The sequence below is a fragment of the Bos grunniens genome, chromosome 15 (genome assembly GCF_055505025.1).
Source record: "Bos grunniens cultivar Pamir isolate PY7600 chromosome 15, Bosgru_T2T1.0, whole genome shotgun sequence".
Lineage (NCBI taxonomy): Eukaryota > Metazoa > Chordata > Mammalia > Artiodactyla > Bovidae > Bos > Bos grunniens.
This window is the reverse complement of record NC_141179.1, coordinates 84,553,145-84,835,693: the sequence shown is the minus strand read 5'-3', so window position 1 is coordinate 84,835,693 and position 282,549 is coordinate 84,553,145. Positions and strand designations below refer to the sequence as shown.

At 55.9% G+C, this 282,549-nt stretch overlaps 3 protein-coding genes and 1 long non-coding RNA gene across 16 annotated transcripts; 1 reads left to right on the top strand and 3 right to left on the bottom strand.

Annotated features, from left to right (window-relative positions):
* Positions 1–33,265: 33,265 nt before the first annotated feature.
* LOC147358916 (uncharacterized) lies at positions 33,266–49,273 on the bottom strand. 9 transcript variants are annotated; one of them, XR_015141721.1, is made up of 6 exons: positions 45,531–45,925; positions 45,175–45,279; positions 44,838–45,013; positions 43,995–44,157; positions 43,666–43,748; positions 33,266–33,452 (listed from the first exon to the last, which is right to left on the bottom strand). It is a non-coding gene; the product is annotated as an uncharacterized LOC147358916 (long non-coding RNA). The 9 variants fall into 9 exon arrangements; XR_015141720.1 differs by having other exon boundaries at positions 43,666–44,157; XR_015141726.1 differs by lacking the exon at positions 33,266–33,452 and adding an exon at positions 45,936–46,071 and having other exon boundaries at positions 42,213–44,157; positions 45,175–45,259; positions 45,531–45,585.
* Positions 49,274–179,195: 129,922 nt separating this feature from the next.
* Positions 179,196–202,046, top strand: B3GAT1 (beta-1,3-glucuronyltransferase 1). 3 transcript variants are annotated; one of them, XM_086338811.1, is made up of 8 exons: positions 179,196–179,572; positions 183,424–183,734; positions 192,396–192,488; positions 192,597–192,743; positions 197,036–197,544; positions 198,088–198,384; positions 199,219–199,318; positions 200,300–202,046. In XM_086338811.1, exons 3-7 carry the CDS (start codon positions 192,485–192,487, stop codon positions 199,303–199,305), a joined length of 1,044 nt encoding a protein of 347 aa, XP_086194937.1. In that variant the 5' UTR covers positions 179,196–179,572; positions 183,424–183,734; positions 192,396–192,484; the 3' UTR covers positions 199,306–199,318; positions 200,300–202,046. The 3 variants fall into 3 exon arrangements, with proteins under 3 accessions (XP_086194937.1, XP_086194936.1, XP_086194939.1); XM_086338810.1 differs by lacking the exon at positions 183,424–183,734; XM_086338813.1 differs by lacking the exons at positions 179,196–179,572; positions 183,424–183,734 and adding an exon at positions 186,396–186,693.
* Positions 202,047–203,578: 1,532 nt separating this feature from the next.
* Positions 203,579–245,932, bottom strand: LOC147358914 (beta-galactosidase-1-like protein 2). 3 transcript variants are annotated; one of them, XM_086338807.1, is made up of 20 exons: positions 245,424–245,581; positions 234,653–234,700; positions 234,094–234,291; positions 232,307–232,375; positions 231,834–231,929; positions 229,764–229,872; positions 221,123–221,215; positions 219,525–219,606; positions 215,899–215,969; positions 213,981–214,065; positions 211,651–211,788; positions 211,195–211,275; positions 210,611–210,717; positions 208,729–208,869; positions 208,500–208,571; positions 208,241–208,319; positions 205,081–205,168; positions 204,786–204,897; positions 204,432–204,548; positions 203,579–204,303 (listed from the first exon to the last, which is right to left on the bottom strand). In XM_086338807.1, the coding sequence occupies exons 1-20, from the start codon at positions 245,504–245,506 to the stop codon at positions 204,217–204,219; spliced, it is 1,956 nt and encodes a 651-aa protein (XP_086194933.1). In that variant the 5' UTR covers positions 245,507–245,581; the 3' UTR covers positions 203,579–204,216. The 3 variants fall into 3 exon arrangements, with proteins under 3 accessions (XP_086194933.1, XP_086194934.1, XP_086194935.1); XM_086338808.1 differs by lacking the exon at positions 234,653–234,700 and having other exon boundaries at positions 245,424–245,932; XM_086338809.1 differs by lacking the exons at positions 203,579–204,303; positions 204,432–204,548; positions 204,786–204,897; ... (5 more) ...; positions 211,195–211,275; positions 211,651–211,788 and having other exon boundaries at positions 213,693–214,065.
* An 8,289-nt stretch (positions 245,933–254,221) lies between these two features.
* Positions 254,222–282,199, bottom strand: GLB1L3 (galactosidase beta 1 like 3). Its single transcript, XM_086338806.1, has 21 exons — positions 282,081–282,199; positions 281,495–281,630; positions 281,143–281,432; positions 272,170–272,238; positions 271,623–271,718; positions 270,961–271,069; positions 270,166–270,258; positions 268,718–268,799; positions 267,406–267,470; positions 264,500–264,584; positions 262,939–263,076; positions 262,280–262,360; positions 261,644–261,750; positions 260,565–260,705; positions 260,200–260,271; positions 259,687–259,765; positions 259,209–259,296; positions 258,358–258,469; positions 256,058–256,174; positions 255,891–255,949; positions 254,222–254,825 (listed from the first exon to the last, which is right to left on the bottom strand). Exons 1-21 carry the CDS (start codon positions 282,101–282,103, stop codon positions 254,804–254,806), a joined length of 2,064 nt encoding a protein of 687 aa, XP_086194932.1. The 5' UTR covers positions 282,104–282,199; the 3' UTR covers positions 254,222–254,803.
* Between the last annotated feature and the right edge of the window lie 350 nt (positions 282,200–282,549).

Sequence of the window (282,549 nt, the reverse complement as noted above, 5' to 3'; positions counted from 1 at the left end):
ACCTGGCAACCAGGCCCTGAAAGACAGCGGTTTTGAGGCACAAGCCTGCTTTCTTCTCCGCACACTGCTGCTGCTGCTAAGTCGCTTCAGTCGTGTCCGACTCTGTGCGACCCCATGGACTGCAGCCCACCAGGCTCCTCCATCCATGGGATTTTCCAGGCAAGAGTATTGGAGTGGGGTGCCATTGCCTTCTCCTCTCCGCCCACTGGCTCCCATTAAAATCTCTTCCTCGCCTCAAACCCGCTTCTCTGGGAAGGAGCGCCCCGCCTCCCCGCGCATGCGCTGACGGCCGGGCGCGCTCGGGCATCAGGGAGCCTGGGCGGAAAAACTGCGCGTCAGCAGGCCTGCGGGAAACCGTCGACTGGACCGCGGAGCGGGCCCCGGGGGCACAGGGGCTATCGGCACGCTGCCGGGTCCTCCGGACCGACGGCCGCGGAGCTGCAGCGTTCGCCACAAGGGGCGGCGTGGAGCCGGCGCCCCCGCAGTAACAGGTGAGAGTTCCCAGCACAGCCCCCAGAGGGCGCTTCTCTCCTGAAGTCAGCCGGGAAGAGGTCACTTTGTTCAGATGTCAAGGCAGCAACACAGGGCTTCAAGGAATATGAAAAATCGAGGTCCAGTTATCAAATAAATGTCACAAGGAGGCACTGTACGGCACAGGACACAGGGTCAATGAAACTGCAGTAACTGTATGGTGACAGAAGGCTCCTGCACTTATCATGGTGGTCAGTTCTTAATACACAAAAATGCTGAATCACTCTGCTGTACACTCCAAACTAATATAATACTATATGCCAACTATGCTTTAGTTAAAAAAAAAAAAGTGTTTTTAAGAAAATTTAAGGAACATGACACCATCAGTGGAACACAGTAACTGTGTCTAATAACTGACCCCAGAGAAATGGAAATCTGCCATTTACCCAATAAATAATTCAAAATAGCTGTTTTAAGGAAGCTCAGTAAACTACAAAAAACAGAAGGACAATTCACCAAATTAGGAAAACAACACGTGAACAAATTAGACGTTCTACTGGGAGAAAAATCATTAAGAAAAAAAAGAATTATGTAGAAATTCTTAGGCTGAAGAATACAATGGATGAAATTATTTAAAATGCAATGGACAACATTAACAGCAGAATGAATCAAGAGGAAGAAGTTGTGAAGTAGCAGACAGAACCTTGAAATTATTCAAAGGAGAAGATAAAAGAATGAAGAGTGAAAGTCCTGTGAATTATTCTAACTCCCTTAGATTAAGAAAAACAATCTAAGAAGTACTAGAGTCTCAGAAGAAGACAAAGGTCAGAAAGCATATTTAAAAAAATAATGACTGAAAACGTCCCAAATCTGAGGAGAAATTTTGATATCCGAGCTTATGAAGCTAAAAGGTCACCCAAAAATGTCAATTAGTTCAGTTGCTCAGTCGTGTCCGACTATTTGTGACCCCATGGACTGCAGCACACCAAGCCTCCCTGTCCATCACCATCTCCTGGAGTTTACTCAAACTCATATCCATCGCATCGGTGATGCCATCCAACCATATCATCCTCTGTCGTCCCCTTCTCCTCCTGCCTTCAATCTTGCCCAGCATCAGGGTCTTTTCAAATGAGTCATTTCTTCGCATCAGGTGGCCGAAGTATTAGAGTTTCAACCTCTGCATCAGTCCTTCTAATGAATATTCAGGACTGATTTCCTTTAGGATTGACTGGTTGGAGCTCCTAGCTGTCCAAGACTGGAGCGTCTTCTCCAACACCACAGTTCTCCAGTACTCTTGCCTGGAGAATCCCATGGAGGGAGGAGCCTGGTAGGCTACAGTCCATGGGGTCCCAAAGAGTGGGACGCGACTAAGCGACTTCACTTTCATACAGCCCTTGGGGATCACAGAGTGATCACTTTCATCCTCCTTCCAGAGCCCCTGGATTCAAATGCTAATCTGTTCTGAAACACTACGACAAACCCAACCAGAAAGTTTTACTAGTTTTCTGGGCATCCCTTAGCCTAGTCTAGTTACCACCTGAGACAAACGGTCTCAGCAAAGCCACCCTCTCCGGCCCACTCCGCTCTCCCTCTTTGGACCCCCCACCCCCACTCTGGACGCTCAGGGATGCAGTGAGGCCGCCCTCACCCGGGGACGCACACTGGCCAGTGGGAACGCAAGCCCGCCCTGGGTGCACGGCCCAGTGGAAGGGGCGGGGACACTGTGGAGGGCGAGGGTCCCGGGAGAGGGCTGGGTGCGGGGAGAACCCCGAGGCGAGCAGTTGGGCCGAGACAGAGCGCCCCGCCACCAGCCGCAGGAGACCCCGGCGGCAGGCTGTACACCGGCTGGGTGTTTAACGGGAACGGCCGGTACCTGGGGCGGAGCTATAACCAGGGTCAGAGGGCCAGGCCAGACTCGTGCCAGGGGGCGGGCGATGCCTGGAGGAAACGTCCGCGTCAGCCCCTCCCTCACACCTGGGCCTGCAGGGCAGGGGCGGGAGTGCCCGAAAAAGCAGGTTTGAAGCGGAAAGAAGACGTATTCCCGCTTCCTCCTCAGCCCGAGTGAGGGAGCCTCGCAGCGCAACGGCTGGGGCTGGGCCGCTGGACGGAGCGCCGAGTCGCGGAGTCTGCGAGGGGGCGGGACCCGCTGGACGGAGGGCCGACCGGCGAAGCCTCCGGGGCGGGGCCTGGGTGGGGGCGGGGCCTTGAGGGGCGGGGCCTGCGCGTGGCTGAGCTGCCCACCCTCTCTTTCCCCTGGAACAATTCCAGCCTGGGCCCTGTCCACTTGGACGGTTTGTTGGGCAGAGCTGCCCCTATTATACTCAAGCTGTACGTTTTAACCAACATCAGGTACCCTCTTAAGAGTTGTGAGAGGCAGTTACAGTAAATCCTGAGTTTTCTTCATTAAATTCTGAGGGTTTTTTTAAACCGTTTAAATGTGTTTATTGGTGCTCGGGGTTTAATTTTTTTTTTTTTTTTTGGCTGTCCTGGGTCTTCGTTGCTGCGCTGGCTCCTCATTGCTGTGAAGCATAGGCGGGCTCTGATCTGTGGCCACATTACAAACACGGGTTCATGGCTCAGAGGTTCAGGTGCATGCCGCTCCTGCTGTGATGCTGGCTGACCGTGCCTGTCCAGCCCAGGGTGCCTCGCCTACCCTTCTGGGGGCTGCCCTCAGCCTGCACAGGCCAGTCGGTGTGTGGTTCTGAAAGGTTGTTGCTGAACGACGAAAGACACCAGGATTCTTGGCCTCCGGAGGAAAGGAATTCGATCCCGGGCCCATGACGAGGCTTGGTCACTCAGAGCTTTTGTGTGATAAAGTTTTATTAAAGTATAAAAGAGATAGACAGCTTCTGACATAGACATCAGAAGAGGGCAGAAAGAATGTCCCCTGTTAGCCTTTAGCAGCATGTTATATACCTATCAGCAAGCTGTTAATTAGAGAACGGAGATGTCCCTCACCCACAACATGCATTTTGAGATAACTTGGCACCAGGTGAGTCATCCCAGGCCATAAAACTATTGATATGAATCTTGAAGAAAGGCAGGGTTCCAAGCAAATAGTCTCATTAACATAGCTTAAGAGAACATTTGCATGAGTAAAACATATTGGTTTGTCAAGTTCTGAGTCTTAGGCGAGATTGATTTGAAGACCGAGTCTAGGGGAAATGCATAGTACATTAACATAGCTTAAGAAAACACCTCCATAAGAAAAACGCATTGGTTAGCTCAAGGTTTGAGAAAAGTTAAGTTCCAGTGTTAAGTTGCCAGGTGTCGTTATGGCAACACAGAATTTTAAGAGAAACCTCTTTTTAAATTTGTATAGAGAAGGGAAAAGTATAACACTAGTTGTTTCCTCCTGCTACTTAAGAGCGTGATTAAAAAAAATCTGACACCTGCAGCCTATTTCCTCCGTTTGGAGACCCCTGGCCTTCCTGCCTGTTACTCTCAGTTCCCTGGGTGACGGTGCAGCATTCCTGTGGAGCCCTTGGGACAAGGCTGAGCTGGGCGGTATGGAGAGTCCACCCAAGACGTCCAGGGAGAGGCCAGCTCTGCACCAACACCTTGATGGTGCCAGCAGATGGATGCACCCACACTGACCCGACCACTCACGCCTCCTGACCTGCTCCCCTCTCTGCTGGGCCCCCCACAATTGGTCACCCTCCCACTGCCTGCACCCTGGGCCAGCTCTCATTCTACAAGGAAAGCCCAACTGCATGACTCTGGGCACTGGGTATTGCATCTGTTTTTCAGTAGAATCTATTCCACAATAGAGGACCTGGACTCGCTGAGGGCCGGCTGTCAGAAGGGGTCCCACAGAGCTTTCTGTGTGGGGGGAAGCATCCAAGACACCACCTGGGGTCCCTGTCACCCTGAGGATAAGCCACGGCCTGGCCCTGCTGGGGCCCCTCCTCGCGCCTGGATTTGCTCACAGGGGCAGGGTCACAGTGTCAGGGAGGACCAGCCCTAAGTGACCAGGTGTGGCCAGTGTGAATTCTGCACCTTTGAGGAAGTCCTGCCAGGCCGACCCGTGAACACACACATGTACTCATATACATGGACACACTCACACACATGTGCACACAGGCATCTATACTCCTACATTGTGCACATACACACTTATACACATCAGCACAAGGCACACACAGGCACACCCTGACCTTTCAGGCCCTTTCACCTGAGTCAGCTCTTGCACGCTGACCCACTGAGTAAGCCTCACTGGCTGGCAGGGTCCTGCCCTGGTCCCCGACCTCCTGAGCGGGGCCTGACCTCATGGGCAGGCCGTTCACTGCGAGCCTGGGGTCTAGTCTGAGTCCCCACTGTGCAGACCCTGCCTGCAGCCCCGGGGATGGAGGAGGGCGGGATGTCACAGTGTCCGCCCTTCCTCAGGCCACCCAGTTTCAGGGCCGTTTTCTGAGGGAGCCACCAGGGCCACAGGGCAGAGGTGGGCTGGCGGGAAGGACCGATCCGTTTCTGTCCTCACTGTGCCGCTCCCTTCCCTTCCTAGGATGTCAGAGGATAGATTCTGTCATAAATTCTTAGGACAGATTTGGAGCTAGCAGAGCAGTTTTTCTAATGCATTATTTAACCAGAGTGCTCACTCCGAAAACACCCCACACTACAAAATACATCTTCTTTGTAAGGGCATCTGCTGTTTCTTGCAGGCAGTTAGCGGCCACTGAATTATCTATTTTTTATTTTGCTATGTGCCTAAGACTGTTTGTTCTAATTAAGGACCACTCATGCACTCAGCAAACGTGCCTTATTTGTAAAATGAGACTTTGAGCCCTGCTGGATGAGTAGCCCCCAGGAGGGACATGTCTCAGAGTGCCAAGGCCTCACAGGGCGAGTCCAGCCCGAGCTCCCCTCCTGCCTAGAGCAGCCCTGACCCTTGAGGATGGTGTGCACAGGGAGCAGCCCACTGTCCCACTGCTGCCACTCGGCCCCCAAGGGACTCAGGGCCGCTGTGCTGGGCCCCTGGATGCTGGGCAGGGAGGGAGGCTGGGGCCAGGGGACATCAGGGCGGGGAGAGGCGGGGATTCCTTCCTGAGGCCTCATCCTGAGATTCCTTCTCACCTGTGGACTATGCCCAGGGTTCCAGCCCAGATGGAAGGGGGTGGTGCTGACTTACAGTGGTGGACACTTTAAGAGAACAGCTAAGACAGGGAGAGAGAGGGGCTAAACCCTGTTCGAGTAAAATATCCAGAAGTCACACGTCTCCCACCCTTGGGACAGGGGGACATTGCACATGTGCACAAAGGCTCCTCAGTGGTCAAAAAGGAGGGGGCACCACACCGTAATATGTGATGCTAAGGGTGTCCCATAGGCCTCTGGGCTGAAATCCATCTTGGAAAAAAGTTGTGACTGCGTATCAGGGAGGGTCCTAGGGCAGGTCAGGTGTGGAAAAGAAACCAAATAATTGGCCAAAGGTAAAAAAAAAAAAAAGACCTGGAATAACTTTCCTGTAAAGAACTCCTCTGGGACACCCACATCCTTTCTCTGTGTGCGTCTCTGCCTTGTTTCTGTCTTAATAACCAACTGTTTGTGTGCTCTCCCACATGAGCTGTGTCTAAATAAACTTTGCATCTGTTTTTAAGTTTTTGCCTCCTTGAAACATTCTTGCTTTCAAACCGGGGCAAGAGACAGGGGAACTTTGCCTCTGGTCTCTTGCCCTTGCTGGTCAGTGGACAGGAATCCTGGTGTTCACCCCAGCCACCCAGGCCCAGCTCCTGGCAGGAAGCTGAGCTCTAGCATCAAGTCGCCACTCACTGGTGTCTCAGCGAGATCATGGGCAAACCCCAGGGCTTCACGAAAAAACAAACTCCCTTCTTCCCTGGGAGTGTGGTGATAAGTGCACCCCTCCTGTCTCCACTGCTGTGAGTCTTCATCTGCCCTGAGGCCCGCCCACGGGGCTGTAGAGAGGGGTCGAATGAGCTGAGCTTGGCCCTCCCTGCCCCCTGCAGTGCCACTCACAGCTCGGCTGGGACCGCTGGGCACAGGACCACTTGTCCCCAGCTCTGGACAGGCCGGACCACAGCTACCCAGCCAGGCCGGCCTCAGCCTGTCCAGCACGTCGACTGCAAGCTTCTGAGACCTGGATTTGATTCGGAAAGTGTATTAATCACTCAGTTGTGTCCAACTCTTTGCAACCCCATGGACTGCAGCCCGTTCCTCCTTCTCCAGGGGATCTTCTCGACCCAGGAATTGAACCCGGGTCTCCTGCACTGCAGGCAGTTTCTTTACTGTCTGAGCCACCAGGGCAGCCCCACATTCAGAGGACCTGCATAAACCACGCTCCAGATGCTCCCCCGACACTACGAGGGACCATAATAAACAGCTGCTGAGCCCTGCAGGAACTAGTGGGCTCATAGGGAACCACGCCAGGGCTGAGGCCGGAGAGTGCATGTGTCCACGTGGTGTGGCCCGCGGCTCGCAGGACCTAGTGCTGCTCTGGCAGGTCTGGGCTGAGGCCGGGCCTGGGGGTGGGCCCAGGCATAATGGGCGCCGTGGCATCCCCTGGGCCCTCTGCCCCTTGGTCAGGTGCTGTGCCTGCTGCTCTGGGGGCTCCCCTGTGGGCTGCGCTGACCCTCGGGAGGGAGGAGACTGTTGGTCATCAATGCCAGGGGTCTGCGTCCGGCCCCGGCACGGTTGTGCCCCAAGCAGCAGGGCCCGGGGCGGCTCTATCACAGCTTCATTCCAGGATCCCTTGGATCAGAGCGTCTGCAGCTGCGATCTGAAAACTGTTCACGGAATAATTACACATGTAAGTCATTTCTGTTTCCTTTTTTTTAAAGTCATTATCTTATTGCTTCTAATTAGCAGTGAGGAAATACAATTATTTATCTGCACAGTCTGGGTTTGACATCTGCATCTGGCTGTCTCTGCCAACCCTGGTGGCGGAGCGGGCCAGTGGCCGCCCTCCCGGCCCCCCTGACCCCAGCGGCCCATCCACGGCTCCCTGGTATCCCAGCCTTCCTGAGCTCTGCATCCCCTTCCTGAGCTCTGCAGCCCCTCCAGGACCCTCCCTGCTGTCCCCCTACTGCGATCTCTGGGGCAGGGACTCGATTCAGTTCAGCGATGGTGTGAGCACAGCGGAGGGCAGGGAAGGAGCCTGAGCAGGATGGCCCCGCGGCCTAACACCGGCCGCCTGGCCTCCTCTCCCTGGCTCCCCGGGTGCCTGCCCTCCCTCTCCTCACTCTCTGCCACCCTTTCCCTCTCGCATCCTTGTTTCTCCTGGCTCTCTCTCCTTTCACCCTCTTTCTTTTGTCCTTCTCTGTTCCTTCTCCTGAAAAGACAAAAGCATGCCATCAAGAGTCCATGTAAATTACAAGTTTGCATTTATGATCACCTCATCCCATTTGCTATAAATGAATGTAATGTGGGCAGAAAGCCATTTGATTGAATCAGTTATACAACTGCAGCAAAGGATGGATTTGGTACCTCCATTTATAGCCAATGTTAAATCTGTGGGTGGGACAGAGCATTCCGCGTCCAATCACAGGGGTGATTTCCATCTTTCTGTGCATTAACAGTGTTTCCAAATGAAGCCATTTTCCCTCCTCTCCTGCACACGCACCCTTCTGCTGGCACCTTGACTGCTGACCCCACAAGAAGGATGTAAGCAGTGCGCAAAGCTGCTTGGGACAGAATGAACCCAGAAGACGCTGCTTTCAGAAGAGGCTGTTTTTTCACGGCCAGTTGTCTGCCATGTGAACGAGAGTCTGACTGCTGGGCCTGTGATGCGCTGGTCTCAGGGGCGAGGCCGAGTGGAAGTGCTGAGCAAAAGGGGTGATAAGAAGGGACTCCGTCTGGAAGCTGTGGCCAGAGGGGAGCAGCCCCGGGCACCCGCCTGCAGGGGGCCAGTCTGCGGGCTGCCATGCCTACGCGTCCAGTGTTCTTTTTCTCTTGTTTTTGTTTATTGATGTTGGCATGTAACTTTGTGTACGTTTAAGGCAAGCCACATTGCTGTCTGACCGCTGTGGTCGTGTTAGCTAACACTGCTATCCCATCACACGGTTATTAAGTCCTGGCCTCCTAGCGCAAGTGACGCTTATAAGCCAGTGCTGTTGCCTAGCAGCGCCATGCCGTGCTGCAGGTCTCCAGGACTCCCTTCCCTGCTTGGTGCAGTGCATGCCTGTGAACAGCATCTCTGACTGCTTGAGCCCCCAGCCTGGTAACCATCATCCTTTCTGCTTTTATGAGCCCAGTGTTTTGAGATTCCACGTGGAATTCCAAGCACGGCACTGTTACTTCTGGCCTTTCCTGAGAACGAGCCCGGCCTGGGGCTGGGGCCCTCCCTGCTTCCTGCTGCCTGCTCCCTGCGGGCTGCCCCAGGTCTGAGCGCCTTTGCTACTAGGCCTCAGGCCCCGCCCTCCTTGACCCCTGGCCTGGCCCACCATCGACGTGCACACTCAGACGTCCTGCTTGGCCAGCCCGACGGAGCTCGGCAGCTGCATTGAGAACTGGTCACACCCTGTGTTCTGGTCCCACCTGAGCAGGCGGGCACAAGGGCTTTCTGTGTCCCACCTGGTTCCCTACTCGGCCCTGGTCTCAGGCCGGTTCTGACGCACCCCAGATAAGATCTAACAAACGAGTTATTTAACTGGAGCCCTCTGTCTACTGCCTCCTGGCCCTGCCTTGACGCTGAGGCCTCTTGCCCTCTCCTTCCATGTGGGCTTGAGAGGGAGCGAGCCCATGGACAGGCTGTGGCCTGGGTTTGGCTCCAGGGCATCTATGACCTTGGGCTGCCTCTGCCCCACACCTGGAAAGCCACTTAGGCTCAGACAGGCTGCTCGTCCCCCCGGAAATGAACACAGGACAGGGGATCACACAAGTGACAGCAGCAGTAGAGGGGCCTGCGTGCGAGAACACGGACACGAGGCATCTGAGACACGCCTGCACGTTACAGCCTTGTCTCAGACGCCGCGCGTTATCCAGAGGGAGAAGACAGCCCTGGCAGAATTAACTAGTGCCGGGAAAACAATTTCACACCAGCATAAACAGGACACAGACACACTGCAGAGTCCAGATATCAACCCAGACTTGACATTACAGAAAAGCAAATCAGTTATTTTCAGCATGACTGAAAATCCCGTTATTTAACCCAGTGAGGAAAGGCGAGTGTTTTGGGGCAGAGAGCTAGCTGTCTGAGGGCACAAATAGCTCCCGTCCATCTGGGCCCCTAAGAGATGCCAGGCACCTCCCCTCCGTCTCTGGGAGCAGACGACAGGGACACGGGGGCTCCCGAAGGACAGACGCAGCGCTGCAAGGGGAACGGGGTGCGATCCACGAACACCGAGAGGGCCAATTCAGAGAGAACCAAGAGGCCACGGTCCCGGGCCCCGGGAACGGGAGGTCTGGGCTCTGCCCTCACTCCGAGGGGCCGTTTCCCTGGAGAGGCAGGGAGACCACAGCCCCGGGGGTCCAGGGGTCTGCTCTGGTTCCGGCATGCCTGTTTGGTTTCTGTCTGATTCACTCCAAGGGGTTTCTTTTTTCTGGGTCTGACAGGTGAGTTTCGACAGCTCCCCACTCTGCTTGGTGGCCAGAGATGGGGGCCCAGCACAGGGGAAACCCCCATGCAGAGCCCTGCCCACCATGGGCCCCGCTTGTTCTGCGGGGCCTGCAGGCAGACTCTGGTCTGAGCTCTGCCCCGAGCTCTGCCCCAGGACCACGAGGCCAGGCAGAAAAAGACCACCAGGACAGGCCCCGCGTGTCCTTCCCTGTGTCTACAGCCCTGCTGCCTGCTGACTGGGGCCCAAAACAGCTGCCTTCTTCCTTCTGGCCAGTTTCACAGCTGCTTATGCCAGGAAAGTGAGTCCGCTGCTGGCCTGAAGCGGAGCCCTAAGTGTCCCTATGCCCATGAGGGCGGTCTGAGTGTGCACGGAGGACAGAGGTGGGTCTGAGTTACAGACGCAGGACAGGCGGGACGGCCTCTAACTCAGAATAGGAGGCTGAGTCGTGGTGCAAGGGCTCTGCTGTCATAGAGACAGGGCTGGGGAGGCCCCAGCCTGGCCCCCATGTGACGCAAGGCTCTCAGGGAGGACGTGGGTGGCACACCTGTGATGCCCACCCAGGGACCAGAGTAGAGGCAGGAGGGAGCTAGGTGCGCGGGCTGCTGGCCCACACCCCAAACATCACACTTTCCAATGGGCAGACCCAGGGCCCTTGACCAACCCTCTCTCTGAGCCCACAGCCCCTTGCAGGCTCGGACAAGTTTCTTCCATTTCTAGCATCTTTGAGAGGTGGAAGAAACTGAGGCTCCTGGGAAATGAGGGCTGCTCTGAAGTCAGGAACAAACCTGGGGGCATGGCTAGGGGTCTCCCAGGCCTCTGCCAGGGTCTCCTGCTGTTGATGGAGCTGCAGGCGGTGGGGGCGAGGAGGGCAGGGACCACCCGCAACTGGCCCAAGGTCTGCTGAGCGCTGGCTCTGCCTGCCCACTCCTCTGCACCGAGTCTGTGTGAGCCCTCAGCTGCCTGTCAGGCCTGGAACCCTGCCTCTTCTGTCTGGACTGTAAACTAAGGGGAGCAGGAGAGGCCATTTGTCATTTTAAGGAGATCCTCACATCAGATGTTATGGGCCTCTAATTTATTGGTGCTTCAGGATAAAATACTAAGGAAATCATTACCTTCTGCAGGCAGCTGGTTCTGTGAGGCCTTTTAAGGCACCCAACAGTGGGAGCCTCGGATAGACCACCCGTCCCCACCCCGAAGTCCTGGTGGACCTGGCCCGGCCCTCATCACACTCTGGGTGCTCTGACCGCTCAAGGTGCAGATGCTATGAGGCGGAAGTGGGCTGCGGGGACCCCAGGCCTCTCTCCACCACACGGGAGGAGGGGTCCTCCCCCGAGCTGGTGTGTCCCCCAAAGGGGCCTCCTGGAAAAGGCCTCACAGCCAGTCATGAATACGAAGGAACATCTTCTTTTTTATCTATCTGTCTTTGGCTGAGCCAGGTTTTAGTCGTGGCATGCGGGGATCCCTGCACTGGGAGAGTGGAGTCTCAGTCACTGAATGAATAGGAAGGCCCAGGAGGCCAGGCCCGCAAGCATGGCACCTGAGTGTGTGCGTCCGGGCCTGGCACCTCTCACGCCCCAGGAGACTCACCTTGGAGACTCGGAGTGGACTCAGCCCAGGAGACGCACTTTTATGTTGGTTTCCTGAGCCCTGGACAAACCCCTCTCCCCAACGCAGATCACACCGGCCCTGGGGTGCCTGACCCACGATCATGCATAAAGCTTACTCAGAGGTCTCGTCTCCGGGGGACAAGTGAGGCCGTGTGCACGCTGACCTGGGTGCGCCCGGATCACCTGCTCTGCCTCTCCTGCCCCAGGAAGGACCACCCCACGCCCGGGGCCCCATTCCGCTTGGCAGGAGTTGGCTTTCCTCACACCAGAGGTGCTGCGAGTGTGCTGAGTCCCTCTGCTCCACACCCCAAAGCCCTGGGCCTTCTGCGTCCCTGGCCCGCTTCCTGCCCTGTGACCAGCTCCTCCAGGGAGAGGCTCCTCCCTGCGAGGCCGCCTCCTGGACCGCACACTGACCCTCTGCCCACCGGGGCTGACCTCAGTGAATCGAGGCGCCTCCACCCGACTTCCGATCAGCGTCCCCGCAGTAATTCCTGTCCACTGACACCCCTGCTCTTTGCCTGTGAACATTCTGCAGCCTCTACTGCACCTTCAGAGCTGAGCTCAGTCCTGCAGTCGAGCTCAGGCCTTGCCTTGTAGGCAGGGCGCTTTCCCTTCCCCTCTTCCTGCTTCTCTGGCTCGTCTCATAATTAAATTGATGTAAGAGAGATGAACTGGAGAAAATGTTTAATTTGTATGTACGGGAGCCCAGAAAAATATGAGACTCAAAGAAGGGACCAAAGCAGGTAGCTGTTATTCTTTTTAGACAAAGAAAGAATGATTTGTGAAAAACTGACAAGGCCAAAGGGTTTGGGCCGTGGTAGTAAGCTAGTGCGGAAGAACCAAGGTTTGTCTGTGAGTCCCCAGCTGTCTTCTTCCAGGTACGGGGCCCTTCCCGTGGAGACTATTTCCTGCTTTCAGCGGATGAAGGCGGGTCAGAGCACCCTGATTGGAAATAATCAATGTGCACAAATGGCACGTTTTGGGGGCCGGTCCTGAGCCCAATCACCATTTTTAACAAGTGTTCACTTCAACATTTTTCTTTTATAAGACCAACAGAAAGATGAGAGAAACATACATCCATCAGGCTTATTTTCTCACATCCTTTCCTAGATTAAAAAAAAAAAAAAGTTTCCCAACCATTTGTCAAGGCACAAAATACACGCAGATATGCCTCTGGAACGGTGTGGTGCTGAGACTGCGAGAGAGCAAGTTCGTGTGAAGGTTCTGGTTTCCCACACATACAAAAGTCATGCTCACAGGATGCTGTGGTCGTTAGCTCTTGAGCATCGCTGCGTCTAAAGCTTACTGCACACTCCTTAATTAAAAATGCTTTATTGCTAGAAAGGGCTAACAATTACCTGACTCTTCAGTGAGTCGTGGTATAACATCAGATTCATCATAACAAATGTCGGTTATTCATCATAACAACATAACCGACCTTTCTAACAGAAGTGGTAACAGTGAGGAAGCCCGAAATGCGGACGTGCCGGGGCAGACGCTCCCCGGAGAAGCGTCTCGAGAGGCCTGCTCCAGCGGGGGCGCCACCAACGCAGCCCGAGACTGTGAGGCGCACAGCACCTGCGGAGCACCGCGACGCGGGCCTTCCTGTGACACGGGGCACGTGCCGCGTGCCGCCTGGGGACTCTGCAAAGCGACCTCGGCTGCCCATTCAGGGCGGGAGAGAACACGAGGGCTTCTTCCTCCCCAGGGGGTTTCCTCAGAGGCAGCCTGGAGGGAGGGCCGGAAGGGGGCGGGGCCCAGCCTGCTGCGACCCCCCAAAAGCAGGCACTCAGCCAGTGAGGCCCCGCATGCCCCCAGATTACACCGAGGTCACAGGACCGCACCCCACAACAACTGCTGTCCTGAGCGTCCTGATCTGAACCAGCTAGCTCCCTGACCCTGAATTAGGTAAAAATAGGCACCCTAATCAACCACCTAACATCTATTTCTGCTTTATTGACTATGCCAAAGCCTTTGACTGTGTGGATCACAATAAACTGTGGAAAATTCTGAAAGAGATGGGAATACCAGACCACCTGACCTGCCTCTTGAGAAACCTATATGCAGGTCAGGAAGCAACAGTTAGAACTGGACATGGAACAACAGATTGGTTCCAAATAGGAAAAGGAGTTGGTCAAGGCTGTATATTGTCACCCTGCTTATTTAACTTCTATGCAGAGTACATCATGAGAAACGCTGAGCTGGAAGAAAAGCACAAGCTGGAATCAAGATTGCTGGGAGAAATATCAATAACCTCAGATATGCAGATGATACCACCCTTATGGCAGAAAGTGAAGAGGAACTCAAAAGCCTCTTGATGAAAGTGAAAGAGGAGAGTGAAAAAGTTGGCTTAAAGCTCAACATTCAGAAAATGAAGATCATGGCATCTGGTCCCATCACATCATGGGAAATAGATGGGGAAACAGTGGAAACACTGTCAGACTTCATTTTGGGGGGCTTCAAGGTCACAGCAGATGGTGATTGCAGCCATGAAATTAAAAGATGCTTACTCCTCGGAAGGAGAGTTATGACCAACCTAGATAGCATATTCAAAAGCAGAGACATTACTTTGCCAACAAAGGTCCATCTAGTCAAGGCTATGGTTTTTCCTGTGGTCATGTATGGATGTGAGAGTTGGACTGTGAAGAAAGCTGAGCGCTGAAGAATTGATGCTTTTGAACTGTGGTGTTGGAGAAGACTCTTGAGAGTCCCTTGGACTGCAAGGAGATCCAACCAGTCCATTCTGAAGGAGATCAGCCCTGGGATTTCTTTGGAAGGAACGATGCTAAAGCTGAAACTCCAGTACTTTGGCCACCTCATGCGAAGAGTTGACTCATTGGAAAAGACTCTGATGCTGGGAGGGATTGGGGGCAGGAGGAGAAGGGGACGACAGAGGATGAGATGGCTGGATGGCATCACTGACTCGATGGACGTGAGTCTGAGTGAACTCCGGGAGTTGGTGATGGACAGGGAGGCCTGGCGTGCTGCAATTCATGGGGTCGCAAAGAGTCGGACACGACTGAGCAACTGAACTGAACTGGTGGCTCAGACGGTAAAGAAACTGCCTTCAATGCAGGAGACCCAGGTTCAATCCCTAGGTTGGGAAGATCCCCTGGAGAAGGAAATGGCAACCCACTCCAGTATTCTTTCCTGGAGAATACTGCATGGACAGAGGAGCCTGGTGGGCTACAGTCCATGGGGTCACAAACAGTTGGACACAACGGAACGACTAACATACACACACACAGATACAGAAACGAATGTCGTTTTCTTTAAACAGCCAAATGCCAGGGGCCCACCTGCCCCCTGCGCACGCACGTCAGGAGGTTGCAGAGCTGACGTCAAGACGGCAGAGGCTGTCCAGGTTTGCCGCCCAGCCCGCTTGGGAGATTTTAGTTTCTGAGCCTCCACCTGCTTACCTTTAATGGGAACCACAACTGCAGGTACTGCACACGATTGTGAATGTCAAATGAGATTACGTGCAAAAAAATAAACTCCTAGTGAGCATCGCCTGTGTTTCTTAATTACAACAAAAAGCTTTTGTTCACAGAGCCTGTCAAGAGCGAGAAAGACGTCCATGGCAGGGGCATCAAGGGTGGACTTCAGCAGCAAGAAACGGAGACCGGGCCCTCCTGAGGGTGAGGGTGAGGGCCCTCTGAGGGTGAGGGTGAGGGCCCTCCTGAGGGTGAGGGCCCTCCTGAGGGTGAGGGTGAGGGCCCTCCTGAGGGTGAGGGCCCTCCTGGGCGGGACCAGACCAGGTGCCACAGGACGGGGCAGGGAGACCGCCCTGGGGGCCCGGGGGTGCTGCTGGCAGAGAAGAGAGGGGGTAAACTTCCAGATGTCTGGGGAGGGAAGCTGGTTCCCTGGCACCAGAGGAAGGTCTCGAAGGAAAACAGAGAAGGGACGGAGGAGAGACAGGGATCCCCGCACACCACAGACCCGCTCCGGCCTGGCAGTGATGCTGCTGTGTCCTCGGGGGACCTCTGACGCCAGCTCTGAACGGAGCCAGACCCTCTGGACCCTGGCCTAAGCGCAGGCTGCTCTCAAAGAGCCTTTTTTTTTTTTTTTTTTTTTTTGCCTCAGAAAGAGCCACAGTGAGGGTATCGATCACAGCCAGCCCTGGGGGACGTTTTTGTGGTGGAGGGATGACCTGGAGGGGGATTGCCCCCTTCCCTGGGGGCAGCATCAGCTGAAAGGCGGGAAGTCACCGGCTGGTGGGCCTGGGGGGTCCCTGCCAGGACACACAGACGGCCTCCTGAAAATACAGGGGTCCAACAGGAGCAGAGGCCTTGGGGAGCCACCCTCTCCCCACCAAACAGGGCTCTCCCTAAGCAGGCAGGCTGGGAAGTGGCTGTGACAGCGGGCACCGGGCCCTTACTTTGAAAAAGATCTCTTGCAAATATCCCGCTTTTTTTTTTTTTAATTTTGGCTGCACCTGGGGGCGTGTGGGACCTTAGTCCCGAAACCAGGGCTTGAACCCACTACTCCTGCACTGGAGCCAGAATCTTAACCCCTGGAACGCCAGGGGAGTCCCATGGTCCTTACCTTTGGAACATGCAAGACCACAGTCAGAGCTACCCCAAGCTTCCCTCTGCCAGGGCCGGTAAAGCGCTGGTCGTGAGGACTGGCTGGACTCTGTGTCTCACACTGTCCAGTGGGAAATGCTTCCTTTGGTTGACCTCCCAACCACACACTGGAGCTCATGTTTCACCCCCTCCCTTCTCCTCTGAAAGGATTTTGAGCTGGGAAAATGCTGCTCTTTCCTGATTAGAGGTTTGCTTCCAAACAGTAAAAAAAAAGCCATAAAGGTAAAATCCATTCAGCAAATTAATTGGCATTGCCTAGAAAAATTAACAAGGAATATTGGAGATAGTACCTTCTCAACCTTGCAAAAAGGTTAGGACAAAGTAAGTGCCAGAGGAAATTGTCTTGTCATTGAGATGCCACGATGTATACATTTGCATTTTATTAATACAGATTGCTTCCTGAAATGACTATGGAACTTGAATATCAAGTGCAGGAACCGTGCAGTCAAAACAGCAGCTGCGTGAGGAAGGCGGCTGGGGCAAGGGGCCTGGGAGCTGCCTTTAATGGGGTAACTGTTCCCTTCTACCCAGTAATAATGAACTTCCTTATTCTGGGTCTGGGCCAGCTAAGCTGGTCTGTTCTGGATTAGGCTTGAAGTCAGGGACAAAGAGACCTGATTAAGCAGAACAAAGACCTCGCCTGCTCCCGGGCGGGTTCTGTCCTGTCTCCGCTGGCGTATGCTCGCTCCGTCCCCTTCTTTAAACACTTGTCACTGCTTGGTGTCAAAAGCCGCTGCGCTTGTCCCACCGTCCCGCGGGGGGCTCCCCATCCACGTGCCCACTTAGCAGCCTCAGTGCTCCCCCCCCCGACCCGACACTGGTCTCTGGCTCTGCTGGGCAGTGCCATCCAGGCTGCAGCCGCCGGTCGTGAAGTGAGGCCAGCGGACCCTTCTGTCCACGGCCTCTCCGGATTCCGGCCTCACCACCCTCAGCATGACCTCCTATATCTGATCGTGTGACTTTCCAGTTTCCTATATTCATGGTATAGGCACTTGATTTACTCTAGGACAGATAATTTCCTCCATAATCTGCCTTAAGTCAGTGGTCTATATTTACAGTTGCTTGGTTAAAACAAAGACTCCACTTTTGGTTCAAGGGCCCAGGAAATCTGCACCAAGCTTTCTTCACCACGACACTGGTGCAGTTGAGTGTTATTGAAGAATAAGTCACACAAAAGGACAGACTGGTTCCACTACAAATTCACGACCCCCCACCTCAACCCGAGTTGGCAATCTTGCTTGTTTCTTGAGTAAACACCCTCCTCTGTTTTGCTCCAATATTATGTCTGTATCCTCTACTTTTTTCAAACCTCCTTCCTGTTCTGAAGGAATTCTCACCACGAGAACTAAGGTCAGGAAGCAGGGATTCCTTCTATGCCCCACAGGAGGGCAGACATTCACTTTGCTGCATCGTCTGGGCTCGGGGTTTCAGTGGTGTCTTATTACTATTCATCTGTGAGAGTTTCAAATCTAGCCCTTCTCTCCTGAGTATAACAGCAGACCTCACTGACAACCCTAGGCCCGTTTATAATCCACGGGTCCAGCCCTGTCTGAGCCCAAGGTCGCAGCTCCAGGAACGGAGGGGGCGTTAACCGGCCCTCCCTGACCTGCTCAGCCGCCTCTGACTCCGCCGCGGAAGGAGGGGGCGATCGGCGTCCCGAGGGGGTGAAGGAGGAGGCCCGGGAGGGCGGCTGGTTCGCTGAACCCGCGGACCCCAGGGGTGGAGCCCCCGGCCCTCCGCCCCCAGCGTCCACTCAGCACAGAGGCGCTCCTACCCCGGACCCCGCGCGCTGTGACGGGCCGGGGGTCCAGGCGGCCCAAGGGGCCGCTGCGCCGTCTCACACGGAGGCCACGAGTGCCTCCGACAGCTGCTCTGGCGCCCACGAGCGCTGACGATGCTGCTGACCGTCAGGTGCCCTCAGCCAGGGCGCCAAGGCCCAGGCCACAGCCTGCCCGGCTGGAACGGACTGCTTCCCAGACAGCCGTCCCTGCCATGCCACAGCCCAGGTGCCCACGGGCGAAATGTGTGGTGGGCTGACAACACGCAGGGGCAAGCCACCATTTCAGGTCTCCTCACTGTGGAACAAGCTATTTTTGTAAAGCATGCTCAGTCATCTCCATGGAAACCACATCCTCAGCTGGGTCTCACCTCATGGATGCTGCAGTGGAGTTTGGTTTCAATATCCTTTCAAAAACGTGACTGGGGGTGTGCAGATATGTGTGTGTGTTGATTTTCACAGAAGCACATGCACACACATACAAGCATGCACACATGCACACACAGAGCATGTGTCCTGCTCTAGTCCTTTTTCCTCAGGGCTTTTACAAAGCAGATCGACTGTTGCTCCGGAAACCAGTCATGCTGCACTGTCTCCATCAGCACAGTTTCTGCGGCCTTGAGGGCGGGCTTGCATCCAAACAGGTTAACAAGAGACGGTGGGCGCAGGGGTGAGACAAAGACAGAGAAGGGCCAGCAGGTGCAGGTGGTCACCGTTGATCAGCAAACTGAAGCAAAAAGGACACATTTTGGGAACCCAGCCAGTTTCAACCTCCAAGGACACTGTGTCTCCTGAACCATATTCCCTCAGCTCAAAAGCTTCCTCCCATCACCCCTCAGCTCTGGACACGGTCCCCTGCTCACACACACATGCACACGCACACACACGTCTACTTGGCACGTTGTTCCCTTGCTCACATGACATATGCTCACACACACGTGCACACACATCCACTTAGCACACACTCCACTCAGATCTCACACATTCACTGACCCTGTGTACAAGCCCCTGAGAAGGGCTTGGATTGTAGAAAACCGGAAAGGGAAGGGACATGCCCTGGAGCACGGTAAAATGAACAGGAAAGATGCACATACAAACTCTGGGTCTACAAGTCCAGGTCACTTCACAGGAAGGCCGTAGACAAGATGGTAATCTTTCAGTGTTTCAGTTTCCTCATCGGAAGCTGGCAGTGGTAAAGACACACAATGGTTTCAGGGAATGACTAGGAATGGCCGCACACCTGTGAGGCACAGGTGAGCACACCTTCTGCAGGGGCTTCAGAAGAGGCTAGTCATGGCGGCCGAGCCAGGCCGTAGATCCCAGCGGCGTCTGTAACAGAGCTGAGGGCCTGTGACAGGCACAGGGACAGGGCACAGTGCTGCCTGCCTGGAGGAAGCGTCAACACGGTTGCCAGGAGCGAGAGAGAGTGCTCACGGGAGAGAGGGAGAGCGCGGGGAAGGCAGGTGGGAGCCGCTGATGGGGAGAGAGAGGCGGGTGCTTCTACAAGCGAGCTAGGAGACACTGAGATGCACAGGCAGGACATGGCCCACGGCGGGCACAAGCCCACCGGCTGCAGGCTGGGGTCAGCGGGCAGGAGTGTCGTCTGCTAAAGTGTTACTCTCATTTGAAAGCGACCTTGCTCGTTACTTGCGGGGTCTGCTCACCTTCAGTTGGCTACAGAGTCACCATCCTACTGTTTTATAACCACACACACACGTAACAGCATCATCCATCCCTAGAAAGCACATGAGGCTTTAAAGTCTGATTTAGTATCAAATTTTGAGAAACATGATGATTTCCCTGATGGCTCAGACGGTAAAGCGTCTGTCTACTATGTGACAGACCTGGGTTTGATCCCTGGGTCGGGAAGATCCCCTGGAGAAGGAAATGGCAATTCACTCCAGTACTATTGCCTGGAAAATCCCATGGACAGAGGAGCCTGGTAGGCTACAGTCCATGGAGTCGCAAAAAGTCGGACATAACTGAGTGACTTCACTTCACTTTGAGAAACATCAGTCTGGTGCCAGGATGCAAGATGCCACGGAGGCTATAAGAAGACACGTGTGTCGGAAGGGCGGGTCTCACGCCAGCACCTCCGCCTGCCAGCCTTATCCCTGGGGGCAGAGCCTGGACTGCGGCATCGCAGCCTCAACCCTGGGAGGCCCAGGTGGGGGGCTCAGACCCCGGACTCACGGGCCCTGCACTTGTCTAACAATCAGCTTTGACCCCTCGCCCCAGGCCTAGTCCTGAGGGCATGTGGGGTGCACTCTGTAAGGAGGGGCTTGCCAGGTGTGGGTCAAACCAAACGATACCCCTTTCTCGTCCAGTACTCCATGTGCTGCAGGAAACCCAAAGGTGTGTACCGCGTGTGTGCAGCCTTCGAGAAGCTCATGGTCTAGGTGAGCAAGCAGGACGTAACACATGACAGAAATGGCTTGGAGGTTTCAGCGACAGCGGCGGCAGCGTCTTCAATCAGCGTGACCAAGTACAAAGGGAGCCCGGACACCGGCATCTCTGCTAACTCATTGGCTACGTAATCTCAGATGGGCTGCTTGATCTCCTTGAAAATGATTTTTTAACTTACAACCTGAGAATTAAAATGATTATCACTTTTTTCCTACCTGTAGTTGTGAGAATCTTGTGCCTCCCTGGTGGCTCAGATGGTAAGGTGTCTGCCTGCAGTGCAGGAGACCTGGGTTCAATCCCTGGGTCGGAAGATCCCCTGGAGAAAGAAATGGCAACCCACTCCAGAACTCTTGCCTGGATAATCCCATGGACGGAGGAGCCTGGTAGGCTACAGAACATGGGGTCGCAAAGAATTGGACACAACTGAGCGATAACTAGATAGAATAAAACTGTAGAGTGTAAGGGGTCTTCACAGCGTCCAGCCATCTCTCCAATTTCCAGGTGACGGAGATCGAGATGTGAGTTTATATGAGCTATTTTCCAAGGTTACTGTGTGCTCATTCAGTCGTGTCCGACTCTTTGCAACCCCATGGACTGTAGCCTGCCAGGCTCCTCTGTCCATGGGATTCCCCAGGCAAGAATACTGGAGTGGGTTGCCATTTCCTTTTCCACCAGGGTTATCGAGCTGGCCACAATAATTGACATTATAAACTTATCGTTTACTACACGCAGTTCTCCTTGAAATCCTGTGTCTAGGCCCTCCCTACTCCAGGCTCTGTGGACGGAGCTTGGACAGGGAGGATCTCAGATCTTATGCCCCTAAGAAGTCACATGGAGAAGACAGACTTTGAATACAGAGGTACAAGTGCAGTGGGGTTGCAGACAGGACCCCACGATGCCAGGAGAGACCATGCCAAAGTCAGGGAGGCTCCTGAGGTGGGACCAAGGCAGCACGGACGTGATTTTGGAGAAGCCGAGGCTAGAACGTGCCGTTTGAAGTGAAGGTCAATGTTCATTCTGTAAAAGCACCTTTCAGACTTTGGACTTAACCTCCACCCATAAACAACCACAAAACCACACATAATATATATGAACAATGAATTTCATGCACTAGACGACAGGTGAAGGATGACTGATTCCTGAGATGTGGGAAGACGTGGCTTTCCATCTGGCGATAATTTCAGGACCTCAGCACCAGCAGACGGGGATGACAGAGCCTGGGAGCCGTGCTGCTGGGGAGACAGAGATAGCACTCGGGGCAGGGAGAACTGCTGGGGCCAGGAGACCAGCACTCGGGCCAGGAGAGGACAGGGAGACCAGCAGTTCAGTCACTCAGTCGTGTCTGACTCTTTGCGACCCCATGAATCGCAGCACGCCAGGCCTCCCTGTCCATCACCAACTCCCGGAGTCCACCCAAACCCATGTCCATTGAGTGGTCATAACTCTCCTTCCAAGGAGTAAGCGTCTTTTAATTTCATGGCTGCAATCACCATCTGCAGTGATGTTGGAGCCCAGAAAAATAAAGTCAGCCACTGTTTCCACTGTTTCCCCATCTATTTGGCATGAAGTGATGGGACCGGATGCCATGATCTTAGTTTTATGAATGTTGAGCTTTAAGCCAACTTTTTTCACTCTCCTCTTTCACTTTCATTAAGAGGCTCTTTAGTTCTTCTTTGCTTTCTGCCATAAGGATGGTGTCATCGGCATATCTGAGGTTACTGATATTTCTCCCAGCAATCTTGATTCCAGCTTGTGCTTCCTCCAGCCCAGCATTTCTCATGATGTACTAGGCATATAAGTTAAATAAGCATGGTGACAATATACAGCCTTTTCCTATCTGGAACCAGTCTGTTGTCCAGTTCTAACTGTTGCTTCCTAACCTGTGTACAGGTTTCTCAAGAGTTAGGTCAGGTGGTCTGGTATTCCCGTCTCTTTCAGAATTTTCCACAATTTATTGTGATCCACACAGTCAAAGGCTTTGGCATAGTCAATAAAGCAGAAGTAGATGTTTTTCTGGAACTCTCTTGCTTTTTCCATGATCCAGCAGATGTTGGCAATTTATCTCTGGTTCCTCTGCCTTTTCTAAAACCAACTTGAACATCTGGAAGTTGAGGGTTCATGTACTGTTGAAGCCTGGCTTGGAGAATTTTGAGCATTACTTTACTAGTGTGTGAGATGAGTGCAATTGTGCGGTAGTTGGAGCATTCTTTGGCATTGCCTTTCTTAGGGACTGGAATGAAAACTGACCTTTCCAGTCCTGTGGCCACTGCTGAGTTTTCCAAATTTGCTGGCATATTGAGTGCAGCACTTTCACAGCATCATCTTTTAGAATTTGAAATAGCTCAACTGGAATTCCATCACCTCCACTAACTTTGTTTATAGTGATGCTTCCTAAGGCCCACTTGACTTCACATTCCAGGATGTCCGGCTCTAGATGAGTGGGAGTGATCACACCTTCGTGATTATCTGGGTCGTGAAGATCTTTTTTGTACAGTTCTTCTGTGTATTCTTGCCACCTCTTTTTAGTATCTTCTGCTTCTGTTAGGTCCCTACCATTTCTGTCCTTTATTGAGCCAATCTTTGCCTGAAATGTTCCCTTGGTATCTCTAATTTTCTTGAAGAGATCTCTAGTCTTTCCCATTCTGTTGTTTTCCTCTATTTCTTTGCATTGATCGCTGAGGAAGGCTTTCTTATCTCTTCTTGCTATTCTTTGGAACTCTGCATTCAAATGGGTATATCTTTCCTTTCCTCCTTTGCTTTTCACTTCCCTTCTTTTCACAGCTATTTGTAAGGCCTCCTCAGACAGCCATTTTGCTTTTTGGCATTTCTTTTCTATGGGGATGGTCTTGATCCCTGTCTCCTGTACAATGTAATGAACCTCCGTCCATAGTTCATCAGGCACTCTGTCTATCAGATATAGTCCCTTAAATCTATTTCTCACTTCCACTGTATAGTCATAAGGGATTTGATTTAGGTCATACGTGAAAGGTCTAGTGATTTTCTCCACTTTCTTCAATTTCAGTCTGAATTTGTCAATAAGGAGTTCATGGTCTGAGCCACAGTCAAGCTCCTGGTCTTGTTTTTGCTGACTGTATAGAGCTTCTCCATCTTTGGCTGCAAAGGATATAATCAATCTGGTTTCAGTGTTGACCATCTGGTGATGTCCATGTGTAGAGTCTTCTCCTGTGTTGTTGGAAAAGGGTGTTTGCTATGAGCAGTGCATTCTCTTGGCAGAACTCTATTAGTCTTTGCCCTGCTTCATTCTGTATTCCAAGGCCAAATTTGCCTGTTACTCCAGGTGTCTCTTGACTTCCTACTTTTGCATTCCAGTCTCCTATAATGAAAAGGACATCTTTTTTGGGTGTTAGTTCTAGCAGGTCTTGTAGGTCTTCATAGAACCGTTCAGCTTCAGCTTTTTCAGCATTACTGGTCGGGGCATAGACTTGGATTACTGTGATATTGAATGGTTTGCCTTGGAAATGAACAGAGATCATTCTGTCATTTTTGAGATTGCATCCAAGTACTGCATTTCAGACTCTTTTGTTGACTATGATGGCTACTCCATTTCTTCTAAGGGATTCCTGCCCACAGTAGTAGATAGAATGGTCATCTGAGTTAAATTCACCTGTTCCAGTCCATCTTAGTTCGCTGATTCCTAGAATGTCGATGTTCAGTCTTTCTATCTACTGTTTGACCACTTCCAATTTGCCTTGATTCATGGGAATATTACTCTCAAGAAAACTGAAATGGCCGTGATAATATTGGAAAATGTATAAACAAAGAAAGGTCAAAGAAAAATATTTATAGAGGCGTGAAAAATCAAGAAGACATACCACTTCTAAATATATATGCACCCACTAACAGAGATTCAAAATATATGCAGCAAAACCTGACAAACTGAAAGGAGACATTCTCAATTATACTTGGGGATTGAAATATTCTTTCCCAGTAACTGATAGAATAAGTAAACACAAAGTCAGTCAGGATGTAGAAGGCTTAGACAACTCTATCAACTAAAATGACCTAACTGACATTTACAGACACTCTATCTGACAAATTCGAATACTCATGATTTCCAGGTGTCCATATAACCTTCAGCAAGAGAGACTGGAATTAGGTTATAAAATAAGTAATAAATTAACAGAATCAAAGTGTTACAGTATTAGTTCTCTGATAAAATGGGGCTAGATTAAAAATCAATAAACAACAATTCAGAGAACACACAGACAGAACGGAAGTGTGGTTGAGATCTCAGCAAATTGGTGGTGAATGTGTCACCCAACAGAGCTCACTGCTGGGTGTCCAGCCCGCAGGCCAGAAGGCCACATTTCACCCCTCCTGGCTCATACTCCATCTCTATTTCTCTACAGGAATGCCACCCACAAGCGTGCGAAAATCACCACCACATGATTCCATACACAGCAGCGCCCTAAGCACCTTCAGGTGCTTGGGGTTCAGGGGAGACGTGACCTTGGGGATGAACAGACCTCCTGGAGGAGACCCGGCAGGACTCCAGCTCCTCGGATGTGAGGAATCTGCTTGGAGTCTCCAGCGCAGGACCCTGCAGGACGGCACCAGTGTGGAGCCAAGTAGGACCCAGTTGACAGGTAAACGCGGACCCCTATTCTACCCGGAAAGACCTAAGTGTCTATGACTCAGACGTGTCAGCTAGGACTAAGATTTGAGTGTCATTTCCATAGATCTAAAGATTGTTTCAATTTGATTTTTATACTTAAAACTTCAGTAGATAATATTGAAGAATATAAAATACACAAGAATAACACCATAAATACCATGAACTCATCACACAACTTAAGAAATAAAACCCTGTCAGCATAGTTAAGTCCTGACCACCAACCCCTATGTGACTCATCTCCCAAAGGAGTAACCGTCACCCTGGGTCATGGTACAAGACTGTTCACCACATGTGTATTCTTTGCATTCTTAAAGTGAACATGAATGCCATTACACTGTTACCCAAAGAGTGTGTGGGATCTGGCTGCTCACTCGCAAAAGCCAATAAACAGGTCAAGTTGGTGGAATGGAAAGTTTGCTTTATTTCAGATGCTGGCAACTGGGAGAGGGGGAGGGCAGACATATGTCCAAAGACTGAGTGCCCCACTGACAATCGAGGTGAGAGCTTTTATACAGAGTTGGGGGGCTACAGGCAGAAACAGCACAGTCATCTCTGACACTCTTCCTCAAATTGGTCATCGGTAGTTTCAAAAGTCTAACCTAATTAAGACAGTGGTGGTGGTTTAGTCACTAAGCCAATGTCCTACTCTTGCAACCCTATGGACTGTAGCCCACCAGGCTCCTCTGTCCATGGGATTCTCTGGGCAAGGTTATTGGAGTGGGTTGCCATTTCCTTCTCCAGGGAACCTTTCTGACCCAGGGATTGAACTGGGATCTCCTGCGTTGTAGGCAGATTCTTTACCAATTGAGCCACCAAGAAAGCCCGATCTAATGAGACCTCACTGAGCAATTATCAGAATGGCCCACATCGAGGACACTGACATCACCAAAAGCTGATGAAATGTGGAGAAACAGGAACTCGCATTCTCTTCTGGTGGGAATGAAGAATGCTGCAGAAGTTTGTTGGCTTCTTACAAAGCTAAACATACACTAACTATATGATCCAATAATCACAATCATGGTATTTACTCAAGTTAAAAACTTGTGCACACAAAAAACCTGAACACAAATGCAGCTTGATGTTATACCAGCTTTATTCACAATTGCCCCAAACTCGGAAAAAACCATGATGTCTTTTAAAAGGTGAATGGGCCATCCAAACAATGGGATAGTTCAGTTCAGTTCAGTTCAGTCGCTCAGGGATGTCTGACTCTTCGTGACCCCATGAATAGCAGCACGCCAGGCCTCCCTGTCCATCACCAACTCCCAGAGTTTACTCAAACTTATGTCCATGGAGTCAGTGATGCCATCCAGCCATCTCATCCTCTGTCGTCCCCTTCTCCTCCTGCCCCCAATCCCTCCCAGCATCAGAGTCTTTTCCAATGAGTCAACTCTTCGCATGAGGCGGCCAAAGTATTGGAGTTTCAGCCTCAACATCAGTCCTTCCAAAGAACACCCAGGACTATTCTCCTTTACGATGGACTACTTGGATCTCCTTGCAGTCCAAGGGACTCTCAAGAGTCTTCTCCAACACCACAGTTCAAAAGCATCAATTCTTCAGCGCTCAGCTTTCTTCACAGTTCAACTCTCACATCCATACATGACCACAGGAAAAACCATAGCCTTGCCTAGACGGACCTTTGTTGGCAAAGTGATGTCTCTGCTTTTGAATATGCTATCTAGGTTGGTCATAACTTTCCTTCCAAGGAGTAAGCGTCTTTTAATTTCATGGCTGCAATCACCATCTGCAGTGACTTTGGAGCCCCCCAAAATAAAGTCTGACAGTTTCCACTGTTTCCCCATCTGTTTCCCATGAAGTGGTGGGACCGGATGCCATGATCTTCGTTTTCTGAATGTTGAGCTTTAAGCCAGCTTTTTCACTCTCCTCTTTCACTTTCATCAAGAGGCTTTTGAGTTCCTCTTCACTTTCTGCCATAAGAGTGGTATCATCTGCATATCTGAGGTTATTGATATTTCTCCCAGCAATCTTGATTCCAGTTTGTGCTTCTTCCAGCCCAGTGTTTCTCATGATGTACTCTGCATAGAAGTTAAATAAGCAGGGTGACAATATACAGCCTTGACGTACTCCTTTTCCTATTTGGGATAGTACGCGACACTAAAAAGAAACGAGCTGTCAAGAGAGGAGCCAATCTGAAAAGACTGCCTACTGTATGATTCCTACTCTGACTTTCTGGAAAAGGTGAAGCTATGGAGACAGCAAGAAGACCAGTGGTTGCCAGGGTGTGGGTGGAGGGGATCATGGAGGATTTTCAGGGGGGTGGAAACACTCTGTGTCACCACAGTGGTGAATGCATGTCATGTCCATTCATAGAAGCCCACAGAACAGACACCAGAGAGACCCCCGGCTCGTCATGGCCTTGGGGTGCCTACAGCGTGCCAGCGAACGGGCCCTGGACAGACCGCCTGGCAGCCTGAGGGGGCTGCGTGTGTGTGGGGAGGGGCTATAAGTGAACCTCTGTACTTTCCTCTCACTTTTGCTGTTAATCTAAAAGCTAGAATAGAATATCAATTACGTGTTTCTAAAATATCATAACGTCAGCCTGGGCCCACGGGGAGCTCCGAGGCCGCACCTCAGCAGCCGCCCCCGAACCCGGCCTGTGCAGCCCCGGAGCCCCGCGGGCGCCCGGCGACGTCCCGTCGTCTGCTCTCCAGCAACCCACGGGGCCCCGCACAGGCCTGGCGTCCACCTTCGGGGACTGTTAACACCCCCTCCCCGCTTCCAGAGCAGGCGGGCGGCTCGGGGCCTTGGGCGGCTCCGGCCCTCGTCTCCCACGGGCAGTCGCAGCTCGCAGCACCCGGCTCTGCTAGAGGACGCGCGATTTTAAAACTGACAGGTATTAACTGAGCACGATGTGCCACGACCCTGTCGGTCGCTTAAGGTGAGTTGTTTCGTGAAGTCACATGTTCCTCTGGGGAATCGATTATTTCTGAGGCAGGAAGGAACCCCGGAAGACGAGCATGCACATCCTGTCTTTCCTCACAGGATGTTCTGGAAAAAACCAACATACATAAATCTAGCTCCAGCAAAACCAATCCAGCATGGAAAAAACATCAAAGGAGGCTTTGTCTAATTATGGTGGGTGGAAGCATCTGGGGAGTCATGTAGGAGGCATCCAGAGGGAGAGACTGTGAGCAGTGGTCGTGATATTTTAATTTTGATAGAGATTAGGGTCATATGAGAGACCATGTTTGTCAAACATCAGATGTTCATCTAAGTTCTTTAATACTTAAATACATTTAAAGTCTTTAATACTTCATTGAGTATATAAAACTATTATCTCAAAAAAACCCAATAAATATTAGTGATGTGTTAGTCACTCAGTCGTGTCCAACTCTTCCAACCCCCTGGACTGCAGCACACCAGGCCTCCCTGCCCTTCACTGTTTCCTGGAGTAACCATCTCATCCTCTGTCATCCACTTCTCCTCCTGCCTTCAATCTTTCCCAGCATCAGGGTCTTTTCAAATGAGTGGGCTCTTTACATCAGGTGGCCAAAATATTGGAGTTTCAGCATCAGCATCAGTCCTTCCAATGAGCACTCAGGACTATTCTCCTTTAGGATGGACTGGTTGGATCTCCTTGCAGTCCAAGGGACTCTCAAGTCTTCTCCAGCACCACAGTTCAAAAGCATCAATTCTTTGGTGCTCAGCCTTCTTTATGGACCAACTCTCACATCCATACATGACTACTGGAAAAACCATAGCTTTGACTAGACAGACCTTTGTCGACAAAAATGATGTCTCTGCTTTTTAATACACTGCCTAGGTTGGTCATAACTTTTCTTCAAAGGAGCAAGTGTCTTTTAATTTCATGGCTGCAATCACCGTCTGTAGTTGTTTTGAAGCCAAGAAAATAAAGTCTCTCACTGCTTAACATGGCCCACAACATCTACTGCTCACCCAACAAATACCAGCAGCAGCATTCACTTTAGGTTTATAGAAAATATTTGGGCAAGAATCTGTTTCTATATACCACCTGTCTCCCTTCACATGTTTGCATCTGTGTGGGATATTACTTACAGGGGATGAAGCAGCACTGGTACAGTGTTACTGATGTGAGGGCTCCACTCCACTTCCTGCTCATCCCATCCCCTTGCCCTGAGTCCCTGCAAATAACTGACTGATCCTTTTACCATCTCTGTGATTTGGCCTTTCCCAGAATGTCATACAGTTGAAATCTTGCAGTAGCCATCAGACGGGCTTCTTTTGCGTTGTAACAGGCTTTTACGCTCCCCCTTGTCTTCTCAAGGCTGGATCGCCCATGTGTCTTTGTCTCTATTCCTGATCATATTCCATCGCACAGGTGCACCAGTTGTATCCATTCAAACACTGAAGACACCTAAGTAAAGCTGCTGTAAGCACTGGCGGGCAGGATTCTGGCTGGACATAAGCTTTCACCTTATTTGGGTAAATACCTGGGAGCCAGGAAGACTGTCTTCTGAACCATCCGTGTCCCCAGCAGTAGCACGAAGGCTCTGCTGCCCCCAGCCTCGCCGGCACTGCTGGCGTCAGTGTTTGGGTCCTGGGCCTGCTAACGAGGGAGCAGCGACTTCACGCTGCTGCGTCCATCTGAAATCCCCTGATAACATACGACGAGCACCACTTTTTCATACATGGACTCACCGTCTGTATAGCTGGTTTGGTGAGGTGTCTGTTCCCACCATTTGCCTATTTTTAAATTGGGTTGTTTGCTCATTGTTGAGTTCTTTGTGTGTTTTGGAAACAAGCCTTTTATCAGGTGTGTGTACTGAAGTGATTTTCTCACAGTCTGCGCTTCATCTTGTCATTCCCGTAACAGCGTCTTTGCAGAGCACAGCTGTGTTCTGTATTTTAATAAAGCCAGTCTTTCCTTTCACGGGCTGTGCTCTCGGTGTTGTATCTGAAGCACTGTCACCAAACTCAAGGCCACCCACATTTCCTCCAGGTGCCTCTACAAGCTGTTGTTCACATTTTGCATTTAGACTTGTGCTCCACTGAGGTAGTTTTTTTTTAATAAAAGGTTTAAAGTCTGGATTCTTTTTCAGTACTGTGAATGGCCAGTGGTTCAGGCACCATTTGTTGAAAAGACCACCCCTCTTCGCTGAATCACCTCAGCCCTCTCGTCAGAGACCGTGGGGTGCAGCTGCCTGTGTCCCTTTCTGGGTGACTATCGGTCAGCTGACCTCTGCTTTCTCTGACTCTAAGCTGTGGCTCCGTAGCGACTCTCACAGTCGGGCAGGGTCAGATTTTGACTCTTTTCAGAGTTGTGCTGGCTGCCCTGGGTCTGTGCCTCTCCACATGCACCGTGGGATCAGTTGGCAACAGCCGCAAAACGACCTGCTGGGATTCTGACTGATGTGAGTATACTGAATCCCTGGCAACTGGGAAGGTGACCTGATTCAGAAACAGGGCCTTTGCCAGTGTAACCAAGTCAAAGTGATGTGGACAGGGTGGGCTGTGATCCCACGCGAGGCTGACCTTACTAGAGCAGAAATCTGGCATAGGACAGGCGTGTGAGAGGGAGGTCATGCAGAGATACCCGGGGCTGGGGGCAGGCCCTGAGGATGGGAGTAGAGGGGAGTTAGTCATGTCGCCCCAGGCTAAGGATGCTGTGAATCCCAGGAGACACAAGGACCAGAACTCGCAGACTGGACTTGGAAGGAGGGTGGCCCACCAACACTCTGAGTGCAGACTTTCAGCCTCCAGGACTATGAGAGGACCCACTTCTGTTGTTTTAAGACATCCAGCGTGTGCTGCTTAGTTACAGCAGACCTGGGAAGCCAACATCCCTGGAGAAGGGAACAGCTACCCACTCCAGTATTCTTGCCTGGAGAATCCCATGGACAGAGGAGCCTGGCGGGTTATAGTTCAGAGTTGCAAAGAGTCAGACATGACTGAGCAACTGAGCACAGGAAGCTAACGTAATCGGGATGGCATTGAAGGATGCTGTACATCAGGTTAGGAAGAATGACACCTGAACAACATTAAACTTTCCTACCAATGAATATTGGCTCTCTCTCATTTAGATAACCCTTGATTTCTCTCATGAGTATTTTGTAGTTCTCCTTATATGCATCTTACATTTTACACACACACACACACACACACACCCCGTATTTATACTTAAGCATTTAATTTTGGGGTTAATGTAAATGGTGCCGTTTTTTACTTTCCAGTTCTTCACTGCTAGTAAAGGAAAGCAACTGGCTTGTGTATGTTAACAGTGTATTCTGCAACCATGCTACAATTATCTATCAGTTCCAGGAGTCTTTTATCAAGTCTTTGAGATTTTTTTATGTAGACAGTCATGCCATCTGTGAACAAAGACAGTTTTATTTTTTCCTTCCAGTCCTCATACATTTTCTTCCCTTATCTCTTTCTCCGTTAATCTTACATTGGGTAGGCTTCCAGTATAATGCTGACTACGAGCTGGGGGACAGGACATCTATGCCTTGTTCCTAATGAACAATTTTTAATTTTAATAAATCGTTTTATATGCTTTCTTTCCCTCTCCCCAGTCACCATATCAATTACAATTCTTTTTTTTTAATGGTTAATGGTGGATTTGGTGTTGTATCTAAGAAATCTTCACCTAAATGAAGCTTATAATGTTCCTTTTCATTATCTCCTAGAACTTTTAGCTTTAGATTTTGCATTTAGGGCCAAGATTATTTGTTTTGAGTAAATTCTTTTAAGAGATCTGGGTTGAACTTCTTTACACGGATGTTCATATAGATATTAATATCCAATTATCCAGTACTAGTCTTTGAAAGACTCTTCTCTCTCCAGTGGTTTTCCTTTGTACTTTTGTCAAAATTTATTTGTCCATATGTATGTGGGTCTATTCTGTCTCTCTGTTCTGCTCCACTGATATTTGTATGTGTTGGTTACGATACAAAACGGCCTTGCTGCAGCTTTATGGGAAGTCTTGAAAGGCAGGTCATGTTCACATGTGAATTCTCAACTCTGTTCTACTTCAAAGTTGCTGTGACTGTTGCTGGTTCCTTTCATCTTCATAAAACTTTCAGAATCAATACAGCAGTTTCAACAAAGGGCCTGCAGGGATTTTTGTTTGGGACTGCATCCACCCTAGATCAGTTTTAGGAAAATTAACATCATAACAATTCAAGATCTATACACAGTAAATGCCTCATCTGTTTGTGTGTGTGTGCTGAGTCGCTTCAGTCTTGTCCAACTCTTTGCAACCCCGTGGACTGTAGTCCAGCATGCTCCTCTGTCCACAGGATTCTCCAGGCAAGAATACTGGAGTGGGTTCCATGCCCTCCTCCAGGGGATCTTCCTGACCCAGGGATCAAGCCCATGCCTCCTGTGTCTCATGCATGGACAGGCAGGCTCTTTACCACTGTGCCACCTGGGAAGCCCCTCATCTGCTTAGTTTTCTTTAATTCCTCTCCAAAGTGTTCTGTGGCTTTTAGTGTACTGGTCTTAAAGATCTTTTGACAGATTTGTCCCTGTTTCATATTTTTTATTTTATATGGTATCTTAAAATTTTAATTTTTTACTGCTTATTTTTAGTATTCAAAAATATAACTGCTTTTAGTATACTGACACTATATTCTATAACTTTTCTAAACTTATTTATTCTAATAGATTTGGGGGATACAGATTTTATTGGAGCATCTACATTGACTATTATGTTTGTTTCCAAATAAAAATAATTTGACTTCTTTTCTAATCTGGACAATCCTGAATAAGAGTGGAGACATTAGGTATCCTTGCCTTATTCTTGCTCTTAGAGGGAAATTATTCAGTCTTTCTCCTTTAAATGTGTTGTTAACTGTAGGTTTGTTGTAAATGCTTTTATCTGTCTGCGAAGTTCCCTTCAATTTGCTGATAATTTTTATTAGGACAGAAGTAGGATTTTGTCGCATGCTCTTCCCGAAACAGCTGAATGATAATGTGATTATTCGTTTTTACTGTGTTAATACAGTTAATGTGAATTACAGGAACTGATTTCCCAGGGTTAAGCCAAACTTGCATTTCCAGGTAAACCCTACTTATCGCTTGGCTTGGATAACTACTTACAAGTATGTATTCTATTACAATTGTGACTGCTTTGGGATTGATAGCACAGTTTTCATCCATCACTACTCGCCCTCAAGTGGCATGATTCCATCTCACTTGTAGTGTAAGAACCTTACAATAGGCAACAGCCAGCCTTGTTTGGCTAAGTGAGCAGAGCCCTAGAAGACATAAAGATATACTGCCGCTAGGAGGTGGCTGTAAAGTATAGAAAGAAAACAAAAATACAGCGATTTTTCAGTGAAAGCACCATGTTTTCTCCACGCATCAGCAAGTTTCTGGCTTTAGCTTTCTGTGTAGCATCTTGAAAAGACACTTGGTTTTCAGGATGAAAGCAAGAGTAGGAAGATGTACTTGTTTCTCAGATACAAGGCCGGTTGCTTCTAATTTCACTCTGCTGACTGGTTGGACCCCCTGCATCTGTGTTAAACCACAAAGACAGAAATTAACACTGTACTCTGAGTTGACTGGGGCATCATCACTTCAGACTGTTGGAAACTGAAGTTGTGTTGGCGACACAGCCCCCTGGGTGTCCTGGAGCTGTGAATAGGACTGTGCGATGGTGTCTGGGCAGTGGGGGGGCTGTAACAGGGCCGATGGCTCCGTTGCAGAGCATGGAATGCAGGGAACAGTAGGGGATGTACTTGGTGCCTCCTGGCGCTCAGGTGTTCCCAGAAAGAGCTCAGCGTTCCTGACAGGCTAGGTCTGAGCTCCTTCCACGCTCTGTAACCTAAGCTCTAATCCGTCTCTTCCCAGGGAGGCACTCGGTCACTACGGAGTGTCCACCTGAGGACAGGTTCAGCACCACGCTGTCCCAGGTGACGTCTGAGGGTTACACCAACTACTGGTCTCACAGTAAGCACACTTCTGAAGATGGAAAATTACACTGGCTCATCCAAACAAAGTAATCTTCTGTGGACGAGTGACATGAAAGTGGTTTTTGTTCGTCTGAACTGCGTTCTAGGTTCCCATCTCCATGGGCTCAGAGACCTCACGGGTCTAACATACCAGCGTTGACCAGCCCCTGTGCCCAACTCAGGGCAGACCTGCGATAAATGCTGATGGTCACCTCGGTCTGTACGGCTGTGCGCCGGCTGTTTACTCTTCATCCGGTTGTCAACTTCTGACTCTTAACTGGTACAGACCGTTCACACATCATGTGATTGTGGACACACTGGATTAGATCCACCACCTTGCTGTTTTCTATTTGTTCTGGTTTCCTCTGCTGCTTTCCCTCAGGTCATCTGAGCATTTGTTAACCTTTTTACTCTCTGAATTGACTTGTATTTATACCTATGTGTGTATGTGTACATATACCTCTATACGTATGAACACATGCATGTATCATACATATAGGCATGTGGTGTATTATGCTTATATACATATGTATACATATATGTTTTTAACTAATTGCCTTAGGGTAATTATATGAGGTGATGGAAGTGTGGGGGAATAATTGTGAAACATATAAGTGTATCAAATCAGTACATTCTACACCTTAAACTTACACCTTGTTGTGTGCTGATTTTACATTCATCAACCTGGAAAATAGGAATCAGGGGACAGGCAACAGCACTGTCAGCCCCTGGGCACTGGGGAAAGCTCACTGCAGCTCGCAGGAAGGGGCAAGAGCAGCAGCCACCCCGGGGTGCAGCAGAGACGTGTCCACACTACACCAGGCAGACAGGACCACCTCAGAGCTAAGAGGCTGCCCTCCCATGACCGAGGGGCCAGGGCCTCTCCGTGGCCAAGGCATGGCTTGACCAGAACAAAAGAACCCCTGTTCACCCCCAGACCCCGTCAGCACAGGATCCATGGCACATAGGCTACAAGAGACAGACTGGCAGAGGGTAAAGGGTGAGAACACAGCAGGCACCAGGAAACGCATCCAAACCAGCCCTCACCCTAAACACACCCTGAACACCCAGACTGCTAGGGGAATGTGAATTGCCGCTGAGCCCTGAGCATTACCATAGCAACAACACCTCCAAATCCAGCCTAGCACATAATTAGATTTGCTCAGACCCTTGCCTAGCAGACAGAGAGGTGAGCCAACTTTCAGGTCCATACACTATTTACTTCTGTATCTACCATGCTACCCAAGAGGTCCAGATTTCATCAGGATTCCACAAGGAAGATGAAACATCCAGCAAAATACACTTCAAGGAGTCAAAGTAATCATGAGAACCAGACTCGGCTATGAAACAGATGCTAGTACTATCAGAGAGGGAGCTAGGGTAATTGTGATTAGTATGTTAGAAACTTAGCTTCTCCCAACGCATGAAAGTGAAAAGTGAAAGTGAAATCGCTGTTGTATCTGACTCTTCGAGACCCCATGGACTGCAGCCTACCAGGCTCCTCCATGCATGGGATTTTCCAGGCAAGAGTACTGGAGTGGGGTGCCATTGCCGTCTCCGATAATGAAAAAATGGGTAATGTGCATGATCAGAAGGTTAATTTCAGCAAAGAGAAACTGAAAGAAACAAGGAAAGGGGCTAGAAGAGAAAAATAAATGACAGAAGAGGAAATCCTGTAACAGGATAATCAGAGAAAGGAACGAAGGAAAGGGAAAGGGAGGATCCAGGGCTGCAAAGACAGACCAGCAGGAATGTCTCAAACTGAAAGCAGAAGACAAAGCCTAGTGTGCGTGTGCTGGAGGAGGGGCGGGAGCTCCAGACGTGCTTGCTGTGCAGGGAGGCGTCTGCATAATCGGAATCCCACATGGAACGAGTGGGACAGAGCAGGAGGAATATTTAATGTAACAGCAATGGAGGGCTCTCCCAAGTGAATGACAGACACCAAGTCACACACTCAAGAATCTCAGAGAACACCAAGAGAGATGAACACAAAAGAAACAAATGAACAAATACATTCCGAGGCACGGCACAGCAAACTCCTGAAAACAAGAGACGAGGAAATCCTCACTAAAGCCTGCTGGGGGCAGGAGAACAACTGGAGGAGCAACTATGGAGTTACCATGACTCAGAAACAACACAGAACAGAAGATGGTGCAGAGACATCTTTAAAGGAGAAAAGGGGGGAAATTCTGTCGATCCATAAACCCAATTAAAATATTATTCAAACTTGAAGAATCAATAGAGACTTTTGCTGACAAAAATAAAAAAGGGGCAGTGAAAATTTATTTCCATTAGACTTAGAATCCAAGAAAAGTAAAAGGCAATTTCTCAGGTATAAATAATATGGTATCAGACAAAAATTAGATCTACAGAAAGAAATAAAGAACACAGGGAACGGAATAGTTGAAGGTAGGTGAAATTTTTTTGCCCTGTTTCAGTCGTTGTAACAACAATGGACTGTTTAAAGCAAAATTATTAGCAGTGTTTGTGGTTTTACAGATTATGTAAAATGATACGTATGAGAACAAGGAGAAAAGGATTAGTGAGGATTTAGGGATAAACCTAGTCAGCGGTCCTTGTGCTAATGTGAATGGCATCATATTACTTGAATAAAGGGCTCCAATTAATTAAAGGTATATACTATACACCTAAGCCAATGAGTTAAAAAATATATATGTAAACATATGTATATATGCATAATAATTGCACCATATGCCTACATGTATATGCATGCGTTCAAATGTATAGATGTGTATATATATAAATACACATATATATAAATACAAATCAATTCAGAAACTAAAATGGTAAACGAATACTCAAATAACCTGAAGGAAAGCAGGAGAGGAAAAAACAGAACAAATAGAAAACAGTAAGATGATGGATTTAATCCAGCGTATTAATGATCACATTACACGTGAATGGTCTGTACACGTGTGCCAGCTAAGAGTCAGAGGTTTACAGACTGGACAAAAAGTAAACAAGAAGGCCCAGCACACTGCTGTGTCAGAAACCAACTTCAAAGACGAAGACACAGATAGGTTAGAATGGAACAGTCTGCAAAAAGACGAGTCCTGCAATTGTACTCGAAAGGCAGCTGGAGTAGCTCCGGGGACACGACCGTGAGGTCCGCGGGAGAGCGCCACCAGCAGGGCGCAGAGGGCACGCACGCGGTGGGAGGTCTGCTCCCCAGGGAGACAGGACACCAGTGTGCACACAGCCAGCACCCGAGCTTCCAAACACGCGAAGCAAAAGCTGCGGGAGACCGAGGCAACACAGGGCTGTCCACAGTCACAGACCTTATTCCTTTCCCAGTAACTGACGGAACAGGAAAACTGAGTATCGGTGAGGGTGTTCCTGGATCTTCTGAACACGACCATCAACGAGCACAGCTAAACTGATTTTCATAGACTCCTCCACCCAGCAAATGGAGAACACATGCCTCACACACATGTGGGGCTTCCATCAAGACAGATCAGTTTTTTAGCATAAAACAAACCATGACAAATCTAAAAGATCAGAGTCAAAAGACATATGTTCTGAGACCATAAGAGAATTAAACTAGAAATCAATAACAGAATGATACCTAGAAAATCCACCCAAAATGCATGTTGGAGAAGGGAGAAATTTTCCTTACCAAAAATTTACAACCAATGAGTGTAAAAAAAAAAAAAATGAGGGAATTAAAACCATTATCAGAACATCACAAGAATAATAGATACAGGCAAGTTCAGCCAATGAATGTTAGAACCGGTTGGTAAAATACAATCTAGAAACAGATGTTTGCGTAATGTGGACGTTCTTCTATCCAAAAGGTGCTGGTTTACAACAGAAAAGGTAGTGTGTTGGGGGCCAGAGTGAGGTACTCCGCCCGTGACAAAGGTCATGAGGAAGGAGGCTCAACATACGCAAAGGCGGGATCAAGCCTCAGGAGTCCCCCTGGAAGTCCTTGAGCGTCTACCCCCATAACCAGAGCCTGCCTACTTTACTACTTTGTGCTCTCACCTACATCTCTGACTTTACAGGGGGCTGTCCCCCACCACCTCTTTCGGAGAAGCAGTTAACTTAGAGCTCCAGTTAATAAAAACTCCTGGGCGTGATAAGAGTGTTTTAACCTACAAACTCCTCTGAAGGTTCTCTAGCCTGCCTGACAGGCTTGTCCGGCCACATGTGATTGCTCACAGCCTCCCAACCGTGAGAGGCACGAGATGCTTTAAACCTTCTAAAAACAGGTTCCTTAGAAAAGTTAGAAAACTATTAGTATAAGTATAATGGGCTGATTAGAAATTGTATTGGTGAAGGGTTTTTCATTTGTTGAGCCAATGTTTGTTGCTAAGTCTCCACATCCCCTGCCCTTACACACGTTAACGAATATATAGAAGAAATAAATATTAACCTTTGATATTAATCACGTTAGACCTTAGGCTAAGTAAATTCTTTCCTTAACTAAAACCCACTACACCGTCACCCTATAGGAATGTAACTTTATTTGGGTGGTGTCTGTTTTAAGAATAATCACCCCTGGAGAAATAAGTGTCCTGGTTGACTGACCGTTGTCACAAGGAGAGGGTCGTAAATTGTCAGCAGGCCCCCCCTGGCCAGAAGATGATGTAACACCCCTAAGACCTCTGTATACATTTGTGTGAAGCACCTGACTTTGATAAAAGTCAGGACTGCTGTCCCCACGTGACTTTTGTATAACATCTCAGTGTATAAAAACAGACTCTGGAAAATAAAGAATTGGGATCAGTTTCTCGAAATACTGGTCTCCCCATGTCTCTCTCTCTTTCACTCTGGCTGAGTCTCCATCTGGAGCGCGGAACCCACCATGCTTACTAATTATGCCTGGGCTTCTAAGATCCGACCGGGGAGGCCTCAGTGTCTCCTCTCCTTCGGGAGAACGGAAGGACGCCTGCGGCCTACGTAAGTGGTACAAACTTCTTGTCTTGAAGTTTTATTGGTCTCCCGCGTAAACCAAGCTACTCAGCCTCTTTTCTCCACTGAATTTTCCTACTGAGCTATCCTTATTCTATTACTCTTTATATTTTAATTAATATCTAATTGAAGCTATTGTATCCTGACCCTCGCCGACGCCGTCCCCGCTTCGAATACCCTGGATCAGCCGGGGCAGGATCCGGCAGTAGTGCCTCCACCTTCTCAGCTTGGCTTCGTGCCACGTAAGGAGACACAGCAGTGCTGTCATACGTTATCTCTGTGCAATCTTCCCCAAAATTCATCACCTGAGCTTAACCTCAAGAAAAAGAAAACAAACCCAAAATGAGGGCTATTCTTCACTCCCTGATCAGCACTGGTCAAGAGTCAGGGTCACCAGAAACAAGCCCACAGGGAGGAACTGTCAGTTATGGGGAAAAAGAGAGAAATGGCCACTCAAGACAAGGCGAGGCTCTGGGCCGGACCCTGGGACTGTGGGCAAGCGAAGTCCACTTAGATTCTGTTCACATGTTAATTCTCAAGTGTGAGATGGTAACAGACTCGGAGCTGTGTGAGGAGCATGTGTTATCTCCGCAAGGGCTCTGTAGTCTACAATACTCTCAAAACAAAAAGTTTAAAGAAAGAAGACAGAAAAAAAGAAAAGGTAAAAAGCCCAAAAGTGACACATGGGGAACACATAGCAATATAATATGGGCGCACGTGTGCACAGCTGCTCAGTCCTGTCTGACTCCTTGTGACTCTGTGGACTATAGCCCGCCAGGTTTCTCTGTCCAGGGGATTTCCCAGGCAAGAATAGGAGAGTGGGTCTCTATTTCCTTCTCCATAAGGTGGGTACATGAGCCTAAACAGAGTGATGTTTTTATTTAGTATTAGTGATGACCTGCCAATTAAGAGACAGTGATGGTCACACTGAACAAAAAGCAAGACCAACTTACAAGCTGTTTACAAAAAATGCACATTAAATAAAAAGACACAGATGAAAAAACAAGAGTGGGAGAGTGTTTGCTATGCCAATATTAATCCTAAAAAATACAGTGAAAGTATTAATATTCAGTACAAAGAATATTACCAGGGAAATAGAGAGACATGTTGTAAAGATGAAATAGATGGTAAATTCATCAAGAGGACACAATGATTTTAAATATGCATGCACCTAATACATAAGGGAAGCGAAAGGCAAAGGAGAAAAGGAAAGATATACCCATTTGAATGCAGACTTCCAAAGAACAGCAAAGAGAGATAAGAAAGCCTTCCTCAGTGATCAGTGCAAAGAAATAGAGGAAAATAGAATGGGAAAGACTATAGAGATCTCTTCAAGAAAATTAGAGATACCAAGGGAATATTTCATGTAAAGATGGGCACAATAAAGGACAGAAATAGTATGGACCTAACAGAAGCAGAAGATATTAAGAGGTGGCAAGAATACACAGAAGAATTATACAAAAAAGATTTTCACAGCCCAGATAATCACAATATTGTGATCACTTACCTAGAGCCAGACATCCTGGAATGCGAAGTCCAGTGGGCCTTAGGAAGCATCACTACGAACAAAGCTAGTGGAGGTGATGGAATTCCAGTTGAGCTCTTTCAAATCCTAAAAGATGATGCTGTGAAAGTGCTGCACTCAATATGCCAGCAAATTTGGAAAACTCAGCAGTGGCCACAGGACTGGAAAAGGTCAGTTTTCATTCCAATCCCTAAGAAAGGCAATGCCAAAGAATGCTCCAACTACCACACAATTGCACTCATGTCCCACACTAGTAAAGTAATGCTCAAAATTCTCCAAGCCAGGCTTCAACAGTACATGAACCCTCAACTTCCAGATGTTCAAGTTGGTTTTAGAAAAGGCAAAGGAACCAGAGATCAAGTTTCCAACATCCGTTGGATCATTGAAAAAGCAAGAGTTTCAGAAAAACATCTACTTCTGCTTTATTTACTATGCCAAAGCCTTTGACTGTGTGGATCACAATAAATTGTGGAAAATTCTGAAAGAGATGGGAATACCAGACCACCTGACCTGCCTCCTGAGAAACCTGTATGCAGGTCAGGAAGCAACAGTTAGAACTGGACGTGGAACAGACTGGTTCCAAATAGGAAAGGAGTACATCAAGGCTGTATATTGTCACCCTGCTTATTTAACTTATATGCAGAGTACATCATGAGAAACACTGGCCTGGAAGAAGCACAGGCTGGAATCAAGATTGCCGGGAGAAATATCAATAACCTCAGATATGCAGATGACACCATCCTTATGGCAGAAAGCGAAGAAGAACTAAAGAGCCTCTTGATGAAAGTAAAAGAGGAGAGTGAAAAAGTTGGCTTAAAGCTCAACATTCAGAAAACTAAGATCATGGCATCCAGTCCCATCACTTCATGGGAAATAGATGGGGAAACAGTGGAAACAGTGAGAGACTTTATTTTCTTGGGCTCCAAAATCACTGCAGATGGTGACTGCAGCCATGAAATTAAAAGATGCTTGCTCCTTTGAAGAAAAGATATGACCAAAATAAACCACATATTAAAAAGAAGAGACATTACTTTGCCAACAAAAGTCCGTCTAGTCAAGGCTATGGTTTTTCCTGTGGTCATGTATGGATGTGAGAGTTGGACTGTGAAGAAAGCTGAGCGCCGAAGAATTGATGCTTTTGAACTGTGGTGTTGGAGAAGACTCTTGCGAGTCCCTTGGACTGCAAGGAGATCCAACCAGTCCATCCTAAAGGAAATCAGTCCTGAATATTCATTGGGAGGACTAATGCTGAAGCTGAAACTCCAATAGTTTGGCCACCTGATGAAAAGAACTTACTCACTGGAAAAGACCCTGATGCTGGGAAAGATTGAAGGCGGGAGGAGAAGGGGACGACAGAGGATGAGATGGTTGGATGGCATCACCGACTCACCGGACATGAGTTTTGAGTAAACTCCAGGAGTTGGTGATGGACAGGGAGGCCTGGCGTGCTGCAGTCCATGGGGTTGCAAAGAGTGGGACACGACTGAGTGACGGAACTGAACTGATCCACCCAATAATATATTTTCAAAATAAAAGAAACAAAAACAGTTAAAATAGAAAGGTTATATAGACAGCTACAAAATTATCGTTAGAATTTTCAATATTCATCTGTAAGGAACAGAACAAGGAGACACAAAATCAATAAGTAGAAAGATGACTTGAATAGCACTATCAAACAATTAATTTGATCTAACTCAAATTAATAAAATGCTGCACGTAGTGGCAGAATTGCATTCAGTTCAAATGCACGGGGAATATTCAATTTGATAACCCTTTTGTCAAGTTCTAAATCTAAAGAGAAAATAAATCAGTCTGAGAATATTTGTTGACCACAATATAATTTAGAAATGAGTTATGAAAATATATGTAAAAATATACAAATATATGAAAATCAAACAATATAATTCTAAGTAACCCATGTGTCACAGAAAGAAAAGCACAAGGGTAACTAGAAAATACATTGAAAATGAGAACACAGCATACGGAAATCTGTGCTATCTAGTTAAAATAATGCTACCTGGAAGTTTCTGTCTTTACATGCTTATAATTGAAAAAAAAAGACCTAGAATTGCATAAATTAAGCCTTTACAGTGGAAAAAGAAGATCGAAATACCCAGAGGACATAAACTGCAGGGAAGAAAGGGAAGAGTGGAAACCCTCAGACTGCGCAGACATTAACACCGAAACGACTCGTCGTGAACAATTTCATGCCGAAAAGTTTGGTGATTTCAGTGAACTAGATTAATTTTGGGAAGGACAAAAAGAATGAATCAATATAAAATATAAAATTTGCATAGTCCTACTGCTACTGCTAAGTCACTTCAGTCGTGTCCGACTCTGTGTGACCCCAGAGACAGCAGCCCACCAGGCTCCCCCGTCCCTGGGATTCTCCAGACAAGAACACTGGAGTGGGTTGCCATCTCCTTCTCCAATGCATGAAAGTGAAAAGTGAAAGTGAAGTCGCTCAGTCGTATTGGACTCTTAGCGACCCCATGGACTGCAGCCTACCAGGCTCCTCCATCCATGGGATTTTCCAGGCAAGAGTACTACACCTATTAAAAGTATTAAATCTACAAAAAAAAATTTCCCACAAATAAAATGTCAAACCCAGACAGCTTCACTGAAGAATTTTTTCCACATAAGTGTGAAATAATACAAATAGTACTCAAATTCTTTGTTAAAATAGACCAGGGAGAACATTTATCCAATTTATCTCTAAAGCCAACATTACAATATCAAGACCACAAAATAGTTAAAAAAAAAACAAAAAAACTATAGAAAGATATCCTCCATTAAATGGAAGCAAGTACTTAATAAAATATCAGCCAATGCAGTGCAGTAAATACACAAAGGAACAGGAAGCGCATGCCAAGCGGGGACTTGTCTGGGCGATGCAAGTGGGGAGGCCTGAACCCAGAGTGGGGTCTCCTTCTCAAAGGGTGCCCCCCACAAAACGTCCCTGACACGCAGGCAGTCCCTGCGGACGAAAGCCATCACCACACAAGGGCAGAGTCGCAGGTCACCGTGCAGACCAGGGAGCCAGAGACGGGAGGGCTAGCCTGGCGGGGCCACAGTCTCCAACTGCCAACTGGAGACTGGGGTTCCCTCCACCCCTGGCCCCTGGGGCCCAGACCAGCTCTTGCCTGGGTCCTGGAGAGAGGGGCATGGGCACCTCACCCCCACCCCAGGGCCTCCTTCCTGGACAGGAAGCCTCACAGGCCTGAAGCTGCCCGCTGCCCTGGGGGCAGGGAGGGGGCGAAGCTTCCAGTGACTGGAGCTTCATCCTCCCCTCACCCAGACCCCGAGCCTCCCTCACCTGTCGGTGGTCCCAGGCTTCCTTACTTTCCAGACAGTAATTCCAAATCATCCAGACAGAGTGACCTCTCCCATGCTGGGTCCCTGGTGGAAGGCAATTTGCATCAAAGACAAATGAGAGTAGCCTCAGGGCCAAGCAGCAGCAGCTGCCAGTCACCCCGCCCGCACAGTTAGCCTCATTAGTAAAAGTCAAATGTGTCAAAAGTGTTAAAATTACAACATTAGGTCCAATTATCATGTCACAGCAGTTCGGGAGGTTGTCCAGGGGGTATTCATTAGCTCAGAGAATTTCAGGGGCTCCCTCCCTGCACATTGCTTCGGAGGCATTACTTTCTCTTCCTCCTGAAGATTAAACACTTCCTTCCAGGCTCTGTCTGTAGGCCGTCTCCTCCCTCGACTCCGCTGGGCCTGGCCAAGCTGGGCTGAGTTCGGGTGAGGGCGTGAGGCAGGCAGGCACCAGCTCAGCAGCCGTGTCCCCACGGTGTCCTGGATCCTGGGGCGGGGGTGGAGGGGTGGTCAGTACGCCAGCACACCCAGGCTCGCAGCCCCGCTGCCATCCCCGAGGGGCCCGGGCCTCTCTGTGCAGGCGGCAGGCGCCAGCGCAGCCTCAGGCTGTCTCCACCTGGACAGAGCGGTCACCCTAGGTGTGTGCTGGTGAATGAATGGAATCCCCCGACGAGCCCTGTGCCGCAGGGTGACAGCTCATGGCCCCAGCGATGCAGGCAGGGGCTTCAGTCTCCAGGGTGGGCACAAGCCCTCGCCCCTTCAGAAGGAGGCTCTGCCTGGAGCCCACTGCCCGCCCCGTGAACACCCACGAAACTGAGGCGAGGGGTGCTCACGGGGGCACAGAGCAGGGGTGCAGGTGCTATTAGCCCCCCTTTTCCGAGGAGAAAACCAGTGAAGAGACAGGACGGTGCTGGTTGTTACAGAAGCTGGAACCAAGGGTCTTCTGTGCCTCACCCAAGACCAGCGCTCAGGGGCCAGCCACATGGCTTTTGCGTGTTTGTGGGGGTTGGCTGGGCCTGGGTCGCCCCTGACATGGAGCCAAAGGGCCCCTTGAAGATTCAGGGATAGGGGAGCAAGAGCCACATGGCCCAGGGCCCTCTGCCCCGCGCCCCGCTGGTCTCCCCAGTCCTGCACACTGCATCCAACCCAGCAAAGTCCACTTCACACCACACCGCGAGCCAGGTGAGTGCCCGTGGAAGGCGGTGCTCCTGACGAAAAGGCACCATGGGTCAGGCTGGGCAGGGATCCGAGAGCAACAGGAACTGCATGTGAAGGTTTCTTGTGGATTTGCTTGGGATGCAGATTTGAGAACGGTGAACCCTGCTGCCTTCCTAAATCTCCACCTGTGGGGACAAGGAAGGTCCAGGCTGTCACCCGGTCACCAGGGACAGCAGGCCTCAGGGGAGCCCCAGACCCGCTGTTTACAGTGCCTGCAGCCTCAGGGGCAGCCAGCCCGCCCCTAGCACCTCTGCCCACGTCAGGCCAGCCTGGGCCACTGCCCCACCTCCTGGCCCTGAGGGTCCGGACAAGTGCTGTGTGTGGAGGGGGTTTCTCGGTCTTCACCTCACGGCCAGGCTTGACTCCTGGAGCTTACAGAGACGCAGCCAACCTGAAATGCAGTAACACAGGGGAGGGCCGGGGCACGGCCTCCTCCTCCAGGCTCCCACGCTAGCTCCTCATCACTCTCTCAGGCCTGCAATCACTGCCCAGGCCTGTCACCAGCCGCTCTTGGGCACACACTCAGCCTCACCTGCTTCCAGGGAGCCCATCCCTGATTCTGAGCTCCCTGAGCCTCTGGGGTCCAGGCAACCCTCGACGGGCCTCCCCTCTCACTGTGAACCTGAATGACGTGCTGCTCACCTGCTCTGCCTGTGAGTTCAGTTCAGTAGCCCCGGCCCCGCACCCCACGGTCTGTCTGCGACAGAAGACAAGTGAACAAGCCACAAAGGTCACAGTTCACGGGAGGAAGTCGGGAGCTTGTTTTTCTTCCTTACAAATCACCTTGTCTTTACATAATGGCTTTTTTCCATTTGGGAGATTACTAAGCTAAAACTTAGTACATGAGAGATCCTTTCTTCAGAAAAACAAAACCAAAACATATTCACAAACATAACATTTTCCATGGAATAGAAGAGCTTCCTTAAGTAACCCATCCCCATGGGGGAGAAGAAACCACCTCCTTAGGAACCCTGCTCCCCACCCTTCTCCCATCACCACCAGGTCAGTCACACCCCACCCCACCCCACCACCATCACCAGGTCAGACCTGCCCTGCCCCCTATCACCACCAGGTCAGCCCCGCCCCCATCACCACCAGGTCAGCCCTGCCCCGCCCCCATCATCACCACCAGGTCAGCCCCGCCCCACCCCCATCATCATCACCAGGTCAGCCCTGCCCTCCCATCACCACCAGGTGAGCCCTGCCCCCATCACCATCAGGTCAGCCCCGCCCCACCCCCATCATCATCACCAGGTCAGCCCCGCCACACCCCCATCATCATCACCAGGTCAGCCCCGCCCTGCCCTCCCATCACCACCAGGTGAGCCCTGCCCCCATTACCACCAGGTCAGCCCCGCCCCATCACCATCACCAGGTCAGACTTACCCCGCCCCTCCATCATCACCAGGTCAGCCCCGCTCCCCCATCAACTCCAGGTCAGGTCCTCTCCCCCATCATCACCACCAGGTCAGGGCCGCTGTCTCCTCTGTGCTGACCCTCCAGCCTCATCACTGAAGCGTCCAGTGAGAACTACCAAGGGGACAAGTCCCCCTCGCACGGCTGAAACTCAGCTGTCAGAGGCGCTGGCGTACCTGGAGCAGCCCGGGAGGTTGGCCAGCTCTGCCCGGGGCCCTGCTCAGACGTCCCGGCTCTGCCCAGGCCGAGCCTCCAGGCCCTCCCTGCCCTGCCACCACCAGCCCAAACCCGGGAGGCAGGGCCTTTGGCACAGCCTTGGGGAGGGGGCTTCTGTGGACCACCTCCTCCAAGTGCCGAGTCTCTCGCCCACCCCTGAGGTCCCCACAACCTTCTGGGAGAGCGATGGCTGCTGAGAAAACGTGAAGGACGGCAGACCCTTCCCTCCAGGATTCACCTGAGCATGTTTCTCAGCAGTGGGCTCTCAAGGCCTCCCTCGTTTCTAAGGCAGGTCACCCGCCCCTTCACTGTGTGCCCGCCTGCTGCAGTGATTCCCGAGACCCTGCCTCATTTCCACACAGGAAAATGAGGGAGGTGGGCGGGAGACCAAGGGAAACGAAAAGGAAGTGAGCAGCCGGGGGAAGACTCTGAGCCGGGGCCTCCGGGACGCAGGTGCACATACCTCCCGGGAACCGGAAGGGCTGTGCTCCCCGCAGCGGCCTCAGGCTGCTCTCCCAAGCTCTGCAGCCTGGCCCAGCATGGCCAGCAGCTGCCTGTGCGGTGGGAGCACCCCAGGCTCTAAGGAGCCAGGCTGCAGCCCTGTGCTGCCCGCCCCTGGTGCATCCTCCCGGCCAGCCGTGGCCACCTGCACCGAAGGGGCAGACGCAGGCGTTTGTGGACAAAGCGCCTGAGGCAGACACGGAGGCAGCAGGTTGGGGGCGAGGGGCGCTGCTGACGGGGAGGCGCCCGCCCAGGCCCACCTGGAGAACCTGTGCAGCCCAGGGTCTCCGTCAGCGTGGAGGCAGGCTGCACCCAGGCCCCTCCGGCCAGTCTGAGCCCACAGCCTCCCAGCTGGCCACCCGCACCAGGCCCCTCTCCAGCATCCCACCAAGGGACTAATGTTTACCTTCCCTTTCCACTCAGAGCACGCGCTCACTCTTCCCACCTGGCAGCTAAGTTAGGGTTTCTGGGTCTGGGGTGTTTCCACGTTTCCAGGAAGCAGGGTCACAGCCCACTTGGTTCTGCCAAGTGACCCCGAGCCATCCTCAGCTACGATGGTCCCGGGGCAGAGCCATCACCTGCAACCAGGGGCAGCCCATCTTCAGGGACACGCGCTGCCTAGATGAGGGGAAGTGAAGCTGGCTCAGGGCTTGCAGACTCAGAGCTTTCTCCCTTGCTCTCCTCATCCAAAACAAACTCATCTCGGAGTCAAAAAGCCTCTGCTCTGCCACTCCCTGTGTCTCTGAGATTTAGCCATCACGTCGGAATCTGTTTCCTCCTCTAAACGGGGGCTATGAGGTCCCCGTCAGGCTCGGCTCAGACGACACAGGTGGAAGCAGTCTCTGTGCCCCGCAGTGCTAGTGTGGTAACAGCCGCACCAAGACGATCCCCAAACAAGGCCCTGGGCCTGTGTCGCTCCTGGGGCTGGCGGCACAGGTGGGGAAGAGCCAGGAAGAAGGCCCCACGAGGCCACAGTCTGGAAGCACCGGCGAGGTGGGAGTCAAGGGGATAAAAGTCAAAGATAATGTTAGCTCTAGTGACACGTGCTGCAGATTACACACACAGGTTCAGACAGCCCCTGGGCTGGGGTGGCCTGAGTTCCAGCAGGTCTGTGGTGTTGTGGTGTCCGAGCCGAGACCCTGCGGTCGGTCAGCTGGTGGACAGGAGCATGGCGGGGACAGGGTGGGGGAGCAGGGACCACAGAGGGAGAACAAGGCCAGACTCAGGGCCTCAAGGACCCTGCGACAATTGAGTCTGACACTGAATGCAACCCCACGAATCTTTCTATGTTCTATGGGAGAGCGAAGGAGTCTAAGAATGTATTAAAAATTCCCATGAATTTAGGCAAAGGTGGTTCCTTAAGCATGGTGACAAATAGCCCCCAGAACCAGCTCTAGTCAGTCAGTCAGCACAGGCTGGGCGCTCAGGGACACCTTCTCTGGGACAAGCTCTCTCTCTGGAGTTTCAGAGCAGGAGCGCAGCTGCAGGCCGCAGGTAAACACACGGCCTGCTGTGTCCTCGCAGAGTCTCGCCCAGCCTCTCGGCTGGTGAGACGGGCCCCAAGGGCAGGAAGTTTTCAAAGTTCGATTTTAGATTGTTTTCCTCCTGGAGAAACTTCTGGCTCCTTGATAAAGTTTCACCATAATCTATAGTCTTGTGCTTTGCTGGGAGATAACAAAAAAAAGCAAAACACTGACTCTAACAATGGCCATTATGGGAAAGGTGTGAAAGGTCAAAATCACTATGCACAAGTTTACAAGTATTTCAAAAAAAATAGGAATCAAAACACCAAGCATTTAACAGCCAGCTGCCTAATGGGTGTGCGGGGGTCTCAGTGCTCCAAGTCCAGGACAGCCCACATCAGATGCTGTGCCCTGTCCAACCTGCTCTCACCAGTTCTCCTCTAAAATACCGAATTTCTTTACATTATTTGTTTTATAGTTCAATCGTCAGTCCATCAAATGGGGAAGACAGAGACATAAAATTTGAAGTTCATTTTAAGTCCAGTGAAAGGCGCTTCTCACTTCTGAACGATGGGTGCATCTATGCTACTTGAAGCCATTATGTTTGGGATAATCTGTTAGAGCAGACGTAGAAACGAATACAGCTACATAAGGCAGTTTTAGAAAGCTTTCTTTGAAGAGCAGACTAAACAAAGATTTGAATTTGTAACTAAATAAAGATAAAGTGTTTTCTTCAGAAAATATTCAAAATGCATCCTGGAATAGATCTCACAAGGGAGGTGAAGAAGCCTTATCCCCCCCCCTTTTTTTTTAAATAAATGTGCTCAAATCTGATTTAGAAGATTCAATTATCAAATAAATTCAAATATGAATTTTCAAATTTAGAAAATAGCCAATATATAACTAGACATTCCCAGGTAGCCTTAAACAGTAAACAAGCTAGAAAAACAACTGGGCAGCCTGGAGCCTCTGTGCTGGCCTCTGGAGGGGAGAGCGGCCTCACTGCCAGTCACGCTCCAGAGGAGCTTCCTGGGGGCAGCCACCCCTCAGCACCCACCAGGTCCCCCAGATCCAAAGGCCACTCACAACCTGGCTAAAGCCCTGCTTTAACTGTACCATCCAAGTGCCTCCTGGACACCTCAGAAGACAGATTATTTTATAAATTCTTAAAAGCACATGTGGAAATATCAGAGTGATCATTATGACATTATTCAGTCAGTTAAGAGTGCTTGGGGGAAAAATAACATGAAATAAATCTTCATTGCAAGGGCATCTTTCATTCCCAGCATGTGATTATCTGTCACTGAATCATCAGTTTTATTTTTGTGTGTGGCTAAGACTCATTTTTTCTAATAAAAGCAAAGTGTGGCGTGAAGCGAACGAGCCTGTTTCTGTAGAAACGGGGCCTTCTGCCCTGCTCTGTGTAACCCCCACCACAGCCCACCAGGACTGCCAAGGCCTCTCAGGGTGAGTCCAGCCTGAGTCCCCCCCCCACCCCCCCGGCCACCTGGAGCAGCTCTGACCCTCGGAGTGTGGTGTGCAGAGGGGCCCTGGCAGCCCACTGTCCCGCTGCTGCTGCTGAGGCCCCGGGGTCAGGGGGAAGGACCACCTGATGCGTGAGTCTGGCCAGGGTGGACAGTCAGGGCTGGCTGGTTTACATGGTCCCGGTGGGCGGAGCCTGAAGGGAAGTGGGTGCAGGGCCGTGGGCACCCCAGAAGGATTGAGGCCAGCACAGGCATGCTGCACACAGACAGTTCTCTGCTCTCAGCCCCGCGGGGCAACCTCAGCCTTCGCCCTGCTGCAGCCACACTCGGGGTGGCCTTGGGAGAGGCTGGCGGGGGAGACCCTCCCAGTGAGCAGAGCTCCAAAGGGCACGGGGGTCACCCAGGGTGCGGGAAAGAGAAGGGACCTCAGCACAGGAGTGGAGGACGTTATGGACTGCTGGGAAGGGCTGGGCCCACTGGGTGGTGACCCTGGAGATGGCGGAACTGAGGACAAGCAGGTCTTGGGCCGAGGTGTGTGGTGGGCAAACGGGGCAGCTGTGATGGGAGACCTCCTGACTGGGAGGCGCTGGACGGCCAGGCAAACGCGTGGCCAGGCCCACGGATGTGCTTCTGCTGGAACAGAGGCTGCGGCAGGGCTGGGGCAGCTCAGGGCTGAGAGCAGGCCCCCGGGTCCCCGCTGCTGCACTGGTGCTCTGCCCAGCACCCACCCTGCTGGCACCCGGGCCCAGTTACGAGTGAGACCCGGTGATTGAGCACAGGAAGCCCACCCGCCAGAGCCCACCAGACGCCTGCCAGCACTGGGACCTGGCAGAACAGCCTGGGCTATCTGCCTGGCCCTCCTGCCCGCCCGGCCTCAGCCGCAGCGTTTCCCAAACCCCTGGGGAGTGTGTGGCTCACAGCCGAGGGTCACACACTCACTGGTCACACCAAGACGTTTACTTTCCAATAAAGCTGGTGACCACAGGGCTCCCTGATGTGTGCACCCCTGCCACCCAGAAACCACCAGGCAAACAGCTGAAATGGACTGTTGGCGGCCCACTGCGGTGCCCACCTAGAGTGGATCTTCCTGAGGGGGGCGCCCCAGGAGGCGGAGCAGACTTGGCATCACAGCCTGTCGCAAGCCCTGCACCCCAGCAGGCAGAGCGCAGGCGCCCAGGAGCCGAGCAGTGGGCAGAGCGGCTCCCAGAACTGCAGGACTGGGGGCCCGGCAGCTGGGCCTCTCAGAGGCCAGGCTTCTCCAGGGACAGAGTGGGAATCCCACTGGCCTGTTTCCAAGACTACCACCAGGCGCTTGGGGCCTCGTTTTCAGGGGCCCGTGTCCCCCGTCAGGCGCGGGCTGGGCTGCGGCTGCCTGCCCACAAGGCGTTGCCTGGGGACCCACTGGGATGCTTCCAGAAGGCACTGCTCTGCCCAGTTTTGGTGGAAATGGGGAAGGGCAAGAACTGAGTGCCAGAGCAGCAGGGGCAGCAGGGGACAGGAGCCCATGCCGGGCCGGGCACCTAGGCCCTCCCACCGCCCTCCAGCTTCAGGGTCCCCCCAGTCAGAGGACCGCTGGGCTCGGCCGAGCTCCTCCCAGAATTCACAGGACGGGACGGGTCTCTGACAGCAGGAGTGACTCGGGTTTTGGCAGGAGGGCGTGGAGAGGGCAGACAAGGGGCAGAGCTGGGGTCTTTGGGGTAGAGGGAGGAGGGGAGGCTGGGAGGGACAGGCGCTCCCCCTCCATGGCCTCCTCCTCACCTTCCCCAAGTCCTCAACATGTGGGAAGACGCCGCCTCAACGTCCACAGCGAGAGATGGAGACACGTGAGCCAACTCAGAGCTGTGGGCCCACAGAGCTGCAGCTCAGGTGGCAGAGACAGTGAGGACCCAGCACGTGGACTCGAGCCCCAAGTCCACCGGCCACCAGGTGGACATCCGGCCAGTGACTCAGCCTCTCTGGGAACTGCACTCCTTAACAACAAAATTTGAGTGATGAAACCAGCCGCCGACAATTCCTTTGCGATGAAGATCAGAAGGGAAATGTGTGAACATGTTTGAATGTGAAAATGTTAGTCGATCAGTCCTGTCCAACTGTTTGCGACCCCATGGACTGCAGCCTGCCAGGCTCCTCTGTCCATGAGATTCTCCAGGCAAGAACACTGGTGTGAGTAGCTGTTCCAGTCTCCAGGGGATCCTCCCAACCCAGGCATCAAACGGAGGTCTCCTGCACTGCAGGCAGATTCTTTACCATCTGAGCCAATACCATTCTAGAATATTCTCCTGCCCTTCCCAGCCCCAGGCACTCCAAATTTTAAAAGCCTTGGGAGTTTCCTATTGAAACCACCTTGAATCTGAGAGCTAAAAAAAAGAAAAAGACATTCCAGTGACTTACGGAGTGGGTGGGAGAGAGACTGAGAATACCTGAGGAGGTTTCAGCGCGTGGGAGGCGATTCCAAGTGCCCAGCAGGGAACAGGATCTTCAAGTCTCATGGTAGTATGTGTCTGCTATTTTTAAAATTCTACCTGGTATATAACTAGAGAAAAGTTTAAATTGAAACAAGGAAAAGACAGGTTAAGGAGAAAACAAAAATCACTTTATGTAAGAGCAGAGTGAGGCCCTGGAGAAGATCACTGAGCTTGGGAAGTTCCTGCTGCAGAACATCTGTAAAAAGAGAAAAAGGCAGTTTTCTTGGAGCAGGAGGAGGGCTGCACGAACAGGTACTGTCCACGCCTACATTGGGGACGCCAGGAGCAAAGCGGAAACAGGCTAGAGCAGCACAATGATTTCGCTGTTTACAGTTGGTTCTAACTCGTTTAGATGAGTTCGCAGCTTTGCCTCGACACAACTACTTGAGATAACTTACAGGTTAAAGGCAATTTCTAACTTGGACTTGGGTTGGCGGGAAAGACTGGGTCATGATGCTGACCAAACAGTTCCAAGATTAGGTCCTCTTCTCGGAGTGCAGAAGGGCCTGTCTGCTCTCTGCGGGCCTCGTCCCCTAAAGGCTTGGTCCCGCAGAGCAGCAGGGAGCCCCTCACCCTGTGAACACTCCCTCCCTGATCGTCTCTGTCTTAGGATCCGAGTGGCATGATGCTAAACCCTTCTGTAGTTTCTATGGAAACCATGGGCTCTGTGGATTCTCCAGGGGCCCTGGGGCCAAGGAGGCTCTGCAGAACTGATTTTTCATGCCTCAGAACTCACCCTGGGTGCAGAGAGGTCTCTGACAGTTTCCTGGGTGGCTTCCTGGGTGACAGTACCTTTTGCTCCATCCATCAGGACACGCACAACATCTTGGCCCCTCTGCTGCACCAGCGGCGGGAGAGCGAGGGTAGGACACGCCTCCGGCAGCTGCACGGGCTTACGTGACTTCCTGAAGGCATCGCACAGTCCTCAGGGTGACAGCCACCACGACAGCCAGGACGGCAGACAGGAGGATGGAAGGTCTGGTCCACAGACCCAAAGACGAGAACTAAGGAGTCTCCTGGAGAGCCTGTGCTGGGTCCCCAGAGCGCCGGGGCTCACCACTACACGGACAGCTCAGGTGCTCAGATCAGTCCAGCTCAGTCACTCAGTCATGTCCAACTCTTTCCAACCCCATGGACTGCAGCACGCCAGGCCTCCCTGTCCATCACCAAATTCCAGAGTTTGCTCAAACTCATGTCCATTGAGTCAGTGATGCCATCCAACCATCCCATCCTCTGTCATCCCTTTCTCCTCCTGCCCTCAATCTTTCCCAGCATCAGGGTATTTTCTAATGAATCCACTCTTCACATCAGGTGGCCCAAGTGTTGGAGTTTGAGCTTCAGCATCAGTCCTTCCAGTGAATATTCAGGACTGTTCTCCTTTAGGGTGGACTGGTTGGATCTCCTTGCAGCCCAAGGGACTCTCAAGAGTCTTCTCCAACACCACAGTTCAAAAGCATCAGTTCTTTGGTGCTCAGCTTTGTTTATGGTCCAGCTTTCTGATCAGGGGACTGAAAGTGTCAGGCGGGGAAGACTCCAGGGCTACTGCGTCAGCAGGGACTGGAGAGAAGGCCACCCAAGGTGACTTTGGTTTCCAAGTCCTTGAGAGTCATGACATTTTAGATGAAAGGGCACATGTGGAAGCAAGTGATTTTTTTTTTTTTTTGCACGCCTGTGTTCTGCGCTCACATGAGTAAAACTGAGCTGATAGGAGGGAACTTCTGGACCATGGAAAGCCTCCAGGCTCCCCAGCCCACACTGACTCCAAGAAGAGCTAGAAATATAGTCACACACCCTGTGTTTTTAGGTCAGTTCACTGAGGCGACTCTAGACCTGGCTGCCACTCGAAGGACACAATCTTAATTTCAGTACAATTTCCAATGATCCCGTGGCTTTCACACTTGGTGCAGCAAAATCACCTATGGATTTTTGTAAACAGGCCTGTGAATTACACCTCCTACCTTCTGATCAGAATTTTCCAGGGTGAGGCCTGGGTACAAACACATAAATCTCCTCCGATGACCCTGAAGCCCGGAGATGCGGAGTCCCTGATCTCATCTGAATCGTCCTCGGCAACGCCACGCGGAGCCCCAGGCTGTCCCTGGTGGACTCAGATCCCTGACATGACGTCTGTGAGGTTGTCAGGCGGACCTGCACCCTCAGCGGAGGGTGGAGGGTGGTGCTGGGGTCTCTCTAGCACGGTGGGGGCTGGGCAGGACCCGGACGGAGCAGGGGTCTGCGAGGAGGCAGCTCAGGCCTAGAAGGGGGTCTGAGGAGCCCAAGATGTACAGGGAGGAGGCGGGGTGGTGGTCTCCTGGGCTGTAACCTCTACTCTGGAAGCCTTGTCTTATTTCCTCTTTCAAGGCGGTACTAGATAGAACTGACCCGGCAGGTGCAGTCAGGGCCCGTCTGAACGCGCGGGGAGTCCAGGCTGCTCCCGCAGCTCTGGGGAAGACTCCCTCTTCAGTCTGGACAAGCAGTGACCCCTGAAGGGGGGCGGGGGGGGGGGGTCTGGGTCCTCTCCTGTCTCTCCCCCTCAGGTGGGATCCACAGGCACAAAGTGAGTCCCGGCCCCGACTGCATCTGGGTGCGCCCGGCGCAAGGCCTGTGGCGGGCTCCCCCGACCCCGGGCGGATGCCTCGCGCGTCAGAGTTACAGAAACTCGGCCGGCCCAGTGGTGCCACAGCCCACAGTCCTCCCCCCGCGTCCCGGGCGGCCCACCACACCACAGCCACCGCGTCCCGGGGCTGGGGGAGCCTGAGGCAGGCGAAGCTGGCTGGCGACCCTGCAGAGAACCAGCCCCGCTGCTCTCCTGGAGGCGCAGCCCGGCAGAGCAGGGGGCTGCCAGCCACCCTCCCCTCCTGGATGAAAGCCGCGCCGGCCGGAGGGCTGCGGACCTTCCGTGCAGACCGACTCCCCCGGCCCCATGCTCCTGGCCCCCGCGGCCTTTGGTCCCCGGACCGATGAGGACTTTTGCTGCAAGAAACGCTTCGCAAGGAAGGGCAATTTCCATCCCCTACCCTCAAAGGTCTGAGAAGGTCTGGGCAGAGCCAAGCTGGTAAACAACCGCTTTGTAACAGTTCTGAAGGGGGTGAAAGGGTGAGAGAGAAGTCTGAGGTGCTGCCTGAAAATACCACATCTGCCGCAGAGACTTTCCCTGGAGCTGCCCTCTGCCCCGGGATTAATTTCTTTCTGTCTCCTTTGGCTCACGGGGGCTTCCCTGGTGGCTCAGACGGTAAAGAATATGCCTGCAATGCAGGAGACGCGGGCTGGATCCCTGGTTTCGGGAAGATCCCCTGGACACACTGCTCACGATTTTTCTTCGTCTGAGCGCTAAGAACAGCGACTTCGCCCTGTAGCCACCCCCTGAGAACGCCCACGTGACCCTGAGACTGAGGGTGGGGGCGCCTTCTAGTCTCAACGATCCGCAGGGTCACTCCCTCCCCGACAGGACGACACCGCGGCGCGGTCACTGCGAATCCCCAGCCCGGCCTCCGGAGCTCCCCCAAGACCACCCGCACGAGAGGGCGGCCCCCACTAGGGGGCGTCTGTGCGGCCGAGGAGGGCGGCTCTGCGGCGCTTCCGCCTCAGGCATGAGGCGCGCGGAGGACCGTGCGCTCCACCTCCCAGCACCGCCCTTCCGGGCTTCCGGGGTTTTCAGCCAGAACGTGCGCCTGCGGTCGCTGAGGGGAGGCCGGCTCCTGACGGGCGGGCCTTTGATCAGAAGGACCACAAGGGCTCTCGGGGCTCCAACTTCCTCAGCTTTCAAGCCCCATTAAGTTTTAATTGAATTGTCGCGGCCCCTTGCTGGAACTGTGTTTTATGAACACATTACCAGAAGTTGAAGGCTTGTAAAACAGAGGCTTCTGAAATAAAAATAAAAGGCTACTCAGATCCAGTGCTATTGCCAAGTGGGAGCCGGGGGCCCCGGCGTGGCTGCGTACACCCAGCCCCTTTTTCGCTCCGGAGGCTGAGCTGGGGAAGGTCCTGCCCCGGGGGGCCCAAGGAACTGCTTCTCAAATCAGCCCAGCGCACTGGCCTTCCCAAAGATGGTCAGCATTTCTCAGTGGTCAGTGATGGCTTCCCTGGTGGCTCAGCTGGTAAAGAATCCGCCTGCAATGTGGGAGACCTGTGTTCGATCCCTGGGTTGGGAAGATCCCCTGGAAAAGGGAACGGCCTCCCACTCCAGTGTTCTGACCTGGAGAATTCCACGCACTGTACAGTCCACGGGTCCCAAAGTGTCGGAATCGACTGAGCGACTTTCACTTCCCTTTGACCCTTGGACCCCTGCCTGCTCCCCACGCCTCATTCCTTCAAAAGGGAAACAGTCAGGGGCATGCCGCCTGTGCCAGAACCTCCTACCTGAGCTCCTTGTGAAGACAGTTTACAGACTGTTTCACAGGGTGTCACGAAGAGCCAATTAGATACAAAGAGACAAAGATGCCGAGCGGAGAACGGGTCAAGAAATCTCAGCTCTAGAAAGGGTGAAGGCAGGAAGCAGGCAGAACCAGCGCCCGGGACCACGACTCTGGACAGACGGGCCTGCAGTCCTCCAGGTCCCAGGTCCCAACCCCCACGAGGTGGTCTCAGGGAAGCAGTGGGAGGGTCACCCGTCCAGGGGTGAGCATCTGTGCTCAGTCTTCGCTGGAACTTGTCTGATGCCCAGAGCTCAGAGCAGGTCAGGGGTGGCCAGGAAACCACATGAATCCACAGGGCAGGGCCGGGAGCTTCAGGGGAAGGCTCTTCCCAGCTGCTGTGTGAGGACCTGCTGCTGCTGCTAAGTCGCTTCAGTCGTGTCCGACTCTGTGCGACCCCAGAGACGGCAGCCCACCAGGCTCCCCCGTCCCTGGGATTCTCCAGGCAAAAACACTGGAGTGGGTTGCCATTTCCTCTTCCAATGCATGAAAGTGAAAAGTGAAAGTGAAGTCACTCAGTCGTGTCCGACTCCTAGCGACCCCATGGACTGCAGCCTACCAGGCTCCTCGGTCCATGGGATTTTCCAGGCAAAAGTGCTGGAGTGGGTTGCCATTGCCCAGGGAGCAAGAAACAGAGGGCTCCTCCAGCTCAAGGAGCCCCACCTGTGTCTCCAAGCAGGGGGGACACACTATTAGCTGCCCCAGCTTTGATGCACGTGGTGGGGGGCGGCCAGCTGCGGGTGGGGACCCCGAGACATCGGTGGGAGAGGCCCTTAGACTATGGAGGGAGGGAGGGGCCTTAGACTATGGAGGGAGGGGCCTTAGACTATGGAGGGAGGGGCCTTAGACTATGGAGGGAAGGGCTCTTAGACTATGGAGGGAGGGGCCTTAGACTATGGAGGGAGGGGCCTTAGACTATGGAGGGAGGGGCCTTAGACTATGGAGGGAAGGGCTCTTAGACTATGGAGGGAAGGGCTCTTAGACTATGGAGGGAGGGGCCTTAGACTATGGAGGGAGGGGCCTTAGACTATGGAGGGAGGGGCCTTAGACTATGGAGGGAAGGGCTCTTAGACTATGGAGGGAGGGGCCTTAGACTATGGAGGGAGGGGCCTTAGACTATGGAGGGAGGGGCCTTAGACTATGGAGGGAAGGGCTCTTAGACTATGGAGGGAGGGGCCTTAGACTATGGAGGGAGGGGCCTTAGACTACGGAGGGAGGGGGTCCTTAGACTATGGAGGGAGGGGACCCCTTAGACTACGGAAGGAGGGGACCCCCTTAGACTGTAGAAGGAGGGGGGCCTTGGACACGGGTGGGAGACGCTGGGGAAGGCGCAGAGCGGGGACACTGTGACCCTCGCACTGGGTGAGAGGAGCAGGGTCCGTCTAGACAAGGACCACGCGTGGCTTGGGGTCCTGAGCGCTTCCAGACAAAAGCAGACACATCCCGGCCCCCAAGAAGAGAAGAGGAATACCTGACTTCGAGCTTTCCCTGTGGTTACCGGCAATGAGGGTCTCCTCAAGGGACCCCGGCTCTGAAAAGCTCTGCACCAGGAGGCACGTTGGAGGCCACTGCAGGCTTAACCCTGCGCGGAGCTCTCCCAAGGCCGGGCCCCAGTCCTGAGCATCTTTCCCGAAGATCCCGAGGCTGCAGGGAGGCAAGGGCGGAGCAAGCCCCGGGGAGGTACCAGGGAAGACCGTCTGCTGATTTCAGGGTAGATTTCCTCCCTGATTAGCTTTTATCTCACAGCCATTAGGGTAATGTTGCTATTCTTTCCCCATCACCACCCGCGGGCCTCATCTGCATGTTGTGTGATCACCTCCACTCCTACAGGAGGAGGGTGCTGGCGAAGGAGCAGATGAACCTCCCAGTCCCTCTCATGGGCGGGGTCTCCGCAGATCCCAGGAGTGCCCCCAGCCCACCTCAGACAGATGGACTGTGGTGGTCAGCTTCAGACAGAACAACCACTGTTACCTCAGGCAGGCAGAGTGGCAGAGAGGGCCCCCTGAAAGAGCTCAGGTTTGGGGTCAGGTGTCAGAAAAAGAAATGAGTTCAAATCCCATTCTGAGGGGTGAAGCTAATCCAGTTTCTCAGGCTGGGGATGGGGTTGATAGCTTCTGTCCCCTTGGCTTTGCAGAGTTGTTGTAAGGATCAACAGAGGGAACGCAGAACAGAGGGAGCTGCAAATTCTAAACAAACACCGGCCATCAGGTGGCAGAATGGTGTGGTGGTCGTGAGCGTGAATGCTGTGGGCTAGGTGTCTGGTTTGAACCCGAGGCCCACCGCTGGCAGCTGTGTGACCTTGGGTGAGCTGCTTAAGCTCTTGTGCCTCTCATACTAACTTGTAAACTGCAGGTAGATGGTACCGGTGTAAAAGGTTTTATACAGGTAAGGGCATGATATGCGCAGAGCCTGACCTGTATTAGGTGGTTCGGGGGTGCCTGCCCTCATTCCAGGCCTGCTCTGGAAGAGAAGGGCACCTGTCCCGCTGCCCCACCCTCGGGGAGTTCACAGCTCCCAGAGTCCCATGGACGCAGGGTCCCGCCATTTTCCTTCCTGGAGTTCTGGTGGCCCTAAGATGCTGACACCGAACATACAGCATCTACTCTCAGAAAACCCCAGCAGAGCCAAGGCCCTGTGAAATGCATCTGGAGACGCGAGGATTCTTGAGGGCTTGCATTCAAGATACTCTGCCTGGGTTTCCTACAAGTTCAAAGATACTGTCCCCAATCTCTGGGCATGCCATGGGTAACGACGCAGCTCATAAGGGTAGAACAGAGGGGTGAGTTTTTCCAGGCCCACGGAACACTTGCCACTATGGAGTCAGTTCAGTCTAGCTTCTCAAGGGTCAACTCAGGTTGGCCACACAGGGTGTGCCACTGTGGACAAATACGTATGGATATTAGGAAACGTGGGTGGAAATAGTTATGACAATTATCAAAATCTAGGTCAGAGTTTCATCTCAGTTCCAGACCCCAGGCAAAATGGGCCCTGAACACTTACAGTGAGAGGAAAAATGGAAGCCAAACCTCAGCTATAAATATGCATATTAACACTAAATTCCAGAGACAGTCCTGTGAGGCAGGGACACCTGCAGCTGTCGCTAGGAGTATCAGTACATTTCTATAATCTTTGCAAGAAACAAATAAGCACATTCATTAAGAACCATGAAAATATTTATATCTTGGCCCACAATGATCATACTGTTTCCTTCAAAAATTATTAGTGATGCTCTTCATGCAACATTTAAATGGAATTACATAGAAACAGCCTAGAGGAAAACAGTTACATAAATTACAGTGAGGCCACAAAGCATCTAAAATGATGATTTGTGCAAATGTTTCATGACACAGAAACAGTCACCATATAAAGTCAAGTCACGGAGCACAGGAGCAGGGTGCTCACACTGCCAAGGGCGCGTCATTCCCAAAGGTAAGACTCTGTCGGTGCTCCAGGACAGAAGCCCTCTGTGGGGAGGACTCCCTTACCGTCATTCGGGAATTACCACATTTCCTGCAGCGAGTGTGCCTCCCCCAGAGGGAGACTCCCCAGGCACCACTCCTGGGAGGGCTGACTAACTCTGTCCTGTTTGGAGCCCCCGTGCTCCTCACGGGTCGGCTTTGCGGAGGGCAGCCAGGCTTACGCACCACCGCATTCTTCACCCAGAGGAACAGAAGTGACCGTTGTGGAGAGTCCGCCAGGCCTGTGGGTGGAGACAGCTCTCTGACACCCCACCCCACCCCACCAGCCCATTCCTGCGGCCTACTCTTCCTCTCGTGGTCCACATCACAGGAGTGGACCCTTCCTGCTCTCCCTCGCTGTGTCTTCTTGACCAGGCCTGTACATCCCCAGGGAAACAGAGCAAAGTGTGTCTGGTTCAGATTCCCCGGATGACTTCTGACAACGAGTATTTTCTCTGAATTGCACGCCCTCTCTCACCCATCAGTTTGCTCCTTCCTTATAACTCCGTTGATATAAACACACTTTATATAAACCTTGGTTATCATAGAAGAGACACACATATATTGAGGAGTTACTTAATTACTATTTAATCAGGTGTTTCATGAGATTTTGTGATCAACATGAGCAAACTCACTGAAACCACCACCACCTTGAGATCTGTGGCCACATCCAGCCATAGCTCAGAAACTGTGAACAACAGCAAAAAATATACATGCGGCCTGAGGAGTCCAAAAGGAGAGAGGAGATGTGGGAGGAAGAAGAGCAGGAAGAAAAGTGAAGAAGATACTTTCCAAATCTGCTGAAAATTCATCTCACAGATCCAAGAAGGTCAATGAATTTCAAACACACACACAGACACAGAAATCTACATCTGGGGAGCAGGCTAACCAGGGATGAGGAAAAAGTCTTAAAAGCAGTCAGAGAGGGGAAATACGGTATATTACATTCAAAGAATAAACACAGGAAATACACACAACTTTATTTTCACAAACAATGCAAGCCAGGAGACAGTGGGATGATGTTTTCAAATTACTGGAAGAAAAAAACTGTCAAATCAGAATTTCATACTCTTGAAAACCATCTTTCAACAATGAAATTAAAGACATTTTCAGACATACAAAAGCTGGAAGAATTCACTACCAGGAGAACTTCACTATAATAAATAATGAAGTTTTGCCAGAAAGAATATGAGACCAACACGAGGAACTGAAGACTGATGTGGTTGAAATAAAACATCCCTTTCTTCTCACTTTAAAAGCCAAGAGAGTTAAAGTAGAAGTATATAAGAATATATGGTTCTCATGCTGTTACTGCAATTATGTAATACCCACTGAAGGTGGAATGTGATGTGCTAAAAACGTATACTACAGAACCTAAGTTTTGTAACAAAAAATGGTAAGTTACAAAGCAAAACAGTACAGCTGACTGGGGGGTACGTGTGTAGGAGAGGGGAGTGGGGTGGGGCACAGGATGTGCAGGACAGTGAAACTGCTCAGTGTGACCCTGTGATGGAGGACACACCTTATTACATACCTGTCAACACCCACATAATGTGCACCCCAATGTGCCGGTCAACACCCACAGAATGTGCACCACAACGCGCCTGTCAACACCCACAGAACGTGCACCCCAACGCGCCTGTCAACACCCACAGAACGTGCACCCCAAAGCGCCTGTCAACACCCACAGAATGTGCACCCCAATGCGCCTGTCAACACCCACAGAATGTACACCACAACGCGCCTGTCAACACCCACAGAATGTACACCCCAACGCGCCTGTCAGCACCCACAGAATGTGCACCCCAATGCGCCTGTCAGCACCCACAGAATGTACACCACAACGCGCCTGTCAACACCCACAGAATGTACACCACAACATGCCTGTCAACCCCCACAGAATGTGCACCACAACGCGCCTGTCAACACCCACAGAATGTGCACCCCAATGCGCCTGTCAGCACCCACAGAATGTACACCACAACGTGCCTGTCAACACCCACAGAATGTGCACCCCAATGCGCCTGTCAACACCCACAGAATGTGCACCACAACGTGCCTGTCAACAAGCAAACTGTGGTCTGGTAAGTAATGATGGATCAGTGCTGGTTCATCACTGGTAACACGTATCGTGCTAATGCACAGTTTTAACAACAGGTAAGTAATGATGGATCAGTGCTGGTTCATCACTGGTAACACGTATCGTGCTAATGCACAGTTTTAATAACAGGTAAACTACTTGGGGTGACAAGGGGCGTGAACAGGAATTCTTTACACTTTCCACCTGATTTTTTCACAAACCTAAAACTGCTTTATAAAGTAAAGTCTATTAATTAAAAATAGCCTGCATGTGCTCTGATATCAGGGCATGTGTTCAATACAGAACCATCCCCTTCTTACCAACCAGCCCAGGGAGTGACCCACTGCTAATCAGAAGCTTCGGTAGGGCCAGTGATCCTCAGGTTTTTCTGTGGCCTGATGCATATGTTGGCCTCCTTACAGTGTTGATTTGCTCCCGTGGCTCAGATGGTAAAGAATCCGTCTACAATGCAGGAGACCTGGGTTTGATTCATGGGTCAGGAAGATCACCTGGAGTAAGGGAATGGCTACCCACTCCAATATTCCTGCCTGGAGAATTTCATGGACAGAAGAGCCAGCGGGCTACAGCCCATGGGGTTGCAAAGATCTGGACATGACTGACGGACTAACACTTTTGCTTTTTCACTTTACAGCTTTACTTTAAAATACTTGACTTCACTTTACTTTAAAATACTTACACTTCACTTTAAAATAATACTAATTCACTACTTGATTAGTCGGTGGGTGAGGAGAGAGTAGGTATTCCAGGTGGAAATGCTCACAGATGCTCTGTTCCACTTGGTCTTGGAGTCCCACAGATGGGCACCCATATGGAGCCTGGCTTCACTCAGCTCTAATTGGGAAATTTAGGGCCTGAGGTGACTCTGCCACAGCAATGATGTGCTCATCAGGTGATGTCGTTGGTAACAAATGTCTATCTTTTATTTCTAATTCTGCTGCATTAATCATATTGTAATTGTTTATGTTTTGTTTTGCTTTTATTTCCCTAAGATGCTGGTGATCATTTTCAAGATAGATGGGTCCTGAACACTGAATATACTAATTAAGTCTCACGAGTAATTCACACACAGCCCCAGGTCGGGTTTCTCCAAGGGTCTGACATCACATGAACAGGTACGAACCTACAGCAGGACATCCAAGCCTCTCTACCACTTTTTCTAGAACTGTTTTAACAGCATTAGACAAGATGCTGGTTTGTAGGGACTGCCAGGACCTTTGTGGAGCAAGGGTAATGCATTTTACAGACAGTTACAGTAACTTTAACTTGTCATGAAAACAATTTTACATCACATTAAATACACTTAGAGAAAGGATCCCAGAGCACAAGAAATCTGAAAAGTGAGTCAAGGGTGAGTCAGCGGCCAGCACAGGAGGAACACAGTCAGGGGGCCCCTACCTCTGTCTCCAGCTTGAGGAGGTTCTCTGCCTCTGAGTGTGGTCGCAGTTCGGAGCTGGAGGAAAACAGAAGATGAGGAATCAGTGGAGAACATAGAGAACCTCATGTCAGCCAAATCGGGGACCAGGGGGTGCTCTCCTTAATTACATGGTGGTGACAAGGCTGAAAGTAATGGAAGTTAGGAAATAACAGTTTCCAAGGACTGGAAACAACCGTTCGTGTGCTGGTCTTGTTTCAGCCCCCTCTACAGCAGGTTGACATGGTCACCTCTTCCTGTTCAGGGTAACGCTGTCCTCCTCTTTACCCATCCTCTGCTGCTCCTTGCCCCCTCCAAGCCCTGGAAACTTCATCCCACTGGCTGCTGTCCAGTGCTGAAAGCTCTTCTAGCCCAGAGCAAGCCCCTGAGTATGATTTTACTGAAAACCACAGGCAGCGAGACTCGGCATTTACCTTCATCAGTTCAGTTCAGTCACTTAGTCCAGCTCTCACCTCCATATATGACTACTGGAAAAACCATAGCTTTGACTAGATGGACCTTTGTCAGCAAAGCAACATCTCTGCTTTTTAACATGCTGTCTATGTTGGTCATAGCTTTCTTCCAAGGAGCAAGCATCTTTTAATTTCATAGCTGCAGTCACCATCTGCAGTGATTTTGGAGCCCAGAAAAATAAAGTCTGCCACTGTTTCCACTGTTTCCCCATCTATTTGCCATGAAGTGATGGGACCAGATGCCATGATCTTAGTTTTCTGAATGTTGAGCTTTAAGCCAACTTTTTCACTCTCCTCTTTCACTTTCATCAAGAGCTCTTTAGTTCTTCACTTTCTGCCATAAAGGTGGTATCATCTGCATATCTGAGGTTATTGATATTTCTCCCAGCAATCTTGATTCAGCTTGTGCTTCATCCAGCCCTGCATTTCGCATGATGTACTCTGCATATAAGTTAAATAAGCAGGGTGACAATATACAGCCTTGACCACTCCTTTCCAAATATGGAACCCATCTGTTGTTCCATGTCTGGTTCTAACTGTTGGTTCTTGACCTGCATACAGATTTCTCAGGATGCATGTAAGGTGGTCTGCTATCCCCATCTATTTAAGAATTTTCCAGTTTGTTGTGATCTGCACAGTCAAAGGCTTTAGGATAGCCAATGATGCAGATGTTTTTCTGGAATTCTCTTGCTTTTTCTATGATCCAATGGATGTTGGCAGTCTGATCTCTGGTTCCTCTGCCTTTTCTAAATCCAGCTTGAATATCTGGAAGTTCTTGGTTAACGTACTGTTGAAGCCTGGCTTGGAGAATTTTGAGCATTACTTTGCTAGCGTGTAAGATGGCTGTGTCTATTCCAAACAATAAACTGAACATATATCCATTATCAAGAAAAACTTAAAATTTATAGTCGTGAGTATCATTTACAATTTCCAACTGAGTGGAGTTGCGTCAGAAAGAAAAATCCTTTGGGAAAAGAACCAGGGTTTGGACAGTGATGAAGAGTCATTGCCAGCAGAAAAGCTCGGGGCTGGGTGTCTTCTGCCTGAGTGATAACTCTATTTCCTTCAAGTCCTTTGGGCAAATAGGGTAGCTCATTCGCCCAATTTTATCCACAACATCTCATTCACCATGTGTCACAGAGCTAGGAATTCACTTATTAAACAAGGCTTCATTTTATGGCTTCAAATTATTCTTATTTAAAGGCAAATGTCCTTGAGAAAGGGCTTCCCTAGTGGCTCAGCTGGTAAAGAATCCATGCGCAATGTAGAAGTGGGTCAAGAAGATCCCCTGGAGAAGAGCATGCAACCCACTCTGGTCTTCTTTCCTGGAGAATCCCATGGACAGAGGAGCCAGATGGGCTACAATCCTTAGGGTCACAAAGCATCGGACAGGACTGAGATAACTGAGCACGCACACGCACATCCTTTAGAAAGCATCATTTTAAGGACTATCTGGTAGGGTAAGAGAGTTAGAGAAGGCAAGGTGCAGAAAAAAAATGAGACCGGCACTTTACAGGAACAGATCACCTCTAATGAGGCCAGAAAGGGCAGCAGTCAGATTAGTGAGCTGCTGCACTAACCCAAGAAAAGAGTTAAGTATATATAGGCATATATGCGGAAAGCTACTGTCTTAAGGGAGCCTATTCATCCCCAAGGTTGTTCGGTATGTAGTTATCTCTTAAACTGCTGGGGCAAGGAATTTTAGAGATAGGCCAGAGGCTGGACCAGCTGGGAGCTAGGTGTAATCAACCTTAATGTCCATTTTTTTTCAGAGAGTTTTTTGTTTTGCATAGAATGGTGGGGAGGGCCTGGAGGGAAGTTTTAACTCCAGGCTATTTTGAGTCAGGTACCTTTCCTTCACTATCCAGGGGCTTCCCTGTGGCTCAGTGGTAAAGAATCCGCCAGCCAATACAGGAGCCACAGGTTCTATCCCTGACTTGGAAAGATCCCACATGCTGAGGAACAACTAAGCCCGTGGGTCACAACTACCGAGCCTGAGCTCCAGAGCCAAGACACAAGAGAAGCCACTGCAATGAGAAGCCTGTGCAGCAATGAAGACCCAGCACAGCCAAAATACATAAAATAAATAAGTAAATAAAAATTATTGGAAAGGACTATCCAGTTAAAACTTGGACACATAGGGAATGATGGGCTGTAGGGCACAGGGGTGACAGGCAACTGAGAACAAGTCATTCAGGAATAGATCTCAGTGGAGTAGAACAGCAGGGGTTCTGAAGTAAATAATAAGAGAGAAGAGTGGAGAGCAGGGTGGCCTTGCCCCAAAGGACAACTGCCACATTCCACTCTTTGTTATAGACACAGAGTCATTCCTCCTCCATTCACCACCCACCCCCGTGATCAGGTCACTATGTCTTCTGGGGGAATAGTCTCAGGAAAGAAAGTGACACGACTTAGGTCTCAGGAAAGGAGGAATCTGATAGGTGGTTCAGATGGCGGGGAGGAGTGCGACAGAGGAGTTACCACCACAGAGAATGACGTCGGTGGTGCAGGAAATAACCGCCCTGTGCTGGCCTCTCTTAGGTCTAATGAGAAAGGAGCAAAAGATTCAAACAGACGCTTCACACAAACGACACAGGGACAGACAAGATGAATCGAAGGGGAACATTATCCGTCATCAGGAAAGTGTGACCGACAACTACAGTGAGATGGCACTTCAAGGACTCACTAGGACAGTGAACCCCGAGACGACCCCACCAAGGCTTGGCTTGCATTTGGAGAAATCACTGGATTTCTTGTATGTTGCTGGTGGAAGGTAAGGCAGTGCAAACATCTGGAAAGACAGTCTGGCAGAGTCTTATAAGTAACACACACTTGCCATGCGACCCAGTCATTCCACGCTGGGTACTCATCCGAAGGAAGTGAAGCATATGTCAACCCGAACACTGGCACACAGATGGTTCTGGAAGCTGTACTCATTTCCTGCGGCTGCTGTAACAGGGCCCACAAACTTGACGGCTTAAAACAGTACAAGTTTATCCTCTGGTCATTCTGAGTAAGACACGCACGTTCAGTTCCTCTGGACTGAAACTGAGGTTGTGAGTACAACAGCTACGCTGAGCCGGGAGGGGTCCGCGAGCCGCTCCTCCACAGGCTTGGCAGGTGGGGTGGGGGGAATCCGCTTTCTGGCCTCTCCAGCCCCCAGGGCCCTCCTGGCCCCCTCAGTCGTCAGGCTGATTCAGTCTCTGCTCTGCCTTCACAGCTCCTTCTCCTCCACGTCTCGGACTCTGCCTGCCTTCCTTACAAGGACCACTGCACTCACCACGGCTCAAGTGCCCATCAGCAAGAAACAGATAAACAAGATGCATATCCATACAATCGAATACTTTTCAACAATAAAAGGAATTACTACCTGATACAGACCAAACGTGGATGCATCTCACTAACATTACTCTGAGTGACAAAAACCAAACACCAAAGAATTCATAAGTATGATTTCATTTATATGAAATTAGAATAGGCAGAACTAATCTGTAGTGAGAGAAGTCAGATAATTGATTATTTATCGTGAAGGGTATCAGGAGTTTTCCACAAAGTTACACAGAGACATTTCTGGGGAAATTAATTTTTACCTTGATAGGGTTGCATATATTTGTCAGAATAATTGCACTGTACATTAAAAAGTATAGATTGTGTTGTCAGTAAATTATACCTCAATTACATTGATTAAAAAATAAAAATAATTGGCTTGTTCACATCCCCCCACTCCTTTTATGCCTTTCACGCACGGACTGATCGGAGGAGAAAGGCTCTAAGCGGGGGACTCAGAGCCAGCGGCGTCCCTGCTCCGTGGGGGCTGCAGGCTGTGGCTCTGGCTCCTGTGTGCAGCAGGGGGCAGCCCATTGTCTGGTTCTGACCACGGGCTGCTCCCCCCGCAGGAGCACGAGCAGGCCTGGGGTCTGGAGGCACTGAGCCACTGCGGTGGTCTCCAGCCCCCCACCTCGGGCAGTGAGGCTCCCTCCACAGGCACTGGGAGTGCGAGCAGGGGCAGCACAGGAGGCTGTGGCAGTGTGAGAGGCATGGGGACACGGGGCACCCTGTACTACTGAAGCTTCTGGGAGTTCAGCAGTAGAGATGTTTCAGATAATCCTCTGTGGGAACACCACTAACAGAATATGCAACCATAGAGAGAATGATAAAGGAATGCAATGAACAACCCTACTCACAGATATTGAAAACTTGGAATGTATCCACTCCTCACAAAGTACAAACTTACCTGATATAAATCATTGAAAAAGACATATAATTGCTTAAGAAATTAAATTCACAATTTAAAACTCCCTTCAAACAGAAATCTTCAGGCTCAAATGATTTCATTGATGAATTCTACCAAACGTCTAAAAAAGAATTAATACCACTTCTACACATTCTCTTCCAGAAAATAGAAAAGAGAGAACCTTGAAATTCATTTTACAAAGCCTATGTTACCCAGATACCAAAATCAGACAAAAGACAGTTCAAAGATACTTGAACAAGATGGAAGAATAAAAACCTCTTAATTATACCAAACACACGTCAAAACTAAACACAGATTCAGTTCATGAAAAACTTCTCAGAAAGTCAAGAGTAGAAAAGAACTTCCTGAACTTAATACAATTGTCTACAAGATGCCAATAGCTCACATTACACCTGATGCAAGAGACTGGGCGTGACGTGGTGAGGGTGCCCGCTTCCACCTCTGTTGCCAGTGCCAGCCGGCAAAGTCGATCAGGTCCCGAGAACGTGCACGGCGGGGCTAAGAAAGAAACTAAAGCAAGAGACTACAACAAAGATGGGGTCGAGAGGTTCAGACACGTCCCCACGAAGGGACACAATCTGACACCAACTTTATTCAGCATCTCATATTTATACAGAAGAGCATGAGAAAGACAAGACAGTTGACTTTTTTTCTTGGTTGGCCTATACATCTTACAAACAGTCACAAGAAATCTTGAGAGCATGGGAACGGCTCCCTGTTATTATTTCTTACACCAGATAACATTTCTCTGTGCGTGAGAAGTTTGCACAGAACTCCAGGTGCCTGCAGTAAATAAGCGCCTAATCTCTGGGGTGGCGGGACAGAGAGCTATGTTTGCAAGCAAACACTCAAGGACTGAGGCAGCTCCCAGAGCTGTGTCCTTCGGACAAAGGACCCCGTTCTCACGGGCAGCTCCCCGCACTCTGTGGTGCCACATTTCAGCCGAGGAAAGGACACAAACGTTACACAGATCAGAAAGGAAGAAACAGCACCCCATGTAAAGCATAATACCATTTACAATTTCAAAGAACTGAAAGGTTGTTGTTGAATCACGCGAATACACCAGGATTCTTGGCCCCCGGAGGAGAAGAATTCAATCCGGAGCCAGAGACGAGGCTTGATCGCTCAGAGCTTTTGTGTAATAAAGTTTTATTAAAGTATAAAGGAGATAGAGAAAGCTTCTGACATAGGCATCAGAAGGGGGCAGAAAGAGTACCCCCCTGCTAGTCTTTAGCTGGATGTTATATAGTCACTAGCAGTCTGTTAATGAAAGAAAGGAATATCTTAAAATTCAGAATGGCACCAGGCCCCTCACCCATAAGATGCATTTTGGGATAAATGGTTTATCCTGGGCCATAAAATGATTAACTTGAATCTTGAAGAAGGGCAGACCACCATACAAATAGTTTCATTTACATAGATTAGGGGAACAATATCCATACTGGTTTGTCAAGTAGGTTCTGGGCCAAGAGGCGGAACCGACTTGGAGACAGAGTTTGGGGTAAAGGCATAGTACATTAGCATAGCTTAAGACAAACATTTCCATAAGAAAAAGGCATTGGTTATCTCTAGACTCGAGAATAGCTAACTTCAGGCGAAACCGGGTGTCATTATGGCAACACAATATTTTAAGAGAAACCTCCCTTTAAATTTGTATAGAGAAGGAAAAAATATTGCTAGTTTGTTTCCTCCTGCCGCTTAAGAGATAAAAATGTCTGACACTTGCAGGCTATTTCCTCTATTTGGAGACCCCTGGCCTTCCTGCCTGTTACCCTCTCAGAACCTGCAATAGTTATGTGCAAATCTAATAAAATGTACGCATGAATTGTATGCTGAAAATAACAAAATGCTGACAAAAGAAATTTCAAAAGATTTAAACAAATAAAGACACAGCATATTCCTGAGTTGGAAGACACGACATAGTAAAGATGTCAATTCGCCTCCAAATTGATGTATAAGTTTAACACCATCTGTACTAAAATCTCAGCAATTATTTCGTGGATTAAAAATGAAAAGATACTACATAGAAGAGCTAAAACATTTTGGAAATATAAAAACAAAGTGGGAAGAAAGAAATAGGTGCAGGAGATTAAGAGCTACAAACTTCTAGTTGCCAAATAAATGAGCCACAGCTAGGAGACATACAGTATGGGGAATATCAATAACTTTGTATGGTGACATGTCCTAACCAGACTTATCATGGTGATCATTTTAACATTATGGAAATACTGAATCACTATGTTTGTAACAGGAACTAACCTAGCGTTGTAGGTTAAGGATGCTTCAAAAACAAACAAATGCACAGCAAAGGAGATCACATGTGGCTAACAGAGGTTGGGTGGGGGCATGGGGGATTGCATGAAGGCAGTCAGAGGGTGCAAACATCCAGTTATAAGACAAGTAAGTACTAGGGATGTGTGAGTATATAATTAACACCTCTGTGTGTTACATAAGAACATGATCAAGAGAGCAAATCCTAAGAGTTCTCATCACAACAAATGTTTTCCATTTCTTTAACTTTGTATCCACATGAAGTGATGGATTTTCTCTAATCTTTTTGTGATAATCATTTCATGCTGTATGTGAAGTCAAAGCACTCTGCTGTGCACCTTAAACATGTTCAGTGCTAGACGCCAGTTACATTCGGCAAAACTGGGAGAAAAAATAATGAGCACCTCCAATATTTGTGGGGAAAAAAACAAAGTGGGAGGAGTCCTAAAGTAACCAAGACACCGTCACCTTGGCAGAGAGACAGACACATGGTCAGCGAGAAAGACACCCCAGAAATAGAACCACACAAATACGCCCAATTTATTGTCAATACAGTTGCAAAATCAATTCAATGAGGAAAGGTAGTCATTTAAACAATGATGCTCAAGCAATTGAATTTCGCTGGGCAAAACATGACCCTCAATCTACACTGTACACTTTATATACAAAGGTGTGTATAAACCATACAGTTTTTATACACACGGCAATGAAAATGGATCATAGGCTTGCTTGTAAAATGGAAAACTATAAACACGTTAGAAGAAATCACAGAAAAATTTCAGGACCCACAGTTTGGTAAAGAATTACTGGATATGGCACCAAAATCACCATCTGTGAAAGAAATAAAATCCACAGATCGGGCTTTTTCAGAGTTAAAACCTTTGCTCTGCAGAGACCGTATCAAGAAAAATAAAGTTTAAGCTACAGAATGGGAGAAAGCATTTGTAAACCACAAGTATAATAAAGGACTAAGATCTAGAATATATAGAGAACTCTCAAAACTCAACAGCAAAAACAGAAATAATTCAGTTAGACAGTGGACAAAAGATGCAAGGAGATATTTCACTGAAGAAGCTATAAGATGGAACACACACATATAGAAATTCACTGCAAGGAACCATCAGAGAAATACAAACTGAGACCACAGTGAGGCGTCACCACACGCCTATCACAACAGTTATCATCAGAGTCACCACACCAACTGCAGGTGAGGGTGTGGAGAAACCAAACCTCGCATACACTTCTGATGGGAATGCAACATGGTACAGTTACTCCGGAACACGGTCTGAAAATTTCTTTAAGACAAACACTCTGGGGCCTCCCTGATGGTCCAGTGGTTAAGAGTCCACCTTCCAGTGTAGGGGGCACACTGGTCAGGGAGGTAAGGTCCTTCATACCATGGGGTGTGGCCAAAAAGTTTTTTTTTAGTTAAAAATAAATAAATAATCAACCTTGCCAAGTTAAAAAAAAATAATAATACTTAAAAAATAGCATTTGCTGCCTCTGGGCATTTGCTCCAGAGAATTGAAAACAAACATCCACACAAAAAACTGCATAGCTGTTTATATCAGATTTATCTATAAGATAAATAGATTATTTTTACAGATTATGTTTATATCAGATTTATCTGTAAGAGCCAAAAAACGGAGGCGAGCAGACGGCCCGGCAGTGAGTGAACGGACTGACCAACTGTGGTTCGTCCACACCCTGGGAACCGTTTGAGATGGTGCATGGTTGTCAGTTCACTCCTCCGAGGGAATAAAAGCCTGTCTCTAAACGTTACGGACTGTATGATGCCATCTAGATAAAAACATTCTTGAAATGACAAAACACAGACGTAGGAACAAACCAATGGCTGACAAGGTGGCTCAGAGGGTAAAGAATCTGCCTGCAATGTGAGAGACCCAGGTTGAATCCCTAGGTCAGGAAGATCCCCTGGAGGAGGGCATGGCAACCCACTCCAGGATTCTAGCCTGGAGAGTCCCACAGACAGAGGAGCCTAGCGGGCTACAGTTCATGGGGCTGCCAAGAGTCGGATATGAGTGAATAACTAACACTTTCACTTACTTTTTCACTTAGGGTGACACAAGAGGGACCCTTGTGATGGTGCAACAGTCTGTCCTGGGACAGCAGTGGTGGTCACACGAATCCACACGTGGTACGCTGACAGCCCACACGTGCCTTCCAGCACATATTGTACACTGTTGCATAAGGTATGGCCTTTGGGGAGACTGGCTGCCGGATACATGGAATCTCTCTGTAATATGTTCACCATTTCCTGTAAACTTATAATTATTTCAGTTTTTTTAAAAATTAAGAAAACCATCTAAGAATTACAGTCTTCCATGTGTCGACTGGAGATTACCATTGACTCAAAGCTTGAGCCTCTGGGGTTTCATAACCTCAGTCCCTGAGTAAGGCCTCAGAGGAGGGCACATCCAGCAAGGAACAGGTAAAAGGGCCCAGGCACCAAGGCCCACAAACCCCTCCAGCGAGGAACCAGACACAAGGAGCAGGCACGTCGCGCTCCGGCCGCGGACCTTCAGGGAGAAGAAATCTGGTACAACCACCAAGCCCGGGAGAAGCTGGACTGCAGCAGAGCAGCCTGGACCTGGGAGCTGTCCAAGGTGCTCGCGCCAGGCTGGGTGGTGGAGGGACGCTTTCCAACCCAGCACCACACAGAAACCGAGGCCGTTCAAACTGCACGTACAGATGAGCAGCAGGGTCTGAGAGTCTTTGCACCAGAAAGAAATGCCTTTCCTTGGTCTACAGAAGCCAAGAGCGTGGGGAGACGTGGTTCCCAGATCTGGGTGTCACCGTGTATCGATAAGACTGTTGATACACTCACTAAGCTGTCATCACACGCACTCAGAGACTGTTAATTTCTGAGTCTCACAGATGCTGTAACTGGATTTACTGCCTCAGTGGACCCCCGGGGGCATGCAAGCCACTTGTCCTGTTCTTGCTTCACCTGCATGTCCGCTTTCTGTTTCCTTTTTCTCTCGCTCGTTCCCCTTTCTCTGTCCCCTTCTTCCCTCCTGCCACACCCCCTTCTTTCCCCACTCCCTGCCTCCCGCTTGCCCCCATTCCTGAGCTCTCGTTCCCTCGAGGGATGGCCTTCAGCCTCGTCAGGTAGTGAAGGCACCATGCTGTTCATGCATCTCATGTGACAACCGTGCGTCTGAGGCCACGGGAACCAGGAGACCTTGATGTTCTTCAAGGATATGAGAAGGTTAGGGGGAAAAATATGATAGGAGGTTGCCTCTGCCAAGACCTTCTGAGATTCTCCTACCTGGCAGGTTCATTACTTTAAGAAATGGTAACGGATGGGCGCCTGAAGTGGCAGAGAGTGACTTAATCAAGTCCCTGACCTGCCGGGAGCCAAGAGAGGAGGCCCTGGGGCTGGGCCCCTGGGACCCCCATCTGCACTGCAACACGCACCCTCTTCCAGGAAATCAAAGTGTGGCTCAGGGTGAACGTCAGTTTTTTCCACTTTCCTTTCTGTGGCTGTGCCATTTTGACTGTCTGAGTCCACAGACCCTGCTCAGCACAGGGATCCACCGTGAACAGAGGGCAGGCTTCCTTCACCGCTGCAGCTGCTCAGGTGGGAGCCCACAGCCCAGGCTCTGGACACAGAGCCTCTGATCACTTGGAAATCAGAACAACCCATCCTCAGGAGAAGTGCGACCGTAGTTTCCCTCGGGCTGTCAGTGCCAGCTGCCTACTTGCTGAACCAAAGAGTCACACCCAGCACAAAAACTACACTCTCTCCCCACTCACCGTTCTGCAGCCCAAACATCCACAAACACACGGGCAATTTCTGATAGTTCTTTTAGACCCTGAAATCAGACTTGGATTGATCTTATGATTAAAATTTTAATGCATGAATGTCCTGGATGGACAAAGGTGACCAGAGGCCTCACAGGGCCTGTGTGCATAGCCGAAGTCTTGTACACATAAGAATGTGCCAAGAAATGAGCTGATGCTGACCATTACGACATTGAGAGCCATACAGGAGGAGCACCAGGGCTGGTGTGTTTCAGGTTTCTATGAGCTGGCGAGGGCGCAGGGGTCTAGAGATCCGGAGTGTAAGGGGAGGCCCTGGCTCCACTAGAGGACCCGCATCTCCCAAACACTGGCCCCAGCTCCCCGAGTGAGACTATAGTTTGCAGGAGGTGATACGAAGGCCCTGGCCTCGGGAGAGGAGGTGGCAGACTGACAAGGCTTGGGCAGCTGGGCGTGGGCTCTTCAGGAGCTGACCTGCCACATGCCCTTTGTCAGAGGTTGGGGGGGCAGCCTGGCCCAGGTCTCCGCAGGACACCCAGGGAAGGTCAGCAAAGGAGAGGCACATGCGAGGGGCGGCCGAGGCAGGACAGTCTCCAGGGGAGGGTCTGGGGCTCGATGTGGAAGGGGCTGGAGGCTCCGGCAGGCCTTGAGAGGAAAGGGCACACGGCAGAGAAAGATGTTCTTAAAGGCGAGCCTGTATTTTCTGTGGAGAATCCCAGGGGCGGGGGATCAGGGAGGGGCCACAGTGACCCCGGTATGGGTGACAGGGTTCTGACCGCGGCTGTGCAGGCAAAGACGTGGGAAGGTGAGAGGTGGGTCTGGAGGCAGGTGACAGGAATTACCTAGATGGGAAGTGAGGGGTGAGAACAGGAATTGTCAAAATGATTCATTTATGGCTCAGCAACTTCTGGCTGGAGACCTTACATGACTGCCTGGTATTATTTTCTGAGACAATAAAAGTAGAAGTAAGAACAGGGTGATGAGGGAAGAAGGTTCACATTTATATAATTTCAGGTCTGCATATCAGAAGCATCTGGGCAGGCCTGGCAGAGGGCTGGTCTGGAAGCCACGGTTGGGGGCACCCCCGGGGTACCCACCCCCCATAACGTCCCCATGTCCAGCAGATGCCCCTAGATTTATCAGACGGGCCCTGGTTCCGGGTCTTGTAGGAGCCTGCTAAAGCCTGTCCCAACCTCTCAGAAGAGTCAAGAGTCAGGAAACAGGGGAGGAAACCATTGCTCAGGGAGGCTAATGCGTGACACCTGGCTGCTCAATCACCTCATTAACAAACAACCAGCTCGCACTTCAGAGGCCTCGCCTGTTAATCACATTTGCATCGCTGCTCTGTTTCCGAGGACGCCACCAGGATAACTCGGAGCGATCCATATTTATGATTTGAAAATTGCTGACGGAATAATTACACATTAAGTAACTTCTGTTTCCCTGTATATTATTGTTTCTAATTAGCAATGGGGAAAATAAAGTCATTATTTATGGATACAGTTCGCCTCGGCATTTACACCGGGCCTGCCGACCTCACGTCCGCCCCGCCGCTGCCCCACCCGTCCTGGCGGCCCCTGGAGCTCGTCAGCCCGGGGATGGGGGCAGCAAGTCCCCTTCAGCCTCCCCCGGCTCCCACTCTGGCCTCCTCCCCCTCCTCCCAGCCTACTTCCTCAAACACTCCCTGAAGTCTCCTCCCCACCGACCCCTACCCGGCCCCCGTCCTCATAGCAATCCTGCACAGTCTCTGCCATAAAGGGAAACAAAACCCCTTCATTCTGAAATCCTGAACATTCTGACACCTTGCTACATGAATTCTTTCTTTTCATAATATGTTACTTAACGTTAGAATCCTTTTTGTGTTTGATATTTTTATTACAGACAAACATGGCTGGGACCTTTTTCTTAACAGACCTCATTGCTTTCCCAGCCCTTTTAGATCCTGCATAATAAACAGCGGGTAAAGAATCGGCCTGCAATGCAGGAGAGACAGAGAAGATGCAGGTTTGATCCCTGGGTCAGGAAGATCCCCTGAGAAGGGAATGGCAACCCACTCCAGTATTCTTGCCTGGAGAATCCCACGGACAGAGGAGCCTGGAGGGCTATAGTCCAAAGAGTCACAGAGTAGGACATGACTGAGTGGCTAAGCACATGCACACAGTAAATAGTGGGCATCCAATAATGTACAGAGTGTACTTGGATTTATTAAACTGCAACTGAACAAGCAGAGGGGAGCCGGCCCCCAGGTAACTGAAGGGATCCTGAGCTAAAAACAGTGTCCCATCCCTTCCAGGTCCCTGCCTGCCCAGTCGACAGCCTGTCCCTCCAAGCTGACCCAGCTCTCAGCAGATGAGGCATGTGGCTGAAAATTATATTAAAAAAATTAGAAACCGCTGCCTCTCTCACAACAGCCAGTCTATCCAGTTAGTGTGTAACGCATTTTACCTCTCTGATCCTCAGTTTCACTTAAATAAGAACTCTGGCCTAAATTAACCTGGGAGTTGCACCTGATTAAACTATGAAATTTTTAATAAAACACAAAAGCCTGGCCGCATGGCCAGAGTGGGGCCCTGAGGGCCTGCAGGGGGCCCTGGGCAGTGGGGGAGGTTAGGCTGCGTGGGCACCGGGGGAAGTAGGCTGCGTGGGCAGAGATAAGGCTCTGACGCCCACTTGGGTTGACAAATGCTGTTATTCTAGAAGTTTCTCAAGCTTGGAAAATAAAATCACCAGGGTCCAAGCTGGACCTGTTTGTGTTACATCCCCTTCACAAACAAGTGGAATATTCCCGAGGCCTTAAGTAACGTGCTGTGGCCACGACTAAGTGTGCTGACCTCTCTGAACTTCAGAATTTCCATCAACTACCAGATACTAGATATTTATAGTAACTATATTTCAAGGTCACTGCAAAGATGAAATGAGGTCATGTGTTCCACACACCCAGATTCAGGGCTATGAAAGCATTTTCCCACTGGGAGAAGCCAGGAACCCTGGAAGAAAGGTCTGAGTCTAGGCCTGGGTCAGGAGCTGTACAGGATAAGTCTGAGATCAACTGTTGCACCAGAAAGAAGAAAGAGAAACAACAACGCAGGTTTCAAAATAAAATGTTTGAAAACAAAGACATGTCACTTGCTGAAGCAACTGCCACTGGTCTAAGATGGAATGATTTTGGGCATTAAGCAAATAATGTTTGGAACAGCCTGAAATACCTCCAGTTGTCAACTATATACAAATCCATGAATTCTTAATGAAGTTTTAAAAATGACTAGAAATCAATTTTTAAACATCAGTAGGAAAAAACGGTTGTTATGAAATCAACACATTTAAAATTTGAAATGAAATACACATTTAAATTTGAAATGAAATACACATTTGAAATTTGAAATGAAATGAAAAATTTGAAATAAAATTTTGAATTGAAAAACACATGATTTAAAAATGAAATAAAAAGAACAAAACTTTATTTTGCCTTATCTATACAAGCTTATATTTCAGGACAGAGTTAGTGAGGAAACTTTTTGGAAGAATACCAGCTTAGAAACACCAAAAGAAGGTAAAATTTGAAAATTAACACCTGAAACTTGAAATAAAAGGATGGCTTCAGTCAGTGGTCACTGATGGACGTGAAAACCACCAGTAGAAACAGCTGAGGGTGACGACGAAAAGTTAGAATTTTACGTAACCTCCTGCTCGTTCTGCCTCTATAACTCAGCTTGCTCCCTGCAATTCTAGACCACGTAGGTCACGTGGTCTCAGAAAGTGGGGACCGACAATACTAGGAACTGGAGCTTATCTCACTCACCCTGGTCTGCTCTTTGCAACTGCCCAGTCCCTGCAAACCTGCTGAATCGTGCCTGTCCATGTAAAGGTCAGGCAACGCCCCACCCCAATCTGGACTGCTGTTCCCATGTGAAACCCCTTAGTTTAAATCAGCCTATTAACAGCTGGCGTCGTCCACTATCAGTTCAGTTCAGTTCAGTCGCTCAGTCGTGTCCGACTCTTTGCCTGTCTATAAAAACTCTGTAACCCCTTTGGGGCTCAGAGCTTTAGAGTGTTAGCTCCTCTGGGCCTGCTGGCATAAGAAACCTGAGTTCTCCAACTCTGAGTTGTGGTGCTTGGGTTCTCGAGTACTGTTTTCTGCAACAATGGGAATTTTATAATGGTGGGATCAGATCAGAAGAATGATGCCTCCTTGCATTAATGGATCAATCTTTGCACCACTGGCAGCAGAGCAAGCATGAGGCAGGCTGATCCACACCACCATGAGGGTATTCCAGCCCTTAAACACAGAACCGAGTCAGAGGATTTCACCCTAATGATCTGTTTAGAGTAAGAGGGGCCAAGAGACAAGCTAGAAGCCTAAGAAAGAAAGCAAAGCCAGAATCTGTGACCTTCTACATAGAAAACAACTAAGCTTTTTCAAGAAAACAGTGGCACTGAGGAAAAACAGAGGGACCAGGGACTCTCGGAGAGAGACTGAAGGAATATCAAACAGTACAACTTGAGGCCTGGGCTGCTGACTGCTCCACCAGCCTCAGAAAGACGTTTCTGAGACAGTGAGAGACATCAGAAAAGGACCAGGTATTAGATGCTGCAAATAAAATTATTCTTAAATTTTAGGTGCTATAATGAAATGGAATGGAATTTATGGGGAAACAACCTGACATAGTGATAAACAATGATCTATTTTCAGAATCAATGATACGATATTGAGAATCTGCTTTCAAATACCCTGGAAAAAGAACTGTGGTGATGCCAGCTACATGGGCTGGAAAGACACACGGTAACGGCTGGAGCCAGGGGACAGGGACACAGGGAAGCGTGGTCCTGCTCGCTCTGTTTTTGTTCCTTTTGAAGAGCTCAGTGATGCAAACTTTAAAACAGGGAAATTTCCTGCAGCGAATGCATTTAGCAAGAGTGTAGTATATGGTACACCTTACTATAGGAAGGTGTAGTTCCGGCCGAGGCAGAAAGAGGAGAGACGGCCTCAACAGAAGTAGGTTACCTTTATTCAGGCAAGGAGGGGTGGCAGTTGGCCTAACGACTAGGCTGAGTGCGGAGAGGGATCAGGGAGGCTCCATATTTGTAGGGAGGTTTGTGTAAGTGATAAGGGAAATGTTAATCCGGCGGGATGTTTTGGGTATACTTTAGTCGAGATGGCATTTGTAATTGGGCAGGGGGTGATAAGTCTTCTGGGCAGGTGTAGGGGGTGGAAGGTTTCTAGACAGGTGGTGATAAGTCCCAGATAGATGGGACTGGCCTGGAGCATCAGGGCGGGACCTAAAGTTCTGTTTTGTTTTCTCCAAAGTTAGGTGATTCAGCAAGGGCTTTTGAAACTGTTGTTTTCTTTTCTAGGCCCAAAAGACTCCTTCAAAGAGAGTTCCAGAAGAATATCTATTGCTACTTTATTGACTATGCCAAAGCCTTTGACTGTGTGGATCACAATAAACTGTGGAAAATTCTTCAAAAGATGGGAATACCAGACCACCTGACCTGCCTCTTGAGAAATCTGTATGCAGCTCAGGAGGCAACAGGTAGAACTGGACATGGAACAACAGACTGGTTCCAAATAGGAAAAAGAGTACGTCAAGGCTGTATATTGTCACCCTGTTTATTTAACTTATATGCAGAGTACATCATGAGAAACGCTGGGATGGAAGAAGCACAAGCTGGAATCAAGATTGCCGGGAGAAATATCAATAACCTCAGATATGCAGATGACACCACCCTTATGGCAGAAAGTGAAGAGGAACTAAAAAGCCCCTTGATGAAAGTGAAAGAAGAGAGTGAAAAAGTTGGCTTAAAGCTCAACATTCAGAAAACGAAGATCATGGCATCTGGTCCCATCACTTCATGGGAAATAGATGGGGAAACCGTGGAAACAGTGGCTGACTTTGATTTTTTGGTGATTTTTTTTGGAGTGATCTCCAAAATCACTGCAGATGGTGATTGCAGCCATGAAGTTAAAAGATGCTTTCTCCTTGGAAGGAAGGTTATGACCAACCTAGATAGCATATTAGGAAGCAGAGATATTACTTTGTCAACAAAGGTCCATCTAGTCAAGGCTATAGTTTTTCCAGTGGTCATGTATGGGCTGTGAAGAAAGTTGAATGCTGAAGAATTGATGCTTTTGAAGTATGGCTGGAGAAGACTCTTGTGAGTCCCTTGGACTGCAAGGAGATCCAACCAGTCCATCCTAAAGGAGACCAGTCCTGGGTGTTCATTGGAAGGACTGATGCTGAGGCTGAAACTCCAATACTTTGGCCACCTCATGTGAAGAGCTGACCCATTGGGAAAGACCCTGATGCTAGGAGGGATTGGGGCAGGAGGAGAAGGGGACGACAGAGGATGAGATGGTTGAATGGCATCACCGACTCTATGGACATGGGTTTGTGTGTACTCTGGGAGTTGGTGATGGACAGGGAGGCCTGGCGTGCTGCGGTTCATGGGGTCGCAAAGAGTCGGACACGACTGAGCGACTGAACGGAGCAAGTGCCCTACTTTTGTTATCAGGCAGCTGAGAACTGGGGGCTTCTGCTCTTGCAATGTGCTGTGTTTCACAGAACCAGACTGCGGGCCTTGCTCCAGAAGGATCTCATCAGTGCTCCCCAGAACCACACCACAGCATCACACAATGTCCACTCCAGGCTGGGGGGAATGGCTCGGTGGAGACAACCCTGCCCCTACGTCTCTGCCCAGACAACAGGGTCTGTGAGTGGAGGCAGGAGCAGCCTTGACAGGGTCTCCCTGGGGCATAGCGCTCCAGAGTGGGCTGCATCGCTCCACCTGGAGGGGGGTCTGTCTGCCCTGGGATGGAAGCCACCTCTCCCAGGCCCATCCTAGAGATGTGCAGGCACCTGGGCTGCACCCTCTGCTGCTGGCTTCTGTGTCACTCTCCCCTCATCAAACCCTCAAGCCCCTGTGAGTGTGTGTGTGTGAGTGTGTTTGTGGCGGGCGATGTTAGCAGACACTCATAGTCTTTATTAGGGAAAATGCTATACATATACACAAGTGGAGAGAATACTGCAATAAACTCCAATGTCCAACCAACCCAGCTCCAATAACTATCAGCTCATAGCTTATCTTGTTTCAAATATATACTCACACATTCCTAAATTATCGTAAAGCAAATCACATCATCTTATTTTGAAGTATTTCATTATGCAGCTCTAAAAGATATGAATATTTCCTCTCAACTATTATTTAAAATTAAAACATTCTCTGTAAGTTGGTATAGCTGCTATGGAAAACAGTATGGAGGTTCCTCAGAAAACCATGGAGTTACCATATGGCCCAGCAAACCCGCTCTTGGACATACACCCAAGCAAAGCCATAATTCAAGACACGTGCAGCCCAGTGTTCACAGCAGCTCTATTTACAGCAGCCAGACATGGAAACAGCTTGAACGTCCACTGAGAGCTGAATCAGAAAGACTGGTGCACACAGTCCGCAGGGCACTACCCAGTCACAAAGAGTGAAACACCGCCGTTTGCAGCAACAGGGGTGGATCCAGGGGCTATTCAGTGAAGCAAGTGGGGTCAGTCAGAAAGAGAAAGGCAAATACCACATGCTATTGTCAGGGGAGTTTGTAACCTCCTTGGTTCTATCTCGTTGCAACAAAAATGTGAAGCGATGGACGGACCAGTGTTACATCTCTGTGTTACAGCTCAGTTTTATTTAGAAAGTAAAGGAAAATACATCCTCGAGGCGTGAGGGCATGCTAACCCAAAAGACACGAAGAGAAGAGAGGCCACCAGCCCAATTTTGGCCCCTCTTTTTATATGTTTTTTCCTCCCCTGGGCCTGCCCCATGTAAACTGGGCTAGCCAGGAGTGGTGTTTGTTCTACCTGAGGTCCTCACTCCGGTTCTCGGACCTTCCTTTGTTCTATTTTTCGGGCTTTTCCCTTCCTTGTCTTTTAGCCACCACCATTCTGGACTCCTTCCTACTCTAACTGCCAAACAATATCACTTACACGTGGGATCTAAAATACAGCACAAACGAACCTAGCTATGAGACAGAAACAGGCTCACAGACACAGAGAGCAGAGCGGCCGCCAGTGATGGGGAGGAGAGGGAGAGGGACGGACTGGGAGTCTGAGGTTGGTAGACACCAACTATTACGTATAGAATGGATAAAGACTAAGGTCCTATTGTATAGCACAGGGAATTATATCCAGTTTCCTGGGATAAAGCATAATGGAAAAAATATAAAAAAGAATGAACATATGCGTATATAATTGAGTCACTTTGCTCTACAGCAGAGATTGGCATAACGTTGTAAATCAGCTATACTTCAAAAAACTAAAACATCTCCATGAATATAATTATCTTTCTGAGCCATCTGTAGTTACATCCAAAGGATGATCCATCCCTAAATGCTGGAGCACTGTCTCCTAAAGCAAAGCCATCCTCCTGCATGACCAAATTTCACTGGTCCCATCAGCACGTCTGACACTGATATTTGCATATTATTTACATTCAGTTTTTCCCAATTGTTCCCAAAATGTCAACTAAGACCTACTTTATGAACAGAATCACAATACTACTACCACACCTATAATTACTAGCAGCAATTCCTGAAAATCAAATATTTAGTCACTCTTAGATTTCCATCACCTTTCTCTTTCCAAATTCTTTCCTTTCCTCTCTCTTTGTAGAAGAAACCTGGAAACCTGTTCTATAGAATTTCCCCGAATATAGATTTTGTTGGGTGCATCTTTGTACTCTGTTTTGAAAACACATTTCAAAGCAGCTAGACACAAGAGACTAGATATACAGTTAAATACAGATATATAGCCAGACACAAGAGACTCTTCACAGAAACCAGATATGACTTTTCAGAAATCCCACTTCACAGGTGGTACTACATATTGGGGTGGTTAAAAGTTCACTCAGATGTTTCTGTAACATCTCATGGGAAACCCAGATGAACTTTTTGGCCAGCCCAATACTTATGTCAGGTGGCTTGTGATGTCCAAGTGTCATTTGAGACTGTGCCAGGTGTTAGCTAGAGCCATTAATTTATTGAGTTGGAAAATAATAATATTCTGCAATATCATTTCTTCCTAATCATCATATACTATGCATAACTATCATATACTATGTATAAGCATCATATACTGTATATAACTCTCATATACTTCAGTTTATGTAGGAAAGGCGGAATAAATGCTTGACTTTCATCAGTGTTCAAAAGAATGGTTTTATTCACAAGCATCCTCCATGACCAACCAATTAGTTTCTGTAATGCTTTTTAACATTTCATTATGAAATCATAGATTTTAATATATTTGATATGTTTTATTTACTACAGTTATTAACCCTATTGAAGCTTAAATTGTCCCATTTTTCAGTCTGTGGGAGTCTCTTTTCCTCCTAAGTCTTTCTGATGTGATTGTATTATTCTGTGACAGCTTTCTTGTTTTCTAGGAGAACAAAGTGTTCCAGGCTCAAATGGTACATTTTCAGCCACAGCCCTATAATCAGCCATTTTCCCAAGGAGTCTTGGCTGTTTCTAGTGATAAATAATATTTAATGACAATAATTTGAGTGCTACAGATTTTCAATGCTACTGAATTGTCCATTGTCTCTAAGACTTTCAGTAGCTATAGACAATAAGTATTTATGTTACAGGGTTTGTTTTTTTTTTTAACCTAATCTCATCCATCTTACATCCGTTTCTTCCTTATGCTAAAAATCCCGGTTCTCAATGACATCGCTTTAATTCATCATTTTCTGTTCATCACTATCAGCCACAAAACAGTCAGCCAGCAGTCTAAATTAGAATGGCCAGCATTAAGAAGAAACAGAACTACTGTCTATGGGTGAGAACTGGTTTCAGCCCTTTTCTTCCCAGGACACAGCCTGTTAAGGAGATGCAATAGAAACACCGGTTCTTCAGGCCACCTGGGGCTGGGCGCAGTCACCTAAGCGCTGTTCTGCTGTGCACACGCCCCCGTCCCCTCTCAGGGGCGCACCGGAGGCTCACCCAGGGTGCTGCCTGGAGGAGGGGTCTGTTCCCCCCACCCCACCCCTGCGTTTTCCAGTTACAATGAGCAGTGACCACCTCTTTCTTCAGCAGCAGCGAGGCTGAGCTAATGGGACACGGACTTGCCAGCAGGCTGCAAACCTTCAGAAGTCCGGTTTCAGACAGGTAGGTGACCAGCCCGGTGGTCAGAACACCTGGCGTTCAGTGTCCCCACGGTGAATGTCAGGCGCGCCATATGTTTCTCAGTTAAAATGACTGAAAGTTTCTGTTCAGAAAAGTGCGTGAGACACGGGAAATCACTCAGGTTCCTGTCTTTGGTGACTAGACCGACGGGTTCCGACCCTGTTCCTCACACAGTGAGCTCACCGGGCCCTGGTCAGGCGTTTGCTGTCTGGGGCCTGAGCTGGGGGTCCCCAGAGGGGCCTGGTAGGCTGCACATGCCCCCCTGAAGGGCAGGAAGGGGAGCTGGAGTGGGGGGACCAGCGTGGGGCCCCTGGTGTGAGGAGGAGAAGGGGCACCCACAGGCCCCCCGAGGCGCAGGAAGGGGACCAGCGTGGGGCCCCCGGGGTGGGGGTGGGGGGCGCAGGGGAGGAGCGCCGGGAAAGGCGCGGGAAGCTCTCCTGCCCGAGACGGAGGCCGGCCTCCAGGGACGTCGGCAAGGCCCCTGACCGCGTGGACGCAGTCTGCAGACAGTGCAGACCACCTTCCTGTCTGCATCCTCAGGACGCAGCGGCCGCCACGTGGTGGCGCCTGTGACCCCAGCACGAGCTCCTGCCTCAGGAGTGCAGCGCCAGAACTGGACTGGACGCGCGGCCCGGCGCGGCTCCAGACTCGGGAAGGGTCACCCCATGACGACCGCGCGCTCTGGGGCAGCCGCAGCCCTCTGCGTCTCGCGAGACCAGACGCCGCTCCGCGAGGCTGCCCGCGAGAGCATCTCGCCGCCCGCCTTCGCACCCAGGGATCGAACCCGTGGCTCCGGCGCTACCCGGTGAGTTCTTTATCGCAGAGCTGCCATAGACAAATCCCAGATGACGTTTAAGAAAGATGTGCCCACTGTTTCAGAATTTTTTCCTGCTTCTGTTTCGTTTCTCCTGAGAGCCCCGGTGATGTGTGAAGTGAAGTGAAAGTCGCTCAGTCGAGTCCGATTCTTTGTGACCCCATGGACTACATAGTCCACAGGATTCTCTAGGCCAGAATTCTGGAGTGGAGAGCCTTTCCCTTCTCCAAGGGATCTTCCCAACCCAGGGATCGAACCCAGGTCTCCCGCATTGCAGGCGGATTCTTTACCAGCCGAGCCACCAGCGTGATGTGTGTGTTGTGCATTTCATGGTGGCCCAAGGGTCGCTCAGACTCTCTCCTTTTGTTTCTTTTTTCATCTTTTTTTCTTGGCTTTCCTGGTGGCTCAGCTGGTAAAGAATCCGCCCGCAATGCGGGAGACCTGGGTTCGATCCCTGGGTTGGGAAGACACCCTGGAGAACGGCTACCCACTCCAGTATTCTGGCCTGAAGAATTTCAGGGACTGTATAGGCCATGGAGTCCCGAAGAGTCGGACAGGACTGAGCGACTAACACTTTCTTTTTTGCTTGTTTCTCCTTCTGAGACTGGATGCTTTTAACAGCCTTGTCTTCCTGTTCACCGATTTGTTGTTTGCCTTCTGGCTTCTCAGATTGGCATTTAACCCCTCTACACAAAACCACAAAGACGTTGGAAGTAATGGATGGCAGAAGACATCACAGCCACAAGAGCTGGGACGGCTGTATTACGACCAAAGAAAATACATTTAAAATCAACAATGGTTTTATAAGAGAACAGTTTTGCAAACCTGTTTCCAATTTTCCTTATACTTTATTTTTAAGAAATCATTTTTCTTGAAATAAGTTCTATTCTTTCTTCCCCAGTATTATTGAGATATAATTGACACACAGCCCTGTATAAGTTTAAGGCAGGCAGCGTAATGATTTGACTTACATACCTCATGAAATCATGACCACGGTAAGTTTAGTGAACATCCATCAACTCACATAGATAAAAATTAATGGAGTAGAAAAAATATTTTTCCTTGTGAAGAGAACTCTTAGGATTTACCCTCTTAACAACTTTCATATATAACTATAGCAATGTCAGTTGTATTTATCAGGTTGTAGTTACATCCATAGTACTTATTATTTAAACTGAAAGTTTGTACCTTTTGATTATCTTGATCCCATCCCCCTGCCTCTATCACCCACATTAGTAACCACACTGCTAGTGACCTCTTGTTCTACGAGTTTGTTTTTGATGTATAATTGACCCACAGCATTAGGCCGGTTCCTGTTACACAGCAGAGTGATTTGATATTTCTATAAATTTCAAGGTGATCACCATGCTGAGTCTAATTACCATCTGTCACCATACAAAGATATTAACTAAGTACTGACTGTATCCCCACACTGTACATGTCGTGCCTGTGACTCATTTATCTTACCATTGGGAGTTTGTCCCTCTTAGCCTCTCTCACCTATTTCTCTCCTCCCGCTGTTCTGTTCCCCTCTCGGCAACTGCCTGTTTATTCTCTGTGTGTAATGACTCTGTTTCCATTTTACTGTGTTTGTTCTCTCTCTCTCTCCCTTTTTTTTTTTTTTTTGTCTTTCTCTAAATTTTTTAGCCTGGTATCATCTAGGTCTATCCAAGTTGTCACAGATAAGAAGAGTTCATCCTTTTTAATGACTGGGTAATATTCCGTTGTATATTTGTACCACATCTTCTTTATCCTTTCATCTGTTGATGATAATTTGGGTTGCTTCCATGTCTTGGCTATGGTAAATAATACTGCAATGAACATAGAGGCGCATATACTTTCAAAAAAATAAGAAGGAAAACGTTGATCAAGCCCTGTCTCCAGAGCCTCTTTCAGTCCTGGAGCAATCCAAGCAGACGGCAAGGGTACTGGAGGTGGATGACCGCCTCCAAAACTCATGGTCCAGAGACATGGACCACTCCCATCTAATCTGAAGAGGCTGCCTTCCCACCAGGCTGGACCAAACTCCTACTTCAGTTCAGTTCAGATGCTCAGTCGTGTCCAACTCTTTGTGACCCCATGAACCGCAGCATGCCAGGCCTCCCTGTCCATCACCAACTCCCGGAGTCCACCCAAACCCATGTCCATTGAGTCGGTGATGCCATCCAACCATCTCATCCTCTGTCGTCCCCCTCTCCTCCTGCCCTCAATCTTTCCCAGAATCAGGGTCTTTTCAAATGAGTCAGCTCTTCACATCAGGTGGCCAAAGTATTGGAGTTTCAGCCTCAACATCAGTCCTTCCAAAGAACACCCAGGACTGATCTCCTTTAGGATGGACTGGTTGGATCTCCTTGCAGTCCAAGGGACTCTCAAGAGTCTTCTCCAATACCACAGTTCAAAAGCATCAATTCTTTGGCACTCAGCTTTCTTCACAGTCCAACTCTCACATCCATACATAACCACTGGAAAAACCATAGCCATGACTAGACGGACCTTTGTTGGCAAAGTAATGTCTCTGCTTTTCAATATGCTATCTAGGTTGGTCATAACCTTCCTTCCAAGGAGTAAGCATCTTTTAACTTCATGGCTGCAGTCACCGTCTGCAGTGATTTTGGAGCCCAGAAAGATAAAGTCAGCCACTGTTTCCACTGTTTCCCCATCTATTTCCCATGAAGTGATGGGACCAGATGCCATGATCTTCGTTTTCTGAATGTTGAGCTTTAAGCCAACTTTTTCACTCTCTTCTTTCACTTTCATCAAGAGCTCTTTAGTTCTTCACTTTCTGCCATAAGGGTGGTGTCATCTGCATATCTGAGGTTATCGATATTTCTCCCGGCAATCTTGATTCCAGCTTGTGTTTCTTCCATCCCAGCGTTTCTCATGATGTACTCTGCATATAAGTCAAATAAGTAGGGTGACAATATACAGCCTTGACGTACTCCTTTTCCTATTTGGAACCAGTCTGTTGTTCCATGTCCAGTTCTACCTGTTGCTTCCTGAGCTGCATACAGATTTCTCAAGAGGCAGGTCAGGTGGTCTGGTATTCTCATCTCTTTAAGAATTTTCCACAGTTTATTGTGATCCACACCCCCAACCTACTAGAGGAGGAGGAAAAGGGCAGGACTGAGATGCTCCCCCTTTTTCAAGTCCTGTCCTAGTCACTCAGTTTTGGAGTTGGTCCCCCCCATAAATATAACAAAAGGATAAGGGCAGCAAAAGCACAGACCCCGGTGTGGAATCTACAGTCCGACCTCTTCCATCCTTGCCTGCCGCTTCCACACCTGTGTCTCCAGCAGGGACTCATCCCTCCAGCCTCCTGCCAGCATTTCCTAAGACCACAGGATGCTACCTGCCTCCAGGGGCACTTTCAGTGGGAAGAACTGGAAGGTGGTACCTGAGCCTGCTGCTCACAGGAGCACGAGGACCACAGTGCTCCTCCCGTGGCCGAGCCCTGCACGCGGACCTGCCAGGCTGGGAGCCGGCACCGCCTCCCCGGAGCCCTCAGCGCTACCCCAGACAGGGTGCAAGAGGGCACTCGGGCGGCTCTCTTCACAGCCTGGACGTAATAGACATGACCAGGGTGTGGCTCTCCACAGTGGAGACAGAGGTCAGCAGTGAGAAGCAGACTGAATTTCTAGAAACGGTTCCCGCTGGGGAATGCTCCCCTCACTTCACTCCATGAGCCTCACAGTGGAATTCAAATCCCAGCGTAGTTTTAAAGGGTCAGATCTTTAAAAAGTCTCACCCCCTTCCCCTCTAAGATGAGTTCTGAGCTGGGAAAAAATTCTAATCCCTTGAAAACGGGAAATTTACTTCCAAGCCATTGATGAAAAAGTGCCCAAAGTTTTATTCTATTCAAAGGATTGATTAGAGTTGCTTAGGAGAAATTAAAATGAATGTTCAAGAGATGTTTTTAGACTTGCAAGAATATTGAGGCAGTATAAACATCAGTGGGAGAATTAGTGAGAGCGCGCTCAGTGCATTTGTGTTTTTTTGAATGGAAAATGCCGTCTGGAATCACCATAAGACTTGAAATCAGCAAAATAAGTATGTTGTCAACATACTTATGCCCGTGTGGAAAGGCGGGCAAGGCTGGGGGAAGGAACCCTATGGCTCTCCGCCCGCCTCCATCCGGCAGTGCTGGGCGCCAGGCAGGTGTGAGCTGCTCTGCTGAGCAGGGCCAGGGAAGTAACTGAAAATAAGCTTGTGGGTCAGGACCCTCCCCTCCCTCCTGTGCACCTGCCTTCCTCCTCCCCAGACTCACCATCCCCGTCACCCAGCCCCTCCTGCTGACGCATAAAGGTGTGGGCACCTGCTTCCCCTGCCCCCCAACTCGGGGCTCCACCTGCTGTGGGACCCAGGAGCCTTACCCCTATCTCGAGGGACCTTTGTCTTTAACGTCGCCACGGCCCCCACTGCCACAGTCACGGCCTCGCGTTCTGTCACCAGAACCACTTGGATCCTAAAATAAAGCCACATAACTTCAGTGGTTTATCAAAACAAACATTAGCCGTGCTCTTGCTGGAAGAATGAAGGCTTACTTTGGCACCAGTGAACTTCAGGGGGACCGTATATGTATCTTCTGTTTCACTTCCAGGCAGTAAGTTTTCCTCTAGAAAACTACTCACTTTGTCACAAACAGGACGATGACTGGGGAGAAGCTATGGTGGTGGAGCCAGATGCTCAGTCCCCACAGCAGCCTCGCCTTCTCAAAGGCGTGTCCCCTCAGGCCGAGGCTTCTCTGGGGCACGTGAGCTTTCCCTGAACCCTGGGGAGTGAATTTGAAGAAACTAAGAAGCAAATATATGGTTGCATCATATTTATCCAAAAAAATTTTAATGTGTTTTTAATTCTAAGTGAAAATCACTCAGTCCTGTCCAACTCTTTGTGACCCCATGGACTATACGATCCATGGAATTCTCCAGGTCAGAATAGTGGAGTGGGTAGCTGGTCTGTTCTCCAGGGGATCTTCCCAACACCGAGATCAAACCCAGTCTCCTACCTTGCAGGTGGAATCTTTACCAGCTGAGCCATGAGGGAAGCCCAAGAATACAGGAGTGGGTATCCTATCCTTTCTCCAGTGGATCTTCCTGGCCCAGGAATCGAACCGGGGTCTCCTGCATTGCAGGCAGATTCTTTACCAACTGAGGTATCAGGGAAGCCCCAGTTCTAATTCTAAGGATCTTGGCAAAGTCTCGAAGAATTCAGAGAGATCCAGGTGGGGAGAGGTCTCTAGGGAAGGGGTGATCAGTTTTCTCCTGGAAGCACTGGCCTGGCTGAAAGCCATGGGTCTAGCCCTTGACCCACTGAGCTCGGGCCAGAGCTGCTCACAGGCCCCACGAGGAGGATTGAGCCCCGTCTTGTACCCAGAATGCTCTGTGACCTCGGTCCTGATGAAGCACGCAGCCTGAGGAGGGGAAGCCTCGGGTCAGACCCTGGACAGTGGAGTCGAGGCCTGTGGACAGCAGACCCCGGTCGCCCCATCTGCCCCTCAGGTCATCAGCAAGGACCCAGTGTCCAGAGATGGCCGGCCTGGGTCGTGTGGGGCTGGGCAGCCCCGATGCCAGACTCAGCCCAGTCCCCACCCCCCACCCCCGCTTCACATTTCCCACAAAATGGGGTCCTGGCCCATCACAGAGGATGCTGTGTGTGGGGTCCTGGTTACCCCACACACAGAGGGCAGGGTTATTTAAAATTTAAATAAATTTTAAAATTTATTTAAAATACGCTAACCGTGCTCCCCTACGGTTAGCGGTGTGGTCATCGATGCACTTGTCCTCGGGGAGGTGGACTGAAAAACAGAGGCAGGTGTCCATGAAGGTGGACAGTGCAGGCTGGAGGGCAGCTGTTAAGCGGGGATACTTGGCAAGAATACCTGTCCATCAAGCCTGCTTAGAGTAGACCACCAGGAAGATAGGGCTTTGCTTCCTGGAGGGTCGGAGGAGCAGAAAGTCCTCCGTCTTCACCCCATGTAGGCGTGGGTGTTGGGGGAGGGGCCGTCTCAGATTGGGGGTAACCTTGCCCTCTTGGCAGATGGGGCTGCCGTGGAGCCCAGCGCCAGGGTGTCCCCTCCCTGCAGCCCCCAAACCTCTCCCTGCTCCCTCTTGGCCCCCACCCGCCACACTGCAAGTCACCCCACTGCCCCCAGGGAGAGGGGATCCCTAAGGAGGGATTATTACACCTCAACTGGCCACTCTTGGGTCACTTATGTTATATCCCTGTGTCTTTGGGTTCTGGGTGTTTTCATGTAAGAATTTTCACTGAAGCCGTTTCACTGCACAACTAATTGGCTGTAAGACAATTTTGCTGTAAAAAAATAATGGAAATAAACGAGGTATATTAAAAAGGACATAATGAAACATGAAAAATTAACAATAAAATACTTACAAGATTTTATTGTAAAAAATGAAACTACCAAATCATATCTGAACACATTTAAAATACGTGTGCTCTAAATCTACATCTCCACTGCCGCCCTGCAAATGAGAACAGCCCTGTGGACCCAGTGGCGGGGAGGGTGGGACGAACTGAGAGAGTAGCGTACAAATGCATGCATCACCACGTGTAAAACAGATTGCAGGTGGGCATTTGCTGTGTGATGCAGGGAGCTCAACCCTACGCTCTGTGACAACCTAGAGAGGTGGGATGGGGTGGGAGGTGGGAGGGAGGTTCATGAGGGAGGGGACATGTGTATACCTATGGCTGGTTCATGCTGCTGTCCAGCAGAAACCAGCACAATATTGTAAAGCAAATATCCTCCAATAAAAAGGAAAAAAAAAGTGCTACACCCATATGATGGAATATTATTTGGCAATAAAAAGAAAAAGATGTGTGTGGATTCATGGTTACGGTTTTATTTGGGTATATCTTACAGAAAGTGGTGATACTTCCCTTCTCAAAGTCTGTTATTGAGGATTTAGGATCTAATGGTGGAGGTAAGTTCTTTACAATATGAAAAAAATCCACTGAAGTCTCTAGATTTCCCTGGAAGTGAGATGAGGGATGCTGCTACTTCTTGCGAATGTGTAGAATATATGCTACGGATGATGTGTATTTGGGCTGCATTGAAATGTTCCTTTGTACGCCCAGTCCTCATAATTTACCAAATCAGTTGAGCCAGGTTTGTGCCAAATGCGGACATTCTGTCTGCGTCACATTCTCCACCATCAAACAGGAAAAACTTTTCACCATTTTCAAGAAACGTCAAGAATCATGTCACCATTCATTCTGGGGAGCAGGAAGCACTTGGCTCTTCTCTTGCCTCCCACTTCTAACACCGTGTGATGAATTTGGTAAAACGGTGTGAGAACGCGCCTTGTACCTAAGATTAGCTGAAGAATCAATCATTCTTGCTCTTGAAGACTGCGGTGAATCCCTCGCCGCTGCGTTCACATCTGCGTGGCTTGGGAAGCTTTTGCTTGTGTCCGATGGGAGGGGTGGCCGTGTCCGGGTGATTTGCTGACTGACCTGGGCTCGCTCTCCAGTACGATGGGTGTAGGATGCAGCCTGGCTGTGCAGCGCTGAAACCACACTGTTTGCCTTTCAGGACAAAACTCCTTCTGGCTGAGTAGCTGTGGGGAGAGGACTGCAGGCGGCCTCTCTGGCAGGGCCTCTGGTCCTGCGCTGCGTGCTGCCTCCCAGGGGTCGGGCACCCTCACAGGCTCAGGGCAGTGCCCACAGGGAGCGTGGCCAGCGCCAGAGGCACGGACCGCCGCCCATGCCCAGCTGCTGGGCTTCCCCGGCGACTCCTGTGGTGGCGGAGCGATTTCTCTGCAGCCTACATTCTGCCCCCTCAGGAAACTGACGGTGGATCCATCAGGGTCTTGGCTGGCTTGGCAAAGGGAGAGGAAAGAAAGAGGGGCCCAAAGCCAACTGCCCGGGGCCCCTCTGGGGGCCTGGGGGCCTGGGGTGCCCTCTGACCTGAGCCTGGCCTCCAGCTTCACAGTCAGCAGGTGCCCTGCGGCTGCAGGGAGCTCACTCTGCCCGTTTCCCGTTGCACACATTGCTTTTAAGATTCCTGAGCTGAGGGCGGTCTTCTCTGCCAGGGTGTTGTGTTCACAGGTCAGCCTTGGGGTCACATCGTTCCACGTTGGACACAGTGGTCCTCGAGTGACCCTGTGCTCACGGGGACAAATGTAACTGGTGTGAGGAATAAGTGAAACACGTATAAGAAAAGACTTGGAAAATCCACTAATTTTTTTTCCTTCCGAATATAAGAAACACTGAAAAGAAGAGGTCTTTGTGCGAGGCAGTTCTCCCCCTTGTCATTTCTCTGGCTTGTCTGAGTGTGGGAGTGGAATGGATCTGTACAAAGCAGAGGACGAATTGGCTTCTTTAACCAGAACCAGAGGCAGCGCACCTGGCCGGGCGCCCGAAGCATCACCAGGCTCCGGTGAAAGGCCTGCCCCTCCGGATTTCCAGCAAGTTCATCGCCGTGACGTGGAGACGCACCGGCCACTGGCCCTGCTTGCTGTCCACCCAGCTCGGTGCTGGGTCGGCAGGACCGCCTTGTGTACTGGAGAGTAGCTCAGGACGGCTCTGTAAGTCCCTGTGCGCCTACTGTCTAGCATGGCGGGGGCGGCAGGCGCACACGGCCAGAGGGACCAGGGGTGGGCGCGGGGCCAGCGAGGCCACCGGGGCAGGGCCAGGAGGACAGAGAGTGACGGGGATGCCAGGGCCAGTCCGAGCGGGAGAGGAGGAGACGTGCTGGGCTGAGGGCCGCAGGAGGGGCCGCCCAGTGTGTGTGGGAGGCAGCGGGGGGCGGGAGGGCTCGAGGTGGTGGCCCCAGGCTGTGCCCCCCTTTCCCGAGCAGCCCGTCCTGCCAGCCCCACTCCTCGGGCACGTGCCCCTCTCTGCCCTGCGCTGGCGCAGCAGCCCAGCCTCCCGCTCTGCTCCGCAGCGGCCCTTCCCTCCCCCAGCACCCAGAGGTTGTAGAATCAGCCTCTCATCTCAGGGCCGTCCTGAACCGCAGCGAAGAGAACCGCACACATGCAGACTGGGTGCCTTGGCTTCACACGCCGGCCAGCCGTCCAGACGAACGAGGCGCATCGCGTTCTCTTCCCAACTGGACACAGAGGAGGGGAGGGAAGTGTTTGTGGCAGAGAGAAGTGCTCCGAGGCTCCCTGACCTGCAAAGCTCCCGAAGAGCGAAGAGTGCAAGCTGTCTGCTAGGTGCTGCCAGGAGGTTGGGTCTGCATTTCGAGTGAGTCATCTGAAATTCAGGACTTCCCTGTAAATGTTTTATAATTCATTTCATTAAATAGCTTTTTCCTTGCATTAAAGGCATTTACATCACATGCAGTGGGAGCAGCAGACAGCATGTAGGATACAGGGACGTGCTCTGTGGGGTTCGAGTGACCTTTCAAGCGACAGTGCAGCAAGGACAGGAGGTGGCGGGAAGGCCGGCCCTGACCCCATGGCCCGAGGCGAGGGGTGCAGACCCCTGGGGAGAGTGCGCGCTCCCCAGAGCAGGCAGGCTGGGCTCCAGGCGGGGTGTGTCGTGTGAAGTACCCGGGGTTTGCCTGCGGCCCGCAGCTGGGACAGAGGAGCACGTCGATGGAGCACTGACCAAGAAAAGAGGGCCAACAGCTGGAGGCCACAGCCCAGGACCCTGCCCTGCTCCTTGAGCCTGCAGTCACCCCACAGCGCACACCCACGAGCCCTGAGGGCACCTGGGGTCACTGCAGGCAAACCTGCCCAAGGGGACAGGCCGGACTGCAGGGGCCTGGGGGCTGGTCATCCAGCTCCCGGGTGGCGTCCTTCCCACCCTCCCAAACCCTGTCAGCACAGAGAACGGGTGAGTCAGGGGTGCCAGGGACCTAAGGGAGCCCCTGTGCAGGGGAGCAGAAGAAGACACCCACAGACGCCACGCCGGGGCGTCACGGGGCCTGGAACCTGCAGAGCTGGGAGAAACGACGTTATCCCTCATCTGCGGATAAGGAAACAGGCTCACAGAGTCTGGGTGCAGATGAAGGCAAGTCTGCAACTGGACACAAGACAGGACCCTACTCACCCCTCCTGTGACCCAGGGGCGGACAGCACCTGCAACATCACAGGCTTCTCGGTCATTGTCTGTGAGGGAGCGAGTGAAGTGAGCCGAGGGCTTAGAGAGCGCTGAGGATGGGGACACTGCCCCTGAGAGCTCTTTGCAGGACTGGCAGTGGCAAGGCGCGGAGCGGCGCGGAGCCAGCGGGGAGCTCAGCTAGAGGCAGCGCCACACTCACTGTGGGGCAGCCCCTGCCAGCCCTGAGCTTGCTGAGGTCCGTCTCGTTTGTTTTCTCAGCTGCGTGACAGACTACGTTTAGCAGCCCTGTTCTGTGCAGCAAGCTTTAGACAGAAATAAACAGGATGGACACGGAGAGGACACAGTATTTAACTGTGGATCACAGAGCCTGTTATGGGTCGCTGATAGACTGGACCACAAAATAAGGATTGGAACTCAGTGCAGAGACGATGGGCTGGACCTCAGAGCTGATATTCCCAAGGCTGAGCACAGAGTCACAGCACAGGGAATGGCCCCTGGGTCTCAGGACTCACGCTCCCTCCTGGGGCTGCAGAGATGCTGATGTTTGAGCTCTGTTGTCAAGAAACAAGCAGGCTTTCTCAGCCAGAGGCAGCAGGGTAAAGCTCTCGGGAGGAGACAGTGGGCAGGGTGACCCAGAAGGCCCAGGACATGCGTCTGGGGATGGGGAGCTGGCCGTGCCCCTGTTTGTGACGTAAATGTGCCTTGAACGTGCCCAGGTGCCAGGCGACGGCTCCATGAGGAGCTGCCACTGACAGAGGAGGCGTCTCGTTTGCAGAGAGTGGGGTGTGCGTGTGCCGATGGCTGTGGAAGGAAGGGGCAGAGTAACAGGGCGATTTGAGGAGGTAACAGCAGGGACGGCACTGATGTCTCGCAGAGCTGGGTGTCCAGGAGGGCGTGTCTGGGTTCCCCAGACGGTTCCTGTTCCAGCCCCCAAAGCCCTGAGTCCTGGGACGGCCCGGATGGGTGGGCAGCTAGCAGAGAAGGCTTCTCGGAGGAGGTGGCCGCCACCCCTAAATGTCATGGGGGCCATGGACCAGCTCCCCAAGACTCGGGGCAGTTTGAAGAGGCCGCGCTGTGAGCAGGAAGGCTGCAGGAGTGCCCTCCACGCCGCCCCATGAAGTCTCGCCCCCGTCCATGCCCCAGCCCCACCCTGGGCATCAGGACAGCAGCGGGCAGCTGGGGGCCTCTGGGATGTGGTGGGGCTGGGGCTGTGCCTGGCCCCCTCCCTGGAGCAGCAGCCCCTCCACCTGCCCCTCTGGAGGGCCCCCTCACGCCTCCCTACTCCCCTCCAGCCCCAGCTCCTGATGCCCTGGGCACTGCCCTCTGTTTTCCCCACGGGCGACAGGGTCCCGTGGACGGCACTCCTGGCAGGCCAATGCTCTCCCCACTTATGGGCCACACAGCTGCCCCACCTCCCCCAGCGCTGTCCATACTGGGTTGCCGGGCTCCGTAAGGATAGGCCTGAAGCCTGACAGGACCTGGGACCCGTTCTCATCACCACCGAAACCCAGAAGCCTTCATGTCCCTCCTGGTCCCATAGGTCCCAGGTCCCGAAGCCCCTGAGCCGCCCAGAGGTGCCCTCCCTCGGGACCGAATGGAAGAACAGGCTGCCTGCCGGGAGCCCAAGCACTGCCTAAGCTTGGGGCTCCAGAGAGGCTTCTAGAAAACAGTTCCAGCCCGGGAAGCTCTCAAGATAGACTCAAGCTGCCAGAATTCAGCCACTGGAGCGGACTGTCCATCCCAGCAAGAGCTGTGGAGAGGGCCAGGGGTGGGGTCAGGGGTCGGGGCCAGGGGGCCCCCAGGTCGATGTGTCAGTTCTGAGCATTCCCAGCCCGTATGGGCTCTCTGCTGCCCCAGGACTGAGCAGGCTGTGTGCCCTTGTTAACTGGAGATGGTGGCTAAGCCGCTGCCCGCTTCCTGCGTCCTGGACTTCAGAGAGGCTCCAGCACCTTCAGAGAAGCCCCAGCACCTTCAGAGAGGCCTCAGGACCTTTAGAGAGGCCCCAGCACCTTCAGAGAAGCCTCAGCACCTTCAGAGAGGCCCCAGCACCTTCAGAGAGGCCTCAGGACCTTTAGACAGGCCCCAGCACCTTCAGAGAGGCCTCAGGACCTTTAGAGAGGCCCCAGCACCTTCAGAGAGGCCCCAGCACCTTCAGAGAAGCCTCAGGACATTTAGAGAGGCCCCAGGACCTTTAGAGAGGTCCCAGGACCTTCAGAGAGGCCCCAGCACCTTCAGAGAGGCCTCAGGACCTTTAGAGAGGCCCCAGCACCTTCAGAGAAGCCTCAGGACCTTTAGAGAGGACCCAGCACCTTCAGAGAGGCCCCAGGACATTTACAGAGGCCCCAGGACCTTCAGAGAGGCCCCAGCACCTTCAGAGAGGCTCCAGGACCTTCAGAGAGGCTCCACGCCTTTAGAGAGGCCCCAGCACCTTCAGAGAGGCCCCAGGACCTTTAGAGAGGCCCTAGTACCTTCAGAGAGGCTCCAGTACCTTCAGAGAGGCCCGAGTGCCTTTAGAGAAGCCCCAGGACCTTCAGAGAGGCCCCAGCACTTTCAGAGAGGCCCCAGCACCTTCAGAGAGGCCCCAGCACTTTCAGAGAGGCCCCAGGACCTTCAGAGAGGCCCCAGCGCCTTCAGAGAGGCCCCAGCGCCTTTAGAGAGGCCCCAGCACTTTCAGAGAGGCCCCAGCACCTTCAGAGAGGCCCCAGCACTTTCAGAGAGGCCCCAGGACCTTCAGAGAGGCCCCAGCGCCTTCAGAGAGGCCCCAGCGCCTTTAGAGAGGCCCCAGCACTTTCAGAGAGGCCCCAGCACCTTCAGAGAGGCCCCAGCACTTTCAGAGAGGCCCCAGGACCTTCAGAGAGGCCCCAGCGCCTTCAGAGAGGCCCCAGCGCCTTTAGAGAGGCTCCACACCTGTGATGCTCGCTAGAGACTCGGATGTGGACAGCGTGTCACGATTCCCGACAGGCGCTGCCCAGGGTAGGGTTTGAGGGTCCCACACGGGGGCAAGTGGGGGACAGGCCCTGGGTCCCCATGTCTGGCCTTCACACGGCACAGAAGCACACGTGACAGGAGCTGAGCTGGGAGATGGGTCAGAACACGCGTGGTGTGGGCCGTGTTCCTTGTCCTTCTCTACGTGAAGCCAGCAGCTCTGCCAGGCACGACAGGTTTCCATGGAAACCACTTGGTCAGCTGGGCCGTCTCAGTGCTGCTGCCATGGAAGCATGTTGTCCTCTGGGTGATGGGCCACATTACGAGTGGGGGAGACCGTGGGCTTCCAGCTCACGTCCGCTCCCGCGGCCCACCCCCTCCTGGAGGCTGTCTCTGAGCTACTTACCGCTGCATCACCAGGCCTGGTGTTGGGCACTTTACAGAGAGGAGGAAAGATGCTGTAAGCTGTCAAGTGCCTGGTGCGAACAGGCCAGCAAGAAGGAGCCGGTGGTCATTGTGGAATCAGAGGCTGGGGGTCGGGGGAGAGCTGCCAGGGAGGGGCCCGTAACCACCACCTACTGCCCACCACCCGCCAACCAGGGCACGGAGGAGGCCCGGGCCCCCAGAGCCCCATGCAGAGCTGCCTTTGGCGTGGTCCCCCCGTCTCCTGGCCCTGCTCCCCATCCACGCCCCCCAACACCACACACACTGCACACACCACACACATTGCACACAGCACACACATGTACACACACATTGCACACAGCACACACATGTACACACACCACACTTACCCGACCCACATCACACAGACACACATCACATCCAACATGCACACCACGTAGACACCCCCACGTCTGCACACACATCGCAGACACAGAGCCCACAGTTTCAGACAGGACAGGACACGCTGACCATCCCTGTGAACCAGCGTCACAGGAAGCGCCCTGGGGGTGGTGATGAGTGGAACACAGTCCTTACCGGCCACACAGGGCACATACCCAAGCGGCCTCACGTAGCTTTCATGTAATTCCGAGAAGAGCTTATTTGTTAATCGAGTTTCCAAAGAACCGCAACCAGCAACCAAACAGCTGTCTCCCGAGCACCGGCAGGCGTCCCCCCAACCCCGCCTTCTTTTAAGCCTGGGGGGCTGTGGGCCCCTTGTGCCTTCCCAGTCGGACCGTTTAAGGGCACAGGGGAGCAGGGTCCAGCCAGCGAAGTGTTGGTGTCAGCCAGGAAATGTCAAAAATATGAGAGGAAAAACTGGAGAGTGAAAAATGGAATGTGAGGGCTGAGATGATGGAAGGCTGGGAACTGCCTCCAGGGAGAGGAGCAGGTCTCCTTCATCGACGTCAGTCTCAGATGTGTACTAGCGTGTGTGCACTAATGCGTGTGCACTAACGTGCAGGTGTGCACAGTGGGTGGGTGTGCACAGTGTGTGGTGTGCACCCGTGTGTGGGTACGCTCCAGTGGGTGGGTGTGCAGTGGGTGGGTGTGCACAGTGGGTGGGTGTGCACAGTGTGTGGGTGTGCTCCAGGATGGATGTGCAGTGGGTGGGTGTGCACAGTGGGCAGGTGTGCACCCATTTGGCGGGTGTGCACAGTGTGTGGGTGTGCACAATGGGAGGGTGTGCAGTGTGTGGGTGTGCACAGTGTGTGGGTGTGCACAGTGGGAGGGTGTGCAGTGTGTGGGTGTGCACAGTGTGTGGGTGTGCACAGTGGGAGGGTGTGCAGTAGGTGGGTGTGCACAGTGGGTGGGTATGCACAGTGTGTGGGTGTGCTCCAGGGTGGGTGTGCAGTGGGTAGGTGTTCACCTGTTTGTGGGTGTGCACACTGGGCGGGTGTGCACCATTGGCGGGTGTGCACAGTGTGTGGGTGTGCAGTGGGCGGGTGTTCACCTGTTTGTGGGTGTGCACACTGGGCGGGTGTGCACAGTGTGTGGGGTGCACCCATGTGCAGACGTTCACCCATGGGCTCTGCGAGCATGTGCCCTCAGCCTGCCCCCAGGCCCTGGCATCCCCCTCCCAAGCCCCTGCCCCCGACTGGTCCCTCCCTGCCCCCCGGGCCTTCACCCCCGTCACTGACCTCAGCCCCAGCTCTGCAGGTCCCCTGTGACCCTGTCCCGTTGGGAGGGGTTGGCCCACAGTGTGAGCGTCTCCTAGACCCTGGATGTCACACGCCAGCTGGGGGGACCCCTGTAAGTGTGGATGCAGGAGCCCCTGGGCCTGGGCAAGGGGGTCCTCCACCCCATGGATCCTTGGGTGAGAGAGGAAGAAATGGGAGATAAGCTAAGAGTGACGAAAGCCCTTCCATTTAGGAAGAGACATCAGCGTTCTCAGGCTCTTCAGATGCCCGTCACCCTGCCCAACCTGCCTCTGGGTTCCACCAGGCCCTGAGAACAGCGCCCTCAGCCCTGCCCTGACCCTGGGCCCTAGACCCAGACTCGCGCCAGGAGCCCCCCAGGTGGGGAGCGAGCAGCCTCGTGAAGCATCGTCCCCACACCCTTCCCTCCAAACCCTCAGCCACGTGATAGGGAAAGGCCTGGCCGTGGGCACGGGGGCCCGGAGCTTGGCAGGTCTCACTCTGGATTGGGCACAGGAGAGGAGGAATGGAGAGGCCGCAGGGGCAGGACAGGCGTGGAGAGCGTGGAGGGCGCCTGCTCCTGACTCAGTTAGACCCCAAGGGACAGCAGGGGGAGAAGGGCCCGGACTCTCAGCTGTGAGGATGCCTCCTGTCCTGAGGATGGTGAGGAGGGCCGGGGACAGGCCCCGCTGGGGGTGAGATTACAGGGGCCGGGGCCCCGCACCCCTTCTGTAGACACCTCACTCCTGGACAGACTCAGAGCCTGGTCCACATGACACCCTGGCCAGAGGAGCCCTGTGTTCGCAGTCAGGCTCTGGCAGGCACAGCAGGATGAGGGCCATCAGGGAGAGAGGACAGGCCCCCATGACGGGGAGGATGGGCCCCCAGTGACGGGGAGGACGGGCCCCCAGTGACGGGAGGACGAGCCCCAATGACGGAGAGGATGGGCCCCCAGTGACAGGGGAGGACGGGCCCCAGCGATGGGGAGGACAGGCCCCAGTGATGGGGGAGGATGGGCCCCAGTGATGGGGAGGACGGGCCCCAGTGACGGGGGAGGATGGGCCCCCAGTGATGGGGAGGACGGGCCCCAGTGATGGGGGAGGATGGGCCCCCAGTGATGGGGAGGACGGGCCCCAGTGATGGGGAGGATGGGCCCCAGTGACAGTGAGGAGGACGGGCCCCCGTGACAGGGGAGGACGGGCCCCAGTGACGGGGGAGGATGGGCCCCAGTGACGGGGAGGACTGGCCCCAGTGACGGGGGAGGATGGGCCCCAGTGATGGGGAAGACGGGCCCCAGTGATGGGGGAGGATGGGCCCCAGTGACGGGGAAGACGGGCCCCAGTGATGGGGGAGGATGGGCCCCAGTGACGGGGAGGACCGGCCCCAGTGACGGGGGAGGATGGGCCCCAGTGACGGGGAGGACGGGCCCCAGTGACGGGGGAGGATGGGCCCCCAGTGATGGGGAGGACTGGCCCCAGTGACGGGGGAGGATGGGCCCCAGTGACGGGGGAGGATGGGCCCCAGTGATGGGGGAGGATGGGCCCCAGTGACGGGGAGGACGGGCCCCAGTGACGGGGGAGGATGGGCCCCCAGTGATGGGGAGGACTGGCCCCAGTGACGGGGGAGGATGGGCCCCAGTGACGGGGGAGGATGGGCCCCAGTGATGGGGGAGGATGGGCCCCAGTGACGGGGAGGATGGGCCCCAGTGACGGGGGAGGATGGGCCCCCAGTGATGGGGAGGACGGGCCCCAGTGACGGGGGAGGATGGGCCCCCAGTGATGGGGAGGACTGGCCCCAGTGACGGGGGAGGATGGGCCCCAGTGACGGGGGAGGATGGGCCCCAGTGATGGGGGAGGATGGGCCCCAGTGACGGGGAGGACGGGCCCCAGTGACGGGGGAGGATGGGCCCCCAGTGATGGGGAGGACGGGCCCCAGTGACGGGGGAGGATGGGCCCCCAGTGATGGGGAGGACTGGCCCCAGTGACGGGGGAGGATGGGCCCCAGTGATGGGGAAGACGGGCCCCAGTGATGGGGGAGGATGGGCCCCAGTGATGGGGAAGACGGGCCCCAGTGATGGGGGAGGATGGGCCCCAGTGACGGGGAGGACCGGCCCCAGTGATGGGGGAGGATGGGCCCCAGTGACGGGGAGGACGGGCCCCAGTGACGGGGGAGGATGGGCCCCCAGTGATGGGGAGGACGGGCCCCAGTGACGGGGGAGGATGGGCCCCCAGTGATGGGGAGGACGGGCCCCAGTGACAGGGAGGACGGGCCCCTAGTGACAGCAGGGAGGACAGGCCCCAGTGACGGGAGGACGGACCCCCAGTGACAGTGGGGAGGATGGGCCCCAGTGAGGGGGAGGACGGGCCCCAGTGACGGGGAGGATGGGCCCCAGTGACTGCACGGCCTGCACAGGAAGGACCTGGGGGCAGAACCCAGGGCAGCGATGCTGGTGAGGGTCGGCGGGACTGGGAGCGGGCCCCACATGCCCTCAGGGGTCCAGCTTTCTTGTTCTCCTAGGGCAGACCTGCCCCATCCTCCCCGGACGCCACAGCAGAGTCCTCTCTCACCCTCCACAGCTCACAGCTCCATCAGAACCATCACGCCCTCAGGAAGACCGACTTGGTGAAGCGATCTTTCCAAGGTGGCAGGGGGACATGGAGCCACCCCTCCCTTCCAGGCATGGAGCAGCCGCTGAAGCGCCTCCAGGGTGGGGCACACACAGGGTCCTCTCCTCTCACCCCAGCTTGGTTCCAGGAGTGGGCATCTCCTCGGGGACGCTGGTGACGTCTGGAGGCAGTTTCGATCATCAGAGCCTGGGGGTCTGGGGCTCCTGCTCCCAGGGCTCCTGGAGGCAGTGTGGGTGCTGCTGAGTGCTCAGAGTGGCCCACGCTCAGCACCAGAGGCCTCAGGGTGAGAAGCCCCCGGCACAGTGAAGCACGCCCTCCCAGCCGGCGTGTCTCCACCAGGGCAGCCCCTTCAGGCTTTCTGCTCCCCAGGGGCTGGTCCATCCCTCCAGGAACCTTCCTGGGTCGGCGGCAGGCATGCGGGGACAAGGCTCACCCACAGATGCACATCTGTGCTCACTCGCCTGCCACCCAGCCCAGAGGCAGCACCCACGACCATTCACTATCAACCAGTAGCCTTGGGGGTCCCCTGGTGGGCCACTCCACGCTTTCTACAACAGACAGGATGGTGGGGCACTTCCCATCATGGGTACAGCCCCCCAACTGCCCAGGGACCCTCCTTGTCTGGCCAGCAACCTCCTCACTCTTCCTTTCTGAGAAGACAAGACATCAATCACTCCCCAGAGCCTCCCTCGGAAAATGAGCGAAGGACGCCGGGCTGGGCTGAGTGACAGAGGACGGCGCGGTGCTGACGTGCGACAAAGCCTCGCCAGCACCGTGCGGCAGGTCGGTGCAGCCAGCAAACTGCCCGCAAGGGCAGACCGTCTCGGCGGGATCAACCACCCCCTGGAAACAATTTCACACTAGAATAAGCACCAGAGTGAAGTAATAAATGCGTCGCATTGTCCAGTTCTCAACCTGGGCCTTGATATAGATTAAAAACAAGTCAGTTATTCTCATCAATGACAGAAGCTCACCGTGCTTAGCAAAATAAGATGGAGAGGTCTGGGTGGAGAGCGGCCGTCCTGGGATGACCCGTGTCTCCCGGGGAGGCCCCAGTCCCCTGGCCCGAGAGCGGAGGAAGCAGGGGGGCAGCGTTTCAGCTGCAAGGGCCTCATTGTAAAATACAGACGCAAAGCACAAGAATGCAGGTGACTTTCAGGAAGCACCCCGCCTCCCCAGGGATTCAGTCCTGCCCTGCGTCCTGAGAGGGCGCTCGCCTCCTACCGCAGAGGAAGACGCACCTGCCCCCAGGTCAGGGCCGGGCCGCTGTCGGTGTCTGCAGGACATGAAACCTCCCGGGAGGCCTTGGGAAGATGTCGCCTGAATCCGAGACGCGTTCTCGTGCCTGTCAACCCGTGACGCAGACGGAACTCCTTCACTTCTGCTTGTGGGGCCGATGCACTCCGGGTCTCTGGATCACTCAGGGCCGGGAGGTTTTGTGACAGAGGGAATTGCTTTGCTCAGACAAGGCCATGGTGCTCGCGGAGGGGAACGGTCACCTTGATGATGGCTGAACGCCCTGCGCCCAGTGGCCACGGCCTCAGCAGTCTGCTCCCCCAGCCCACCTGTGTGATGCTGGGGGAGCGTGACTGCCCTCCCGAGCTGCTGCTCTGTGCCAGGCCTTGCCCACGCCCCTGCTTCCAGAGATACCCCAGCCCCGCGAGCCCCAGGCCCTGCCCCTGCAGACGGCCAGCCGCCCCCCGGCCTGTCAGCTGCCCATTGGTCCCTTTAGAGGGTCCTCACATTCAAGCCTTGGACCTCTCATTCATGGCCCTCGACAATGAAAGACCAGGAGATCAGCTCTGGCTGGTCCTGGTGGGCCCCGGGCACGGCCCCCCTGGCCCATCGGGGTTCTGGGGAGCGGCCCTCCCCCTCCCAATCTGCTGGCACCCTGACCACCTGTCTGTCCGTGGGCACTCCTGGAGACCCCCCCGCCCCCTATGAACAGCCTCTCACCTGCAGCCTGCACAGATGGGGAGCCCCATCTCCTGGGCACAGCCCCTGCCCTAGCCCTCCCCATGGGGCTGGTGGTCCTGCCGCCTGGCCAGGCTGGCCCTCTGAGGCCGCCGCAGGGCCGGCCACAGCCCTGTGGTCCCAGGGCCCAGGGATAGGCGCTGACGGGGCCTCGGCCATGGCCTCTTGCTTTGGGGCGCGGCCGGACGGGGCAGGGTGGGGACCCTGCTGGGGCCCCGTGCCCCCTGGTGGCCCTATCGCTCCGCAGCCGTTGGTCAGAAATGTGCCTGTGTGTCCACGAGGTCACAAGTGCCGTCAGGGGTGCCCCTTCTGGGGACGAAGGAGGCCATAGGCACCCACCTTACTGAGCCCCAAAGACCTGCTCTGACCCTCCTGTCCCAGAGGGACTGTCCCCGACCTGGGCCTGGCTGCTCCCACACGGCCCATCCCGGTCGCTCCCTAGCAGGGGCTGCCGGCTGGCGCACCCCTCCTGCAGGGCTGGGGGCGACTGGGGCCCCAACATCTTCAGGCACCATCAGCCTGCGATCTCCACTACGACAAGGGACCCCGATTCTTCAAAGCTATAGACATTTTTTTTTGTAGTTGTTATTCTTCTTTTCCCCATTTTGGGAGCCAGGAATCTAAAGATTAGAACATTGAAAAATAACTCCAGATAAGGGAGAATTTAGAAACTCACCACAAGGAGATGCTCAGGCTCAGGAAAGGCCTGAGGGAGCCTCGCACTTTCAGTTCTGGGTGATTCTGGGCGAAGACGCAGCCTCCAACCTTCAAAGAAGAAAGGAAGGAAGACCAAGGGGGGAGCTGACCTCCAGACTGACCACAGTGTAAGAGCCAAGGGTCCACTTTTCAGCAGCAACAGCAGATCATCAGGGAAGCGAAGAAACACGAAAGTCAGTCCCATGCAAGGGAACACAAGAAACAGAGAGAAAGCGCCCCGAGGAGGCCCTCACTGCTGGAGCTGCCTGCGTGCTCTGTGTCCGTGGGCCTGGCCACTGTGCTGTGTCTTTCGGTTCTAGGGGCAAGTGAGTTGAGACGGTTATTTACCTTTCTCTGTCTGACCTACTTCACTTATCCCTCAACTTATCCACGTTGTCACAAGTGGTCAGATCACATTCATTTTTTATGAGTGAATACTATTCTGTGTATATGTACTTGCCACACTCCTGAGTCCATTCAACCATCAATGGAAACTTGGGCCAGTTCCATAACACGATTACTGTAAATAACGCTTCAGTGAACATGAAGTGCCTGTCTTTTCAAATTACTGTTTTTGTTTTCTTCAGATATATTTACCCAGGAGTGGAATAGCAGGATCTCATGGTAGTTCTACTTTGAATTTTTAAAGGAACCTCCATCCTGTTTTCCATAGTGACTGCACCAAGTTACGTTCCCATCGATAGTATCCGAGGGCTCCCGCCTCGCAAGTCCTGCCCAACTTTGATTGTTTATATTCTTTTGGATGGCAGCTACTCTGACAGGTATGGGGTGACATCTCATTGTGGTTTTGATGTGCAGTTCCCTGGTTATTAGTGATGCTGATCATCTTTTCATTGAGTTAGACAAGGCTGTGGTCCTAGTGTGATTAGAGTGACTAGTTTTCTGTGAGTATGGTTTCAGTGTGTCTGCCCTATGATGCCCTCTTGCAACACCTACCGTCTTACTTGGGTTTCTCTTACCTTGGACATGGGGTATCTCTTCACGGCTGCTCCTGCTCTTTACTTTGGACAAGGGGTGTCTCCTCACCGTCGCCCCTCTCGACCTTGAACGTGGAATAGCTCCTCTAGGCCCTCCTGCGCCCTCGCAGCCACCACTCCTTGGACGTGGGGTTGCTCCTCCCGGCCACCGCCCCTGCCCTCGGGCGTGGGGTAGGTCCTCCTGGCCGCCAACCCTGGTTGACTCATTGGAAAAGACTGATGCTGGGAGGGATTGGGGGCAGAAGGAGAAGGGGACGACAGAGGATGAGGTGGCTGGATGGAATCACTGACTTGATGGACGTGAGTCTGAGTGAACGCTAGGAGTTGGTGATGGACAGGGAGGCCTGGGGTGCTGCGATTCATGGGGTCGCAAAGAGTCGGACACGACTGAGTGACTGAACTGAACTGAAATGATCATCTTTTCATGTGTGTTAGCTGTCTGTAAGTTTTCTTCAGAAAAATGTCTGTTTGGCTCTTCTGCCATTATTTAAAATTTTTCACTGTTGTTTTGATGTTGACCTATATGAATTCTTTAAATGTTTTGGATATTAATCCCTTATTGTATATATCATTTGCAAATATCTTCTACATTTTGATAGGCTCCCTTTTCAATTTATTGATGGTTTCCTTTTCTGTGCAGAAGCTTTTCGTTTAGCACCCGATGTCCTAGACAGTTAGAGTGGGGGCGAAGGTGAGAGACCGAATGAGGATGAAGGACAAGCCCAGGGTGCTCGAGCACGGATGCTGGCAGGATGACAGCCGAGACCAGAGAGCGATCTGGACTCTCTTCCTTGTGGTTCTCGAGGATGACACATTCTGGGGGAAACTGCACAGTGGTACCTGCCTCCTCTCAGAGGTTACTGTTTGAGGGTCTTGGGTGGGTGACAAGGCCTCCAAGGCCTCCAAGGGGGCAACAGAATGTGAGGACAAGGGGTGTCTTCCGTGAAGGAAGGGAGAGACCAGATGTCAGTGGACAAGAGCCAGGCACAGGGCATCTGCATGTCCAGTGGGGGAGCCTTAGAGGGTCAGCAGAGCCTCTGTGCGAATGCATGTGCACGCATGTGTGCATGTCTGCACACGTGCACGTGTGTGCACACGCATGTCTGCGTGTGTGCCCATGCCCGCACATTCATGCACATGCGTGTATATGTGCATGCCTGCATGTCTGCGTCTGTGTGCATGTTTGCATGCATGCATGTGCGAACATGTGTACACGTATGTGGGTTAGAGGGAGGCAGATGTCTCACTCAAGAGGGGCACAGCAGCCCCTCCCTCTCCCCGGTCCTCAACCCCTGCCTTTCCTACACAGTCTCACTTGTGTTTTGTGTTAATTGCACTTAATATGCAAGTTTCATGATAACTTCAGGAAATAAGCTCAATTAAATGTAGATATATTCAGCTTACTGTTGCATTTTACAAATATAATTTTTCCATTGATGTTTAATTGCCTTAAAATTCTTTCAAGGTTAAAAGGGAACTATCTCTTGAACATTAGTTATTAAATTATGTAATGCCAATTAACTTGCTGAATTGATTTGAGCTTTATGACACTTTTTATTGATTGTTTGAAAGCAAGCTTCTAATTATCAAAGGATTGGATATTTTCAACTCAAAAGTCCTCTGAGACTAACAGAAAGCTGGCCTGTCATTTTGAAGGTCTTGGTTCCTTATGGCCAGTGACCTGAACCCCAGTGTGGGCTCAACCAAAGGAAGCATTTTCCTGGGTGGAGGGTTCCGGGAAGCCTTGAATCTGCAGCTGGTTTTCCACGGTGTTACCCAGCTGCTCTCCAGATCAACAGCGGCACCCAGAAGTAGCCATGCGATCTTCATAGGCAAAGAGCTGCTATTTCCTCCATTTGTCCTGCTTGGAGATAAAGCACCCCGCCCCCAGGGTCTACCCCTGGGTAAACACCAGGGGTCTGCGGTGGGTCCCTATAACCAGGGATGTGTCCTTGCTGTTGAATGTCCAGTGCACTCAAGAGCAGGGATTCTACAAAAAGGCATGAAATAAACTTAATTATGTGTTGAAAGTGAAAGTCATTCAGTTGTATCTGACTCTTTGTGACCCCATGGACTATACAACCCCTGGAAATCTCCAGGCCAGAATACTAGAGTTGTAGCCTTACCTTTCTCCAGGGGATCTTCCCAACCCAGGAATCGAACTGGGGTCTCCTGCATTGCAGGTGGATTCTTTACAAACTGAGCTAAGAGGGAAGCCCCAATTATGTATTAGTCATAATCTTAATTAAAAGCCACCAAGTCTTAAGCAAAAGCTAGCAAATAGCATGTTTTGAAATTGTGAAAATTTTATTTTTAATTTATGTTAAATTAAAATTTATATTTAAATTATGGAAGTTTATACTTTTATAGCAGCATCATTAAAATCATAGGGAAAATTCAATGAAATGTGTGTAAAGTCATGCTCTAAAAACTACAAGCACTGTTGAGTAATTAAGCACCGAATCGAGCTATGAAGTTAAAACAATATCAGTCAGCTTCTCGTAGTGATCGTGTTTTCCACGTTGAACAGATTCATGAGATAATTATTCTGTAAAGCCTTTGGCTTCCAGAACGTGGTTTAAAATCACAGCCTAATTAATTCAGCCTTTGGCTCCTCCTCCAGCCCTCTTTTATTGACTTTTCTCTCACTTCCCAAATATACAGATTGTATTTCTGGTTTTATTAAAACTGCCCTGCTGCAGAATACTTAATGGGATTCAAAAATGGGTCTCATTTATTATTGCATAATTAACACATCCAAAAGTTTCCTTTGCCACAAAACCCTGAGTGCTTTATTACTGTATTTTGCAAAACAGAGAAGGGAAAATGATTGCTGGAGACTCTCCAAGAAAAATGTGCTAGACTCCTACTGCTCATTTATGTGAGCTGATGTGGGATTTTGGCCCTTAGTACAGATGGTCCCTGACTTACAATTTTTCTACTTTACAATGGTGCAAAACCGATACAGCTTTAGTAGAGTCTGTACTTGGAATTTTGAATTTTGGCCTTTTCCTGGGTTGGTGATATGAGGCTGAATCCTCCCCTGAAGTGCTGGGCAGTGGCTGCAGCTCCCAGTTGGTCCCGAGATCATGAGGGTGAACAACCAACACACTTAAACCATCCTTAAACTCTAAGGGATTATTACTTTCATCATCATCACTGTAACCACCAGCACCACCGCCATCACGACCACGATGTCCGCCATCACCTCCACCTCCACCACCGCCACGTCACCGTCGTCCTCAGGGGATAAGGCGGCCCTCTGCGCCCCTCTGTCCCGCTGCCTCCATGCTCTCTTCACAGTCGTCAACTCAAATGTCAAAGCTGCCTCTTGTCCTGATACCTTTAACTTCTTTTCCGTGCTTATTTCTTCTATCCGTCAGCCAGGCTATCGCAATCTCAACTCATATAAACAGCAGACTAATTGCATTGTTTTTAACATTTTGAGAAAAACCCTCAAATGCTGCACCTTTGTTGCCCTGACAGTCTCTCATCATTTTTAATTTTTATTAAGTTTATCTACTTATCAAAAAACATTAAAAATGAATAGACATGTGACACTTTGGAAGATATTACATAGATTTAGAAATAGGTGCAGATGTAGATATGCAGATATAAAAAGGGAGAGTCATTCTGTACAATTCAACAATGAATACATGAAAAACCCATTGAAAAATGCAAATAGGCATTTCATGAAAAGACATTTGAATACCAACAAGCATATGAAATCATGCTCAACATCATTATTTATCAGGGTGATGCAATTAAAAACCACAGTGAGATACCATCTTCAACCCACTAGAATCACCAAAATGAAAAACTTCTGATGATTCTCATACCAAACACTGTCAAAGGCATGAATTAACTCAGGCATAGCTGAGCGAGTAAAAAATGAAACACTCACTTTGGCAAACACTTTGATAGTTTTCTTAAAATAATGTCAAATACACATCCGACCAAACAATTCCACTGATAGTTCTTTAGCAAAGGAAGTTAGGAATATGTGTTCACAAAATCAGTGGTACAAGAATTTGTACAATTGTTTTTTTACAGCAGCTGGAAACTGAAAACAACCCAAATATCCATCAACTGAAGAATGAATACCAAATTATGGAATATTCCAGATGCAGTGCTGCTTAGAAATCAAATGCAACCCATCCATAAATGGAACAAACATTATTCTGAGTGGAGTAGGCCAGATGCAAAGCACGTGTTCTGTATGATCTCACTGACATGAATTTGAAGGACAATCGAATAAGTGAGTTAGTGAAAGTCGCTCAGTCCATGGAATTCTTTAGGCCAGAATACTGGAGTGGGTAGCCATTCCCTTCTCCGGGGGACCTTCCCAACCCAGGAATTGAACTCAGGTCTCTCGTATTGCCGGCAGATTCTTTACCAGCTGAGCCACAATGGAAGCCCAAGAATACCGGAGTGGGTAGCCATTCCCTTCTCCAGCAGATCTTCCCGACCCAGAATCGAACCAGGGTCTCCTGCATGCAGGTGGATTCTTTACCAACTGAGTTATCGGGGAAGTTCCACCGAGTATGGGCTTTGGCTTTGGTATAAAACTCAGCAGATTGGTTTCTTGGTGTAAGCAGGAAGTGTTATCTTAAACAGCCCAAGCAAGCTTTCTGGGGTGATGGAAAAGTCCATGTCATGCTTTTGCAGTAGTTTTATGGGCATGTGAAATCTCCCAAATTTATCTAACTAGCAGTTAAGATAAGTTACGAGCTTAATAAATAAACAGCATGTGTTCATGGGGAACATGATCTAACACTGGCCCTAAGTCTTTTCTGAGCAAGATGAACTGACAAGCTGGATGACCACCAGCCACACGGGTTTATTTCACGGTTCAGCCTGAGATATTGTCTGCTGACAGCCGCGGGCATGGTCTAAATCACCCCTTCCCCCCGGCCAGTCACAATCGGCAGTCATCTCACAAAATAATGAGTCTGCCAGGACAGAGAATCCCAGAAGATCTCGAAGGAATCCACTTCTTGAATTTCATTTCTAACTTTTCCTTCCCCTTGAAGTGTTTCAAACCCCAGTAGCCCTCCTCACAAGACAGTGACGCGAAGTCACAGCAGGAGAAAAACATCAGCAGAAGCACCGTGACCAGCTGCCATCGGCCGAGGAGGGACGCTCGAGGGTGAGGACAGAGGGAGAGGGGGACCAAGGGGTGCCCGGGGCAGGCGGGGCACAGAGGGCAGCTGGAGAGCGGGTGGAGGAAACACACAGGAGCCAAGGAGAGCCTCAGACCAGGATGGAAATCGGTAGTTTTGAACTAGGTTTCTGTCCCAGGCAGCATCATGAGTTTGTAATAAAAGAGACGCCCAGGTATCCCCAGTAGAAACACGTTGGACAGAGAAGGCCCAGACTGCTTTATGTTTTGTTTTTGGCCGAGAGGCATATGGCATCTTAGCTCCCAGACCAGGGATCAAGCCCACACTCCTGCACTGAAAGGGAAGTCTTAATCTCTGGGCCACCAGGGAAGTCCCTCAATTGATTTCATTTTGTTTATTGGGATAGAGCTGCCTCAGAGCCTTGTTTTACAATAAGCAACTCCTTCCAGGATGAACACCTTTCTCTGAGACCTGTAATCAAAACTTTTCTTTGAGGTGTGCTCTTTGTATTTAATGATCCCGAAATCTGTGACAAATTCTTCCTCTCAGAACTTTGTGGTGACATCAGGGATCCTCTGTCTCCTGCTGCTTCTGTAGATTTTCATTTCTTGTACATATATGTATGAGGAACGGGGAAACTCCTTTTGCCCATTTTAGTGTTCATTTGATTTGTGGGTAATATGTTTTCTAGAGGACTAATTTATCCAAAACATTCTCATTACTGACTCTTCAAACCCTGAACGGTGTGCAACAGGGCAGCAGGGCTGCCGCGTGAGCCTCCCGACCCCGTTCTGGGGCCAAGAGACAGAAGGTGAACAGGGGCTGCACGTCTGTGGGCCGACTGGGGATCTTCAGCCGCGTCCTCACCCTGCCCTGGGCCAGCGCTCCGGGACGGCCCAGGAACCTGGTTCTAGGTCTGAAACAGCCTTCTTGGTCTTCAACAGTTTTCACGGGTCAGGCTCTGTGAGCCCCACTCCAGAAAACCTCAGAAGAGGAAGAGAAGGACAAGCTGTGTAAGGGGGTGGAGGGAGGCTGGGGAGAGCCGGTTCCAGGGGCGTCCCTCCTCAGTCCCGCTGACTGCGGCCTCGGGCTCTGCAGCGTCTGTCCTAAGGAAACGCCTTCCCTGTCGCAGCCAGCGACACGGGTGGGGGCGTGGATGGGGCACAGGGCTCAGCCGCTGTCCCTGGTCCCCTGCCTGCTGGAGCGGAACCCGGATTCTTGGGTCTGGGTGACAATATTTGGGATTGGTTCCTGGGGCTGAGAAAACTCACGCTGGAAAGAGGACTGGCCAGTGTCAGGGCCGAGTGGGCAGTGACCTGTACAGGGCCGTCTTTCCAAAGAACCTAAGTGACTCTCTAGTGAATAGGAGGTGTAGGCTGCTCCGGAAAAAGGATGCATGTGAAAAACAGCTTTGTATGACGCAAATCTCTCCCAGGATCGTTGTCATAATTTGAGAGCTGAAGAAACCTGGTGACATGTGCAACTTTTATTCTAAGATAACTTTCATTCTGTCCACTTGACAATGGCTTTTATGAGGCTCAAATGAGGTCACACACAGTTTGAGAGTAACGTTAATCTGGAAACACTTTGCAAATACTGGCCATGGTCTGTGTGACATTATTAGTATTAATCCAATCAAAAACTTTTTCTTGGAACCTCCTGAACTATTTTCTAGTGCATCACAAAACTACATGGATAAATTAGATTTAATTGTTTCCATTTTATTCCAAGGCACAGAGGGAAAATACTTGGAAATTTGTGACAAAACTGGGGCTGGAATCCAGGTCAGTTGTCTCCTGAGATGGTGTGTTTCCTATTATGCTGCATTACTTCTATTCAGAGAAATTTGACCGGGAAACCACAGCTCCCTGGCTCCGTGTGCAGACAAGGGACATGGTCCCCTGGGGCAGGAGGGCTGCCCGTGGGAGCCGGGTTGGCAGCCTTTGGTGCGGGTCTGTGGGAGACGGCACAGCGTCTCCGTCTCTCCAGCACACACGGGCTTTCAGCTAACCCCAAAGCCACCACCAGCACGAGAGCATTTAACCCTGAAAGCGCCAGGCCCTCTGACAGGTGGTGACTAAGACATGAAGCGTGCTGGGGGCGTGAGCTCCGTGACACCACGGCTGGGCCTGGTCTGAAGAATCTCCACTCGGCACACGCCTGCTTATTCATCCGATGCTCCCGGTGACGAGTTCCAGAGAGAACTCATTCCTTCGTCTCCTTTTCAAGAGTCACTTCTCGGGACCAGGCCCTGTGATTTCTTGTCAACCCACAATGCGGAGACTGTAAATGATGCTGACGGCCTCGCCCCTTTCAGAGGTTGTTTATTTTTCTTCCTCATAAGTGCCCAGATGGCCCTGGCTCTTTGCCACAAAAAGCATCGGGAGTGAAGTTAAGAGCAGGGTTTGTTGGCAAAGATTTTCCTCAGCAACATGCTCACAAAGAGCCTGGAGATGGGATCAGGTGGACAGATTCTCCGCATTGGTTGAGGGGGGCTGGACGCTGGGGCCAGTGAGAAAGACACGGAGCAGAGAGGCCGGGACTCGCGTGGCAGGAGGCGGACAGATAAACTGACCGGAGAAGGAGAGGAATCGGGGCTTTATGTCAGTTGCCCTCTTCTCCCGTGTCGAAGTGTAAGTCCATTATTTTAGGACCTGTTGTTGCCGTGTGATAAGACCGTTTCCTCCATCCTCCTCACAGCAGCCTTTCCTCCTTGTCTGACAGCAAGTTTCTCAGAGATCTGAGAGTGGGTTTCCTGTCCTGTTTTCCCACCACTTCCTCCTCTGACTTGGCTATTCCCTCCCCTCGACCTCTCTCTAAATCTGATCTCTGTCTCAGGCAGGAAATCCTCCCAAACTCAAGAAAAGCCCCCTCCTCTGCAGAAGATGGGCGGACCACGTCTGCTGACCAAACTCCAGGCTTGCGACGGCTTCTGCTGCACCCAGTGTGTTTCATCTGCTGTAAAAGTGTTTTCATGGTCGCAGTTGAGGTTACTGTAAATGTTTAACAATACGCATTTCTTGGTTTTGCAGAGGCCTGGACGGTCTCTATGCAGATCAGTGCCTCGTCTAATGTCTGTAAGCACGGTTTCTGGAAGAGCAATGGCTGGAGTCATGGATAAACTCAAAGGGGGATGAGGAGACAGGACCAAAAGGAAGCAGAGCCTCTGCAGTGAGAGGACGGACGTTCCTGGAGACACGTGCTCCACCGCCGCCTGCAACCTCGTGGGGAGATGAGGAAGCAGATTTCATCCAAACCACTGGGCGTGCTCCCCTGTCTGGCTCGGCCTCAGTTCAGGTCAGTCGCTCAGTCGTGTCTGCCTGTTTGCAACCCCATGGACTGCAGCACACCAGTCTTCCCTGTCCAGCACCAACCCCCAGAGCTTGCTCAAACTCATGTCCATCGAGTCGGTGATGCCATCCAACCATCTCATCCTCTGTCGTCCCCCTCTCCTCCTTCCCCCAATCTTTCCCAACATCAGGGTCTTTTCCAGTGAGTCATCTCTTCGAATCAGGTGGTCAAAGTATTGGAGCTTCAGCTTCAGCATCAGTCCTTCCAGTGAATATTCAGGGTTGATTTTCTTTAGAATGGACTGGTTGGATCTCCTTGCAGTCCAAGAGACTCTCAAGAGTCTTCTCCAACACCACAGTTCTAAAGCATCCGTTCTTTGGTGCTCAGCTTTCTCTATGGCCCAACTCTCTCATCCATACGTGACTACTGGAAAAGCCATAGCTTTGACTAGATGGATCTTTGTCGGCATAGGAGAGCATTTTTTTTGACTCAGGTTCATCAGGGGAACCATGTTTTAGGTAGAAGGCATGGTGCACACGGGGGCCCCCAAAAGATATAGACCATGATGTTGTAAGGAAAGGGAGTGAGGAAGGACACTGCCCAGCAACCGTGCTGAACACTGCATTTATTTCTTGTAACCCTGGCAGCAATTCTGTGAAGTCAGATGTTACAGGCTGGGGTCCTCTGGACGCTCCCACTGAGATGGCGTTTACCCCGCAGGATACTGATAAAGGATGATTATTATCCTGATTTGTGACAAAGGCACACAGGCAATTCAAGGGAGAAAAGATAGTGTCCTCAGCACCTGGTCCCAGACAAACTAGACACACGTGGGCAAAAGAATGTACCTACTGTGCGCTTAGAAAGGGAAACGCACTGTTTCTGTTTAACGTTTTACGCCACAGCACGTATTCTAATTGAAAAGTGAAGATCTTAGGTCCTACAAAAAGTTAACTCAGAACACGTCATAGAACTCAACATAAAATGCAAAACTGTAAAACTTCCAGAAGAAAATAGAGTGAAAACCTACCTGACTTCAGATTTGGTAATGAAAGATCAGATACAGCACCAAAAACATAATCCATGAGAGAAGGAACAGGCAGGCTGGATTACTGACATTAAAGAGTGGACCGGTGAGGCCCTGTGGGGGGAGGGGACCCCGTGAGGCCCTGTGGGGGCAGAGCATGGTGGGGGGGAGGCGCAGGTGACCCCACAAAGGTTAACAGCACGTGGCAGAGCACCTCTCCCACTCACCAGAAAGAAAACAAAGTTCTGGGCTCTGAAAGCTTACTTTTCACCTTCTGAACTGTGAAAACCAGAATTTAGTTCCCCTTTCAGACAGAAGTGAGAACCGTGTGCACCCCTTCTCAGATTAGGATGCTCCTAGGGCGTCTGCTGAGCCCCCGTGGGACCGCTGACACCCAGGAGCCTCCGTCCCCACCCACTTCCCAGGCGTTTCCAGGGAAGCCTGCAGCTGTGGGCTCACAGCCTCCCGGAACCTGGCGTCCTCGGCCTTCTCATCTGCCCTGTTAACCCTTGACACCCTCTCCACCTTCACCGGCCTACATGAAAATGGCTTTCTGCCCCACAGTTTTAAACCAAAAATGAGACATTTTCCTCTGCCCATCTTCCACTCCGCATCTCATCCTTGGAAAAACTGTGACTTGAACCCAAGAGAGGGTTTGCTTTTCAGAAGAGAGGCGGTCCTTTGTCCATGAACGTGAACAACGGAGGCTGACTGCAAATTCAAGTTCAGCCCAAGCCTGCTCTGAATGGGGCCTGCGCTTCTTGCAGATGCAGGTGAACGAGACCAGGGGTTCCCGGAGCTGAGCTCAGCGCCCTGTGCAGTGCCCCCGCGCCCAGCAGCGGGTTCCCCTCGGGCGCAGCTCTGAAGGGAACCAGGTCCCAGACATTGGGGGCCGCGGCCTGGCAGGGCGGGCAGGGCGGGCAGGGCGTGCGTCAATGAGCCGAGCACTGCACACTACTGTGCCGGAGCCCCGAGGCTGCTTTAACAGCACAGACCTTTCCTCTTTCACACGCATGTTGTTTGAAGCGGGTCTGAACCGGGGACGCAAGTGTGCGTCTCCTGTATCATTTCAGATACAATCACACAGGCGGGTCTCGAGACGATAAGACACCTCACAGACCCTTGGGGTGACTCCTGTCCCTTTAATTCACGAATGTCACCTCCAATATCTCCTTCAATTCATCTTCCACGCTCTCCTGGAATTGCTTCAGTGAACTGCGTGACCGTCAGTCACCTAAGCCTCTCTGGAAAGAAGCGTGGACTCCTCACGGGTGCCCACGGCCTGTTTCTGCCCAACAACCAGCTTCGCCCCAGTGCCTCCTCCAGCCGCCCTCCTGCAGGTCAGGGCTGGCCCTCGGATGCAGGGCATGGGAAACAGACGTCCCCTGGGCCCCGGTCTCCCCCTTCACCCAAGGGGTGACCTACAGCTCCTCCCCCAGCACCAAGAGGAGCAAGACTAGCCAGAGCCCCCTGCTCCCCAGGCCTCGCCTGTCCGTCACGACCCCAGGAAAGTCACTCACGAGCTCCATCCCAAGCCTCAGCCCCTAGGGGCCGACAAGGCGGCAGGAGGGGGCCTGTGGGGGAGCCCTCTGTCCCCACACAGTGACGGGGCAGGGTCCTCTCGGGCACAGCCCTGCATCAGCCTGCACTTTCCTCCCTAGCTGAGCCCACTGCCAGGCAGCGTGTGGGCCTTTCTCACCCGGAGGAGCCGGGGTGTCCAGGAGCTGCCCCATCACCTGCGCCTCTGGCTCCCCTGTTCCGTGGCTCTCACACCCACGGGCAGTAGGAGGCTGGCCGGCCTGCCCCAGCTCAGGGGAAAGTCCTTCTCACTTCCCGTGGGTGTTCTCCTAAGGAGGAAACTCACACCCTGCCCCCGGATCTGTTGGTGTCATTCAGTCACTCAGTTGTCTCGACTCTTTGTGACCCCATGGACTGCAGCACGCCAGGCCTCCCTGTCCATCACCAACTCCCGGAGTTTACTCAAGCTCATGTCCATTGAGTCGGTGATGCCATCCAACCATCTCATCCTCTGTTGTCCCCTTCTCCTCCTGCCTTCAATCTTTCCCAGCATCAGGGTCTTTTCTGATGAGTCAGCTCTTCGCATCAGGTGGCCAAAATATTGGAGCTTCAGCTTCAGCATCAGTCCTTCCAGTGAATATTCAGGGTTGATTTCCCCGGGACGTGTTCAGCCCTTATTTAAGGGGTAGTTTTATTATCTAACTCAAATATTATCTTGCTGAAATTAAAACTTTGCTATTTCCCCCTAAGCCTCATCCTCCAGCAGATCTGTAAACAGAGGCTGCTGCCAGTTGCTGCCAGAGTCTGGGACACGCCTGGGGGCGGATTGCATCCGTGGTGGGAGCAACGCAGGTCTGGGGTCCTGGGAGCACTGGCACCAAACACCAAGGCCTCCAAGTCTGGGAGCCTCAGCGCAGCCAGGAGCCACCTGGCCATGCCGCTGGGAAGCGCAGGGACCCAGCGTTCCTTCTCCCTGTCCCGGGTGGACCCCGATGCTCGGGGCCCCTCGCCCCACGAGATGCTGTTCACAGCAGGGAAGGCCAGGAGGGACTGGAGGCGCCCACGTAGCATCCGATGGATCTGAGCCCAGGAGCCCCGCCCCCGGGCCCAGCAGGCTGCCGCAGGGCCTCCACCACGCCTGCCGCTCACCATCACCATCCGCGAGCCCCAGGCTCCTCTCAAATGCTCCCACTGGTCACACCAGCCAGATCCTGCAACTCGTTGCGCCTCTCGTGGGGAGAGCGTGCGCCCTGGCCTGGGAGATCCACAGTCGGGAGGAGCAGCTGCAGAGTCCCTGGCACGTGTCTGCCGTCTGCCGGCTGTGTGCTTCCTGCAGGGCCTCAGATGACGCGTAAACGTGGGCCAAGACCACGCTTGGTGTGTGTGGGAATCTTCTTTTTTTCTTTCTTTTTGAAATCAAGCTGAGTTACAACGTTGTGCTAGTTTCAGGCTTACAGCAAATGATTCAGACACACGCATGTTGAGTCTACGCTCCTTCTCATCCTCTTCCGTTACAGGGGATTGTAAGATGCCGAATACAGTTCCCTGTGTTGTACAGTAGGTCCTTGCTACGCACCTACTTTATGTAGTGTTCAGGTCAGTTCAGTCGCTCAGTCGTGTCCGACTCTTTGCGACCCCATGAATCGCAGCACGCCAGGCCTCCTTGTCCATCACCAACTCCCGGAGTTCACTCAGACTCACGTCCATGGAGTCGGTGATGCCATCCAGCCATCCCATCCTCTGTCGTCCCCTTCTCCTCCTGCCCCCAATCCCTCCCAGCATCAGAGTCTTTTCCAATGAGTCAACTCTTCCCATGAGGTGGCCAAAGTACTGGAGTTTCAGATTTGGCATCATTCCTACCAATGAACACCCAAGACTGATCTCCTTCAGAATGGACTGGTTGGATCTCCTTGCAGTCCAAGGGACTCTCAAGAGTCTTCTCCAACACCACAGTTCAAAAGCATCAATTCTTCGGCACTCAGCCTTCTTCACAGTCCAACTCTCACATCCATACGTGACCATTTGAAGTGTGTGCATGTCAATTCCAAACTCCTAATTCATCCCCCTCCTTTCCCTTTTGGTAACCATAAGTTCAGTTTTTAGGTCTATGGGTCTATTTCTGTTTTGTAAATAAGTTCATTGTATCATTGTGATTCCACAGATAAGCAACATCATATGATAATTCTCTCTCTCTGCCTTGCTTTACTCGGTACGATAATCTCTACATCCATCTGTGTTGCTGCAAATGGCATTATTTCATTCTTTTTCGTGGCTGAGTAATATTTCATTATATATGTGCCACTCCTTCTTCATCTGTTCAGCTGTTGATGGACACCTGGCTGCTTCCATGCCGAGACCATATTTTCCTATTTATCACTGCATACACGTGAATCAGGGGCCATCACCACTCGTGTCCCGAAGCCCACCCGTCTTCCTCACTGTCTCTCAGCCGCACCCCCTCCTCGTTACTGCAGCAAGTCCCCTCACATGCACATGGTAAAGCCTGTCTCTGCCCTGGGGTGGAGGGGGGCATGGTCCTGATGCAGGGTGCCCAGCATGGGCCCAGCAAGGAGAACGGGCAGCTTTTGCTCGAAAAGACCTGAACTGCCCACGGCTTTCGGACCAGGGTGTTGGAAGCCAGGTTGAGGGGGACGGTTGTGAACTTCTGATGGGTTGGTGGTGAGGTAACAGGGTGATGTCTTGAGGATCTTCAGTGTCGGTCAGCAAGTTCCAGCCGCTCGAGGTCTGCAGTGGGCAGCGCACGTTTTCTCCCTGCTGCAGGGGGTGTCAGTGTCTGCGGCTCACAGTATTACCCGCAGTCCTTGAGGACAAAGTAAATGTCCTTGACTGTATTTAATGGCTTAACTATTATTATTTTGTCTTGCTTGATTGTCTTCCTTTGTTTTGGATTTTTCTCACCTCTGTGTTTCGATTTGCTCTCTGGAACGTGGACAAAGCCTCAGAGGCTAAAGCTTGTGTACAAACAAGAAGGGTGGTCGGGCACACAATCGGGTGGGGTCCCATCCCTGAGATCAGGCCTCAGGGAGGAGTCCCCGCCTCTCCCCTCCCTGGTCTCCCACAGCCCAGCCTCCCTCCCCCCAGTGTCCAGGGGCCCCGCACCATGCCCCTGCATCCCTTGGGAGCCTACGCGGGACAGTGGGCTGCCCAGGCCCCTCTGCACACCGTCCTCTGAGGGTCAGAGCTGCTCCAGGCAAGAGGGTGTCTCGGGCTGGACTCGCCCTGCGAGGCCTCGGACCCCCACCTCTCTGCCCACCCCCTGAGATGAGTCCCTCCTGGGGGCTGCTCGTCCAGCATGTATAGCAGGGCTGAAAACCCAGTTTCCACAGAACGAGGCTAGTTTGCTTTGCTTCATGCCTGGCCCTTAATTAGAATAAATAGCCTGAGACACACAATAAAATAAAAAATTGATGATTCAGTGACAGCTAATCGTTTGCAAGAAACAACAGATGCCCTTACAATGAAGATGTATTTCATAGTTTTTTTAAAGCACATTTAACTAACTGAATAATGCATTATAATGATCATGCTGATGTTTCTAAATACGTTTTTAAGAATGTATAATACAATTTTTCCTTTGAGGATGCCAAGGAGTTTTACTTAATTGGTGATGAAGTTAAAGCAGGAGTGGGTGCTGGCTTTTTACACTTGCCCATCACCAAGCTCCAGACAGAGGAAGGAGGACGCCCTGAGGCGGGAGGGTGGGGACATGCTGTCAGGGAGGGCAGACACAGCAGGGACGCACCGCAGGCTCCCTGACCCTGGAGGGCAGAGCAGGAGGCTGTTGGCACAGGCCTCGGAGGAGACGTCCTGACCCCAAGCAGGGCCCACACAGCTGGAGACTGGGCGAGACCCTGCAAGGCTGGGCCCAGGGCCAGGCGTCTCCAAGCAGGCATGCCCGGCAGCAGGGCAAGGCTGGAGGGCAGGAGAGGGCCTCTCAGCTGGCCTGCTTCAGACCCAGGGCAGGAGCGGACTTCCCAGTTGTCCAGAGCTGCCAGACACCAGCAAACGTGGGCTAACCACCTTGCAGCCCGAAAGAGGGAGAGGGACCAGGTCTACCGAGGTCGTCCGCTGGGTACACGGGGGCCTGAATCTTTCAAACAGGCATCGGGTGTGGACCCCCCCACCTCGAGCAGCAGCCAGGCCCCGTGGCCAGCCCACCCGGGAGGCTCTGCCCCCAGGTGTGAGCATCACAGCGAGTCACTTGACCCAGAAGCACCACGAATCCTGCTGATTCTGTGATGACCTCATTGTAACTAATTAAAGACAGGAGTTCTGTTCTGATCTCCTGTCTGTTCATTTTATAAATGAAAACCTGATCCTATGACTCTCCAAAGTCTCCCACATCTTCAAATATAAACCTAATATTTCCCGTTGCTCCAGTCTGCCCACCCCACCCCGGCCTGGGCCACCCACCTGTCACTGCTCCACCTGAGGCCGCCTCTGCTAGGACAGCCCCCCACCCCCGCCATGGGCCCGTCTCCTGAACCTGGGGTCTCAGCACCCTCCCCAGCCCCCAGCCGTGGGCCCATCTCTTGAACCTGGGGTATCAGCCCCCCACCACCGTGGGCCTGTCTCCTGAATCTGGGGTATCAGCCCCCCGCTGTGGGCCCATATCCTGAACCTGGGGTATCAGAACCCTCCCCCACCACCATGGGCCTGTCTCCTGAACCTGGGGTACCATCTGAGTCCGCATCCATCCTTAGCGACTGCAGACAGCTGGTGAGATGTTCTGGCATCAAAGCCCGCATATTCTTGAACAGAGGGATTAAGTGGCTCAGATTTCATGTTTCTTGGCCAATATATCAAACTGGCACGGCCAAGAGCTCGTGGGTTTCTGTGAGACTGCGTCTTGACGGTGAAGGATGAATTTCTAGCCGAACATCCTGAGGCTCTGACTCACAGAGAGGCAGGGGGCGGAGGTGGGGGCGGGGGCTGGGCTGCTTCCCAGCTCCGTGGCCTCTGCCTGCGAGGCTCTAGTGGCCTTGGCCGTGCAGTCCCTGGAGGCGCTGCTGAACCAGGAGGAACCAGGCCGGGGAGGAGGAAAGAGCAAGGGCTCCAACTGGGGGGCCGACACCCCTAACCCTGGTCCCGAGGCTCAGAGGGGCGAGGCTGGAGGTCACGAGTGTCCAGCACTCGCAGCGACTCCTGTGGGTCGGGGTAGTGAGCTGTGGAGTCGGCGCCCTCTGACTCCTGGCTCTGGAAAAGGGTCCCTCCCCTGAGGACAAGGCAAGACATTTGCTGGTGCTGATACTGACCCTGATGCTGGGAAAGATTGAAGGCGGAAGGAGAAGGGAACGACAGAGGATGAGATGGTCGGATGGCATCACCGACTCGACATGAGACATGAGTTTGAGTAAGCTCCAGGAGTTGGTGATGGACAGGGGGGCCTGGTGTGCTGTAGTCCATGGGGTCGCAGAGAGTCAGACACGACTGAGAGACTGAGCAACAACAGATACTGAGTGCATGTGAGGGCTCTGGAGACGCTTAAAGGGAAACTGGTTCATAAACTGCTGCTCAGCACCACCCAGGACACACAGCCTAATGAACAGGGGCCTTGGGAAAGGGGGACCTGCCTCCCTGGACAGGGAGCACAGCTGCAGGGGGATGAGCTGAGGGCGGGAGTGGCCTCCCTGGGCTTAGACACCGTGAGGGGACCAGCCACACGCAGGTGGAGGGCCCGGGGCTGAGGGCCAACGGTCAGATGCAGGCGCACACAGGCCTCAGGCCTGGAGGTCTGCATCCAGAGCCAGAGCTGCAGGGCGTGGCCTTCCAGCTGAGCCTGCAGGCCTGGGCGGCGCGGGGAGGTTTCAGTGGAGGAACGGGGACCCCTAGAAGACAGAACTGTCTGTCTCTCGAGGGCTGGGACCAAGAAGTGAGCCACCTCACAGGCAGGAACCTGGAGGAGTGCCCTGCAGGGCCGGACAGGTCACCCTCAGGGACCCCACGGCCGCGCCGCAGGCTGAGTCCCCTCTTACTTCCTGATGCAGGCTCTTCTCTGGCCCGGCCGATGTGGACTCTGCTCTGGAGGCCCCAGGCCGTTCTCCAGAGACGCCCTTGCGGAGGAGGAGCCCCGCGGAGGCCCTGAGGCTCAGGAATTCCTGGGTCGGCCATGCTGAGCCTGTCCTCTCAGGGCCTTCCGGGAGCCGCCCTCCCCTCCCATAGTGCGTTCAGCTCCGAAGCCGCCCCGCGCACCCCGCAGCCTCAGCCCCTGCCCAGAGGAGATGCCGCGGCTCCTAGTTCCCCCAACAGCAGGATCCTCACGGGCCCTTCGGGGCGCGGGGCCTGTTCGCCCTTGTCACCCCGTCGGGTCTCATATCTGGCTTCTGAGTGCGAGCTGTGGAAGCAGGCCCAGAGCAGGTGCCCCGGGGTCTGTGCAGTCACGGAAGGCGGGATGGCGGCCCTCCTGACCCGGGGCCCCAACTCTGTGCAGTCACGGAAGGCGGGATGGCGGCCCTCCTGACCCGGGGCCCCAACTCTGCTGCAGGAGAGGCGCCTGAGGGCTCGACGCGCTTCCACACCCAACGGTCTCCCCTCCCCATTCTGCAGCCTGGCGTGGGGACAGGGTGGCCCTGAGAGTCAGGCCATGGGTGTGCTGTGCCCTGGCCACAAGCCCACTTCAGTCCCATTCGGGGCCCTGCCTGACTCCTTGGTGGAGACCCCAGGCTCCCGGCTAAACCTATCGGGCAAAGACTTGGCTGACAAAAGGCGTTGCAGGGGTTGGTGACCATTGACTCTGTGACTGCTTCTGTCTCCTGAGAGCAGAATATAGAATTAACCAGCCTTTAGGCATCGTAGTTACGGGGCCTTGGGAGATCACCTGTGGCAGGAACCCAGCTCTGGAGCCCACATCCTGTCTAATGCTGCCCGAGCGGGATGCCAGCCCTGGAGTGAATTCCGCCTCCAGCCCTCGGCCGTGGGCAAGTCACCCAGGCCGTGGTGGCCGGCCTGCTGCCCAGTCGCTGGGAGCTTCTGCTGACACAGTGGCATCTCCAAAACAGACGTGAGCAGATGTCCCACAGAGGGCAGGGAGTGCACAAATCTTACAGAGAAGGAAGCCTTGTGAGTCCACAAGACGCAGGTCAGTCCCATTTCGCGCTCATTCACTAAGATCTTTTATGATTCAAACAATTAGATCTGGCCCCAGCTGACGTCTGCGGATGCCTCTTTGTTGAAGCCAATCAAGGCTTCAAAGCAGCTACAAAAGGAGGGGAGCTCGCTGTCCCTGAGGGATCAATTAACACCTCGAGTTTTTATCTCAGAGCTTTCTTGACGCAGCCGTCAGCTCCAATGGGACTGGTGGTGTAACACTAAGAGTTGCTTGGCCAGATTGCTAGTCTGTACTGAGCAGCAGTCAGAGGACAAGAAAGAATCGGGGTTAGTGAACACCTGCAGCTGTGCACGGAAAAAAACCCCAAAGCATCCTTAATAATCCTCTTCTAGCTCATGTATGCAGCCATAAACCTTACCTGTGATACGACACGTGATTAAAGAATGTTCACAGAGACACAGATGGGTTTTCGCATAAGCTTTTACACTAACAGAAAGCATCAAAGAGCTCAGCTCTGTTTGTTGCAGGCACCGCTCCCTCCGAAGGAACGCTCCCTGGCCGCCGGGGCCGTGAGTCCCTGGTGGCCATTGTCTGGGCGTGGAGCGGGAAACACCCTGCGTCTGGCTTTTCTGCGCAGTATTTGCTTGGCCAAGCATCCGTGTTGCAGGGCGGAGCAGCAGCTTCTCTTCTTCGCTGCGCGCTATTCCATTGTGTGGAAGCATTACAAATCATTCTGCTGCTGATGGATTTCAGGATTTCATCTGGCATGGAGAGCGACCCCCAACAGGAGCCCCGGCTCCATAGAGGCAAGGCCAGCCCAGGAGAGGAGAGGGAGGGGTGGCACCGGCCTGTCCCCTCCCGGCAGCCAGAGCACAAGGGCCGACAGGCGGGCACGGCTCCCAGGCCTGGGTCTGGAGGGTGTGTGGACTCAGCTGGCAAGTGCAGGCATGCAGCGGGGCAAGGGCCGGGGCTGGCGGCTCCCTGAGCTCTGCTGGACATCTGACGGCAAACTGCAGCCCTGCTCCCGGGAGCCCCGAGCCTGCTGCCGTCAGCCGAAAGCAAAGGCCACCCCACCACATCCGGGTGCACCAGGCCCTCCGCTGCTGGGGCCGCCTCTGCCGTGGCTTCAGGGAGTCTCTGCGCTGAGCTGGCAGACCCTGAGGCTGCAGCACAGCAGGCAGACAGTCACAGCATCGAAAGAGCACAGCCTTGACTCTGAGACCTTTCGGGGGCACTGGGAGGTTAAGCATGGTTTCCAGAGCTGCACAGCAAAGTCACCTTTAGGGAGCTTTGGGTCATAATAGATAGATGACCATAAAGAAGGCTGAGTTCCGAAGAACTGATGTGTTTGAACTGTGGTGTTGGAGAAGACTCTTGAGAGTCCCTTGGACTGCAAGGAGATCTAACCAGTCCATCCTAAAGGAGATGAACCCTGAATATCCATTGGAAAGACTGATGCTGAAGCTGAAGGTCCAATCCTTTGGTCACCTGATGTGAAAAACGGACTCATTGGAAAAGACCCTGACGCTGGGAAAGACTGAAGGCGGGAGGAGAAGGGGACGGCAGAGGATGAGATGGCTGGATGGCATCACCGACTCAATGGAGATGAGTTTGAGTGAACTCCGGGAGTTGGTGATGGACAGGGAGGCCTGGCATGCTGTTGTCCACGTGGTCGCAAAGAGTCAGACACGACTGAGCGACTGAGCAACAACAACAGACAGACAGATACGCCAGTTTTCAGACAGGAGAGGTTATTAAATTGTGGAACAGGTCCTGGGAAATCTGAATTCTTCCCAAAAAAGTGAACCTGAGGCTGACCGTTGAGGCCGAGGCTGTCTGAGGCTCAGGTGATGGACTCGAGTGGTGGGCGGCTCAAGCGGTCCCAGACACGGGTCTGGGGCAGGGTCTCCTCTGACTCCCCGGGGTCCTTCCCTTCCCACCTGGGCCCTGGGGCGACACCCCATCCAGTCCCGCTCAGTCCTCCTTGCTCCCATTCCTGGATCCTGAAACGCTAAGTGAAGCCGAGTTCTGGCTGGTGGGTTAGCGGACTACAGGGGATGATCCTGGCGCAGTTACTGAGGACGTTCGCATCTTAGCGGCCTTTCCAGAGAAGCTCCCGCCCGCTCTTATGGGGTCAGTGGTAGCCTGTCTGCCTGGACTCCCCACCCTGGACCTGAACTTTGCAGAAGCAGGCGCTTAGCCCAACGCTTCCCAAGGTTGTAACTGGGCCACGGATGAGGCAGGACCTGGACCCCTGGACCGGCAACCCAGAGACCACATCCAGCCTCAGGAGCACAGAGGACAGTAGGAAAGTGGGGATTGGAATCGTGCCTGTGCATTTTTACTTTTAATTTCAGACCCAGCTGTCTAATTGTTGTTTAGTCGCTCGGTCGTGTCCAACTCTGTGACCCCATGGACTGCAGCCCACCAGGCTCCTCTGTCCATGGGATTCTCCAGGCAAGGATACTGGAGTGGGTTGCCATTTCCTTCTCCAGGGGATCTTCCCGACACAGGGTTTGAACCTGCCTCTCCTGCACTGCAGGCAGATGGGTTCTTTATGGCTGAGCCACCCAGGAAGCCCCAGGTATCTAACTGAATGTCTCTTGTTCGGCAATGCTGGCTGAATGACAACGGGGGTCAGGACATCTCCAGGAGAAGAGATGCCGGTGTAAGAGATAAATTTTGGCTGCCAGTCTCCCATGCATGTCTGCCTCCCGTGCAGGCCCATCTCACACACCATTTCCCTTCCCCGACCGTGTCATGTAGCGCTCAGGTCGGGGTGTCCCTGCGCTTGCATGCAGGGCCCTGGGCACCTGGCAGCAGCCACCCTCATTTTTCCCGCTCAGAGGTGAGAGGAGGTCATAAATCCGTACTTCAGCCGTAGTAGAAACACACGCGGGCAGAGCAAAGGCTCCTGTGGGAACTAGGAAAGCCCATCACAAATCGTCTCTCTGGAAGGATGGCTGGACCTCATCGGGGCCGGGAGTGACAGAGGAGGCGTGTCTTTCAAGGGACACGACACGCCTCAGCCAGGGGAGATGAGACTCTGGGTCTGTGACACGTTGGTCCCCAGGCCGTGCCCCACCGGCCCCCAACAAGGGCGCATGTGCCAGTTCCAGGCGGGTCACGCACACCAGTGTGGTGGGGGACACTCGCTGAGCATGTTGGGACCACGGGCTGCAGTCGGGAGAATGGGCTCGTCTTTGGTTAAAGGAGAGGGGCTGTACGTTTAGACCATCACTTTCTCATGATTCAGGCTCTGAACACAGTGTGTGTCAGGACAGGGTGTGTGAACCAGGAGGCCTCGGTCCATCCACCTCAGATGGCGACCCCTCCGCTTGCTGGACGCTGGGACAGGCTAGAGGCGACCCGGGGCTGTCTCCAGCCCTTCCTGTCCTGTGTGTTCAGGGTGGAGGGCTTCTGTGAGACCTCACCATTTTCTGCTCATGAGATGACGGACCCACGGGAACAGCCTGCGGTCTGGCACAGGCGATGTCCCCGGTGTGGGAGGGGAGGGCTCTCTGTCCCCTCACCTCAAACCTGGCAGGAGCCTCCTGGCCTCACGGGACTCCCCGGGTAGGGGGATGGTGGAGCTGGCTGTGAGAACAAACAGGGTCCACGTGGCCGGGCCGGGTGCCCACAGTGGAGACAGGTCCAAACCCCGGCGAGCGCCCCTTACATCTGCTGAAGTGCCCGTTTCCCAAATCTCCTCTCACCCTCCCATTAGGCAGCTGCAGCCAGTGAGGATCACAGGCTCATCAGACGTGGACGCAGAGCTGACCACACGCGCAGAGCAGAGGCTCCAGCCTCGTCATCCAGATGCGTTCATGGCCCAGGTTCCTGCAGGAGAACCACTGACCGGGGGACAGGGAGACCCAAACCCGCCCTCCGTAAGCTGGAGGTGCAAAGTTCTAGAGCCTGCAGATTCTGACACAGATGGAGCGTGACCTCTTTGGCCACCCTTCCCAGTCTCGGAGTTCAGGCAGCGTGTTCCCCTCCCTCCACCCAGAACAAGCTCTGAGCACTGCGCTCCCGTGACACTGACCAGCAGGGCCAGCACGGCTGAGGCTGCACCTCACCCTGTGTGGGGCCGGCCAGCACTGGACCTTGGCTGAGCATCTGCTCTGCCCTCCGTCTCTGCACCCAGGAGACAGCCTGGACTCTCCGAGGAAGCCCTGATCTGGAGGCGTTTCCTGTCCGCCTGCAAGGGCACGAGACCCTGTCAGGCCTCCTGAGAGTCCCATTCGGTCCAAGGCATGGGCCCCTGACAAGGCGTGTGTGTGCGAGGTCACTCGAAATGACCCCTGGGCCTCCCACCAACCTGCCCGCTGCCCCTGCCCATCCCGACCACTGTCCCAGTATCAGGGGCTCTGTGGCAGGCCCTGGGGCCCAGCCCATCAAGAGTAGGGAACTCCAGGCTGCGAGGGAGACGGGCCCCCGGCCATACCAGATGTCATGCTCCCTGCGGAGACGCTGCTCACAGAGCTGAGCTGTGGCCAAGAAGTGTGGGTCAGGCTCCGGAGATGAGAGCAAAGCAGGACCACCGGCGAGAAGGGCGGAGGGAAGTGAGGGCAAGACACAGACTAAACAGCCACCCTACGGCAGGCCGGGGTGAGTCGGCACGCGCAGCCAAGAAAGAGAGTTTGATCCGAGGGCGCGCTGGTCCTTACCATCTCTGGAGGTGCCCTGTTTACAGTGAGGAGGGGTGACGACCGGCTCCTTTTCCCCAGTCTGCTCTCCCTGCTCTGCCCAGCAGCCCAGCTTCCTGGGGTCTCCTCCTTGTCCCAGCGGACCTGTCCCGGCAGGGTCCCAGAGGAGGGGGGCGCCAGGGCGCTTTGAGGGGCTGTGAGCCCCAGACCTGCACAGGGTCCCGCCCTGACAGCCTCTGCTTAGGTGTAGCCATCCCAACGCGTGACAGCTTCACTCCCTGCGTCGGCCACGTGCCCACCGGCACAGGGGAGGCAGATGCAGCTCTGGAAGGCGGGTGCAGATACCCTCTCCAAGTTCGAACCTGACGCGCAGCACCCAGGCTCCTGGCTGGCTCTGTGTGCCCCCTGAAGCCCTCTGCCACAAGCCCGCTTGCCCAGACAGCTTCCATTGTCAGAAAGGGCAGCTTTGCCTGGTTAATCACATCGGTGCACTCAAATATTTCCATAGACTGAGTTGGGGTAACCGGCTGTCCTCAGACACCCCCCACCCCCACCCCCGTCCCAGCAGGGCTGGCGTCCTGCCCCTCCTGTCCTCGGGGTCCGGGGCAGGGGGAGCGTCTGGCTGAGCCCCAGGCACACCCTCCCTGCGAGCAGAGTCCCCGGGCCTCAGCGGGTGGACAAGCCCTTAGCGCAGGGCAGCTCCTGGATGGCAGGGGCCTGGCTGGGCGGGGGGCCAGCTCACCCCTCAGAGCCTCCCTCTGCCTCCCTGGCAGCGGAGACTGCGGAACGCCGGCCACAGGAGACGACCCAGGCCTTTGAGCACCAGCCAGAGGGGACCTGCAGAACAATTCTTTCAGAAACACCCCCATTTGGAGCCTCGGCTGAAAATGGGTTCCTAAAACTGCAGGAGAAATTGGACTCTCTGTTTTGGTGAGGAATAACTGGGCTGCTGAATCGCGGGGGAAAGGCCTCATTTCAGCATCCGGGCTCAGGCGGCAGCCCCCGTCACTGCCCTGCAGGAGACTCCCCGGGGGAGGGGGGAACCTCCGCATGCCGCCCCCATTCCCTCGTAAGGGAGGGCCCCCCACCTGCCGCCTGGAAAGCCCCACCTCTGAACGCTGGGTGCTGAATCGCATCAGCTCTGGAGCAGACCCCAATTTAGGACAAGGAGACCGTTGCTCCGTCCTCCTCCGGGGCTGAGTCTGCCGTGCCCTTGGCCTGAGCATCGGATGTGGGTGCTATAACGGCCCAGGGCTTGGTGCTCCCCGGGGACTGCACTCCACAGGTGCTGTTTGTGTCCAACTCTCTGCGACCCCATGGACTGCAGCATGCCAGGCCTTCCTGTCCTTCACCAACTCCCAAGGTTTGCTCAGACTCGTATCTGTTGAGTGATGCCCTCTACTTCAGAGAGACCATCCTAAACTGTCATGTTGGGTCCTCACACAGCCTCCAGAGGTGTTTAATTCTGCTTTCTCCATTTTCTCCGGAGAAACTGAGGTCACTAAGCTCTTACACCTTTTCCCAAACTATGCCTCAGCAAACGCAGAGCCACAGACCTGCCCCGAGCCCTGAACTCAAAACACCAGGCCGGCTCTTCCAGCCAGAAACCACCTCCTCTCCAGGCGTGGACGGAATGTGAACTCCAGGAGTCAGCACCTCCTCCCAACCCGCAGCTGCCATGGAAGGTTCTGGAAAGACCCTACGGCATGCAGCTGATGGATGTCTACCTCCTTCATGCACGCCCAGGCCCTGAGGTCTACCCAAAGGGCCATCCACCCCAGCATGCTTATGCCCCGCCCACAGAGGTGGTGGGTCCCAGGAGAGACGTCTTCTGCAGAAAGTGAGATCAGTGGGGTAACTAGGAAAAGGAACAGGTCATAAGTCACAAATACTGCATTCTTTAAGGCACAGATTCCAGGGAGAAAAGAATGCAGCCAGGTGAGCTGAGGACTGCATGCTGGTTTTCCCAGTGGGCAAATTTGCTGATTCTGGGCTCAGGTCAATGGCAGGAAAGAAGAGCCAGCAAAGCTGTCTGCCTTTGCTCCAGCACCAGGGGGAGGCTGGCTGTTTGAGACGCTCAGACACCGGGATGTCTGGGGGTCGGGGCGGAGACCGGCTGTGGAGGCGCTTGGAGCCCGAAGTGTGTAGGAGTCAGGACAGCACCTCCTTGCCGTTCTCAGGGAGCCAAGCCCTGCCCAGGGAAGAGGCCTCCTCCTTGGCACGTTGGCTGGCGAGGCTCCTCGTGGCCTGGGGCTGGAGTTGGGGCTCTGACCGCACTGGACGCCCACAGCCGCTGCTGAGTCATGAGCCCTGCTGTCCCTTCCTTGTGCTTCGGCCTGGGATGTGCCTTTAAAGCGCTGTCCTTCCCTCGCAATGGCGGTAACTGGAGGTTTCATCCAGGCGGCCGCCCCTGCTCTCGTGTGTGGACGGGCGCAGAGTGGGTGGGTGTGGCTGAGCTGCGCTTGCCCCTGCAGGCGGGTCCCCGTCGGCTCCGGCTTGCTTGCCCCGTGCTCGCGGGCATGCAAGCCTGGCTCCATCCTCTGTGCAACTGTTGTTACATCTTTTCCCTCCACGTCTCAAATCCCCAGGTGACTATCATCACTTTGAGTCATCACTTTGAGTGAGTCATCTGTCTGCTAAGAAAATGGACTGAAGAAAGCAGACGGCTTCTGTCTTGACCCACGTGTAAGTTTCACAGCTCGTCACTTCCTCCTGTGGAGCCCGGCGTTCATCTGGTGCAATTTCCCTGAAGCCCAGAGAACATGCTATAGTTTTCCTTCCAGGGCAGTCTGCTGGCAACTCATGCTCACAACTTTTGTGTATCAGAAAGTGCCTTTATTTTTGCAGCCACGTTTGAGGGGTGTTTCACTGGATATAGATTCTGCGTTGACATCACCCTGTTCTTCCTTTCATTCCTTACGACGTTGCTCCATTACCTCTGACCTTCACAACCCCTGACCTCTGCTGCCTCTGACCTCCACCTTCTAGATGTGATGTTACTGTCGTGACATCATGGTCCCTTGTATGCGGTCCATTTGCTCAAACTGCTTTGGGAATTTGATCTCCATTTTTTATTTCCAGGGGTTTGCCTAAGTGTGGCTTTCTTTGTTTGTGTCCTTCTAAGGGACTGCTAAACTTCAGCCTATTGGTCAAGTTTGGGGCTTACTTGGCCATTGTTTCCTCAAAGAACTGTTGCGACCACACTCCTACATCTGCTCCTTCTAGGGTCCAGTTACTCATTACGACGTGCAACATTGTCTGACTGGTTAGTGACAGCTTGCTCTTTCCTTCCCTCTCCTTTCCCCCTTCTTCTCTGTGCTTCAGGTTGCATCATTTTCACTGAACTGTCTCCTAATTCATTACTTCTTTCTTTCTTCCACTTCCAGTCTGCTGTTCAGCCCATTCGGTTAATTTTTTCATTTAAGTAACTCTGTTTTTAGTGCTGAACTTCTTTTTGATTCCTGCTTGTAATGTCTGCAGCTTTGCCAGCAATCCCTACCTGTCCATCCATTAACATTAATTTTGTAAAGTGCTGTAACAAATTGGCAGTAACCGCTTTGAATGTTTTGGCTGCTAAACCCAGCACCCAGGCCATCCCAAAAGGTTTTATTCGCTGATTTTACTTCTTTCCAGTGGATCAGGTTTTCCCGTTCCTTTGTTTCTCTAATAGTATTTTATTGTACACAAGGTGCTGTGCTCACTCACTATGGGGTTCCTGGGTTCTGTTACGTTCCTCCGAGGACTGTGGGTATTTGTTCTAACAGTTAGTGTGATAGCAGCTGAGACACCTTGACCACAGTCCAGGTTCCATGTGCTGTGATGGGACCCCGTGGAAACCCCAGCCCTTTTCACAGGCAGAACCAGACTCCAAACTCAGAGTTAGAATCAAAGTGTCTCATTAACTTCATGCTTTGTTACCTTGAGGAGGACTCACCTTTCCCAAGGGGTGTCTCCCCCAAAGCCACGGCCTCCACGTGCCCTCCAAGTGCCCGGGGCACAACTCATTCCTGCTCTGGCTCAGCTGCAACGCCCCACCCAGGGCCCCTCGACCTCTGCACGCCCTTCACCCATGAACCCACGACTGTTCGGTTCACTGGTCTCACCACCCGTGCACCCCAGGCTTTGGGAGGAGCCCCAAGAAAGCCCCCACATGGACATGGGCCACCTCCCGCGGGGGTCTCTGTGCTCCAGCCCTGTAAGCAGAGTCTTACCAGAGCTCAGACCCAGCCCCAAACCAGCCCGTTTCACTGATAGAGGGAAGCCCTCCACTCCTGCCCCACCAGGAGAGGACACCCCAACGTGAGGGGTAAAACATCAGCTGGAGTCGTTAGATCTCCTTACACACAACGTGTGACGCAGAAGAAAGCAGACCTCACTAGGCAGGCAACGAAGTAAAAAAAAATAAAAAGCCTGCTGCTGCTGCTGCTGAGTCGCTTCAGTCGTGTCTGACTCTGTGCAGCCTTAGAGACGGCAGCCCACCAGGCTCCCCCATCCCTGGGATTCTCCAGGCAAGAACACTGGAGTGGGTTGCCATTTCCTTCTCCAGTGAAAAAGCCTGCTAATAGGATGAAAAGCAGACCAACAACTCAGATACGGGACTTAGCAGCAAAAAGTTTTATAGTTCAGTTCAGTCGCTCAGTCGTGTCCGACTCTTTGCGACCCCAGGGGCTGCAGCACTCCAGGCCTCCCTGTCCAACACCAACGCCCGGAGTTCACCAAACTCATGTCCATAGAATCAGTGATGCCATCCCACCACCTCATCCTCTGTCGTCCCCTTCTCATTCAGCCTTCAATCTTTCCCAGCATCAGGGTCTTTTCCAGTGAGTCAGTTCTTCGCATCAGGTGGCCAAAGTATTGGAGTTTCAGCTTCAGCATCAGTCCTTCCATTAAACATTCAGGACTGATTTCCTTTAGGATGGACTGTTTGGATCTCCTTGCAGTCCAAAGGACTCTCAAGAGTCTTCTCCAACATCACAGTTCAAAAGCATCAATTCTTCGGCACTCAGCTTTCTTTATAGTCCAACTCTCACATCCATACATGACCACTGGAAAAACTACAGTTTGACTAGATGGACCTTTGCTGGCAAAGTAATGTCTCTGCTTTTGAATATGCTGTCTAGGTTGGTCATAGCTTTTCTTCCAAGGAGCAAGCGTCTTTTAATTTCATGGCTGCAGTCACCACCTGCAGTGATTTTGGAGCCCCCCAAAATAAAGTCTCTCACTGTTTCCACTGTTTCCCCATCTATTTGCCATGAAGTGATGGGACCAGATGCCATGATCTTTGTTTTCTGAATGTTGAGCTTTAAGCCAACTTTTTCACTCTCCTCTTTCACTTTCATCAAGAAGTTCTTTAATTCTTCTTTGCTTTCTGCCATAAGGGTGGTGTCATCTGAATATCTGAGGTTATTGATATTTCTCCCTGCAACCTTGATTCCAGCTTGTGCTTCATCCAGCCCAGCATTTAGCATGATATACTCTACATGTAAGTTAAATAAGCACGGTGACAATATACAGCCTTGAGGTACTCCTTTCCTGATTTGGAACAGATCTGTTGTTCCATGTCCAGTTCTAACTGTTGCTTCTTGATCTGCATATAGGATTCTCAAGAGGCAGGTCAGGTGGTCTGATATTCCCATCTCTTTAAGAATTTTCCACAGTTTGTTGTGATCCACACAGTCAAAGGCTTTGGTGTAGTCAATAAAGCAGAAGTAGATGTTTTTCTGGAACTCTCTTGCTTTTTCAATGATTCAACAGACGTTGGCAATTTGATTAATAAAGTTGGCAATTTGATTAATAATAAGTCTGATTAATAATGCCATAAACAGTAGAGAAGATCGACAGTGTAAATGAAAAGATGGGCATTTTGACATGTATAATTGGAGCCTATGAATAAGTGAAAATGTACTGTTTGAGTATTAATCAAATGTTAAGTATTAATATTTAATTGATAGACGTGAAGTCCTACAGGATGGAGCCAAACACAAGGTTAGTGAGCAGACAGAGGAGTCAAAAGCTTGGGAATCACACCCAGGGGAGTGGGATCAGAGCCCCAGGGCGGCTCTCCGGCTCTGAGGTGCAGGCCCCGCACTGCCGCGGCCTCCTGGGGCAGCTCGGGCGCCGGAATGGGGGCTCGTGGACTGCGGGCTCAGTGCCCGCAGCGGGTGGAACCTTCCCGCACCAGGGAGCAAGCCTGGTCCCCTGCTTGGCGGCAGATTCTTAACCCCTGGAGCATCAGGGAGGTCCTTCAAGGCTCATTTTTTTAAATTGTCTTTGTTTTTACAGGGATCACACTTTTTTTCTTCTAATGCTTTAAACATCACGTTCCATTATATTTGCCATAGGGAGCAGAGGCACCAGCCAGCGTGGGGCTCGGTGGGCTCCTCAGAATCACGGCCAGGGTGTGAGGGTGATGCCCATTCCCAATTTAGGGGAATGTGTGGAGAGGAGGAGAGGAGTGGGGTGGGGAGGGGTCTGGCCCCAGCCAGAGGAGGGAGCAGCGAAGACCCCACACAGCAGCAGTGTGAATAAACAAGTAAATCTTGTAACAAGCCCCTGGAAAAGAAGCACATCCGGAGAAGGAGCCTCCAGACGCCCTCCTGAGCACCTGCCTGTGATGCCTCTCCGGGGGATGTGTCCTCCTGCTTGATTCTGCCGCCTGCCCGGCTCCAAGTTGAGAACAGAAGCAGAAATAAAGTCCATCAGAAACTCTTAGCTCCAGGGAGCCCTGAGAAGGCTCCGACGACCTGTCATATTCTACCCCGCCCCGCCGCACTCCGCCCCCCAAACCGGGCCTCCCCAGCAGGGTCAGCTGCCCCAGGCACTGCAGGCTGCACGCAGCAGAGGCTCCTGGCTGTGAGCATCCCCCTGGGCCCCCGGGGAAGGGAGCAGCTGCCTGGTCCTCATTGGTTGAGAACTCTAGACGCTCTTTGCAACATCTCAAGAGAGAAACGACTCCATTCAGGCCAGTGGAAGGCTGTCTGGGGCTTCCCTCCCCTGGGGAGGGCCAGGACAAGGCTGGGCTGGGGGAGGGACAGGCGGCCCAAGGCTGCTTCAATAAGGCTGGAGTCCAGGAGCCCCCGGTCTCCCCTGTCGCAGCAGGAACGGCTCAACCTGGGCGTGGGGAGAGTGGGTGTGGGGAGAGTGTCTGCACTTAGACGACCTGCAGACGCCTAACCCCTCTCCCCAGGCCGGGACCAGACCCCTCCCCACCCCACTCCTTCTATCCTCCCTTCTACACATTCCCCTGAATTGGAAACAGGCATCAGCCTGCACACCCCTGGGCCCTGATTCTGAGGAGCCCGCCCGAGCCCCACGCTGGCTGCTGCCTCTGCTCCCCACGGCCATCAACCTGACAGGTCACGCGGACCTCCCCTCCCCCAGTCACCTTCCCCTCCCCCACTGACCTCCCCCTCCCCCAGTCACCTTCCCCCTCCCCCAGTCACCTTCCCCCTCCTCCACTGACCTTCCCCCCAACTGACCTTCCCCCTCCCCCACTGACCTCCTCCTCCCCCACTGACCTTTCCCCTCCCCCCACTGACCTTCCCCCTCCCCCACATCCTGGGCTGGCCACCCCACCAGGTTGGGGCCCCGGCAAAGCCAGCCCAGGAAGAGGGCTGTCCCCTAGCAAGGCGGCCGGGGCTTTGCCCTGGGGTCAATGCCAACACCTCCTCCCCAGGTCCCCATCCCCATGGGGAGCAGCACCCCGAGGCTTCCCTGAGACCTGCTGGAGCTGTATCTCAGGCCATGTCTAAGGGATCCGGGGTCCCTGCGGGACACGGGTACCAGGCAGGTGCCAGCCTTCCTGACCCCGGACATGGATTCCAGGGCGGAGCCGGCCCAGCCCCCGCTCCAGGCCTCATGGCAGGCAGCTTGGAGTGTCTTTAAGAGAGAGGAGGGTGGAGGGTGGGCACACAGTGAGGCGCCTAGCCCTGAACTGCACAAACTAATGAATAAACCGCCCTTGACAGCCTCCCCCACCGCAGACAGGATAATTGTGCCTAATTTCTTAATTTCAACGCCGTTGTTGCATTTGGCTTCTGCTAATAAGATGTAAGTATGTGTTGCGGGTTTGCGGATTTGTTTAATTGCAGGGTAGCTAAACTTCGATTGGCCAGAAGGTTAGACTTGTACTTGCTTTACTTATGTTTGCACGAGGCCCCCAACGGCAAAGAAGGTGCCGCTGGGAAGGGCAGGCGTGACAGCAGCCTCCCCCTGTGCCCTCTGCTCGGAAGCAGCGGAAGCAAGGTCTAGGGCGCCAGGTGGGGGCTTCCAGGCTGGGAGGGGGACCGACGGGAGGGCTGCCTGGACCGCGTCCCTCTCTGGCCACCGTGCCCTCGGGAGCCGCAGGGGCGTCCAGACCAGAGCCCTCGAGAAGCGCTGACGCAGCCAAGATCCCAGCCTCCAGCTCCTCCGGAGGGCGGGCCCCCTGCCGCCGGGCCGCCCTGCATTCTGCGCTTCTGACTAGACCCTGTCCTGCAGTCTCAGGGCAGGTCTCTGCACCACCGTCTGTCCAGGAGCAGCCTCTGGACCTTTAGAGGAGGACACGAGGTGCCAGCCTCCTGCCCGCGGGGACGAACAGTCACTGCCTCCAGCCCTGCCTTCCATGGTTTCTCTGAGACCGCCCGCTGCCCTCCTTGGGTCCCGTCAGGGCTGCAGGCCCCTGGCTGAGGAGGACGCTGTTTAGTCAGGGTCAGAGCGGCAGAAGCGTCCTGTTACTCTGGGTCTCAAGGATGATGACTCTGAGAAATGGACGGTGTGCCTCTCAGGATGCCCGCCTGACCCTCTGCCCAGGTCCTCCCCCAGAAGACCCTGGAAGGAGCTGGCAGGCATCAGGGCCACTGGCGACAGGGTCAAGCCGGCCTGACCCCAGCACAGAGGGTCCCCCCGCCCCGTCGGGCCCGTGGAAGCAGCAGCTTCTCCGGCAGCCCCTCTTGCCTCCAGCAAATGTTAATTATACATGAAGCTGCTTCCAGCAGAAGGGTTATAATTAATTTATGTCGGGACCATGATAGATTCCAACACAGACGACTCCACTGCACCCAGCTGATCTCTGCAGCTGCAGGATCCCGAAATTCATCTTTCGGGCTGCCTCCGCCTGCCCGCCCTCCCGGAGCCAGGAAGACATGGCTCCCTCTCCCCAGCTAGGCCGCCCCGGACTGTGCACCCCGCACGGGAGCTCCCGCCCCGGTGACCCTCTGTGGGCCTCAGCTCCCTCGCCTGTAAAGATGGAGCCGTGGGTGTTCACAGCATCTGTGAGCACTGAGTCAGGCAGACTTCGGCAGAACAGTCAGCACAGCGTCAGAACATGCCGGGGATTTAACGAACGAGGCGCAACAGCAGCTCAGCCCCGATGCTCCTTTCCGTGTGTGGGGGCCCTGCCGGGGCCTTCCACTGGCTGGACGCCCTGTGGGTCAGGCCCCCGAAATCGCGGCAGAGCTGTCCTGGCGGTGGGCCCTTCTTCACCCCATGGGTGGGCGTGGAGGACACATCCAGATGCTGCTGCACGGAGCCCCCTCGGGGAGCAGGGGGAGGCGGCTCCCTCCCGAGTCGGGCTTGCAGTCCCCCAAGGCCTCGGGGATATGAGGAGGAAGGACCTCAAGATGAGGGAGACACGCCCAGGCCCCTCCCTGAGGCCCCACCCCTTCCCTCCGCCCCTCCCCTGCCCCCGCCCGTCCCGCTCCCCTCCCCATCTGCACTTCCCCTCCCCGTCCTGCTCCCCTCCCCCTCCCCTCCCCTCCCCTCCCCTCCCCCATCTGCACTTCCCTTCCCCCTGCTCCCCCTCCACTGTCTCCAGCTGAGTGATTCAAGGGCTCCTGAGGCTCTGAGATGGATGCTGCCCTGTTCTGGATGCGCAGGTAATGGACGTGTGAGGCCGCCTAGGGGAGCTGCCCTTATCTCACCTGCAGAGGCGCGCTCTTCATCATCTTGAAGAATGGGAGCTGTGACCACTCTTCAGAGCCTTCAGTGGGCTGATGGATGGATCTCCGCTCTCGGCAGAGAGACTTGGAAGCAAGGGCTTCTCTGCTGGGCTCTGCCGACTCCCTGCGAGGAAGCGCGGGCCCTGGAGGCTGGAAGGAGGCTTCTGCCCAAGAGGACAGGACCGTGGACGAGGCGGGGCGGGCGGCAGTCACAGACCTCCAGGGCGGGACGGATGTGCGAGTCTATCGCTGCAAGCCTTCCTCCCGGGGAAGCACGCAAGAGGAGCCGGGCCTGCGGCAGAGACTGGCCGGCGGGCAGCAGCGCCCTGCAGGCCGGCACCCCAGGGTGGGACCCTGGGCACAGAGCTGGTCCTAGACAGCACCCCCGCCAGGCCCCGGCGTCTCCCCCGCCTGACCATGCACGTGCCTGCGGCCCAGGAGGAAGCCAGGACCCAGAGGCCTGCTGTGCTGAGGGCAGGCTGATGCTCTGCTGGGGGCTGCGGGACTCAGGCAGGTGTGGCCGGGGTCTGCTTGCAGGGGGCGGGGCCTGAGGCGGCCGCGTGGACGGGGATCCAGGCTTGGCTGGTGACCTGGGGGCGGGAGGGCCCTGGGCAGCGTCTGAGAGCGCCCCTCGCCCGTGTCAAGTGAAGGAGGAGAGGGAGGCCCACTGGGCTGTCCCCCAGGGCCCGGGGGAGGGCTCACTGTCCTGACTCCCTGGGGACCCCAGCCCCGACCCCCGCCTCTGAAGCACCGGCTTGGATCCCGCCCAGCACAGAGACGCCTCTTGCTGATGGCCACCCAACTCCTGTGGCTTCGCCCCGTTTCCTAAGAGGAGGGCAGGGCCTCCCCAGGGAGGCAGGCCCCCTTGCCCACACGCGGGCTCCACGTCCTCCCCCCGGAGCTGGTCACGCCTCTTCCAGCCTCCCAGCCCGCAGACAAGCCCAGTGCGGTCATCCTACGTCAGCCACGGAGAAATCGAGTCCTTTGGTTTTCTCCTGACTAGGGATGGAAGAGCACAGGTCACAGGAGCCCCGGGGCAGGGGGCCTGGCCTGCTCCCCGGAGGCCAGCACCCCTGAGCTGGGATCCCAGGGCCCCGCCTCCAGCCTGGGGGCGGGGGGAGCAGGACCGCTGCTGTAGAGACCTTCCCGGCCGGCGGTAGCCTTAAAGGATTTCACGGGAGAGAGAATTCGCAAACAGGCGCAGGGACAGATCAGGATGCGAAGCCTGACCTTTACCCGGGTGGCTGGGGAGGATGAGAGGCCAGAAAAGATGCAGGGGCCCGCGGGGAGGGGGATTGAGGGGGAGGGGGAGGGCCGAGGGGAGGGGGTCGAACTGGGAGGGGCGGGTTGAGGGGGAGGGGTGGAGAGGGGAGGGGCGGGGGAAGGGCGGGGGGAGGGGATTGGATGGGGAGGGGAGTGGTTGAGCGGGGAGGGGCGGGGGAAGGGGGAGGGGTGGGGAGGGGAGGGGCGGGGGAAGGGGAGAGGATGGAGGCGGAGGGGGGGAGGGGGGGAGAGGGATGGAGAGGAGAGGAAGGGGATGGAGTTGGAGGGGCATGGGCAGCCGTCCTGAGAGCTGCTGTCTGCCCTGCCCTGAATGGAGGAGGACTCTCAGGTCCGGTGGCCCATGGACGCATCCTAAGTCTCAGATGGGAAAAGGATGCAGATGGAGTTGGAACGCAGCTTCTTTGACTCCAGAATCCTCAACCCTTCTCCCGCTCTCTGGTCCTGCTGAATCTGCCGAGTGATCCAGCTCCCAGTTGTGCTGGGAGCCGGGCAGACAGCAACCATCTCCCTTGCGGCTCACCTGGCCCTGGGTTCCCCAGGGTCTGTCCCCTCCAGCCCTCCAGGACAGAGCCTCTTACTCAGGACTAGAGATCTCTGGAACTCCAGTTTCCAGGGACAGAGCTTCAGCTGCAGAGTGGCCCTAAATTCTGGAAGCACAGGTCACAGACAGTTTTCTGGCATTTCATTAAACGTATGATCTAGGTGAGGACTCAAATCGATGATATGCTAAGTGAAGGAGGAGGCGTTGTGGGGGAAGTACAGAAGTTCTTCAGGGACCACGAATATTCAGAGGCCAACAAGTTGCATAAACTGAAATACACAGACACATTCCTTGAAACATACAATCTACCAGGTCTGAGCCATGAAGAAGCAAAAATATCTGAACAGCCCAATAATGAGTAAGGAAATTGAGTAAATAATCCAAAACTTCCCAACAAAGAAAAGTCCAGGACCTGATGCATTTACTAGAGAATTCTAGAAAATGTTTAGAAAATTGGTACAAATTCTTCTCAAACTCATCCAAAAAAATGAAGAGGCAGGAACGAACATTTCCAAACTCATTTCATGAGGCCAGTATTACCCTCACACCAAAACCAGACAAGAATACTACACAAAAATAAAATTCCAGGCCAAAAATTTCTGATGAACACGGATGCAAAAATTCTCAACAAATATTAGCAAGTGAAATTCACCAGCACTTTAAAGGGATCATGTACCATTGATCAATCCTAAAGAAAATCATGGGGTCGCAAAGAGTCCGACACAACTGAGTGACTGAACGGAACTGATTGCCCAAGTGTTCTGGCTACAACTTACAGCAACGTGTTGAATAAAAGCAGTGAGAGGGCAAGCTTGTCTTATTCCTGATCTTCAGTTCAGTTCAGTTCAGTGCAGTTGCTCAGTCATGTCTGACTCCTTGCAACCCCATGGACTGCAGCAAGCCAGGCTTCCCTCTCCATCACCAACTGCCAGAGTTCACTCAAACTCATGTCCATTGAGTTGGTGATGCCATCCAACCATCTCATCCTCTGTCGTCCCCTTCTCCCGCCTTCAATCTTTCCAAGCATCAGGTTTTTTCCAATGAAAAGTTCCAGTTTTTTGCATCATGGCCAAAGTGTTGGAGTTTCAGCTTCAGCATTAGTCCTTCCAATGAATATTCAGGACTGATTTCCTTTAGGATGGACTGGTTGGATCTCCTTGCAGTCCAAGGGACTCTCAAGAGTCTTCTCCAACACCACAGTTCAAAAGCATCAATTCTTCAGCGCTCAGCTTTCTTCACAGTCCAACTCTCACATCCATACATGACCACTGGAAAAACCATAGCGTTGACTAGATGGGCCTTGGCTGGCAAAGTAATGTCTCTGCTTTTCAATATGGTGTCTAGGTTGGTCATAACTTTCCTTCCAAGGAGCAAGCGTCTTTTAATTTCATGGCTGCAATCACCATCTGCAGTGACTTTGGAGCCCGGAAAAATAAAGTCAGCCACTGTTTCCACTGTTTCCCCATCTATTTGCCACGAGGTGACTGACTGGATGTCATGATCTCAGTTTTCTGAATGTTGAGCTTTAAGCCAACTTTTTCACTCTCCTCTTTCACTTTCATCAAGAGGCTCTTCAGTTCTTCTTCACTTTCTGCCATAAGGGTGATGTCATCCGCATATCTGAGGTTATTGATGTTTCTCCCGGCAATCTTGATTCCAGCTTGTGCTTCCTCCAGCCTGGGGTTACACACATACACATATACTCATATAGTCCAGGATGCACACATACATATACACGTAAGTGATATATGGATAGATTGTGCAGAATAGCTACCTTAACAGGACAAAAAGTACAAAAGTCATAAAAATCAGTGAAAACATACATTTTTTAAATGAGCATGAAAGTGCAATTGTGCAAGAGTGCAAAACATAGATTTTCACACTTCTGTGAAAATGAAACATGCCAGGGCTTATTACTGGCTGGGACAGCGGGCTGGGTGAGCAGGGCGGTGGGCTGCACCAGCGCCTCCTGCCCGTCTCGTTAACCCCACCGCCTGAGAGGACCTAATCCCACTGCCCATTTCTCAGCAGAGCAAGGGGCCCAGAGAGGCTGTGCCGCTTGCTTTAAGCCACACAGTCTGTGAGAAGGGAGGGCTGAGCCGATGGCCGTGACTGCCCGGGCCCCTCGCCACCCCCCTGGAAATGCGCATGGGTGTGTGAGGGGAGCTCTGCAAACCCTTGCTGCACAGCCTCTGGCCTGTGTCTCCGGCTGCCCTCTCACCTCAGTCCTCCTAATTAACCTGGAGTCTTGGCAGGAGCCACAGTCCCTGTCCTGCTCCCGCTGTCGGGAGACGAGGTCCTCGGGGGAAGGCGCAGTTCCCGAGGCCACACGCGGCAGGGCTTCTGTTTCTGAGCTCACCCACCCCCTGCAGTCTTCGTGGCAGGCCTGGGGGCGGGGGCCCCCTCCACCTCTGTACTGGTAGCGCTGCTGGGACCGTCCCGGGGTAGCACCAGACGGCCGGCAGCCAGCACCCCCTCGACAGGATGGGCCGTTCTCGGCCAGCAGCCCCGGGGGGCCGGCATGAGAGGCGCCGTGGGCCTAGAGCAGGACAGTTGTCCGCGGGCTCTGGGGTCCAAGCAGGGGCCTGGCCTTGAGGCCCGCAGACGTGAGACTGAGGGGTGCCTTGCCTCCCCCAGAGGCAGGCTCCCCCACACGGGGCCAGGGGCTGCACTCCGCCCCTCGGGTGAGACTGGGTCTCACTGGACTCCTGGGGCCAGGCTGAGCTGGGCGACTGGAGGAAGCAGGCCACCCATGTGGTGGTGCCACCGAGGGACCCCAGGGGCCCCTTCGTCCCCCTTGCTGCCCCCCCACCGCGGGCCACTTTGCTCCAGGCTCATAACCCACTTTATCATGAGCTTACAAAGGTCATAATGAGGCAAGCCCAGCACGCAAGGCGGTTTCCAGCTTGGGGGACCCCCTGCTCTCTGACGGGTACAGACGACCCCCGCCTGCCCCCACACCCAACGCAGCAGAACTCTGAACTCTCAGTCACAAGTGTGGGAGCTCCGTCAGGGCTGCTGAGCATGAAACAATAAATCCAGGCTCCAAATCTCAAGGGTGTTCAGGTCTAAATTTTGTCCTTGAGCCTTAGAAAGCAGACAGATCTCAACAACAATTTAGTGCACCCAGGGGCATTGGAAAAATACTCCCACGTGGGCCCTGGGAGCAGGCAGGACAGGGGCCAGGAAGCAGCTCAGTGTCTTGCCTTCATGACCACACTTTGACCTGGGTCCTACTGTCTCCATTTCACAGATGAGAAAACAGGTGTAAGAAAAGGAATAAGCAACTCACTTAAGGGTCCACAGGCCATGACAGTGATGCTGGCCTGAACCCATCAGGCCGATTCCCACGAGCTCCTTCCTGCCAGGCCTTTGGTGGAGGGAGCCCTGTAGGTCATGGAGGGCTGTGGTGGCTCCTGCTCTGCCCCTCCGAGCTGTGTGTCCTTGGGCCAGTGGATGAACGTCTCTGTGCCTCAGGCTCCTGGATAAAGAGATTGTGAGAGTAGTGCGCACCCTGCGGGGGTTCACGACAGCCCTGCAGAGGGCATGCGTGAGGCCTGGATCTCGCTGCCCCAGCCACTGCCCTGCACTGAGCACGTGTGAGGCCTGGATCTCGCTGACCCGGACGCGTCTGCCCTGCAGAGGGCATGTGTGAGGTCTGGATTGCACTGCCCCGGCCACATCTGCTGGGCAGTGGGCATGTGTGAGGCCTGGATCTCGCTGCCCCAGCCGCGTCTGCCCTGCAGAGGGCATGTGTGAGGCCTGGATCTCGCTGCCCTGGCCGCGTCTGCCCTGCACTGGGCATGTGTGAGGCCTGGATCTCGCTGACCCGGCCGCGTCTGCCCTGTGGCCCCCTGGCTGCACGCACAGTGCCACCCATGTGAGGACCTTTGTGCTCTCCCGAAACGGGGCCTCTGCCCCGGATGGAGGCAGGATGGGGAAGGGTGGCATGCCCTTAGAAGGACAGACCCCGGAGGGGACCCTGCTCCCTGGGCTCACCCGACCCTGACTTTGGCTTCAAGATTCATCAGAGACAACTGAGGAAAGGGCCAGAGTAAGTCCTGCGCCCAACCAGAGCTTCTGAAGGTGGGACTGTCCGGAGAGAGGCCCCGAGCCCGCCCCGCTTTAGCTGAGGGCCCTGCGCTGCCCCCTGGGGACCCAGGCCTGGTCTGAACGGGCCCCATCACGGTCCTCCACTCATGCCCAACATCGGAGGGCCCGCAAAACACCAGCTGCATGCTTATGATTTCAGCCCTTCCCCAAGGGGGGCTCCCCAAGTCCCCCTCCTTGGAGAAGAGGCAGACCCCAGCTCCGGGCTCCCATGGGCCCCCATCAAGGCCCAGGCGCCCCCTGGGTTCCAGGGCTGACCCTGGCTCTGGGGCCCCCATCGGGGCCCAGGCGCCCCCTGGGTCCCAGGGCTGAAGCAGGTGCTGAGTCAGGGACGGGACCCACTGCTGAGTGTCGGCCTGCGCTCAAGTGTCTGCGATAATTACCCTCAGAGCGCCAGGCTATTTCTGTCTCCAGCAGGAGGATGGATGCGGGCAGAGTCCAGAAATAGCAGAAGCAGTTAGTGGCGAGCTTCTCAGGGCATGGTCTCTCCGTGAGGACCGGGGCCTGGCCAGGCCAACCTCAGCCCCGTCTCTGGGTCGGGGAGGCAGGGCGTCATCCCCCAGGCCCTCGCCTGGCTTTGCAGGGCCACCAGCTTCGGGGGGCCTCCTCCCCGAGTCCTCTGGGACCCAGCAGCCCCCGCTGGGCTGAGGGGCTCTCGCAGGGCAGGGGTCTTGGGGGCTGGAGGGCACGTAGCGCCCTCACCGGCAGCCCCGCGACTCCACCAGGACAGCCAGGTCCAAGGCCTGGAGAGCAGGTCCGCAGACGGGGTCAAGCCTGGCAGTTCACCCCTGAGCTCCACGAGCTGGGCTGAGTCACAGCCCGTCCAAGAGTCCGTTTTCTCTGCTATGCGATCAGTGGCCTGAATGTCAGCATGAGCGGGGACAGGCTGGGCGGCCCTGTGGGAAAGGCCCAGACTGGCACGGAGGCCCGCAGGCTCGGAGCGGGTCCCCTGGCTGTGGCATCTGCAGGGGCCTCGGACAGCAGGGGAGCCACCCTGGAGACACGTCCACTCATGAGGCTGTGCTCACAAGGGCCAGCCAGGTCTCCACCTGCAGAGACCTCCTCTGGCCCCTGCTCTCATCCTGAACCTGGGGCCTGTTTGCTGTTCCTGTAGGTTCGGGGTTAGCAGGCCTGAGGCAGAAGTCTGCCACCAGCCCGCAGGCAGCGGTTTGGGCCAGGCAGAGGCAGGGAAGGAGACCACCAGAGCCTTGCCCCCTCTGCCCCCTCCCTGCCTCGAAGGGCTGCTACAGAGAGCTGGGATCAGTGCTGTGCAGCGTGAGCCCACAGGAGCCCGAGGGTACCAAGCGATGGCGGCGGGGGAGAACCAGGGGTGCTTCCTGGAGGCAGCGTGAGCCCACAGGAGCCCGAGGGGACCAAGTGATGCGGGGAAACCAGGGGGCTTCCTGGAGGCAGCGTGAGCCCACAGGAGCCAGAAGGGACCCAGCAATGTGGCGGGGTGGGATGTGAACCAGGGGGCTTCCTGGGGCAGGTGCTGCCAGCCAGCCTGCCCAGGGCCCCGGCTCCCACCAGGCTGGCTCCAATGCCCCGTGCTCCAAACCCAATCCCTATCTTGCTTCTGAGCCTGGAGGGTAAGCGTGTGCCAGCCTGCTCTGCCCCTGGGTCCCCCCTCAGGCCCAGCGTTACCACCCTTCTTTCCACCCAGGGCAGAATTGAGGGGCAGCAGTCAGGGTGCGGGCAGCTCTGCCAGGCACAGCTGTGGGCTCAGGCCGACCTGGTCTGTGCAAGCTCTGGTCTCCATACAGAGGCAGGTCCGTGGCTGTCACGGCCCCAGTCCGTCTGATCTGGGGCCCCCGGGGCGCCTGGTGCCTCTTCCTAGACCGTGCTGTGCTTTCCTCTCTGGTTTGGGGGAGGGGTGGGGTGAGGCAGGGTGGAGATTAAAGGGGGTGCCGGGGGCTGGCTGGCGGCTCGGAGCTGCAGAGGTCTGTGTGGGGACCACAGGGTTCCAGCGTGGGCTCCTCCCCACCCAGGCCCAGGGTGGGGGCGGCGCTTGGGCTCCCTCTGAAGGGAGAGCCCGCCCCCTTGTCTGACTCTGAGCCCCTGGTCCCCACGCCTCTGGGCACCAGGCTCCCGGGACGGAAAGGGAGTGGGCAGCCAGGCTGGGCCTGCCTCCTTCGGCCGCGAGGCTGGTTTGGGGCCAGAAGCCAGGGGAGGCGCCGTATGCTGGGCTAGCTTCTCCTTCCCACGAGCAGCTGCACAGGCTGGCTTCTCAGAGGCCCAAGCTCTACCCCTCAGTCATAGGGCAGGCAACTGAGACCTGGACGCGGAGCCTCGGGGCCGACACCTGCCCATCCCTCCTCAAGGACCAGACCGGGCAGGGGCTGCTGAGACCACCCACGGGTGCCGGCAGCTCCAGGTAGACGGGCCCCCAGAGCAGCAAGCCCGGGCAGGGGGCAGGTGCCCGAGACAGTCCCCCCCTCCCCGGCCCTCAGTGGGGAGCAGGCTTTCCTCGGATCTCCCAGGAGACATTGGAGCCAGCTGTTGGAGATTCAGGGAGACAGATTCTGAGGCTTTGTGTTGAGTCAGTCGCTCAGCCATGTCCGACTGCGACTCCATGGACTGCAGCCGCCAGGCTCCTCTGCCCATAGGATTCTCTAGGCAAAGATACTGGGGTGGGCAGCCATTCCCATCTTCCCCACCCAGAGACCAAACCCAGGTCTCCTGCGTTACAGGCAGACTGTTTACCGTCTGAGCTGGCAGGAAGCGGCTCTCACGGAGGCCTTGAGAGGAGGCCTGTTCCCAGAGTCTGCTTCCAAAGGAAGGCGCGAGGCTCCTGCCGCTCGGGAGTGCCCAGGCCCGAGGACCACAAACAGAAGATGCAGGCTGTGCTCACCCCTCCTCACACCCCACACACGCACACGAGTGTGTTACAGCCTGACGTGCACGCCTCACCCCTCCTCACACCCCACACACACACACGAGTGTGTTACAGCCTGACGTGCATGCCTCACCCCTCCTCACAACCCCGCCCACACACGTATGTGTTACAGCCCTGACGTGCACGCCTCACCCTTCCTCACACCTCCACACACGCACACGAGTGTGTTACAGCCCTGACGTGCACGCCTCACCCCTCCTCAAACGCCACACACACACACACGAGTGTGTTACAGCCTGACGTGCACACCTCACCCTTCCTCACACCCTCACACATGCACACGAGTGTGTTACAGTCCTGACGTGCATGTCACACCCCTCCTCACACCCTCACACACGCACACAAGTGTGTTACAGTGCTGACGTGCACACCTCTTTCCTACGAGGAGGGGAGTGGTCTCGACCCTTGAAATTCGACCACATCCACACCACAAGCTTGGATTTAGGACCACAGGTATTTCCGAAGACAGAGAAGCTGAAGGAAGAAGCCTTCACTTGTGGGAGATGGAAAGTGCCCGACACAGGACTAGACGCCCGCAGAGTGGAGCAAGGCTGCATGTTCTCAGCGGATCCCACGGCGGGGTCCAGCAGACACTTGAGAGTGGGCGGGGGCCCTGACTGCGGGGGGCCCAGAGGAGGAGACCCGCAAGACCACAGAGGCGGGGGCTGGGCTTCCAGGCCTGCGGGTCCAGACTCACAGCCAGGCCCCGGAGGCGGGGAGGCCGAGGCCCGCTGGGGTCCCTCTCTGGTCCTTCACGTGCTCATTCACTGGTTCATTTACAGGTGGGCGCTCGGGCCCAGGCACAGGTCGGGGGATCTGCACAAACCCACCTGGCCGCCTGTGCAGCAGGGCCCCAGGCCGGGTTTTCCCTGGGACACAGCCCTGCCTCCTGACTGCCCGCCCCAAGCTGGTGGGGGCTGGCCCTGCCCTGGGTGCTGAAGCTCCCTCCCCGAGATGAGGACATGGAGACCATGAGCAGAGCCCCGGGCCGCTCCGACAGCAGAGGAGCCCCAGGTTTCTCCCCCACAGCAGGGCTTCCCCGGGGCGCCCAGGACCCCTGCCGAGACCCCTTTGTTGGCCCTGCCGCAGCCTCTGGGGTCTCCCTACAGGGAGGAGGTGCCCTGGGCAGTGGCGGGGCGTGGACAGCAGGTGTCCAACTCCCCCCTTCATTTAATGCTCTGAATAAAACATTATTCACAGATTAACTGAGCAGTTTCAAGCGAACAACCATTTTCCTGTGCTTTACTTTTTCATGGGTACTTTCCTGAAGAGCAAGTGCATTAATAATTGAGGGGAAGGAGCCCTTGCAAATCTCGCCATGTTTCCGTAAGGTCCTATGCACTCCCGCCCTTTTTGTCTAAAGCAATTTCAGTTTTCCCCAAAGTTACTTCCTTTGAGATGAGTCCTGGTGGGGCTGGCTGGGGGGACGGGGACCTCCTTGTCCAGGAAAAAGCCTGGGAGCTGGTCTTGGGGTTCAAGAGCAGCTGGAAGGGTGTGGGTCAGCACCAGGGGTGGGGAGGGGGCCGGGGAAGTCACAGCCAGTCCCAGACCCCGGGGCCGGCAGAGCCGTGGGATGGGGCGGGGCCCGGGGACTAGCAGAGGATGGAGCCCCATCGGAGGGGTGCGGAGGGCAGGGGCGCTGTTCCCTGAAGGCCCCTCCCTGGCTCCAGGGTGGGCTGCAGAGGGTCTGTGGGGAGCCCAGCACCAGCCGTGTTCTTGACCCTATGAGCTGGGGCAGCAGCCCTAGCGCTGCAGCCAGGGGGAGTCCAGCCTCAGCCAGCAGGGCCCTGGGGTGCGGAGCTCCTCGGGGCCCCGGGCCTGGAGACTCACTCCCGGATGGAGTCCGGGGCTCTGAGCACAGGCCAAGCAGTGATGTGGGCCCATCCCCCGGAATCTGCCCTGCAGGCCGGGCCCTGCGGGGGATCTGAAGTCAGGGCCCCCCAGGCCGCCTTCCCCAGGGCCCTCAGCAGCAGAGGTGGGGGCCCCACACGGCTGGGAGTGTGGCCTGTGGCCTCATGCCGGCCCTGGACACTGGCCCGAGGAGCTGTGAATGCAGCTCAGGTGATCAAGCCACCCCCAACCAAAGGCAGAGGGCGGTCACGGCCACCTTCTGGGGGGCCCTGCTGGGCAGGCCTCTCAGCCTCTGTCTTGGCCTTTTCCTCCTTGGCTGAGCCCATATGTCCAGCAGATGGAGCTCCTGGAGGCCGGTCCTGGGCCCGGGGTGAGGCTCTGCCCACACTGAGAGGGTGGCCAGCCGCGAATGGTGCTCACGGACACGGGCTCCGAGCCGGAGCGGGCACCCCCACCACCTCGTCCTGTCCACCCCTCCGGGCACCCCTGCACTGCCCCGGCCACGGGTCGGAGCCTGATGCCCCCTCAGCCTCTGCCCGCCCAGGCCATCTGCTGGGTGGCCTCACACACTCTTCCTTTCTCTTCCTAAAGTATCCACAAATAGCCAGGGATGACTTTCATGGGTTAAATGACTGGAATCCCGATTTCCTTGTGGTGCAGTTGAGCCATTCCCCACGTTTCCTGTGCAAAGTAGCACGAGCCACAGAAACCCAGGCCAGGGCTGCAGCTGCTGAACTTGGAGGCGCTTCCAGCGTCACCACGCCTGTGCCTGAGTGACCCCCAGAGCCTATGGCCGGCCCCGGAAGGGAAGTGAGTCAATCCTGCTGTGGGGATGTGTGTGGGCAGGAAGGAGGCCAGCTGGACGGCTCCTGACCTTTCAGGGGGCTCTCGACATCAGGCGGCTGGTGGCCCGTCTCCCCCAGCTCTCCGCGTGTCCTGATGGGCCAGCTCATTACTGTTGACAGGACTACAACGTGCATGGTCAGCAGAGACTGGGGAGCCCACAAACAGCCGTGTGAACCTGAAGAGGACACAGGGTCTTCAGGGAAGGCGTGGCTCGTGGGCTTCTCTAGGTCTGAGTGAGAGGCGTGTTTACCCCGAGCCCCAGTATAGGCTCTGGAACGAGGCCTCTCTCTCAGATGTCTGGGAGCTCCCAGAATTTGGAGCCAGAAGATCCAGATTCTACCCCAGGCTCTGATGCCCACCAGCTCTGTGACCTCACAAAACCCACTTGACCCTGGGACTCAGTTTCTTCATCTGTGAAAAGGGAACAACACCCTTCACAGGATTGTCTCAAGGATTGAATGAAATGGTCTGTGTCATTAGCGAAATGATGGCTGGGGGAATCTTCTGTTTCACGAGTGACAGGCTCACGGTTGTGCCGACCAGCCCTCGTCCTGGGCGTCCTGAGTCTCAGGCCGGAGCTCTGAGCACGCAGAAGGGCGGAGGTGGGGCTGTCGCCAGCATCGCCCCAGCCCGGGTCAGACGCTGTCCACCTGCCGTTCCCATGCCTTCTGCCCTGTCTTTGCCAGAATCCCTCCCCTTGGCTCTAGTTCCTAATCCTGGGAGCTGCCAGAGCCCCTGTACCCCATGTCCCCAGTACAGGGGTGGGCATGGTTACAGGGCAGGCATGGGGCAGGTGGACCCTCCTCACGAAGTGGCACAAGCCAGCCATGTCCTGGCTGCTGCTGGGCCCCAATGGGGTCAGAGCGTCAGTGTGACCAAGTGGGAGCCAGGCAGCCGGAGGCAGAGGAGGCGGGACCCAGTCACCTGCTCACACCAGGCACCAGCCACACTCACCAGCAGGAGGCGGGGTGGGGGCTGGCTGAGTCTCCAAGTAAAGCGCATGGCCCTCCAGAGACACGGGGTGGCCAGCCTGCAGCTGGAGACGGCCCTGCTGTCTGCATCCTAGGGGGGAGGCCGTCAGTGCGGGACTGATTCCTCAGAGCCCGACTGTCTGCTGATAGCGTGGTGAAGCGAGAGATAAATCGTCACCCTTTGCAATCAAAGATGCTGTCGCCCTGCGGTCACCCTCTGCTGGAGGAAGAGGACCGGGGTAGAGTCACCTGCCGTGTGAGCAGGGTCCAGTCCAGCTGGCTGAATCCAGGGACCCAGCTGCATGTCCACCAGCGCTTTACTAGGTGGGGTCGGGGTCAGTGTGGAAGGGGTCTGTGCTCTCAGGCTGTGTGGCCTCGGGCAAGTTGCTGAACCACTCTGAGCATCAAGCTCTTCACCAGCAAAATGAACATAAGAGTAACACCTACCTCATAAGACTGTGAGAAGGCAATGGCACCCCACTCCAGTACTCTTGCCTGGAAAATCCCATGGATGGAGAAGTCTGGTGGGCTGCAGTCCATGGGATTGCTAAGAGTCGGACATGACTGAGCGACTTCCCTTTCACTTTTCACTTTCATGCATTGGAGAAGGAAATGGCAACCCACTCCAGTGTTCTTGCCTGGAGAATCCCAGGGACCGGGGAGCCTGGTGGGCTGCCGTCTCTGGGGTTGCACAGAGTCGGACACGACTGAAGCGACTTAGCAGCAGCAGCAGCAGCATAAGACTGTTGGCTCAAGAAATAATGTTCATGTCTGAATGCAAGTGCCACAACTGAGCACCGGGCCCCACCAGCCGCGATGACCAAGGCCCTAGCAAGCTCTTCAAGAGATCACACTCACCTTATAAAAACATTTTAGTAAGCAAAATGTTTGAGGATCTTTTTTGGATTTATGTTATTTACTCCAAAACTGAATCCAGGCACTTAACTAAATACAATTACCAGAAATCCACATTAATGCCAGATTTATAATTTAAAGAATTATTTAAAAGAACATAAACATTTAAGAACATTTAGATATAAACCATACCAACTTTCAATTTCTGCCCTTTGGGGTGTTCTTCAGTCAGTCGCGTTCCACTCTCTGCGACCACATGGACTGCAGCACACCAGGCCATCCTGTCCATCACCAACTCCCGGAGCTTGCTCAAACTCATGTCCATTGAGTCAGTGATGCCATCCGACCATCTTGTCCTCTGCGTCCCTCTTCTCCTCCTTCCCTTTGGGGTGAGCTAAGCAATTTCCTACTTGCAGGAGCTGGCCCTCCTTCCCAGCCCATCTGGGGTCTCACATCTCCCCTGGTGTGCTGGCTGCAGGCAGGGCTCTGACCAGCAGCGCCTTCGCTTCCTCAGAATGCGTCTCATTTGCTCTGGTCAGATGCTGTGATGGTTCCCAGTCCCCTCCTCTGGTCAGATAGTGGTGGTTCCGGTCCATTTCTCTGGTTAGTCAGATGCTGAGGTGCCTGCCACTCCCTTCTTTCATTACTCCGGACTTGCTTGCTCCTGGGTTCCCCTCTCGGGTGAGGGCAGTCTTCTCTCAGCCCCGTCCTGTCAGCCCCTGGAATCTGAAACGGGGCCAGACTCTGTCGTTGAAAACACTCGCTCTGATGCTCTGCCATCAGCTCCCTTCAGCTCTCAGGGAGTCCACGTGGGCGCCTCCACTCAGGACTCTCTGTGCTCCAGACACGCAGGCGGAGGGAAGAAGGCTCAGACCGTGACAGGAGCGGGTGCAGAGCCCGGTCCACAGCGGGCAGCGGTGGCCCGGTGGGTGGGGTGGGATGGGACCCCTGCTGCTGGGCCTGCCCAGATGTGGCTCTGGCTGCTCCCCAGGCAGGCGCGGGCCCCAGAGACGTGGGCAGGCAGGCCCGCCGGACCTCAGGGATGCGGGAGCCCCTCCCAGGAGCACGGCGCCCCCCACCCGCACCCCTGGGCCAGTGCCTGAGCCCGCCTGGATGGGACGGGAGACAGCGGGACACCCCCACGGCTGTGCCCCTACGTCCACTCCTGGTCTGGGCAGATGCGTCCAGAGCCCAGCTTCTTGTACCTGTAGGTCAGAGTTTATGAACCTGCTTAATTTAGCTTTTAATTCCATACAGGTTCAAATGACTAGCAATTGATTTTCATAATGGATGTTTCCTTCTCATTCAGAGAGAAGGAAACAGCTCAGGTCCTTGGGGCAGGTGGAGGGAAGGAAGGGGCACCTTATCAGCCAGAGAGCACACGAGTCACCACATCAGGGATTTGGGAGTCACGTGGCCAGGCCACCAGTCCTGCAGCCTGTACTATTTTCGGTCCACTTTAGATCAACCTTCCTTCTCCCTTGGGGACCATCAGGGACCCCTCCCCAGTAAAATGCACCCATGGGAGTCAATTCTTGACACTTGGGAAGGTCTCACGGAGGACAACTTAAATCCGCCTCGCTCTGAAAGGTTATTCTTCTCGCACTTCATCCCTATGGAGCAGGCCCCAGCTGTTATTTGATGCTGAAGACTAGAAAGTGTGGGCTTAACTCCTATGTGAAGCCCCAGCAGTAAATTTCAAAAGGAAACAATTCCAGTAGCCATCAGTGCTGTGAGGGGCCTTTGTCTTAACTGAAGAATATCTTTCTCAGAGCCCATCTGCCACCCCACCGCCTCCCTCAGTTTCTAGGTGGGAGGGGAATAAGGAGAGCTTTGTGCAGAAAGGAAACTTGGGCATGGAGACAACCTCGCGTGTTCTGCTACGGGAGATATTAACAAAACTGCACTCAGCGCAAAGCCCTCCTCTTAGACCAGCTTAAGGCTGCAAGAAGGAGCCTCCCAGGTATGAGTGGAAGCAGGCGTGTTTACAGGGGGTGACACATGACAAAAGTCAAATCTAAACTAGGGAGCGGAATCAGTAGTTAAGCTTTAAGTGAAGATGCTGCTGCCTGGGAGCTTAGGTGACAAAGACTTCTTGGAACGGGGGCTCCGAGGAGGTGCCCACAGAGGGGAGGACGGAGGGGCCTGACTGCCCAGAGGAGGACGGAATGGACAGTGCAGGCAGGGGTCCCAGGAGCCGCGGACCCCAGCATGGCAAGAGCACCCTTGTCAGCCTTCATCTTGGGGCCTCGGAGTTTCCACCAGGGAGAAGTGACCCAACAAATGGGAGGTGGTCCTGGGAGGGGAAGGGCAGGTGCAATCCTTTGCCCACAGCTCCGGGGGCTCAGGCTTCCGGACCTTGGACCCCTGATTAGGGTCAGGGTACCGCCTCCTGAGAAGTGGGCAGGACCCTCTGGGGAGGGCCTCATCCCTTCCCCTTCCCCCTCCCCTCCCCCTCCCCCTTCCTCGTCCCCCTCCCCCTCCTCTCCCTCCCCTCTCCCCTCTTCCCCTTCCCCTCCCCCCACTCCCTTCCCCTCCCCTCATTCCCTTCCCTTTCCCCTCCCCTCCTCCCTTCTCCCCTCCCCTCCCCTCCCCTCCTCCTCCTGCCTCCTCCTTGCCCTCCACCCTTCTCTTTCCCCTACTCCTTCCTCTCCTCCCCTCCCTCCCCACTTCTCCTGCCTCCCCCTCCCCTCTACCCTTCCCTCTCCCCATCCCCTCTCTCCCCTTCCCCCAGTCCCTTCCCCCTCCCCTACTCCTCCTGCCTCCTCCCTCCCCTTCCCTCCCCTCCCCTCCCCCTCTCCTCCCCACCCCCCCTCCCCTCCCCCATCCCCTCCTCCTCCTGCCTCCTCCCTCCCCTCCCCCTCTCCTCCCACCCCCTCCCCTCCCCCATCCCCTCTCCTTCCTACCTCCTCCCTCCCACTCCCCCTCCCCTCCCCCTCCCTTCCTCCTCCTGCCTCCCCTTCCACTCCCCCTCCCCCACTCCCCTCCCACTCCTCCCAACTCCACCCTCCTCATCCCCTCTCCCTCCTGCCTCCCTCTCCCCTTCCCCATCCCCTCCCCCTGCACTCAGCTCTCTCCTCCAGACCGGATTCCAGGCCCAGGCTGGGAGCAGAGCCAGCGAGCACGTGGGTGGCATGGGCTGTCTTCCGGCATCTGCCTCCTCCCCGCCCTCCCCCCAGCCCTACTCCTCTTCGGTGTTCTTTCTCTCTCTCCTCTCGTGGTCCTTCCTCAGTGCTCCCTCCCCCACCTCACAAAGCTTGCAGACCCCCTTCTGTGGCGCCACCCCTCTGGCTGAAACTCCACGGAGGTGGCACCAAACTGTCCTCATGTGACCCAAGCCACTTCAGTCTGCACCCCTCTGGGGGAGCGCTCACAGCCCCTCTCCCTCTCCAACCTCTGAACCCTCCTGCACTAGGAGCAGCAGAGGTCACAGTGCCAGCCCCAACCTCCCTCCCGGCTGTGACCTCCTCCTCGGGATGTCAGAGTTCCACGGGCCCCCTCCCCACCTCCAGCACAACCCCTGCCCATGTGGACCGGGTTCCCTGGAATGACGCCTTGCCTGGTTTTCAGGAGCTTCCTCTGCTGGACAGTTCCTGCCCCTCCTGCCCATTTGTCACCAGGCACGTCCCTTAAGAACTTCCCCAGTGGCTCAGCAGGGCCTGCAATGCTGGAGCCACACGAGGTGCAGGCTCGATCCCTAGGTCAGAAGATCCCCTGGAGGAGGGCATGTCTCCTCACTCCAGTGTTCTGACCTGGAGATCCCATGGACAGAGAAGCCTGGCGGGCTACAGCCCACGGGGTTGCACAGAGTCAAACACAACTGAGCACGCACACACACACACAGTCCCTTAGATGTGCAGGGTCCTTGCACTTCTCCCTCAGAGGGCAGGTCCACAGTAGCCTCAAAGGCACGTCTCCTGGGTCTCTGGGATCCCAGAGGCCAATTTACCTGACTTCCCCCGCAGCCTCTCAGCTCCATCACTTACCACCTCTGGCCTCCCCACCAGGGAAGAACAAAGACCAAAAACGATGAATCCTGGAGATCTCTCCTCCCTGAAGGCTTCCAGGACTCAGGATGTCAGGAGTGGGGAAACCCTGAGAAACCAGCCAGAGCACAACCCACAGTTCACAGCAGGGAAGCTGAGGCCCAGACTGGCCTGAGAACCCGGAGACCACCCAGCAGTGGGTCAGAGCTGAGGACATGGCCCCCCGAGACCACTCAGAGGTGGGTCAGAGCCAAGGACGTGGCCTCCGAGACCACCATGCTGTGGGTCAGTGCCGAGGACGTGGCCCCTGAGACCACTCAGAGGTGGGTCAGAGCCCAGTGGATGCGGCCCCCGAGACCACTCAGAGGTGGGTCAGAGCTGAGGACGTGGCCCCCGAGACCACCCAGAGGTGGGTCAGAGTCCGGTGGACGTGGCCCCTAAGACCACCATGCTGTGGGTCAGAACCAAGCACGTGGCCCCTGAGACCACTCAGAGGTGGGTCAGAGCTTAAGAGGCGGTGGGACGTGGCTCCAGGACCCTCTCTGCACTCCCCTGTCCCTGGCTGCCCGCCCCCTCCTCACCTCCCAGCCAGGCCACCTGAGAAGCACAGTGTCTTCAGCCTCAGCAAGCAGAGCTGGGTTCTGCTGCGGGCACACTCAGGCTGGCTGTGACTCCAGCCACGGGCAGCTGTCCTGCTGGACGGCCCGCCCCAGCTCCACCCGATCCCGGCACTGCCTGCTTGCCTGGGACGCTGTTGTGTAAAAGTTCTGGGCCCCGCCCCTCCTCCAGTGAACCAACGCAGAGACTGGCCGTCACCCCTGACCCTGAGGCTGAGGCTCTTAACGCAGAAAGCACCTCAGCTCTGTGTACTCAGACCTGCCCTGGACAGTGGGGACCGCTCTCCAGCCTCACCCCCAGCCCCTTCCACCAGGGAGGCCAGCCCCTCCGGAGGGAGGCCCACGTGTGGCCTGGGGGCCGGCCTGCTGCTGCGGCCCGCTCTTTCTCTGGGCGCCTTTCTCCGTCAGCGCCATGCTGACCGCTCAGGGCCCTGGGGCTGCCACAGGAGGAACCTCCCAGAGGGTGGGGGGGACATGCACCTTGACCTCTCTCCACCGCCCCACCTCCACGTGTCTCCGGGCCAAAGGGTAGCGAGGAGGGTGGTCCCGTCACCCTCTTCTCCAACCCTGCAGACTTCACGCCAAGTCTAGAGCCACAGTCAGGGACCCGGCTGGCTGGGGACAGACACACGCCCGGCCGCATGCAGTGCAGGGCGCAGAGGGCAGATCCATGGTCAGCGGCTGGGCCAGGCCCGCAGGGCCCTGGGCGCTGACCAGAGAGGGTGAGCGGCCCTGGTCCAAGGTGTCCCTCCTGGGAGGCTCGGAGTCGGCTCGTGACCCAGAGGCCCCTCTGAGAACACAGCCTCTGTCTCTGGGCAGTGGGGTGGTCATGAAGGCCTCTGTGCAGAGACAGCCTGGTTCAGAGCTAGTTTTAGCCAAGTTACTTCAGCAGCGGAGGTCTGAGACACCAGGATGCTCCAGGAGAGGCTGCCAGGGGATGCTAGAGTCCTGGCTTGCAGCCCATGTCCCAGCCTCGGGCCCTGAAGCCAGGGTACTGTGGGGAGCCCTGGGCCAGACGTGGGGAAGGCCAGTGCCCACCGCCCGGGATTTCCCGGGGAGCAGAGCCCGCGGGGGGCTCCCCCATGGCCCACATGACTCCTGGGTCCTCCTGTCCCATGTCCAGGACCACAGCCTTCCATGCCCTCGGTGGGGAGACCCAGCTGACCCCAGCCCGCAACTCTGGTTCCCTGCTGCCCATCTGGCGTCCAGAGCTCAGCCCCTGCTGCCTGCCCTGTAAGACCCCTGGGACTTCTTGGGCACTTCATTCCAGCTTCCGTGAGGAGACTTCCCGGTCCCTGCAGGACGGGCATGGCCCCTCCTGACTTCCTGGCTCACCAGGCCGCTTCAGTGTCAGTGCGGGGAGGACAGCATCTGGGTGAGGGAAGGATATGGGGAGGAGGAGATGGAGAGGGTGAAAGGGAAGAGGCCAGGCTGTCCTCTGTGACCTGTAACCTTGTCCTGTGACCTTTGACCTTGTGACTTGTCACCAGCCGGCCTGCAGGCGTTGCTCTTTCAGATCTGACCTTGAAAGCTCCCCTTAGACACAAGTCAGTTTCCCAGAGGAGAAAACAGTAATGGCAACATCCTGTGTCTCCGAGACCCTCCCACCAGACTTCGCTTAGTTCTCGAGCAGCCCCTCGAGGCGGGAGAACTTGCTGTCTCCTTCGCAGGAGAGCGCCTGCCTCCAGTGACGGAGGAGGGGGGCGATGCCTGTGCCGCAGGGCCATGGGGGGCGGTAGCTGGCCTCAGAAGGGGCGTCTGCACAGTCCTCAGACCCTCACGGGCTTCACCCGGCTGTGGCTAGGGCCTGGCAAGAGCCAGCGGCTGACTGTAGCGAGCCCTGCGGTCAGACGTGGGCTTGAGGCACAGACCCCCACCTGGGGACAGGCCGCAGCTGGGGGCCTAGGCGGGGTGGCGGGCACAAAGCCGGGATGGGTGGGGATGAAGACAAGGCCCCTCTCCCAGCGCTGTCTCCACGGTCCTGCAGCAGAGCCGGCCGGTGCCTGCTGACGGGGGCGGTGGTGGGGGTGGGTGTGCTGCCTCCAACACAGAAGCTAGATGGGCATTTCCCAGAGCTGAGACCCCAGGAGCAGGGCCACCCCCAACACTGAGACTGCCAATGGGGCTGTGCAGCAGCCCTGGCAGAAGAGACACCACAACCCAGCCTTCATCAGCCCTGTGGTGACGAGTCCTGGCAATGGTGCAGTCTGGGCCTCGCTGAGGTACGATAAGGGGTTATCACCAAGCTTACCACTAATTTACAAGCTTTCCTCAAGCGGTAAAGCATCTGTCTACAATGCAGGAGACCCAGGTTCAATCCCTGGGTCAGGAAGATCCCCTGGAGAAGGAAACGGCAACCCACTCCAGTACTCTTGCCTGGAAAATCCCATGGACGGAGGAGCCTGGTAGGCTACAGTCCATGGGGTGGTGAAGAGTCGGACACGACTGATTGACTCCACACACACACACACACACACACACACACACACAATGCTAATTTATGAGCTAAGGCAATAGGTCAAGCTTCAGGGGCCAGTAAGTAAGACACACAAATATTCCGACTTAAAAGTTCTGTCCAGACGTGAAGGACGTTGCTGAAGTGATTTTCTCACCGAAAATCAAAGCAAAGACTCCAGATGCTGGTCGGGGTGGAGGAAACCAAGTCTGCAGAGTTCGGCCTCCACCTGCCTGAGGCCTGGAAGCCCAGCTCCTGGCCCCAGTGCCCAGACGCAGCGTTGGAGCCCTGCACCCAGCGGGACCACCTCTCCAGGGCCGGGTCCACGAGGTCAGGACCCTCCTAGGCTGCAGCCAGAGACGCAGGGCCCGGCCCGGGAGGCTCCTGGAGGCCGGGGAGCGACTTCCTCCATCCCTGCCCAGCGGCGTGGCCATGCCGGCGGAGCAGCCATCGGCTCCTCCTCCCCTCTCCTGGATGGCGACGGGATTGTTTTCCCTGTGGTTTCGTCTCCTTGTCTAAGCGGTGGAGTCTGAGGCGGCTGGAGAGACGAGCAGGCTTTCTGTCCGTGGTTCTCCAGGCCCTCGGGAAGGGCCGGGCGGTGCTGGTCACAGCCCTGAGGGCTGGGCGGCGGTGACTGGGCGGGACCTGTAGGGTGACGCGGCAGACACGGCGCTGGCATCATGGGCATCCACGTGCTCAGCATCAGGGCCCTGCCCAGCTCGGGTGACGGCCTGCAGAGGACTCCACGGCCAGCCCTGGGCAGCGGTCACGGCCCCGGAGGCCAGCAAGTTTCGTGTGACGCTTGTATGGAGACGCGGGTCCTCTTCCCCTCGGCCCTGGGGTGGAGGGCAGTGTAAGCCCGTGTGCCCTCCCCAGCGTGAATCGCAGAGTGAGTGTGAGCAAGTGTGAGTGAGGCCCGCCCCATGCAGGCCCGGGCTCTCCATCCCGGGGGGCATGGCTGCAAGTCATCTGAGCTGTGGGTTACGCCAGGGACTCCCAACTGCTGCAGGCACATCGCTTGTTCTCTCAGCATTCTCAGCATCTGTAAGGTGGGGACAAAAAGGATGTACAAGCAGGAGTTTTTCTGAGACTTTAACCAGGACCAGCTGTTTAAAAGGTGCAGCCCGATGCTTGTCAGACGCCAGTTGCTGAGGTAATAGAAACGGGCCCTGCGTCTCCGAGACGCCCTGCATCGTTATCATCCTGTGGCGTTGGTGACCGGCCAGAGCCACATCCCAGCACAGCTGCTGGGCCCGCCACAGCATCTCACTGTCTCTTTTGTTCTTAGCTCTTGGTGTCGGCCAGAGGGACTCAAGGCCACAGCAGAGGACGGGTCAAGAGCCAGGCAGGTTTGCTGCTGCAGTAAGGGAGCTAGGGGCAGGCGAGCCCCTCCTGCTGAGGGTACAGAGCGGGTGAGGGGCCCCGAGGCTGCAGCCCCAGCCCAGCTCCAGTCCGGGCAGCTCAGGCGCAGCCCCAGGGTGAGCCAAACTCTCTTCTGATAAAGTTTCATTCGGGCAACAGGCTGGATTTGACTGGGGGGCAGGGGGTGGGGGGTGCGGTTTGCTGGCCGCCGGCCTTGGGGGTGAGGAACCGTGGGGAGAGATGCACGACAGACTTCAGGTTCTTGCATCTTAAAATCCTCATCTTGAAAAGACATTCTTTTCAGAACAAATGTCCTACCAGCCTCCACTCACCGCAGGCCTTCACTTCCTGCCCCAGGCTGCTCACTCTGCATAGCACTGGAGGCCCATATCACGGTCAAACGGGGGTTCCTGGGAGACGGAGCTTAGGGCTGCAGGCCACCTAATATGGGGGGTGGGTGGGAGGGGGCAGGGGAAGGGGGCACCCCCGGGGTCACAGGGCAGGACAGGTGGGCTGGGGGTCAGTCCTGAGCCCTCTAGGAGCTGGCGTCTCCAGCAGGCTTTTAACCTTGGCAATGAAAAACGGGACTGGATGAGCCCCGAAAACTGGCTCAACTCATCAGGTTTATTCCTAATAGAAAACTCACGCTGGTGAGCGAGCCGGCTGCAGAGAGGGCCCCTGGTTCCAGATGTGAGAGAAAAGGCAGAGCTGTGTCCTGACGTTGACGGGTGTTTTCTCCTTCACTACTTCACAGCAGACGTGAGTTTTAATCATCTTCTCTTTTGTGAGGAAGATGTAGCTCTCCAGCCCCATGAATCTCATTCTTCTCTGGAGGAGGAAGTTGTTGTTCAGTGGCTCAGTCGTGTCCGACTCTGTGACCCCATGGACCACAGCACGCCAGGCCTCCCTGTCCATCACCAACCCCCAGAGCTTGCTCAAACTCACGTCCATTGAGTCGGTGATGCCATCCAACCATCTCATCCTCTGTTGTCCCCTTCTTCTCCTGCTCTCAATCTTTCCCAGCATCAGGGTCTTTTCCAATGAGTCAGCTCTTCGCATCAGGTGGCCAAAGTATTGGAATTTCAGCTTCAGCATCAGTCCTTCCAATGAATATTCAGAACTGATCTCCTTTAGGGTGGACTGCTTGGATCTCCTTGCAGTCCAAGGGACTCTCAAGAGCCTTCTCCAACACCACAGTTCAGAAGCGTCAATTCCTCGGCGCTCAGCCAGGGAACAGCACCCTTGTAAGACTTTGTCGTCAGTAAGAACTGCATTGCAGAAGCGAGCAGGGCATGCTCACCAGGCGCACACGCGCGCACACACACAAACACACACACACACACACACACACACGATGGCTACAGGCTCGGCTCCTTTAAGAGGTCGAGCCAGCACTCCTTGGAGAGCTCCTTGTGGTCGGCAGTTTGGAGAGGGCAACCTTGTGAGACGCAGCAGGTGAGCAGAGAATAAACATCATATCTGATGACACAGTCTGAGCAAACTTGTGCAAGGCCACTTTTCAGAAGATGTATTTGTCCAGTAGCAGATTTAAGATCGATAGGAATGTTGCGGTGTTTATTGAAGGAGTAAAGCATTAATGATTTTGTGTTGGTTGAGGCGTAGGTTCTTTTTCTAACCTACTGACATTAAGAACACCCTCGTAAGGGGAGGAGCTGACCTCCTCGTCAGAGGCCTCCCATCTCCAGAGAAGGAAAAGCAGAGAAGCGATCTCCAAATTCTGCTCATGCATTTCCACGGGGTTTGTTTTGGTCGGGAAAGCGGGCCCTCCTGGGGGGCAGGGACGATGATGGGACCCTGCGGGAAACAGCAGTACGGGCTGGGCACTCCCGCCCCCGGGGTACACTCGCCCAGGACGGTGCCGCAGCCCCCCCGGGCCTTCCACTGGGTGTCACCACCCCGGCTCCTTGGCACACAGACCCAGACACCCAAGGCTCCAGCCTCCAGACCCGCGTGCGGCCTGGCCTAGCCAGATGCCCAGAGGACCGTGCAGGCAGGCTTCCTGACCTAAGGGAGTCAACCCGCACTGGGGCGGAGGATCAGGCGTGTGAGATCTTCCAAAGCAGAAGCTGGGGTGGGTCAGTTCTGTGTGACCGCAGACCCGCCTCGGAGTCCCAGGCCTCCGGTCCTGATAGATTCCTCTGAAAGTGTTCCGTCAGCTGAGCTTGTGACGGTGCAGATGGGACCCTGCAGAAAACCTGAACGCCCTGGCCCTGAACTGGGAGAGGAGGGGTCCAATGGGAAGTTCTGAGAACATTTAACCAACGTACCAAATTGACAGCTTTCTTATTGCAAATGTGACAGAGCAATATGATCAAAAATCACTGCACCCAAACCTGGCGCTCTGAGACAACCTGGAGGGGCGGGATGGGGTTCAGGCTGGAGGGGACGCATGTCTCCTGTGGCTGACTCACATCGATGCATGTCAAAACCATCATGACATTGTAAAGTAATTATCCTCCAATTACAATATAAATTAATTTCTTTTTAAATTGCCAAAATAAACCTCTCTCTCAAAGCTACTCAGTTGCGTGCAATTCTTTGCAACCCAAGGCAAGAATATGGGAGTGGGCTGCCATTCCCTTCTGCAGGGGATCTTACCAACCCAGGGGTGGAACCTGGGTCTCCAGCATTGCAGGCAGATTCTTTACCATTTGAGCCACCAGCCTAAGCAGCTCTTTGAACAAATAAAAATTACTGCATAAGAATGCATATTGGCAGACTTTTTTTTAAATACACAGTACATAAAATAAAAATACGATACAATCTTTAGTGTTAAAGTCAGTGAAATATGCGTTAGGTGGGTGAACAGGATCTGTGGTTCCTTTAGGGAATTCCCACAGGACACAGTCTCACGAAGGTGTGTTCCCTCCTCTGATTGAGTTTGGGTTGGTTCACCAATGTTTTCTTTGTGATGATTAATCTTTGTGTCAACTGTGGTGTCCATCGGTCAGTCAGATGCTAATACAGACGCTGGGGGCTGTTGGGTAGATGTGATCAACGTTTACCTTCAGTGGACCACAAAGAAGCAAGAGGTTATCATCCATGATGTGGGAGGGGCTGACCCAGCGAGCCGAGGCCTTCACAGAGGGAGGGTTGTGCTCTTCCCTGGGCTCCAGCCTGCCCTGCAGACTTGGGACTCCCAGGCCCTGTAGTCCCGTGAGCTGGTCCCTTAGAAATCTCTCCCTCTTGGTTCTGCTTCCCTGGAGAGCGCAGATGAATGCAATCTTCTAACACGTGGTGGACAGACCTGAGCGGCGTGGCCCCATGAAACAGGGGGCACGTTAGAGGTCAGTGTGGAGGGACTGTTTCTGCACCCGTGGGCTGACTGCACTCAGTGGCTTATGCTGCAAACTCCACACCTCCCCCTGGGCCCCTTGGTTAGGCAGCCCCACAGCAGACCTGTGTCTCCCTGAGTCACCCGGTTTCCATGTGTCTGGCCCGGGCTTCAGGCAGCAGGTACCCCCCCCCGGCTCACGGCCAGGGCTCAGCCACTCCCGGTCTGTGGTGTGTATGACCCGGGAGGCCGAGCCCCTGTCCCGGGCGGCAGGCGGGGCATCCTCAGGCGGCCGGCCACCCCGGGGCACTCAGCATCACCAGCGCCTCCCACCTGGCTGTGGGAGGGCGGGGGGAACGCGCGTGTGAGCAGGACGACCCATCACTGTCAACCAGGCCTCGCTGACAGTTCCTTAGAATCCACACAGTGGGTACCGGACGCGGTGTGTCGAGTGACAACCGCCGGAGATCCGCGGGGCAGCGCCCGTGGGCCTGGACACCTGCCTGCTCACTCGCAGCGCATCCTTCCACCCAGCACTTCAGACGCCTTCCTCATGTCGAGGGCCTGGCCCGGAGGCTGAGGGAGGGGAAAGTGCCCGCTGGAGGCTGAAAGCCTGCCTCTCCCAGGGCTGCCCTGATGGGGACGGAGGTGGGAAGGACTTGACCTTCTGACCCCAGTGGGGGCGGCTGCCGTGATGGGGGCGGGGAGTGGGAGACACCCTTGGAGGACACGGGTCCATGGGTCCCCCTGCTTGTCCCCGGGGCCCTGCAGCCGGCCAGGGAGGCGGCTGGGCTCCGTCTGGACGCCCAGCGCAGATGAGGGCTGAGGCTGCAACCCCGCCGCCCTCCACCCCAGCCGTGCTCAGCACCATGGCTGAGCCCTAGGCAATCTGGGGCTGAGCTGCAGCCCAGGGTCTCTTAGACCTGCTGCCTTCCACTCCACGTCCCTGTGTCCCATCCGCAGCTCACGGCTGGGCGTGGACGCAGCCCCACCTTCTCAGATGCCTCTCCATGTCTATTCGGGGGCCCCACTGGACACAGGCAAGTAGAGTCCAGGAGCGTCTGAGGACCCCACCACCCGGGGCCCAAGGAGCCTGGTCCCTCCCGTCCGCATAGGGCCCAGCATCCGGGAGCTCAGTCCTCCTCTGCTCCAAACAGCGGGGGGTGGGCAGCCCGGCATCTCAGGCTCCTGGCCAGCTGGGTCTCCATGGTTCCGTGCCCACCCCAGCCCCTCCCCAGTCCTCTAGACCAGCGACCTGCGAGGCCTGCCCGTGGGAGGCTCCACTGCCCACCCGCTCTGCGAGGCAGGAGACCACGCACCCCAGAGACTCATGCGGAACCGCCTCGCCTCAGCCTCACGAATCAATCAGGCGGTCTCAGAAGGAGGCCAGGATCGTAACGAACGTCCCCAAAGACAATAAACGGAGGCTCCTCAGCCACCATCACATGCATCTTGATCCGCCTGCAGCCCAGACAGGCTGGGCCCCGCCAGGCCCCAGGTCATGAGCCTGGGAGAGAAGGGTTTCCAGCTCTCTCTGGAGCGGGGAGACGGCCTTCGGGCCTGAGAGTGGCCCCTTGCTCTGCAGGGATTGCAGCGTGGCTGCACCGCATGCCTTACCTGAGCTGAAGGGAGGGGAGCGGAGGCCTTCTGTTCGCTCAGGGTCTCTGGGGCCAGTTGAAGAGGCAGCGTGGCAGAGGCCGAAGTCCTGGGTGAGTCACGGACTTGGTCCAGCCAGGCCAAGGGGGCTGCTGGTGAGCTTTGCTGCGAGAGCAGAGCAGCACCCTGACCCGTGCCTGCAGGGTCACTGAAGGCGGAAGTGCTCGTCTGCACAGGGCCCCCAGGGACATGGGGTGCTCTCGTGAGTCAGTGACACCACGGGCCACCAGATGCACCCCAGCCTGGACAGTCATGTCCTGGAAACGGCTACCCTGTTCTTCACGGCTCAGCCTGCAGGTTGCAGGCATGTGGGGACCCGGGGCCTCCCCCTCCACCACCTGTCCAGAGCCGGGTCAGCCCACCTGAAGTGCCCGGCCATCTGCATGGATCTCGTCCCCTGGAGCCAGTGGAGGAGAGCCACAGTGGGCGGGCTGGGTCCACCAGAGGAAAGGTGTTCAGCACCTACGCCCAGACCACGTCCTGCAGCGCCCCTGCCCACAGCCCCACCCCTGCACCCCTCCTCACGCTCCACTCACGGCACCAAGACGCTTCTCAGGTCCTGAGTCACTCCTTCAAATCAACAATGCTGACTTATACCCACTTTACAGATGGAGAAACTGAGGCCCAGAGTGGGTAAGTGTCTTGGTCGAGGTCACACAGCGAGCAAGGGTCAGAGCTGGGCTCTAAACTCAGGGAGGCCGACTCCAGAACCCACCAGATTGTTTTTATTTCCCAGGGCCCACATTCCTCTGGAAGGGCTGGCTTTTCCATTATCACCACGTGTGATAAAGCCCAGAAGCAACAGGGCTTTAACAGAAAACAAGCCCTGGTAGCCCAGTCCAGCAAGTCAGATCTGGTCGCGGCTGGGTCTCCGATCAGCCCATCGCTGAGGGGTGCATCTGCGTCCTCACCAGTTGGTTAACACCTGCTGCTGAAGCCTGTGCACCCCTCCCACCCCAGCACCTCCCTGGGACTCCCAGGCCCCCCACCCAGCAGCTGACAAGAGACTAACACCCCACGGCCTCCATTTCTAACCTGGCATGTGAGGCCTTTTGCGGAGGGTGGTGTCCAAGGGGAATAACTGCTTGTCCCTCCTGAGTGAATGGGCCGGGCTGTGTGTGGACCCAGAAGTGGCCTGAGGCGGGCCCGGCCCACGGCCTGTGGTTCAGCCCTGGGAGAGGACATCACCCACAGAGCTGGCCCCACCTCGAGTCCCCGCAATCCCCGGGCAGGTGCTCCCGTGGACGCTGTAAACGTGGGACCTTCAGGACCGGTGACAATTTTGATGGGCTGCACTAAAAATTCTGTAAAGATTCTTAAGATTTAACAAGACTGACTGCCTAACTGCTTCTTTTTATGTGTCTATAAAAGCGATATCACCAAAGCAGAGCCTTGGACAATCAATCTGCCTGTGGTCAGCGGGGAACCCAGGGTGGGACCACTGCCCAGCAGAGGTGTAGCCAGAGGGCTGGGGCCAGAGCTGGCCTGTGGGAAGGACATGAGGCTGGGTGGGCAGAGGGCGGCCTGGGGTTGCAGGTGACTCTGGGGGGGTGACCAGGGGAACAGAGCCCACGGGACCACAGGAGGGTTGGGAGGTGATGAGCTCCGCGTTGGGCACCAAGCGCTGAGCGTGCAGGCAGCCTGGTGCCTCGGGGGAGAGGAGCGCGACCCTTATCCTTGGTGGGCGGGGCCCGCGTGGCTTCCCGGGGACCCTCAGAGCCTGAAACTGCAGGGGACGAGTCCCCTGCGGGAATGTGGGGAGCAGAGATGTCACCAGGCAGCCCCCCAAGACAGACAGAGAAGGGGAGACACAGGGAGTCTGCGAGCTTTGAGCTCCACCCTCCCTGAGCCCCTGAGGACGCACCACCCCCAGAGCGCTGTGGGTCCACCGCGGACTCTGCAGAGGCCACCGCTGGATGGCTAAGGCAGAGCGACCCTCGGGAGGCGGATCCAGTGCTCCTCCCTGAGTCCCTGCGCCGGGGCGGGAAGACCTGCCTGGGGACAGGCATGGGGCTGGCCCCATCCTGGGTGGGCAACTCCTTCCCGGCCTGCAGGCCCTGGGTTCTGACCTTGAGGCTGGGCGGGGATCTGCCTGTGAAGGGCTCTCCACCTGTTTCTTTCCCACCCTTTCCTTAGACCCATCAGGTGTCCTCACCCCTCCACTCACCACTGGGGGAGCAGGAGGGGTCCCCACAGCAAGCCACGAAGCTGCGGATGCTGGTGGCAGGAGAGGGCCGCACACGGGGGGCCCCGCTGCCCTGGGTCAGTGGCATGAAGGTCTCCCCGAGGGCCCGCTGCCCCAGATTGTGAGGCTCGGGCGGGTTTGTGAGGACTTGGCAGGAAGGCTGTGGGTTTCAGGATCACCCAGGAAATCGTAACTTTCTCAGGTCAAGCAGAGAGGCAGGAACACACCCAGCCCTCCCATCTTCCCATCCACCCATCCACCACGACCCCCAAGTAGACAGCCCTCCAGGGGCTGACCCTGGAGTCAGACGGTTCACAGAGGCGCATCAGCTCACCAGTGTGTGCAAACGGCTATACAAGCCTCAGAGAAAGTTCAGACAGAGACTTGATTCACCTGAGGGGCCGCTGGAACCCAGAGGGCTGGCTCAGGCCAAGACTTTGGACTCCTGGGACTAGAGGGTCTGGACCTCCCAGCCCACGTGCTAGGGGAAGTCCACCCCCAGCCAACTCCCGACCCTCTGCCCCAGGCTCACAGCACAGGCACGGGCCTCACCACCAAAGGTGAGGGCAGGCTTTGGTTTTCCATGCTTGCTGGGATCACAGAGGTGGCTCAGAACGGCCAAGTAGAAAGGTCCCCACGCTGCCATGCTTCCCTGGAACCTGGCCCAGGGCCTCCCAATGGGGCAGCAGGGCCCGGAGGTCACTGAATGGCTCCCAGCAGGACGGCCTAATCGGAGAGGGACTGCGGGGGCTCCACCACACTGAAGGGACCCTCAGGGAAGCAGACACTGGGAGCTCACGTGGGCTTTCCAGAAAGCAGGCAGCCTTGCGTGGCCTAGAACCCAGTAGAGGGGCAGGAATGAAGCAAGGGGCTGGCCCAAGGGGCCTGGAGATTTTGCACGGCCTCGGAACTGAGGGAGAGGCCGTGGAGCTAGGTCCCCACGAGACAGCCTGCCCAGCCAGGTCCCTCCTGGGTCGGGGGCACAGCACCTCCCGAAACCTGGCTCGGAGGCAGCCCAGCCTGAGAAGGAGCAGGCCCAGCTCCACCGGGAGTCCCGGACTCCCCACCGACACAGGCGGGCGTGGTCAGACCACGTCCCTCCAGGGGGCAGTTTGGGAGAAGAAGCCGTGTGCGCCGCGGAGCCCGCCCCTCTCTGCCCCGCGCAGTTTGCTTCCTGGATGGGTTAGGGCCTGCCCTCTGTCCTACTGCTGGGCACGCTACCGCCTGAGCCCTGCCCCAGGCCTTGAGCAGCTGTCCCCCAGCAAGGCTCTCTGCTAGAACAGGGGGACCTAGGCCATCACCCACGTGCTTTCCCGAGAGCCAGGGCTGGCGGGCTCAGCGGCTGCAGGCCCGGGACCACCCTTAGTCAGGGCTGGCGGGCTCAGCGTGGCCAGGGGCAGGGACCACCCTCACCTTTGCCCATGACCAGGCCCACAGCCGAGGGCCCAGGACGCAGCCTAGGGGCCGTCTCCAGGTGGAATCTCCCCCCAAACAGCGTTTCCTTGGCTGTGACGCCTCAGCGACTTTAAAAATAAGTTGTCTCTGTGTCTCGCTTCTCTCCGAGAATGGTGCGATCAAATGAACAGCTTTATTCGGGAGAAAAGACACGTGACGGGACCGTTAGGATGACCTGTCTAGGCACACAGCCCTGCATCTGGGGCTCGTTTTGATTTCCTTCTGTCCCTGAGACGTGGAAGGCCTGTGAGCATGATGGGATGAGCCCCCGGCTCTGAGAGCGTCACACAAGCTGCCGGGGGGACCAGGCCCAGGGCCCAGACCGTCTTCACAGCGAGTCAGGTGGGAAAGAGGGTTCCCCACTCCCGAGAACGGTTCCGGCACCAGGGGTTCCTGGACACTCGTCTCCATGGCTGAACACACACCTGGGCAAGCGGGAAGACGGAAACACACCCAGGCTGGGCTCCCCCCCGAGGGCCCCGGGGCGTGAGACCTGGCGGAAGCTGAGGTCCTGCAGGGAGCTCGTGAAAACACCTGGCCATGGAGGCGGCTGGACGCCAGCCAGGGCACCGACTCCAGACACGGCCAGGCCCGATCCACCCTGTGCACAGGGGCAGCTCCGGAGGGTCCTCCTGGCCAGACAAGATGTGGACCAAGCCCCGCCTCTCCCCAACGACTCTGTGCCTGTCGAACAGAGTGCTAGTCCTGGTGCCGCCAACACAGACATCGCCGCTGAGTGCTTCCTGCTCCACAGACATCGCCGCTGAGTGCTTCCTGCTCCACAGACATCGCCGCTGAGTGCTTCCTGCTCCACAGACATCGCCGCTGAGTGTTTCCTGCTCCACAGACATCGCCGCTGAGTGTTTCCTGCTCCACAGACATCGCCGCTGAATGCTTCCTGCTCCTTCAGCGCCTGTTTTGGTCACAGTGCTTCCTACTAACGGGGGTCAAGGCATTGCATGCAGCTAACCTATAACCTCGGATGCACTGAACAGTCCCTCAGACATTCCCGGACTAACTTGGCATTCATCACACCATGCTGAGTGGGGTGCCCGCGGAAATGCGGAGCTAAGTCAGATACACTTGCTGACCTTGCTGGGGGTTTACTCCGGTGAATGAGCGTGGACTGTGATTCACAAAAACCCAGAGGGGAAGCCCAGGGCAGGGGGGCTGGTGAGCTGGGCCTGGGAGAGCCGCTGGGGGCCTGGGGAGAGTGCAGCAGCAACAGATAATCGGAAAGAAAGGGCAGAATGTGGCGGAGGTCAAACGCGTGTTTGGACAGCAGATGCCACACAGGATGGAGAAAAACACCTGTTTGAGTTGGGGTGGTTGGGAAAGACCACTCGGCCTCACAGAGAAGAGAGGCTTCTCATAGGACCCTTGAAACGAGCTGGCTTCCCGGTGCGGTTGGAGAAAGGGGAGGGAACTCCTGCCAGAGGACAAGCCGGTGATGGTGGAGATGGTGGTTTTGGTGGAGATGGTGGTTTTGGTGGTGATGGTGGAGATGGTTATGGTGGAGATGGTGGTGATGATGGAGATGGTGGTTTTGGTGGAGATGGTGGTTTTGGTGGAGATGGTGGAGATGATGGAGATGGTGGTGATGGTGGAGAAGACGGTGATGGTGGAGATGGTAATGATGAGGACAATGCAGATGGAGCGGCAGTCACCCTGGAAGACGCTGCTGTCCAGTGAAAGATCGATCTTTGCCTTGCTCATCCTGCCTACGAGCTAAGAGAGATTAAAATGCTTTAGTACAAAGTAAACAGTATACATATTTTATGAAATACATTTCTCTGCCTGTTTAATTGTGGGATCTTCAATAGAGGCAGAAAGATTCACTGCTCACCACTGGCATGAATGAATAGGGTTTCAGCCTTCTGCCTCAGGAGGCCCCCTGACCTCTGGCTCCTGGGTCCTGCTGCAGGGAGACCAGTGCTTCCACGATGTGGTCTTGGCAGCTTTCTTTCCTCTGTGCTCCTCTGTGGGCTCAGGCGTAAAAGTAAAATGTCCACTTTTTATTGCTGAAGGCTTCTGAAGCCTGGTTATCACAGGTGAGACTGCTGAGTTCACAAGATGATTGCAGTTCACCAGGAAATAAGAACTGTCCTTAGGAATGGTCATCCCAGCATCTCTAGTGATCCTCCCAGAAGCCCTCTCATTGCTAGGATGCGTCCATCCTTCCCCTGAACTCTTAATCCACAGTGTAGGCATCCCAGTCCCTTCCAAAAAGTGCTAGGAGCTCTTAAGGTGGCTTCACGCTGGGACCTGCTGGGCTTCGCACACAGCAGTCGTGGTGTTCTGCCAGGTGGTGTGTGGGTGACCACAGGTGGCCAGGCAGACTGTCAACACTGATAGGCAAAAGCCACTTCACAAGGTAGGTTTCCAGCAGCCTGATGGCCTCTGGGGACCTCTCTCCTGGATCCTGGAGCTGAGCCATGGGCCAGGTGGGCACTGACATGCAGAGGGGGCTGGAATCCGACAAGAACCACTTCCCACCCCCCGGCACCATGCCACCCGCTTCACAGCAGTGCCCTCGTCCCATTTCGAGTCTCTTTAACGGCTCCTCTCCCTGGTGGACCGTAAGCTCATGGAGGGCAAGTCAGCAAACTGCCTGGAGACCAGTGGACGCCCCGTAAATGGCAGCCGGACGAGTGAACAAATGAGGGTGATTTTTTTCAAAAGGAAGCAGGAAAAGGAGAGGACACATGAGCCACCGATCTTTGGAGCTCAAACAAGGACTCAAGATGCCGCCCAGTTGGCAGAAGTGGCCACTCCCCTCCCTCCGTTCACGGCAAATGCCTGCAGAGGCCCGAGGCACGGGCCCTGCTCAGCCCATTCAGCTCAGACTCTTCACACCGCTGCTCATCTGGCTGGCAAGCCGCCCTGAGCCCCCTCCACCTCGGCAGGAATGTGGGCCCAGCCCTCCCCTGGGGCTTCCCTGGTGCCTCAGCTGGTAAAGAATGCGCCTGCAATGCAGGAGACCCCAGTTTGATTCCTGGGTCTGGGAGATCCCCTGGAGAAAGGATAGGCTACCCACTCCAGTATTCTTGGGCTTCCCTGGTGGCTCAGCTGGTGAAGAATCCACCTGCAATGCAGGAAACATGGGTTCAATCCCTGGGTTGGGAAGAGCCCCTGGAGAAGGGAATAGCTACCCACTCCAGTATTCTGGCCTGGAGAGTTCTGTGGACTGTATGGTCCACGGGGTAGCAAAGAGCCGGACACGACTGCGCGACTTTCACGGTCAGACCTCCCCTAACGACCTACTCAAAGCCTCGTCTGCCTGTCACTTTAAGGAAGGTCCTGTCCTTTTAAGCAAACAGCTCTGGGGCCTAGAAAGGGCCGTCTGTGGATGAGAGTCCAGCCTGGTGATGTGCAGCCCTCCTGCCAAGCCCAAGGGGCTTCTGGAGTCCAGACACTGCTGGCGTCCTGATGCCCAGCACAGATGCCACTGTGGGCGGCCCTGGCCTCGGTGCTGAGGCCACATACACACACGTGAGGCTACACTGAGGGGGTGCGGGGGCTTGCTCTGCTGAAGCAGGGACTGGAGACCGGGAAGTCCAGAATGACCCTCTGTTTGCAAACAGTGGGACTGGAGAACTAGGACTGTCAGATCTGTGCTTGGACCCCGAGGACCCCCCCCAGAGTGCCCCCCCGAAGTGTTCGGACCCCAAGGACCCCCCCAGAGTGCCCCGTGAAATGCTCGGTCCCCAAGGACCCCCTCAGAGTGCCCCCCGAGGACCCCCTCAGAGTGTCCCCCGAGGACCCCCCCGGAATGCCCCCCGAGGACCCCCCAGAGTGCCCCCCGAAGTGCTCGGACCCCAAGGACCCCCCCAGAGTGCCCCCCGAGGACCCCCCCAGAATGCCCCCCGAGGATCCCCCAGAGTGCCCCCCGAGGATCCCCCAGAGTGCCCCCCGAAGACCCCCTCAGAGTGCCCCCCGAAGTGCTCGGACCCCGAGGACCCCCCCCAGAGTGCCCCCCGAAATGCTCGGTCCCCAAGGACCCCCTCAGAGTGCCCCCCAAGGGCCCCCTCAGAGTGCCCCCCGAGGACCCCCTCATAGTGGCCCCCGACTCCTGTCCTCTGCCCATCACCGCTGTTCCAGGACAGGCCACCCGACCCCCTACAGAGACCCCACGTGCATGCAGGCAGAGGCTACGCTGGGTGGAGGCCTGGGTGCAGCCATCCTCAGAGGACCTGGGGAGCAGCCCCCGTCTGGGCAGGGCTCGGGGCGGCAGTCACAGGCTCTCACTGATGGGCCACTGCCGGGCTGTGTTCAGGCTTCTGCCGGCCTCGTCCTGTCACTTCTCCCCAACGTCGAGGAAAAGGTTGGTCCTCAACGTTCACAGCCCTTCCCTGCCGCTTCCTTCTTGCTTCCCAGAAATCCTGACACTTGGTTGCCTCATCGGGCCCAGACCCTTCAGCTTCTCAAGACCAACGAGGCTTTGGGGAGCTAGTGTGAGCTCCCTTTCCTAGTCCCCGAAAGTAGAGAAGGCCACCTGCAGGGTGACAAACAGCACCAGACCACGAATGCTGGGCATTCCCTGTGCGCCGCGTCCCCATCCCTTCTCTAGGCTCCGGGGAAAGAAAGAGAGGAGGGGAGGGGGAAAGGAATTCACAGGCCCAAGGAATCCCAAGGGAGGAGAGAGCCTGCTTCTGACAGACTGAGCACAAAGACCTCGCAAGCCTTTTAACACAAACGCTCTCTTTGAGAATGTGCCTGGTCAGAAAAACCTCCGAGTCTGAAAGGTACCTGTAGCTGTTTAGTCCCCTGGTTCTCCTCTTCCCCCAAGCCCCCATCACACCCGCGTTGTGAGCGAGACAGAGAGGCGGAGGCCTTGCCCACGCTCAGCGAGCTCCACAGCCACCGTCCCTCGGGATTTCTGCATGTCTGCCCTTTCCTTCCAAAGAGAAGAGCAGGCGTGGGGAGAGCCACCGGCGGGAAGCCGGAGCCGGGCCTTCAGCGTCCTTGCAGCGCGAGCGGAGCCGGCGGGTGACGGGCTGAAATCCAGGCTCCCCCAGGGCCCGCAGCCTCCTCACCTGCGCTGTGCGTCCCCACACAGAGGGTGGGCGTCGGCCCGGGGGTGCTGCCCCGGGCGTCTGGACGCCCCCTCCCCAGGGCCTGGGCAGCGGACTCAGGAGCACCCGGCACGTCTCCTGGCAGACAGGAGCATAGACGGGAGCGCGGGCAGGTCAGGCACACTCGCCTCAAGGCCCACCTCCTGCCACACTGACCCCCACTTGCTCAGTCTTCTTTCTCAGACACACGGAGCGCCCCCAGCCCAGCTCCGTCAGCTTCCGTCCCATCACCGCTGCGGGCCTGGGGGCCGTGACCCCGTGAGGGTCTGGGGGGCCGTGACCCCGCTGCAGGCCTGGGGGTCCATGACCCCATGAGGGTCTGGGGGGGGCCGTGACCCCTCACCTGACCTGCTCACCACTGCGGGTCTGGGGGCCCGTGATCCCACACGGGCCCCCTCTGGCCCCAGGATGCAAGGAGCCCCCTGGATCCCCCTAAGCTCTTCGCCCACTGATTCTGCCGAGTCCTGCAATAAGCCTGCAGCATCAAACGCCAGCTTTGTCACTTCCTGCACACGCAGCCTTGATGGAATCCCCTGAACACCACGCCCCAGACTCCTGACCTAAAGAGGTATTTCTAGTAGAGCCTCAGCATACCCAGTGCCTCATAAATGACACCTCACATCATGGAAAGAGTTCCTGCTGGTAAGGCTGCAGGTCAGTGCCCGGTGTACGCAGACGGCCGGGTCCAAGTCAGCTTTCCCGCCGGATCCCCATCACCCTGCGTCCGGCACCCAGGGCAGCAGCAGATGAGCACAGGGCCATGGGTGCGGCGGGATGTGAGCACCCGCAGGCAGGCAGAGCAGAGCCTCCCGTCAGCCCAGAAGACCCGCAGGGGGCGGGGAGGCTACCACTTCCCCAGACTGGAGCCGGATGGGCTGCAGCGGCCTTGGGCTCGCCAGCGACTGACCGCGGCCGGTTGAGGGGGGCTCCAGAGGGCCTGCGGGCGGGTCCGAGGGCAACTTGCTGTCTCTCCCCGTGCCAGCCCAACGAGCTGGCCCTCCAAGTCCAGGGTCCTCCCCACCTCCCTCAGCTGCGGGAAAACACGGCAAGACTGAAATTCCATTACTGAAGCCCGGGGCAGCCCCTTCTGTGGACTCAGGGGTTCGCTGCAGCTCAGGAAGAATGCTGGCCCCTGGATGGGGCGGGGAGCAGGTGGCTGAGGGCCTGGAGACTGGAGGGCATTCCCACTCATCAAGGGGGATGAGGACGGCCCAGAGCTCGGACCCGAACTCGGCGGAGGGGAGGCATCGGAAGGCCGCCTCCTCGAGCTCTCTGCGCAGGAGCTCAGCCAGCCCTGGCCACCGTGGGCAGCCAGCCAGCCCACGGCCCGCGTGCCCATCAGACACCGTGCGCCACGGCCGGGTGGGGGTGCACTCTGGCTGGGGGACGGCTGTGCCTTGGAGAGGCCTGCACACCCACAGCGTCTGACCTTCAGTCACGTCGGCCAACCCCCTGCTGTAGATCCCAGGGGCCGGTGGACGGCTCCCTAGAAACGGGGGTCTCAGCAATGAGACAGCCAGGGATGTCCCCCAGGCCGGCAGTGGCTCAGCTGCCTCCTGGCATCGCGGCGTGCGGCGGGGTGGGGTGGTGAGCTGAGGGAAGGGCCGTGTTCAGAAATCAGGGGCTCCGGCACAGAGGGAGGCCGGGCAGAAGGAACCATCAGCTGATAAGAGCACAGTAGCTGTTGTTCATACTAAATTGGGGCCCAGGTGACTGGGAGAAAACCCACAGACCATCCCAGAGGTCTGCCGGGTCTGCACTGCAGACGGAGGCTTTACGGGACCCTCGGGGGCGGCTGCAGGAGCTGGGCAGGGCTCCCGTCGGGCCAAACTGCACAACGGACACTTACTGGCTTGTCCCTGAGGACAGACAGGCCTTGCATACCAAACATGTGCGGTGGCTTTGGGGGCCTCTGGGCAGCGGGGCTCGCTCCCGAGCCCCAGGGGCTGCTGCAGGTGTTTGGAGCGAGGCTCTAAATTCAGAGCGGGAGGGAGACATTCTCACAGACCCGTCAGGCCGACAGAGAGACACGTGCGACCACCCGGTGGGGCTGGTGTGTGCACACGTGTCCACAGGGTGCGGGTAGCTGCCCCGGAGCAGGGAGGGCATGGGTGTGTGCGTGCGCGTGAACCTGCTTTTGTGTGCATGCTTTGTGTCCACAGAGCTGTGTGTGTCCACTCACTCGGGGTGTCGCCCAAACTTCCCGCGGAAACGGGCAGGTGTCTGTCCTCAGGGAGCCTTGGCATGCTGATTTTAATCCCATGTTATGGTGTTCAGCTGCTTCTAAAAATTAAAATGTAGAAGTTCCATAAGCAGAGCCCTGGGCTATACTGCAAGGCGGGCCCTGGGAAAAGGGTCTCTTGTCACCTTGCTCTTCCAAGAACGGTGAGCCCGGCCCGTCTGGCCACTCTCCCGCCGGACAAGGGAGAGCCCGGCGGGCCGCAGCGGCGAGGACCGTCGCGACACAGCCGGTTGGTCCAGCCCCTCCGCTGACTGCTCCTGGGAGACGGCCGGCCAGGAGGGGTCTCAGGCAAGGCCTTCAGAGTTGGCCTGAAGGCCTGGCTTCTGTACAAACTCCCCCGAGCTCAGCGCTTGGGGGCCGTGACGGACAGCCGCAGTCCTCACACAGAGGGTGACTCCTCTCTGCTGGCATGATGAGGGCTTGGCTTGCGCTTGTACTCCTCGACTCCCCAGGAAGGAGTGAAGGCCCAGTCCCTCCTCAGGGCTGCTCTGCTCCCTGCCCCCACCACGGGAGCACACAGGGGAAGATGTATTCTGGGAGCAGGGTTGCTCCAGCCGGGGAGGAGGAAGCAGAGCAGGCCCCTGCCATTCTCGTCTCATCACAAGACCAAGAAGACCCTGCATGCAGCAGGCGGTGCTCGGGCTAGGTTTGCCATGGCCTCCGTGACGACAGAGCGGGCTGTGAAACACGCGGATGGGAGAGGGGGTGGGGGAGGGCAGCTGGCCCTGGAGGCAGTCACTCGCCCTGTTTTCAAATGTCCCTGAAGCAGCTTGCACGGGGACCCCCTCCTCACCTCAAGACCTCAACCAAAGCAGCCGATCGCGAAGCCCCTGCTCCCGCCTGCCCCCACCGCCTCACACCCTCAGCACAAGGAGCAAGGCCGGGCTCCGTAGTGCCCAGGCCAGAGAGGGGCCAGGAGAGGGCCCCATGGTCCCAGTTCAATGCAGAAACACCCAACAGAGGGCCGGGAGGGGGCCACCAAGGGAGGGAAGGAGGCCCCTGACTGCCTCAGTCCCCTGGGGCCGGGAGGCCCCCCACTACTGAAGCTGGCCCCTGTGCTGTGGGAGAGACACAGGGTGGCCCTAACTGCACGTGTCCAGGACGGCCACCTGGGCTGCAAACCCTTAAAACATGTACAAGGAAGGCCTCTCCGTCTGTGGGAACTTGACCAAAGGGCATTTGGAAGGCTCTCCACGGAGGGCTACAGCCCACACCCTCAGGCACACACGTGCACACGCAGGGCTGACACCCCTAGACCGTTCGCAACACACAGGCAAGGAACAAGCAGCCACTTCCTGGCCCAAAGAGCCCTTGAAACTCTGGGAGCCTGCGCCTCTCTGCTCCTGTGACCCCTCTGCCCCCCACACCGCCTGGCCCGCGTCTTTCTCCGGGGAAGTCCAGGCTCCTCTGACAAGGAAGGTGGGGTCTGGCCTCCGACCAGGCAGCAGCGCCCCGACGGGGGCCCCCTGGGCCAGACCCCGAGGAACCCCATCTCCACGCACCAGGCACCCCTGCGGCCGGGCAGGCGCCCCTTGTCCCCACCGGCCATCTCCCTCTCCGCCCTCGCGCTCAGCCTCCCAGGCCCAGAGAACCGCCCCCGACTGCCCGCCCGGAAACAATCACCCTTTGAGAAAGGCAGCCAAACTGGGCGCCAGGAACGGCCGGGATGGAGGCGGGGCTGGGGGCGGGGGGCTCTAACTCCCGGAGCGAGGCCTGGCGGTGTCGCCCCCTCCCGCAGCCCCGCTTCAGAGCACAGAGCCGGGCCGCTGGCGCCTGGGAGGGCGCGGGGCGATACCCACCCGGGGGTCCGCGCCTCCTCGCGCCCCCGGCCCCGCCCGCGGGGATGTATAGACGGTCCGCGGCGCGGGTCCCGCCGGCAGCTCGCGCGCGGGGCTGGACGCGCGGGGCGGGGCGCGGGGCGGGGCTAGCGGTGGGCACCAGCGCCGCGGGCGGGCCGGGGGCGGGCCGGGGGCGGGGCTGGCGGCGCTGTCACAGCCGCGGCGGCCCGGGCGCGTCCGCCGCCGCCGAGGGGACTGCGCGCCGGCCCGGTCTGCTGGCTCCGGCCGCGCGCCCCGGCCCCGCGCCTCCGCCCTGCGCCCGGACGGCTCTGTTCGCTCTGCCGCGCCCCCGTCCTCCCCGCCCGGCTCCCCGCCCCGCGCCCCCAGTGCGCTCGCGGGCTCGGCCGCCGCCTCGCCGAGCGCAGAAGGGCCGGGCCGGGGCGGCGCTGACCCCGCGGCGATGAAGGGGCCTCGGGGGACCCGCAGCCCGAGAGCCCCCGGGGCCGGAGGCGCGCATGGCCGGGGCCAGCAGCCCGGGGGCGCGGGGACCGGCGCCTAGGGGCCGCCGCCGAGATGGAGCGCGCCGGGGACGATCCGGACTCGCCGCCGCAGGTCAGTGGCCCCGCCGCCGCCGCGTACAGAGCCCCTTTATGCGTCCGCATCGGCGCCCGCGGCATGTGCTACGGGCGCCTGTGCGCGCGCCCCTGTGTGCGTGTGTGCCTGTGTGTGTGTGTGTGCCTGTGTGTGTGTGTGTGCGCGCGCGCGCGCGTGGATGGTGGTGCGCGCAGCGGGGCGGCTGAGAGTCGGCCAGCATCGGGCCGGGGCCAGGAAGCGCCGCAGTCGAGGGGCTGCTGCGAGACAAGACCTGGGTGGTGCTGGCCCTCCTCGCATCGAGAAGGGGAAGCTGGTTCTCAGCCCCTGCCAGCCGCAGGCCAGGCTCTTAGCTCCCCGGGGCCCTTCCTCCCACCTCAGCAGGTGGTTCCTGGGACCTGGAGTTGGGGGTCAGCACCAATGCTCCGGGTCCCCCAGGGTCGTCCCCAAGCCCAGAGGCTCCAGCCACTGGCAAGTTAAATGTCTACAACTCTCCCGCGAGGCAGGGGGCTGAGCAGTGGTGAGGGGCCCCAGCGTCAGGACAGGTGTGCAGGGGGCAGAAGGAGTCAGGACCGAGTTCATTGCCTGCCCTCCACACCCGGACTCAGGCCTGGGGCCCCAGTCCCTCCCAACCAGAGCCCACAGCTTAGGGGAGCAAACTGAGGTGTGAGGCAGCAGAGGATGAAAGGGAGGCCAGGAAGGAGGTGACGACGGCCTGGGGCTGGAGCTGAGGTTGAGAGAACCCGCCCCTGCGCACGCAGAGGCAAAAACAAGACCCTCTCCAGCCCTCTGCCTGTCCTGCCCTGGCCAGGCCTAGTCCCAGCCCGGCGCCGCTTGCATGGATTCTTGTAGAAGCTGGGCAGCAGGGCTCTGGGGCTCTCTCTGCCTGGATGCTGAGGCCGGCCTTGCAGACGGCTGGTCGCTCCAGGCTGGTGGGGGCAGCTCTGCGTGGGTGGGTGGGGTACCCACCGGGGGCTTGACATGCACTGCTGCACAGGACTGGGTGGGGATGTCCCCGGAGCAGCCGGTGACATCTTGTGTGTAGCTGTGTCAGGGTGGGGCTCACGGCTCCCCCAGTTACGGGGCTGTGGGCGTGTGACTTTACCGGATGGAGGCTCCCGCTTCCCCAGATCCACCTTCTGTCCCCCAGGGCTCCCTGCCTCCAGCACAGAGACAGAGGCATCCCCTCCAAAGCTGCTGAGCTGGGGGCTGTCAGTGGCCTCACTGGACCGAACATCGAGTCCCCTTCCTTTGTTTAGAACAAAGACCCTTCCCCCATGAGACCCTCAAAGAGACTGCACTGCACCCAGTCCATGCCCAGCACCCCCAAAGCTTCTGGAGCTGCATTCATCCCCCTCCCCATCTTGGGGAGATGCAGAAGGCTTGCCCGGGTGTGGAGCAGGGAGGCTTGATGGATCCATGCCCCCTTCAGTGCCAGGCGGCTGCTGTGCCCGTTTTGTGCCTGCCCATGGGTGAGCCCCTCCTTGTTGGGGTGTGCTGGCGGCTCACCGGCACGGGACTGAATGCACGCACAGAGGTTCCGGATGAGCAGCAGTGACGGGCCCACCTGAAGGGGGGCTGGTGGAGACTGGGGGCTCCAGAGGAAGAAGTGGAGGGCCAGCCCTGCCCCTGGCCGCCGTCTCTGGATGCACCTGGGTTTTCCCCCATGGTTTTGAGGGGCGAGGGGAGAGGGAACACGGGTGGCTGGCCTTCTCTGGCTGTGAGCACAGGGTGATGAGGAGGGCGGAAGCTGCACAAGTGTGGCGGGTCCAGCAGTGAGCTGACCGCAAACCAGGCTCTAGGGTCAGGGAAGCGTGTTGGTCCAGCTTGGTCAGAGGAGGGGCTGAGCGGGCCGGGAACTGCCCGAGTGCCCCCCTCTGCTGAGCGCTGGACAGGAGGAGAGGCCGGGCTAGGGAAGAGAATCTGAGAGTCCGAGGCAGGTGGAGCAGCTGCGGGAGAAGGCAGACAAAGACGCAGAAGCGTGGGCGCCGGGGTCCAGCAGAGTGGGGGCCACCTCGGGCCTCCTTCTGAGATGCCCGCCTGTGTCGGCAGCCAGCGGCCAGGGCAGGGGGCCGGCCCCCCAAGGAACGTGGGGGAGCGTGGGCTTCAGGGGAGCCCCGGGCAGAAGGGACTCTCTTGCGTGTGCCCACCCCCACGCCTTCTGGGGAGAAGAAGAAGGGAAGCTTGCTCGCAGCCCAGGCCTGCAGGCCAGAAGTCCTCTGCGGGGCCTGCTGAGCGTATGGGGTGAGCACGCGGAGGTGGTGCCATGCAGGGCACAGGCTGGCCAGGCCGAGGCTGCCTCGGTCTCTGTGATCGGCTGGGAGGACTTTGGGGAAAGCGGAGGCCTCTAGGCCCTGATTCCTGAACGTCTGTAGACCCAGGAGCCTCTCTAGCCAGGCTGTCTGTAGGTGAAGCACTTGAGAGGCATCAACATCGTGTCTGCATCTGTTCCGTCCCTGTGAGCCCCTGGCATCCGGAAGCCTCTGAATGGAGTAGGCGTTCTCCCACCCTGGGGCCGCCTCACCGGCCTTGCTGCCGGCTCTCCGTTCAGACCTCCGCCTCCAGGCCTGGGGCCTGGTCCTGCCCCTGCCGTTCCACTGAGGGAGACACACTCAGTGTCCCCCTGCTGAATGGCAGCAACACGGTTTCCGTGCGGAATCAGTGGTTGGTGCGATCATTGCATTTCTTGGCCAGTGTCCCCCCAAAATACGTGCAACCGACAGGAACCCCAGGCCGGTGGCCCCTTGGTGTGGGTGCTGCCAGCTGGCCAGGTGGGCGGGGGCCGCTCCAACCCTGCTCCACACTCGCTCACTGAGCATCTACTGTGTCCCGGGCCCCGGGCCAGTCCCAGGGAGGTAAGGCGTCAAGCGGGCCCCAGTCAGATCAGGTTTTCTGTTTAGCTTAGCTTTGGAAGGAAGGACTGTGTGGGTTGCCTTTTTTTTTTTTTTTTTGCAGCTACAGCAAATTTACTTTCCTAATGAGGTTTAGCTGCAGCCAATATTAAAATGAATCTGTGCTCCCCGAGCGCAGCAGCTGACGGCAGGGCAGTGGCCTCCCCGCCAAGCGCCTGGCAGGGCTTAGGGCTTTGCCGCCCAGAAGCTCAATGGAGGGGAGTCTCAGGGTGGACCTCTAAGAGCTGGCTGGACTGGGGATGTCTTCCCTGAGATCAGAGCCCTGAGCAGGGGGTCTCCCGCCCCGCAGCTGGGAGATGGGGGGCCCTGGTCGTTGTTCATGAAGGAGGGGGAGGGGGCAGGGCCATGGGGGTCAGAGGGCAGGTGTCAGGAGGGACCCAGCCTGAGGTCCTCATGGACCCTGCGCGCTGCTGAGCGAGTGCCGTCGCCTCCTCCTCCCCCTGCCCCGTCTCGCTTCCTTCCCTGTCTCGCTTCCTTCCCTGGGGAGTGGTGAGCACTGGTCTGTCACTTGCCCGGTGCTCGGAGCCTCAGAGCCTGGCGGGACGTGGCGCAGCTGCCCCCTCCCCTGGTGGGCATCCCCCAGTCACGCCAGCGCTTTCTGCAAGCTCAGGCGCGCACGGGGCTGTGGCTGCCCCGCAGGATGGCACAGACGCGTCCGGGACGAGCCCAGCGTCCCTGAGTGCCCCTGGCAAGAGCTGCCCCGGGCTTGGCACTGCGCCTGCGAGCGCGGAGAGCGGGGCCTGCGGACGCGCGTGCTGTGTGCCCACGCTGTGTGCCCTGGGGCCGCCCCTGACCCCCTGTGCCCCCGCGTGTCTTGTCTCTGAGTGGGACGATAACAGGATGCTTGTGAGGTGGGAATGAGAATCACAATGAATCGTGTTACTCACTTGGAACAGGAGCAGTAAGTGCTTTGCTCAGCAGGTATTTTTGCCTCTTTTTTTTTTAATTTGGCTGCTCCAGGCCTTAGTTGCGGCATGCCGGATCTTTGGTTACGTCGTGCAGACTCTTCGCTCCTGCGTGTGGGATCCAGTTCCCTGATCAGGGTGGAACCAGGGCCCCTGCATTGGGAGCGTGCAGTCTTTGCCACTGGATCGCCAGGGAACTCCCAGCAATTTTTAAATCATTCATTCCATGGTAGTTAACGTTCCATCTACCTACATTTGGATGACACGAAGTCTGCCTGGCACACGGAGGGGCCCAGCTGTGGCCTTGCTTCTGTCGCCCACCGCCCTGAGCCTGTCTCCTCCCTGTGGTGGGGCCGTGGCCACACGGTAAGCCCGGCACCATCTCGGGTCGTGTTCGCCTTTGCGAGTGAGCACAGCTCCCCCTCCTGCCCCCAAAGGGCCCTGCTTAGCCCCGTGCGTTCAAGATAAAGGAGCACACGAGGTTCCGGCCTCCAGGGCGTCTGGGCAGGCAGGGGCAGCCAGGGTCGGGAGGGCTCTACCTGGCTCCCAGCCCTGGTCCTGAGGGAGAGGAGCCCCTGGCCAGGCAGGCCCAGCAACCAGCTGCTGTTGGCTTCCAGGCCCAGCTGTGTCGGCCGCTCGCTGCAGACTCAGTCCCAGGGGCCTCGTCTCCTTATCTAAAATGACAGATGCGTGAGGCATGTGCCCGTGTCTGGCCCCAACCACACTGCTGCCCTCGGTCAGCCCCCGTGATCAACACCCCAGGAGCAGGGTGGGGCGCCCACCTGCCGAGAGGACAGGGGGCAGAGCGAGCAGGTCTGGGAGCCAGCAGTGGCCGGGGAGACCATCTGCCCAGAGTTAGGGTTCTGCATCTGTAGATGCAGCCTTCTTTCTGCAGATCAGGAAGCTGTCCGCAGAGGTTCTGCTTCTGTTTTGGGTCATGCAGCACCTTGCTGCCTGGCCCCGCACTGTGGCCTGAGTCTAACTCTGCCCTCCCTGTCTCAGGCCCCCAGGCAGGGGGCGAGAGGCCCTCCCCCACCAGCCAGCCAGGCCTCCGCTGTCCTCCCGTGACAGCTGGCGGGAGGACACACCTACACTGTCCTGCCAGGGCCCCAGGGAAGGTCAGCTGGCTCAGGCCACAGGCAGCGCATTGGAAATACACAGGAAACTTTAATTAGATCAGTGAATCAGCAGCCTGCATGGTGTGTGCACATAGTCTGACCACACTCTGACCACACGGTGTGTGCACACCCTCTGCCCCCAGCCTCTGTGCTGAGCAGTTGTTCTGTTTCCTTTCATCCTCTGAGCCTCTGAGGTGAAGGGAAGTGTTGCTCGCCTAACTCACCCTGTGCTGACATAGACTTTCTCTCGTCCCCGTGAACCTCCTGCTGGGAGCCAGCATCCACGCCTCCACCCCTCCCCACACCCCTGGCTGGAAACACCAGCTCTGTGTGCATGTGTGCGTGCACGTGTGTGTGTGCTTGCCAGCCTCTCACCATGCCCTGCGCACGCCTAGAGCCTTGCCTGGAACCCCTGGGGCACGTCCCCTGGACGTGCCCGCTGTGTGTCTTGCCATGGAGACCCCTGCCGGCCAGCAGGAAGGTCTGGCGCTGGGCCCACACAGGTGCCGCCCGGCGCAGTCCCCAGTGTGTCGCTGCTGACCCACCCACGCACGGTTGTTGGGTGGCAGGTCCTTTTCTGTGGCAGAGATTCATAGAATGCACAGTTAGGTGCACCACCTTAACGGCTCTCAAGTGCTCAGGGCGCCCAGGACATCCCCACTGCGCACCTGTCCAGCTCCAGGACTCCTCATTGTGCACGCTGGAAGCTGTGTGCTTCCCTAGCCCCCGTTCTGCCCGAGCCCAACCACCTTGTGCCTCTGTGAGCGGGTCAGGGGCTTGGTCCTGTTGTGCCGTGCCTCCCTGAGCCCAGAGTCCTCCAGGTCTCTGTGTCAGAGCAGCATCAGCGCTGGTCTCCGCTGGGCTGGGTCACTCCATGTGGAGCGTCTTGCCGGCCCGGTCCTCAGACAGGCAGGCCGTTTGCTGCCAGACTGTGGGGGAGAGGCAGTCCACGGTGGCGTCTCCCCACTGCCCTTCCTGCCCAGGGATGCAGATGCCTCTGTGCTCTGAGAACCAGGCGCCTGGAGCCCCACCTTCCCCGACAGTCCAGTGCCGACCGCAGGGCCGGCGTGCTCGACAGCCCCCGGGAGACAGGGAGGCAAGAGCACGGCTGGCTGAGGCTACAGGCAGGGCCAGCAAAGGGGCAGCCCAGCCAGGACCCCAGGCGAGGAGCCGGCCCCTTGCAGAGCCTGGGGTGGGGCCACTGGCCCCGGAGCCCCGTGCATGGGGCGGCCCTCTGCACGCCCCTCGTGAGGCTCAGCCTGTCTAGACCACCGTCTGGGGCTGACACTGGGACCCTGGGTCCCTCACCCCCCCGGGGTGGGGCCTGGGCTGAGACTAGGGACTCTGGGTCCGTCACCCCCTCCCCAGGGTGGGGTCTGGGCTGAGACTGGGACCCTGGGACCCTCACCCCCCCGGGGTGGGGCCTGGGCTGAGACTGGGACCTTGGGTCCCTCACCCCCCCAGGGTGGGGTCTGGGCTGAGACTAGGGACTCTGGGTCCATCACCCACCCCCCGAGGTGAGGCCTGGGGCTGAGACTGGGGTGCTGTCGCTGCCCGTTCGGGCGCCGCACCTCCTGCAACACTTCTCCCAGTGTCTCTCCCAGCGCGGGGGCGGCTGACCCCAGGGAGGGAACGGGGCGGCAGGAGAGACAGGCGGGAGAGGCAGTGAGAGCAGCCTCAGAAGCCTGGCAGGAAACGGGCAGCCCTGCGTCAACCTCCCACCTCCGAACTCAGCCCCAAGCCCGAAGGAGGAGCCTCGGCTTGCCTACCCTGGAGACGGAGGGAGACGGGGCACCCTGCCCTCCCTGGAGTCCACACCACGGGCACCACCTGCAGGCACAGCCTCGTCTAGGGGAGGGAGGAACCGCTGTGAGAGCTGCCTGAGGCTGGCCAGGCCCAGAGAAGCCAGGGACCCTGCGTCCCATCTCTGCCAGACGCAGATGCTCAGCTGGAGTCACGAGCGGGCTGCTGCCATCCCCGCTACGATATTCCACGTCTTGCAGCCTTCGTGGCGCTCTCTGCGGGGCAGGCCCTGCACTGGGGTTTTCCACAGACCCCTCAGCGGATCCCAAATTGCCCAACGAGCATTGGCGAAGGAGACTCAGTGCCAGAGACACAGTGCAGCCTCCACAGCGTGCAGGGCCCAGAGGAGTCCGGAGGAGCCCCTGGCCTAGGGGCTGCAGACGGACACAGAACCAGCAAGACCGGTGGGTTCACGCAGGGTGTGGGCTGGCCGCAGAGTGTGTGGGGCCTGGCAAGCTTCGGGGGTCAGGCCAAGGGCTCAGAGTGCCAGGTGGCCTCCCCTGGAAACTTCAGGGTGGGTGGGACCCCCATGCCAAACCGCAGGCCACCAGCTCCAAGGGAAACAGGCAGAGAGAAGCAGGATGCCCAGACAGCGGGGAAGGGCAGTGGGGACAGACGGCCACGCGCTGCCACCCCAGCAAGGCTGAACGAACCCTCACCCGGGGCCTGCAGGCTCTGCACCCTGTCCTAGGCAGCGCGTCCTCGGACGCCCAGCCCCCGGGCCCTGGCCCCCGGCCCCTGCCCTCCGTTTCCTATCAGAGCCCCGACTCCTGCCCCCGCCCACCCAGGCCGGTGCCTGGGGGCCCCACGTGCTGAGTGTCAGCATGTCCTGAGCTGCCCCAAGCCTCCAGGGCCCGGGGCAGTGCAGCGAGCCGGGCGCTGAGGGGCAGCATGTTCCAGGGTGTTTGCTGCGGCCGCGCTGGACTCAGGCAAGGCCGTGTCCCAGGGCCAGGGTCACCGTCTGCTGCGTCCACACAGCCTCTCCTGGGGGACGTTCCTCAGAGGCCTCTGCGCCCTGAGGCCACGCGTGTGCCCAGGAACTCACTCAGAGGCGGTCCTGGCCGCGAGCTCACGTGCACACATGATGGTATCACCTGGGGAGGGGGGGCTGGCTCCGAGTGGCTCGCAGAATGGACCTAGCGCCGCCGCCTCCCAAGTGAAACTTCAGCCTGTGTCCGGGGGCAGGGAGCTGGCGCTTCGGCCTCTGTGGGGTTGCATCACAATCGATGGTGCTGAGGTGCAGCGCAGTGCCCAGCTGGTGCCCAGGCTTCCTGCAAGGTGGCCAGCGGGCTCGGGGACACTCAGACCCCCGAGGAGGGCTGTGACAGGCCTCGTGGACGGGACAGCTGCCCAAGGCCCTCCCGCGACGGCTCTCATGGGGGCGCTCACCCGGGCCGGCCGCTGTTGGGTGGGCCACTCTCCCTCTGGTCTGTGTCCCCACCTGGAGCCACGCTGCAGGTCACGCGTGTGCCTCGGGCCCAGCCCAGGACACCCAGGACACACCCCAGGTGACACCCTCCTGCGAGGGGCCGTGGGGCACGTGGACGACCCTTCGCATGAAGACGGGGACGTCAGTCAGGCCACTGGTGCCGCGGGTTTGTGCCATTCGGACTCCTGCAGCGCAGGGGACCACTCACATCAGACCCTTGTCCATTCTCTACTGAGTCAGAATCCAAACCCGATCCCAAGGCTATTTCTGAAAAACCGGAAGAGAAACCAAGGAGCCATTTCATACACGACCGACGGACTGTTGTTTCCTGACTCCTGGGTGGAAGAAACCTGAAGCCGTCACCGCAGCCTGTGCTGAGCGGGTGTCCTTCCGCCCCGGCCAGGGGCTGGGGTCTCGGCCAAAGCGGAGGAAGATGGCACCAGGCCCGGGGTCGCTCCAGCCCCCACCGTGTGAGCCGGTGGAGAGCCCCTCCTGGCTGACCCGAACCCTTGGTGCTGCCCGAGGGGCCAGGTCTGCCAGCAGGAGCAGTATGCGTGGAGCGGGTGTGAGCGCTCTGAGACTCTGACCCAGGCCCTCCAGGCCTGTTTCCTAGCCTGTGAAACGGGGCCAAGACTGCCCTGCCTGTCTCAGAGGCCGCCGTGGCTTGCAGAGAAGGAACCCAGCCTGCCAAGGCAGGGCTGCAGCCCCGGGGGTCGTCCGAGCCCTCCTGGGGTGGAAGGCCCCCTCTTCCACCTGCTCCGGGGGTGAGGGCAGAGCCAGGGGTCAGCAGCTGCCACGTACTGCCCTCTCCCCGCAGAGCCAGTGGGGTGAGGAGGCTGGGGAGTGAGGCATGGGGCCAGCTGATGCATGTGGACCCTCAGGGAGGGAGCCAGTTAGCTGTGGCCTCAGGCTTGTCCTGCGCAGGGGCTGCGGGGTTGATGCTGAGTCCTGTTAGGGCTCGTGGGGTCCCATTAGGTCTCAGAGACCATCTGAGGCCGAGGGTGAGCCGGCCCTTCCCAGCGTCCTGCCCGCTGACCTCTGCTGAACTCTGCTGACGTCCGCTCAGCTTCCCTAGTCCAGCCCCAGGGCACTCGGCTCCCAGGGACAGGGGGCAGCTGCTCTCCTCACGGCCCAGCAGGGTCACCTCCACCCATTCAGGACCAATGCCCTGGCCTGTCTGTGTGGTGCAGGCAGGTGGGGGGCCCTCTCGGGGCCAGGGAGCTGCGGCCTCCCCAGAGTATGTAAGGTTGCTCCTCATCCGTCCGCAACGGCCCTGCGTGCTCTCGTCATCTCTGTGCACACTCAGTCATGTCCGACTCTGCAACCCCACGGGCTGCAGCCCTCCAGGCTCCTCTGTCCATGGGGATTCTCCAGGCAAGAAGACTGGAGTAGGGTGCCATGCTCTCCTCCAGGGGATCTTCCCAACCCAGGGATTGAACCCGAGTCTCCTGCGTCTCCTGCACTGTAGGCAGATTTTTTACCGTTGAGCCACCAGGGAAGCCCCTTATCATCACAGAATATGGCAGAAAAAAAGAAATACAGGCGGGAAAGGAAGAAAGCCCTCGTTTCTATGAGAATTACGTTGAATGCTCTCCAAAGCTTCCATGAGGCGAGTCCGGGAAAACGTTCTCCAGGAGAGGTGAAGACCGGTGGGAAACATCATACGAACGCTGAAGGACGCCGTGCAGGTCACTCACTGAGCATCCCCTGGTCGAGGACCACTTTGGGGAAGTCAGGTCGGGGCCGCGGGCGCTGTGCCCGGGGGACGACTCCCCGCGGGCCGTGAGCTCCCGGGACATCCTTGGCCTTGCAGGCAGAGTCGCACTGGCTGGCAGTGGGCGCTCGATCAGGGAAAGGACTTCGGCTGGGCGGTGGTCAGGGCGTGCGCAGCTTGTACACAATACTCTGGGGGTTCTTCTCCCCGTGGCCTCCTGCAACCCGCCTGCCAGCCACGATCCCAGGCCTACGGGCACCATGGCCCTTGCCCTGCTCGAGGGCTTGGGGGGGAAGGTCTGTGTGTAACTGACCTCCACCAAACACACACACGTGCACACACACACGTGCACATGCATACACATACACATGTGGCACACACATGCACACATGTACACACACACGTGTACACCTGTGCACACGCACACACGTACACAATGTACATGCACAGCACACACACGTGAACACATACGCGTGCACACACACGTACACATACACATGTGTACACCTGTGCACATGCATACACGCACACAATGTACATGCGCAGCATGCACACGCAAACACATACGCATGCACATGCATGCGCACGCACACATGTGTACACATGCTCACACACGTGCACACACGTGCACGTGCATACACACATGCAGCACACGCATGCACACATGCACACACACGTGTGCACCTGTGCACACGCGTACACGCACACAATGTGCATGCACAGCATGCACACGCACGCACACATGCAGACACGTGTACACATGCACGCACACACACGTGCACGCACCAGCTCTGCAGATACCTCCCTGAGTGGCAGGACAGAGCTGTGTGAGCCTCCCTCCCTGCGGGCCAGGCGCATCCAACCCCCAACCCACCACCGCCGCCACCACATGGCCCCTGAATCCAGCAGAGCCCTTCCCACCACCAGTGGGACTAAACCAGCTCCTCCCCAGGTGTGGGGCGTGGGCAAGCTTTCTGCTGGAATCCCTGCAGTCTCAGAAGGCAGGCTGCCGTGAGCCTCAGAGCCAAGTTCGCCCAGCCTCTTCCGGGCAGCCTGCTTGAGGCTGGACCCCAGGCCGGCTGCCCATCACCCCTCCCGGGCCACGGCCCGCGGTCATCCTTGCAGTCCCCTCTCAGACTCAGGCCTCTGCGTCTGGGGTGCTCTGCCTGCCCCACTCCACGCCCCCACCCCAGGCCCCCTGATCCCCGCTCCCAGCCACCCAGCCCCAGGCCTGCCCCGCACAGACCCCTGCTGGCCAGCTGGCTCCCTCGGAGGCTGGGGGCTCCCCGCTTCACTTCATAACCGCCTGGTAATTAGCTTCATGACTTCACCGCCGTGCTTATAATAGCCTCCATTAAAGTTATGGGATTTTCAAGCCGTAATGGCTTCCAAAGTAATTAATGCACAACTGGGTTTATGGCTAAGTTTATTTTTAGAGCTTTCCTGCCTCTCCCTCCTTCCCACCATAGATGTTTTGACCAGATAGACTGGACAGGATCAGAGCATTGTCCCCCTCAGGCCGTTGCCTCTGTCCCCTCCTACTCCACGGGGGATCGGGACCTGCAGGGGGCTGCCCCCCAAGGGGTTCTGGGGCCTGACCCCCTTCCCCCACTCCTGTCTGGGTTCAGGCCTGGCCCCAGCACAAGCCGTCCCCTGTGGCCTCGGCAAGCACCAGGAGGATGGGGATGCAGGAGGACTCAGAGAGCGGCGAGTGATCCCTGGGGGAGGCCACGGCGGGGGCCGGGTGCCCAGGCCAGGCCAGCTCCCACGGCCAGATGCCTGGAAAAGCCCCAGGGGACCCCACAACCCAAGGAGGCCTCCCTGTGTGGCCTGCGGCGGCCAACCAGACCAAGGTCCCAATCCAGTGTTTGGCGTCCTACCCAGGGGCTCGGCACTGGTGGGGCTGGCCGGGGAGGCGGCCCAACACCCAGACGGGCAGGCAGCGTGGCCTCTGGGCTCCTCCCGCGGGGCCGCGGCCAGGAGCACGGAGGTAGCTCGGGGTCCAGGAACCCGCCCTGAGCCTGCATCGTTTGACCCCAAGGCCTATCCGCCATCTGCTCCAAGCAGGCCGTGCAGACAGGCCGGGGCGGCCACTGGCGCGCACCCACCCGCCGGGAGGGCTGCAGGCCAGAGGACCAGGTCGGGAGGAGGGACGCAGTGCCTCCAAGAGTCCTGCTCAGCCTGGCTCTCAGCCAGGAGAGACGGCCGTCCGCCTGCCTGCGGCCTGGTGGGCGTGACCTTGGGGGCTCGGCCTGCCAGACGGGACACCTGGGGGGCCCACGCGCGGGGACAGGCGGGCTGCCCATGGCTGTCCTCCCCCCAGGCCGCCCCTGTGGACCCAGAGGTGTCTTGCAGGGCTCTCAGCACAGAAGTGGGGGCGGGGGAGGGGGTGACAGCTCCCAGGAGGCTGGGAGGCAGGGCGCCAATCCCTCATCATGAGCTCAGCCGGCCCGGAGGGGAGCTGTCGGCACGCGACCCCCTCAGCTGACCCCCGAGCCCCCTCGGCTGGCCCCTGAGCTCCTCGGCTGACCCCTGAGCCCCCTCGGCTGGCCCCCGAGCCCCCTCGGCTGGCCCCCGGCTGTGGCTCCAGCCTGGGCCCTGTCCCGTCCAGGCTTGCTGAGGGTGCACCCTCCCAGAGTCCACTTCCAAACACTACTGGCCAGTCCTCTGAGGACTCACTCGGCGCAGATGCCTTCATCCAGGCTGTGAAACGAGGTCCGAGCACAAGGCTGTGGCCGTCACAGCCACCTCAGCCTGAGCACTCTCTGTGTCCTCCCAGAGGCAGGCTGCAAGGCCCACGGGCGTTAAAGCCTTGGAAACTAGGTGCCCTCTTCATAAACGGGCCCGGGGGTAAGCCGGGGGAACCCAGGCAGGGGTGTCTGGACCGAGGGGGCACCGCCTGTCCTCGGCCCCACGGGGCGGCACCCCAGGCCTCTGGCCAGCCTCTCTGTCCCCTCTTGCAGGTGTTCACCCCGCAGGGCTCCTGACCCACTGCAGACAGCACCCCTTCCCAGACTCCGGTCGGGCTGGACTCCGCAGAGCTGCGTCGGCAATGGGTGGGTTGAGCGGTCAGGCCCGTGGGCTGGCGTGCGGCTCCCCGTGGCCCCGTGCCTGGCCCACCCGGCCCACTCGTGTGCTTTTCTCCCTCTGCGGCCGCTGCCCAGCTCACGAGGAGCTGTGGGCCCAGCCAGCCTTGGAGATGCCGAAGCGACGGGACGTCCTCGCCGTCGTGCTCATCGTGCTCCCCTGGACACTGCTGGTCACCGTGTGGCACCAGAGCACCGTTGCACCCCTGCTCGCCGCACGCAAGGGTGAGTCCCGCCCCGCCGGGAGACCGCAGCCTGCAGGCCTGAGTCTCCTGACGGGGTGACCACAGCCCGGAGGCCTGAGTCTCCTGACAGGGTGACCGCAGCCCGGAGGCCTGAGTCTCCTGACGGGGTGACCGCAGCCCAGAGGCCTGAGTCTCCTGACGGGGTGACCGCAGCCTGGAGGCCTGAGCCTCCTGATGGGGTGACCGCAGTCTGGAGGCCTGAGCCTCCTAACAAGGTGACCACAGCCTGGAGGCCTGAGTCTCCCTTAACAGGGTGACCACAGCCTGCAGGCCTGAGTCTCCTGACGGGGTGACCACAGCCTGGAGGCTTGAGCCTCCTGACAGGGTGACCGCAGCCCAGAGGCCTGAGTCTCCCTTAACAGGGTGACCGCAGCCTGGAGGCCTGAGTCTCCTGACGGGGTGACTGCAGCCTGGAGGCCTGAGCCTCCTGACAGGGTGACCGCAGCCCGGAGGCCTGAGTCTCCCTTAACAGGGTGACCGCAGCCCGGAGGCCTGAGTCTCCTGACGGGGTGACCACAGACTGCAGGCCTGAGCCTCCTGACAGGGTGACCACAGCCTGGAGGCCTGAGTCTCCTGACAGGGTGACCGCAGCCTGGAGGCCTGAGCCTCCTGACAGGGTGATCACAGCCTGGAGGCCTGAGTCTCCTGATGGGGTGACCACAGCCTGGAGGCCTGAGTCTCCCTTGATGGGGTGACTGCAGCCTGGAGGCCTGAGTCTCCTGACGGGGTGACCACAGCCTGCAGGCCTGAGTCTCCCTTGATGGGGTGACTGCAGCCTGGAGGCCTGAGTCTCCTGACGGGGTGACCACGGCCTGAAGGCTAACTCTCCCTTAACGGGGTGACCGCAGCCTGGAGGCTGGAGGCCTGACTCTCCCCTGACGGGGTGACCACAGCCTGGAGGGAGGCCTGACTCCCCTGACGGAGTGGCCACAGCCTGGAGGGCTGACTCTCCCCTGATTGGCCAGTGGGGACCTGGGGCCGACTTGGCTGATGACTGCACCCTTGGGGGCTGACCTGGGGCTCGGATGGTGCCATGCACCCAGGCTCAGAGCCTCGCGGGCTTTCTTCTGCACCCACGCCCAGGACATGCACCACGGAAGGGCTGGGGGGGTACACCATGGGAGGGCTCAGGGGTGGTGGGCGTGCACCATGGGAGGGCTAGGGGGTGCATACCCCACAGGAGGGCTGGGGGGTGCAGCATGGGAGGGCTCAGGGTTGGGGGGCATGCACTGTGGTAGGGCTTGGGGTTGGGTGGTGGGATTTCCAGCCTGTGTTACTGAAAGCCTTTCAGGGCGAGTGTCTTCTTTTCCTGGTCAGGAAGCCCTGACGCAGCCCCCAGCCCCCAGAGCAGGCAGGGCCAAGAGCCCCAGTCTGGTGCGGGCAGCCCTCACCGTGACGCTTCAGGCTGCTCAAGGCTGCAGGGGCCTGAAGCTTCCTCCAGGAGGACTGGGCCGAACGTGGCTCAGCGCCCACCGTCTGTCGGGCGCCTGGAGCTCTCCCAGCATTTCCTCCCCTCGCTCCTTGGTGCTTTATCTTTTTTTGGCTGAGCTGAGTGGCTCGTGGGATCTTAGTTCCCTGAGCAGGGACTGAACCCAGCCCATGGCAGTGAGAGCGCCAAGTCCTAACCCTGGACCGCCAGGGAGCCCTGCTGCTTGTCCTTGTAGAGCCGTCACCGCGGCACCTCACGAGGTCTGTCGCGTGGGATGTAACACCACGTGCTTCTGTTCTCAGCGGCGCTTTGGGTTCAGGGACGCCAGGCTGCCGCGCTCAGCACGGCCGGTCATGCCTAGAGACGGGACTTGGCGCCCTGGTCCCAGGGCAGCCGCGATGGTGACACAGGCAGCACCAGAGGGCGATGGGGGCCCTGAGGACCGGAGGCGGCAGCAACCCTGACCCAGCCTGTCTTAGGCTCGCAGACCCTCCAGGGCGCAGAGCTGCCTGCGGGGGTGTGATCACAGGGCAGGGGGAGGGGGGGGACGCTCAGGGTCCTTCCCTAGCCTTGGGCTCCAGAGCTCTGCTCGTGGCAGGATACACTAACCCTTATTTATGTCCTGGTCTGCAGCTGCTCTCTGGAAGCTTGTTTTCTTTTCCCAGTTTGACTTAAAACTCCTGCAGAAAGTCCCCTTGGTTGCCTGTGCCGGTCTCCCCACCCTGCACCCGCAGCCCGGGGGCAGGCTCCCACCTGGGCTGTGTGTCCCCAGTGGGGGTCATTAGCCCGTGGGAACTCTCCGAGAGCCGGGGACTTGTATGTCACCGCGGAGCCCAGTGCCCAGCCCCAGGCCAGCACCCACATCCACACCTGCCTGCTGACTAGAGCTGTAGGAAGCCCAGCCTCCCGGGACCCCCTTCACCCCCTGCACGGGATTGCCCCCACTACCCTTCCCATAGTTGGACGTCTTACTGTCCGCCTCTGCACAGGAGAGATGTTCCGAGCCCCTAAACCCACATGGAACCTGGATAAAGGAGATGCAGTTATCAGCTCCCCTTCGCAGCTGCCAGTAGTGACCAGAGGCCAGGGCCCTGGCTCAGGGTCCTGTGGTTAGTGCAGAGCTGGCCGGGTCTGAGCCTCGGAGCTCGGACCCCAAGGTCTGGCCTCCGACCATCCCACCTCCCGCTGAGATGGCCCCGGAGCAGCGAGCACCCAGAGTCCTTCACGTGGCCAGACAGGCCTCGGTTGGGGGCGGGGGGCGCTTTCAGAACGGGAGGGGTGTGGGCTGGTCCCCCCATGAGGGGCTGCTGGCTCCCCACGGGGATGCAGATAAGGGAGAAAGCCTGGCCATCAGAGCTGCCCTGGCGGGAGCAGGGCACCTCCAGGGGCTCCCATGCCTGCGTGTCATGGAGGTGGGCCTCTGCCCGGCTCCACACACACCCCTCCTGGGCGCACGGCTGGGCAGGGGCACAGGCAAGGCCCCAGGGGCTGTGAACGCATGACAGGAACGTGCATGTGAGGAGACACACAGGCCCAGAGGAGCCGAGGCGGGTCTCCACCCCGCCCTTTGGCCCAAACATGGGACATCGACAGTCAGAAGGGATGGGCTCGGGATCCAGAAGCATCTTGCCCACCATGGACAGCCCCCAGGACAGGGTGCTGTGGTGAAGCCCCACACTCCACAGCGAGGTTCGGGAGCTAGATTCTGGGTCAGGCCCCAGAGCGCCTTTGGGGCAACCCCCACAGGTCCCTTCCCCCCGGGGGAGCAGGAGGGGGACAGGGAGGGGAGGACGGGGGCAACGGCCTGAGAGGGAGGCTCTGATCCTGTCCAGTCTATCTGGAACCCAGGTGAGGTGCTCCTGGACTCTGGGGCCACAGGCCGCGTGGCACCAAAGCACTAAGGTTGCCCCAGGCAGGAGTGCTAGTGCCCCAGGCTCCTCAGCAGCTCTGGGGAGAAGGGCGCGGGCAGTGTGGTGGGCGCTTCGCCACACAAAGCCTGGCACAGACGGGAGCCCCGGGTGCGATGCTGCAGCTTGGCCAGCTGCCCTTAAACCGCTCAGAGCTGTCGAAAGCCAGGCATAGGGGTCAGAAAGAGGAGGACCCAGGGCGAGGGTGTCAGGCAGCCAGCCTTAACCATCAGCGGCAGCCCCCAGGACCCCAGAGAGGTGTGCACTGACTCTCCCACAGGAGCAGAGGAGAGCCGGGCGGGCTGGTACCTGTACCCAGTACACCTGTACCCAGTACCTGTACCCCAGTACTCCTGTACCCAGTACCTCTGTACCCAGCATCTGTACCCAGTACCCCTGTACTCAGTACTTATACCAAATACTCCTGTACCCAGTACCTTTGTACCCAGTGCTCATACCCAGTACCCTTATACCCAGCGTCGGTACCCAGTACTCCTGTACCCAGTACCCCTGTTTCCAGTACCTGTACTCAGTACCCCTGGAATCAGTACTTATACCCAGTATTCCTGTACCCAGTACCCTTCTACCCAGTACCATTGTACCCAGTACTTATATGCAGTACTCCTTACACAGTACCCTGTACCCAGTACCTCAGTGCTATACTCAGTACCCCTGTATCCAGTACCCTGTACCCAGTACCCCTGTACCCTGTACCCAGTACCCCTGTACTCAGTACCTTATCCAGTACCCCTGTTCCCAGTACCACTGTACCCTGTAACCAGTACCTCTACCCAGTACCCCGTACCCAGTACCTTACCCAGTGCCCCTATGCTCAGTACCTTATCCAGTACCTCTGTACCCAGTACCACTGTACCCAGTGCCTCTGTGCCCAGCACTTGTGCCCAGTGTCCCCACACCCCCTCCTCTGATCTGCAGATGACAGTGGTGACCCCCGGCGTGAGGCGCCCCCTGGCACGGACCCCAGGGAGTACTGCATGTCCGACCGGGACATCGTGGAGGTGGTGCGCACAGAGTACGTGTACACGCGGCCCCCGCCCTGGTCTGACACACTGCCCACCATCCACGTGGTGACGCCCACCTACAGTCGCCCGGTGCAGAAGGCAGAGCTCACTCGCTTGGCCAACACGCTACTGCACGTGCCCAACCTGCACTGGCTGGTGGTGGAGGATGCACCGCGCCGCACCCCGCTGACGGCACGCCTGCTGCGCGACACCGGCCTCAACTACACGCACCTGCACGTGGAGACGCCACGCAACTACAAGCTGCGGGGGGATGCGCGTGACCCGCGCATCCCCCGGGGCACCATGCAGCGCAACCTGGCACTGCGCTGGCTGCGGGAGACCTTCCCGCGCAATTCCAGCCAGCCTGGCGTGGTGTACTTTGCGGACGACGACAACACCTACAGCCTGGAGCTCTTCGAGGAGGTGCGGGCCGCGGATACACAGACCAGTACCTGTACTCAGTACCCCTGGGACCAGTACTTATACCCAGTACTCCTGTACCCAGTACCCTTGTACCCAGTACCATTGTACCCAGTACTTATATGCAGTACTCCTTACACAGTACGGAGTACGTGGATATGCAGACCAGGGAGGGCGGGGAACCTGGCGAAGGGGGAGGAGGCCTGCATGGGCTCCCAGACCGACCAACCCACCGCAGCCCTGGCTTCAGGCACTGTCTGGAGGAGGGCTTCCAGTGGGGGAGGGGAGGAGGGTTCCCCGTCCACCTTCAGTGTCCCCCCAACTCCCATCCCCCGAGTTTGGGAATCAGGACAGTGGGGGAGGGGAGGGAGTCATTTCAGACTCTAAATCGGGGAGACAGAGCTTTTGCAGCAAAGGACAAAGCACAGGTCACGTGACAAGGGAAGCACCAGCTGCTTGCAGGGTGGCCTTGCTCACAGCCCTGGCCAGTCCTCTGCAGACGCCCGCCCTGGGCGGCCCAGGTGTCCTGACTCTTCTCCCCTCTAGATGCGCAGCACCAGGAGGGTGTCTGTGTGGCCCGTCGCCTTCGTCGGGGGCCTTCGGTACGAGGCCCCGAGGGTCAATGGGGCAGGGAAGGTGGTTGGCTGGAAGACGGTGTTCGACCCCCACCGGCCGTTTGCCATAGACATGGCGGGATTTGCAGTCAACCTGCGGCTCATCCTGCAGCGGAGCCAGGCCTACTTCAAGCTGCGTGGCGTGAAGGGCGGCTACCAGGAGAGCAGCCTGCTGCGCGAGCTTGTCACCCTCAGCGACCTGGAGCCCAAGGCGGCCAACTGCACCAAGGTGGGCGCCCGCCAAGCTCGCAGCGCGGTGCAGGCCAGCTCCTGCCCGCGAGGCTCCCTGCTAATCAGGGACCTGCACAGCCAGTGGACAGCCAGCCTCCCTCCAGGGTGGCGGGTCTGTGGCCCTTCAGGCAGCCACACTAAAGGTGGGCAGGGGGACGAGGAGGGGGCCCCCAGGCAGGCAGAGCCTAGGAATGAATTCCTCCCTCACCACGCATCAGCTGGGCTCCATACTTCCATGCCAGACACACCTACATGTGTGCACACACATGCACACGTGGGCACATGTGTACACATGCACACACACACATGCATATGCCAGTGCACATGCACCGACATGCACAGGCACGGGCACATGTGTGTGCATGCATGTGCACACACGCCCATGCACGTGCACACGAGCACGAGTGTATGTGCCCAGTACACACGCACACACAGGCGTGCACACACATGTTCGTGCATATGCTCATGCACACACATGCATAGATACGTCTTCCTACCAGTTTGGACTTCTCCAGTTGGGGACCAGGCTGGCACTTAGCTGAGCTGGAGGCCCCAGAACTGTCTCCCTCAAGATCCATCAAAAAGCACAGGGGAGGCTGAGAAGCAAGAGGAAAACTTGGGACCACTTTCTCTCTTCTTTGTAGCTGCAGATTTTCTGTTTCCAATAGATATTGTGAAGGCAGCCTATGTACAAAGAGCAAGAATGAGGGGGTAGGCAGAAATACAGAACAATGGAGAAAGTCTTGCTGGAACAGGGCTGGAGGGGAGGGGCAAGGGTGGGAGGGCGAGGTCGGGGCCGGCCCCATGTGGTCTTATGTCTCTGGACACACAGATCCTGGTCTGGCACACGCGGACCGAGAAACCAGTGCTGGTGAATGAGGGGAAGAAAGGCTTCACTGACCCCACGGTGGAGATCTGAGCCCCGGACACAGGTAAGGGGATGCGAGCCGGTGACACCCTGATCAGCCCCCCCTCCAAGCTTGGGTGTAGAGTAAATCTGCCAAGGTGTTTCCTCCTGGTCTTTAATCATGACAGTCACGGCAAAGGCCCCATGGAGTGGAGGAGGCAGAGATGAAGTCAGTAGGTGGCAACCTCCCCGCACACCTGGGCCCCCCAGCTGGGTCCCCGCACACCTGCACCCCCCCAAGCCGGGTCCCCGCACACCTGGGCCTCCCAGCTGGGTCTCTGCACAGCTGGATCCCCACACAGCTGGGTCCCCACACAGCTGGGTCCCTGCACACCTGGGCCCTTCCTTGCTGCTTGGAGGCCTTCACCTCACAGCACCGCCTCGTGACGGCTCCCTGTCTCCCCATCTCATTCTGGCCACAAACCTGTCCTCGTATGAGGCCCTGCTGGGTGGACTCACCTGGGCTCTGTCTGCATGGTTTCCTCCTCAGTTGAGGTAGAAGCGTGGACTCCAGATTCTGGCCCAGTTCCCAGGCTCCCATTTCCCTCATTTTCTTCATCTGCTAAATGGGTTGTTGGGGCACCAGAAATAGTCTCTGGCACTGCCCAACTGCTGCTGCTTTTATTTGGTCCTTAAAAATCCTGTACTGAAGTAGTTCACAGGCTCTATTTACGCTTTAGAGATACAGGAACGAAACTCAGAAAAGCTGAGTGGATTGTGCCAGTAACCCGCACAGCCAGGCCCTTCCTGAGCTGGAGGCTTGCTGTGAGTGGGGTTCTCTTGGTCTTCAGGCCTCAGGCTGCAGCTTTTGTGCCTCGCTGGCAACAGCCCAACTGCAGGAGACCGCGGGGGTCATGACCCTGAGCATGGCAGATCACCTGGGCCACGACCAGACCGCAGTGGGTCAGACAGAGCACGCTCCCAGCTCCTCGGGCGTCTGGGGGGGCCCCGTGGACCCCAGCTCCCAGCGGCCCCCTCACGCTGCTCCCTCGCTCTCTCCCCTCAGGAGCGCCTTCTGAGACCTGCTCCTGGCCGCCTCCTCTCCCCACGCCGTGTCCCTCTGAGGCGCACTCCCGTGGACTCGCTGCCACCCTCCCTTCCCCTGTGGGGCCTTCAGAGAGAACCCGGCCCCATGCCGGGACGAAGGACGGAGACCCTAAAGCACAGAACCCCCAGACCTGTTGTGCTCCACCCGCCCGGCAATCCTGCGGGGTCGACGCCATGGGCCCCGAAATAGGGGACTGCCCGGCTGGGACGGAGGTGAGAGCCCGGCAGAGCGGCCCCTGGCCCCATGGGGGCCCCACGGCCACTGGACGGTGGTCCCCAGCCCCAGGCGTCCGGACCAAGCTGCTCCCGGGAGAGGAGGTCGGCGCCCTAGCGGGCTTTCCTTGCTCCCGCCTCCAGAGCCTGGGGCCGCCTGAGCGCCTGGCAGGCCCGGCTGTACCTCGCCTCGCGGGGGGAGCAGAGCCCCTCCAGGCCCTCGCCCCACCCCCCGCCCCGCCCCCGCCCCGCCCCCGGCCCCGCCCCGCCCCCGGCCCCGCCCCCGCCCAGCGCGGAAGGAGCCGCCCACTGCCGCGCCTGGGCCGGGACTGGGGAGGCAGACGCCCCCACCAGAGCGGCCGCCGGGGCTCAAGGTGCAGGTGGGCCAGGAGCAGAGAGAGGAAGGGCCGGGCGGTGTCCTCCCCGCCCCGGCCGGGGCTTTGGCCTAGCGGAGGGGTCGACAGAAGGGCACGGAGGTGACCTGAACCCAGAGGGCGGGAGACCAAGCCCAGACTGCTGGCAAATCGTGACTTACACACAGAGTGGGAAGCAAAACCTCGCTTATCCCAAACGGGGCGCACAGTCAGCTGGCCTCCCGTCCCTCCCCATCCCCCTCAACCACGCAGCCTCCCGCCAGGAGGGAGGCGCTGGTCCCCCTGCCTTCCCCGCGGGCCAGCCCTCTGCCAGCCCCCTCTCATGCTCCTGACGGCTGGAAGCACAATTTTCATCCCCTGAGAGGCAGAGGAACAGCTCGCGCCCCGCCCGAAACAGGTGTTTACTTTTAACGCTAACAGCCCCCACCCTCCTGAAACTCGCCGGATGGGCCCGAGGGCTGTGGAGAGCCCGCTCCTGGGTATGGGGGAGCCGTGGCCTCAGCGCAGCGACCCAGAGTGCCAAGCAGCATCGCCGCCTGTGCTGAAGGGAGTTTACCTCCTCACCATGGTCAGGAGAGCATCCCACAACCCCCTACCCAGAGCCCTGAGCCGCCTTGCAGGGCCCGGGAACCACGGGGGTAACAGTGACCAGCTGAGTGGGTGAATTTGCGCCGGTCACCGTGGCCTCGCTCACGGGACCAACCCTGGACGCTGGGTCAGCTCGCCTGGCTGGACAACTGTCTTGGCCAGAAGGCCAGGGCTGGTTTTCAGGAAATTGGTGATGAACCACGAAACGGGATCGTCTCTTTTTGTTTCTTTTTGGCAGATACTAGTTCAGTTGTTCACCTAACACCCTCTCTTCGCTGCATGTGTATTTATTTAGTTATAACCCTGGTGGACTGCAGCTTCCGTCTTTGTTGGGAATGAGTTCGTTATGAGCCATGGTTGGGTCGGTGACCACAGCTTGTTTGCTCCCCCGTCGGGAGTGGGGGGCGGGGCAGAGCCCGGAGGACACAGTGGGGAGGGCGGCCCCCACAGCTGCACCATCGTCTGTTTTAATTTAACTGTATTTAATTTGTTTCGAAATTAAAAGTCAACTATGGTTTTTAACCGTCTTAACCCTCCTCCACCCTGCCTGCTTTCTCATCACTTAAGCGCCCAGCCTGTACTGTGAGGTGCCCCTCTGGACACTCCCTGCTCCAGGTGCCACGTGGGCCCCGAAAGCCTTGGGGTCACCTCCCACGAGGACACGAACACAAAGCCCTGGCGCTGCAGACGCCATCCGCACCAGGAGGCGGACAAGGGGCGTGGGGTGGGCGCGGGTGGCATCAGAACGGCCTCTGGGCAGATGCGCAGAGACCGGGATCCGGGGCAGAGCGCTCTGTCAGCAGGAGGCGCTTGGCAGATGGGCCCTGAGGGCAGCTGACTCTGGGGGGTGGGGTGTCAGACACGAGAGCAGGGGACACTGGACAGGCGGCCTGGGAGTGGGAGGAGGGGCTGCCAGACTTTCGGAGCAGAGGGTGGGCTTGGTCCAGCCGGCCTGGAAGAATCACTTGCCTCCTGTGCTCCCCACGAACAGGACGAGGGCAGGCGGCTGGAGACCATGGCGGATCTGGCGAGGCGGGTCAGGTCTGGGCGCGTGGCGGGGTGAGCTGCTGGGCCAGGTACGGGGTTTGAGAGGAGCCGAGGAGAGCCAGACAGAGCAGAGAGCTTTGTCCATCGCTCCAGGCAGACTGCAGGGGTCCACGCGGTGACAACAGTGTGGGGTCATGTGACTCACACACTCACGGGAGGTGAGCAGCCAGCGGCTGGGGCCCCTGAGCTCAGACGGGGATGCACGTTGCGGAGAACAAGCCTGAAGGCTGTTGACAAGCCCTTCATGCACGGCCTCAGCAGCAAGTACAGACGGAGCGGGAGGAGGCCTGGGAGGGCCTCAGACGCCCAGCACTCAGAGGCTGGGTGAGCAGCAGGGCATGTCCTGCCTAGGTGCTTGGACGGACAAGCTGGGGTCACCAGGCAGGGAAGTCATGAAGATGGGTGGAGCCAGGGACCTCGCCCAGGAAGGGCTGCGTGTCAGGTGGCACAGGGCCATGCAGGGCATGCTCACTGCAGACCCCAGGCATGCCCGGGTGGACTCGCACCCACGGGCCTCATGGGGCCCGGCCGGGGCCTCGGCTCCTGGTGCTCAGCTCTGAGCTTCCCGCGGAACACGGGGCAGGAAGGGCTGGTTAGTTTGGACGAGATCAGGACGTGCTCTGGATACCTCCCCGCTGCCCGCCATGGCCCACAGGTTCGTTTCAGTGAGCTCCACTGTCTGCCTCCAGCAGGACCACGGGGTTCAGCCCGCCGTGACCATCTGCCCTTGACCCGGCTTGTGGGCCCGGGGGCGGCACACTGGTGCCCCCGGGAGACCCGAGCCGTGTCCCACTCCCGGGAGGAATCCGCCCTTGGACTGGGGCTATTACAGAAGAGCCTCCGTTGGTGGCAGAATGCAGGTCCGTGAGGACGCGCGCCCGCCGGCCCAGCCGCCTCCTGCCCACCAGACGGTCTGCATTCCCCACCAGCTGGGCTGACTCTGTGCCCAGCCCCACAAGCCCGTGTCTCAGCTCCCCGCACACAGACCAAGTCAGAGAGACACTGCCAAGCAGGCCTGGAATCAACTCTGTGGCTTTATTGCAACTCAGGGCAGCGAATTGGAGCCCCGCAGAGGACTCACCCCTGGGCACACCCGGGGGTCTGGATGCACATGTGGGAGGAGGCTGCCCGGCCCCGCCCCCCCCAATTCCCCAGAGCAGTGGCCTTTCCTCTCAGTGGATGCTTCGTCACGTGGAGCGGGGAGGGAACGAGTGGATGCAGGAGGTGAGGCCCAACTCTCAGATGCGACCCTGGGGAGCGCAGAGGAGGCCGCAGGCTCTGCACTGCACTGGCGTCCTCCCAGGATGGCAGAGAGACCTGGGCAGGTCGTGAAGGGACAGCGGGCTCCCCCCACCCTCCATGGACAGCACGTGCGCCCCAGCTCAGAGCTGGGGCCACAGGGACGAGGGCACGGCTGGGCCAGGGGCAGAGGAGCAAGCACTCAGGAGCCGGGCCCCACCAGCCCCCACAGTGAACAGTCCCCGTCTGGCCCAGGGGAGCGGGGAGGCGCTCCGGGAGGGAGGGCCCCTCACCCTCTCCTCGAGCCTACGGTCCTGCAGGGCAAGGGTGAACTGCAGCCGCAGGCAGACTCCCAAGGGCGGCCGGAGCGGGCACAGGCCGGTCAGTGGTCAGCGGGGTCTCGGGCCTGGGCGGCTCAGTGCACGTACTCGTGCTGGCCCAGGTTGGGCGTGTCCACGAACTGGATTATCCGTTGCGCCATCTTCTCTTCAAAGACGATGATCTGGGGGAGATGGCCAGCCTGTCTCCAGGCGGAACGTCTGTCCTCTCCCGCCCACCCAGGCCCCCTGGGAAACGCGGCGGGGCAGGGAGGGCGGGGCTGAGGAGGGGTCCCAGGGGACAAGCCCCCACCTTATTTAAGCCTACATCCAGCCAGGCGCCTGGGAGGTAGAGGGTCTCCTGGGGCCCGATGTTCCAGTAGCGGCCAAGGTTCTGGTTGTTGATGAACACGACCCCCTTTTCCCAGCCCTACGAGAAGCAGAAGGACGCATCAGTTGGCTGAACTCAAGAGTGACAGGAGCTCTTGCCTTCCGAGGGACCAGCCAGGACTGCCCCCAGCCTGCAGCTGCCCCCGCAGGGTGCTCGGCTCAGACTGGACCCCAAGTCTTGGCCCTGAGAAGCCCGCCCAGTGCTCTCCACCAGGGACGCCACGACGGAGAGCCTGTGGGCACACGCGGTGTGCACGCCCTGGTGGGGGATACACACCTCCAGCTTCACAAAGGTGTCATAGGGGGAGTCCAAGACAGACAGGGCTCCCAGGAAGAACGCAGGGAACACGGGCTCCTCTGTCAGAGGTTTCCACTTGTCTGCAGTGAACCTGCGGGCAGACGGACAGGGAGGGGCCCTTCACGGGTCGTCTGTGTCCAGAGCCCCCGCCCGCCCTATGGCCTGTGGCAATGGTTGGGGAGGGGGTCCCAGGGACCCCAGGGCGGGGCGGAGCAGGGCAGGGGCGAGGCAGGGCAGCGTCTTCTGCCCTCGGGTGGCATAGGGCGGGACAGACCTCTGCAGAAAGCTCCTGTCCATCTCCAGGCTGTAGATTTTGAATTTTTTCAGGGGAGAATCGTTCAGATAGACATTTCCAATGATACCTGTGGGAAGGGGTCAGGACACTGGGCGAGGAGGGCCGACAGGGGCCCAGCGGGCCAGGCACATACTTGGACTGCTTCCGGAAAGTTCCAGAAAAGACTCCCCTCCCCGGAGACGCCAGCTCCCCAGGGGGCTCTTCACACACTAATTTCTTCCCTGCCATCCCAAAGCCCTGCGAGCCAGCGGGTGGAGTCTGCCAGCCCCAGGCTTCTGGGCCTTCTGAGGGCCCGCCTGGGCTGGCCTCTGTCTCTGGGCCTTCTAATGGGGCGCCCGGTGGCATCTGCCTCTGGGTCTTCTGGGGGTTGCCCGGGGTGGCTATGAGGGGGCCCGAGGTGGCGTCTGCCTCTGGGCCTTCTGGAGGGCACTCCCTTTGGGGTTGAGGCTTTCAATAGGAAAGGAGACCCAAATGACGGGTTTGACCAGGACATCTTAGCCTGCAGCTACTGAGGTCAGTGTTCTGCGGCCCAGATGGAGCAGACCAGTGACCCGGCCAGGGACCCCAGGAGGACGGGGGAGCAGGGGAGGCCATGGCTGCGAGCCTGAGGGAGGCCCCAGGGGTCTGGGGGGTTCTCATCCAGCTCCTATCTCAGACTGCATGAAACCCCGCGGGTTTGATAGATAAGAAGAGAGAGAAGGTTCAGAAAGCCCCCAGGACTCACCCCTCCAGGGTCCCTCAGGACTCACCCCCTCCAGGGGCTCCTAGGACTAACCCCCTCCAGGGTACCCCAGGACTTACCCTTCCAGAGGGACCCCAGGACTCACCCCGCCAGGGCCCCCCAGGTCTCACCCCTCCAGAGGCTCCCAGGACTCACCCCTCCAGGGTACCCCAGGACTCACCCCTCCAGAGGCTCCCAGGACTCACCCTTCCAGGGGGATCCCAGGACTCATCCCTCCAGGGGCTCCCAGGACTCACCCCTCCAGGGGGACCCCAGGGCTCATCCCTCCAGGGGTTCCCAGGACTCACCCCTCCAGGGGTGCCTAGGATTCACCCCTCCAGAGGCTCCCAGGACTCACCCTTCCAGGGGGACCCCAGGACTCACCCCTCCAGGGGCTCCCAGGACTCACCCCTCCAGGGTACCCCAGGACTCACCCTTCCAGGGGGACCCCAGGACTCACCCCTCCAGGGTACCCCAGGACTCACCCCTCCAGGGTACCCCAGGACTCACCCCTCCAGGGGCTCCCAGGACTCACCCCTCCAGGGTACCCCAGGACTCACCCCTCCAGAGGGACCCCAGGACTCACCCCTCCAGAGGGACCCCAGGACTCACCCCTCCAGGGGTCCCTAGGACTCACCCCTCCAGGGCCCCCCAAGTCTCACCCCTCCAGGGGTCCCTAGGACTCATCCCTCCAGAGGGACCCCAGGACTCATCCCTCCAGGGGTCCCTAGGACTCACCCTGCAAGGGACCCCCAGGACTCACCCCTCCAGAGGCTCCCAGGACTCACCCTTCCAGGGGGATCCCAGGACTCATCCCTCCAGGGGCTCCCAGGACTCACCCCTCCAGGGGGACCCCAGGGCTCATCCCTCCAGGGGTTCCCAGGACTCACCCCTCCAGGGGTGCCTAGGACTCACCCCTCCAGAGGCTCCCAGGACTCACCCTTCCAGGGGGACCCCAGGACTCACCCCTCCAGGGGCTCCCAGGACTCACCCCTCCAGAGGCTCCCAGGACTCACCCTTCCAGGGGGACCCCAGGACTCACCCCTCCAGGGTACCCCAGGACTCACCCCTCCAGGGTACCCCAGGACTCACCCCTCCAGGGGCTCCCAGGACTCACCCCTCCAGGGTACCCCAGGACTCACCCCTCCAGAGGGACCCCAGGACTCACCCCTCCAGAGGGACCCCAGGACTCACCCCTCCAGGGGTCCCTAGGACTCACCCCTCCAGGGCCCCCCAAGTCTCACCCCTCCAGGGGTCCCTAGGACTCATCCCTCCAGAGGGACCCCAGGACTCATCCCTCCAGGGGTCCCTAGGACTCACCCTGCAAGGGACCCCCAGGACTCACCCCTCCAGAGGCTCCCAGGACTCACCCTTCCAGGGGGATCCCAGGACTCATCCCTCCAGGGGCTCCCAGGACTCACCCCTCCAGGGGGACCCCAGGGCTCATCCCTCCAGGGGTTCCCAGGACTCACCCCTCCAGGGGTGCCTAGGACTCACCCCTCCAGAGGCTCCCAGGACTCACCCTTCCAGGGGGACCCCAGGACTCACCCCTCCAGGGGCTCCCAGGACTCACCCCTCCAGAGGCTCCCAGGACTCACCCTTCCAGGGGGACCCCAGGACTCACCCCTCCAGGGTACCCCAGGACTCACCCCTCCAGGGTACCCCAGGACTCACCCCTCCAGGGGCTCCCAGGACTCACCCCTCCAGGGTACCCCAGGACTCACCCCTACAGAGGGACCCCAGGACTCACCCCTCCAGAGGGACCCCAGGACTCACCCCTCCAGGGGTCCCCAGGACTCACCCCTCCAGGGCCCCCCAGGTCTCACCCCTCCAGAGGCTCCCAGGACTCACCCCCTCCAGAGGGACCCCAGGACTCACCCCTCCAGGGGTCCCTAGGACTCATCCCTCCAGAGGGACCCCAGGACTCACCCCTCCAGGGGTCCCTAGGACTCACCCTGCCAGGGACCCCCAGGACTCACCCCTCCAGAGGGACCCCAGGACTCATCCCTCCAGGGGTCCCTAGGACTCACCCTGCAAGGGACCCCCAGGACTCACCCCTCCAGAGGCTCCCAGGACTCACCCTTCCAGGGGGATCCCAGGACTCATCCCTCCAGGGGCTCCCAGGACTCACCCCTCCAGGGGGACCCCAGGGCTCATCCCTCCAGGGGCTCCCAGGACTCACCCCTCCAGGGGTCCCTAGGACTCATCCCTCCAGAGGGACCCCAGGACTCACCCCTCCAGGGGTCCCTAGGACTCACCCCTCCAGGGGTGCCTAGGATTCACCCCTCCAGATGGATCCCAGGACTCACCCCTCCAGGGGCTCCAGGAACCCCCATCCACCCTGGAGCCCCTGTGGCACAGCCCCGTGCCCCGCGGTGCTCCTGTGGGGAAGGCCAGGCAGGCGGCACCAAGACCCACCTTTGCGCTGCTGGTCGATGTTGTCCCCGTAGTTGACTCTCCCGCAGTTCTCCACCAGGATCCTCAGCGTCGTGAACCCCTGTGGGCAGCACAGGGCGCCCTGAGGAAGCCCCAGCCGCCCCTCGGGCTTTCTCGGTGGCGCCCCAGTTCTCCCTGAACTCTGAGCACGGGACAGGGTCCCTGATCACAGAGCCACACTCACCCCACCTCTGTGGCAACCCCCAGTCCCGGCCCCCTTCCGGCCCCCGCCCAGACAAACCTGGACCGTGGGGATGACGATCGTCTTCTTCTTGTAGTCGAGGGTCCCCAGGAAGAACGTGTTCAGGAACACCTGCCCGAGGAGCAGGTGCGGGCCACAGCGTCGGCGGGGTCCTGGGGGTCCCGGCCCGGTACGCAGAGGGGAGGGCCCAGGGGTGGGGAGGAAATGGAGGCGGCGGTGTGGGGCCATCTCCACACGTGGGAGCATCTGGGTGCGGGGTTGCCCCTACCTGTCCCCGGTCACGCACAAGGGCAGTGAGGACGCCGGACGCAGTGACTGTGGTCTCGTATAGCGTGTATCCGAAGGACTGCCCGCTGCCCCCGTTGATCGGGAGGTTCTCCATGTTGACCGGGTGCTCCGAGGTGACCGGCTGCATGGACAGGAGACGGGGGTGAGGCTGACTGAAAGAGGCCACCTCGCCTTCCAGGGCGCGGGGCACAGGGTGCGGGCGGCCTCGTGGGGTCAGTACATGGGGCGTGGTAAGGATGACCGCTTTCTATTTGCTGTCACTCGGGCAAGTGCCACAGTCCTGTCTGATTCCTCATCAGGGTCAGGGGACAGGGACAGAAGGAAGCTGAGCACACGGGCCTGGGGCTCAGGGTGGACCCCGCCTCGGCCCCCTTGCTCCTCCATGCTCCTCCTCTGGCTCCCTGCATCCCACCCCCTCCTCCGTGCTCCTCCTCTGGCTCCCTGCATCCCTCCCCCCTCCTCCGTGCTCCTCCTCTGGCTCCCTGCATCCCTCCCCCCTCCTCCGTGCTCCTCCTCTGGCTCCCTGCATCCCTCCCCCCTCCTCCGTGCTCCTCCTCTGGCTCCCTGCATCCCACCCCCTCCTCCGTGCTCCTCCTCTGGCTCCCTGCATCCCACCCCCTCCTCCGTGCTCCTCCTCTGGCTCCCTGCATCCCTCCCCCCTCCTCCGTGCTCCTCCTCTGGCTCCCTGCATCCCTCCCCCCTCCTCCGTGCTCCTCCTCTGGCTCCCTGCATCCCTCCCCCCTCCTCCGTGCTCCTCCTCTGGCTCCCTGCATCCCTCCCCCCTCCTCCGTGCTCCTCCTCTGGCTCCCTGCATCCCTCCCCCCTCCTCCGTGCTCCTCCTCTGGCTCCCTGCATCCCTCCCCCCTCCTCCGTGCTCCTCCTCTGGCTCCCTGCATCCCTCCCCCCTCCTCCGTGCTCCTCCTCTGGCTCCCTGCATCCCTCCCCCCTCCTCCGTGCTCCTCCTCTGGCTCCCTGCATCCCACCCCCTCCTCCGTGCTCCTCCTCTGGCTCCCTGCATCCCCCCCCTCCTCCGTGCTCCTCCTCTGGCTCCCTGCATCCCCTCCTCCTCCGTGCTCCTCCTCTGGCTCCCTGCATCCCTCCCCCCTCCTCCGTGCTCCTCCTCTGGCTCCCTGCATCCCACCCCCTCCTCCGTGCTCCTCCTCTGGCTCCCTGCATCCCCCCCCTCCTCTGTGCTCCTCCTCTGGCTCCCTGCATCCCCTCCTCCTCCGTGCTCCTCCTCTGGCTCCCTGCATCCCTCCCCCCTCCTCCGTGCTCCTCCTCTGGCTCCCTGCATCCCTACCCCCTCCTCCATGCTCCTCCTCTGGCTCCCTGCATCCCCCCCCCTCCTCCGTGCTCCTCCTCTGGCTCCCTGCATCCCTCCCCCCTCCTCCGTGCTCCTCCTCTGGCTCCCTGCATCCCTCCCCCCTCCTCCGTGCTCCTCCTCTGGCTCCCTGCATCCCTACCCCCTCCTCCGTGCTCCTCCTCTGGCTCCCTGCATCCCTCCCCCCTCCTCCGTGCTCCTCCTCTGGCTCCCTGCATTCCCTCCCCCCTCCTCCGTGGCTCCTCCTCTGGCTCCCTGCATCCCTCCCCCCTCCTCCGTGCTCCTCCTCTGGCTCCCTGCATTCCCTCCCCCCTCCTCCGTGGCTCCTCCTCTGGCTCTCTGCATCCCTCCCCCCTCCTCCTCCCGTCAGCCTGTCCTCTGCACTTTGAGCTGAGGCCAGGGTGGAGCCCCGTGGAGACTTGTTCTCTTCATCCTCCAGCTCAGTAGCTGCAGGAAGCTCAGAGCGTCTGTGGGCCCAGCTGCAGTCCACAGTCCGTGGCGGGGGATGAGGCCCTGAGCCCAGGGCCCAGCTTGCACTCACCAGCTCCAGGAAGTTCAGGGCATCCCACAGGGACACGTAGAAAGCTGGTGTCACTGGGTCATACGCCGTCTTGGGAAGAAGGTCGGGCGGGACGGGAAGAGGGGCCCCTGCACCACAAGCAGACGGTGGGCGTCCCCAAAGGACCCGACAGTCACTGCGCCCCCAGCCACCACTGGCCCCGGCTCCTGCCCACACACAGCAGAGCACACCCCTGCCAGCCACACAGAGAACCCCCAGGAAGATGAGGGCTGGACAGGGCTTGCTTCTCACACTCTTCGAAACATAGACACCTGTGAGGAGGTGAAGCTGGCAAGACCCCTACTCAGATGACAACAGTCGCTCATACTTCCCTGTCCTTTCTAGGAAGTTCCTGCACAGGGAGGTGGGGTGGGGTGGGGGAGGGGAGGATGGTGGGGGAGGGGAGGGTGATGGGGGAGGGGGAGGTCGGGGGGAGGGGGGAGGACAGGGGGAGGGGAGGAGGAGGGGAGGACGGTGCGACAGAGGGAGATGTGGGAGGATGGTGAGGGGGAAGGGGAGGAAGCCAGTTTCCTGAGGTCTCAGAGCAGCGGCCAGCATGCAGGTACCTGCCATGGAGCCGAAGAACTCCCGGAGCTTTGTGTACTTGGCCGTGTAGTCCCCGGCCTCCGTCAGCACTGCATCGTAGTCTGCGAGACACCAGACAGGCCCCAGGACAACGTCGCGGGAGGAGGCGGGCTCAGCAGTGGGCTCCTCGCCCCAGCAATGCCACAGGCAAGATGCTTGACGTGAGCCGCCCGTCAGTCAGAATGCCACACACACTGAACACGTGGACGGCCCCAGAGTGTCCAGACCCCACTCAGCAGGCGGGAGGCCCCCAAGGGCCATCCCTCCTGGCCTGGGCTGTGCTTCCTTCCCCAGCCAACTGGTCTCCCACACCCTGGAAGCTTCGGTGACAGTCCGGACAAAACCTCGCCTTCACATGGGAGGTGCCAGCCGCTGTCCCCGAGGGACACCCCTGGAGTGCCCAGGAGTGCTGTGAGTGCCCCATCGGGGATACGCACCGTAGCTGGTGACATCCGGCTTGTAGTCCTGGAAGTGCATGGCTCCTCCGATGAAGCCGAAGTTGGTGCCCCCGTGGAACATGTACAGGTTGATGGACGAGCCGGCTTTGACGATGGCCGACACTGTGTTCAAGACCTCTGCAGGGAGGGACGTCTGATGGCCAAGCGGTCACAAGCCCTGAGCCCCTGGGAGGCCCCTCACGGCTCCAGCCCGTGGCTTCCCTGACCCCAGCCGCAGTCCGTGGCCAGAGGCCCAGAGTCCAGTGCTCGGCTTTCAGTTCCCAGATGAGTCTGCCTGGGGCCAGGCTGCAGCCGGGGCCGCGCCCCCCAGCCCCCGCCCAGGGGGCTTCGCCCGCTGCTCACCTGGAGGACCTGATTAGAGGCATGGTCTGAGCACCCCCCCACCCTACTTGGGCTGGAGAACAAGCCCACCACACGCACAGGATCAGTGGAGGAGTAACATGCACGGTTAATGAACATCACATACAGTTTGAAACCCCTGCACCAGCTGAAGGAAAAGAGCTGAACAAGGCGCTGCTGTTTAGTCGCTGAGTCACGTCTGCCTCTCTGCAACCCCATGAACTACAGCCCACCAGGCTCCTCTGTCCATGGGATTCTCCAGGCAACAGCACTGGAGATGGTCGCCATTTCCTCCTCCAGGGGGTTTTCTGGACCCAGCGATTGAACCCACGTCTCCTGCACTGCAGGCAGATTCATTACCACTGAGCCACAGGGGAGCCAAGCAAGGCCCCTGTCAGACAGCAAATGTTACCATTATTGATTAATAACACTGGCTGTTGATGAATCTGGGGGGAACAGACATCTTTGACAGTCCTCTTCCTGGAGAAGATCACGCCCGCGTGAAGGAAGCAGTGCTAGCTGGGGATTCACCCCAGGGAAATGCCAGGTGCGCCCAGCTGACGTGCAGGGAGGCTGCCTGCAATGTGGTCTGTGAGCACAGACCCTGGACCTCCTGTGTTCCTGGCACGTTCTTTGCTGAGCCACCAGCGAAGCCCAGAAGCACCCAGGTCTTCAAAACGAGAGGTCACGGCGGGGCGGTCTCTGCATCCTCCACAGCAGTGGGGGCGTCCACATCTCACAGCGCAGGAAGCCGGGCTTCTGGGCCTCTCACATCTGCCCGCACCTGCCCACACCTCCACCTGCCCACACTCGCCTACACCTGCCCACACCCTCTCACACCCACCCACACCCATACCTGCCCACACCTCCACCTGCTCACACCCGCCCACACCTCCACCCGCCCACACCCACCCATACCCGCCCACACCTGCCCACACCTGCTAACACCCGCCCACACTCACCCACACCTGCTCACACCCACACACACCCACACCTGCCCACACTCGCCCACACCTGCCCACACCTGCTCACACCCACACACACCCGCACCTGCTCACACTCGTCCACACCTCCACCTGCCCACACTTGCCCACACCTGCCCACACCCGCTCACAGTCACTCACACCCACACCTGCCCACACTCGCCCACACCTGCCTACTCCCACTCACATCCGCTCATACCCACACCTGCCCACACCTCCACCTGCCCACACTCGCTTACACCTGCCCACACCCACTCACACCTGCCCACACCCACACCCGCTCACACCCGCCCACACCCACTCACATCCGCTCATACCCACACCTGCCCACAGCTCCACCTGCCAACACCTGCTCACACCTGCCCACACCCACACCCGCCCACACCCACTCACACCCGGCCACACTCACACTCGCCCACACCCACACCCGCCCACACCCACTCACACCCGCCCACACCCACACCCGTCCACACCCACTCACACCCGGCCACACCCACACCCGCCCACACCCACTCACACCCGTCCACACCCACATCCGCTCACACCCACTCACACCCGGCCACACTCACACCTGCCCACACCCACACCCGCCCACACCCACTCACACCCGCCCACACTCACACCTGCCCACACCCACACCTGCACGTGCACGCAGAGTACAGACAGAGAACGCCTGCACTACACACATGGACACGTCTGTTCTGGACTCTGGGTTTTTATCTCCTTTTTACACACGTCCTGTGTCGGCTGGATGCCAGTGACGGTCATTCATCACTACTCCAGAACTATTACAAAGACCCCAGAGGGGTGTCTGACTGCTCCTTCCCCTGTCGAGACAGAGGACTCTGGACGTTCTCAGGAGCTGCCTGTGCGCACAGATGCCCAGAGTGCCACACGGCAGCCAGTTCACACCATCGGCAGCTCCTCTGGAGCTCAGTCCTGCGTCAGAGGCCAGCACAGGCTGCACGGGGTCCACCGAGCACCCACCTGAGGAGTCCAGGATGTAGTGGGGGCCACCCCACGAGTCAAACCAGCCCGTCCAGTACTCCATCACCATCTTGGGCTGACTACCCTGTGCACCAAAGGGAGTAGTTAGCTGGCACCTCCGCCCGCCCAGCCCTTCCTCAGCCACATGCTGACCTTCGAGGGAGCTGCCCAGGGGCTGCACCAACACCGCCCCAGCTCCCGGCCCCACGCACCTTCCTCCCTCCCACAGGGGGCGCTCCTGCAGCTGGCGGCCTGGCGGTCAGGGTCCCCGGTGCACATGCACCCCCGTTCCATCTGGGGACCGCAGAATCATGGTCCACTGAGATGGTCCTGACCGCGCCACGGGAAAGCCATGGGCTCAGCTTCCTCCAGGCTGCCCCCCTCCCAAGGGGACACTCGTACCACATTTGGGTCACTAACGAGGGTCGCTAGTCACACAGGTCAGCAGTCTCCCCTGCGGGGAGGAGCTCCAGGCTGAGGGCCAGGGCTGGACTTCGGCCGACAGCCCAAGTCACTGTGGCTTGGGGCTGGCTCAGCACCAACTGTGCTGCGTGCCCTGACCTGATTGCCGGGGGCCTCTGTCCTGGAATCTGTGTCCTGAACTGGAGAACAGACGCACAGCGGCCAGTGACAGGGCTACTGGGACAGTCACACGAGACAAGGCAGCTGGAGCTGTCAGCACACACGGCCCAGCCCTGGGAGGCGCCTGGAGATGCCCACATCCACCCTCCGGTCACTGGGCACAGACTAGGGCTGGCGGGGTGCGTGTGAAACCCCTGAGCACCAGACGGGGCCTCTGACCTGAACCGGGATGGGTCCACGGCCCCTTTCTGGAGGAAAACATGCAGTTGAGCAGCGGGCAAGAAGCCACTGGTGCTGGCGGCGGGTGCAGTGGGCAGGCTGGCCGGCCCTGAGCCACCTCTCCAAGTGCAACTCCATGGTGCCCATGGGGAGCACAGCTGTCCTGGGTGCTCCCCAAACATCACCCACTTGATCCTCCAGTGGCCCTACGAGTCAGTTCCAGCACAACCTCCACTTCCCAGAAGAAGGAGGAGAAGCTGAGGGTCACAGCACCGTCTTTTCCTAGACGACCTTGAGGGCGACTGTATACCTCGCAGGGCTCTTCCCAAGTGGGTCTCAGTGTCCCTGAGGGCAGAGGCCCTGTGGCCTCAGAACCCTGCCAGCAGGCATGGCACAGGGTGTGGGAGGGAGGGCGGACGGGGCTGGTGCCCACCTGCGCACCTCCCTCCCTCCCGCCATCCTGCCTCCTCCCTGCCCATCCCTCCAAGCGTGGGGCGGGGCCAGCCCTGTGGACCTCCCACTGCCCAGGGCTCCTGTGGATGAGCCTCTGGACCTCACCCCTGCCTTCCGACAGCAGCAGCTGGGATGGGGGTGCCCCAGCACCCCACAGCATCTGTGCTGGGTCAGGGGCAAGCCCTCCAGCACCCTAACCCCTCCAGGCGAGGGTCTCAGAGAGGACACCCGCCCACCCGCACTAAGGCAGGGGAGGGCGGCCTTGAAGCCTCATCCTCCGTGAGGGCCACTCCACGCCAGCCTGATAGGCCGTGCCCCCAGCCAGCTGAAGACAACAGACAACAGCCTTTCTGGGCCCCGAGAGTCCCGGCGGGTCAAGGCCAGACCCAGGCAGTGAAGTACCTTCCCCACACGGAGCACGTTGGGGGCTCACTGAGTCCATGGAGCTCTCAAGTTCCAGGCCTTCAGAAAGGCCCCCTTTCTCATCAAGAGGCAGGAACTCACCTCCACACACCTTCTGGCACCAGGCTCCCCTCCCCAGGGGCAGGCAGCATGGGGCGGGGTGGGCCGTGCATGGGGAAGGGGGCAGAGCTGAAGGCCGAGCCCCGTGGTCCCCCCGCCCACTGAAGCCCCTGACACTGACCCAGGCTCAGCGCGCACGCACCTGTGCGCCCAGCAGGATGGTGGTGAACAGCTGCAGCTCCGACTGTGACTGGAGGTTGATGGTGGCCAGCACTGCGGGCAGGAAGGACACAGGGGACAGCGATCACCCCTCGCCTGGAGGGCTGAACGCCCCTGACGTCCTCAGCTCACCAGCAAGTAGACTGACCCTGACACCGTCTCCAACCGCCGACCAAGAGTTTAGTTCCTCTGTCGCCAGGAGACTTGGCTGGTTCATCTTGGAAATTCCACCACTCAGCACAGACCTTACAGAGATCTGCTCACTAAGCAGCTGTGTTTGACTTACATAATTTTCACAACCTGAGCGTGCACTTCGCAGGAGCCCGCAGTCTGACGTTCACTTTGCACCCCCAGCCTCCAGCACTGGGTGACCATCTAAGAAGACTCCCCTTTTACGCCTTAGAGGAGGGCTAGTGTTCTGTCCCATCCCCAGCAATAGTCCCCACGGCTTCCCACCAGGGAAAAGCACACCGAGAACAATGTGTCCTGTTTGACCCAGGGGCATGGACGCGGCCAGCCCTCAGGCAGACTTTGGCTCCGAGGCTCTTGCCGGCTTCCTGTCCCTGGACAGAGGGGCCCACGTGCCCTGGCCTGAGCTCTGCTGTGCCCAGGAAGATGGATGCTCATTGGGTGGTCTCCTGTGGAACGTGAGCCCTGATCACGGGGCTTCCCTGGCGATCTGGTGGGTCAGACTGTGCGTCTCCTGCAGAGGCGCAGATTCCATCCCTGGTCGGGGAAGGAAGGTCCCAGGGGCCACGCGGTGAGTTAACAAAAACCGAAAAAGAGATCTTGACAACACTGGAGAGCAACTTAACTCTAATAAAAGATTAATTAAGTATTTAAAAAGCCAAACATCAGCTGGGACCCCGGGAGGCCCACTTGCTATGGAGAAGACCCCACATCCGGAATCTCCTCACCTAACACGAAGAGCCACACTGACAGGGGGCCAGTCTGAACCGGCCCAGCAGAAACCTGGGAGCCACAGGTCAAACCAGCCGAGGGAGCCCTGCACCTTCTCCATCCCACCCCCTCCAGAGCCAGAGAATAGGAAGGAGGGTGAGGAGGGGCGGGGCGGCCAGAGACTCGCAGAGGGCATGGTACAGGGAAACCTGGGGAGCCAGGAAAGGGGCAGGGGGGTCGTAACCAGCCTGTGAGAGCAGAGGTGATGACCCACCACAGCCCAGTGGCCCCCTCCAGCCACCTCTCCCCTCACCCCATGCCTGGCCCCCTAAGAAAGCCAAGCCCCAGAGGTCCGAGCACTTGCAGAAGAGGAAGCCCAGAAGATGGCTCCTGCACCTTCCTGCCCCCAGATTCTCATCGTGTCAGCCCAAAGGTTCCCTCCAGAGTCACTTAATCCTGTGAAAGTCACCCCCAACACCCACACCTGATTCCCCTGATTGGAACGGCCACCTCAGTCCAGTCACCCCACAGGGAAGGGCACTAGTCACAGCCACTGGCAAGCAGGCCATCAGAAAAGAAATACATTCAAGAAAACGTGGTGCAGGAAACACAAGGATGGGGAGAAGGTGGTTGAGGAAATTGCCCAGAAAGTAGAAGGAAAAGGAGAAAACAGGCAGCTGGAGAGCCACACGGTGCAGAGGGTGAACACGTGCCTTGGACCCACAGAGGACAGAACCAGAGAAGAGGCGGGACTGCACAGCAGGGAGCAGCAGCCTCCAGGACTGCTCTGTCCAGCCGACAGCCGACAGAGAGCCAAGGAAGGCGGGCTCCGCAAAGGCACAGGGCCTGAGTCACAGCAGCACGTGGAGAAAATGACGGACGACACTTCAAAGTCCCCAGACCCGGACTCCAGGGGACCTGGGCCACCATCGGGCCAGGGACACAGTGAGGGCATCGGACTAGATCAGGTTCCGACAGGCACAGGCGTCTTAGAACACCCTGATGGGAGCTCGAAGCTGCTGGTCAAGTGTGTAAGAGACACAGAGAAGAGAAGGGACAGAAAAAACTTTGAAAGAAAAGGAAAACCAATGGGTGGTTACACTGGAAGCGAGCTGGCCATGAACACCGTCCAGAACAACGATGGGCTGCCCGGCCCGTGTAAGGACCTTTACTCAGGCCCCAAGCATCGTGCCCATCAGGACAGTGGTGGGGGGACGGCTGCACCCGGCAAAGCTGCGGGGCCAGGGCGGCAGGAGAGAGGACTTGACGTGCACACTACAGGGCTCTCTGTGCAGGTTGTTTAGAATCACGGAGGCAGAGCCAAAGTGAAAGGTAAACAGCTCAAAGTGGGCACCTCGGGGCGAGGGCCGCGGAGGCTGCACCGCGTGTTTCTTTCATTGTTTTGTTTTGAGTTTTTGTTGGGGGATAACCGCTCCACAATGTTGCTGGTGTCTGCTGCACAACAGCGTGGATCAGCTGTAGGTATACACATGCCCCTCCCTCTGGGCCTCCCTCCCGCGGCCCCCTACCCATCCCTGGGTCTTCACCAAGCACCCAGCTGAGCTCTGTGCTGCACACAGGTTCCCGCTCACTGCCTATTCATGCGTGCTTCTGTATAAACCTCAAGGCTAGCCTCTCAGTTCATGAGCATTTCCAAGATTTCTTTCACCTGGTGAAAGTCTTGCTTTAATCTCATTTAACTAACTGAAAAAAATCATTCTAGGCAGCAGGTACGGGCCAGGGATGGGGCCGTGGTGGAGGGGAGCCCCGTTGTGGAGGGGAGGGGGCCACGGTAGAGAGGCGGTGCCGTGGGTGGGGTCCGTGGTAGGGGCAGGGCCCACGGTGGAGGGGTGGGGCCGGGCGGGGCCCGCGGTGGAGGGGCGGGGCCCACGGTGGAGGGGGTGGGACCCGAGGTGGAGCGGGTGGGGCCCGCGGTGGAGGGGCGGGGCCCGCGGTGGAGGGGCGGGGCCGGGGCGGGGCCACCAGGGGCCCCGGAGACCCCGCACCCGCCGCTCGAGACTCCTCTGTGGTCCCCGCGGCTGAAGCGCGCTCCGGGGCCCGACGCCTCAGCCCAGGGCCCGGGTCCTGTTCCCAACCGACGAGACAGCGCCGCCGCATGGGCCCCTCGGGAGGCGCGCCGGGAGGGGCTGCCCAGAGGTGCCCGAAAGCCAGTGAGAGAAGAGGCCCACGGTACCGGGTTGGAGGCTGCGGGCACTGCACGTGTCACTCGGGGCCACTGCGGCCTTGCAGAGGGCAGCGTCGGGGAGAGAGGACCACGGCCCTCGGGCGAGCAGAGGCGCTGGGAGCCGTGAGCGTGGACGCAGGGAGCGCGGCGCCGGCAGAGACCGCCGCCCCGCGGGGACAGGCCGGGCTCTCAGGAGGGCACGGAGAGGGCGCGGCGCAGGGAGACCGGGGCGAAGGCCTCTGCTCCAATAGGAGCGGCTGGCGGGGACCCAGCACCAGGAGAGGGGGGTGCCCACAGGGCCTGAGGACCGAGCTGCGAGCGAGCTGTCCCTGACGGACACCAGCCCGTGGTCTGCCTGGCCTCTTTGGGGACCCTGCTGGACGCCCACCTTGCTGTCCCGCGTCCTGCCATCCGCGGGGCCCTGGGTGTCCCTGGTGCTCCACCAGTCCGCCCCTCCAGCGCCGAGCACGCAAGAGCTCAGGCCAGGGCGCCGCCCCCACCCCCAACGGCCTCCTGGCAGGTACCTCCGTCCAGAACACCGCTCTTCAGGCCGCCCTGGTTGTCTGAGGTCAGGAGCAGCTCCGCGATCCCCCGGTCCTGCAGGGCCTGCGAGGGGGTCAGACAACAGACTGTCCTTCCTCACACCTCCCACCACGTCACACTCTGACCTCTGCCCGGACCAGGCCCTGGGGCCGGGAGAAACATGTGTCCCAGGAGCCCAGCCTCCCCTGGGCTTCGAGACCAGGCAAGCGTCCCTTTATGCACCCCATCCCAGACACCAGGGTCACCACCCAGTAAGAGAGACAGCAGAGCAGCTTCCTTCCCTGCAGCCCGGGGACTGGGGAAGCCTGGCCCAGCCCCACAGGCACAGGAGAACAGGCATCTGGGGCTCTGGCCCAGGGGAGTCTCAGGGTGGAGCTGCGGCAGAAGACGCCCCGCTGGCCTGAGCCTGCCCCAGACAAGGACTGAGCTCTCCCCATCCGGCTTCAAGAACAGCACCCTCCCCGAGGCAGCCTGGCCCCTCTGCAGGGGAGGAGGGGGACACTGGGTGAGGACCTCCGAGCGTCTGCAGGGACGGGAGGAGCCCCCAGATGGATATGACTCTCCCCGTGACAGCAGGGGTCACCCAGGACACCGGGGGCCGGAGAAAGCTCTCATCAGATCAGCTGGAGGCACTAAGGCTTTCTCCACGCACACGGGGCCCGACCCTCCCAAGTACAAAATGCTGGTGCCAGTGATGTCATCACTGTCCTGTGTGCTGACCGCTCGCTGGATGCCGGAGCAGCACTGAGTCTGTGACTTGACTGCACATACAGTTGGGACAGGCAACCCTCCCATCAGTCCCAATTCACAGAAGAGAGCAGAGGCGTAGAAAAATGGATGCATCTGTTCCAGGTCTCAGCTGCCAAGCATGCTGGAGCAGCACTGAGCCTGCGACTTGACTGCACATACAGTTGGGACAGGCAACCCTCCCATCAGTCCCAATTCACAGAAGAGAGCAGAGGCTTAGGGAAATGGATGCATCTGTTCCAGGTCTCAGCTGCCGAGCGAGAGGAGCCAGTTCTGAGCAGCTGTTATTCAGTCACTCATCGCAGCCGAGGCTTTGCAACCCCATGGACTGCAGCACACCTCTGAGTAGGAACCTGTTCTTTTCGGTGTCACTCTGGCCCTGCCCTTGCCTGCTCTGCCGCACACTCGGTCAGGGGCTCCAGCCACCCGCACGCTGGAATCGGATGTCTGAGCTCCACCCCAGAGACCTTTGCTTAACAGACGGCATATGGCCCCGGGGCACAGTGAGTTTAAACAATTCCCAGATGGAGCCAACATGCAGCCGAAGGAGGGGCCGCTGCTTTGAGTGCTGGGGTCAGATCAGCAACCTCCACCTCCAAGAAGGCCTCCAGGGTCCTGTCAAGGCAGTTCCGTTACTCTCAGCCCCCGCAGCACCATATGTACCAAAATCCCTGTTAAACTCAGCCAACGGAGGGCACAAGTGAGGACCCTGTTGCAATCAAGGTCTGGAGAAAGGATTTACTGCTTAGTAAACGGTGCTGGGTGACAGGCCCACACATCACACTAGAGCCCGTGGAGGGACTGCGCAGAGGTGAGCTGAGCTGACTCTTACCTTCTTGATGTAAGGCATGTAGGCGGGGTCTTTGTTGTAGGACCCATACTCGTTCTCCACCTGCACAGCAATGATGGGTCCCCCGTGCTTGTACTGAGAAAACAGAGAGCAATCAGAAGCTGAGGGTGTAGTGGGAACCGTATCAACTAATGTCACCGCACTTATCACCAATGACAGCAAAACATCCCATTCAAAAATGCAAGTCTCAGAAGGTCTGATATACAATTGAGTGACGTCAGTAAGACAGGGAGAAGGAAGCTCCAGGCCTTTGTCTCCCTAGGGAAATAACAAAAAAACAACTGCACCACTGACTAAAGTAACTTTATAGGAGCTCTGGAAACAAGCCAAATGTTTAAGCAAACAAGTGAACGTCCAGTCAAGAAAAAGACACATTCAAAACGGTAGCACATTCCAGGATTTTGCTCACCTATGTCCCACCTACTCCCTGGAGTAGCAAGGTGCAGTCAGAAGGACGCAGCCTGAGTTCCAGCCCCCTCCATCAGGACAGGAGGAGCGAGATGGAACTTGTTTGCAATGTTCTGGGCTATTTGTGGGCTCCCTAGAGAACTAGTTTCTGTCTCATCTGACTTGGAGATCAGACAGAAAACGTTGGTACGGTTTGGACCTCAGGCTGGAAGCTGCAAAAGGCAGCGATGGGTCACAGCCTGTAAACATTTCAGGGGGACTACAGACCCGTGGATGCCTGGGAGCAAGGGATTACAGGCAGAGGAATATGATAGAATATCTAAGGCCACAAGAAGAGTCCAGGGTGAGACTCTTGGAGAAATCAACATGTAAAAGCAGCTGGGGGAATTTTTTTTTAAACTATACACACAAACCAGACAGGATATATACCAAGAAAATACCTGAGAAGATCTCAAGCCTGCATCCCAGGCTGATCTCAAGGCTCAGGAGCCCACTAAACACTAAAGGTCTTTCCAGAAGACTGAAACGCTGGGAGAGGGGACGTCTTTACAAATGCCTAACTCTAACCCTCCAAAATAAGGCATACAAAGAAACAGGAAAACGTAGCTCAGTCAAAGAACAAAATAAATCTCCAGAAACAGTGTCTAAAGGAACTAGAAATGGTCTCTAAAGAAACACACACGCTGAACTTAGAAGACAAAGAATTTTAAAACAACTGTCATAAATATGATCAAAGAGCTAAAGAAAAACATGGACAGAAATCAAGGCAAGGACATATGGACAAAGTGAGAATATCAATAAAGAGACAGAAATGATTTCAAAAAGAACTAAACAGAAATTCTGGAGCTGAAAAGTACATTGTCTAAACAGAAAAATTCACCATAGGAGTTCAACTGCATATTCAAACAGGCAGAAGAAAGAGTGTGCAAACTGGACGACAGGTCATGTTGAATTATTGAGTCTGAGAAACAAAAAGAAAAAAAAATAAAAACAAGGGAAGAGGTCCTAGGAGACTTTATGCAAATCAGTAAACAGACAAATACACTCACTACAGGAAGTCCAAAAGGAGAAAAAAGGGGCAGAGATCCAAGCTTCAGTGAGATCCAAGTAACATTAAACCAGAGACCCACAGCAATACGTATTATCAAACTGTCAGAAGACAGAGAGAGATTCTTGAAAGGATCAAGAGAAACACAACTTGGCATGTGCAAAGGATTCCCAACTTTGCAGAACATTTGGTCCTGTCCAAAACATCCAGAAGATATTCAATCCATGAGACATTTGGTTCATATGACATTCAGTTCATGCCAAAAGGTCTTTGAAATCTAGTTCTACCCAAAATGTCCATGAGCCTCTTTGCCCCACACTAAATAGCTTGGACCTCTGAGTGTGGACCGAATGTCTGCTAACCATCCCCAGTGAGATTACCAGCGGATATCTCATCAGAAATCTTGCAGGACAGAGCCAGTAGGATACTATATTCAAAGTACTGAAGGAAAAAAACTAGCAACTGAGATTTCTCTATGTGGCAAAACTGTCCTTCAAAAATAATGGAGAAATTAAGACACTGTCAGACAAATAAAACCTGAAGGAATACATTACCACTGCTGCTGCTGCTAAGTCGCTTCAGTCGTGTCTGACTCTGTGCGACCCCATAGACGGCAGCCCACCAGGCTCCCCCATCCCTGGGATTCTCCAGGCAAGAACACTGGAGTGGGTTGCCATCTCCTTCTCCAATGCATGAAAGTGAAAAGTGAAAGGGAAGTCGCTCAGTCGTGTCTGACTCCTATCGACCCCATGGACTGCAGCCTACCAGGCTCCTCCACCCATGGGATTTTCCAGGTAAGAGTACTGGAGTGGGGTGCCATCGCCTTCTCCAATGCATGAAAGTGAAAAGTGAAAGTGAAGTCGCTCAGTCGTGTCCGACTCCTATCGACCCCATGGACTGCAGCCCTCCAGGCTCCCCCACCCATGGGATTTTCCAGGCGAGAGCACTGGAGTGGGGTGCCATCGCCTTCTCCGGCATTACCACTAGACTTGCCTTATAGGAAATGCTTCACAGCGTCCCTCAGGTTGAAATGAAAGGATGCTAGATAGAGAACTCAAAGCCAGGTGAGAATGTAAACTTCCCTGGGAAAGTTAAATATGTGAACAAATATATAATTTTAGTTCGTAACTCTATTTTTTATTCTTTGCAGGAGTTAAAAGACAAGTATATAAAAATAATTATGGGTCTATATTAATTGTTACACAATATATAAAAATACAATTTGTGATAGCAATAATATAAAGAGGACGGAGCTGTAAAAAGTAGAGTTTTTGTATGTGATCGAAATTAAGATAGTATCAATATAAAATAGAATGTCATAACTTTAGGACACTGTATGTAATCCCCATGGTAACCAAAATATCTGTAGAATATACACAAAAGGAAATAAGAAGAATCAAAACTTGTTACTTAAAAAATTCAACTAGTAAAATCTGCTGCAAAAAAAATATCAACTAAATACAAAGGAAGGCAGTAATGAAGGAAATAAGGGAGAAAAAAGCTATAAGACATACAGTAAACAAATAACAAAACAACAAAAGTAAGTGCATCCCTATCAGTAATTACTTTAAATATAAATGTATTAAACTCCCCAATCAAAAGACAGATTTTCAGAATGCATAAAAAAGCAATACCTAACTATAGGCTGTCTACAAGACGCTCATGTTAGGTCTGTGGACATACATGGGTTGAAAGAGAAAATACGGAAAAAGATATTCTGTGCAAAGAGTAACCAGAAGAGAGCGGGGGTGACCATAGTAACAAGCAACACGGACTTTAAGGCATAAACTGTTAGAAGGGAGAAAGAAAGACATTATTTAGTGTACACAGGTGTATAGATATTCATATTTGCACAACAATAAAAGGGTCAAAATAGAGGGTGCAATAATTATAAACATATATGCACCAAACACAGAGCTCCAAAGTAAATATTGGCAGAATTAAAGGGAGAAATGCAACTCTATAAAAACAGTACACGACTTCAATATTCCATTTTCAGTAGGATAACCAGACAGAAGATCAAGAAGGACACAGAAGACTTGAACAACACTGCAGACAAGTGAGACCGGACCTGTGTGTACAGAACACCCCACCCACCAGCAGCACAACACACTGCCCTCGGATGCACGTGGACCACTCTCCAGGACAAACCGCAGGCCGGGCCATACGGCATGCTTTAACAAAATTTAAAGCTGAAATCATATAAAGTATCATTTCCATTACAGAAAAGATGAAAGTAGAACCCAACAACAAAAAGGAACTGGAAAAGTCACAAGACTGTGAACGGTTTAATCAGTGTTAATCAGTGACTCAAAGAAGAAATCTCAGGAAACCTAGAGAATATCTTGAGACAAATTAAAATAAAAACACAACATACAAACTTGTGGGATACAGTGAAAGCACTATAAACACTTTAAAATAGAAGAAAGATCTCAAGTCAATAACCTAACTTTTCGTCTTAAGCAACTGGAAAAGAAGAAACTAAACTCAAAGGGAACAGAAGGAAGGGAATAAGAAATATGAGCAGGGGGAAAAGAGAAGATTAGAAAAACAATAGGGAAAAAGCAACCAATCTTTTCTTGGTTCTCTGAAAAGATTAATAAGATTGACAAACCTTTAGTTACAGTAAGAAAAGACTCAAGTAGAAACACACAAGAGGCCAAGACTGAATTGTGAAAAAAGAAACATCTGAACAGATTTACAACTAGTGAGGAAATTTACACCAATCTTTCTCAAATTCTAAACAGTTTGAAAAAAGGGAACACTTCCAAATTTACTCTATGAGGCCAGTATTACCAAAGCCAGAAGAGTTAACAGGGAAAGAAAACTACAGACCAATATCCCTCATGAATATTGATGCAAAAATCTTAAGCATAATACTAAAAAAACCAAATTCAGCAGCATACTAAAAAGATTATACACCATGAAAATGTGGAGTTTATTCCTGAATATAAGGACGATTCAATAAAATCAATGTTATATACCACATTAATGAAATGAAGGTAAAAAAAAAACAAAACACAATTACCTCAAATGATGTTGTAAAAAAGCATTTCAAAAATTCAGCATGATTTCATAATAAAAATACTCAACAAATTACTAATATAAGGAAACTATCTCACCTTTAAAAAGGCTATAATGTGAACAGCCCACAGCCAGCCTCATACTCACTGAAACCTTTTCCTCTGAGATTAAGATTGAGACAAGATTCCTGCCTTTACCACTTCTATTCAACAAGGTATAGAGGGTGTTAGCTAGAGCAATTAGGAAAAAAAGAGTGAAATAAGGCATCCAAGTTGGAAAGGAAGATGCAAAATTATCTCTTGTTTGCACACAATATGATCTTATGAGTGGAAAACCATGAAGATTACATACAGATACAAACCTGTTAGTTCTAGTGAACAAAACAGCAAGTCCGCAGGATATGAAGCCAATGCACAAAGAATTCAATGGTTTCTATGCACTATCAGTGAAAACTTCTACATACAATAGCATCATGAAGATTTAAATATTTAGCAATAAATTTAATCGAGGAGGTAAATCTCACACACTGAAACCTACAAAGTGTTGCCAAAAGAAAGAAGATGCCAATAATGGGAAGGCACCCTGTGTTCATAGACTGAAAGGTTTAATGTTATTAAGATGTCACTGCTACTCAAAGCAACCTACACAGTCAATGCAATCCTTGTCAAAATGCCAGTGTTTTAAAACAAACAGAAAAAGGCATCGTAAAATCCACATGGAATCTCAAGAGACTCTAAATACTCAAAACAACGCTGGAAAAAAAGAACAAAGTTAGAGGTCTCACACTTTCTGACTTCAAAACTTACCACATAGCTACGGTAATCAAAACGTGTGGTCCTGGCCTCAAGACAAATATATAGACCAATGGAATAGAATAGAGAGCCCAGAAATAAACTCACACATATGGTCAAAGGATTTTCTCCAAGGGTGGCAAAACCTATTCAATGGGGAAAGGACAGTCATTTTTCTCAACAAATGATGGCAAGAAAACTGGATATGCACATGCAGAAAACAAAGCTGGAGCCTTACGTTATGCACACCAGCTGAAATGCTTAACTCAGAGGAGACCATAAACCGGAATGGGAGAGCAACACCATGAAACTCTAAGAAGGCGCCACAGGGGAGAAGCGTCGTGAAATTGGAGTTGGCAACGATTTACCTGAAGCACAGGCACCACAGGGAAAAACGAGACGCACTGGACTTACGAACACCCTCAGAGTGAACACCCTCAGAGCGGGAGAAGATATTTACAAGACATACATTTGATAAGATACTGATAGACACTGAAGAAAGAACTCCTACAACCACAAAAACACACAGACCAACTAACAAATGGGCAAAGAATTGGAATAAACATTTCTCCAAGGAAGATATATACATGGACAGTAAGGACATGAAAAAATACTCCACATCACTAATTATTAAGTAATTCAAATCAAAACCACAGTGAGATACCACTTTACATCCATTAGGATGGCTTTTATGAAACAGACAGAAAACAGCAACTGTGGTCCAGGGTGTCAAGAAATCAGAATTCTGTGCATTGTCCATGAGGATGTAAAATGGTGTGTTGTGGAACACTTAACTTTTCCTCAAAACCTTAAACACAGAAAAACCATGTGACCCAGCAAAACCACTTCTGGGTGTATATCCAAAGGAAGTGAAAGCGGACCCAAACAGATATCTGTACCCCATGGAGGAGGGCATGGCAACCCACTCCAGTATTGGCCGAGGTCCAGCCCCGGCTGATCCAGGGTATTCCAAGGGGAGACGGCGCTGGCGACTATTTAAATATTCATCAAAGATATAAAGAGTAATAGAATGAGGATAGCTCAGTAGGAAAATTCAGTGGAGAAAAGAGGCTGAGTAGCTTGGTTACGCGGAAAATCAATATAACCTGTGACACCAGGTTAGCTCTGACCACGGAGGCCGCAGGCGCCCTCTCGAATAGCGGAAGGTGCCCCACCTTAGACACCTTCTCGAGTGGGTCTTAGAAGCCCAGGCACATAAATGGTCGCAGAGGACCTCCCCGCTCCAGATGGAGACTCAGCTGGAAATTGAGAAGAAAGAATGACATGGGGAGACCAAGCTTTGGTGAGCAAGGCCTGTAGCTTTAAGTTCAACAGGGATTTTTATACCCTAAGTTACACATAGAGGATAATAGGGGATGCAAAGTCAGCAGTCTTTGATCCTTATCAAAAACTAGGGTTTCTTTCCTGCAAATTTATGGTATACAAATGGTTTAGGTGATTTACATCAACTTCTGGCCAGAAGGCTGATTAACATTTTATGACTCTTGACAAAGGTTTGTCAACCATAAGACTTATTTTCTCTAAGAGTAATTATTCTAAGGTTTGGCGCCATCTTCCGAAGGTGTTAGATAAAATTGCATTCCTATAGGGCGGATGTGTAATGGGTTTACAACAAAGGAAAGAATTTATTACCTTAAGGGTCTAAAGTTGCTAGCACCAAGGCCACTACTTATTTTTTCTACATACCAACTATATTAATTAATACACATTCAAGGATACAATACAGGGGATGTGGAAACTTGGCAGCAAGCACTGGCTCATCAATGAAATCCTTTACTAGTTTATTCTGACAGTTTCTAACTCTCTGAGAGGCTCTAAGCTATTTAAATATCTTAAGCTTCCCGTGCCTCTCGAGGCTGGGAGACTGTAAACAATCGTATGCATAGCTGTAGGAGTCCGGGTAAACTTGTCAGGTGAGTTAGAGAGCCATCTGAGGGATTTAGATTTAAACACTCCTAATGCCCAGGAACTTTATTAATTGGAGCTGTAAGTTAACTCTTTGTCAGAGAGAGCAAGATGGTGGTGGGGGACAGCCCCCGGTAAAGTCAGAGGTGAGAGCACAAAGCAATAAAGTAGGCAGACTCTGGTTTTTGGGGGTAGATGCTCAAGAATATCCAGGGGGTCTCCTGAGGCTCGATCCCGCCTTTGCATATGCCGAGCCTCCTTCCTCATGACCTTTGTCATGAGTGGAGTGCCTCTCGCTGGCTCCCCGCAAGTATTCTTGCCTAGAGAATCCCCATGGACAGAGGAGCCTGGGGGGCAACTGTCCATGGTGTCACAAAGAGTCGGACACGACTAAGCGCCTAAGCACAGCACCCAGAAAAAACTGTCCTGGATTAGGTATGACCTTTCTGTGCTTAAGAAGGATTCTGGGTCACATCCCAGCACAGCCACCGGCCCTCAGCCCCACCCCCACCTCTGCTGCCCAGCCTACGACAGCTTACTGAATCGTCTTGGCAAGCCCATCTTCCTTGCAAAAATCTAGACTAAGAATTTTCCTAGCTTCTTGCTTCTTTCATGACTGAGGCTGCCAGATTTAGTAAGTAAAAATACAAGACATCCAGTTATAATGCTTGAACTTACAACAAATAATTTTTAAATAAGCAATGAATTTTTTAATGTAACTGCCCCATGCAATATTCAGGACATATGTATACTTAAAAAATGTATTTCTTGTTTATCTGAAGTTCACATGTAACGGGGGTCTCCTGTGTTTAACTTGCCCGCCCTACATAGGACCAGCAGTTCCTTTGATCTATGTGCTGTGAATATCCCAAACCACTGACTCACAGCCGTTTTTATCAATGAACTAATTTTTTAACTGTGCTTATTTCTCAGTGTCACACTTCTTGCTTTTACAGAAGCAAGAGTTTATTTGCATTCCTGCTTTTTCATTGGTTCCAATTATTAGATGCCACATTAAGACACTTTCTGGCCCAAATGCATTTTAAGACGTCCGTTTTGAATGATAAGCCCGCACCGTGCAGCGCCCTTTGGGAGCCGAGGGATGGACTCGAGACGCCATCAGTGGAGACTATAAGGAGAAGGCCCCCTCTTCACAGGCGAGGGGCTGTCCCAGGGGCGCCTCTCCAGCGGAGCTGGGCCCTGCACTGCGGGACGGGACGGACGAGCCGTCCCCCAGCACCCGGCGCCGCAGCCCCGCGCCCGCCCGCACTGCGCCGGCCTTCGGAGCATAGGCCCCGGCAGCGCGGCACCAGGCAGGCCGCCGCGGAGGAGGGTGGCGGCCGCGGGAAGCGCCGTGAGCTGAGAGCCTGACTGGGCTGCGGCACCGGTGCGGGGCGCGGAGGACAGGCCCAGTCTGCTCTTTTACCTGGAGCGGCACCACCCTGAGCATCAGGTGGTCAAAATAAAGGTCCACTGCCTCCGTGAAGCCCTTGTACGTTGTTCTCAGCCTCATGTCAGGGTCTCGGAGTAACCAGCTTGAATGAAAAGGGGAGGGTGATTAGTTTCACCATCTGGGGGTTTGCTCTGAGCAGGATGATGGCTGAAAGGAAGCAGCTTCAGGGAGCCCAGGGGTGACCCTGGAGGCCAGTCAGGACGCAGGGCAGACGCTGGCGCGGGCCAGAACCTGCTTTCTCCCCGAGGACCCAGCACCACTGGCCATTCTAGTTCTGAGTCACGGCCAGGTGTCCGGCTGCCAGTCAGAGGGACCAAAGCTTTCATTGAAGCCAAGGCCCATGTCTCAAGACTTTACACAACATCTCATCAGAGAGGGGCGAAGAGAAAGGGGTCAGGGATCACTAGGACTGGAGGACACAGGGGTCGCCTTCTGCTATCAGCAGAAAAAGCAATCCTGGGGGCCGAGAGAAGGGGTCTGGTCTCCTCTCTGGTCCAGCTGCTCCCCATCTGAACGGGCTCGTCAGCATCCAGAGCTCCACCTGGGGTGTGGGGGGAGGGGGGCGGGGGGATGGGTTGGGGGAGGGAGGAGGGGGAGGGAGGGGGGGGGACCCTGGAGACAAGGTTAACCCTGCCCCTGGGCCGAAGGGGGAGGGGTGGGGGAGGGGGAGCAGCGGGAGGGGAAAGTGTGGGGGAGTGGGGGAAGGGTGGGGGGGATGGGAGAGGGGAGAGGGGAGAGGGAGGAGGAGCTGGAGACAAAGAAGGCTAACCCTGCCCTGGCCTGCCCATGGTGTTCACCCCACAGGTAAGCACAGAGCACCACTTCCAGAACTACAGCCAAGGTGTTTTCCTTCTCATACAGATTCTGAGGAACGTTTATGTTTTCCTGCAGAAGGCCCCAGTGCTTCTCGCATCCTGGTCCAGAAGAACTGAACAGGCTGAGAAAGCCATCACTGGGTCAGGTCACTGGGTGACTGTGGAGAGACGGCCCCCTGGGGCCCGACGCCCGCGTCCGTCACAGGGAAAGCTCTGGTCTCTGGTCCCCGCTAGGACTCCGTCTGTTAGCAGCACGGTCAGCTCCACCTCCTGAGAATGCCCGCCTAGGACCTGAGCGGGGGTGCAGGGCGGCCTGAGGGCTTCAGAGCTCAGACTTAACTGGGCACTGCTGACACAGGGTTTCTAACCCGCGGGGAGGAGGGACAAGGCTGCTCTGGCTGTGTGAGCCTCGGGGCCCCTCGCCGAGCTGAAGGCCCAGCGACAGAAGGGGTCTGGGCAGTGGGGCGGGCCTGGTTGCCCTGGAGATGAGAGTGAGGCCTTTGCACAGCAGAAGGCGGCACATGGGACCAGCCCGCTACCCTCTGGGGGGCGGACCCGGGAGAGGGAGCTAGCAGCTAGAACAGACTAGCAGCCAGACCCCTTCTCTCAGCCCCCAGGATTGACAGGCATGGACCCTGTCAACAGGAAACCCTTCTGCTGGAACGTTACTAGTGGTAGTAACACCTGGGACCAGGGCTGGCCCTGGCTCCAAGTAATCCTGCCCGACTCCTGAGCCAACCACAGGCATGGTTCTGACTTCTCTGGAGACCCCATCCCAAGACAGCTCATCAGGGCCTGAGATCTGAAGGCAACAGATAAAACTAAAGCTGCGTGTTTCTCCTCTACGTTATCAAAATGCTTGCCCTTAAAAACAAGTGCTTCGTAGCACACCTAAGGAACAGGAGGGTGGGTTTGACTTCCTCCATTTTTCAGAAAGTGAGGCTCGTCTGGAGCGGGCGGGACCGGACCGAGGCCGAGCCCCACAGCAGGGCCCGGCGCCTGAGAACGGCCGCCCGCGCCTGCGGCACAGAGCCACATGGAATCTGACGAGGACAGCAACTGTGACGTCACTGACGAGGCTGCCCTTTGGGGGCCACTTATTCTGAAAAAGAGCCTCAGCACAGGGTGAAACGTTCATGTAGGCAGCAGCATCAGCCCACGGGGTGCTCAGCACTCACACGAGCGCACAGGGCACCCCCAGCCACAGCCGAGGCCCAGCCCCGCTCACCTGGGCAGGCCCCCGAGGTCCACCTCGCTGCAGATGTAGGGGCCTGGACGCAGGATCACCCACAGCCCCACCTCTGCTGCCAGCAGGATGAAGGCCCTGGGGGGTTGGAGTAACCCACTCTCAGGACTCGGAGCCGGGGGGAACAAGGCCCAGGGGCCCCTACCCTCACCTGCCCAGCCCTCCCTGGGGGGCTGGGGATGCTGAGGGCAGGACGCCCCCTGCAGAGCAGAGACGCCCTCCCCCACCCCCCCGGGGTCACCGCCGGGGCCCCAGCCTGGGATGTCAGCACAGCCACTCTGGGGAGGGACTGCAGGACTGTGCTTGGGCAACAGGCCCGGCCTGGGGGTGGCGGGGTCGTGATGGAGGGCGTGGGGCCAGCACAGGCTCCCCCCACGGCCCCCTCTGCCCAGATGGCCCATGGGTCCCCGCCCCTCAGACCCCCAGCCCCACCCCAGCCGGGTCACAGAACCTACTCCAGGTCCAGGTTCCCAGAGAAGTCGAATGTGCCTCTCTCCGGCTCGTGGAGGTTCCATGGGACATAGCTGTGGCAGGGAAGAGGGTGACAGGCGTGAGGCCCCCAGTGGTTCTCCACTCTGTCTCCCAGACCAGCACCTCTGTCCCTAAAACCCTCATGACGGCTGAAGATGGATTTCTCAGGTATGCCGTCTAAGCAGCGTCAGGGCTGGAATGGAGAAAAACTGGAGAGACCGGGGAGCTTGCAGAAGCAGGGCAAGCCGTCCCCCCAACGCTGCCCCCCGGAGAAGGGCAGAGGGCCAGGAGATGGGGGGCATCCCTCCCTCCCCCTTCTCCATCATCCTGTATCTTCACCAGAGAAAGAAGTAACTTTATGGGCAAAGCAGTTAAAGTGAGGCAGGCTAAGACCTGGAACCCTTGCCGAGGTGCCTGCGCCTGGACAAACACAAAATACAGCAACAAAATACAGAGTAACTATAAGAGACCAAACAACCGCACACACGTGGGGCAAAGTGCAGCCAAGACACAGGAAGACCCAGAACCCAGCTGCCATTTCCCAGGTGCGGGGGCAAAAGCAGGGTCCATGCAGCACCCCTCCATGCAGCATCACCAAGTGGCGGACCACCTCGTCCCCACGCCAGCCCCCCGGACATCCGCACCCCCGGGAGGAGCCCCCGTTTCTGCTCTTGCTCCCCCCAGGTACACCCTCTCCTGCGACCCTCCTCTGGCCTCTGGTCAGTGCCTACTGATTAGAGTCCTAGAACCCTGGTCAGCAACAAAAGTAGGGTAAAAAGGAGTCCTACTCATCAGCACCACTCTAATGCAGTACTCAGAGTCCCAAACTCTGTCACAGACGGAGGTTCTTACCCTGAAGAGAGTATCAGGAAATGTAAGTTCCTTAAGGGGCTGCCTCTGAGTCTCCGCTGCCCCTCTCCTGGATGCCACCCACAGCAGCCTCTGGGGGAAGGCCCCTGATTGCAAAGGTGAACAGGTGGCTTCCTGCTTCCACCTCAGACTCAAGAGCTCAGACTCTCCTGCTCTTAAAAAGCAAAATGCTCAGCCCATCAGGAGCCCTGTAACAGGAGCATGTGCCCCCAGGACCAGAAATAAATGGATGCCGCTAGGTAACCTTCCTGGAAAATCACATACTTTGTTCAACTATGATGTCATGGCTCAGAACACCCCGTAACTGTCCTTAGAACTGATTTCAAAATCGGTTCATAAACTACCAAGAAAACCCACGTCCTTGACTTGTAATCACACATTTTTGCCTGAAGTTTTCATAACCCAGCCTGATCATGCACTTGGTTTCATAGACTTGGGTCCAAATATCTGTTGGAAATGCTGAAAAAGACATCCACAAAATGATCAAGATTTTTTTCCCAACCGAGCACACGTGGTAACTGATTCCCCGATCAGCACAGAGGCCAGTGGCCACCGCGTGCTGACCCTGCGCTTGTTCCAGGATGGAAGCCCCAGCTTCTGAAGACGGTTCCAGAAAGCGATATGGAGACAGGTGTGCTGGGAAAGTCCACACACACCCCGGCAAGGGGGGCTCCTTCCTTAGACCCCCGGGGGTGCTGGGCTGCTCCCCCTTAGAGGCCCGCGGGAAGCCGGGCTCCTCTCCTGTACCCACGAGGGCCGGGCTCCTCCCCCTTAGAGACCCGCGGGGGGGCCCGGTCTCCTCTCTTAGACCCACGGGGGCCGGGCTGCTCCCCCTTAGACCCGCGGCCCGAAGCCGGGCCAGGTGAGAGGCGCGGGGCGCGGGGCGCGGGGCGGCGCTCACGTGGTCAGCGTGTTGAGGCCGCAGGCCCGCAGCTTCAGGAGCCGGTCCCTCCAGTAGGCCCGGGGCACCCGGAAGTAGTGGACGGAGCCCCCGAAGATCCAGAAGGCCGAGTTCTCCAGCTTGAAGTTCTGGCCGTCGGCACGCAGCCCCAGGTGCCGGCGCCGCCACAACGAAGCGCCGAGGCCGCTCCAGTCCAGCCTGCGGGAGACAGGGCCTCAGAGCCGGCCTGCCAGCCGGGCGCGTGGGGTGTGGGCAACCGGGCCCCCGCCTCCGCCTCCAGCCCCCGGACGGTGCCCGACGCTAGACTCGAGGCCGCCACGCAGCTCACGCGCCTAGCGGTGCTCACACCCAGCCAGCGAGGAACAGACAAGACGAGGAACAGACAAGACGGCTTTCAACACGGGGCTGCGCTCAGAAGGGAGGTCGGGGTGCACGCGGGCAGGGGTCTAAGGGCAGAGAAGCTGCCTTTTGGTGCTGGGACCGAGAGGACTCGGGGCGGACGGGGCTTCCTACAGCGGCCACCGGACACACATCAAAGCAGCAGCTACTTGACAGGTACCTCGGGGTCACCTCAAGGTCACAGCCCCCAGGCTGGCGGTGCAGATACCTGAAGAGAGGGACCAGTTAGGAACAGCGTCTGCTCAGGGACCGAGCGTCCAAGGCTCACATTCCTGAGGAGGGGGTGTGGCCGAGGGGCGTCTGGACGGGGAGCGACCACCAGGGGGCTGCCAGGAAGGTGAGTCCATAGAATGTGCCCCCGGCAGTCGGAGGGCTGGCGGGGCGGGTAGGGGGCCCTCACGCGACACAGAACCCCACCCCGTCTCCCCTCCAGCCCGTCCCGGGAGGAGGGGAGTGGTCAGGGCTGCCTTGGCCCTGCTGTGAAAAGGCCCCTAGGCGTCTCTGGTCTTCGCATTTATCTTCAAACAGAAGCTAAACTCAAACTCGGGTTGAAAGAGGCACGTGACAACCAGCGCTGGCTGAGGCACAGCCTTGCCCGCCCGAGCCTCTCCGGCCGCAGGCATGTGTAGAGGCCACCTCTCCCCCTGCTCCACACCACGGGCTCAGGTCTGACGGGCCACAGAACAGGCAGTGTGGACCACTGCCGCAGCCCGTGCTCCTCAGCGGTGCAGACCCGGCTGGTCCCACACCTGGTCCTCCTGAGACCGGGGCAGAAACGGAGATGTCTCCCCCGCAATGACAGTCACTGCACGTCTGCGGAAGCGAGACACAAGAGGCAGTGGCAGGGACAGCCACTGTGGACAGTCTGGAGAGCCCCTCGAAGTCTAGAAACAGAGCTACCGTGTGATCTGGCAGCCCCACTCCTGGGCATGTATCTGTAGGACCATAATTCCTTACCAGCTGAGCCACAAGGGAAGCCCAAGAACACTGGAGCCGGTACTCTCCCTCCTCCAGGGGATCTTCCCAACCCAGGGAGCGCACCGGGGTCTCCTGCACTGCAGGCAGATTCTTTACCAGCTGAGCTATCACGGAAGCCCTATAATTCAGAAAGACACGCACCCCTACGTTCATTGCAGCGCAATTTACAACAGCCAGGACATGGAAGCCACCTAGATGTCCCTCGGCAGATGAAAGGATAAAGATGTGGTACAAAGGAATATTACTTAGCCAAAAAAGAACAAAATAGTGCCATTTGCAGCAACACAGACGGACCTAGACAGTTCATACTGAGGAAAGTAAATCCAGGACAGACACACGGCATTGCTTGTGATGTAGAACCTAAACAGACAGGTACAAACGAGCCTACAGCGTAGAGCTACAGTCACGGATGTGAAGACACAGCTATGGGCGCCGCGGCATGGGGGAGGAGCACACTCGGAGACCGGGATGGTCATCTGTGGGCAACTGAGAACCCATCAGTGGCTCCTTCCCCAAAAAGTTTCACGTTCCGAGTGACTTAAAATCAAATTTCAAAATACATTTCCCAAATGACCACCTGCTTGGGGACGTGGAAACAAAAGCAGCATCTTTGAGAGGAGAGTCTGCACATGAGCCCTGGCCCTCTCCGGGGCAGTGCCGTCCCTGAGGGCTGGGGACCCTGAGCCCTGGCCCTCCCCTGGGCGGTGCCGCCCCTGAGGGCTGGGGACCCTGAGCCCTGGCCCTCCCCTGGGCGGTGCCGCCCCTGAGGGCAGGGGACCCTGAGCCCTGGCCCTCCCCGGGGCGGTGCCACCCCTGAGGGCTGGGGACCCTGAGCCCTGGCCCTCCCCTGGGCGGTGCCGCCCCTGAGGGCAGGGGACCCTGAGCCCTGGCCCTCCCCTGGGCGGTGCCGCCCCTGAGGGCTGGGGACCCTGAGCCCTGGCCCTCCCCTGGGCGGTGCCGCCCCTGAGGGCTGGGGACCCTGAGCCCTGGCCCTCCCCTGGGCGGTGCCGCCCCTGAGGGCTGGGAACCCTGAGCCCTGGCCCTCCCCTGGGCGGTGCCGCCCCTGAGGGCTGGGGACCCTGAGCCCTGGCCCTCCCCGGGGCGGTGCCGCCCCTGAGGGCTGGGGACCCTGAGCCCTGGCCCTCCCCTGGGCGGTGCCGCCCCTGAGGGCTGGCGACCCTGAGCCCTGGCCCTCCCCAGGGCGGTGCCGCCCCTGAGGGCTGGGGACCCTGAGCCCTGGCCCTCCCCTGGGCGGTGCCGCCCCTGAGGGCTGGCGACCCTGAGCCCTGGCCCTCCCCGGGGCGGTGCCGCCCCTGAGGGCTGGCGACCCTGAGCCCTGGCCCTCCCCTGGGCGGTGCCGCCCCTGAGGGCTGGGGACCCTGAGCCCTGGCCCTCCCCTGGGCGGTGCCGCCCCTGAGGGCAGGGGACCCTGAGCCCTGGCGTCCCCGGGGGGCTGCCGCCCCTGAGGGCTGGGGACCCTGAGCCCTGGCCCTCCCCTGGGCGGTGCCGCCCCTGAGGGCTGGCGACCCTGAGCCCTGGCCCTCCCCTGGGTGGTGCTGTCACTGAGGGCTGGGGACCCTGGCTCCGTGGCACAGCCCTGCCCCGGCACCTGGGGCCATCATCTGTCGTAAGTGCTCACAAGGGCTGCATGAGGGTCGGACACCAGGGAAGTGCGACGAAAGAGCCTGTGACAAGGCGGCCCTCACGAGCCTCGAGGCATGCTGTCCTGTGAGGCACGCAGGGAAGGGCTTAACGACGACTTGTTAAAGAGGTATCTCACAAGCAACAAAAGCATCTTCTCGCTGTTTGAAATCAATTCATTTTAACATGCTTTGCAAACAGAATAGCTTCAGTGGGTTTTCTGTGTCCCTGATATGAACAATCCCAATCTTTCCCATTTAATTCAGCTGCTGCTGCTGCTGAGTCGCTTCAGTCATGTGGGACCCCATAGACAGCAGCCCATCAGGCTCCCCTGTCCCTGGGATTCTCCAGGCAAGAACACTGGAGTGGGTTTTCATTTCCTTCTCCAATGCATGAAAGTGAAAAGTGAAAGTGAAGTCTCTCAGTCGTGTCCAATTCTTCACGACCCCATGGACTGCAGCCTATCAGACTCCTCCGTCCATGGGATTTTCCAGGTAAGAGTACCGGAGTGGGCTGCCATTGCCTTCTCCATTTAATTCAGCATTTCACTATATGTAATGTGCTGGATGTTGTGCCAAGCCATCTTATTTCAGTTGTCCATTTCATGGTGAAAGCACTGTCCGCTGGGCTGCTGTCCGAAGCCAAGGGTTTGCAAACGCCAGACTCCACCCCCTCCCCAACTTGTGCCTGCGTGCAGTCTGCCAGCTGAGAACGGTTTTCACATTTGTAAATGGTTGGAAAAAATCAAACGAAGAGTACTTAGGGACATAAAACAGTTATATTGAATTTGACATTTCGACATCCATAATTTTACTGATAACCCACCATCCGTCTACACACAGTCTGTGCTGCTTGGGGCTCAGCGACGTTGTGATGGCAGACAGCAGGGTCCTCAAACCTGGACACACTCTCCACCTGGGCCTTGCAGGACCCTGCCCACCTGCCCTGGAGCGTGAGCCCCAGCACGGCACAAGGAGGCCTGTGAGCTCCATGGTCAACCCCAGGCCGCCTCCCGCCCCCACCTGGCTCCCGGGCCACACCTGGCTCTGCGCCAGCTCCTGCTGCTCGTGGGAGGCCTCCAGCTCACCCACAGCCGAGCGCGGGCTCCTGCGTTCTGACCACATCTTCCCCGGTGGTGCACAGGCTTCCGTAGCCTTCAAGCCTCAGACGACCGCCCTGCGCTCACCCAGGCAAGGACACGCAGAGCTGCATGCAGATTCTCTGCTTCACAACAGGCACACTGATCATTGACCATCCAGCGGTGAATGCACAAATACACATACAAACACACACACACATACAGACACCCCACTGAGCAATCATCCCACCAAGAAGCAACCCCTGATCACTGGCCAGAACTTCAACAGAAAAGCTCCTGGGAGTTCCCCAAGTCACTGACATAACTTCTGTTCACAACCCCATCTCCCCAAAAGCTGTGAGGGCCTCCCCCACTCAGCAGGTACAGGGGTGCAGGTGGGGTCTCTGTGAGCCCTTGTCCCAACACAGTCCCGGCAGAAACACACACTCCGTGGTCTGCACCCCAGGGGATGACAAGTCATTGGGCACGTCTGTCTCCAGGACTGCCTTCCCCTGCAGGTCCTACACCTGGAGCAGACACGCAGGCCCTACTGGGACCTACTGAGTCTGAGTCTGCACTGTGACCATTCCCCGGGGTAGATCTGAGAGCAGCCTGCAGCGTATCCTCTGATACACGTCTGCAGAGCCTCCTCCAGGGTGGGGCTTCTCCTTACCCGTCTCTCTAGATCCTATGATTTTGGAGATTAAAAAACCTTCCTCTTGGTGCTCATTAAGAGGGGTAAAATCAACACTGACAACAGCAAAACTGCAGCTGCTATTGAAGGCCGAATGCTGGAGAAGCAGCTGCTTTGAGGACTTTCTGGTAGGTAACTAACGAGTCCTCAATACACTAATAATAGGGATGGCTCCACAAGGAAAACCAGGGTGATAAACGCCGGGTTTCTCCAAGGAAGACTCTCTGGTAGGTAACTAACGAGTCCTCAGCACACTAATAACAGGGATGGCTGCACCAGGAAAATAAGTGCCGGGTTTCTCCGAGGAATTCACTGTGAGAGAACGAGGTGATGCACGCCAGAGCCCATAAACACCAACGTAAACAGTTATTAATACAGACGACGATCATCAGCGCTGCTGCTTGTAACACGAACAACCACCTCTGGCCGCGCAGCTGACAAGCCACGATCGAGCAAGGCACCAGGGCTTGTGGCAGGGCCTTCTGACAGAGGACTGAGAGCTCGGAGCCCACAACCCCAGGAAACCCCTACTTCCTGCTGCTATCCCGTGAGCAGTTCATTCCTGATGAAACTTAAAAAAAAAAGATTTATTTGTTGGGCTGCTCTGGGGCTTCGCAGTGGCACATGGGATCTTCAGTTTTCCACGTGGCACGCAGAACATTCAGTTGCCACATGCAGGATCCTGTTCCCTGACCAGGGCTAGACCTGGGCCCCCTGCACTGAGGGCAGAGTCTCAGCCACCAGACCACCAGGGACGTGCCCTGATGACACTTTCCGAGGAGACCAGGGCTGCTGCCTTCCTTCCAGCGAGAACTCCCACCTGCGCTCTCTTCTGGATTCCGGTCACCTCTCTGTTGTAGGACGAGCAGGCTTTTGGTCCCAGAATGACCTGGGCGGCTGGCCTGGGCCCTGACTGACGGCTATGGAGGGGCTCCTGGCAGAGGACACGCGTCAGGACCCCTGGCAGGCCTCCCCGGGGTGGGGCGGGCTGGGGCAGGGGCCTGCCTGAGCCTCACCCCGCTGCAGCTCGAGGGCCTGAGACAGGGCGCAGGCTACCCGTTCCTGGACGTGGTCACACGTGCCGGCTGAGCGGAGGCGTCAGGGAAACAGACAGGTGTGCGGTGGCTGGCCAACCAGCTCCTCCTGTGAGATGAGCCCCAAAGCACTCCCCACTCTCAGAGAGGGAGACGGCCGATCCCACCACCTCCTTGAACGAGGCGGTTGGGATCGGTCTGAAACGTCCTGACAGAAGTTGAGTGGGTCCCCGTGGGTGGGGCGGACACTGCGCCAGCCTGGGGCTGAGCGGGGCTGGCAGGCTGCCTGCAGGCACGGCTGCCTCCTTGCCCTCTGTCCTCCGTACGCACGCCCAGACCTGGACGGGCCAGCGCCCCACGCCCAGCAGAGACGACACAGTCAGTGCCAGGGCCTGCGGCCAGCGGCACCTGCAGCCAGCAGGTCCAGGGAGGCTCACCCAGCGACGGGCTGACAAGCGGACGGGCTGGCACGTGAGCTGGGAGCCTGCGGGAACAGTCCTCCCACCCCCAGAGCAGGAGTCCCGGCTGGCCCAGGCGGGAGGGAGTCCTGCTCCGCACATAACGCACACCGGTACCCGCTCGGTGAGGCGCCACTGAGTCTGTGTCCAGGGCTTCGCTCTAAAGATGCTCACCGTGAAAACACACCGCCGGTCCACATGGCCGTGCCTGAGGCCGTCACCCAGACGGACACGAGGAAGACACCTCACACTCTGGACTGAAATACATGCTTCTCCTCATCACTCTGAAGACGGACGTGGCCACACGCTCCTGAGGCCCAGCTTCATCAGCCACCCCGTCTCCAGAACCGCCCACCTGGGGCCTTGGGGTCTCACCAGGCTTCAGCTCTGTGCACGCCTCCCTCAGTCGGGGGTGCTGGGGGCCTGGGGAGGGATCCACCTGGTCCCCGTTCCTGGCCAGCGCCTCTGACACCCTACCCTGGAAGAGTGGCTCCTGCATCAACGGGCGAGCCCTGAGAGCTGCAGCTCTGTCCCGAGTCTGGCCCAGCTTCACGGACGCGCTCCTTGGCCGTGTGTGCCAGGCCTTGGCTCCTGCTTTGCTGGGAGAGGCATTAACTGTTTCCAGAGGGCTGGGCCTTCCGTCCATCGGGCAGCATCCACAGGCCTGTGCCCACTGCTTCTGGCACCCCTGCCCATCCCCGTGGGAAGGACCTGGTGGGCGGGGTCGGCTGAACACCCAGGCCCCGCAGGCCAGGCGGCAGCCCTGTCTAAAGCCCGCAGGAGTTAGTATGTGAACGAGCATCTACTAGAGGAGACCCCAAGACCCCGTCGTGCAGTTACACTCCTCATTCGGATTCAAGCACACAAGGACAGCAGGAAGTGATCAGACGCCACGGGACACCATGCTCTCACTTTGGGGAACGTTCCCACTGGCAGCATCAACAGAGGAAGTACCAAGAAGGGAAAGCTCTGTGAGCAAGCCTCCAGGTGCCCCCATGACAAGACTCTGATCTCAGGCTCGAGGAGTCAGAATAAAAGGGTTGCAGCGAACAAGTGCAGCCTAAATAGACTGCTTTCAAGGTCCACCCCGTGGGACTCACCTCCTGAGACCGACGAGAGCTGGGTCAGCTCTTAGAGGACACAGACTCGACACACAGATCAGCCAATTTGCCCCTCAGACTACAGAGCTCAGGCTGATCCAACAGAAAGAGAATCTGCTATTTACTTACTGTAAATGTCGATCAAGACTTAAAATGAGCGCCTCATAGAGTCAGAGATTCTAGTACAGAAATATCGCCACAGATGTTCACTGCAGCCTGGTTTGCAGCCGTGGATGTCTTTCAGGAGGGGGTGGTTTAAATAACTGGACAGAGAGCCGCCTACAGCTGTCTCTGTACACACGGGACACCCCTGAGCATCGCCGCGATGGGGGCTGCCTCTGGGCGGGGAGATGGGAGCCCAGGGACCTCATTTTCCCCTTTACTTTATTTGAAGACTTCATCCTTCTTCCTAGATGACCTAGTCACAAAATAACCTGTGTAAGAACAACAACACAAGCTGTTCCTGAAAGGAACAGCCCACCAACCATCGCGGGAGGCGGGGGCGGGAGCAGGGGGCATTAACCAAGGGTCTCCCACAGACCCCTGTCGAGAAGTGTCCACTCTCTTACCACGAGCCTCTAAGAATCCACCGCCCTGTCGTCCAGGAGAGGCACCACACGAGGGGGACTCTCAACATGGCCTTTGATAGCCAGACCAATTGATTTAAGCAAACATAAAAGTGAGTGGAGAGCAGGAAACAAGCCCCCACTGCTGGGGGCTGGACGGGGGCCTGGTGCCCTCAGGCCCCACGTGTCCCGAGAGGGTCTCTGAGCCCCGGCGTCTCCTGCTGCTTCACCGTAATAGCATTCCAGGTGACACGACAGGCCTGGGGTCGCATCATGGAAAGAAGCCTGTTTACTTCGCCAGCTCCTTCCAAGAGGAGAGGACTCCTCGGCCGAAGTCCTGATATTTGGGGGGCCGAGGCTCTGGAAGCCTCAGGGCTGGTCTCTGGGGCACCCCAGTCCCCCGATCACTGACCCTCAGCGTCCACGCACCTGCTGAGACCCCGGTCCTCCGATCACAGAACCTTAGCACCCACCCTCTCCTCTAGCACAGGGTCTCAGACACCTGCCCCCCCCTTCCCCACGTGTGTCAGGGGTGACACTCCCATGGGCTGAGAGCTTCGCTGCCAGAACATGAGAGCTAGAGCATTCCAGCGGCGATGACTCGGGCCCCACGGAGAGCAGCGTCCAGAACAGAGGAAGTCCATAAATCCCGTGACCTCACAGAGGCCCAGAAGGACACGGTCCAGCACTCACGCCCTCAGAAGAGACCAAAGAGAGCGGCCTGGTTCCAAGGCTATGACTTGTGTCCCCGGGGCGCCCGAGAGGTCCTTCTCCTCTCCCTCCCAGGGGAGGAGCGAGCTTCGGGAACCCAGACCCCAGCAGGGCGGGGAGCAGCAAAGATGACCTCCCTCGGGAAGCGATGCAGGCAGCCTGCCGCGGCTCTGGCCCCGCCGACTGTGCAGCTGACCTCTAGCTTAGAGAGACGCAGAGCTCTCGGGGGGCTAATCAGTGAGGCGCAGATTCTGAGGGAAAGTGCTGAATGGGAACCACGCCCTCATCATACCAGGCAGGCATTCTTGTGCTTGTGGAGACGGGGAGGTTTGGAGCCGAGGTTCACCCAGTACGCACACCCTGGACCCCAAGTAACATGCCAAGCGGAAATTGTCAGCCAAGGCAGAGGATTACACCTCTGTAAGCTTGAGAGGATGCCAGCTGGTGTCTGAGGCCAAACGCAACATGTGAGCGTTCTCGGGGAGATGCGAGCGCGGGGCACAGGGGCAGCAGTGAGCTTCCGGGGCTGGTGGACCCCACTCTGTCGGAGCTGCGGAGGCCGCTCCACGGAGGGCGCACGTGTCAGAGCCCAGCAGACGCACCTGCTGCCCGTGCAGCTGGCTACACGACGACTGTACCGCCATCAAGGGATTTTTTAAGACCAATGTTCAAGCTAAAAAACCAAAGGTTGAAATCTTCCTCAAAAGTCACCTCGGTCCTCTTATTTCTTGGATACGATGTCAGTAAACAGCAGTGGTTGACCATGAACCAATCCAGGTAAAAGTTTATGGGGAAAAAAAAGGCTGCAGCCAAGCAGCCCCTCCCCCCACCACCACACCCCTCTCTGACCTGGAGCTCCCCGCTCTGCTGCCCGTCCCCGAATGACCTCTGCTTTGGGGGCTGCGCCCACGTTCCCAACAACAGCTGGGAGAGGCCCCACTCGGCTGATGACCTGGCCACAGGGGCGTCAGGCAGGGGAGGGACCTGGCTCTGGCCTCCAGACGCAGGCCTTGGTGTCCAGCCCAAGCGGGATGGAAGGACCTGAGCAGAAGGTGCCCATGAGACACAGCTCGGAAGATATCAGGAGACAAGTGCTCTGGAGGGCCTAAGAGGCAGCCCTGACCCAGCCTGAGCTTCTCCCGCCTCCGTCTCGCCTGCCGAGAAAGAAGGCGCAGCAGGAAAGCCATGTCCTTCCTAAACGCGCCACACCACTGCCAGGGCAGGAGCCGCGCCCTTCGTCCCCGGCTGCTCCACGGACCCGACCCTTCCTGCCGCCAGACGTGCACACGTTCCCTCGCCCGTGAGAGCCCGGCTTCTTTACCTCCTCTCCCTCCAGACCCCAACAAGCACCTGCCCTCTTCTCGCGCCTCCTCCTGGGGACTGTCAGGGGCACTGCCTGGCCCATCTCAAGCCCCTCACAGCCACCCCCGTCCCCGTGACCTGTCTGGGCCCCCGCGAGGGCCGCTGCCTCTCTGACCTCCAGCATCCAAGCGTGTGCCCCTCCCATGCAGCGGGCTTTTCTCCCTGGGGTGTGGTCTCCTGGATACCTGGGTGTATGCCGGAGGCTCCTGCCGCCTCTGCCTGGAGGGATTGCTCTGGAGTTTGCGTCAGCCCTGTGCCTCCAAGGGCCAGGACCAGTCCTCAAAGAGGAAGGGGAGAGATCACAGGCAGGATGGAAAAGTCTTGGGAGCAGCTGGGGAAATGAGACGCCCTGATGTTTTCTGAGCCCCAGAAAAGCATTTCCTTCTCCCAAACAATCCTGACACCTCGTTGTCTCCGAAACAAAGGTGTCACCTCAGACTTGGAAAGACGCAAAGGGAAAGAGTTCTTTCCCTCTCAAACATCGCTGTCTCCCAGAGGAAGTCCAGAGAAGTGACAAAGACACAGAGAGAAGCAACAGATGAGGGTGGCGCGCCTGCTGGAGGTCCACTGGCTCAGCCTTCAGCTTCAGCACCAGCGTCCCTGCCTGACTTCCCGCACACTGGACGTTTTGAATATGGAAAGTTCCAGGCATCGACCTGAGAGATAGGGTCACAGCTGTAAAATCCTATAAACAAAGTCGGTAGGAAAATTCTAGGCTCAGGCACGCGCACAAGTGGTGGGTAAAGCATTCTATCCCCAAACGCACCCCCAGATAACATGTTATAAGGGAATGGGGAGTGGGAGCGGGTGAGCTGGTGCTGGTAGGCGAGCGGAAGACGCATCCCGAGAATGGAGCAACCACACCCAGACTAAGGAGCTTGGAGGACCCGCGGGACAGAGACCTGGGGACCGCTCTGGGCCGGGCAAATGGACCTTACGGAGCTGGAGCTCTGACCTCAGCCAGGCTGACCAGCCTCGCAGCTCGTTTGGCAGGAAATGTGGGGACCTCGGAGAAAAGCAGGGGACCTGGGGCTCGGCAGGAGGACTCGGTGCGCGCACGCTGGGCACCTCGGAGAGGGGTCTCATGGCCAGTTCGGCGCGGACGCCTGCGCTGGAGGGTGGGGAGCCCCGGCTGGGCGCAGACGCCGGGGCCGGGAGTGCAGCGCCTGGGCGCCGGGGGCGCAGAGGGGCCGGGCGCCAGCGCTCCTGTCGGACGGGGCCAGGGGGCCGCCCCGTGGGGACTGCCCTGGGGGGCTCCGGGCCGGCTCCGGGCTCGGGCGCAGGTGCGCGGGACGCGGCGTCAGCTCACCTGCGGAGTACCGGGAGGCACACGATCAGCAACACCGCGCCGAGAAGGAGGCTGGGCCTCCGCCGCACACTCCACTTGGGCATCGCGCGTCCGCTGCGCTTGAGCCACCCGCGCCGGAGTCCGAACCGGAGCCGGAGGCTCGGCGGGGGCGGGGCCGCGCGCCGGTCGCCGGGGCAACAAGCCGCCGCGCTCCCGGCCCGCAGGTGCTCACTGGCTGCAGCCTGAGGCCCGGCCCCCGAGGCCCCGCCCCACCGCGCGGCCTCGGGGGAGGGGCGGCGGCGTCCGCGGTTTCCGGTCCTCAGCCCCGGCTCCCGGCGTCCCATCCCCGCCCGGCGCCCCATCCCCTCCCGGCGGCCTGGCCCTGAGAGGTGCTCTGAGTGGCAGAGACACTTTGCGGCTGGAGATGTGCAAACAGGAGCTGACCGCCTGGGCGCGCGCTGCGCAACCCCTGCACACTTGAACACGCGGCTAAAGTCACCCCCGGCGCGCTGAACAGGCGAGCAGGTGCGAAAGGTGCTTCCAAAGCCAACGCAGTATTTTAAAGCAGTTCAAATGCTGAGGAGAAAAGTTTTTTAAATAGTGACTTGTCATGTGAAAGTGAAAGTCTCTCAGTCGTGTCCAAGTCTTTGTGACCCCGTAGACTATACAGTCCATGGAATTCTCCAAGCAAGAATACTGGAGTGAGTAGCCGCTCCCTTCTCCAGGGCACCTTCCCAACCCAGGGATCGAACCCAGGTCTCCTGCATTGCAGGCGGATTCTTCACCAGCTGAACCACCAGGGAAGCCCAACTGGGGAAGGAGTACCTCACAGCTGCATATTGTCACCCTGCTTCTCTAACTCATACGCAGAGTACATCATGCGGAATGCTGGGCTGGAGGAAGCACAAGCCGGAATCAAGATTGCTGGGAGAAATATCAATAACCTCAGATATGCAGATGACACCACCCTTAAGGCAGAAAACATAGAAGAACTAAAGAGCCTCTTGAAAGTTCAGTTCAGTGCAGTCACTCAGTCGTGTCCGACTCTTTGCGACCCCATGAACCGCAGCACTCCAGGCCTCCCTGCCCATCACCAACTCCTGGAGTTTACTCAAACTCATGTCCATCGAGTCGGTGATGCCATCCAGCCATCTCATCCTCTGTCGTCCCCTTCTCCTCCCACCTTCAATCTTTCCCAGCATCAGGGTCTTTTCCAATGAGTCAGTTCTTCACATCAGGTGGCCAAAGTATTGGAGTTTCAGCTTCAGCATCAGTCCTTCCAATGAATATTCAGGACTGATTTCCTTTAGGATGGACTGGTTGGATCTCCTTGCATGTAGTTCAAGGGACTCTCAAGAGTCTTCTCCAACACCACAGTTCAAAGCATCAATTCTTCGGTGCTCAGCTTTCTTTATAGTCCAACTCTCACATCCATATGTGACTACTGGAAAAACATAGCCTTGACTAGATGGACCTTTGTTAGCAAAGTAATGTCTCTGCTTTTTAATATTCTGTCTAGGTTTCTTCCAAGGAGTAATCTTAATTTCTTTTAATTTCTTTAATTGTCTTTTATTTATTTAATTTCTTTAATTTAAATGTCTTTTAATTTCATGGCTGCAGTCACCATCTGCAGTGATTTTGGAGCCCCCCAAAATAAAGTCTCTCACTGTTTCCATTGTTTCCCCATCTATTTGCCATGAAGACATGGGACCGGATGCCATGATCTTTGTTTCCTGAATGTTGAATTTTAAGCCAACTTTTTCACTCTCCTCTTTCACTTTCCTCTGGATCATCGAAAAAGCAAGAGAATTCCAGAAAAACATTTATTTCTGCTTTATTGACTATGCCAAAGCCTTTGACTGTGTGGATCACAACAAACTGTAGAAAATTCTGAAAGAGATGGGAATACCAGACCACCTGACCTGCCTCTTGAGAAACCTGTATACAGATCAGGAAGCAACAGTTAGAACTGGACATGGAACAACAGACTGGTTCCAAATAGGAAAAGGAGTACGTCAAGGCCATATATTGTCACCCTGCTTATTTAACTTCTATGCAGAGTACATCACGAGAAACGCTGGGCTGGAAGAAAAGCACAAGCTGGAATCAAGATTGACGGGAGAAATATCAATACCCTCAGATATGCAGATGATACCACCCTTATGGCAGAAAGTGAAGAACTAAGGAGCCTCTTGATGAAAGTGAAAGAGGAGACTGAAAAAGTTGGCTTAAAGCTCAACATTCAGAAAACTAAGATCATGGCATCTGGTCCCATCACTTCATGGGAAATAGATGGGGAAACAGTGGAAACAGTGGCTGACTTTATTTTCCTGGGCTCCAAAATCACTGCGGATGGTGACTGCAGCCATGAAATTAAAAGACGCTTGCTCCTTAGAAGGAAAGTTATGACCAGCATATTAGACAGCATATTAAAAACAAAAGTCCGTCTAGTCAAGGCTATGTTTTTCCAGTAGTCACATATGGATGTGAGAGTTGGACTATAAAGAAAGCTGAGCGCTGAAGAACTGAGGCTTTGAACTGTGGTGTTGGAGAAGACTCTTGAGAGTCCCTTGAACTACATGCAAGGAGATCCAACCAGTCCATCCTAAAGGAAATCAGTCCTGAATATTCGTTGGAAGGACTGATGCTGAAGCTGAAACTCCAATACTTTGGCCACCTGATGTGAAGAACTGACTCATTGGAAAAGACCCTGATGCTGGGAAAGATTGAAGGTGGGAGGAGAAGGGGACGACAGAGGATGAGATGGCTGGATGGCATCACCGACTCGATGGACATGAGTTTGAGTGAACTCCGGGAGTTGGTGATGGACAGGGAGGCCTGGCGTGCTGCGGTTCATGGGGTCGCAAAGAGTCGGACACGACTGAGCGACTGAACTGATCATGTGAAGAGCTACAGCATTGTGGATTTTCTTTAGACAAGTGTGTCTGGCACACACTTGTATGGCATGGGGACGGGTGTGAGGGGCCAACCAAAATATCCTCCGCCTTTGGGTCCACAGGTCTTGTTCTGGTCCTCACTCCTACCACTTTCAATTTTTTAATTTTAAAAAAGTCCAGATAAACCTCACATTTTAGGAAAAGACAAATAAAAGTCTTATTTTGGCACAGAATTATGTCACAAAGGAAGTTGTATGATATTAGGGCAAATTTATGCTTTCTAGCAATCACAAACCCGACTCATCCCAAGAACAAAATTCAGAGTTTACTGAAAGAAAATATGAAACGTGTCTAGGGAGGCTGATGTTTTTCACAGCACCAGAGTCTAGAAAATGCACACGCGGGCACACACGGCGCTGCATGTTTTGAACCTGTATGCTGCACTTGCGCGCAGCTCTGCACATTGACAGCTGCTGGAACACAGTGAGGTGTTACTTCTGGAACAAGGACAAGCGCATTTACTTTGAAGAGTTTTTTTCCAGCATTAAGCAAATATTTGTCAGCTAGAGAAAGGTAAACCCAGGAGAGACAGAAAGGAAGAGACAAACAGGAAGTTGAAAGACCTGGGGCAGTGGGAGGGGTGGCTGGGCTGGCCCAGGGCTGGAGCCAGCCTCAAGTCTCCAGGGCGCAGTCTCTCCCCCTGAGCACACTCCCCAAAGCCAGTGTCTTCTATCCACTGTTTTTAAGACATAAAATTGCCTGATAGGTGTTAAGTCTTTGATAAAAGTGTGTTGGTATAATTGGAATGAGAGACGGCCCTCGAGACACACGGGGAAGGTGTCACAGGTGAGGCCGCCTTCCGCCTATGCAGGTACGTCCCAGACACCCCACCTGCCCTGGTTCCTGGTGATGCTGCTGAGCAGCAAATAGCACAGTCCTTGGGGTTCCCTGCTGGTCCAGCGGCGAGAAATCCATGCTCTGGATAAAAGGGGCCCGGGTCTGATCCTTGGTCGGGGAGCTAGATCCCACAAGCAGCAACTAAAATTTGGCCGAGCCAAATAAACAAATATATTGTTTAAGTGAGCTAGGAGTCACACAAATTATTGCAAAAGTAATAAATGAATAAATAGCACAGTCCACTAAACACCAGGGCATCCTTAAGCTATTTAAACAGTACCAGATTCTCCTTTTTTTTTTCCAGATGGGCTATAAAAACCATGAAATCCTTAGGCCAGCCCTGTGTCCTTTGTTTTTATTTATGGGGGAAAATGTGAATAACTCAGTGCTACAGAAGAAATCCTTACCCCTTAACCTGCTGAGAACTACAGACCTGTGGACACACCCTACTCCTGGGTTAAGAACACATTTCCTTCATCAGGATTTAGTGATACCAGGACTGTACTGCAGAGCTGCTGCTGCTCCAGACGTGTTTGCTGAGGAGCCAAGACTTCGGGTTTTTAAAAGAGTAGCAAGAGGTGCCTTCAAGATACTCCTTTGCAGAATGCTTGATTGCTCTTGACCCTAAGCAGAACATGAAATTCTCACATCACTGGGCAGGGAGGCTACAGTTCAGTGACCCGGCCAATGGGGCTGTAAACAGTAGAGTGTGGGCAGATCGTACCTAATACCCGCAATGGTAACCTGCACAGGCCAACTTCCTCCTGCCGGGTGTGCAGAAAACACAACAAAACACGTGTTCCTTAAAGAACAGGGTCCTGCTGACCTCCTCCTCTCCCAGGACTCTCCTGCTGTCCCCCGCAGAGACAGGCGTGGACGAGAAGCGAGGAGAGGACGAGGAGCCCAGTTTCCATGTCAAGCTGCCAGAGTCTGGAGCCAAGAAACCATGAGTGGTGGGAGCATGGGGGACTCCTGGGAGTAAGTGAGCGTCATCTTAGCCCCGGACGAAAAGAACGCGGAAAACTGCTGTCCGTGAGGGGCACGTATATACCTGTGGCCGATTCATGCTGCTGTTCGGCAGAAACAAGCACAATTCTGTAAAGCAATAAGCCTTCAATTAAAAAATAAATTAAAAAAAAAAGAAGAAAATCCTTGTCCTTTGAAAGCGAGAAAGGAAAATGGGTCCGAGTCAGGACGGTCAGTCAAGGCCTACCCAGAAAGGCACATCCGGGGCACTGGGGGCCTGTGTGTTTGCCAGGGCGACACCGGCTCCAGTGCTGGCCTGGGCGGTTCCCAAAGGCCACTTTGCAGCTCAGCCTCTGGGCGACTGAAAAGCAAGATCTGACTCAATAGCGTCCGTTCATCCAGACGGGATCGACAGCGTTTGGGTTCGCTGTGTGTGGAGCACTGTTTTGGGTGCTGGGGAGGCTTCAGTGGCCCCTCTCTCGGAGATGTCTGCCCCGGCTGAGGAAGTAGAACAGCAAAAATGCACAAACAAATCAGTCCTGTGTGTTCAAGGCGACACCGACCCTGGGCTCTTTAATCCGCGGGAATGGACCAGAGGCCAGAGGAGGGGTCGGGGAGCCCACCGGGGCCCCTGCTGCAGCTCGGGGAGCCAGAGCAGTGACAGGGGGCTCCTCCCTGGGGGGCTGGTCCAGGGTGGGCTGGGTGTGGGGAGCAGGTGCTCCCCTCCTTGGTGGTGCTGTGTGCAGGGACCCCGCTTTTGCGCCCAGCACCTCAGAAGCGGCAGCTGGATCGTGGCCTTTCTGTATCTCGTGGATGATTCGCTCCACCCGCTCGCAGTCACGTTTCGTCCCGTACCACAGCTCCTTTGTATCTGTTGCTCCAGATGCTGGTCCAGGTACAAACACCACAAAAGGCCCGTGTCCCAGCCTGTCTCCAAGGCAGTGAATTCCACAGCATAAAGGAAGTGGACGAGAAAAGGGGGTGTTGGGGGTGCTGTGTACAGAGACCTCACCCAGAGGGCGTCGCCGAGCAAAGCCCTGAGTGGTCACCTGCGTACTGGGCTGAGGTACGGCTGGCCAAGCAGAGAGGGCCCCAGGGGGCAATGCCCGGGGGCCCAGGCCTGCGGGGAGGTCGGGAGGGGGGCAGGCCTGCAGGGAGGAGGCCGGGGGAACCAGGGCCCCGTCAGGCAGGCCTTTCAGAGCAGAGCTCTGACTCAGGGACTCAGGGAGCCAGGGCAGGCTCTGGGCGTGCCCTCCACCATGTTTCCAGGGGTCATCTTGATGCCAGGAGTGGGGCGCAGTACAGGAAAGGGGACCGACTGGAGGCTACTGCAGACGTCCGTGCGCTAAGACAAGTGCAGCCTGGCATGGGGAGGACTCTTTGATTCCTAGATCGTTTGTGGGGCGAGAAAAATAAGGAAGTTCGAGAATTACTCCGTCACGCTGGGCCTAAGAAAGAGGAGGAACCAGGGTTGCCATCCCTGGGATGGAGGAGACTGGGAGGGTCAGCCTGTCCAGAGGCCCAGGAGCCCAGCTCAGGCCGGCTGGTTTGACCCGCAGAGGGTTTGGTTCACCAAGGACTCTGGCCACTGTGATGCAGTGGGGTGTGGAGGGGCCGGGGCAGCAGAACGGGCTAGGGAGGAAAAGGGGCCTCGGGGGGAAGCAGACAAGCCTCCTTCAAGGATATCTGCTGGCAAGAGGAATAGAGAAATGGGAAAGCGGCTGTGGCTCATGACCCTGAGTCAACGACACTGCCTAGTTCTCATCTCCATCTCGGGTGGGAGAAGGAAATCACAGCACTGGACATGGATATGCGATCGTGATCAAAGAGATGGAAGGCAGCGAAGCAGAATGGACGTGGTGCATCTCTGCAGCCACGTCCTGGGGGCCGTCGTGGGTGGGCTGGGCCAGGGAAGCGGGCTCCGGGGTGAGCAGACAGGGCCACGCACGGCAGCAGGCCTGCCTGGTGACAGAGTGATTGCAGATACGAGCCGTGTGAGCTGTCAGCGTGAGCACCAGCCGCGCCCTCCGAGTCTGTCCTGAATATCTGAACATTCGCTTTCAAATGCAGGCGTGTGTGTGTGGGAGACGCCACAAAGTGAACCATTAAAACTGCATTAAGTTGAAGTAAAATAAAGCAATGGTTAAAGATTACTGTGAAAACTATCAATATCATCTACAAAAACAACTATTAGGAACTTTCACACACTTTTATCCGCCTGGACTATGGCTCAGAGGGTAAAGCATCTGCTTGCAAGGAGGGAGACCCGGGTTCGTTCCCTGGGTCAGGAAGATCCCCTGCAGAAGGAAATGGCAACCCACTCCAGTACTCTTGCCTGGAAAACTCCGCGGATGGAGGAACCTCGTAGGTTACAGTCCATGGGGTCGCAAAGAGTAGGACACGACTGAGCAACTTTTCTTCCCCTTTTCATATACTTAAGCACATTAGGAAATAAGTTGACAGCTAACAGGAATGTTAAGAGTACAGTAGCTTTGTAAGTGTCGGAAGACTATGACATCCTTTTGAACCAAGAAGAGATATATGAAATAGATGTATCTAAAAGATAATTTTTAAATATAAATTACATAGACATTAGATATTCATAAAATGTAAAATTTTAAGATATTGGTAAGAATTAAGGTATATTTTTAAAGATTGTTTTAATCACAGTTTTTAATCATGGTTGAATTGTTTTGTGTTTACCTTTCCTAACATTACACAACAAGCTTTTCATAAACTGGATTTAAGTATTTAATTTCATTTTAGCCTTGTGTCTTGGGAGACAAGCTCTTCGTTGGAATTCTTGCCATTCTTAATAAAATTGGGAGGAACTTTGATGCAGGGGACAAGCTCCCGGATGATGTGCAGGTGCCTCTATCAGGAATCGCGTTTGATCCAGAAAAAATAAACACACGGAGACCAAGTGGTGAACAAGGAGCAGGCACATCCCCTCCCCCTGGACCAGCTTCAGAAGGACACAGTTCTCACGGTCCTTTAAGACCATTTCTTACAGCTTTGAGCTTGGTCCTTGTTGTTCAGTCGCTCAGTCACGTCCAACTCTCTGCGACCCCGTGAACTGCAGCACGCCAGGCCTCCCTGTCCATCACCAACTCCCGGAGCTTACCCAAACCCTGTCCATCAAGTTGGTGATGCCATCCAGCCATCTCATCCTCTGTCATCCCCTTCTCCTCCTGCCCTCCAATCTTTCCCAGCATCAGGGTCTTTTCAAATGAGTCAGTTCGCATCAGGTGGCCAAAGGACTAGAGTTTCAGCTTCAGCATCAGCCATTCCAGTGAACGCACAGGGTTGATTTCCCTTAGCACTCACTGGTTGGATCTTTGAGTTTCTTCCCAATCGGTTTTCAGCTGCCAAGGGACCCTTACACCTGCCCAGATTGTGACTCTCAGAGCCAAGTTCCTTCAATGAAACAAAATATAAATACAGGAGACCTTTTCCCTGAGTTTATATTTTGCTACATACCTGTCAGTGATGTTACAAAATATATATTTTGTATCTCAGATATCTGTACAAAAAGTTTTCTTGAAGTTCAACAGTGTGTTAGACAATAATGAATGTAACTATGCTGCTTCTTTATTTTAGAGCTTTTCCACCACACTCTGCAGATACAAGTAGCAACAGAGGAGGACGTGGGAACGGTGAGTGGGTTCGTTGCTTAAGCCTGCTGAGGAAGGAACACGGCTTGAGGGGCTAGCTGTCCTGACGTGACACGCTCCTAACAGGTTATTTGCGATTCTCAGAATACACCAAGACTGAGTGACCCTCACTTGTGTCCCTCCCCTGAAATGCTTCACGTCCTTTACACCCAGCAGAGATGTGGTTAGATTGCTCCGGACGCCTAGCTGGGCTGGGGCTCCGTGTTGGATGCTGAGAACACGCTGGTGGATGAGACACATCTGCCTCCATTCCGGCACCACTGGGGTTCTGGAAGGAAATGGGCCCTTACGTCTTTTCTTCCTCCCGGTCTTATTGAGACAGAATTGACATCAGCCTGGTACACATTCAAGGTGTGCCCCGTAAAGATCTGACTCACATACGTCATGAAACGACCACAATAAGTTTAGTAAACCTCCATCACCTCATTTAGATACACAATTTAAAACAACAGAAAATAATTAGAGCAGAGATAGGAAAGCAGAAGAGTGGATCAGAGACATGATGGTCATCAAAAAAAGGACACATCTCCTTGAGCCTTAGTTTTCCATCTGGGCATAGGTCTCATGTTTGGAAATGATGTGCACATCGTATCTGAGGTATACGTTCTTGTGATCTGATGGTTCTGATTTCTGGTTTTCTCCACAGACTGCGTGGGTTTGAGTCTAAAGCCCCAGAGAATAAGGTTCTTTGGAGAAGCTGTGTGGTTCATGATAGAATTCTCCTTCGTCGAGCCAGCCGTTCCCAACAGTGGAGAAGAAGGCAGTCTCACTTCCTCCTCCTGCCAAACAGGATGGTTCCTTCTTCCCTCGGGACACCAGATCACTTGCTAAACTTCTTGAAACCTCTACTCAACATAACAAAGTGGTAAGTCTGGTTTTGGTGCTCTGCTTTGAGTTCAAGCCAGGTGCTGTATTTTGATTATAAGCGCAGTTGGTCCTCCACATCCACAGGTAACACATCCATGGTTCAGCCAACCGAGAATCGAAACCTACTCGGGAAAACAATTCCAGAAAATTCCCAAGAGCAAAAGTTAAATTTACCACGGGCCAGTAACTATGTATTTAGCACTTACATTGCGTTAGGTGTTATAAGTAATCCAGAGAGGATTGAAAGTGCGGTACGGGGAAGGATGTGTGTGGGTCATATGCAGATGGCCTGCTCACCGTGTTTTGTGAGGGACTTGAGCACCGTCGGGGGTCCTGGAATCAGTCCCCTCAGACATGGAGGGAAGGCCATAAGGGACTGCCTCCCAGCGCTGCCATTTGAGAGAGCTGGTTGCAGTATTCATGACCGTGGGGCTTCTGTCACCAATATCTGTCCTCGACCAGTAAGAGCTTTGACTACACACAGACGGCTCAGGAGTCAAAAGACGGATGCTCCATGCCAGGCACGGTTGTCACACGCGTGTCACAACCAACAAGCACACTGTTGTTCCTTCTCTGACTGGATGACCCAGCAGACCACCACAGAGACACAGAGACTGGAGCGAAAAGCCTGAAGACATCGCTCACTGCCCCTGCACCCCTGCAACTACACACACACACGTGCACACACACACACACACATACACAAATGCATGCATACACACACAAATACACACACACACACACGCACACACACACACCAGGAGTCTGCAGACAGAACATACAGTACGCTCTCTCTTCACCCTCTCTTTGGCCAAAGACAGTTCCCTTTCTCCCAGCTGAGTATGGAGAGGCAAATAGAATGCGTTTACTTTATTTGTATCTGCCCCAGAAGCACTTCTGAGCAGATACTAAAACATGCTGCAGGTTGCGCATCTAACTGGCTCATCCATCACTGAAGACCGTGGAGACTTTTAAAGGCTGAAATCAGTATCACATGAATTTACTACAATAAAATAACGATTTCCCTGTTGCCTTTTAGGATATTTTCAATTCCTGCTACTGTAGGCAATGCTGTGTGATATTCTGCATATTGTCTTCCGCCTCAAAGTGCACCCGGGGATGGACTCGGGCAGTGCAGACGCCGTCAGGACCCGGCCCCGCCCACCTGCGGACCCGACCCCGCCCACCTGCGGACGTCTGTGCTGTAGACCCCCGAGCCGCTCTTCTCCTTCTCGAACAGGACGATCTGGAAGGACAGGCAGGGCGGCGGAAGCAAGGGTGAGCCCCGCGCAGGATGAGCAGCCCTGGGGTGCGGGCAGGTCTGAGCCCAAAAAGGGGGGCTGGGGCCACCCACCTCGTTGGTGCCGGGCTGGAGCCAGGAGCCAGGCAGGTAAAGCGCTTCCTGAGGCCCAATATTCCAGTAGCGCCCAAGGTTTCGTCCATTGATGAACACACACCCGCGATTCCAGCCCTGCAAGGGGAGCAGGCTGGAGACCTGAGAACACAGCCACTGCACGGCACAGGCGAGGCTCCCGGGCGTGGAGCGCGGCGGGGAGTCCAGGGGGCACAGCCCGAGGCTCCTGGGGGGCAGCCCAAGGCTCTGGGCATGGAGCGCGGGGCGGGGGTGGAGTCCAGGGGCACAGCCCGAGGCTCCCAGGCATGGAGCACAGAGGGGAATCCAGGGGGCACAGCCCGAGGCTCATGGGGGGCACAGGCGAGGCTCTGGGCATGGAGCACAGAGGGGAGTCCGGGGGGCACAGCCCGAGGCTCCCAGGCATGGAGCACAGAGGGGAATCCAGGGGGCACAGCCCGAGGCTCCTGGGGGGCAGCCCAAGGCTCTGGGCATGGAGCGCGGGGCGGGGGTGGAGTCCAGGGGCACAGCCCGAGGCTCCCAGGCATGGAGCACAGAGGGGAATCCAGGGGGCACAGCCCGAGGCTCATGGGGGGCACAGGCGAGGCTCTGGGCATGGAGCATGGAGGGGAATCCGGGCGGCACAGCCTGAGGCTCATGGGGGGCACAGCCCAAAGCTCCTGGGGGGCACAGCCCAAGGCTCCGGGCATGGAGCACAGAGGGGAGTCCGGGGGGCACAGCCTGAGGCTCCTGGGGGGCAGCCCGAGGCTCTGGACATGGAGCATGGAGGGGAGTCCGGGGGGCACAGCCCGAGGCTCCTGGGGGGCACAGCCCAAGGCTCCAGGCATGGAGCACAGAGGGGAGTCCGGGGGGCATAGCCCGAAGCTCCTGGGGGGCACAGCCCGAGGCTCCTGGAGGGCACAGGCGAGGCTCTGGGCATGGACCATGGAGGAGAGTCCAGGGGGCACAGCCCAAGGCTCCCGGGCATGGAGCACAGAGGGGAGTCCAAGAGGCACAGCCTGCGGCTCCTGGGGGGCAGCCCGAGGCTCTGGGCATGGAGCATGGAGGGGAGTCCAGGGGGCACAGCCCAAGGCTCCTGGGGGGCAGCCCAAGACTCCTGGGCATGGAGCACAGAGGGGAGTCCAGGGGGCACAGCCCGAGGCTCCTGGGGGGCAGCCCAAGACTCCCGGGCATGGAGCACAGAGGGGAGTCTGGGGGACACAGTCTGAGGCTCCTGGGGGGCACAGCCCAAGGCTCTGGGCATAGAGCATGGAGGGGAGTCCAGGGGGCACAGCCCGAGGCTCCTGGGGGTCAGCCCGAGGCTCCCAGGTATGGAGCATGGAGGGGAGTCCAGGGGGCAGCCTGAGGCTCCCAGGCATGGAGCGCGGAGAGGAGTCCAGGGGGCACAGAGCCCCTGCCACCCGGGGGGCAGCCCGAAACTCCCAACCTGTGACAGGCAGTGCTGTTTTCAAACAGCAGGGCTTCTGCTTCCAGAAACAAGGACGAAGTACTAGGGATGAACGCCACGGTTGACAACCATAAAAGTGATGCGGCTTTAGACATCTGCTTGTGATCCAAGGATATTCGAGGCCCAACACCCCGGGGAAGACAGGGAAATGGGACGGGAGGCGCCGGCTCTCCCAGGAAGAGGAGGCGAGAAGCGGAGCGGAGCCTTCACGCCTCACACACACCCAGGTTTCATCTGGAAACACTGTCGGGGAGCCTCACTGACTAGCTGCTCTCTGCACTGGGACCTGTTGGGGAGCTGCACGCTGGGAGGGGTGTTGGCAATGTTTCATTGTCCATCTCAGGGGTGATCGTACAGTGTTCATTATTGTAATAATGTGTTGCCTGTGATAATTTATTGATCTGTGCATTCATGTTTTGTGCTTTGTATTATGCAGGTGTTTACAAATAGAGGATGTACCGGGTAAAAAATAATATCCTAGGAAAGGAGGGAAGTTGGAGAATACACTTTATGGAACATCCCATTAGTGTAAAAAGGTGACATGTATGTGTCAGGCAGTTACTCATGAAACCACACGTGAAACCATTGGCCGCACCGCATTCTGGGAAGTGGAGAGGAGCTGGGGGGCGGGGAGAGAACCCACATCTTTGCTGTCTACGTATTATTATTGTTTGAACTTTTCCACTGTGCTCTGATTATTATTTCTTAAACAATGAAACCTTAGGAAGACTGAAACCTGCTGGAAACCTTGGTTGAAATGAGGAAGGGAAAGAACGCGGGGGCCTCCCTTCCAGACTCCACGAGGACAGGTGTGCGTGGAGGGGCACTCACTCACGAGCAGCTGGAGGAAGGTGTCCTGTGGAGAGGAGCCAGCCATCAGCGTGCCCAGGTGGAAGGCAGGGCTCGAGGAGGGGCCCCCGAGAGGCCTCCAGCGTGCAGAGCGGAGCCTGGGGGGCCACACATGAGGGGCAGGAAAGCCTTTCCCAGTGCCAAGGCCCACGCTGACCCTGGGTCCCCACAGGACGGGCTGATCCCTGACCTCCCCACAGGATGGGCTGACCCCTGGTCCCCCCCACAGGATAGGCTGACCCCAGACCCCCACAAGACGGGCTGACCCCTGACCTTCCCACAGGACGGGCTGACCCCTGGCCCCCCCACAGGACATGCTGACCTTGGGCCTCCCACAAGACGGGCTGACCCCTGACCTCCCCCACAGGATGGGCTGACCCCGGGTCCCCACAGGATGGGCTGACCCGGGCCCCCCCAACAGGACATGCTGACCCTTGACCTCCCCCACAGGATGGGCTGACCCCTGGCCCCCCCACAGGACGGGCTGACCCCTGACCTCCCCACAGGATGGGCTGACCCCTGACCTCCCCACAGGACGGGCTGACCTCTGACCTCCCCACGACCTCCCCCACAGGATGGGCTGATCCCTGGCCCCCCCACAGGACAAGCTGACCCCAGGCCTCTCCCTCAGGACAGGGGTTCTCTGTTAGGGGCTCTGCTGGAACCAGGATCCTAGATAACCCTGAGCACCTCACTCTGGGGCCATGAATCGTGGACCCTCATCTGCAAAGGGAGGAGGTGAAGGCCTCGAGCTCCCTGGTCTCCAAGGTTAGGCCAGACCCAGGGCCAGGACAAAGGTCAGGGTCAGGGTTAGAGTTAGGGTTAGAAGGAACGTACGTCTTGAAGAATTGCGTTTTCAGTTCCAGAGAATAAATGGTGAACCAGTTCAGGGGGATTTTATCCAGAGTAACAGGTCCGATCAATCCTGCAGCGGGGAGACAGCAGAGGTAAGGACACTCTCCAGTGTCCAAGCACAGACTCACAGTCCGGAGTCATCAGTGACCAGGGCTCAGCCCGGGAGGGCACGGACTGGTCTGACCTGCATGCCTGAGGGTCTCCAAAGCACCAGGAAAGCTTCCCACCCAAGCCCTGAACTTCCCCTGGAATTCCCCAGAGGGGCAGGGTCCCCCTGCAGACAGCCAGGACGCCCCCCCCAGCAGTGGGAGTCGACAGGACGGAGGGTGGGGACAGACGCCGCTGGTCCCCACACCCAGGGCCCCACCTCTGCCAGGGCTCAGTCTTCCCTCCAACCCCACCCTCAGTCTTCGGGTCCAAGTCACGAGGCGGGGAGGGCACGGCTGTTACCAGAGCCCACCTTTCCGCTGATTTTGAATTTTCCATGAAAAATTGACTCGTCCTTGATTCTCCACCAGGATCCTTAGAAGCTGACATTCCTGCTTGTGACAGACCAGTTCATGGGGATATATGGCCACGGAAGGCTTTCCTCTGGAGCCCAGTCTTCTCAAAGTCCCAGGGGGAAAACAAGCGAAGGGGAGAAGCCGAGGCCCCCCAAGGGCCCTGAATGCTGCTGCTTCAGAGGGTCCTGCCTGGCCCGCCCTCACAGAGGCCTGGGGCTCAGCGGCGGTGTGACAGCGCCGGCCAGGGGCTTGGCAGGAAACGTCCACAGGCACCCAAGTGCAGAAGCTGAAGCGCAGGACACATGAGGGCTGGGGCTGCACATAGACTCGCAGCCTAGTCCTTCTGCCAGGACCCTGAGGGGCCCATCACCCCACGGCAGACGGGGAGATGGGAGGGTCTGCCTCAGAAACAGCGCATTTGCGCTGCAGGCCCGAGTCTAGGGCCGCAACTCGACTTTCGAGTTACATACCGTGATTGGAGGAATGTCTATGTCCCGATAAACATCGGTCAGAATCCCTAAACTCGTCTCATTCAAAAACACCTGCAAAAGAAGGGCTGGCATCGGACGGACAGGCCCACCCAGAGGAAGGGGGCAGGGAGATCAGGGTTGGGGCGGTCTCCAGGAAGGCAGCCACCAGCCTGCTGTCCACGGGCGGCCAGAAGCGGAGGCCCCAGCAGACTTGCAGCGTGACAGGTAAAGTGGCCCTCTTCCACCCCAGTCAAGCCTCACACACAGAGGTGCTTAAAAGCATATCAAACAGCAAAGGGGCCCACGGCAGCCCCCAAGGTGGCGCTGGGCCGATGTCCTGCCTGCAGCCAGACGCCCAGCCCCACCTGAGCCTCATCTTGTGCGTTGGCATGGAGCCGGCCCCCGGAGCAGATGGTCATCTCATAAAGCACGAACCCGAAGGACTGGCCGTTGCCGTTGTTGATGGGCAGGTTCTCCATGTTGATCGGAACGTTAGAGGTGACCGGCTGAGAGGTGGGCAGGGAGCTGGGGTGAGAACCAGGCCCTTCTCTCTAAGACCCTGGGCAAGCTTGGCTATGCCTCCTAACGGTCCCCAAGAGCCCTTTGATGAGACTCCGTGTGACGACACCTGTGCCCTAGTCTCCACCGACCAGGAGCCTGGGGGCGGGCAGAGGGGCCCCCGCTCTAATCCTGAGAACCAGCAGCGTCAACAACCGAGTCCCAGCTCGACTGCCAGGGAGCAAAGCAACGCATCGAGCAAGCGTGCACTTCGCATCCACAGTGTGCGTGGCATGCCTCACTAGTGGCAGGAGGCTCAGCACAGGAGAAACCCTGTGAGCTCAAGAGGGAACGTCTCCCAGGGCCTAAGACGCTGTGCTCCTCGTGTTGGGGGCCCGGGTTCAGTCCCTGGTCAGGGAACTAGCTCCCATGTGCCACGGCTAAAGATCCCCCGCACGGCGAGTAAAACAAAGAGCCGTGAGTAAGACCTGGCACAGCCAAAGCAACACGCGCAAAACAGATTAACACGAACAAAAGCAGAGCGGCATCTTCCAAGCAAGGCTCTCCTTCTCTTCTGCGCGGACACGGACCCTAGTCTTGGGGGGAGCTGGGGGGCCCCGCCGTCGGACGAGGTGGTGCTGGAGAGGACGCGGAGCCCAGCTGCACGGGCTGCTGGCTCGGCCACGCTCAGGACAGGGCCTGCGAGCAGGGGTCTCTGTGATCCCACTCCCCCCCAGGCCCCCCACTCTTCAGTTCACACCCGTTCACGGTCTTCCCAGGAGGCACCCCGGCTCTGCCCGCTGGTGCCAAACGTGGACAAAACGTAGGAGCATGTCCCCACTTTCACAGAAAGCCCTGAAGGCCTCCCTGCTCTGTGGCCTCGGCCCGGCCCCAGCCCCCGTGTCCCCAGTAGCCACCCCCGGTCCCCGGAGCCCAGGGTGCTCACCCTCTGCAGGTAAGGCAGGGCCTCCCACAGCGGCAGGTAGTGAGATAGCTTCAAGGAGGGGTACACCGCCTTGGGAGTGGGACTCGGAACAGGGGGCAGGGGCCTGACTGCAAAGGAAACGGGCAGCGGGAAGCATCCCCTCCTTCCCCACGCTGCCCCGCCCTCCCCGGATTCACGCCGCGGGAGACGGGGTCCCGGCCCGGCGGGGTTCCTCAAGCTGTGAGACGCTGGGAGACCAGACCCCCTGGGAGCTCAGAGCGGGAGGTCTCTGCCGGACGCTGCCCCTGCCTGGCTCCCTGGCATCTGGGAGGCGCACCCCTAAGGTGATCTCCACAGATACAGTTCACAGGGTGACTCTCAGGGGTGCATGAGGGCATCTCCATGCAGAGAGCTTTGTCAACAGTCGCTCCAACTTCTAGCGGACAAGCACCACTCTCTTCACAGAGAAGATGCTGTCCCTTAAAGGGCTTAAAAACAACGCGGCTCTCAGGTGGGAAAACCAGGGTTTGAATGAAGGCAGCCCCTGCCCTCACAAGCACTTTTAAGTTTCTGCCCATAGGGAACCCTTCCCTCTCCTACCCACTCCCACAACTTCCCAAGTATGGCCAGCCCCCCAGCAAAACGGCAGCTGAGTACCCAGGATGGACTCAAAGAGGCTCCGGAGCATGAAGTACTTGGCAGTGTAGTCCCCAGCCTCCGTCAGCACTGCGTCGTAGTCTGCAAGACACCGGCCGCCTTCTCTGGGCAGGGCCCCCCACCGGCCACCTTCACTGAGCCGGGGCCCCCCCACCACCGGCCGCCTTCTCTGGGCAGGGCCCCCCCACCGGCCGCCTTCGCTGGGCCGGGGCCCCCCCACCGGCCGCCTTCGCTGGGCCGGGGCCCCCCCACCGGCCGCCTTCTCTGGGCTGGGGCCCCCGAAGTGGGTGGGAGCCGACTTCCCAGCCCAGACCACTCTGGCCATCCCCGCAGCCATGCCCGGGTCTGAGGCCACGGCCACCAGGCCTTCCCTGCTTCCTTTCACAGACACTCATCTGCCCCCAGCCCGGCCGCCCAGGAGGCCTCTGGGGCCCACACGGCACCACCCCGGGTTCTGCCGGGAGCCCAGGTCAGGGGCCCGTGATCAGGACGGGCAGGGCAGAGTGAGAGGTCACGGTGGCCCCTCTGTGGCGAGGTCAGCCTGCTCTCTGCAGTGTGCACATCTCAGAGGGAAGGAAGACAGAGAGAGGAGGGAACTCTCGGTGCTCAGTGTAGATTGGGGCCCCCGGCTCAGGGCGGCCGAGCCGGAGAGCACTTGCCGTAGCTCGTGGTAACACCTCTGTGCTTCTCGAAACTCGTGGCCCCGTTCATGAAACCAAAGTTGGTCCCCCCGTGGAACATGTACACGTTGAAGGAGATCCCATATCTGATAAATTCAGACACGCTCTTTTCAACTTCTGCAGAGGAGGAAGACGAGAAATAGCAGAGGTCAAAACTTCAGAGACGACAGAACCTTTGGGAAAGCCGCTCCTCTCTGGTGCTGCCCCACAGCCAGCTCAACCGTGTGTCCCTCAGAGTCCACGGAGATTCTAACCAGACAGCAGGCGGAATCGACCACAAGTACCCTAGAAAACTAAGCTTGTCCATACTAAGCTAGTGTTAGTCACTCAGTTGTGTCCGACTCTCTGCAGTCCCACGGACTGTAGCCCCCCCGTCTCCCCTGTCCATGCAATTATCCAGGCAAGAACACTGGAGTGGCTCGCCATTCCCTTCTCCAATACTAAGAGCCTTTCCAAAAGTTACTTCTCCCAGAGAATTTCACTCTGAGCTACATCTATTAAATAGCAGCCTGAGAGCCTTTACATCACTTAAGGATCGCATGTCCATTAAATTTTTGAAATTATACAAATAATTCATCTATTCTTGCTAACCACCTGCTCGGATGGTGCCTCTGGGGCAGTGGCCGCCGCCGTCTCATTTGTGCCCCACGGCCATCTCCACGCCGGCCCTAAAGGAGGCAGCCTGGCTGGAAGTTCGCCAGGTGTGGCTCAGCACTGGCTGTGCGCCTCGCTGTCCGTCTGGCCGTGCTCAGCCCACTTTCTCTCAGAGCCTCAGCTCCTTTGCCTGCTGAACAGGGTCCTCATCCCTCCCCCATCACACATGGATGAGAATTAACTGATAGGAAGAAACACGCACAGTGCCCGACAGACACGTGGTCGGAAACCCGTGTTGACTGGGGGCCGTCTGGAGTTATTCTTGTTTGCTCCCTATTTTGCCGTTCAAAGCAGGCCTTTCTCAGTTACCTACTATCTTTCGATTGTTGTCTTTATTTCCAGTACAAGTGAGCTTGCTTTTGTAAATACCGTTAGTAGAAAAACACTTCTATTAACAGCCTCCTCCAGGCACTGCTCTGGGCGGCCTACCAGATCGCCACACTTCATCCTGACAACGGCGCTCCCGGGAGGAGGAGGTTTCAGGGGCCACCTCACTGGGGCCACAGAGCTGGGCCTGAGAGCTTTGCTGCTTTGGCTCCAGGATCTCCAGTCACGCTCACCTCTTGGCCCCTCAGCTGCAGAGGCCTCTGTGACTGTCAGGAGATGCATCCCGCCCTCAGAGACCGTGCGGGACCCCCCCGGCAGCTGGCCCTGCCTCTTCTGTCCCCGCACCTGCTTGGTCAGGGGTGGGGGACTCATCACTGTTTACCCAACCACCTGTCCATCCATGGAGCAGCGAGCCTCCAGGGCGTGGAGCCAGTGGCTCAGGCCCCCACGCCCTCAGGCTTGGCCGCAACCCCTCCACAGGAGGTGCAGGTCCGAGAGCTGACCGAAGAGCGGGGCAAGGTGAGCGACCCTCGCAGGTCAGACACCACGGCAGACTCACCGTTCACACCCATCACCCTGTGATCGATTCCCCAGGTATCAAACCAGCCGACCCAGAATTCCATGATCAGAATGGGCTTGTGTCTCTAGGAACAAACCAAATCAAATGCTAAGTCTGATGCCGGGAAGAAGGGAGATCAGAAGATCTGAAGATGACAAGTCAGCATTTGAGGGGCTCCCTCTCCACTCGTCCCTGCTGGGCATGGACGCTCCCTGCCCCTCACCCAGTGCACCCCTGCAACCACCCACAGCAGTGGCTCCTGTTCCCCACAGGCCCAAAAACACACCCCACGTGTATTAAGACAAAGGGACAAAAAGAAACATAAAACTGGGGGTGGGGGCTGATTACCCATCTCAAGAAATCAGAAAAAAGCAGAAAATAAACCAAAGAGTAAAACAAAGGAAATAATAGCCTGATGGCTATTGCCGAGGGCATCCTGCGCTCACAACAAGGACGGCGGGGACCTGTGGCCTGGTGAGGACAGGCTGAGAGGGGAACAGACCACGCAGAAGCCCAGAGCCGTCAGCTCTCTCCGTCAGTGATCGATGGCCTGAGCTCTGATCACCAGAAAGGGCAGAGCTTACCTGGCAGTGACGCCCGCCAGCCTGACCTGATGGAAACGCACAAACAGACGCAGAGCACCGCCATGCACGCGCGCGGGCCACGCACCAGGAATGGCCACAGCATAAGCCGTGAGGCAAACCGTAGCAGACACGAAAGAACAGTCACACCAGGTAGGTTCTTGGATCTTCACAGCATTAAAACAGAAATCACCAACAGAATGATATCTAGAAAATCCCCAAACGCTGACAAATTAAACAATATGCTTCCAACGGACACATGGAGTAAAGAAACAAAAATTTAGTAATTAAATCCAATGAAAGTTTAATGCTCTGAACATTTTTAAAAACATCACTTGAAAATAAAAAAAATACAGCATTTCAAAATTGGTGGGATGGAGCAAAACCAGTGTACACAGGAAAATTCATAGCACTAAATGCTTGTATTAGAAAAACAGAAAGTCTCAAGTCAGTAACCTAAGCTTCAACCAGAAAAAAAAAAAAAAAAAACCCTAGTAAAAGTAGAGCAAATTCTGTCCATTAAGGAAGCATAAGGTAGAAAATGTTAAAGATTACAGCAGAAATAATAGAAAAGAAAAACATAATAGAGAAAAAAGCCAAAATACGGTTCTCTGAAAATATCAGCAAAAGTGATAAGCTTCAAGTCATACTGACCAAGATTTTTAAAAAAAGAAGAAATACATGAAATTGTCAATAACAGGAGTGGAAGAAAGGTCATCATTACTTACAACAAAGACATTCAAAGGATATTCATGAATCATTACAAACACTCTACGGTCATGAATTCAAAGTACAGGTGAAAAAGGACAGAATAAAGACACGAGCTACTGGAACTCACTCAAGAGGGACTAACCTGAGCCATGCTGCATCCATCAGGAAACTAAATAAAAAGCCCTCTGAAAAAGAAAATTTCAAGTCCAGATGCGCTCAATGGTGAATTTTACCAAACGGTGAGTAAGATATACTAACATTTCTACAAAATCTCTTCCAGGAGATAGAAAAGGAGGGCATTTTATGAGGTCAGCATGACCCTAATTCCAAAATCGAATAAAGGCATTTCGAGAAAAGAAAACCAAGCGTCAGCATTCCTCACGAACACAGAAGCAAAAGTCCTCAACAAAATCTGAACGAGCTGAAACCAGTATATAAAATGAGACTACCCCACAACCAAGGGGGATGCAGCCTCAGAATGCAAGCAGGGGTCAGCATTCAAAACGCAAGCGACCTGTGTCAGCCACCGAGGCGGGGAGCAGGGCCCTGAGGTCCGTGCGCGGCGGGAGCTCCTCCATCGGGAGGGAAGCGGCCGCTGTCCTCGGGGGGATGCAGCGCCGCCGTCGCGAGGGACGCAGTGGCAGTTGAGGCCACAACACGTGGGCCTCAGAGTCGTCAGGCAGTATGAGAGACTGGATACCCGAGGCCCCGTTTTGATGAAAGGTCCAGAAAAGCCCATTACGGCTCCCTGGGACGGAGGGAGGGAGGGAGCTGACTGCAGGAGGAGGCCTTCTAGACAGGTGCCAGTTGCAAAACGCCGTGCTAATCATACATTTTCAATGGGCGGATTCAACAGTGTATAAATTGTTCTTCAATAAAACTGCTTTTAAAGGAACGAGAGGAAAACAGCAACAAGGGAGGCGCTGCCCTCAGCACAGCTCCCTGCTTCCAAGGAGGCCGGAGATGCAGAAACCAGTGAGCAAAGGGCTAAAACCGAGGGGACGCCCCTGGCGGGCCAGTGGTCAATGCCTGGCTTCCTGACGCAAGGGGTGTGGGTGAGATCCCTGGTCAGGGAACTAGGGACCACATGTCTCTTGGCCAAAAAACAGAAACCGAAAACAGAAGCAATACTGTGACAAATTCAATAAAGACTTTAGAAATGGTCCACATCAAAACATCTTAAAAAAAGAGAAAAGACTGTGGAGGAGGGTGGAGGCTGAGGGGAGAGCGCTGTGGCCACAACAGGGGTGTTTGCGCCTGGAAGGGGGTGCAGGCAGGGTGGGTCTGCAGGCGCAGGGAGCCTGCAGAGTTCTGGCGAAGCAGAGCTGATCCCGAGCACCGGGCCCCGCTGAGCCGGGAGAGGGGCCGCCGGCCCGGCGCTGTGTCCATCCACTGCGCGGCTCACGGGGCCAGGGGGCAGAGCTGCCCAGCGCACCTCCGGGGAGACTTCTTAGCCACGGCCCCATGCCAGGCATCCACGTTCACCCCCCTCTGTCCCTTGGGGCCTCCTGGGAGGCACTCCCCGCACTGCCCGAGACAAGCGGCCCTGGTCCGGAAGCTGGGCCCAAGGCCTGTCCTTGAGCAGCTCTGCCCAGGCCCGCAGCCGCCACCTACCTGCAGCTTGTACAGATGCTTGAACGAGTCCACCTTGAACCCCTTCATGTTGATGCTGGCCAGCACTGCAGAGACAGAGAGGACGGGGGGCTGCTGGGGCTCGCCACCCCTGACGTGGGTGGGGGGCGCCCTCGGAGGAAGGGGCAGCAGCGGCTCCTCCCTTTGCACGTGGGAAGGGCTGCCACTCATGCCCTCACGTCCCTGGCACTTCGGGGACAACGTGAGGGAAGAAGGGCAGTTCAAAGCAGCCTGCTGTGTGAAGAGAAGTGGACTAGATCAAGGTCACATGACTCACGTGGACCTGGAACCCCCAGACCCGTGGTGAGCACAGTGTCCACGGTCAACACACTCTCCACGGTCAGCACACTGCATGGTCAGCACACTCCAAGGTCAGCACAGCATCCACGGTCAGCACAGTGTCCACAGTCAGCACAGCGTCCACGGTCAGCACACTCCACGGTCAGCACACTCCAAGGTCAGCACAGCATCCATGGTCAGCAAACTCCATGGTCAGCACACTCCATGGTCAGCACAGGGTCCATGGTCAGCACAGAGTCCAGGGTCAGCACACTCCAAAATCAGCACACTCCGTGGCCAGCACAGGATCCACGGCCAGCAGAGGGTCCACAGCCAGCACACTCCATGGTCAACACACTCCACGGTCAGCACAGGGTCCATGGTCAGCAGTAACAGAGTGGGCATGCCACCAAGAAGGGGCCCTGGACACATGCTGCCCTGGTCACTGCCCCTGTGGCTGTAGCCTTTTGATTCTGTCCTCCACTGCTCGGCGACATCCCCCCACCACCTGCTGCCTGGGGGCACTGCGCGCCCGCGGTGACCGCAGCCAGGGTCCCAGCTGGCTCTGGAGGCCGGGCCCCACTCAGCACTGCCTCCTGCTGCTACACAGCTCCTAGGCTGGGCAACGCTTGACTCTGAGCATCTCCAGCTCCAGCCCAGACCCTAAGCCACAGAAAAACTGGGCAAGAGGGAAAGGTGCGAGGAAGAGGCTCCAGGGAGACGTCAGGAGTGAGGACCCGGGAGCCCGCCCGCGGGCACGCCACCCGCAAGCCCAAGTCCTCACCAGGCGACATCACGCCCGGGTCCACCCCCGACCCCAAGACCTCACCAGGCGACATCACGCCCATGTCCACCGCCGACCCCGAGTCCTCGCCAGGGCAACATCACCCTCGGCCCGCCATCTGGGCACTTGGGGTCGGGCGTGGGTGTGCGCTTGGCCCTGCTGAGGCTCCTTCAGGAGTCAGTGGTCTTGCCGCAGCCTCGCGTCTCCCCTAAAACAAGTCTGGGTTCCTACCTCCCTTTATATGTCCTCTCATCACTTCCTCTGTGTTGTCCGCGGTCAGGAGCAGCCCTCCAATGCCCCTCTGCTGCAGGGCCTGTGGAGAGAGTCGGACAGGATGACATCACCACCTTGTTTTCCTTGAAAGAGGGAAATACAAGGCAAGTAGGAGGCAGATATGCCGGGGCTCAGATAGCAGCACGGGTGCTAGAGAGGAAGGCCCGCGTCGGCACTCTGCACAGGCCGCTCCGCAGCGGGGGGCTGGGGGCTCCGGCCAGCCTGCCGTCTTCCCAGGGGTGGGCACACGGTGGGGGTGAGCCCTGGTACCCTATGGCCGTGGCTCAAATGAAGAGGTCAGAGCTGAGTCCACGAGGGAATGGGGGTTCCTACATCGGGGGAGAGACAGAGAGATGTGGAGAGAGAGATACATGGATGAGACATACAGAGATGGATCTATAGACAACAGATAAACAATAGACGTAAAGACAGATGACACACAGGCAGGTAGATAATAGATAAATGATAAGATTTATAGATAGCTAACATACAGGCAGAAAGACAGCAGACACACAGACAGATGACGGACAGACGGCTGACAGCCGGAGGGGCAGACAGGAAGTCAGCCATCACTGGACACGCGACAGGAAGTGAGCAATCACTGGACACGCGACAGGAAGTCAGCCATCACTGGACACACGTGTAGACTGACAGACGGACAGGGGAGCCTTGGGGAGGGCGGCGGGACTGCGGGCCGAGAGAGGTGAGCGTCGCAAAGCCGGGTCCTGTCTGGACTCAGGGATGCACACCCTCCCGGGGAGGTGGGCCAGGGCGGTCCCATCTGGAAGCCATGCTTACTCAGGGAACACACAGCTGACAGACGCCCGGGCGGAGGACCCTGTCTGTGCGTCCTGCGCTCACCAAGCCAGCCTGGGGCCCACAGTGAGTCTACAGGCACAGTCTACAGATCGAGGAATCAGAATCTTGCTGAATGAGACGGACGTGGGGGGCCGGGGGTGACATTGGCTGCAGGGCCCCCCCACTGCGCCTGCCCGAAGTGAGCAAGACACATGGGACCCCCGCTTTACACTCACGCCCTGGTTGCTTCCTGTGGGCTGGGGGCCGAGGGTCTCACCCAGGGAAGAGCACCGGGACCACGGGTGCCCCCCGACCTGAGACGCCCCCGAGACGGCAAAGACAGCGGAAGAGAGGGTGCCCACGTCACAGGCCGCAGCGGCACGGTCACTGGCCCAGGACCCGGCACTCCCTCCACCCCGCTTCCCCCTGCCCTCCCGGCTCCGACAGGAAGCCTGAGACGGCAGGGAAGAAGCCGCACATTCACCCCATGCCAGCGCTGCCCCGGCCTCCCTGGCTGCCCTGACCGCAGGCGGATTCACAGGGACGCTGAGCCTCGGCCCCGCGGCCCGGAGGGTGGGCGCCCGGCCGGAGGGCGGCAGACGGCTCACCTGCAGCAGGTAGGGCATGTAGGCCTCGTCCTTGTAGAAGAAGCCGTACTCGTTCTCTACCTGCACCGCGATGATGGGGCCTCCCTGGAGGTACTGGGACAGGACCGCAGGCCAGCGGGTGAGCTCCCCAAGCCCGGTCCAGGAGCCGCTCACTCACGGGCCTCAAACCCGTGGCACGCGGGCATCCACCAGCGGGCATCCACCCCCCGCCGTCCACCTGCTTGGGAGGCAGGGCTCCATGCTGGCCCCTCTGCTCCCGCTCCCCATCCTCCCCCACCAGACCCACTGGTTCCCATCCATGGAAACCACCCAGCGAGCCGGAGGGGACACTGGCTCCGCCCACAAGCCCCCTCCAGGGGCCCCAGCCCCTGAGCCGCCGGCAGCCCTCACAGCCTCTGTTTCTCCCTTGCACCCACTCCTCAGAGCACCCTGTCGGCTGCTGAGCACCAACGGGGCCCCGGACGTGCGAGCAGACCTCCTTCAGGGCTGAAGGTGATCTCACCCACTGCCTTCCACTCTAAGTCTCTGCTCCCTGAAGCCCAGCCCACAGCGAGAAGAGTGGCAGCCGCCCCCCTCCAGCCCTGCAGCTCTGCCGGGCGACCCCCGGCCGCCCCTGTGAGGGGCACACGCTCAACTCTTGAGCTGGAGCTGGGACGCTGGCTCTAGAAAAGGCGCCGCGGGGCGGGGGGTCTGGAGTTCCTGCCGCAGGCTGTCAGCGCCTTTCTCTGCGGACTCGAGCCAGGACGGCTGTGGTCCTGCAGCAGAGGATCGCGGGATGCAGCCGTCTGTCTTCACCTGGAGCAGAGCCACCCTGGGGATCAGGTGGTCGAAGTACTTGTTCACAGCGTTCACAAAGCTGCGGTTGGTGGTCCTCAGCTGCGACGTGGGGTCCTGCAGTAACCAGCTGGGGTGTGGGGTGGCAAGTTCAGCAGGCGGGGTGGGGTCCCGGGCCCACCCTCTTGTCCAGGGCCCCGGGAGCTTTCGGACCCGTCCCAGGAGGAGCTGCACACCGGCGTCCTAAGGACAGGCGTTGTGAGGGTCTATGAACACTCTCCTGCCTTCTTTGTCAATTCATGAAAAACCTGTGCTGTGAGCAGAGCACAGGCTTAGGGACAGAGTTAGCGCTCCTCTGAGGCCGAGGAGTTGGACAGAGAGGAGCCGACAGCAGGAATGAAGCAGCCCCAGGTCACCTGCAGGGTGTGGGTCCTGCTCCTCAGCCGGACTACAGACACACCCGTCCCGGAGGGCAAAGCCTCCACTGACCAGGAGGCAGACTGTCCACTGGAGGGAGTGTGGACACACGGGGAGCCCACCAGCTCCAGGGATAACGGAGGAGCATCACCACCCGCGTTGCTGTGATGACAGCGAGACCCAAAACAGGCGCCACTGTCCTCGGACTGGACCAAAGGGCCAGCAGAGCCCCACCAAGGCCACAGCTCCTGGCCGGCCCCGCTCACCTGGGCAGGCCCCCGAGGTCCATCTCGCTGCAGATGTAGGGGCCTGGACGCAGGATCACCCACAGCCCCACCTCCTCCGCCAGCAGGATGAAGGCCCTAGGGGGTTGGGGTCACCAACTCTCAGGGCTCGCGGAGCACAAGGGCCTCTCGCCCAGTGCCCCCTCCCCTTGCCGGCCCGGCCCTCCCTGGGGGGCTGGGGACTCTGAGGTCAGGACACCCCCCCACAGAGCAGAGACACCTCCCGGGGTCACCGCCAAGCCCCCAGCCTGGGACGTTGGGGCGGCTGCTCTGGGGCACGAGCAGAAGGAAGTGCCTCGCCCCGGGGCACAAAGTCCTGACCGAGGGCCTGACCCGAGGCACCCAGCCCAGCGGGGACCACCCTGCGAGCCGGGCACCTGGGGACGGCTGCAGGGCTGGACTCGGGGAGGGGGGGCAGGCCCGCCCCGGGGGTGGCGGGGTCATGATGGAGGGCGTGGGGCCGGCACAGGCTCCCCCCGCGGCCCCCTCTGCCCCGTGGGGCCCCGCCCGGCCGGGTCACAGAGCCTACTCCAGGTCCAGGTTCCCGGAGAAGTCGAATGTGCCTCTCTCCGGCTCGTGGAGGTTCCACGGGACGTAGCTGTGGCAGGGAAGAGGGAAGTACAACCAGCATGCTTTTATTTCTTTCCTCCAAACTGCCAGGTCAGTCCCAAGCCCTGAGAGAGCTCTGTTGTGGAAAAAGCTGAAGTTTCCGCTGGTACTTAAACCTTGTCACACACACAGTGGTTATTTTCAGTAGGTCCTTTCTAGTCATCTACTTGTGTTCCAAGCTGCCAATAATCCTATGATTCTAAATCCCTTGAATTTATCCATAAATTATCCCACTCACCATCCTATCGTTTGTCATTTCCATTAGAAATTCAAAGAAAAGGTAAAAACCATAAACGTCTATATATATCTACCAAATATTGCTAAAAATTAATCAAAATAACAACAGACATGGGATTTCTGGGCGCAGGAGGGCCCAGAGGAGCTACTCCATGTTCAAGGGTCAGGAGGGGCGGTCATGAGGAGATACCCCTCGTCCAAGGTAAGAGAAACCCAAGTAAGACGGTAGGTGTTGCAAGAGGGCATCAGAGGCCAGACACACTGAAACCATAATCACAGAAAACTAGCCAATCTGATCACATAGACCACAGCCTTTTCTAACTCAATGAAACTAAGCCATTCCGTGTGGGGCTGCCCAAGACGGGCGGGTCATGGTGGAGAGGTCTGACAGAATGTGGTCCACTGGAGAAGGGAATGGCAAACCACTTCAGTGTTCTTGCCTTGAGAACCCCATGAACAGTATGAAAAGGCAAAAAGATAGGACACTGAAAGATGAACTCTCCAGGTTGGTAGGTGCCCAATATACTACTGGAGATCAGTGGAGAAATAACTCCAGAAAGAATGAAGAAATGGAGCCAAAGCAAAAATAACACCCAGCTGTGGATGTGACTGGTGATAGAAGCAAGGTATGATGCTGTAAAGAGCAGTATTGCATAGGAACCTGGAAGGTCAGGTCCATGAATCAAGGCAAATTGGAAGTGGTCAAACAAGAGATGCCACGAGTCAATGTTAACATTTTAGGAATCAGCGAACTAAAACGGACTGGAATGGGTGAATTTAACTCAGATGACCATTATATCTACTACTAAGGCAGGAATCCCTTAGAAGAAATGGAGTAGCCATCATGGTCAACAAAAGAGTCCGAAATGCAGTACTCGGATGCAATCTCAAAAACGACAGAATGATCTCTGTTTGTTTCCAAGGCAAACCATTAAATATCACAGTCATCCAAGTCTGTGCCCCAACCAGTAACGCTGAAGAAGCTGAAGTTGAACGGTTCTATGAAGATGTACAAGACCCTTTAGAACTAACACCCAAAAAAGATGTCCTTTTCATTATAGGGGACTGGAATGCAAAAGTAGGAAGTCAAGAAACACCTGGAGTAACAGGCAAATTTGGCCTTGGAATACGGAATGAAGCAGGGCAAAGACTAATAGAGTTTTGCCAAGAGAATGCACTGGTCATAGCAAACACCCTCTTCCAACAACACAAGAGAAGACTCTACACATGGACATCACCAGATGGTCAACATTGAAATCAGACTGATTATATTCTCTGCAGCCAAAGATGGAGAAGCTCTATACAGTCAGCAAAAACAAGACTGGGAGCTGACTGTGGCTCAGATCATGAACTCCTTATTGCCAAATTCAGACTTAAACTGAAGAAAGTAGGGAAAACCACTAGACCATTCGGGTATGACTTAAATCAAATCCCTTATGATTATACAGTGGAAGTGAGAAATAGATTTAAGGGACTAGATCTGATAGAGTGCCTGATGAACTATGGATGGAGGTTCACGACATTGTATAGGAGACAGGGATCAAGACCATCCCCAAGAAAAAGAAATGCAAAAAAGCAAAATGGCTGTCTGAGGAGGCCTTACAAATAGCTGTGAAAAGAAGAGAAGTGAAAAGCAAAGGAGAAAAGGAAAGATATAAGCATCTGAATGCAGAGTTCCAAAGAATAGCAAGAAGAGATAAGAAAGCCTTCTTTAGTGATCAATGCAAAGAAATAGAGGAAAACAACAGAATGGGAAAGACTAGGGATCTCTTCAAGAAAATAGAGATACCAAGGGAACATTTCATGCAAAGATGGGCTCGATAAAGGACAGAAATGGTATGGACCTAACAGAAGCAGAATATATTAAGAAGAGGTGGCAAGAATACACAGAAAACTGTACAAAAAAGAGCTTCATGACCCAGATAACCATGATGGTGTGATCACTGACCTAGAGCCAGACATCCTGGAATGTGAAGTCAAGTGGCCCTTAGGAAGCATCACTACGAACAAAGCTAGTGGAGGTGATGGAATCCCAGTTCAACTATTTCAAATCCTAAACGATGATGCTGTGAAAGTGCTGCACTCAATATGCCAGCAAATTTGGAAAACTCAGCAGTGGCCACAGGACTGGAAAAGGTCAGTTTTCATTCCAATCCCAAAGAAAGGCAATGCCAAAGAATGCTCAAACTACTGCACAATTGCATTCATCTCACACACAAGCAAAGTAATGCTCAAAATTCTCCAAGCCAGGCTTCAATATTAGGTGAACTGTGAACTTCCAGATATTCAAGCTGGATTAAGAAAAGGCAGAGGAACCAGAGATCAAATTTCCAACATGCATTGGATCATCGAAAAAGCAAGAGAGTTCCAGAAAAACATCTACTTCTGCTATATTGACTATGCCAAAGCCTTTGACTGTGTGGATCACAACAAACTGTGGAAAATTCTTAGAGAGATGGGAATACCAGACCTGAGAAATCTGTATGCAGGTCAGGAAGCAACTGTTAGAACTGGACATGGAACAACAGACTGGTTCCAAATCGGAAAAGGAGTATGTCAAGACTGTATACTGTCCCCTGCTTATTTAACTTATATGCAGAGTACATCATGAGAAATGCTGGGCTGGATGAAGCACAAGCTGGAATCAAGATTGCCGGGAGAAATATCAATAACCCCAGATATGCAGATGACACCACCCTTATGGCAGAGAGTGAAGAATTAAGGAACCTCTTGATGAAAGTGAAAGAGGAGAGTGAAAAAGTTGGCTTAAAGCTCAACATTCAGAAAATGAAGATCATGGTATCCAGTCCCATCACTTCATGGCAAATAGATGGCGAAACAGTGGAAACAGTGTCAGAGTTTATTTTGGGGGGCTCCAAAATCACCGCAGATGGTGACTGCAACCATGAAATTAAAAGACGCTTGCTCCTGGGAAGAAAAGTTGTGACCAACCTAGATAGCATATTCAAAAGCAGAGACATTACTTTGCCAACAAAGGTCCGTCTAGTCAAAGCTATGGTTTTTCCAGTAGTCATGTGTGGGTGTGAGAGTTGGACTATAAAGAAAGCTGAGTGCCGAAGAATTGATGCTTTTGAACTGTGGTGTTGGAGAAGACTCTTGAGAGTCCGTTGGACTGCAAGGAGATCCAACCAGTCCATTCTAAAGGAAATTAGTCCTGAATAGTCATTGGAAGGACTGATGCTGAAGCTGAAACTCCAATACTTTGGCCACCTGATTCGAAGAGCTGACTCATTTGAAAAGAGTCTGATGCTGGGAATAATTGAAGGCAGGAGGAGAAGAGGATGACAGAGGATGAGATGATTGGATGGCATCACTGACAGGATGGACATGAGTTTGGGTAAACTCCAGGAGTTGGTGATGGACAGGGAAGCCTGGCATTCTGCAGTCCATGGGGTCACAAAGAGTTGGACACGACTGAGCGACTGAACTGAACTCCATCATTACCTGGCTGACTTGAGTGGCCCTACCTGGCATGGCTCATGGTTTCATTGAGTTGGACAAGGCTGTGGTCCATGTGATCACGTTGGTTAGTTTTCTGTGATTGTGGTTTTCATCCTCTCTGCCCTCTGATGGGTGAGAACAAGAGGCTTATGGAAGCTTCCTGATGGGAAAGACTGACCGAGGGAAAAACTGGGTCTTGTTCTGATGGGCGGGGCCATGCTCAGTAAATTTTTAGTCCAATTTTCTGTTGATGGGCAGGGCTGTGTTCCTTCCTTGTTGTTGGCCTGAGGCCGGAGCCTCTGGACGCTCACAGGCAAGTCTGGCTCAGTCTCCTGTGGGGTCACTGCTCCTTCCTCCTGGGTCCTGGTGGGCACAAGGTTTTGTTCGTGCCCTCAGAGAGTCTGTTTTCTGTCCTGTGGAAGTTCTGTAATCAAATCCCACTGGCCTCCAAAGTCAGATTCCCTGGGGAGTCTCAGTCCCTTTGCCGGATCCCCAGGTTGGGAAGTCTGTTGTGGGCCCTAGAACTTTCTTAACAGCGTGACAACTTCTTTGGTGCAATTGTTCTGTAAAATTGAATTTCTTTGGTGTAATTGGGCTTCTCTGGTGGCTCAGCTGGTGAGGAATCTGCCTACAATGTGGGAGACCTGGGTTCCATCTCTGGGTTGGGAAGATGCCCTGGAAAAGAGAACAGCTACCCATTCCAGTATTCTGGCCTGGAGAATCCCATGGACTGTACAGTCTGTGGGGTCACAGAGAGTTGGACAGACTGAGCGACTTTCACTCGCACAATTCCTCTGCTGTTTGTGAGGCAGGTGATGCTTGGTGGCTTTATGGTGGGTGGGGTTAACGGCAAAAGAGGGGGTCCTCCACGGGGAAGGTCCTCCAAGAACTGAACTGAATTGAAGTGATGGCAGAACTGGCTAAGCATTTCAAGATCTCCTGTTGTGAGAAGGAATGAAAAATTGGTTTGCTCAAGACTAAATATGCCTGGAAAAGTTTATACCTAGACATTGAGAGAACAGAATGAAAAAGTTTTGCTAAATGATGCTTACAAGGGATTTAAAGAAAACTTCTGAAAAATAGTTGAAACAGAAATATGGAAAAAGATATACATGAGGAAGAATTAGTGTAGCACTCTTAAATAGCAGGCAAAGTGGATTTTAAGGCAAAGAAAACCCCTCACAAATAGAGGTTGAGAGGCATCAAGTAGTAATAAAAGGAATGAAGCCTCAAGAGGATGTGATAATCACGGCGTTGTAGGCTCTGAATACACAGCTTCAGGGAGAAGGTTACTGAACCAGAGGGGGAAAGGGTCCATCCACAGCCACAGTGGAAAGAGTTAAAATACTTCTCCACAAGACAAAGACAACAAGAGCTAAAAAGAAAGGTAAGAGCATAGATTTGAACAAGACAGGTGAAAAACTGACTCTAGTGAACACGCGGAGAGCGCGGCGGCCGACCGTGCAGAGCACGCACTTAGCACGCGAACGCGAGGTGCAGCTGTAACACACAAGCGAGGTCTCAGCCAGGCCCAAGTCCCGCCTCCTAGTCTGCGGTCCCAGGCAAATGCAACTAAATTAGAAGTTTATATAGACAAGATTCATAAACCAAACGCAACTAAATTAGAAGTTTATATAGACAGATTCATAAATCTACAAGCTAGTTCTTTGAAAAGACTTAAAGTTTATACAAGATTCAGGAAAAAAAGTCCCCAAACTCTGGATGATGTAGAACTTCCAAGAAAGAATTTTTTAAGTCCCAGTCAATCTGAAATAGGAAAGGAAAAAAGAGTATAGAACAAAATAGGAAACATGTTAGAATAGAAAAGTGAAAGTCGCTCAGTGCTGGCCGACTCTTTGTCACCCCATGGACTATACCATCCATAGAATTCTCCAGGCCAGAATACAGGAGTGGGCAGCTGTTCCCTTCTCCAGGGGATCTTCCAAAACCAGGGATCGAACCCAGGCCTCCCGCATTGCAGATTCTTTACCAGCTGAGCCACAAGGGAAGCCCAAGAATACTGGAGTGGGTAGCCTATCCCTTCTCCAGGGGATCTTCCCGACCCAGGAATTGAACTGGGGTCTCCTGCACTGCAGGTGGATTCTTTACCAGCTGAGCTATGAGGGAAGCCCTTTAGAAACATGAACTAAATAATAACTATTCAGGAGAGTTATACTGTCCCTAAAACCTTTACCACACAACCACAAAAGATAGTAGTCACAAAGTTTTACAAGTGAACTTTAAGAAACATTCAAGGTAAAAATACTTCTTTTGCAAAATATTTTCAGTGAATAAAAAAAGAAGATAAAGTCAGGTCACAAGATTGATTTAGAAACTGAGCAAGACACTCAGAAATAAAATTTTAAGTCAAGTTTAGTTACCATACATCTCTGAAATAAAACACTAGCAAATCTAATTCAGCAATCTGCATGTGTGTGCCACAGCTGCATGTCTCATAACCAAGCAGAATTCATCCCAGAGCCGTGGATGCGCTAAATATCAGGAAATAAACTTTTCAATGTAACTTACTGTTTTAATGCACTTCCCTGGTGGCTCAGATGCTAAAGCGTCTGGCTGCATTGCAGGAGATCGGGAAAATCCCTGGAGAAGGGAATGGCAACCCACTCCAGTATTCTTGCCTGGAGAAGCCCATGGACAGAGGAGCCTGGCAAGCTACAGTCGCATAGAGTCGGACATGACTGAGCGACTAATACTACTGCTTTAACAGAAGAGTGAAGAAAAACCGTTATCATCCCTTCAGTGCATGCAGGAAGACCTCAGTAGAACTCAGCAATACTTTGTTATTAAAGTATCTGCACATGAGATGAGCCAGTTATCAATTTACTGCTCCTAGCCTCTAGTCCACTGTGCTGGTCAGGTTGGTGCTGACCAGCCCTGGCCCCTCAGTGAGTGCGATGCTTAGCTCTGCCACAAGGGGGCGGTGGGGACACTCGGGTGCAAAGGGCTTCTGCTCTGGGTCCAGCTGGGACCGGTCAGAGGTATGGGAACATCCAGTGGTCCCTGCTTCATCCAAACTTCAATGTGGTATAAGAATCATCCGAAACGACTGGTGGAGGCTTAACCCAGGAACGCAAGCGGATGGAAATCTTTTGGAATGAATGTAACGAATGCAGTTACCAATGTGGACGTTAAATTACGGCACCCCAGGGTGTCTGCTACCACGTTTCTGCTCTTTCCTTCTATATACGGGAAGTCCTAGATTCTCGGGACTGCCCTTACTTTTTCTTGACGTTACCAAACAAAACCCCAAAGCCTGACCATGAAAACAACAGACCTTTCGAATTGCTGGTGACATATGTCTCATCAAGAAACGGAAAAATAAAGTTTAGCGCTGGGGGTCCAGTGGTTAAGACTGGGCTTCTGATGCAGGGAGCACAGGGTCAGGCCTGGCTGGGGCACTAAGGTCCCACATGCCGCAGAGCACGGCCAAGAAAAGATATTTTTAATTAAATAAGTAAAAATAAAGTTGAATAGCTATTTAGGGATCGCTGACCTAAATAACCGACAATAACTCATTCCGTTAGTCCCTGTTCCAACAATTAGAAGATTTTAGGTCAAGGGTAATGATGTTTAAGAAGATAATATAGGAAATAAATTTAGGTTACTGTCACTTTGAAGAGATAAGAAAACCAGAAAACTACAATCTGCATCATAAAATGATGAAATACCCTGCCAAGGGCACTTGGACTTGTGAGGACAAAACCTCACAGGAAGGGGTGCCAAGCTCCAGGCAGGTAACCCCGCTGCCTAAGCCGAGTCCAGTCCTGAGGAACTGCAGGGCCTGGGACCTGCCTGACCCTCCAGGAGGCCCTCCGCGGCCACGACAACGCTCCCCGCCCTGGGCCCCTCTTCCCAGGGTCGGGGACACGGGCCCGTGTCCTGGGGCAGGGGGCTCTGGGCTCCACGGGAGGGCCTCCCTGCCTGCCGGACCCTCGGCGCATGTTCCTGGAGCTCCTGCGAGTCCGTTCCGGCCACATCCACAGACTTTCCCTCTGGACTCACTGTCACCGCATCGTCATCAGCTCCTGCTTTTCTCAGCTTCAGGACATCTGTGGAAATGGTCCCTTATGAAGGGACCGCCACTCTTCCTCTTTCAAATACGGCTTTTACTTGGGACGTGGTTTATTCTCCACCAGCCAGGTGATTGCAGGCAGGAACCTCTGCTCCACTTCCTTGGAGGCAGCCTCGAACCCCCGAGGGCTGTGGCAGGTCTCTGGGCAAAATTGACCCTGGAACCCGGCTGGCAGAGCCCTCAGGGTAGGGACCGTACACCCACAGTTGTCAGGACCACGTAAGGCCACAAAGATGCTTAGAAATCCTATCGTCGTCAGTACACCTTAACCACATCGCCTCTCAGCACACAGTCAGGTTAAACACCACGCTGACTAAGCTGGGCTTGCATTTCTTTATGACACCACCATTGGGTACTTATACGCGCTGGCACTAAGACAGGCCTTTTTCTAATATGCGATCTTAAGAGGCAAACTTCCCTGGGTTGGGAAGATCCCCTGGAGAAGGAAATGGCAGCCCTCTCCAGGATTCTTGCCTGGAGAATCCCATGGACAGAGGAGCCTGGTGGGCTACAGTCCATGGGGTCGCAAGAGTGGGACACGAGTGAGCGACTGAGCACGCACACTCATTCCTCTAAGCGCTCATCTCATAGACATAAAAATTGTTGTTAAAACAACACGCATTTAGAGGGGAAGGGATAGTTGAGGACTTTGAAGGTCACATACAAACTGCTGTATTTAGAATGGATAACCAACAGGGACCTGCTGTACAGTACAGGGAACTCTGCCGACTGTCCTGCAGCAGCCTGGACGGGAGGAGAGTTCGGGGGAGAATGGACACACGGATACGTATGGCCGAGTCCCTTCACGGAAAGTATCACAACGTTGTTAATCAGCCATACCCCGATGCAAAATGTTTTTGGTGTTTAAAAAAAACAAGCCTTTACCTAGAAGTCTACTTTGAGCATCTGTCACAAAGCAGCTCTCCTACAGGGCCCGGGGCCCTCCTACTGGGAAGGCTCCTGAGCGAAGCCGCTTCTTTCCTGTTCCCCGTGATCCCCACCCGCGGACGCAGCCCGGCAACCTAAGCAGGACGGCTGAGCCGCACGAGCCGTGAACGGCACGCACGGGACCCCGCATCGGAGGCCCCGCGCCGCGCTCACGTGGTGACCGTGTTGAAGCCGCAGGCCCGCAGCTTGAGCAGCCGGTCTCTCCAGGAGGCCCGCGGCACCCGGAAGTAGTGTACGGAGCCCCCGAGGATGAGGAACTCGTGGCCCTCCAGCGTGAAGTAGGGGTTGCGCCCGGCTCGCTCCTCAGTCTGTATCCCCTGAGAGCGGTTCTTCAGCTCGCGGGGCGTCAGGTGCGACCAGTCAAACCTGTTGGGGGCCCAGAGGAAGAGGTGGGGGCGGGCAGAGCGAGGCTTCGGGGCCCCAAGGCGCTCCGGACTCCGGCGCTGCAGCGTTTCAGCCCGGAAAGGAGAAGGGGCCTCCGCCCTCCCCACCGCCCCGCTCAGGCAGACCTGCGCGGGTTTGGAGGCAGCTTTCTGTGTTCGAATATGAAGTTATTTCTGTATTTCGCCGGAGGAGCAAAACCCGATGAGACAAATGGCAGGAAAAGGACGCACAGGACTCTTCTCCAGGAGAGACGGGGGCTGAAAGGACAAGGAAACCGCCCGTGACCCCGGCAGGCAGGCGGGGGAGGCGCCGGAGGGACCCGGGAGCGCCCCGGCGGGCGGGCGGCGGGAGCGGGGCTCCGTGCTGCCCCGCCGCCCGCCTCACTCTGCGCAGAGGGATGCCTGTGGACTTTGCCTCCTAGAGGCCTGCGGCCACGAACAGGGCAGGAGGGGCACCGGGCCGCCCTTCTTCCCGGGGTGCTGGGCCGAGGCGGGCTCGGGCCGGGGCAGACGCCGCGCTGGGGGACTGCCGTCCCGGGCAGGTCTGGGGACCCTCGAGGCCGCCCGCCCCGGGCGAGGGCCCCAGGCTGACCGCGACAGACGGCGGGAGGCCTCGGAGGCTCCGGGCCGAGGACGGGGAGCGGCGAGGCGGCCTCAGGAAGCCCGCGCCTGGAGGGCCCATGGGCTGCGGGGATGAGGGGCCTTCACCTGGAGCGCGGCGGGGAGCCCATCCCCGCGAGAGGAGGCGCCCAGGTCCCCCGACGCCGGGCCGAGGCGGAGGGAACAGCGGGTCGGACGCCTCTGCACGCAGACGCCTCTCAGCTGCGGGGAGGAACCGGAGGGTTAGGGTCATCGCCCTGAGCTTGAGTTCCAGCAGCACCCGGGACCGAAGGGCGCGAGGAGAACCCGAGGGCGGCCGCGCGGGGCAGGCGGTCAGCGCGCCCCGTGGCTCCAGGTCCACTGCGGAGACGCTCAGCAAGGAGGCCACTGGCGCGAGGGTGCCGGACGTGCGCCCCTGGGGGAGGCGTCTCCCCAACCCGCCGCAGGAGACGGGGAGAGTCACGGGGGACGGAGAGTGAGACAGAGGGACGCCGGTGGACGGAGAGTCCGTCCAGTGTCTGCAGCGAAGGCGGGGACACAGCGGAGGCCTCGTTGCTGGGCACCGGCGTCTCCTGCC

Excerpts from the sequence above, each read along its gene's own strand:
- GLB1L3 (XM_086338806.1), bottom strand. The coding sequence starts at position 282,103 with ATGGGCTCCCCGCCGCGCTCCAG. Across the intron at positions 272,239-281,142 it reads GGCTTCAACACGGTCACCAC|CTACGTCCCGTGGAACCTCC; the intron begins GTGAGCGCGGCG and ends TCCCTGCCACAG. Across the intron at positions 271,070-271,622 it reads GACCTCGGGGGCCTGCCCAG|CTGGTTACTGCAGGACCCCA; the intron begins GTGAGCGGGGCC and ends CCCACACCCCAG.
- LOC147358914 (XM_086338808.1), bottom strand. The coding sequence starts at position 245,764 with ATGGGGCGCCGGGCGGGGATGGGACGCCGGGAGCCGGGGCTGAGGACC. Across the intron at positions 221,216-229,763 it reads TCAGGGTGGTGCCGCTCCAG|TACAAGCACGGGGGACCCAT; the intron begins GTAAAAGAGCAG and ends CTGTTTTCTCAG. Across the intron at positions 204,549-204,785 it reads ACACCTTTGTGAAGCTGGAG|GGCTGGGAAAAGGGGGTCGT; the intron begins GTGTGTATCCCC and ends TGCTTCTCGTAG.
- B3GAT1 (XM_086338810.1), top strand. The coding sequence starts at position 179,476 with ATGGCCGGGGCCAGCAGCCCGGGGGCGCGGGGACCGGCGCCTAGGGGC. Across the intron at positions 192,489-192,596 it reads CAGAGCTGCGTCGGCAATGG|CTCACGAGGAGCTGTGGGCC; the intron begins GTGGGTTGAGCG and ends GCCGCTGCCCAG. Across the intron at positions 192,744-197,035 it reads CCTGCTCGCCGCACGCAAGG|ATGACAGTGGTGACCCCCGG; the intron begins GTGAGTCCCGCC and ends TCTGATCTGCAG.